The 245,402-nt window shown below is 37.5% G+C and overlaps 45 protein-coding genes, 2 long non-coding RNA genes and 1 pseudogene across 83 annotated transcripts; 27 read left to right on the forward strand and 21 right to left on the reverse strand.

The window, feature by feature from the left end:
* The first annotated feature begins 732 nt into the window (after positions 1–732).
* Positions 733–1,808, forward strand: LOC119989836. The gene has a single exon (XM_038835570.1). The coding sequence runs from the start codon at positions 997–999 to the stop codon at positions 1,594–1,596; it is 600 nt and encodes a 199-aa protein (XP_038691498.1). The 5' UTR covers positions 733–996; the 3' UTR covers positions 1,597–1,808.
* Positions 1,809–6,118: 4,310 nt separating this feature from the next.
* Positions 6,119–10,328, reverse strand: LOC119988256 (CCR4-NOT transcription complex subunit 9-like). The gene is made up of 9 exons (XM_038833229.1): positions 10,064–10,328; positions 9,661–9,732; positions 9,131–9,220; positions 8,337–8,379; positions 7,740–7,846; positions 7,522–7,617; positions 6,768–6,958; positions 6,610–6,679; positions 6,119–6,477 (listed from the first exon to the last, which is right to left on the reverse strand). The coding sequence occupies exons 1-9, from the start codon at positions 10,250–10,252 to the stop codon at positions 6,358–6,360; spliced, it is 978 nt and encodes a 325-aa protein (XP_038689157.1). The 5' UTR covers positions 10,253–10,328; the 3' UTR covers positions 6,119–6,357.
* Positions 10,329–11,847: 1,519 nt separating this feature from the next.
* On the reverse strand, positions 11,848–12,666 carry LOC119987653. Its single transcript, XM_038832568.1, has 2 exons — positions 12,355–12,666; positions 11,848–12,186 (listed from the first exon to the last, which is right to left on the reverse strand). Exons 1-2 carry the CDS (start codon positions 12,641–12,643, stop codon positions 12,047–12,049), a joined length of 429 nt encoding a protein of 142 aa, XP_038688496.1. The 5' UTR covers positions 12,644–12,666; the 3' UTR covers positions 11,848–12,046.
* A 647-nt stretch (positions 12,667–13,313) lies between these two features.
* LOC119989610 (imidazole glycerol phosphate synthase hisHF, chloroplastic-like) lies at positions 13,314–15,239 on the forward strand. 2 transcript variants are annotated; one of them, XM_038835241.1, is made up of 6 exons: positions 13,314–13,634; positions 13,721–13,838; positions 13,958–14,053; positions 14,359–14,420; positions 14,820–14,968; positions 15,091–15,239. In XM_038835241.1, exons 3-6 carry the CDS (start codon positions 13,983–13,985, stop codon positions 15,172–15,174), a joined length of 366 nt encoding a protein of 121 aa, XP_038691169.1. In that variant the 5' UTR covers positions 13,314–13,634; positions 13,721–13,838; positions 13,958–13,982; the 3' UTR covers positions 15,175–15,239. The 2 variants fall into 2 exon arrangements, with proteins under 2 accessions (XP_038691169.1, XP_038691170.1); XM_038835242.1 differs by having other exon boundaries at positions 13,721–13,800.
* Positions 15,240–17,921: 2,682 nt separating this feature from the next.
* On the forward strand, positions 17,922–21,938 carry LOC119988671. Of its 4 annotated transcripts, none has more exons than XR_005465657.1 (6): positions 17,922–18,020; positions 18,105–18,206; positions 18,469–18,582; positions 18,679–18,853; positions 18,974–20,373; positions 20,478–21,030. XR_005465657.1 is itself a non-coding variant. In XM_038833795.1 (6 exons), exons 3-6 carry the CDS (start codon positions 18,568–18,570, stop codon positions 21,153–21,155), a joined length of 555 nt encoding a protein of 184 aa, XP_038689723.1. In that variant the 5' UTR covers positions 17,922–18,020; positions 18,105–18,206; positions 18,469–18,567; the 3' UTR covers positions 21,156–21,938. The 4 variants fall into 4 exon arrangements, 3 of the variants coding, with proteins under 3 accessions (XP_038689723.1, XP_038689724.1, XP_038689725.1); XM_038833795.1 differs by lacking the exon at positions 20,478–21,030 and adding an exon at positions 21,039–21,938 and having other exon boundaries at positions 18,974–19,221; XM_038833796.1 differs by lacking the exon at positions 20,478–21,030 and adding an exon at positions 21,039–21,938 and having other exon boundaries at positions 18,977–19,221.
* A 65-nt stretch (positions 21,939–22,003) lies between these two features.
* Positions 22,004–25,058, reverse strand: LOC119988670 (receptor-like protein 35). The gene has a single exon (XM_038833793.1). The coding sequence runs from the start codon at positions 25,030–25,032 to the stop codon at positions 23,836–23,838; it is 1,197 nt and encodes a 398-aa protein (XP_038689721.1). The 5' UTR covers positions 25,033–25,058; the 3' UTR covers positions 22,004–23,835.
* On the reverse strand, positions 22,084–23,708 carry LOC119989363 (receptor-like protein 34). Its single transcript, XM_038834834.1, has 2 exons — positions 22,438–23,708; positions 22,084–22,237 (listed from the first exon to the last, which is right to left on the reverse strand). The coding sequence occupies exons 1-2, from the start codon at positions 23,706–23,708 to the stop codon at positions 22,084–22,086; spliced, it is 1,425 nt and encodes a 474-aa protein (XP_038690762.1).
* Positions 25,059–26,827: 1,769 nt separating the features above from the next.
* Positions 26,828–29,887, reverse strand: LOC119989841 (receptor-like protein 9DC1). The gene is made up of 3 exons (XM_038835579.1): positions 29,028–29,887; positions 27,194–27,460; positions 26,828–27,080 (listed from the first exon to the last, which is right to left on the reverse strand). The coding sequence occupies exons 1-2, from the start codon at positions 29,752–29,754 to the stop codon at positions 27,216–27,218; spliced, it is 972 nt and encodes a 323-aa protein (XP_038691507.1). The 5' UTR covers positions 29,755–29,887; the 3' UTR covers positions 26,828–27,080; positions 27,194–27,215.
* Positions 29,888–36,845: 6,958 nt separating this feature from the next.
* On the reverse strand, positions 36,846–41,476 carry LOC119989547 (probable tetraacyldisaccharide 4'-kinase, mitochondrial). Of its 4 annotated transcripts, none has more exons than XM_038835148.1 (10): positions 41,380–41,476; positions 40,761–40,882; positions 40,336–40,585; positions 39,742–39,865; positions 39,050–39,283; positions 38,553–38,702; positions 38,163–38,372; positions 37,993–38,052; positions 37,690–37,770; positions 36,846–37,297 (listed from the first exon to the last, which is right to left on the reverse strand). In XM_038835148.1, exons 3-10 carry the CDS (start codon positions 40,515–40,517, stop codon positions 37,136–37,138), a joined length of 1,203 nt encoding a protein of 400 aa, XP_038691076.1. In that variant the 5' UTR covers positions 40,518–40,585; positions 40,761–40,882; positions 41,380–41,476; the 3' UTR covers positions 36,846–37,135. The 4 variants fall into 4 exon arrangements, with proteins under 4 accessions (XP_038691076.1, XP_038691077.1, XP_038691078.1 ...); XM_038835149.1 differs by having other exon boundaries at positions 40,761–40,898; positions 41,380–41,463; XM_038835150.1 differs by having other exon boundaries at positions 40,761–40,849; positions 41,380–41,437.
* Positions 41,477–43,579: 2,103 nt separating this feature from the next.
* LOC119988896 lies at positions 43,580–49,434 on the forward strand. Of its 3 annotated transcripts, none has more exons than XM_038834139.1 (10): positions 43,580–44,208; positions 44,752–44,797; positions 44,914–44,992; positions 45,098–45,143; positions 45,230–45,328; positions 46,293–46,361; positions 46,447–46,780; positions 47,087–47,232; positions 47,311–48,591; positions 48,687–49,434. In XM_038834139.1, the coding sequence occupies exons 1-10, from the start codon at positions 43,762–43,764 to the stop codon at positions 48,717–48,719; spliced, it is 2,580 nt and encodes an 859-aa protein (XP_038690067.1). In that variant the 5' UTR covers positions 43,580–43,761; the 3' UTR covers positions 48,720–49,434. The 3 variants fall into 3 exon arrangements, with proteins under 3 accessions (XP_038690067.1, XP_038690065.1, XP_038690064.1); XM_038834137.1 differs by having other exon boundaries at positions 48,700–49,432; XM_038834136.1 differs by having other exon boundaries at positions 43,581–44,208; positions 47,311–49,432.
* Positions 49,435–49,647: 213 nt separating this feature from the next.
* On the forward strand, positions 49,648–52,347 carry LOC119988897 (transcription factor MYB97-like). The gene is made up of 3 exons (XM_038834140.1): positions 49,648–50,635; positions 50,934–51,807; positions 51,931–52,347. The coding sequence occupies exons 1-3, from the start codon at positions 50,249–50,251 to the stop codon at positions 52,200–52,202; spliced, it is 1,533 nt and encodes a 510-aa protein (XP_038690068.1). The 5' UTR covers positions 49,648–50,248; the 3' UTR covers positions 52,203–52,347.
* Positions 52,348–53,144: 797 nt separating this feature from the next.
* LOC119990138 (probable beta-1,3-galactosyltransferase 4) lies at positions 53,145–58,056 on the reverse strand. Of its 3 annotated transcripts, XM_038835985.1 has the most exons (12): positions 57,741–58,056; positions 57,393–57,653; positions 56,342–56,438; positions 56,127–56,188; positions 55,831–56,042; positions 55,646–55,709; positions 54,968–55,040; positions 54,695–54,818; positions 54,492–54,579; positions 54,247–54,372; positions 54,044–54,153; positions 53,145–53,662 (listed from the first exon to the last, which is right to left on the reverse strand). In XM_038835985.1, exons 2-12 carry the CDS (start codon positions 57,503–57,505, stop codon positions 53,514–53,516), a joined length of 1,218 nt encoding a protein of 405 aa, XP_038691913.1. In that variant the 5' UTR covers positions 57,506–57,653; positions 57,741–58,056; the 3' UTR covers positions 53,145–53,513. The 3 variants fall into 3 exon arrangements, with proteins under 3 accessions (XP_038691913.1, XP_038691912.1, XP_038691914.1); XM_038835984.1 differs by having other exon boundaries at positions 57,393–58,056; XM_038835986.1 differs by having other exon boundaries at positions 54,695–54,815; positions 57,393–58,052.
* A 3,816-nt stretch (positions 58,057–61,872) lies between these two features.
* On the reverse strand, positions 61,873–63,117 carry LOC119989424. Its single transcript, XM_038834932.1, has 2 exons — positions 62,911–63,117; positions 61,873–62,706 (listed from the first exon to the last, which is right to left on the reverse strand). Exons 1-2 carry the CDS (start codon positions 62,940–62,942, stop codon positions 62,136–62,138), a joined length of 603 nt encoding a protein of 200 aa, XP_038690860.1. The 5' UTR covers positions 62,943–63,117; the 3' UTR covers positions 61,873–62,135.
* A 3,268-nt stretch (positions 63,118–66,385) lies between these two features.
* LOC119988979 lies at positions 66,386–74,832 on the forward strand. 2 transcript variants are annotated; one of them, XM_038834252.1, is made up of 10 exons: positions 66,386–66,568; positions 66,947–67,556; positions 68,173–68,289; positions 68,945–69,027; positions 69,777–70,228; positions 71,084–71,262; positions 72,390–72,475; positions 72,724–72,857; positions 73,503–73,805; positions 74,482–74,832. In XM_038834252.1, exons 2-10 carry the CDS (start codon positions 67,026–67,028, stop codon positions 74,667–74,669), a joined length of 2,073 nt encoding a protein of 690 aa, XP_038690180.1. In that variant the 5' UTR covers positions 66,386–66,568; positions 66,947–67,025; the 3' UTR covers positions 74,670–74,832. The 2 variants fall into 2 exon arrangements, with proteins under 2 accessions (XP_038690180.1, XP_038690179.1); XM_038834251.1 differs by having other exon boundaries at positions 66,964–67,556.
* Positions 74,833–75,205: 373 nt separating this feature from the next.
* Positions 75,206–77,128, reverse strand: LOC119988981 (ATP synthase gamma chain, chloroplastic-like). The gene has a single exon (XM_038834253.1). It carries the CDS (start codon positions 76,837–76,839, stop codon positions 75,703–75,705), a length of 1,137 nt encoding a protein of 378 aa, XP_038690181.1. The 5' UTR covers positions 76,840–77,128; the 3' UTR covers positions 75,206–75,702.
* A 144-nt stretch (positions 77,129–77,272) lies between these two features.
* On the forward strand, positions 77,273–80,595 carry LOC119988535. The gene is made up of 9 exons (XM_038833599.1): positions 77,273–77,501; positions 77,601–77,657; positions 77,841–77,893; positions 78,541–78,592; positions 79,298–79,351; positions 79,444–79,500; positions 79,609–79,651; positions 79,940–79,987; positions 80,185–80,595. The coding sequence occupies exons 1-9, from the start codon at positions 77,390–77,392 to the stop codon at positions 80,246–80,248; spliced, it is 540 nt and encodes a 179-aa protein (XP_038689527.1). The 5' UTR covers positions 77,273–77,389; the 3' UTR covers positions 80,249–80,595.
* Positions 80,596–81,690: 1,095 nt separating this feature from the next.
* Positions 81,691–83,445, forward strand: LOC119988890 (protein translation factor SUI1 homolog 1-like). The gene is made up of 2 exons (XM_038834127.1): positions 81,691–81,823; positions 82,863–83,445. The coding sequence occupies exon 2, from the start codon at positions 82,905–82,907 to the stop codon at positions 83,241–83,243; it is 339 nt and encodes a 112-aa protein (XP_038690055.1). The 5' UTR covers positions 81,691–81,823; positions 82,863–82,904; the 3' UTR covers positions 83,244–83,445.
* Positions 83,446–84,604: 1,159 nt separating this feature from the next.
* LOC119988889 (OVARIAN TUMOR DOMAIN-containing deubiquitinating enzyme 2-like) lies at positions 84,605–89,021 on the forward strand. 3 transcript variants are annotated; one of them, XM_038834125.1, is made up of 11 exons: positions 84,608–84,809; positions 84,928–85,007; positions 85,255–85,296; positions 85,686–85,769; positions 85,867–85,912; positions 86,962–87,070; positions 87,316–87,407; positions 87,508–87,570; positions 87,951–88,069; positions 88,551–88,626; positions 88,752–89,021. In XM_038834125.1, the coding sequence occupies exons 4-11, from the start codon at positions 85,705–85,707 to the stop codon at positions 88,806–88,808; spliced, it is 627 nt and encodes a 208-aa protein (XP_038690053.1). In that variant the 5' UTR covers positions 84,608–84,809; positions 84,928–85,007; positions 85,255–85,296; positions 85,686–85,704; the 3' UTR covers positions 88,809–89,021. The 3 variants fall into 3 exon arrangements, with proteins under 3 accessions (XP_038690054.1, XP_038690053.1, XP_038690052.1); XM_038834126.1 differs by lacking the exon at positions 85,255–85,296 and having other exon boundaries at positions 84,605–84,809; positions 85,686–85,764; XM_038834124.1 differs by lacking the exon at positions 85,255–85,296 and having other exon boundaries at positions 84,619–84,809.
* Positions 89,022–89,465: 444 nt separating this feature from the next.
* LOC119989472 lies at positions 89,466–93,343 on the reverse strand. Its single transcript, XM_038835011.1, has 3 exons — positions 92,794–93,343; positions 91,723–91,851; positions 89,466–91,195 (listed from the first exon to the last, which is right to left on the reverse strand). Exons 1-3 carry the CDS (start codon positions 93,178–93,180, stop codon positions 89,624–89,626), a joined length of 2,088 nt encoding a protein of 695 aa, XP_038690939.1. The 5' UTR covers positions 93,181–93,343; the 3' UTR covers positions 89,466–89,623.
* A 1,937-nt stretch (positions 93,344–95,280) lies between these two features.
* LOC119988317 lies at positions 95,281–103,164 on the reverse strand. Its single transcript, XM_038833304.1, has 13 exons — positions 102,824–103,164; positions 102,008–102,129; positions 101,748–101,902; positions 100,484–100,634; positions 100,041–100,075; positions 99,258–99,330; positions 99,090–99,144; positions 98,395–98,666; positions 97,761–98,009; positions 97,073–97,174; positions 96,836–96,886; positions 96,453–96,540; positions 95,281–95,756 (listed from the first exon to the last, which is right to left on the reverse strand). The coding sequence occupies exons 1-13, from the start codon at positions 102,978–102,980 to the stop codon at positions 95,587–95,589; spliced, it is 1,680 nt and encodes a 559-aa protein (XP_038689232.1). The 5' UTR covers positions 102,981–103,164; the 3' UTR covers positions 95,281–95,586.
* A 748-nt stretch (positions 103,165–103,912) lies between these two features.
* On the forward strand, positions 103,913–108,020 carry LOC119987772 (DEAD-box ATP-dependent RNA helicase 32). Its single transcript, XM_038832690.1, has 8 exons — positions 103,913–104,318; positions 104,490–104,771; positions 105,332–105,655; positions 105,873–106,064; positions 106,155–106,310; positions 106,416–106,837; positions 107,092–107,249; positions 107,484–108,020. Exons 1-8 carry the CDS (start codon positions 103,965–103,967, stop codon positions 107,834–107,836), a joined length of 2,241 nt encoding a protein of 746 aa, XP_038688618.1. The 5' UTR covers positions 103,913–103,964; the 3' UTR covers positions 107,837–108,020.
* An 822-nt stretch (positions 108,021–108,842) lies between these two features.
* Positions 108,843–113,858, reverse strand: LOC119988416 (polyadenylate-binding protein RBP45C-like). Of its 2 annotated transcripts, none has more exons than XM_038833447.1 (7): positions 113,452–113,858; positions 112,116–112,590; positions 110,026–110,081; positions 109,821–109,951; positions 109,634–109,730; positions 109,385–109,549; positions 108,843–109,145 (listed from the first exon to the last, which is right to left on the reverse strand). In XM_038833447.1, exons 1-7 carry the CDS (start codon positions 113,764–113,766, stop codon positions 109,143–109,145), a joined length of 1,242 nt encoding a protein of 413 aa, XP_038689375.1. In that variant the 5' UTR covers positions 113,767–113,858; the 3' UTR covers positions 108,843–109,142. The 2 variants fall into 2 exon arrangements, with proteins under 2 accessions (XP_038689375.1, XP_038689374.1); XM_038833446.1 differs by having other exon boundaries at positions 109,385–109,555.
* A 1,361-nt stretch (positions 113,859–115,219) lies between these two features.
* LOC119988415 (purple acid phosphatase 18-like) lies at positions 115,220–119,254 on the forward strand. The gene is made up of 5 exons (XM_038833445.1): positions 115,220–115,558; positions 116,675–117,343; positions 118,090–118,278; positions 118,364–118,452; positions 118,758–119,254. The coding sequence occupies exons 1-5, from the start codon at positions 115,415–115,417 to the stop codon at positions 118,975–118,977; spliced, it is 1,311 nt and encodes a 436-aa protein (XP_038689373.1). The 5' UTR covers positions 115,220–115,414; the 3' UTR covers positions 118,978–119,254.
* Positions 119,255–119,638: 384 nt separating this feature from the next.
* On the reverse strand, positions 119,639–123,255 carry LOC119988494 (vacuolar protein sorting-associated protein 22 homolog 1). The gene is made up of 7 exons (XM_038833549.1): positions 123,084–123,255; positions 122,858–122,968; positions 122,137–122,272; positions 121,135–121,289; positions 120,713–120,820; positions 119,941–120,030; positions 119,639–119,857 (listed from the first exon to the last, which is right to left on the reverse strand). Exons 1-7 carry the CDS (start codon positions 123,132–123,134, stop codon positions 119,756–119,758), a joined length of 753 nt encoding a protein of 250 aa, XP_038689477.1. The 5' UTR covers positions 123,135–123,255; the 3' UTR covers positions 119,639–119,755.
* Positions 123,256–124,380: 1,125 nt separating this feature from the next.
* On the forward strand, positions 124,381–126,715 carry LOC119989375 (FT-interacting protein 3-like). The gene has a single exon (XM_038834852.1). The coding sequence runs from the start codon at positions 124,381–124,383 to the stop codon at positions 126,712–126,714; it is 2,334 nt and encodes a 777-aa protein (XP_038690780.1). The 3' UTR covers position 126,715.
* Positions 126,716–127,528: 813 nt separating this feature from the next.
* Positions 127,529–131,667, forward strand: LOC119989675 (glucose-6-phosphate/phosphate translocator 1, chloroplastic-like). Its single transcript, XM_038835335.1, has 5 exons — positions 127,529–128,481; positions 128,899–129,124; positions 129,663–129,885; positions 130,494–130,707; positions 131,303–131,667. Exons 1-5 carry the CDS (start codon positions 127,972–127,974, stop codon positions 131,312–131,314), a joined length of 1,185 nt encoding a protein of 394 aa, XP_038691263.1. The 5' UTR covers positions 127,529–127,971; the 3' UTR covers positions 131,315–131,667.
* A 1,450-nt stretch (positions 131,668–133,117) lies between these two features.
* Positions 133,118–139,219, forward strand: LOC119990204 (FHA domain-containing protein DDL). Of its 4 annotated transcripts, XM_038836081.1 has the most exons (11): positions 133,118–133,267; positions 133,794–134,304; positions 134,556–134,584; positions 135,645–135,711; positions 135,989–136,046; positions 136,842–136,934; positions 137,483–137,597; positions 137,672–137,719; positions 137,809–137,854; positions 137,941–138,011; positions 138,678–138,935. In XM_038836081.1, the coding sequence occupies exons 2-11, from the start codon at positions 133,801–133,803 to the stop codon at positions 138,715–138,717; spliced, it is 1,071 nt and encodes a 356-aa protein (XP_038692009.1). In that variant the 5' UTR covers positions 133,118–133,267; positions 133,794–133,800; the 3' UTR covers positions 138,718–138,935. The 4 variants fall into 4 exon arrangements, with proteins under 4 accessions (XP_038692009.1, XP_038692005.1, XP_038692006.1 ...); XM_038836077.1 differs by lacking the exon at positions 137,941–138,011 and having other exon boundaries at positions 138,677–139,219; XM_038836078.1 differs by lacking the exon at positions 137,941–138,011 and having other exon boundaries at positions 133,122–133,267; positions 133,757–134,304; positions 138,677–139,219.
* A 1,131-nt stretch (positions 139,220–140,350) lies between these two features.
* LOC119989383 (putative F-box/LRR-repeat protein At1g56400) lies at positions 140,351–142,085 on the forward strand. The gene is made up of 3 exons (XM_038834865.1): positions 140,351–141,265; positions 141,396–141,569; positions 141,663–142,085. Exons 1-3 carry the CDS (start codon positions 140,351–140,353, stop codon positions 141,960–141,962), a joined length of 1,389 nt encoding a protein of 462 aa, XP_038690793.1. The 3' UTR covers positions 141,963–142,085.
* A 1,002-nt stretch (positions 142,086–143,087) lies between these two features.
* Positions 143,088–147,234, forward strand: LOC119988370. 2 transcript variants are annotated; one of them, XM_038833385.1, is made up of 9 exons: positions 143,088–143,347; positions 143,837–143,949; positions 144,681–144,759; positions 145,363–145,391; positions 145,722–145,815; positions 145,990–146,016; positions 146,187–146,276; positions 146,382–146,568; positions 146,684–147,234. In XM_038833385.1, exons 1-9 carry the CDS (start codon positions 143,201–143,203, stop codon positions 147,106–147,108), a joined length of 1,191 nt encoding a protein of 396 aa, XP_038689313.1. In that variant the 5' UTR covers positions 143,088–143,200; the 3' UTR covers positions 147,109–147,234. The 2 variants fall into 2 exon arrangements, with proteins under 2 accessions (XP_038689313.1, XP_038689314.1); XM_038833386.1 differs by lacking the exon at positions 145,990–146,016.
* Positions 147,235–148,493: 1,259 nt separating this feature from the next.
* Positions 148,494–149,765, forward strand: LOC119989384 (stemmadenine O-acetyltransferase-like). Its single transcript, XM_038834867.1, has one exon. It carries the CDS (start codon positions 148,494–148,496, stop codon positions 149,763–149,765), a length of 1,272 nt encoding a protein of 423 aa, XP_038690795.1.
* A 560-nt stretch (positions 149,766–150,325) lies between these two features.
* On the reverse strand, positions 150,326–154,477 carry LOC119989385 (homeobox-leucine zipper protein PROTODERMAL FACTOR 2-like). Its single transcript, XM_038834868.1, has 9 exons — positions 154,374–154,477; positions 154,064–154,121; positions 152,811–153,353; positions 152,607–152,708; positions 152,226–152,423; positions 151,683–151,866; positions 151,330–151,601; positions 150,765–150,863; positions 150,326–150,676 (listed from the first exon to the last, which is right to left on the reverse strand). The coding sequence occupies exons 1-9, from the start codon at positions 154,475–154,477 to the stop codon at positions 150,326–150,328; spliced, it is 1,911 nt and encodes a 636-aa protein (XP_038690796.1).
* Positions 154,478–158,392: 3,915 nt separating this feature from the next.
* Positions 158,393–159,555, forward strand: LOC119990226 (vascular-related unknown protein 4-like). Its single transcript, XM_038836117.1, has 3 exons — positions 158,393–158,911; positions 159,046–159,120; positions 159,240–159,555. The coding sequence occupies exons 1-3, from the start codon at positions 158,537–158,539 to the stop codon at positions 159,342–159,344; spliced, it is 555 nt and encodes a 184-aa protein (XP_038692045.1). The 5' UTR covers positions 158,393–158,536; the 3' UTR covers positions 159,345–159,555.
* Positions 159,556–160,800: 1,245 nt separating this feature from the next.
* LOC119989928 (early nodulin-like protein 3) lies at positions 160,801–162,010 on the reverse strand. The gene is made up of 2 exons (XM_038835700.1): positions 161,758–162,010; positions 160,801–161,434 (listed from the first exon to the last, which is right to left on the reverse strand). The coding sequence occupies exons 1-2, from the start codon at positions 161,948–161,950 to the stop codon at positions 161,001–161,003; spliced, it is 627 nt and encodes a 208-aa protein (XP_038691628.1). The 5' UTR covers positions 161,951–162,010; the 3' UTR covers positions 160,801–161,000.
* A 1,367-nt stretch (positions 162,011–163,377) lies between these two features.
* On the forward strand, positions 163,378–169,709 carry LOC119988860 (TBC1 domain family member 15-like). Of its 3 annotated transcripts, XM_038834071.1 has the most exons (12): positions 163,378–163,846; positions 164,121–164,188; positions 164,582–164,677; positions 165,011–165,114; positions 165,488–165,753; positions 166,345–166,467; positions 166,890–166,978; positions 167,311–167,416; positions 167,967–168,064; positions 168,158–168,418; positions 168,654–168,737; positions 169,441–169,709. In XM_038834071.1, exons 3-12 carry the CDS (start codon positions 164,645–164,647, stop codon positions 169,453–169,455), a joined length of 1,179 nt encoding a protein of 392 aa, XP_038689999.1. In that variant the 5' UTR covers positions 163,378–163,846; positions 164,121–164,188; positions 164,582–164,644; the 3' UTR covers positions 169,456–169,709. The 3 variants fall into 3 exon arrangements, with proteins under 3 accessions (XP_038689999.1, XP_038689997.1, XP_038689998.1); XM_038834069.1 differs by lacking the exon at positions 164,121–164,188; XM_038834070.1 differs by lacking the exons at positions 164,121–164,188; positions 166,345–166,467.
* Positions 169,710–169,848: 139 nt separating this feature from the next.
* LOC119988859 (COBRA-like protein 10) lies at positions 169,849–173,292 on the reverse strand. The gene is made up of 2 exons (XM_038834068.1): positions 172,660–173,292; positions 169,849–172,293 (listed from the first exon to the last, which is right to left on the reverse strand). Exons 1-2 carry the CDS (start codon positions 173,231–173,233, stop codon positions 170,870–170,872), a joined length of 1,998 nt encoding a protein of 665 aa, XP_038689996.1. The 5' UTR covers positions 173,234–173,292; the 3' UTR covers positions 169,849–170,869.
* Positions 173,293–173,658: 366 nt separating this feature from the next.
* LOC119988861 (thiamine thiazole synthase, chloroplastic-like) lies at positions 173,659–175,893 on the reverse strand. Its single transcript, XM_038834072.1, has 3 exons — positions 175,415–175,893; positions 174,277–174,765; positions 173,659–173,985 (listed from the first exon to the last, which is right to left on the reverse strand). Exons 1-3 carry the CDS (start codon positions 175,826–175,828, stop codon positions 173,824–173,826), a joined length of 1,065 nt encoding a protein of 354 aa, XP_038690000.1. The 5' UTR covers positions 175,829–175,893; the 3' UTR covers positions 173,659–173,823.
* A 2,145-nt stretch (positions 175,894–178,038) lies between these two features.
* LOC119989370 (protein translation factor SUI1 homolog) lies at positions 178,039–180,473 on the reverse strand. Its single transcript, XM_038834847.1, has 5 exons — positions 180,325–180,473; positions 179,490–179,566; positions 178,540–178,751; positions 178,393–178,446; positions 178,039–178,287 (listed from the first exon to the last, which is right to left on the reverse strand). The coding sequence occupies exons 2-5, from the start codon at positions 179,524–179,526 to the stop codon at positions 178,243–178,245; spliced, it is 348 nt and encodes a 115-aa protein (XP_038690775.1). The 5' UTR covers positions 179,527–179,566; positions 180,325–180,473; the 3' UTR covers positions 178,039–178,242.
* Positions 180,474–180,571: 98 nt separating this feature from the next.
* LOC119989369 (glutamyl-tRNA(Gln) amidotransferase subunit A, chloroplastic/mitochondrial) lies at positions 180,572–185,075 on the forward strand. Its single transcript, XM_038834846.1, has 10 exons — positions 180,572–181,197; positions 181,280–181,591; positions 181,753–181,932; positions 182,011–182,105; positions 182,398–182,473; positions 183,262–183,339; positions 184,129–184,222; positions 184,354–184,403; positions 184,538–184,651; positions 184,819–185,075. Exons 1-10 carry the CDS (start codon positions 180,631–180,633, stop codon positions 184,909–184,911), a joined length of 1,659 nt encoding a protein of 552 aa, XP_038690774.1. The 5' UTR covers positions 180,572–180,630; the 3' UTR covers positions 184,912–185,075.
* A 1,204-nt stretch (positions 185,076–186,279) lies between these two features.
* Positions 186,280–186,726, forward strand: LOC119989393 (2S albumin-like). The gene has a single exon (XM_038834884.1). It carries the CDS (start codon positions 186,280–186,282, stop codon positions 186,724–186,726), a length of 447 nt encoding a protein of 148 aa, XP_038690812.1.
* Positions 186,727–187,549: 823 nt separating this feature from the next.
* LOC119989395 lies at positions 187,550–187,933 on the forward strand. The gene has a single exon (XM_038834885.1). The coding sequence runs from the start codon at positions 187,550–187,552 to the stop codon at positions 187,931–187,933; it is 384 nt and encodes a 127-aa protein (XP_038690813.1).
* Positions 187,934–189,859: 1,926 nt separating this feature from the next.
* On the forward strand, positions 189,860–194,430 carry LOC119988569 (DNA-directed RNA polymerases II, IV and V subunit 8B-like). 3 transcript variants are annotated; one of them, XM_038833651.1, is made up of 5 exons: positions 189,860–190,015; positions 191,701–191,813; positions 192,778–192,935; positions 193,968–194,062; positions 194,173–194,430. In XM_038833651.1, exons 2-5 carry the CDS (start codon positions 191,738–191,740, stop codon positions 194,282–194,284), a joined length of 441 nt encoding a protein of 146 aa, XP_038689579.1. In that variant the 5' UTR covers positions 189,860–190,015; positions 191,701–191,737; the 3' UTR covers positions 194,285–194,430. The 3 variants fall into 3 exon arrangements, with proteins under 3 accessions (XP_038689579.1, XP_038689581.1, XP_038689580.1); XM_038833653.1 differs by having other exon boundaries at positions 189,863–190,015; positions 191,718–191,813; XM_038833652.1 differs by lacking the exon at positions 189,860–190,015 and adding an exon at positions 190,140–190,185.
* Positions 194,431–194,668: 238 nt separating this feature from the next.
* Positions 194,669–200,278, forward strand: LOC119988510 (annotated as a pseudogene).
* Positions 200,279–200,772: 494 nt separating this feature from the next.
* LOC119989947 (disease resistance protein At4g27190-like) lies at positions 200,773–204,421 on the forward strand. The gene is made up of 2 exons (XM_038835722.1): positions 200,773–204,193; positions 204,285–204,421. The coding sequence occupies exons 1-2, from the start codon at positions 201,225–201,227 to the stop codon at positions 204,355–204,357; spliced, it is 3,042 nt and encodes a 1,013-aa protein (XP_038691650.1). The 5' UTR covers positions 200,773–201,224; the 3' UTR covers positions 204,358–204,421.
* A 224-nt stretch (positions 204,422–204,645) lies between these two features.
* Positions 204,646–210,245, reverse strand: LOC119989948. Its single transcript, XR_005465917.1, has 3 exons — positions 210,099–210,245; positions 205,358–205,446; positions 204,646–205,144 (listed from the first exon to the last, which is right to left on the reverse strand). It is a non-coding gene; the product is annotated as an uncharacterized LOC119989948 (long non-coding RNA).
* Positions 210,246–210,618: 373 nt separating this feature from the next.
* Positions 210,619–213,555, forward strand: LOC119990209 (transcription factor ILR3-like). Its single transcript, XM_038836088.1, has 5 exons — positions 210,619–210,945; positions 211,841–211,903; positions 212,670–212,747; positions 212,822–212,984; positions 213,119–213,555. The coding sequence occupies exons 1-5, from the start codon at positions 210,830–210,832 to the stop codon at positions 213,383–213,385; spliced, it is 687 nt and encodes a 228-aa protein (XP_038692016.1). The 5' UTR covers positions 210,619–210,829; the 3' UTR covers positions 213,386–213,555.
* Positions 213,556–214,199: 644 nt separating this feature from the next.
* On the reverse strand, positions 214,200–221,532 carry LOC119988326 (kinesin-like protein KIN-14N). Of its 5 annotated transcripts, none has more exons than XM_038833320.1 (17): positions 221,349–221,532; positions 220,816–221,062; positions 220,508–220,652; positions 220,322–220,431; positions 220,090–220,209; positions 219,777–219,980; positions 218,339–218,515; positions 218,171–218,245; positions 217,919–218,065; positions 217,708–217,846; positions 217,479–217,588; positions 216,834–216,995; positions 216,508–216,713; positions 215,841–215,922; positions 215,609–215,713; positions 215,417–215,521; positions 214,399–214,578 (listed from the first exon to the last, which is right to left on the reverse strand). In XM_038833320.1, exons 2-17 carry the CDS (start codon positions 221,005–221,007, stop codon positions 214,399–214,401), a joined length of 2,259 nt encoding a protein of 752 aa, XP_038689248.1. In that variant the 5' UTR covers positions 221,008–221,062; positions 221,349–221,532. The 5 variants fall into 5 exon arrangements, with proteins under 5 accessions (XP_038689250.1, XP_038689248.1, XP_038689246.1 ...); XM_038833318.1 differs by having other exon boundaries at positions 220,816–221,070; XM_038833321.1 differs by having other exon boundaries at positions 221,290–221,349.
* A 13,754-nt stretch (positions 221,533–235,286) lies between these two features.
* LOC119989417 (putative F-box protein At1g53550) lies at positions 235,287–238,665 on the forward strand. The gene is made up of 3 exons (XM_038834923.1): positions 235,287–235,664; positions 235,885–235,995; positions 237,901–238,665. Exons 1-3 carry the CDS (start codon positions 235,287–235,289, stop codon positions 238,663–238,665), a joined length of 1,254 nt encoding a protein of 417 aa, XP_038690851.1.
* Positions 238,666–239,572: 907 nt separating this feature from the next.
* LOC119988439 lies at positions 239,573–242,950 on the reverse strand. Of its 10 annotated transcripts, none has more exons than XR_005465612.1 (4): positions 242,704–242,950; positions 242,500–242,528; positions 240,214–241,917; positions 239,573–240,048 (listed from the first exon to the last, which is right to left on the reverse strand). It is a non-coding gene; the product is annotated as an uncharacterized LOC119988439 (long non-coding RNA). The 10 variants fall into 10 exon arrangements; XR_005465611.1 differs by having other exon boundaries at positions 242,428–242,528; XR_005465608.1 differs by having other exon boundaries at positions 242,500–242,563.
* Between the last annotated feature and the right edge of the window lie 2,452 nt (positions 242,951–245,402).

A 245,402-nucleotide genomic window follows, 5' to 3' on the forward strand; every position in this document is an offset into this window, starting at 1 on the left:
ATGGCCCATCATTCCTCCCGAGGTGGAAAAGAGTGCCATGATTTTATCTAATAAGGGGACCACCTACCCACTGATACAAGTGGGACAGTAGGAAGTTTGGGGGTAAATATTCTAAAAAGGACAGGGCCCACAAAAGGGCCTGGTATGGGGCCCATGATGGACGAGTTAATAGAGCCCAAACCGCACGTTTATGCGGGAACAGTAAGCGACCTTGTTCGTCGTCTCTCTTAAAAAAGACTGAAAATGAAAAAATATTGATAAGCTTGAGAAGGTGCTTTCACCGACCTTATCAAACACTGTCCAATTATTTTCTAGTCTTCTTATTCCTTGCATGTTCCTCTTTTCCTTAACCTTCTTGTGCTCATTTTTTACATTTACAATACTTCTCTTGCTTATTATCAGCTCTAATCACTTTGAGAAAACCACATTTTTAATAAAGAACTAATTTTTTTTTAGATTTTTCAAGTTTTGTTTTTGATCTTATGTATGTCAGGTTAATGGGTTGTGTAAACTAATGTTTTTTTTTTTGATAGAAGTGTAAACTAATGTCATAGCAGTACAGGACTCATTGTTATTGAAATTGAAAACACATTTCACTTTGGTTATTTTAGTTGATGAATGGAGTTTAATCGAGAATTAAGTAGTGGGATTCTGTAAGTATTGGATTAAGACTTGTTGTTTGTTGTGGAATTTGAGTTTGTTGTGGAATTTGAATAGCTTGGGACATGAAAATGATGTCTGCCACTTGACTGATAAAAGGTTTATGTGAAACAACAGAACAAGGCGGCTCTCATGGGACTAACTCTTGTCTATTCATATATAGATATATCTTTTTGTAGTTGTTTTTTTGACCGGAACTGTTGCAAAATTGCATTTTTGTTGTAGTGATCTATGATGCTCTCTCTATATATTGTCCGCAAGCCTTTACTTGATCTCTACAACCATAAGCTCCTCCTCCTCCTCATTCCCCAACCTCTAAAGAACAGTTAGAGCACCATGAACCAGAAATTCAAGAAATCCCAAATTCTAATGCTTTCTCTATTAGCTGCATTACTTTCTATCACACCCTTCTTATCATCCTCACTAAGGCCTGCTTATCTCTACTTCATCTTTAATCTTCTCATTATAGCACTTGCTGTCGAAGCCGGCTTCCTCTCGGTTTTGTCCAAGCCATTGGAGGAAAAAAGGCCTGCTGTTTCTGCTGCAACCAAGCCTTTGGTAGCTGGATCAGCACAAGAAGGCTCTGCTGAGGCTAAGGCCAGTGTCCTTGAATTCAGTGAGAAGGCTGGGCCGAAAGTTATGGAGAAATCGTCGTCAGAGAAAGTTGTGAGTTTGAGTATGCTGGATAAAGAAGTGAAGAAGTGTCCTTCCATGCCTAGCCTTTTCTTCATTGGAGGTGGTGAGATTGAAGCTGAAGAAGTGGCTGCAGAGGAGATGGAGTGTGAAGGGGAAGAAGATGAAGAAGTCATGGTTCCTAGTGGACAAGAGTTGTTCACCAAAGCTGAGATTTTCATTGGGAATTTTTACAAACAGTTGAAGATGCAGAGGGAAGAATCATGGAAGAAGATTCATGGGTTTTATCAGAAAGCATTCTAGGAATTGTTTTATGCTTGCACAATCTTGTCTATCATACGATTAATCAGTCTTAGGATCATTGGTCTCATTGGGGTATGTAGATATTTCTGTTTCTACTAGTTTGTAGCAGAAGTGATCATGCTTGTCATTTCTATTTCTCTTCACATACAATTCCTAATTATGTAAATTGTTCATGTTTAAATCTTTCAACAGCAGTTCAGATAAAGTTGTTTCATACCTTGTGCATTCACTAGACAGGTACCAATTTTTTTGGTAAATGAGAAAATCTCAGCTGGCTTGTTCTTTGGACAACCACTAAACCTAAAGTTGGATTGAACTAGGCACACACGCAAGTTTGTCCGACAGGTTAGTATGGGCTAAGACCCCGTGCAAACCACTTAAAATAGTTACGCAGGTTGATAATCGAATTCTAGATATCGGGCGAGATTCTTTACGCCCTAAATTTGGAGAGAACTAGTTGGGCTATCGACAAGTACCTTTGGTCCTGTAACAACTGTTGTAGTGTTGGGAATGGATTTGATCACCTTTACAGTAGGCTCCATTACAATTCAAATCATGTCACAACTTGTGAGAAAACAACAAATGTGTACCTTAACTTTACTTGGTTGAATGAAGACGAAGAAATAAGAAAACAGTTCCAAAGATTGTAGGCAATTTAGTACTTCAGGTAGGCTGTGCAGGGAAAGAATTTCCATCACCATGAACCCTCAACAAATCGTGAGGCACCCTTTTTGAAGGACAAAAATTATTTCAATTTTACTACTATTATGATATTACATATTACATATTACAATAAATAAACGTACTCTAAATTGGGTCTGATCATGCGAGACTTCGGCCCAGAGCGTGGATAATATCTCAAGTGGTTTGAGCTCAAACCTCTCTCACCTCCTTCTACTTCTCACCTATTCCTTCTCATCCCTCTCAAATTCTTCAAATTCTTCAAACAATAACTTTCATACATCATAAACATTATCCAATAATTTTTGTGAGATAATTTTTTTCTTGTCAATTATAGGCTCATTCATCTTTTGAGAAAGTTGATTCTAAACATAGAATCTCCTTTGTTTTTCCTTGTACTTTCTAGCTAGCTTCTTGACAAATTGATATAGGTACATTGTAACCTAACACATCCTACCAAATCAACTTGCAAGGATCATGTATTGGTGACATAACCCAAACACATATACATAAGATTATGGGTGTACTTTTCTCACAAGATAAGAAAATTCCCACAAGAAGCAATCCCACCAGTTCTTGAACGTGTGTTTGTAGGGCTAAGTTACGTACCTTGAATGTTCTTACAATGGAGGTACTCTAAGATTTTTGTCTTTTTGTATGTTTACCCTCCTTTTGTTATTAAAGTTGAATCTCTTTTTCTAGGTCATTGTATGGAGGTGATGGCATTTTCTTTGCTGTCAATGAGCTTAGAAATTCCTCTTGTGCCTTTTGGAATTTGTGGTGCTCCATGGAGAGGTTGTTCACATAGATCCCCTTATCTTGCTTTAATTGGTCCTCCCTAACATTCTGATACCCAAATTTCATATGCTAAACTAACATATATAGTGGTACCCTTTGGATATATGATAGGGACCTAAACTCAGACGGCCTGCAAGCACAAAAATTTCTCACTTGATGACGGGGTAGTTGAACCAAAACTCAGTGCATGACCACAAGAGATATTAAGTGAAGTTACTATAACTATATATTATACACTGACATTTTATGGCTCAACCTTAGAAAATAAATTCATGGTTTGCCTTAACTATTACATTGTGTTTGAATTTTGGTTTTACTACTCACTCCATAAAGCTTTTTTTGGTTCTTTTTATCTTAGTGTGTGTAGATCTTTTTGGAGACAACCAGAGAGAAGGGGAAAAAAAACCCAGATGGCCCAAAGAAGAAAATCTTATCTGTATCTTTAGATTCTTATCTTATTGACCTGGTAAAGTGTTAATACTGTAACATTAGGAGTCTCAAAAGCAGGAGATGATATTCTATGATAGATGAAATAACAAAAATACTTCATGAATACTTACTATAGTTACAATTTTTTTGGGTTTACAAAAACGATACTATACAAGTTTGTTCTTTGAATACCGAGAACGACACCATAGTATTTGTTTGTTGAACTGGATAAGAAAAACAGAGAGGATAAAACTATCATATATGCTTGCATCACAAATAATAGCTGGGGGTCGTGGGCCGAGTAAGTTACCTAATATGGGCTTAAGAAAAAGATTGTCACCTGCTATTGGGCTTGGAGACCCATGTTGTGTGGTTTTCATTTTCACAGTAGAATATTCAGCTTAAGTGGCTAACTGTTAGAAAATCCAACCCCAACAGTACAAATTAATTATTGTTTGTTTTGGATCAAGCGTCAGTACAGTTTTATTCTTCTTGGACTATCGTAATTGATTCTTAAGCCCATAAAATGCGTTGTTTGTGTGAGAGGGATTGAACCTGTGCTTCTAATGTAAGATAAAGTCGTAACACTCTCTCGCACTTGTGGACTGAGTTATATATGCTAGACCCAATTAACAAGTGGATAGGTAAAGATCATATTCATATAGATTGAGTCTTAGCTCCAATACCATGTTAGAAAATCTAACCCAAAACACTACAAATCAATATTGCCCACTTTAGACCAAAGACCTGCACAACTTTTTCTCATTAGGCTGTCGTCATTGGTTTTTATGCCCAGAAAATACGTTTATATGCCATTGGTTGGGTTATGCCGATCTCATCTGGGACAAAGTGTTAACATTAACAACCATTTTCTTGCAAATAAAGTTATAAAAACATGAGTCTCCAACTACTTGTTAAACTAAGAAAAGAAATGTAGTGAAGTTATTACAAGACCAGTCTTTCCATAGATGTTCAATTCACTCAAAAACAGCAGCTAGAGCAACTCACCTGGTATTGAAGTTCTTGTTGCAGATTTTAGGGTTTTTGCTGCAAGTCCTTATTTGTGACAAGAGGCTCCAAAAGACCCCTATGGATCTATAAACAAAAATAAGAACAATGCCTTAGTTCAAGCACTAAACAATTGATGGAAAAAACCAAAAAATACAGAACAAATTTTCATCAAAATACATACCATCCACAGCTTTGCCACAAATGATGGACTCTCAAATTCCATGTCTAAACAAATGGCACCTGCTACTGCCTCTACAATGTCAGTAAGAACTGTCGGGGCCTTGATCGTGTCGTTTCCTTTACTCAGTGCATCAGCAAACTCGTTCACCTGTAACATTATAACAGTAACATCTCAATAAACAATGATCCTCGACGATTATAGAATTGTAATATGTTCTGTTGCCTAATTTGATAGCAGAATAAATGAACAAAATCTACTGTCAAAAGCAAAGTATTCTCATAGTGAAAAAACTCAGCTAAACTCATTAAGCAATCAGAGTCATTGCCTTTTCATTACCGCATCATCAAGAGCAGATGAATCGCACCTCAAAAATTGATACAGCCCGTGCTGAACTGCAACGTGCGTGAGTTTCTTGGTGCCAGTGTTGGCAGCACACAACAGTGAAAGTCGCTCCTGATTAAAATTAGGATAAGCTGAGAACAAATAATACCTGACTGTGAGCTGCAAAGCATCTTTGCCAACCCACTCCAGCCTTTCATAAGAGTCTGCACCGGCAGCCTAGGAGCTATGGGTGAGTGCCTGCTCAAGGAGTTGCTTGTTCTTGAAGCTGTAGTTGATGATCCTCTCGACTGCAGGAACATCCACTTCCATATCAGAAGACGCTGCACGGTGAAAGGTATCTCAAGAATATGGTTCAGAATACACACAAACAGAAGCAGAGGAGATTTGCATCAAGAGATAAGAGTCATGGAGTTTTCAGTGAAACTTTCAGTTTTAAAAGAGAGAATCAATAAGAGATTAACAATGCAGTTGAAATAACGATTTCATGAGGAATAGCATGACAAACTCATGTACGTGTGGGAAAACAAAAATGCAAGTTTAGCATGAACAACTTACTCTTTCAGGCATTTTCTCAGCCACCAAAGAGGTTCAAGAACACAAAGCACATGACACAAAAATCTCAACTTTGTATGCAAAAAGTTCTCACCTTTACCGAAAAATAAAACAAGTAAAACACATAAAAGTTTATTGAAAACAAAGTAACAGCATGGCCACATCACCTACACGTATACCAGTTTAAGGTCAAAAGCAAACAGTAAAAGCAAAATTTTTCTTCTTTCCCACATTTTCTCAGCAACCAAACAGATCACTGAAAATAAAAACTCAGAAGAAAATAAAATTAAAGAAGTACCCATGAGAGAGTGCTCAGCAACTCCAAATGATCATACGCTTTGTTGTAATCTCTTGTTTTCTGCAGAGATCTCTGCCTTTCAAGTGGAAATGTAAATGGGTGTAGGTGAATGAAAGTAGTCCTATTCTGTTTCCCTACACTTTGGCCTCTTAAATAAGGAAGGTGTTCAAGGTGCAAAAATGGAAATGAGTGGTTGATCAACACAGAGCATTCAAAGTATGCCATCAATGGACAATAAAAGATGAAGAGATCTTGAGATTTGAAATTTCAAATGATGCATAAAACAAAGAGTATATATTACAATAAAGGCCATAACATTGGCATTTTCCTTTCAACCCCAATTCTTAAATATAAGTTCACTCACTAGATACTATGAACAAAAAAGGAACAAGCTAAAGATGAATCAGGAATTGTTGCAAAGATGGTCCACTGTGAAGTCTCAGATTCGACACCAACCCAGAGAAAAATTCTAGATCACCAGCATATGGTCAAATCCTCCCCCGGGTTGAAGGGATGCTTGAACGCGATTCACGTTCACACCAACATTCTGAATCAACTGTTGCAACCACCTCCTTGTTGTTGGATCTTCCTGGACGCATAAAAAAGACAACCGTTAAAAAAAGAATGATCGTTTTAACCAATTACAGAAGAAAATTAGTATGTGTGTCTGCAGGAGTTGAATAATGGAATACAATGACCAAAATAACATCATATTACATACACGAAGGCAGCTATTGAAGGTGGCATCTCTTAGCATGTCTGGGAGGCAACTTCTTAATGCATCACAAGCCCTGCATCAAAAGGAACAGAGTGAATGTGTATCCTAAGCATGAAAGTGACAATCCAAAATAAAAGAAAAAAGAAAACTTCTTAACCAACCTTGGATTGTCTGAAAGTCGAAGATAACAGCGTATAATGTGTTTCAACAACCGCGAAGAGGGTTGTTCAGCAAGTGATGCAACCATGTTCCCTAAAACTCGACCTACAGCAAAAAACCGCTCCGCTGTAGTACAAATGTAGTCCAAGCCCACATCATCCAACAAAATCTTTTGAACGATAAATGTGGCAACCTTTCATCATGGAAGGTAACAACACAAGTGAAACACAGAGTATTAGTATCATTCTAAAATGAGACATTCTAGAAAATTTTAATCAATTATAAATTCGGCTCCCTCCCAATAAAGCGGATCAGCACAAGTGAGCACGTGTCACGTGCTTAATTCAGAAAGGTTATAACAAAGCAGAGCCTTTGCCAAACATGGAGAATATATTATTAGGCAGTTCACCAAAGAAATCAAACTAGTATCCGCCATTTTCTTCAGAGAAGCATTCATTTACAAATAAAAAACATATCAAATCTGCCCTGGGTGATGAAAGATCATGCAATACACAGCTAGCGTAGCCGTTGCACGGTTGCACCACAAACGACAAGCCACTGCTCATTAAGGATGCAACCTTAAAAGCTACGAGAATCCCTCCATGTTCATTTTGAATCTCAGCAAAGGATGCAGTGATTAAGGAATATGCACTCAAAATTGTCTATATGAAACACTGAGTTGCCACCTGGAATACAAAAGAAAGATCCAAAGATGCACATGTGTTACAAAATCAAAACATAAGATCAATACTCAACTGTTTTTGACAATTCACTGCCCATCTCCATGGTTCGCAGGCACAAGGGAATTATTTCTGTTGATAGAAGGAAGCTGATAACTTCAGTATCATCAACCTGGTACAAGAACAACACTCTAGACTTTAAACTGAACGGTAATTGTGCTTGCAACAAAATTTCATTTCAAGACAAATTTAAAAGGCATCAGAACATGAACCAAGTTTAAACAACAAAAGTACCTTAACCAGCGCGCCAATGACGCCTAAGCTGGTAAGCCTCAAGTACTCAAATGGCCTTGACTTGCTAGTTGTATTGAGGAAAGGGTACAAATACAAAGGTATATGAGCTGCAATGGAAAATTGATCTATTAGAAGAAACACCGAACAAGGGAATCTACAAAATATCTGCAACTCCATGAACAACAAACTTAACTCAATTGAAGTAAAACTGGTGGAGAATGGAGACCCTAATGAATGACGCCCAATTAAACACAATAAAAAATTCCCAGTATAATGATATATTAAAGACACTGAAAGTAGGGCAAAAAAACCATTTGTGCTAGTGCTCATTTTCAAAGAAGAGCTGCTGTTCATGAGAAAGCAAATAAATGTAACCACAAATTTTGCTGTGTGAAGTTCAAAAGTCTCAAGTTTTACTCTCTAATCAATGTACTATCCTGGTTTTGTCGATAGTAATGCTCTCTTAGTGGTTTGATAATTTATTCTGCTAATGTTGGACAAAAAAGTACACGATGCTGAAATTTCTGCTAGGTGAGGATAGAACTGACTTGGAAAAGAAACAAAGAAAGTATGTTATTGATGCTAAAAAAATATTACCATTGAGGAACAACATCCTTGTGTCTGGATGAGAAGCTACACACTGCATGGGGGAAAATTTTCCATTAAGAATGAGAAATGTCTTCAACCACAAGTATTCACAACGACAAGGGCTACTAAGTATTCACTTAACGTGCGCATTGCTAGATTATAATTTACTTTCGCAAACATGAAAAACCATAAAACTAAGTAAACTCGGTAGACTCAACATTTTCGGGGAAAAAAGATTAAAAAAAAAATGTCAACGTAGGATATTTGACAACCAAAAATGGCAAATCTTGGTGCAGTAGTGATGTTATTCTGTAACCTAGACATCACATGTTCAAACCACGAAACTTGTCGCTCTAAAAGCTAGAATAAGGCAGAATACTACTTCGGCTGTTGAGGCAGGAGGCCTGAAGGCCCTGAACCCAGGGCAACATTTATATCTAAACTATAGCATCACCCGCCTATTTGAGCCCCATAAATTATAATAGGAAGGCGAAGAATAATCGCGCCATGTAGACTGAATAATAATTAGCCTTGGATGGCATATGGAACCATATATTTTAATTATTACTTACATTTGAAAGCCCAAAATGTTAAGCCACCCCACCTATTTGTTTGAACCATAAGTGCTGCACAGACTCACCTTTCTAAAAGTAGTTTAACTCATCACGTCATCTAAATGAAGAATATAGAAATCATTTAACATAACCATTAAAAAGGTATTATTGAAAGCATTAATACAAAGAAATGAAAGTAAAACAGTCAGCCACACCGCCACAGAGACTTGAAATTTAAAAGTATATAACCTGAAGAAGAGCAAGAGCATTGCAAACTCGATTTGATTGAGCTGGAGTCAGGTTTGGTGGTGATAGAACGGGGTATATTGAAACTATCTCCTGCAAATTGAAGAGAAAAAGGAAATCAAATGATGAAAGCATCTCAAGAACAAGAGGGGAAGGACAAAGGTTGTGAGAATCAGCAATCAGTAACAGAGCCTCCAGTTCCTCATAAAACAAGTTCGAGAAACAAATGAAATTACGGAACCTAATATTAATAGCAAGAAAAAAATTATTTGAACCAAATTTATTGGCAGATATATTAAATTTTCTCATCTCCATCCACACCACTGAATCACAAATTCAGTTTCTTTGTCTTTACTTTATAAATGGAAACTGATTCGATGTTTGACAGCAAAGAGAACCTAAATATTCTACAAAATAAATTAAATAATCAGAAGTCAAAAAGATTAATAATTTAATTTAAGCCCCATAAATCAACGGAGATCTAAAGGGAAAACAAGCAAAGAAAGCCAACTGACAACTACAGAAAAGAGTACCTGTAACAGTGCAGCAATAGTGCCAAAGGAGTTCCACAGCAATGGAGCCAAATCGTGAAACAATTCTCTCTTCTACAATAATAAACAAAAAAAAACGCAAGCTTATTAAGTATCCTCTAGAGGTGTACAATAATAACAAAGGAATTCCATAAGAAAGAAGCAAAATTGGGAAACAAGTAACGTACTAAGAGATTAACACCTTAATTCCATTTCAATTTTCTCGAATTTCCCATGTTCAAAACCACACCAAGCTCCAAAAAAAACCAAAAAATTAATATAAATAAAACCCCCAATCCTCCCTCTATATTCTGGGCCCTAAATCCCCTCAGTCAAATTGTTTTAATCGAATTAGAGAAGCCATCGCCACGAGAAATAGTAGAAAAGGGCAATAGAAAATCGTTACCTTGGAAATCTCCACTAGAGCGTTCTCTCGATGTTCAGGATTACTGAGGTCGAGCACCAACTGCTCTGCCGACGCCATTAAGCGTTCCTGCCCCGGCTGAGATCCGGCAACAGCGCCCGCAGTGGTCGCTGTCGGTCCACCACCACCAAAAGGAGGGTTCATGGAGAGAGATTGGGGCAAATTCGCCATCTCAGAAACCAAAAAGCTACAATTTCTCGCACTTCCCTTGCCTTTCTCTGCAATTCTTCTCAAGATCGAGGGGACGAAGAAACCATGGAGAGGGTCTTCTATTTATTATGATGGATTGAAGAGGGCCACACTTGTGGGACCCTTAACGATGACGTGTACAATCCTAGTCAGATTTTTTGGTAAATGGAGCGAATTGTCTTTCTTGTCCTTACTGAATTTCATGTTTAAGCACAAATTAGGTGAAAATATGCTAGAGAAATTATTAAGTGGTTATAGACTTATAGCGCAACACGTTATACGTTGATGTTGTGTATCAAAACCAACGAAACAGTTCATAGGCGGTTTATGTATTTTTTGAAATTTGAATTAACTTTATTTTCAATTACTCGTACAATTATCACCTATTTTTTGTGAATTGAGAGCATCCTATTAGTGTTAAGTTAGTTTTCACGATTTTCATGCAATGACGGTTATTTATTCACTTTGTCTTTTAGCTTTTGTTTGAGGTCTAATTTGTCGTATCTCTGATTTGGTCAATTATTTTTGAACTAACAATAGCATATTTCTTATGGATTAAGTTAATTTTCTCGATTTTCATGTAAGGGTGGTTACTTATTCATTGGATTAAGATTTGTTTTAAAATTTGTTTGAAGCCTAATTTGTCATATTTTTATGATCTGACCAATTAATTTTTCAAGAACAGTTACTTCACGATTTCCATACAAGGATGGATTAGGCTTAACTTTGTCGCATCTAATTTGATTAATTAATAATTTCATGTTCCGGACCCGTGCATCGCACCTTTGGAAATTTCCTTACACGAGTGGTTATTAATTTGGTGAAATTTGATTTGCTTCTTCTTTTGTTATAGACAATTTGTAATATCTTTTATTTGATCACGTCATACGTTGATGTGATGCACCAGAACTAATGGAACAGTGTCAATTCACAAGCGGTTTATACCTTTTTGAAATTTAAATTATAAACTACGCAATCTTCGTTGTCACCAACTGCTCGTAAATTGATACCATCCTATTGGTGGTAAGTCCATTTTCACGATTTTCATGCAATGACGATTATTCATTCATTTGATTAAATTTTATGTTTTAACTTTTGTTTGAGGTCTAATTTGTCGATCATATCTATGATTTGGTCGATTAATATTTTTTGAACTAACATTAATATATTTCATGGCTTATCAAAAAAAAAAAAACATTAACATATTTCATTGGAACTCATGGATTAAATCAAGTTTCTCGATCATCATGCAAGGGTGGTTACTTATCATTGGATTAAGATTTATTTTTACCTTTGTTTGAATTCTAATATGTCACATTTTAGGTGTGGCCAGTTAGTTTTTCAAGAACAATTACTTCACGATTTTCATGTAAGGATGAACTAGGCTAGGCTTAACTTTCTCATATCTAATTTGAAAGTTTTCCTGATTATTCATTTTGGTGGACTTTGATATATTTATAGTTTTGTTCCAGACTTAATTTGTAATATCTTTTATTTGATCAATTTAATTTTGGAATATCCATCACTATATTTTGCAACAAATTATTGTAATTATAAATAATATTGAAGCACAGAAATGGATTTTAAATTGAAATTGAAGTATAGGAGTTTTAGACACGGGATTCTACAATTAGATGGACTTGGGCCTCGGACCTAGTTCAAATGCACTAATATGCTACTGTTTGAGGAGTTGTATTGTATATATACAGTTCATATGTACTATATTATTTGAATTTCAATCTATATATTATATATTATATTTCTTTTATCTTTTGTTTACTTTTCTTCTTCTCCTTCGTTTTTCCTTCCCTCAAAATCCAACATCTGTACCTCTTTCAACACCTTCCTGGATAGGCTGAGCTCTTTGATGTAGTAATGGAGTCTGTCTATCATTAGTGCCATAAATAAACAAAATCCTGCATGAATTCATACGAGAATTTGGTCACAATTCATAACCGATCTTAAATTATGTCATGAACAACTCCAAACCTATGAGTTTAGGTTCATATTGGATGTTCAAAAGATAAATTTGTATGATGTTGTTGTCGGTTACAAAAAAAACCCAAAACCTAATTAGGACTTACCCATAAGAGATGCCTCGAGAAAATGGTCTTCCATAAGAACGGCATCTGTAGGGTTGATCACACCACCAGCTTCGATTGAACGGTTCTTGATCTCGATTGCGCTGCGTAAGATGGAGATGAACACCACCAGAACAGTTGCTGACACACTTTTGGCAACCAAAGGACCTCTCCCTTGCTTCAACTTGTCTAATAACCTTATTAGCACAAGCTCTCTTAGAGGATTTGCAAAAAGTAGGGTCATAATCAAAGCCATTTCTGTAAATATAACTGTATACAATAGTTGAATCATCTTGGGGAAGATTTGTTTATCCAATTTTGTTAGGGAGAAGGGAGGCCTAGGAGGCTAGGATGTATATATGTTGCATGTTTTAATACTTTCACATAGTTCTTAAGAAACTTAGGGTTTCGTTTAAGAATGATGCTTTAATTCTATTCTAACATGAGAGGATAGAATATGTGTCGTCAAGTATAGAGGAAATCAACTGGCACAAGTATTAATAAAAAAGAGCATTTTGAAATGTGAAATGTGAGAAAACGCCATGTCCGACTATTTTGTTACTCTTGTTACATGATTATAAGGGAAATGAAAAATCTAACATTTTTTAATAATCAAAAACGATACTAGACAAGTTTGCTCTTTGGATAGCAAACATGAGTTTGAAGGTTCCGCGCACACATAATTTCACCACCTGACGAGAGGGTAAATTGGGTTAAAACGTAACGCGCAACCACAAGAATATTGCTCCAAACGGGATGAAAAACCTAACATACCAACAATCAAAACACAAAGTAATTATTTGTCTGATATGATTATGAAATACAGAGTTTATGATTCTCTTCGCAATCACAACATTTACAATTCAATTTTTAAGCGGTGGCATATTAAAAAAAGGTAAAAGTTGATGTTTTTTTTTTTTTTTTAATTTTGTCAAAAGTTGAGGGGATTAATGCTTCTTGTCAATAGCTGAGGGGTGTTGATGCTATTTTTCTCAAAAGCAAATCCTGTAAACGATACCGTTCCTTGTCTTCTCTTCTCCTCTGCTTCCACTTCCACACCGTTGAACTCTGAAGTCGAGACTCGAGAGCCTTTTTTGTTAGCTTTCGAGTGCTGCTGCCATGGAGGCGGCGCCGTTTGGTTCCTCAGCTGCAACTGGGCCCTTTCTCCCCTGCTGCTTCATCGTCTCTCTTATTTCTCCGCCGCAACAGATCTCACCAAAATTATCTCCAATTCAAGTCCCCTAGAAGCCTCTCTGTCCGCGCCTCCTCTGCTGGGAATTCCGGTAACCTATGCAGTTTTAGTATGCACATTGTTTGGATGTATGAATTGAAAAGAGTAATTAATTGTTGCTCTTCATTTTTGCGGCAGGGACTTTACTTGATTACAGTGCTGGGAATGTTCTTAGTGTGAGGAATGCGATTCGCCATCTGGGATTTTATATTAAAGATGTGTAATATCAAAATCGATTATTATACAGCTTCATTTGGTATTTTTACCATCAAAGTTGGCTCCTTTGATGATTATATCTATGTGTTTGTGCATATGTAGTGTCTATTATATTTGTCTGTATTATCATTTTTTTTCCTGAGAGTTTTGTAAATGCAGGTGCAAACTCCAGAAGATAACTTGAATGCAGACCGCCTCATTTTTTCCTGGCTTTGGAGCATTTGCTGCAGCAATGGATGCGCTTAATAGTACTGGGTCTGTATCTTGCAACTCTTTTTGTTTTTTTCTAATAATCTTTCATTTTCTAGAATAGAGAATTTTCATCTTATGCGATGTTTGAACGGCTAATATGAGGTTAGAATGAAATAATGAATATAGATATTATACCCTGATTGTGCTACATGTTATGCAGGTAAAATTTTGTTGGCATTTCACTCATTTGTCTAGTCACCTTAGGATTGATGAAATAGATGTTAGGTTGTTTTCTTGGCTTGTAAATAAGGACTGACTATCAGATTATCAGTTTTGGTAATGAAGTGTTCATCTATTCGATTTTGCAGATTTTTAGGCATTTGTCTTGGACTTCAGCTACTTTTTAAGTCTAGCAAGGAGAACGGTCCAGGTTAGTTTCCAATGCCTATGTCTATAGCTTTCCACATTCCATCTCTAAGCTTATGAGTTGGTTTCAACATTGGTGAACATAAAATTTCTTCTCCTTGTTATATATCACACATGACTTTCTCTAGCATATCTGCAAAATCAACAGTTACGATGTATCCTGAACTCTAATATTATCTTGATCGGCATCACACTTTGTTAGGGTTGGAAGGTACTTGAATAAAGAACGTTACCAAGATAAACAGAGACCATCCCCATATATTCATTAGACGAGGGCGCATATCTCTCATAACTTTCCAAGTTTCATATTTTGATTCATGTTTCTTTGTTGTTTCCATTTGGTGCCTGAAGAAGTTGCTGATCAGCTCATGTTTCCTACTCTTTGCACATGTTTGCTATTCAGGTCAAGGGAAAGGATTTGATATTGATTTAATAAAGTTTATATTGGATGCCGTGAACATCACTGTGATTGCGAGTAGAGCAGGAGCTGTAGAACACTTTTCGGAGGTGCTCATGAAAATAAATGCATCTGCTGCCCTTGCAAGCATAATGGTACAGAAACTCTAAATTGACTGTTGTCACCTATAGAAATAGAAGTCTTGGGGGAATAAAATCTACTCTTTCTGGTCATAAATTTGTTCTTCGTTTGCTGACTATTTTACGACTCCCTTTAGTTTGCGGGTTCCAATTCAGTCTGTGAAAGAGCAATTACTGAAGGAAGGCATGGAAGTCAGAACTTAAGTAGTGAATATTGTTGAAACCTTAGAGATGCTACTAATTCAGACACAGATTAGTCGCGTTACTTTTTATCTCCAACAGCTCTAGAATTCAATCGCAGCGCCGTTTATGTCAACATACAGATATTACACCATAGCTACTACATGAAGAAGTGAGATTAAATTGAAGGGCAAGTAGCATTTCATTTCATACAGACAAGAATTTATCTTTTGACAATAGCAAATTTAGAGCAGTTTTGATCTAACCATAAAGACATGCTAATGATCTAACCATACGAGGATCGAGCAACATCTATACCTATATATAAAGCAGAGGCTCTACCAACTGCTCCTATTTTTTTGACATCTGGCCTTCTAAAACTCCCTATTTCTTCCTACGTGGACACTCTACAATTCCTTTATTTGTTTTTCACACGCTCTCAGCTCTCTCCTATTTCTCCAATACACTTTCTCTCCAAACGTCTCTAGCGGCAATAAAAGAAGCAGAAAAAAAACGGACAATCTAAAAGCCGTTTTTCGTTCTACATCTTCTGCTCCCCTTCTCTATTTCCATCTCCCAATTAAACATGTCCGTTTCCATATCCCACAAACCAAATCGGCAGGATCTGTGGAATCTGAACGGATCAGATCCGATTGGATCTGATCGTAGAGGCAGAAAAAAAACGGACAATCTAAAAGCCGTTTTTCGTTCTACATCTTCTGCTCCCCTTCTCTATTTCCATCTCCCAATTAAACATGTCCGTTTCCATATCCCACAAACCAAATCGGCAGGATCTGTGGAATCTGAACGGATCAGATCCGATTGGATCTGATCGTAGAGCTGTTGTTCGTTTGTTGTTTACGTGCTTCATCTCCATTCCCGTCAACTCCACATCTCGATTCCGATTTCGTTTCTCCTCATATCTTGTATGGTTTGGCGATTGACTCTTCTCCTCTGATTGTTGTTAAATTTAATTTAACTTAATGTTTATTTTATTTAACAAACCTGGATAGTCATTATGTATTGATTGAAAAACAGAAGAAGCGACGCTTTCGATTATTGTTCTGATGCATGTATTGGCCGAAGTATATAATAGTCGGAGCCGAATCGAAGGCAACATTCATTCCTTCTCTTATCTAACTTGAATCCGCGTTTCTGGTCATCTGTCAGCAGAGTATCTAAGTTGATGTGGCGTCTTTGTTTTGGACAAAGTAATCTGCTTCAAACGGTGTCAAAATTCAAGTGGATGAGAGTCTCTTATTGAGCCTGAGGTTATAGGTTGCTGGCCAGTGAAGTCTTGAATAAATAACTTTTGGGAGTTCAAGGATAGTTTTTTTCTTATTTTGTTTTGGGAATGGATTTGCGGTTCTTTTTCAAATCTATAGTTTTTGATGCGAATTTCGAATCGCTTATTGGATTTGAACCTCAGGCCAAATAAGTTGCATATACATAACTGAATTTTCTGAATGTCATTTGTTCAAGTCTCTGATGCACCCAATCATGTTAAATGAATAAGTTTATTATTAAACTTCCATGTATTTAAATTGAGTTGATTTTAGTGTTAAAAGATTCATTGTTTGTATTAGGATGTATACATTTATTTGGAAACACTTTAGTTGAAATTTTTGTGCGAAATTCTTCGTGTTTTGGTAGTGAGGACTGAAAAAAAAGAATTTTTAACAGAATGAGATGTTAAATCGAATAAAGTTTGTGGTGATGCTAAATGATTCAAGTAGTCTAAACTTAGAAGTTTTTCAGTTGCTTGGGGGACATACTTCTTTAATATTAACCTTTCTCTAATCCAACATTTTTTTATAAACTACTATGGTACAGCTGTAGCAATACTGCACTATAATTCATTTGACTCAGTATGTAAAAGTTTAAAGCCACAAAAAAATTGGTTCAAGTAGTCTAAACTCAGAAGTTTTTAAGTTGCTTGGGGGACATACTTCTTCAATATTAACCTTTCTTTAATCCAACATTTTTTTATAAACTACTATGGTACAGCTGTAGCAATACTGCACTATAATTCATTTGACTCAGTATGTAAAAGTTTAAAGCCACAAAAAAATTGGTTCAAGTAGTCTAAACTTAAAAGTTTTTAAGTTGCTTGGGGGACATACTTCTTCAATATTAAGCTTTCTTTAATCCAATATTTTTTTATAAACTACTATGGTACAGCTGTAGCAATACTGTACTATAATTCATTTGACTCAGTTTGTAAAAGTTTAAAGCCACAACAAAATTTTATTAACGTAAATAATTAGAGTCCCAGACAACCATTAACCAAAAACATCTTAGCACTATGCCATATTCTAATTGGGCATAATTGTGCATAGTTGCTGTATTGTTAGTTGCCAATTGGTTATTGAAACTTATTCATGGCAGGTTTTGATAAAACATATTGACATGGTTTCAAACACTTTGATATGTTTGCAGGTTTTGAACTTTAATAATATCTTTCTTTACATTATATAGTGTTTTCAAATGGAGTGCACCCAAGAATGAGATACAAGGTAACACTCTAATATTAGAAAACTCTTGATGATGTCTATGTGCTTATTTTGTTATTTTATATATTTGACGTTTCCTAATGTTAGTTGCTAGATATGTGGTTTTTAAAAGTACACGAATGTTATCTTTATACCTTATAAAAATTTAAATGCTTTCAATAAAAAGATTGTATTATTTGTGGTGAGTGATATTTGCATTGTTGTTTTTGAATCGATATTTTTTTTTCATTTCGATATATGTTGTTGATGGGTTAAGTCCTATATTTGTGTATTTCAGATTTTCTGTTGCCGTGTGTTCTGGAGTTCGGCAACATAGGCATGCAAGATTGTTTAGGAGATTTAAGTTACAACTTACAACAACATAGATTAAGAAGGTTTGGATGGATGTCCCTCCACTTTTGTTTTTTGCTGTTGTACTACAAAATTTAGTTATGGTTTTTTTAATATGTTTTTTGCAGGACCATTTTGGGGATCGCCGTTGAGCAGAGGTTTAAATTTGCTAGGTATAAGAGAAGTATTTCTGAGGCAAATAAGGTCTGGTCGTGCCCTTCATTTTGGAGGTATTTTTTTATGTTTTGCGTTGTGAAATGGTCTTTCATGTTCTGTCTTATTTTATGTGTATTTGTTTGTTATTTTCAAATAATAAATTCTAGGAATTGGTTTTTCAAGTTTAAGTTTATAATTTTGCAATTGTTTTTCAAATTAAATTTTATATATATAGTTTATTGTGAGATATTTGATTTTTTTATTTTTTTCCCTGTATTTTTTGTATTTTTTAAATCTCCAAAATTAAATTAATTTCTAAAATGTATATTGTGAAAGAGAGGGAAAGGGACATTCTTGAGATGATATTGGAAATGGCTTTTCATGGATTGAGTGGATGGTCGTGTCTTGGATGTTTGCTGCCTGAATCACCTGCCTATGTATTTCATGGAGGTATTTTTCTTGGTGAAATTCAATGTTCTTTGTTGTACAAACTTTACCCCTATTAAATACTAATGCATTTACCATGCTTTTGTGTACTTTTCGAAGAACATCTTTCTCCTAGCTGTATTGGACTTCAAAATCATATTCCCAATAATTTACATCTACAACATGAGGCAAAAATACCGGGATGCGAGACATAAAAGAATTTCGATATTGCATCAGAAAAGGTTGCGATTATTGGCTTCAGTATCTCATACTACTCTATCTAATAGTTCTGTAGGTAAGTTTTTTTTTTTGTTTGTAGAAATTGTATTTATATATGTTTTTCTTGTAATGCCTGTTAATTATTTATGAGTTAGTGTATTACGAATGATATTGATTAATATATATTTTTTTCCAGAAGAAGGTCAACATGTACAACATGTAAGGTTACAATACAGAAATTCGCGATTTCAAAGACTTTCAATGTTGTGCCAGAAGAGGCCGCAATTATTGGCTTCAAATTCTGTCCTTGGGTATCCTACATCGGGTGCTGGTGTGCCAGTGTCAATTACTCTGATTTTTGGGCTTCATGGTTCTACTTACAGTTTTGTACCAAGTTCTTCGATTCTTATCAGACCTAACACCATATTTGTGCAGTCAATAAAGGTAATTTGCTTTGCCACTTTGTGAAGTTTAATTATACACAGTTTGTTAAACGTGCTTTGGTAACCTCATATTTGCTTTTATTAAGTTGAAGAGTTAAGTGAAATAAGGCCTGGGTTAACATTGTATGGATTGTATATATCTCCACCTCTTGATGCTGTATCTACTTGGTCCAAAACTATAAATGCCTCTGTTCCCGCAGTTTCTCAAAAGGCAAGTTTGATTTATGAGAATAATATCATTGTCTTCCGAGTTTTTCCTTGAGCTTAGATTTGATTTAGTCGATGAATTTGAGTTCATGATTTTCTCTATTCAGGAGTTAATATATTTTCTTAATTAGGAATCTCTAGCAAATATCAAATACTGTGTCAAATCTGATAACTCTATTTACCTCATTATTGCCCAAGGTATGGTGACAAGCTTCTATATCAATATTCACTAGCGAAATATGTCTTTGTCACCTTTAAGAGGTCTTATATATCTGGGTATGCATGAAAGTTCTACGAACTCATGGAATTTCTTTCTCTCCAAGTATCATTGGAGTTGTCAAAATCAAAGCAATTGTAAGAAAGATCACTGTGTCATGGGCCCTAAAGAGGGTGCAGTATAAATCATTTAGTTGTGTACCTGTCAACTATAATGGCCTCTGTACCTAATATAGTTGTGTGAAAAAAAAGATTGATTTGCAGCACTGCCTGTACAGTTTAATCCAATGATTAGAATGCAACTGTTAGGCAAACACAAATGGTATTTGTGAACCAAAACTCATACTCATAGATTGATGTAGGCATTATAGGACACACACACACACACACACACACATGAGAACTTGAGCAGTAAATTGTCCATTGATGATGCCTCCCTCCCTTTCCCCTTATCCTCTCTTGTGATATTGCAAATGCGAGATATTTTTTATATCAGTAGTTAAATGTGCAATTGAATTGTTTTCCTACTCAATATTGCTTAATATCCTATTACGGAGAACAATAACTTTAGTTTTGATCTGTATCTAATATTACGATGAATTTTTTTTTTAGATAAACACAGTTCTTATGGTATGCTAGATTTGATATTAGAATTATAATATTTTGAGCTTTCAGTAATGTTTCAAGAAAGCTGGGATAAAACTTTGCTACTGGACCATCAGTGGTTAAGGTGAATTTTTTAAAAAATCAATGGTTAAACTTAAATGTACAATTGAACTGCTCAATATTGCTTTTCTTCTTCTTATAACTTCTGAATTACATAATTCTTTTTAGGGATCAACTAAAATAAGGAGCAAATTGATGTTGAAGGACACATGGCCTATGATGATGCATAATTTATTCAGTGATTTATTGATATAAGATATTGTATTTGGCATAAAGGCATGGAATTTATATATGTGGATACTTGTGTGCTTTTAGCTGTGGAGGATGTTAGTCGGGCGAATGAAAGTGATTGTAATTTATGTTTGGATTAGCATGCATCATTCAAGAATTCAATGATAATGTTTTGCCAGGTTTCATTCTACTCTCAGTTTTTTGAATTGTTCCCCATGTTGTGCATTTTCAAAAGCTGAGTTTATCAATAGCCGTTAGTATTGGAATTTGGTCTTGGACGTTAACAATAATATCTTTTATATATGAGATCTCCTATATTAGTTTTTTGAGTTGTTCCCGATGTTGTGCATAGTTCATACTAATTTTTTTTTCTTGAGGCTGAGTTTATCAATAGCCATTAGTTTTGGAATTCGGTATGAGACATTAGCAAAAGGATCTTTTACATATGAGATCTCTGATATATGCATGGTTTTCCTTTTGTAACAACTGATTTCTTAGGTCTATAATTATAAAGGATGTCGAAATGAAGGGCACCACTCGGTTTCATTCGGCAGCTATGGCGGTTGGGTTTGCCAAAACCTCATTTACCTTGATCGTAATATTTGTTACTGGTAAATTGGGTAGGACGTCATTGCTTTATATCAGCACTGTTGGAATGAATATCTGCTTATTTGGTCTGATCCTTACTCTTTCTTCCCTGGGGAATGGTAAACTCGGAACTCGGGGCTGGCCTGGCAATTTTAACAGTTTGTGGCAATGATTCTTTCTTCTCCAATTTTAGCAGTTTCAACAGTCATTTTTTTTTAATCGACACACCAATACACGACCCACGAACCCATTGATACCTGGGTTCCTCATTCAGGTTTAGTAGGTTATTCGATGAACCATTGTTTCAAGTATTGGTTGTATATGCATATTGACAAATCAGTAGATCACTTATTGATATCCGTACCCCTTATTGATATCCGTAGACCCTAATGTACCCATAAAAAGTAACAGGGGTGGTGTTTTGTTAGCATTAATGTTTGGGACAACTTGGAATTTCGGTTGAGAATTAAAGAGTTTACTGCCTACAATGAAGTAATCGAGACAGTTTGAGGTTTGACTTCATATGAAATCTACAGCGTCTTGACTTTGTTAGTTAGTTTCATATGTTTTTATTTTCTTATGTTTGTTATAGAGCTTCTCTGTTGTGAAAAATTAGTTAGTTTCATATGTTCTTATTTTCTTACGTTTGTTATAGTCTCTGTTGTGAAAAATATAATTTGTGTTATTTTCTTATTTTCTCAAGTTCTAATGTTCGTTATGGTAACAAAATATTAACAAATTATCGGTAATCTTTATTTCCCAAATAAAATTAATGCCGCGCTTTGCGCGGGTGTACGACTAGTAATTTAATATATAAGAAAGAAGAAATACTCTCTGATCATGACTTTTCCACATTCTAGCTACTGCTGCTGCTCCTTTTTCTTCTTCTTCTTTGTCTTTGATTTGGCCTCTTCACTTGCTTAAGCCAGCTTCCTTCAACGAGTCTCACTAACCATTATGGTTTTCCTGTTATGAACACGATATATCCTAGAGACAATCCCATAACCAGTCCAGAACTATAACCCATCATTATGATATTCCAATCAAACCCACTTTCATAATCATCCTCTTCGCGAAGCAATGGTTGTGATTGTAGTGAAGCACCATTACTGTCACAAGTTTTTGACAATGGAAATCCACACAACCCTAAATTTCTTTCGTAGGAACTATTGTCAAATGTGTCGAGCTGCGTGCTTGAGGTATGGGTCCAACGAGCTTGTTATGGGAGAGGTTTAACTGTGAAAGAAATGTTAGACCTGCCAATTGCTCAGGAATCTTGCCTACGAACTCGTTCCAGGAAAAGTCTAACCACTCAAGCTCTCTCAAATTTCCCATTGACGATGGAATGTGACCACTGAGTAGGTTGTGTGAAAAGTTGAGCCCTTTGAGGAAAGAAAGATTCTCAATTACTTCCGGAACTTCTCCTTCAAATTTGTTATTAGACAAATCGATGACCTTGAAGTTTGTTATTATTTTCAACAACTCATACTCCAATCCTTTGATCATCAGAATCACAGGATCTTCAGTAAAAATATATGGTTCTCCAATGTATTTCACTTCATCAGAATAATTTTCGACGTGCATCATGGCCTTCATATTCTTGATATATTTCATTGGCAAAGGACCCACAAAATTATTGTTGGATATATCAAATACTCTTAAGTTTGGAAACGAATGATGGGCCTTGTAGTCAAGAATCGGACCACGAAAATGATTGGATTTTAAAACAAGAAGTTGTAATTCTGGGAGAATATGCAACCAGTGAGGGAATGTATCATTTATCACGTTGTTCCCAAGATTCAAAACTTCCAAACTTGTGCAATTTGCAATTGATCTTGGTAAAGGCCCTTCCAGTTGATTGCCATTGAAGTTGAGAGTCCTCAAGTCACAGTATTCACTCGACATGCTTGGAATCTTTCCATGAAATGAATTCTTTTGTAGATGTAAAAGTTGAAGACCGTAGGTTAAGTTTCTAATGCACTCGGGAATAATACCGGACAAGGCATTTTTTGAAATAACAAGGAAGTAGATACGTTTCAAATTGTAAAATGAAGTAGGAATCTCTCCAGTCAAATTATTGGCAGAGATTCGGAAGAATGCCAATTCAAATGGTGTAATTGGTAGCTGTCCTTGAAGCAAGTTGGAGTGAAGGTCAAGAAAGTATAGATTCTTCCATGGAATTCTTTCTATGCGGCCAGTCAAATAGTTGTACGAAAGATCTAAGCCAACCAATGTTTCCCTCCCCACATCCCACATCCAGTCAGGAACATGCCCTTGTATGCTATTGTTGGAAAGGTCTAACTCTTGCAAGTATCTTGAGGCTCGTATGAAATTGGGAAATTCAACTTTGCCGCAAGAACGCAAGTGTACCTCTTGCAGTTTGGGCAACAATGTGTTTTTGTGGTTTGCTTTGGTGTTCAAAAGTGAAAGACTATTAGATGAGAGGTCAAGCTTTTCAAGATTTTTTAGCTTCAAGAAGTTGTCAGTCCAAACCACACCAGTCAAGTTATTTGACGACAACAAAAGGGTGGTAAGTTTAACTTGATCAAAGACAAAACTTGGAATAGGTCCTTGTAGCATATTATTTCTCATAATGATTTTCCTCAATGATTTAGATTGAAAGCCCTGGATACCAGTGAAGTGGTTATGATGAACGTATAAATATTGCAATGATAGGAATGAAAAGGAGGAGGATGGTATGGTTCCACTAAGTGAGTTGTAAGATAAGTCCAAGGAAACTAGTTTTGAAAGATTTGGACAAGTCAGGAGCAGGGCCTACCAGTTGATTTCTAGAAAGAGATAAGAAATCAAGTTTTGTGAGGTTTGAAAGTGAAGATGGGATCCTACCATAGAGGTTGTTATCAAACATTCTCAGATGGATGAGGTGTGTTAGACTTCCAATGCAGGTAGGAATTTGTGATTTTGAGATATTATTATACGAGAAATCAAAAAACTCCAAGGACGTCAGATTGCATATTGATTCAGGAAACTCTCTCGGGGAATATATCCAAACAAGTACTAGGTGCCTTAGAGGTGTGCTCCAATTAGACATTCGAAAATCAATACTCAAACCATAATCTCCTACCAAACCTTCGGTTAAATAAAAAGTACTGTCAATATCGTCAATATCGTCAAAATAGAAGCGATAGTCACCTGTTAAATGCAGTAACTGGAGGTTTGGTAGGAGGAGAATGTTTTCTGGAATCTTTCCATGCAAGTTATAGCATGAATCAATATGCAAAGATGTCAAAGATGATGAGAGATTCGTCAACAAACCTGGATTTACTGAAGACATGTCCACTTCGTCAAAAAAAAGCTCTTGCAGAACAGTAGCATTTTGAAGAAATCCTCTCAGTGTAGCTACTTCAATCTCCACAGTAAAGCCAGAGATATGAAGAGAAATCAATTTGGACAAGTAAGAGAATGCAGATGGTACCTGTCCTGAAAAGCCGGAATAAGAGAGGTTAAGATTTGTCAAACTCTCAAACTTACCAAATTTGGAAGAAATCCTTGAGTTAAAATAGTTATGAGCAAGATTGAGTTTCTGGAGGTGTTTAAGTCGGAAGAGACTATTGTTGGAACGTAGAGAGCCATAAAGCCAACTGCAACTGAGGTCGAGGCCAATCACTCGACCAGTTACAGTATCACATGTAACACCATCCCAAGAACAACAATCCCTGCCTTCTTTCCATGAATTTGTCTTTGGATAAGAAGTTGGACAATCTGAGGAAACATTAATGTTTAGTGAAAAGTTGCTTTTGAATTCGATCAAGGCCAGTTTGTCATAATGGGAGCACAACTGCAGTGACGTGTTGGTTGAAAAGGAGGAAAATGAGGATGAAGAACAAAACTCAAGACTCAAAAACAAGAAGAGGAAGTAGAGGATTCGACTGTACTGCCCCATCAATATCACAATTTGGTAAGAGTAAAGTGAAGTTTTAGAGATGAATTAATGGTGCAATTATCAGAACATTATTTATAGTAAAAAAAACTCTTCAATAAGCATTACAGCTTGGTTTCAACTACAACTAGAGCACTTACTAAACATCAATAATTGAGAAACTATTTGAAATGAATTCTTTGCTGAAAGTCTTCCACCCGTGTTAGTGGAACTTCTTGCTTCTTTTTAGTAGTGGTTGATTGACTCAGCCAACTGATGATATATTCTAAAACATATCAATATAGATACTCAGTCATGGAAAAACAATGGAATTAACATAAATCAAATTCATTGAATATTCATTGCTAGGTTACATTAGAGCCCTAGCATTAAGAGTATAACTACTCATCCTACTAGAACGCAATATAATTGAGAGAAAAGAATACGCAAGATAATTGAGATATAAGAATCCATAGAAACAAGGAATCAAAACGCTAGAGAAACTGGAAATCAATAGCAGAAATTTCTCTTTTTGGGTCTTCTTTTTGTATCCTTTTTTTTTTCTTCTTATTCTTCTCATGCTCTTTAATTGAAACCCTACAAGTCAAATTCTTTAGTAGGCTTCAATCATAGTTATAACGGAAACCTCTCTTGTTTGGCTTTAACTTATTAATATTGTCACCAAAGCCCAAACAAATATATCCTCCTATTTTCTCTCTCTTTTTTTTTTTTTTGATAAATCAGATATATTAATAAAGAAAGCTTTATGCAAGCCTAAGCAAGAAAAAGCCAAGGAATCCCCAAGGCAAACAACAGTAGTGAACGCCACTAATACAGACATAGATCTTCCACTACGACTCATACTCTAAATAGGCAACATGCAGACCCGTGCAAACCCCCTTCAAAACTCAGCCCAAAGGAACCATGTTATGCAAACCATGTTGTCATCATTTCGCTTCTGTCGACACCACTCTTGGCCAAAAAGTCCGCAACCCCATTAGCCTCTCTCCACGTGTGAATGAATTCGACATTAGCAAGAGTCTCAACAATATTAATTATGGCATTGAAGTCTTGATCCAGCTTCCATGGAGAGGGAGAACATTTTCGGAGCTAAGAAATGGAGTTGAGAGAGTCCGACTCTATGATGATGCTAGATCTGTTGCTGCAATTATGCTCCATAGTGATCTCCAGTGCCTTTCTTATAGCTTTAACTTCAGCAGATGTAGCGTCAATGTCACCCACAGGACCAGAGAAGATACACAGGAACTCTCCATTGTTATTTCTCAACACTCCTCCTATGCATGCCTTGTTCATACGCAAGGAACCATCAGTGTTCCATTTTAGGCTCCCTGGTGGGGGAGCTATCCAGTTAGATAAGGGCCTATGGTTCTTCTGCACATGAGACCTAAATTTCAGCCCCTCACTATCATTCATAAGCTCGGGACCGCTGAAGGGGATTGAGATGTTGATGGCCTTAAGCCACAAACCATACCTAATAAAAATAAGATATAAAACGTTGCCCCACTGGTTGCGTGTATTGTCAAACACTATCCGATTTCTTTCAGTCCAAAGAGTCCATATAATAGCAGCAAAGACCATTTCTCTTTTAATAAACATATGAGCTTATCTTGAAGCTAGCTCAATGCTCTTAATTTCCATCCAAGCAAGGCATTTCTTTCACCACTTGTTATGTAAAGTATCCTGAAGACCAAAATCAAGAGAGTTTCTGTAACATCCACGATTATTTCAACAAAGAGGGTCAAAATCAAATCAAGTTGAGGCTTGTGTGTTGTGTCTTCTCATGCAAATTTTCATTCATGATAGTTTATAGTTTACGGCAGGTTCAGAGAAATTTACAGTACACTTCATACAAAAAAGATTAAAACTCTTAAAAGAAAGCAATAAAAAGAAGAAAGAAATGCAGGATTCTGGAAGCCATACAACAATGACCAATATCATGTAGAGTAGAACTCCCATGCTGAATGGTCTACTACATTTTATTTTAACTGCAGCTTCTCTTTGAAGAAAGTATAGTGCAGCATCCTTTGCTTCCAGCTAGGCACAATACATTCCCGACAAAAAAAATGAAACAAAAAAAGTGGTAAAATTAGTGAAAGTTGTTTGAGAGAAGTTTATAGACATGCAAATAATATTACCATCGAGAGAAGCAGGAAGAAATAGTAACCATTAGCACAGCTTCCACTCTCTTAGTTTCTTCTTCCTCTTCGTCTTTGGGTTGATCTTTTTGCTTTTCGGGGTCCATATTGTTCCAGCATCCTCACAAACCATTGTGGTCTCCCTGAGAAAACAATATATCCAACAGACAATCCCATTACCAGACCAAAACTGTATCCCATCATTATGATCTTCCAATCAAACCCGCTTCCAGAATCATCCTCTTCACTAGGCATTGATTGTGATTGTGGTGGAGCACCATCATTGCCACAAGTTGTTGACAATGGAAATCCACACCACCCTGAGTTCCCTTCATAGGAACTATTGTCAAATGTGTCGAATTGCCTGCTCTGTGGTATGAATCCAACGAGCTTGTTATGGGAAAGGTTTAACCGTGAAAGAAATGTTAGATTTGCCAATTGCTCAGGAATCTTGCCCACGAGCTTGTTGCAAGAGAAGTCTAACCATTCAAGCTCTGTCAAATTTCCCATTGACGATGGAATGTGGCCGCTAAGGAGGTTGTGTGAAAAGTTGAGGCCTTTGAGGAAAGAAAATTTCCCAAAGACTTCCGGAACTTCTCCTTCAAATTTGTTATTAGAGAAATCAATGACCTTGAAGGTTGTTATTATTTTGAACATCTCTAACTCTGATCCTTTGATCATCACCATCTCAGAATCATAATTTCCATTGCCCATATAGAAGTCTGCAATGTAGTTCACTTCATCAGGATCATTTTCAGCGTGCATCATGGCCTTCATATTCTTGATATATTTCATCGGCAAAGGACCCACAAAATCATTGTTGGAAATATCAAATATTCGCAAGTTTGGGAACGGATCATGGGCCTTGTAGTCAAGAATCGGACCACGAAATTGATTGGATTTTAAAACAACAAGTTGTAATTGTGGGAGAATATGCAACCAGCGAGGGAATGTATCATTTATCATGTTGTTCCCAACATTCAAAACTTCCAAACTTGTGCAATTTGCAAGAGATGCTGGTAAAGGCCCTTCCAATTGATTCCCATTGAAGTTGAGACTCCTCAAACCACAGCCTTCAGTACTTGATATGCTTGGAATCTTTCCATGAAATGAATTCTTTTGTAGATGTAAAAATTGAAGACTATCGGTTAAGTTTGCAATGCACTTGGGAATGATACCTGACAAGACATTTTTTGAAATATCACGGAATTCGATCAAAATCAAATTGCAAATTGAAGTAGGAATCTCTGCAGTCAAATTGTAGGCAGAGATTCAGAAGAATCCCAATTCCAATGGCGGAACTGGTAGCTGTCCTTGAAGCAAGTTGGACTGAAGGTCAAGTAACTCGGAATAAGACCTTGCAGCCTATTATTACTCATGTCAATAAATTCCAATGATTTAGAGAGATCAAAGATTGAGTTTGGAATAGAACCTTGCAGCATATTATTACTCATGTCAATTTCCCTCAATGATTTGGATTGAAAGTCTTGGATACCAGTGAACTGGTTATATCCAACGTCTAAATATTGCAATGATGGGAATGAAAAGGGGGAGGATGGTATGGTTCCACTAAGTGAGTTGGAAGATAAGCCTAAGAAAACTAGTTTTGAAAGATTGGGAGAGTCAGGAGCAGGGCCTACCAGTTGATTATCAGAAAGAGATAAGTATTCAAGTTTTGTGAGGTTTGAAAATGAAGATGGTATCCTACCACCGAGGTTGCTATTTTCCATGCTCAGATGGATGAGGTTTGTTAGACTTCCAATGCAGGTAGGAATTTGTGATTTTGAGATATGAAAACCAGAAAAATACAAAAAATTCAAGGACGTCAGATTGCATATTTGTTTAGGAAACTCTCTCAGATTTGATCTATCAGATCAACAAGTTCTAGGTGCCTCAGAGTTGTGCTCCAATTAGACATTGGAAAATCAACACCCAAGCGTGTTAATTGCAATAACTGGAGGTTTGGTAGAAGGAGAATGTCCCCTGGAAACTTCCCAAGCAAGTCACAAGAATGAAGATGCAAAGATGTCAAAGATGATGAGAGATTCATCAACAAACCTGGATTTACTAAAGACATGTTCACACCGTAAAAAAAAAGTTCTTGCACAACTGTACAATTTTGAAGCAATCCTCTGAGCGTAGGTACTTCAACCTCCACAACATAGAGATGAAGAGAAATCAATTTGGATAGGTACGATAATTCGGATGGTACCTGTCCTGAAAAGCGAGAATAAGAGAGGTTGAGGTGTGTCAAACTCTCAAGCTTACCAAATTCGGAAGAAATCTCAGATGATTGAAAATTATTATGAGCAAGATTGAGTTTCTGGAGGCGTGAAAGTCGGAAGAGGCTGTTGTTGGAATCTAGAGAGCCATAAAGCCAACTGCAACTGAGGTCGAGCCCAATCACTCGACCAATGACAGGATCACAAGTAACACCATCCCAATCACAACAATCCCCGCCTTCTTTCCATGACTTTGTCTTTGGATAAGAAGTTGAACAACGGTAGGAAACGTCACTGTTTAGTGAAAAGCTGTTTTTGAATTGGATCAAGGCAAGCCTGTCATAATGGGAGCACAACTGCAATGACATGTTGGCTGAAAAGGATGGAAATGATGATGAAGAACAAAACTTAAGACTCAGAAACAAGAAGAGGAAGTAGAGGATTCAATTGTACTGCCCCATCAATATCACAATTTGGTAAGAGTAAAATGAAAGTTTTAGAGATGAATTAATGGTGCAATTATCAGAACAAGTGGAGAAGACAATTTATAGTAAAAAGTCTTCAATATGCATTAGAGCTTCGTATCAGAACTAGAGCACTAAACATCAATGATTGAGAAACTATTTGTCAAGAAACAAAGACCAGGAAAAGTCTTAGTCAATGAATCATTCTCCAAGTCCTTGTTCCACCGAAGAAAAGTTCATTCAAGGGAGAGAATAACATTTCTTTGTGCTAGCTAAACTGTAATTGCCTGCTTGTATGCAGAAATACTAAAAGAAAAGAAGGAAACAAAAAGACTTAGAAATTTCTCTCCTGAATAGTTTCATCGCTTGAAATTTCACTATATATATATATATATTTTTTTTTTGTCTAATTCGATTAAATTTGACTGTTGTAAAAATTCTGGAAATTTTCTATAACACTACAAATTTCTCTATTTCAAAAAACCTTGAAATTTCACCGTTTCATAAAGACATTGCATTGAGTTAACTTCTACTTGAAGGCTGGTGTTTCAATGACTGATACTTGAACAATTTAGCAGGACTTACTATTGACTTTGATTTTTATTACGTTATACAAAGACCAAGAAAAATCTTCAATATGCCTTACAACTTGGTTTCAGAACTAGAGCATCAAACATCAATAATTCAGAAACAAGGAAACAAGGACCAGCTAAAGTCTTAGTCAATGAGTCATATTGTTTTGGATCATTAAATAGAACTTGCTATCTTAATATTTTTGAGTCTTTTAAAAGAAAGTTTGATTGATTCAAGGCCAAAAGTACTTTGTTTTGGTGGACTCAGGATCAAGTTTTAAGTCATCTTTACAAGATTAACACTCCTGACTTTGTAAAGGTGTTGCACCATGTGTGATTGTAATCTCATAGGCAACATCATTTTGAAAGAAACTTTAAACCAAGTTGGTTGAAGTCTTAGTCGATGAGTCATTGCTTTGGAGTGTTAATTACGATTTTCTAAGATTCTTAATATCATTCACCAAGCCTTTCTATTAAAAGAGACTTTGATTGTTAACATAAGAAATTAACTAGATAGATGTACAGGACTCTATCATTCCCTATTAACTAGACGTACTAAAAATATTTTTCAGTGTGAAAAAATATTACTCAAATTCTAAACTAAAGAGATTGATTGAGACATTTCAAAACGTGAACATGTGACTCGGTGAAAAACATTTCATAAAACTCGTATTAAAGATGCAGCTATGTATCCAAAGCAAATGAATTCAAAGACGTAAATTAATAAGCCCCAAATTTGAGGTTACATAAAAGTTTTACTCAAATTTGGCTAAATAAAAGTGTTGTTGAAGTAAATTAAGGGTTAAAGAAAAGTCTTGTCAAAGTCTTAAGTTTTTTTTACTGTCTCTTTAGTGATCACTCTTGACTTTGTGTGATTGTAACCTCATAATTGGAGAACTCTTATGTATCATGAAAAGCTGACAGCATCACATCTATGAACTCCAATTCACCATTGATGACCTCCCATGATATATGCACGAATACACCTCTCTTTATGCATTCCACACAAATATATACACGTACGTATATAATTAGCTGAATTTTGTACATGAATGATATGTTCAATTGAAAGCAATTAGTCATAGTTCATAACTTCACATATAATGACGTCCATAATCCTGGTAACTACATTGATATTCAAAAGAACAAACAAACGGAGTTCAGTAGTTGGTCAAATTGCAGGGTTCCTGATTTTAGTCTTCAGTTCACACTTCACATCTACATAACATTTACTAAAAGGGTATACTAATGTAAAATGAAATTGACCAAAGATGTTAGTTTTATGGGATAAGTATGAATTTAGCCTCTGTACTTTGAATTTTGAATCAAAAAAGCCCCTAAACTTTTTTTTGGATCAAACAAGCCCTTACACTTTGGATTTTAGATTCCGTTAGCCCTTATAATCAATTCCCGTTAAATGTTGCTGACATGGCAAAAAAAAATAATATAATTTATATTTTAAAAAAATTAAAATGATGTGTAATATACTAATATGTGAAAGATAATGACATGGCAATAGAAAACCAATGGTCAAAAATCTCAAGTTGCTCAACCTTTTGTTCTCCTACTCATCTCCAAAGGCAGAGCAAAATAAATCTCCGTTGGCTCCTCCATTTTGAAAACCCTTTGTTTTCTACCAATCTGCAAAATCAATCTCCACCCTCCTACACTGCTTGCAATGATTTGGGGATTTGATGGCAGGATTTTATTTGGGTTTCAATTTCTCACCAAACCCTAGATCTACATCATCTTGGAGATCCAGGTTCACATGATTTTTTAAAGCATAAGTTCTTGATTTTTGTGATAAACCACGGTTGTCTACAGCAAAAATTGAAAGAATGTGGGACTCTTCAACAACAATTCAAAGAGGGTTGTCGGAGATGGAGCTTAGCTTGGGGCTATTAGAGGCCTCTAATAGTGTGATGTTCTTACTTACTTGACTTGGGCTTGGCTTCCTGGCTCTAAATCAATTGAAGCAAGAAGATAGAAGGTGGGACTCTTCGCTTCCTGGCCCTAAATCAATTGAATCTGAGGATTGCAGGAGATGGAGCTTTGCCCAGAGAAGACGATGCTCATTTTTTAGATTTTTTTAATTATTCATTATTTGATTATTTTAAATCAGCAATTAAAAATCACATGTGTCCCCATTTCATTGGTCAATGCCACATTTATGCCATGTCAATAATTATTATAAAATAAAAGAAATACATGATATACATATAACGGCCACGTCAACATTTTTTAACAAATCTTTGACAAAGAGCTAACATGTTCTATTCTGGTAAGTGTGAGGGCTTATTTGATCCAAAAAAAGGTTCAAGGGCTTATTTGATTTAAAATACAAAATACAGGGGCTAAATCCATATTTATCCCTAGTCAGCTAACCCCATTATATTAAGATTGGAAAAAAAAAGTTGGAAAGATACACACAAGCAAACCAACAGAACAAGTGATGCAATATCTACAGTCTACTCACGTTTTCTGTCACTACAACAATTATCTCCAAACCAAACTTGAGCTTAAGATCTCTGACTCTCATACTAATCTTCTCAACATCCTACTTGAATCGCCAAATAAAAGAATAACGCTCAGCATAAAGGGTGGTTATTAGTTATTGCGACTTGCTAAGTAAAATAAAAACACCCAAAATGTCAAGTGGAGGCAATGCAAATTACCTTGATTATTAATAAAAGTAAGAGTTGAGGGGGTATTTTTCAGTTTTTTAAAAGTTGAGGGGATAAATGCTTCTGGACAAATAGCTGACGGGTGTTGATGCTATTTTCTCAAAAGCAAATCTTGTAAACGACACCGTTCCTTGTCTTCTCTTCTGCCCTGTTTCCACTTCCACACTGTTGAACTCTGAAGTCAAGACGCGAGAGCCTTCCTTGTTAGCTTTCGAGTGCTGCTGCACTGGAGGCGGCGCCGTTTGGTTCCTCAGCTTCAACTCGGTCTTTCTCCCCAGGGCCGGCCCTGAGCAAGGGCGGGCCTGGGCGACCGCCCAGGGCCCCCAATCTGGGGGCCCAATATAAATATATGTAAATATACATAAATATACATATCTGTCAAAACTCGAAATTAGGTTACACGGATTGTAGCTTCACCCCTTAATCTTTATCTGCTGTTGTCTGTTGTAGAAGACCATCTGCGGGCCTGCGGCTGCTGTATGCCTGTATGTGACTCCATCGACGCATCAACTGCAGTCTGTGACTCCATTGGCTGCTGTCTGCTCCTCCACCTTGATAATTTACGACCCTAGGTGGCGACCCCATTGTGTAAGAGACGAAGACCATTGCAGGTCAGTTTCTACTTCTTTGTCCCACTTTCTCTAACCCACTCCCGCTATCGAATATCGATTTCTTCTATTTCCTTCTTCTGCTTCTTTGTCCCACTTTCTTTGACCCACTCCCACAATCAAATATCGATTTCTTTGTTCTGTTCCACACTCCCACTTTCTTTTTTTTTGTTATGCACTTCTACCCCACTTTCTTTACTTTGTTTATAATTTTTTTAGTCATTTAGTGTTCAATTACAAAGTTAGAATCAGTGTTTATTTAAAATTTTAGAACCAATCAATTGTATTTACTATTTAGTGTTTAATTAGATTTACTGATTTAGAACCACTGAACCAGTGAGTGAAGTTTTTTTTTTTTTTTTGAGAAGAACCAGTGAGTGAAGTTGTACTATACTTTGAAGTGAATTTTGACTTTATTGTCTTTATTTGAAGTATGTAGTCTTTAACTAAGATTTTCTAGTATGTGAATGACTTGTTATTATTTCTATCTCTTTTTTCTATTATATTTATATATTTTTAACGTAAAAATATCTTTTCCTGCAAAACCTATGCCTCAATGCATCAAGGCTTACGCCTCGCCTTGGAGACAAGATAACGCCTCGCCCTGAGTGAGTGAGTGAGTGATGAGGTAGGCAGAGAACTAGAGAGATTATCACTTATTAATTCATTACATATGTTTATTTTCTTTTTTTGTAATGTACTAATGTCAATTTATTGCATATCTAATTATGTTCTGAATATTGCATATGTTTGCTAGGAAACATCAATCGGGTAGTCAAAAAAGAAATAAAAGAAAAAAGGAGAACAATTGATTCAATCACAAAGAGGAGCACTTGATAAGTTTTTCAAAGGTAATTCTTCAATTGAAGAGTCAGTGGATGATGATGTAGTAAGTGAATTAGGGGAAGCAGCGAATGAAGATGTATGTGAATGTGTTTTGGTTGAAAATGAAAGAGAAGTCAACACTATTATGTTAGAGAATGAAAATGCATCAAATGAACAGTTACAGGCCAAGAATGAAGCAAGAAAAAATGTGGATATGTATGATCCAAGAACTTGGGGAGAAATTGATAACAACACAAGAGATCTTTTGGTAGAAAAGGGTCCTACAAGAGAAAACAACTTAGAGTACCCTCTGGATGGGTTGGGAAGACATTTTTCTAATTCTCATTATACTAGAAAATTGGCAAATGGAGAGTATCAAGATAGAAAATGGCTAGTGTACTCGAAGAAGGTGAACAAAGTGTATTGTTTTTGTTGTAAATTGTTTAAATCAGTGCACAACAAAAGTCTGCTAGCAAATGAGGGGTTTTATGACTGGAAACATGTTCACACTGTCGAAAAAAAGTTGTTGCACAGCAGTACAATTTTGAAGCAATCCTTTGAGCGTAGGTACTTCAACCTCCACATCAGAGAGATGAAGAGAAATCAATTTGGACAGGTAAGAGAATTTGGATGGTACCTGTCCTGAAAAGCCGGAATTAGAGAGGTTGAGATGTGTCAAACTCTCCAGCTTACCAAATTTGGAAGAAATCTCAGAAAAATTGAAATAGTTATGAGCAAGATTGAGTTTCTGGAGGTGTGAAAGTCGGAAGAGGCTGTTATTGGAATCTAGAGAGCCATAAAGCCAACTGCAACTGAGGTCGAGCCCAATCACTCGACCAATGACAGTATCACAAGTAACACCATCCCAATCACAACAATCCCCGCCTTCTTTCCATGACTTTGTCTTTGGATAAGAAGTTGAACAACGGTAGGAAACGTCACTGTTTAGTGAAAAGCTGTTTTTGAATTGGATCAAGGCAAGCCTGTCATAATGGGAGCACAGCTACAATGACGTGTTGGTTGAAAATGATGGAAATGATGATGAAGAACAAAACTTAAGACTCAGAAACAAGAAGAGGAAGTAGAGGATTCGATTGTACTGCCCCATCAATATCACAATTTGGTAAGAGTAAAATGAAAGTTTTAGAGATGAATTAATGGTGCAATTATCAGAACAAGTGGAGAAGACTATTTATAGTAAAAACTCTTCAATATGCATTAGAGCTTGGTATCAGAACTAGAGCACTAAACATCAATGAAATGATTGGGAAACTATTTGTCAAGAAACAAAGACCAGGAAAAGTCTTAGTCAATGAATCATTCTCCAAGTCCTTGTTCCATCGATTGATAAGTGTGAATAATTGAGCTGGTCCTACTCTAATCCTCTTCCACACTTGACAAGTTTTTTGCACTCCTCTGTTTTTCTTTTTCTCTCATCTCAGTCAACAAATCATCAATGACAACATATATATGCTAACTTTAAAGTAGCAATGGACAAATTGTTTTCATTCTTTCTACTTTAGATCGAGCCATGCATATCAAGAGAGATGAGGCAATATTGTTTGAAACAAAGGATAACTTGTAATCTAATTATTATTCATAATTGGACATAATTAATTTGATATTTTTGGTTTGGAGCTGATTTTTGGTTTCATCATTATTAGGTTATCAATTGAGCACTCCACTTCTCCTTCGTCGCCTTCATCAACATATAATTAAGTACTCTTCATTTTTCAATCAAAGCATATATAGCCTTAAAGTCAGCAAAATTCAGTTGGCTTCTATTGCAGTAAATCTCTGTCCCAGTATTTGGTTCACAATATGTCAATAATTCAGAAACTAGCAAACAAGGACCCGCTAAAGTCTCAGTCAATGAGTCATATTGTTTTGGATCATTAAATAGAACTTGCTAAAATTCTTAATACCATTGGTTGAGATCTAACATGATCTCCCACATCGGTTGTTTCAAATGTGTGTGTAGTATATAAGTCTGATTAATCAAACATCTTTTTACCCTTAGGGGCAGTGTTTGGTTAGCTATGGTTATTGCTATGTGTGTGTTTGTTCAAAAAGAGTCTATTAAAAGAAAGTTTGATTGATTCAAGGCCAAAAGGTACCTTGTCTTGGTTGACTCATGATCAAGTTTTAAGTCATCTTTACAAGACTCTGTACAGTGGTGAAATGCACCATTTAACACTCCAAACTTTGTAAAAGTGTTACACCATGTGTGATTGTAGCAACATCATTTTGAAAATACCATTCATTGCAAAGAAACTTTAAACCAAGTTGGTTGAAGTCTTAGTCAATGAGAGTCAAGAATCCAAAGGGGCTTCCATGAAACTTCTGTCAGAGTTGTTGGCAAGATTCAGATGAGTTAGTGTATGAATCCCCATATTTTGCATTCTGCGAACCAATCACCATACAAATTTCTGATCCAATAAATTGTAGAATCAGAGTCTAACAAAAAAAAAAGAATGAACTAAGAAAACTAAAAGCTAGCAGATGAAAGGCCTTGAAGAAGTTAACATCCTTCTCTTCCACACAACACTATCTTAACAAAGGACCAGGCCAGAGGGATGCCCCAAGAAGCTACAATCTACCCTGTGTGTGATAATCTTGCCTTCAGTAACTCCTTCAACAAATTTTTGAAGCTATCCTCAGTGTAACCATTTTTAGGAACAATTTGTAACTTGGAACAGAGTACGAACACCTTAACAGGTTCCAACTGCTTCAGAATCACTGGATCTCGATCATAATCCTGGTCACATGGGTTTGGAAATTGAAAGAATGAATAGTACATGAATGATATGTTCAATTGAAAGCTATTAGTCATAGTTCATAACTTCACATATAATGATGTCCATAATCCTGGTAACTACATTGATATTCGAAAGAACAAACAAATGGAGTTCAGTAGTTGGTCAAATTGCAGGGTTCTTGATTTTAGTCTTCAGTTCACACTTCACACTTCACATCTACATAACATTTACTAAAAGGGTATAATGTAAAACGAAATTGACCAAAGATGTTAGTTTTTTTTTCTCCCTAGTCAGCTAACCCCATTATATTAAAGATTGAAAAGAAGGAGTTGGAAAGATACACCCAAGCAAACCAACAGAACAAGTGATGCAAAATCTACAGTCTACTCACCTTTTCTGTCACTACAACAATTGTCTCGATACCAAACTTGAGCTCGAGATCTCTCACTCTCATACTAATCTTCTCAACATCCTGCTTGAATCGCCAAATAAAAGAAAAACGCTCAGCATATTAGATTAGCCGCTGAGATTCAAAATGCAGAATTGGTCTTGATTGAACTAATATAGTGACAATTCCAGAGGCAAAAAAAATCAGATATAATCACACTTTCCAAAACCACTTTGATATGCAAACGCAACAATTATAGCGAGGAAATTAATGCAAATCAGGACAGAAAGAGTAACATGACAATACTTCGGCTTGAAGAGAGTGATGATCACTGAAGTCTAGTTGATCAACAAAAAAAGACCCGACCTGCAGCAAGACAAATGCAAACATAAAGACATAACCCTGATAAAAATGATAGTCCAACTTCACTAGATGTTTCCAACAGATTTGATGATAGAAAGAAAGAGAAAAGGTACCTTCTCCATCCCTCTTACAAAAGAATTTGCAGAACCAATTGCAGAAACGCATAGCACAGCAACATTGTGTACAACACTCAGAGGTATATTGGCATTGATATTTCCTATTTCAAAGAAGTGAGAAGGAGACATTCTAGAGAAGAATATTGGAAGAGATTCATTGATTTCTCGCATCGATAACACGGCATCTTTGACCTTTTGTTCTGAAACCTGCATGATCCCAAAATAGGAATTCTCAGTTCAGTGAATGCCTGATTCAGAGAGACTAATAAACTTTTAAAAAAAAAAAAACAATGTTCAGTAGTTACTTGGTAAAAGACGGCAGCAAATCGTACTTAAAACATTTAAAATAAGTTCAAGATGGATTCTGGACAGATCAACTTTATTTACCAGGTCTGAGTGATGGACTACAGCAACATCAGCACGTCTAAGTGATGTCAAAGGTTCTCTTAAGGGTCCGAGTGGAAGTAATTGATGGTTTCCCCATGGCATTAGCCCATTTACCATTACGATCTCCAATTCACGCTTCAACCTCCAATGCTGTCTTTCATATAGATAAATATGATTTATCAGAATCAGATCTGCCAATATGATTTATCAGAATCAGATCTGTCAAGTTAAGAATTTGTGCTTTGAGAGTTCAAGTGTTAAGTCCCAAACATTAATTAGTATAATCTATTAACATAGGAAACAGGAAAAAGGCGTCAGTTTTTAACTGTAGCTTTGTCCTTTCTCTGGTACATTCTTCAAGAAACAAACTTATGAAAGAAAAAAGCACTTTGCAACCCTTTCCGGCTACAAGAGTTCTAAGACAGCATCCGTCTGATATACTTTGATGAAAGCATGCATCATTACAATGAGGGCAAGTATAGAGGATGTTACTATACCTGCATTCCATCATCTAGAATTACAGCACCAATATTCTCTGAACTAGGGTGATCTCCCAATTTCTGTTTAGGGCCAATTCTCTCAAATAAAATACTATTCAGAGGATCTAAGCAGCCATATTTTTCAAAGAAAGAAGCAGCCACAGCTGCTCTGTCTGGACCAACACCAATCTTTGCAGGTCGGCCAAGTAGATGTCTTTCAAGCATTCTAGCTTCATCACCACCACCATAACCCTGCCAGACAGGTGATGAGTAGCATCAAGGATTTAATAGGAAACCACCTAGGGGACGAAGATGAAACAGTTTTTTCTACAATTAAAATCCTAAAATGTGATTCAATGGGAGGAGATTCCCTCGACTTGGGACCATCCAACATGTAAAAAGTAAAGCCAAACAACTCTCGTGCACAAAGTTCCCACAGTGGGCGGGATTTGAGACAAACAGGATGTACGCAGACCTTACCCCCACATAATATGTGGAGAGGCTGTTTCCGGGAATTGAATCTGTGACCTCTAGGTACTTCTGCAACTCTACCACAGGGCCACATGTTCGCTTGTGCCCTAACCATCCAAGATGTATGAAAAGGTAATGATGTAAATACTTAAGACCACAGTCTAGTCTATTGAGATTCCATAAACATATAGTATCCAAAATCTTAAAGCAAAGACAAAACAATGAAGAAGATGAAATACCCTAGTAAGAATGAGAGGTGAAAGTCCTGAATCAGCTAACCAGAGAGAAATGAACTCCACCATTGGTGTCTTCCCATTGCCTCCCCATGTTAAATTCCCAACGCTTATCACCGGAACTGGCAACCTACACATCCAGGACAGTAAAATGATCAATTAATTCAACAAAAGACCAGAACTGTCTCTGCGATGCATTTACAAAACAATGGACAAAAAATGACAAGAGAATAAGTACAAGAAGCTTGCTTGCCTTCTTTATGTCCTCAAGCAAAGGAGAACACAACTCAAACAGGCCAAAATCAGTTGAATATTCATTTTCGCAGCAACCAAACAGGTATAATTCCCCTTAATTTTCTCTTACATGCTATAACTCTTAAAATGCCAATACTGGCAAATCACAGTTTGTAAACACGTATATAACAGCTCCATTTGGTCGCGCAGAAAACGAAATGCAGTAAAGCATTACTGCATTAGATCGCAATTCAAACACTTGAAAGGAAACCAGGAACATCCATTCAGCTTAAGCAAACTAAAACCTCAAAGCAAACCATTTATAATTTTTTTCTCGGGAACCAAACATTGTAGAAGTGTTTGTACCTGTGCTTGGAGAAGACGCCAAACTGGTAGAGATGGTGCCGAATCAAGAGGGCAACTTTGTAGAGAGAAGAAGCCAGAGAGAGTAGAGGCACGAGAGAGCGGTGCAGAGTTGGAAGCTTACTGTGATCTTGACTATAAGCGATCTCATTCACTGCTCTCCTCAGTTTGTCCATGAAAACCATATTTACAGATTGAGCACACAATGCCAATATACATTCCCACTTTGGCAATGCCCAATGATTTACAGATTCTATTTGCAATCAGAGAAAGGCTAATCAGATATCATAGCAATGCAATGCACCAGTTGAAGCTAATGATTACTCTTAATCCCTCTCACAATATAGCAAGGACATTGGAGTACACCGAGGAAGAAGGGGAAAAAATAAACCTATCTGCTATATGCAACAAGCTGAAGTTTCTCTTACAGGTTAATGTAAATGCTGGTAGTTGATCTGACTCGGTCCCTCCACCAGTACTTTCATGATATCAACAAGAAGATATCCACCGTGAGGGGCTTCAATGAATTTAGCTTTCAGATTGTATTCCCCTTTTAAAAGAATTGCCTCTTATTGCAAAAACGAGATTGAAAACTTAAAAAACGCAAATCAAGTTTAGGAAAAAAGCAAGTTGTTTACAGGTTATGGACTTGCCACAAAATAGAACAAAAGGAACAAGACATTGATATCATGTGGCAAATATCATGCGGGAAATCACAGTGATGACAACAAAGAACACATGTAAGCAATTTCTTTCCTACTGAGGAAGACCATGCTAATTGGGTAGTAATTACTACATAAACCTGAGATATAATTTTTGCTCTGTCAGAGTAATTGTTCAACTCCAGGCAGCAAGCATCAGTATCAACCAATTAAGTAAATCAGAAGAATTTAATTGGCAACAATCATTGTCACGAGAAGAAGACAGCAAACACAGCACAAAACGAAACAGAAATCTTCCACCTCTGATAAAATCCCTAAAACATACCAAACCAACCATTACAAAAATCCTAACCAACAAAAACTTTGATTAAACTCTAGGACTTACCTTGAACACTCTGGGTAAGGACTGGCTCTGATGGATTTGAGGGATGAGTGTTGAGAAACATAGAGTGGAAGGCATACCTGATGGAGCGATCGGCGATGTCGAGAGGCGTACATGCTCTAAAAAGAGGGGGAGTTTGGGTCTTTTCGGCCTTGGTGGGCCTTCACAAAGATTGGGCCCTTAACCTACCTGGGTGGTTAAACTGGGCCCATCCAAAATGCATGGGTCTTTTCTGCTTTGGTGGGCTTCTGATGGTGGAGGCCCAATCTCTGATGAGCCACTAGCCTGCCTGGGTGGTTAAATTGGGCCCATCCAAGATGCATGACATTTCAAGGTTGTAGGTATGGATTTAAATGGTCTTTTTTTTTACAACAATTTAACCGATTGATTAGTCAGTTATTTCGATTATTCGATCTGTTCTCACAGACTTTTTTTTTACAAATAATCGATTGTTCGGTTAATTAATCATTCGCTTGGATTAGACGGGTAATTTTCTTTAAGCCCTAGTTGTTGGATTTGATGCTTATGGTGGCGTGCCAAAATGCAAAATTCTCTGCTTTGGTCCCACCATAATGGAAAATAATTCTACAGAGAGAAATAGAAACCTTATTTGATTGGTGCAGTCTTCTGCTCCTATCTCATCAACGGCTCCCAATCATTCTTCCCATAACTATGTGGGACCCATTGGGCCCCCAGAGGAGCTGAATTTCAAGGAGTCCCCACATTACGCCATACACTCGCCACTTTTGCATTCAAATCTGTGCTGACTTGGTCACTTGGGTCCAAAGTGGGGCTCACTGATTGTAGCATATACAAGTCATCCACCGTCCGATTATCTTCGCCCACACAGTGATTGAAAGTTCGCTTAGCAACCATTCGATTGACTCATGAACTGGTCCAGTTGTTTTTGACGGCTGAGATGAAAATTGCAAAATGGCACCGAAAGACTGTATGAAAGTACGACAGAGTCCTGCACAGCTGAGATGGTGTAAGTAAAAGTTGGATGGCTAGTTTAGTCAAATTATTGTGGTCGTGATGAGCTCACAGTGTCAGCTGTTTTTGCTCCACTCGCTTCTCGGAGCGTCGAACACAATCATCACCCCCTCTGATTTATTTTTTTAAAATGGGAAAGAGGGATTCAAATGCTGATCATCAAAGTGATACATACAATTCTTATCAGTTACCACTACAATTAATAGCTCGGGTGGAGCCCTACTAATTTTAATGAAGATATTTTGTTTTGTTTTGTCTCCTTTAATTCTAAACATGATCTTCGTGGAGTTCTCAAATTTCAAGTGATTAATTCATATTTAATGGTAAATTTAATTCATGCTTTTTAATTCCTAGATTTCTCAATTGGTTTATATCGATATACTATTTTTTGATACTAAACCTCCCCGAATCCATTAAAATAATGCTTATGCAATTAAAGATGGAATGTTTTCAATTATTTTTCATTGAGCTAAGAATGATAAATGTTCTTAGGAGTGTTTAGATTATATCTATCTATGCTATATAAGAAAAGTAATGTTATTCAATCCAACAATCCAAATAAGATTTATGGCAAAATCACAACATTATCATATTTCCAACTAAATAGAGTAGAAATAAACAAAAGTTTAATTAGCCAATGATGGTGTTAGTCTAATGATAGAGTAAATGCTAGTCATGTTTTCTCAAAAGGGTGTAATCATCTCCCGAGTCATGAGCTCACACATGGATTTTTCATGGACTTGCCTAGCATGCATAGTTTGTGATTTAATACGCTGACCCAATGGGTTTACTCAACGCACATCCGAAGACAATGGCAACAAATCCCACAGTAAAAAAAAACTCAAGTTAATTTACAATGTGAATATATGGTAATTTTTTTTTAAATCTAATACTCCAGTTAATTTGAAGCTTTGTTACAAAATCTCCCACTTTTTTTGAGTAATAATAATAGTAGAAAGAGTTCACTTATTTACACTAATCATATAAGTGACATTAATACTTCATTGTTCACGTGGACACACGCGCCGAGGTCGCCGTAAAATGACTTGGTCCATGGAGACAAAAGACAAACGGGCAGAAGGGCAAAGGACAGGCAAACCCAGCCCGGGCAACGGGCAGCATTAGACGCCGTCATTCATTGCCACTGACGCCGTTTATACACACTCGCACACAAAAATATCAATCATCTATTTACCCCAAGTCCGAACCTCAGGGTCGGAATCACGTTCGGCTTCTCGTTCTCTCGAAAGTGCCAAGCCACCACTGAGAGAGAATAATGGAACGACGACAAGAGAGAGAAAAGACCAGACACTGAGTGGTGGAGAGAGAAAAAAAAAAGAAAAAAAAGGTCGCAGCGAGTGTTAGAGAGAGAAAGTGAGTGGTGAGAGGGGGATGGGGCAGATCGTGAAGAGGAAGAAGAAAGGGAGACCATCGAAGGCGGATCTGGCAGCTCGAGCTTTATCGGCATCGCAGAGTGATAAACGGCGGACCCTCCGGCGCCGAAATGTGAGGTATAACGTGATCGACTACGACGATGATTTTATTGAAGATGACGAGGAGGAAGAAGAAGAGGAAGAAGTGGGAAGGCGAGAGAAGAAGGTTAAGCTCGTGGTTAAGCTCCACAGCAACGAAAATGCACGCTCTTCAGTTGCGCGTGGACGGCACGCGCAAGGAAATGGAGAATCGGAGGAGGACGAGGTGGAAGACGAAGAAGAGGAACACGGGAAGAAGCCGTTAAAGAAGAGGAAAATCAGCGGTGTAGATGATGCTGAGTATGATAGTGATAATATTGACGATAACAATGATAACCGCGATGATCAGGGAGCTGATGATGATGAGGTTTGTATTGCATCGTGTGTACTGTACGAATCTCTGTGAAACTTAATTGGACTGTGAGAGGGAAAAGCAGGGTTTTAGGGATTCAGCAGAAAGAGAGAGACAGAGTGAGAAATGAGAGAGTGTGTCCAGCTCAGCTGAAATCAATCAATGGAGAGATGGGTGACTGGTCCGGTTACATGGTGCTCTCTCACACTCCATTTGTGTGATGATGTTTTCTCTCGACTTCTTCAGGGTTGGATTGAGAGAGAGAATGAATGTCGGTCAACTGTCTTAAATTAACTTCCCAAAAGAATCCGATCACGTTTCCCATCTCTCTCCCTGTCCCTCTCTAACCAATATCTCCATATCTCTCTCAATATCTATACCTATATCTTTTACTATGCTGTCTCTCTCAGTCTCTCTGCCTATTGTCTGCTTTAGTTGCCTCTGTCTATGTCTCTACATCAGTTCTTTCACGTACATTTGCTTTGTGGGTACACATTTATTCATGTTTCTTGGTTTGGGTTTTGAAGTAAGAGATGTGGGCTTTTGGATTTTTGACAGGTTAGGGTACGAAAGGGAGACACCACAGGGCAGGACTCTGCTTCAGGTATGTTCCATGCTACTTGATTGTGTGTTTTAATTGATTTGTTTTACTTGATATAATCATATGAATTGGGAAACTGAGGTGGGTTTGTTTCGAAATTGTGTTTTTGATTTTGTTAGGGACGCTCACTGACGCTGCTTCTGGATTGTGTTTGCCGGATAAGAAAGTGTTGGAGTTGATTCTTGATAAGCTTCAAAAGTGGGTTACACGTTCTCTCTCACATTTCTTTTAAAACTTCTATGATGTTTGTCCTAGTATTGCCAAGTTTGGCAATTTGGTAATTCTAGTTGTTGCTTTTGGCAGGAAAGACATATATGGTGTGTATGCAGAGCCCGTTGATCTTGAAGAGGTGAGTGAATGGCTTAAACAGTTGGTGTTAGTTGAGGAGTTGTTTAATATTCAAGGGATTATTTTTGGTTTTTTGGCTCATTGTAGCTTCCAGACTATCTGGATTATGTTGACAATCCAATGGACTTCGCTACTGTGAGGAAGAAGTTGGCTAATGGATCATACTGTACCTTGGAGCTATTCGAGGTAATTATTGATGGTTCAGCTTTGCAGAGCTTATTTACCATTGCGCTTCTGATTTCTGAATGAAATGTTGCTGAAGTTGATCCAGGATAGTTGCTTGTTTGAGGACTTGAATCAGTTAGTTCTGAAGTTGTTTTCTGCAGTTTTATGGTACCTGCTTGATTATTGTCTCTCAATATTTCATAATTGCATAGCAATTCTAAATGATGGTTTGGAGCAGTCCCATAATTTTGGACTTTAATCATGTCAATTCTGTGTCAAGATCTCCCATTCTGCTCATACAACCTGTCAGATTCCATTTTCCCCATCACAATGGTTTGCATTAGGGATATGCATTAAGCCCGTTTTTATTTTTTTATAAGTGATGCATGAACTCACACGAAATATCCAAGGTGAGGTGCCTTGGTATAAGCTGTTTTGCGGATGGAATTGTTCTAGTGGATGAGACAACATTGGCTATAAACTCAAAACTCGAGATATGGGGGCAAGCTTAGTCTAAAAGATTTAAATTAAGTAGGATTGAAACAAAACACATGAAATGTATGTTTAGTAAGAGAATGGAATGAACAAATGATTGAATTAGATGGGAGAGAAGTAACAAAAAGTAAATTTGGTCTATTATTATGTGTCGTTTGTGCTAACATTCATTCTAGGAATGGAATGTATCATTAGGATGGCTCCAATTTATATGCAGAGTTGCAGACCTAGTTGTGGAACTTTGGTTATGCATGGCGAAATGGTGAGAGCATCTTAGAAGTCTAGGTTGAACTCTTATTGACTATAATGATATTTATTGACTGCAGTTATTGTAATTTTTGCCTCTTAAGGGCGATTGGCTTTCTGTTGTTCTTTTTATCTCTGTTTTCATTTCTTAAAAATGATAACCATTGGCCTATTGTTCACTTACGAGGATACTGATGTACGCGCTTTATATAGCGGCTTGTAACACTGGTTTTTTTGAATGCAGAGTGATGTGTTTCTGATATGCTCTAATGCAATGAAGTATAATGCACCAGAGACCATATACTATAAACAGGTATAAATACATGTTCTTTATACAGTTATGGAAACTTTTGCTTCTTGTTTGGTGTTTAATAGTGTTGCCCACATTTCTTTTGAAGGCACGTTCCATTGAAGAGCTGGCAACGAGGAAATTCCAGAGGTTAAGGGCCAACATTGAGCGTGCTGAGAAAGAGATGAATGCGGAACAGAGAACAAAATCGAATTCATTGGGAAAGAGCCAAATAAAGAGACCTTTGGGCCGGATTGTGCAGGAACCTGTTGGCTCTGATTTTTCCTCAGGTGCTACTCTTGCCACACATGGGGATATCCAGAATGGTTCTGCTGCAAACCAAGCAAGCGGCTGTGAAAGGCCTGTTGTTTCTGATGGGCCTCTTGACGGGAACGACTCCTTGGTCGATAATAATCTAGATAAGATGGAAGATATGCCATCAGGTATTCTATCTGAAGCAATTCATTTATTTGATTGTAAAATATTAATAGATGACAAATTTGAAGATCACTTCTTGGACTTTGGGGATTTTTCTACACTATCATCTGGGGGATGGTTTGAATCATTTTAAGACGATTCCTACATCTCTTTGCTATAATTGATCCGGGGAATGAGTTCATACAAATTTTAACTCAGAATCAATGTTCTCTGATATAAATTCTAATGCATTTCTTTCCATATATTGTAGAGCACTTAATATTTGTCCTGTTTAAGTTCATGCTCATAACCATTTTGATGAACTGTTTTAGGAAAGGGTCTACCATCCAAACTTGGGAGGAAGCCATATATAGTTGATGAAAACCGTCGTGCAACATTCGATATATCTGATCAAATGGTGTCCAAATCAGACTCAATATTTACAACCTTTGAGAGTGAAGTCAAGCAGCTAGTTGCTGTATGTTTTTGGGAACCTGATCTTTTCCTCCGAATACTTGGCCTCTGTGCTTATCTTGTTTTTATTTTTCTGAATCAGGTTGGGCTTCACGCAGAATATGCCTATGCCAGGAGCCTGGCTCATTTTGCTGCAACTCTTGGACCTGTTGCTTGGAAAATTGCATCCCAGAGAATTGAACAAGCATTACCTGCAGGGTTTAAGTTTGGTCGTGGATGGGTGGGAGAATATGAGCCACTTCCTACCTCAGTCTTAATGCTTGAACCCCAAACTCAGACAGAATCTCGTCTTTCCTCAAAGTTAAAGAGTACTGCTGATGCACGAAAGGTTGACATGACTTCTAAAACCCCCATCCCTACCGAGGAGCGTCCTTTAAGTGGCCCTGCTAAGGTGCACTCTGTTCCAGTAAAAAATGAGCATTTTCTCGGTAGGCCTCCAAGAGAGCCTTTTGCTCCTGATAAGGAACATCATGTCAGTGAGTCTGTGAGGGAGCATTTTGTTCCTGCTAAAGACCATCCTGTCAGAGGGCTTAATTCAGAAGGAAAGCCACCATTATTTCATCCTAGGAATGGGCCTGTGTTGGGAGAAAAACAGTCATTATTTGCGTCTGCTGGAATGGCAGCTTGCAACCCTGCGGCTGCGACTTATGTGCAACAGAATCTGCCTTTCAGAAATACTGCTGTGCCTGAGAATAAGCTTACAAAGCAAGTTGAATTGAACTTGCCACCTTCGGCTAATCAACATGATGCTGACCTTGTTGTAGATAAGCAGCTTTCAAACAATTCAGAAATGCCAGTTTCCAGGTCAAGAGAGATGGCTCCAAGGAACTTGAATCTTCCACAGCCATTACCGTTTAAGCGGCCAGATTATAATGGAATTGGCTCTAGAGGATTACCCAATGGAAAAGTAACTGGAAATCCCCTGAATGGTGGAATGATTAGTTCATCAACTGATACTGTTTCTAATCAAGTTACCAAAGCAGCAACTTATTTAGCATATGGACAAGAGAAAAGTCTTGGTGACTCAGTTGAGTTGATGAGGAGATTAGCTGAAAATGGCCAAAAGCATCAGAGATCAACGAACCATACACCAGCTGATAGTCCTCCTGTAGTGGCTTCAGGTCCATCTGTAAGAAATGATTCAAACAATGCCTCATCAACTGCTGCCCGTGCATGGATGTCGATAGGAGCCGGTGCTTTTAAACAACCAACAGAAAATTCTAGCACTGATAAAACTCAGATTTCTGCCGAGTCATTATATAACCCTACTCGACAGCTTCATCCTCAAAGTCCACGTGTTCAGGGGCAGTCTCCGCTGCCCGCTAGCATGCAATTTTCTGATAAGAACAGTTTTCAATTTCAGGTATTTCCACCCCAACCTTTTCGGCTAGGAAATGATTCCCAATTGCAAAACAGACCTATGGTCTTCTCTCAGTTGGTAACAACTGACTTTTCTAGGTTCCATGCACAGTCTCCTTGGCGAGGTCTTAGTCCACATTCCCAACCAAGGCCAAAACAAGACACCCTTCCTCCAGACTTGAATATTAGTTTCCAGCCTCCAAATTCTCCTGTGAAACAATCATCCAATGGTATTATGGATTCGCAGCTGCCAGATTTGGCTTTGCAGCTCTGAATACAGGCGAATTCAGGGAGAAGTTATACAGGAAGGAAGGCGCAGTGGTGGTATCTCTCCTATATCAAGTGTGGGACCCATCTCTCAGAGCTTTGGTGCATAAGCGGTGAGAACGTTCTATCTTTCAGAGCAGAAACGGCCTTTATTTGTCTACCATTGATGGGAAAATACCTAAACTCAATCCCCTGATCAATAAGATGGTGCCGGATTCTGTTCGACGATATGGGATACAATCAGAGGATCGGGGATTTTCTCTCCTTTTCAAGGATTATTTACTGAGCAACAGATAATTCATCTTAGGAAGCTAGAATCTTTGGAGTTAAGCATGAGAATGATTGAATTTTAGCAATTATCAATTGATTAGAAGTTGGTAGTCAGATTGATTATTACACAACAGAGCCCATTGATGCCTTGTACACTAGTTACAGGTGGGTGAGGATTAGTTGCATAGATTTTAGTTGCTTTTATGTCATTACATGTTAGTATTTCATTGAGGATTATGCTGGTACTGTTGTTCAGTTGTGTACATGTGGAAGGTATTCTCACAAATGAAAATTTTGTGTCATCTCTTCTTCTGATCTCTTTATCTGACATACCTTCTCTTAAATTGAATTATGAAAATATTTTCTTTCCTTTCTTTCCAGTTGTTCCATTGATGTTTGTTCATTCTAAGTCTTCAAAGATTGATGATATCTTAAGCGAATTGTGGAACCCCGGATTCACAGAGCTGTACAAAGTTCTAAACTTGGGATTGAATTCTTTACAACCCTAGTACCCAATTAGGCAAATGGACCACCCTGTCCCTCCCACAATTTTTCTCTTCCTTGTTGTCCTCACCACTGTAAAAAGGTACACAAAAAGCACCCAATGAGAGAGAAGAGACAGATGGAAATTTATATAAACAGAGTTGAAGAAGCGCTTTATATGCTCCACCATTGATACAAAACAAGTACAAGCCGCATTCCTTGCTCTCTCCCCCAAAACCCCCCACCTAAATTGCTTCCACTGCCAACACCCTCTCTCTCTGTCCTTTGCCAGGGATCCCCAAACCTCCTTTGTGGATCCCAGGCAGAGGCTTCATTCTTCCATCACTTTCTCTCTCTCTATCACTTTCTCTCTCTATATCACAAAAACACGACAATTGTTTTTGTTGTAGTTGCAGTCTCAATCTCCAGATTTTCTGCGTCTCTTCTCTGTGCTGTGTACTAAGTATCTTCTCTTTTAGATGAATTAATACAAAAAAATGTTTTAAAAAAATTGAACAGAAACAAAACCCAGAAATCCTTTTGACCCACCAACATATACTAGCAGACATTGACATTCATACACACAAATTGGGTTGTGTTGGTGATTGTGGTGTTTGCTCTGTTTTAGTTGTTTTCGAGTTATGATGATGATGCCCTTTAATGGAGTGGCATCAAATAGCGAAGAAGGTGGATCCACAGAATCAAGCAGTGGTGTTGGTGGAAGCAGAGTAGGTAGAGGAATCGGTGGTGGTGGTGGTGGTGAAGACGGATCTAATTGGAGAAAGGGGCCGTGGACGACGGCAGAGGACGCAATATTGGTGGAGTATGTGAGGAAGCATGGAGAGGGGAATTGGAATGCGGTGCATAGGAACACTGGGTTGTTCCGGTGCGGCAAGAGCTGCCGTCTACGGTGGGCCAACCACCTCCGACCCAACCTCAAGAAAGGCGCCTTCACCCCTGAAGAGGAACGCCTCGTTGCGGTTCTTCACTCCAAGTATGGCAACAAATGGGCCCGCATAGCCACCCAGGTACGTACACAAAACACATTTGTATGTGTGTTATATGTATATGTATATGTATGTTATTTGTTTCCCAATTGGGTTTTATCTCTCTGTTTGCGTATTTTCTTTCCAATTCTGGACAGGTTTTGTTGATTCTTCTAGTCTGTATCAAAAATTGCTTTCTGGGTTTTCTGGTTCTTCTCTGCTTTGTTTTGTCTTGTTTTTTGGTAACCTATGTTTGATTGTTTGTGCAGAATTGATTGCGTTTAAAGCTTTGAAAACCTGGCATTAATGGCGTGTGTGATTTCCTCTGTTTTAATTGCAGTTACCCGGGAGAACAGACAATGAAGTCAAGAATTACTGGAACACACGAATCAAGCGCCGGCACCGACAAGGTTTGCCTCTGTATCCACCAGACATTGATCCCAGACAACCTTCTCCATCTCCACCACCACCGCAACAACAACTAATGTCATCACCGTCCTCCACCACCAGCCACCACCAATCATTCTCTGCCCCCACAACCCCCACCTCCTCATTCTCCTTCCAAACCCCTCTCTCTACCCCTTCCTCCTTGAACACTTTCTCTCAATTCGACTTCTTCCTCCCGCCTCGCCCCGCCCCTCTCCTCCTCCAGAGTCCCCTCCGTTACAAGCGACTCCGCCCCGACGACCCCACCCCCACCACAAATCACGACAACAACAATATCATTGATAATACTAATTTCTTGCTTCCTTTGTCACCGATGTCCACTCGGGCTCTTTTGTCTCACCAGTTATCAGCCTCTAGTCCATCCTTGTCCCAATTGGGATTGAATTCTGTTGGTTCTGGCGGGAATTCAAGTCCTATTTTGACATCCAATCGAAATGATGGTAATGGTGTTTTTTCTGAGCTCCCTTCAAGCCAATTCTCCTCACCGTTCATATCGAATCCGGAGATGAACTTCTATGATTCCAAATTCAACAATGAGACTAGCAATGGTGATGTTGACAATGGTGGTGGTTATGGAAGTGGGTATTTGGAAGATTTGTTGCAGGAGACAGAAGTACTAGGAGGGGTGAATGGAGAGGATATGAAGATGATGCAGAGTGATTTGGACACCAATGGTGATGGTGGCGGCTGTGGAGGACAGAATCACAATTGCGAGGGATTCCACGGGCAATGGAACGATTCCATCAGCTCGTTTTCGCCACTTTCCGGTCAGTTTTCTGTATGCATGGATGCTCCTGTAGGCTCATTGTGGTTGTTTTCTTGTGAAAAATTGGAAGCATTTTGTTTCTCATATGGAAACGTTTGCTTTGCCTTTGCATTCACCCATGCAGGACTAAAACAGAAGGAAGAACCAGCAAACCAGATAAACTCGATCCACGAGGACTTATCGAAGCTGCTCAATGTAATTCCATCCGGCGTTCAGATCCCGGAATGGTTCAGCGACAGTGGTGAGAACTCCAATGGTCAATCCTCGGTCGTAACAGCCGATAATACAGAGCTTGAGATGCAGCAAATAGCTTCATTGTTTCCTATTACTTCCACAACAGACCATGTTGGGAACACTGGCTCCTGCTCTTGGGACAACTTGCCTGGAATTTGCTAACAAGTGATTGGGAAGAAAACTGGTACTTAATTTTCACTGTGTTTGATGGGTTTATAAGAGTATGACTCGTAACATATTCAATCTGTTTTTGCTGTAAATGCATAACGATGAATGAAATAACAGATAAGTATGTTTCTGTGCCTAACTTACTTGTGCATTTAAGGGCTAAGTTTAGTCAAAAAAAAAAAGTGAGTTATAATTCTGATGGATGTATGGGCCAATATCGCCCTTAGTAAGATAGGCTCATGGCCGCCTCCAAAGCCCAACAAGTCTACGGTCTGGGCAACCATCAACTCAACATAGGCCCACGGGCTACACAACAAGTCTACAAGTTCATGGCCTCATCAAAAATCCGACAAGCCCTTGTCCTGGCAACCGCCAACGCAACATAGGCCCACGACCTACATAGTCAATCTAGAGGCCCATAGCCTTCTCGAAAGTCCAACAGACCCACACCTTAGGCAACCATCAATTCAACATGGGCCCACCGCCCTCGGCCTATACAATTGTTGCAGGTTGTTGGTGGTCTCGATCAATATTACATTGATCGTAGATTCTCGCATCTAAAGTGAATCCGTAGTGTCATTGTTGAGAGATCATAACAATACTCTCTATTTAAGAAACTCAATAGATGGATACATAAATAAACATGATCCATTTTTCCTCAACTTGGGTTCCTTCTTTTTGCTCATCCAATTTATGTTTCTTAGTCTCTCTTAACTCAAAAGGAGAAAGATGCACTAAACTTTTTTTTGAACAATTGTGTTCTCAAGACACCATACATATTCTCAATTATTGGAAATATGTGAATATTCGATAAGTGAGTTGAAAATTGACAACTTTTTCAGTGATTAAAAATTATATTACCTAGAAGATAATAGACCGGCAGATTTTCCTCCCCATTCTAGATTTCCACCCACTTGCAATCATAAATAGAAGATATTTTTTTTCTATATTTTCTTATTTTATTTCCTCTGGCCAAAAGAAGAACAAATACATACACAAAATACATTAATATATGGGGTGAAAGGCAGCAAATTCTACCCACATTTTGAGGCACTTATTCAGGAGCTCCCATAGCCATAACAAACTTACACAATGGCTCTCCTCCAAACTTATAAAGAATGATTAATTATAGTGTATATTCTTTCTCTCTATGGATTTGCCTTGTAGCCTCTTCCTTTGTCTAGAATGTGGCAAATCTCATGCTTCCTACACTTTTTTTTTTTTTTTGCGACGATGAATTTGCTGATATTCCTAGTACATTCTTGCCACATCTTCAAGTCCTCCTGAGTTTGGAAGAACTATTCTTCAGAACGCTGTGTTCCATAAGACATGTTCTCCCTCCCCGCATCGCTGGTGAACCTCCTTTATCCTCTCAACGGACCGGCAGATCCCACTACAGCTCCAATCAAAGGAAGCAACACAGATGTTGCCCGCCTGAGCCTTCCACTCACAATCTGGGGTAAAAAGTTGGAATCATTAGAAATGAAAATTGGGTCATGCTGTCTCATTTGTAAATACCCAACACACCAGACTATCATTTATCCCCACATACCGGGTAAGTCGAGGGGTATGTTGTCATACGATACAAAAAAATTTATTAAGAAATTCTCTCAGAAAGCTTGCGATCCTATCCCAAAACACTTTGATTTCAGTGTATGGAGAGTATTAGCCATTTTGCTTACCCAATGGACACCCGTAAAATCCATTTGACCACGAAGTAGTTTTACATCAGTTTATTCACTTATTTCATTGAAGTAACGGAGAGAAATCTTGTGGATACTCGGTGACTTGGAAAACAGTATCACATGAACAATTACGTAAGTATATGAAACTACCTGGTGGGGTTCCGCAACAGAGTCTCCGGTCATCAATATGCTCCACGTCCAATCCAATAAACCACGATCCCAAGGAAACATCCTCATTAGTATACTTGTGCAGCACATGCCTAGATCATTATAATTAGAACAAGAAATGTCAGGGAAGATGTAACTTGGATGCAAGGATTAACCAGTTGTCCTTCAAGAGACACGTGACTTACTGGTTAATTGAGATATAAGTAGCCAAATCATTGGAAATCGCATATAACTGCCCTGTAGCATGCCGGAAATATTTGTTTCCCACCTCCCCAAATTTCCAATACTCAGGTTCATAATATTTCACTCCCCTTCATAAGAAAAAAAGAGAAAATATTTTAAGTATAATATATGTTTTGAATGATCTTAAGTATACATATATATTCACACACACAAATCTATGTTGCCAAGTTACGCTTGTTATGCATACTTCTGAGCAAGGACTGGACCAGATTTCATGCATCCAATATATACCATACGCTTTGACAAATGCCTGGCTAGAGTTGCTCCAAGAGTTGCTGTGCAAACATGTGATAGTAGTATTCAGTTTGAGAAACAAAAAAGTATAATGGGGAAAGGTTGGTTAAATATAAATGTATGCATAAAAATAGGTAAAAATAGACCTATATTTACCTATATTTACGTGCACATCATCATCGACTTTGATGTAGAAATCTGCATCCCACAAAGCAACCGCAGTTGCAAAGAATGTCTTGGTTTTTGCCGACAATTCCAGGTAACCCTCAACATGCTCCTGCTTCCATAACAACAAAATAATAATATGGCATGATCCACCTGAATCTTCAGTGGCAAAAAATGAAGCTTTTCCTATAGTCTTTGCATGTATTTTCGGTATCAAACTAAGATTAATGGAATCAGTTAAAAGAAAAGGGTAGATCGGAATACCAGCCTCAAAAGATCCCCGTGTTTCTTTTCCTCTGCTTCAATTGCTCTATCAAGGATACCACCTGATGTAGCACTAGAGTCAAAGGGCAAAAAAGGAAGAAATATCAGATCTCGTATGCCAAGTAAGTCAGTAATTTCAAAGGACCAAAGTTCCAGATGGAACTTTTGAGTTGATCCGTATGCATAGCTTTATCATCTCTTCGCCTCAACTTAGAAATTGTCTATATGCAGAGCATGCACATTGCCTTGCTATAACAAATTCAAATCAAGCTGTACTTCCGATTTCGAGCATAACTAATTAATATACAAAAAGCTTAGTAGAAGTATCTTTGATGCCTCGACATGAGAGGAATCTTCGTCAATCCACGTATCATGTTCATTTATTGGCCAACTTTTCAATTGCTGCTTCATGCCATTATTCACACGCTTTCTCGCTCTCTCGATCCCTTTAATTTGACCCATTTGTTAGGGTCAAAACCTTCACTTCCCATGTTCTATTCATACCTACCCTAGCCCCTAGGTTGCTTGATCCCTCAAAGGACAGATACTAACAATTGCTACACCATTAAGTCTATTCTGTTCTTCCATCAAAAAAGGTATAAAATACTTTAACTTCAAAAGAAAACTACATTAAAACTCTTAACAGATTGCAGTCATAAACTTAGGTCAAGTATTCACCTGTGACCTATTACAAAGCGAATAACGATGCCCTTCTCGGCCTCAAGCTTCTTTCTTTTATCTCCTAGTTTTCAAGGTAAGAGATGAATAATAATCAATCAACCAGGTATAAGTATATAATGCAATACTTAAAAAAACAGAATAGTTATAAAGGTGTACGAAATATGGGTTATCCCTTCACAAACCTTGCGGCATCCAAGTAGCACGAACTGAATCTCTTCGTTTTCGACTGCTAAAAGCAGTATTGATGCCTACAACCATTAAATATTTTCTTTTGCGACCCGATTCAGCTATTTTCACAGTCTCTGATACAGGTGAACCATTGAGTAAAGAATCTTGTGCAGCCCTTGCGGCAGCCAACTCCATCTCCAGATTTGAAATTGTTTTATCCAGTGTACTGCATTTGCCATCCGGTTAAACGATTTTAAAATTCATTACTGTCAGCATAACTAAGACACACAAAGCCGTAATAATCGCTTACTGTATAGCATCATGAGTCTTTGAAACTTCCCCCACAATGTCCTTGTATTCGCGCTTTTCATCCTTTAGCATAAACAAAGGTACCAACATGTTAATAAACCAACAATTATAATTCTGGAAATCAATATAGGACTTATGGTAGGATATCAGTATGCAGTGACTTCCCCCAATGGAACAAAGGAAAAGTTAAGGGCATGGCTGGAGATGGCTACTTACAATTTGTGGATTACAGTCCTCTGGCATTAACTTCAGCTTCTCATCTTCCATTCTTGTTGTCCTTGATATATTTTTAACTTCAGGTTCATCCCCAATTCTATTACCCAAAACCCTAGTCAGTATATCATACATATGGAGCTCAAGAAATAAAAAATAAAAAAGGCCTAATTTGAATTTTGATAATTAACATCCCAAAAAGACTTGATAAACAAGTTTTATACAAGAATTATAGGCAGAGCCGATAGTATTTACTGCGGTAGTTTTAAGGAGACAAAGAACGAAAAAAATTAATGTCAAAATATGCTGAACTTCAAACAACCACAATGTAATCCATGTCCCCGAACTCAACAAGGCGATATCAAAGAGATTCAAATCGAGAAACGAAATCTATAATTCTGGAAGCAAATAGATTTCACAAAACAAGGCACGAGGGTAGCGGCAACAAAGAGTGTAACATAGTATCATAACAAAGCATGCCCTCCCTTTAGCAATTTGAGCTTCATTGTTTATATGATCAAATATGTCATATATCTAAGAACTGACACACGGAAAAGGTGATTGAAGAAAAGTGAGAGATGATGCGGTAATAACGCACCGATTGGATCAGCTCATACCTATAACCTGGAAAAGTTCTACAATAAGAGCAAACATTAAACATAAATTGACTCGCTTTTAAATCTCTTGTATTCAAAGGGAAGAAGCATTATAGTGGCCAGAAACCAGGGCAATTTAGGTTTGAAGGTAACAAAATTCACAGTACTGACTTGAACATCTCACCCTATAATTCGCAGCACATACACACTAATTCATTACAAGGAAGATGCCATGAACTATCATGAACCAATTTGAACACTTTCTAGCCTCATCATTATGTCAAAACAGTATAAATGCAATTACAAAGTATAGTAAATCTCAATTAGCAGAAAGGAGAGAAGAAAAAAGAAAAAGCAAGTGGCTTTAGCTACCAGATCACCAAATTTCACACATAATGAAAATAAACAGATAATTAAAATTCAAAGAACGTCAAAAAGCTGAGAGAGAAACAGATAACCTGTCAGAGAAGAGCACTCCAGCACAGAAGCAGCCAATACAAAGCAGAAGAGTCCATTTCTTTGACACCGCATTCTTTGAAGCCGATTCAACTCCTCTGTTCTTCCAAGTCATTGTGCTTCACTTAATTCCCAAACCCAAATCAAAGATGACAAATTGAACCAAAACCCACTTAAATTCCAAGGCAAGTTCTTGAATTGACTTGGACCCAGATCCAAATCTATCACCAAATGGACTTCCACATGGATCTATGGATCATACTCTGATGTATTGACCAACAGAGAAACAATTTAAGCATATACACTATACAGACTCACCTGCATGAACACAGAACACATACACTACATACCAATATAAATCTCTCCCCCCTCTCAGCCTCTCTAGGACTTTGTTGGGTTTTCGAGATTTCTAGGATTGTGTCGGTGAGTGTTAGTTGCAGAGAAATTTGATGGGTAAGGAAAAGAACTCAAGGAGAAGACTCTCAACCTCTATCGAGCGAGGGACCCAAGAAGTAGAGACAACAACTTGAGCTCTAAAATAAACGAGTAAATCTTTAAATATTCACATATATTGCATCACTGGAACAAAGAAACCTCAGAGACATCGCCAAATGCCGGCCTTGCTCATTTTTTTAAAGGAGAAAAAAAGAAAAAGAAAAAGATATCTCTGCTGGTTTGAAACACAGACGCAATAACTACCCTCTTCAATGAGTAATGAGAAAATAAAATGCCTGTTGGATCAATGATATGTTTTGTATCTTGACTCTTGAGTGAAACCAGATATAAAATAAATGTCTATTTATCCAATGATATGAGTTATGGACTTAAAATGACTTTTTTTCATTTTTTTTATAAAATATTACTGTTTTTTAACCCATAATCATCCCATACAAATTTCACCTTCAACATTCGTTACAAGTCCACAAACTCAGGTCGACAGGTTTACGTGCGCATAAGTTATACCAGACGATAAGGTAAATTGTGGCAAAGTTTAATGCATTGTAATATACACAAATTGTAACTTATGATTTAAAAAAAAAATTGAACACAAAATGGAAAGAATTATTACTAACAAAATCAAATAAATTAAATTTAACAGCTTTTGTTGGTGATAATTATGACTAGGGAGCTGTAATAATTGACCAGCATGAGCCGTGATATAATTAGGACAAATATATGTCATAACTTCTCATGAAGTAAATTCAGGATGATTTGTTATTAATGTGGGTCATTAGTATATATATTTATCCTACATTTTGTTAACAATTATAGTAATGTGTGTGTGAATTAAATTTCCTAAATAATTATTGATAATCTCGTTATATATTCTAAAACCCTATATAGAAAATCACTTCAAGTAGGTAATTTGTCATGTTCAATCTGTCAAACATTTTGGCCTTCAGTATGTCATAATGTGGTCACTTTTTAAATTTTTGTTCTTAGAACATACACCAAAATTGGATGGATAGTTATTAACTACTAGGGCTATATTCCAATAATAATAATATTATGTGTACTACACTATATACCAAAGTACCAAACCCTTGTAGAATGGACCATAAAAGGAAACATATATGTGCTTTTTCATAAGCCCAATTGGATTTCACTTAAGTGGCAAAGGCACCAATAATGGGAGATATGGTGGTCATTTTTTTAAATGGAGATAGATACCATATCAGTTTAATTTTTCAATAATCCGATGTAGATATAAAGTCGAATCGTCAAGTTTGTGCGCACATAAGTTTCTTATCTAGCGATAAGGTAAATTATACCAAAGTTCAACACGTGACCCCAAATGATATTGTTTTAAATGAAAATCAAATTCAGAACCTTCCGAATCTATACAATTAGGCTCCAAACAGATTCATCATTAGAGTATTACCCAATTTGTTAGGTTGTTATCATATGCCATATATATAGGTTTTTTACTACATACATATATATATATAATTTTGGGTTGATCTAGTGTCACTCGGTACTTAATAATGGCATATTTAGGCTCTCTCTGTTAAGATTTCCTCATTTTGTCTTTGAAAGAGGATTCACAGATCATTCCAACTGTCCTTCAAATCAAACATTCAAAAACACAAAAGAATTTTATGTACACATGCAGCACGTGAGAAGCATATGGAATGCATCATCACATGTGGTCGGACCCATAATTGAAAAGCTGTGAACTAACACGTGGTATGAACAAAATCAACTTTATATATAACAAATATCAATGCTCTAGCTAGAGTTCTTTTTAAAAAATCAATAGGTAACCATATAAGTTTGTCATTTGCACATTAGATATCGGTCACGGTCCACATGTGCAAAAGTTTTCCACCTGACAAAATGGTAAGTTGGGTTAAATCTCAGCTCGTGACCACAAGATATTGCTACACTAAGGATCAAACTCAGTACGTTCCGAGTTTATGCCATTTAAATTAGAGAAATTCACTACTAAACTATCTATTTTATTGTACTTTATTTAAATAGTTATGTCATTGACTTGCATCCTAATAAGTCTAAACTTTCATTTAAATTGATTTGTTGAGATTGAGATTTCAATATATAGAACATTGCTCTTATACGAACGCCTGTAACTTAATAAGTTATGGACGTCCGCTTTTGTTTATAGCAATGTGACTTGGAAAAAGTGAGCCTCACTACTGTTCACTTTTGAAGAGTTACAATAAAACAAACGTTCGTAACTTTTCGTCCCTGAGAATTTTCATATATATATATGAAAAAGTATTTAATTAATATATATCACTATGAAGCACACGTATTCATGTCTTTTGGTCTATACTCTTGACAACCAAAGCTTGCAAGTGCAAGAGGATATTGCACTTGGGTTGTGTAGTAATGATAACATTAGTTTTGAGTCAAAAAAATGCATTATTATGCCAACATGATTGCATTACTCTTTTCACTACTTATTGGAGAAAGATCTGTAAAGTAATGTTGTCGGGGGTTTAAGCTCAAATAATTATTATTTACTAAAATATTTCCTCGGCCATTTGGGCACAAAGAGAAATTGTAATGTTAATTGACTATACACAAATATAGCGAAAAACCAATCGGATTGGACCTGGAGAAAGCCCAACTACTAACATTGGGCCCTTGAGCCTTTAGGTGCGTCCAAGTCCAACTAATGTTGTCTTCTAAAAGCCCATTTGTTGATCTTAAATTGGGAATGGGCCAGGCTTTTATCGATTTCACTCCTTCCCCCATAAGACGCTGCAAATCTACCGATCACACGTTATTCTCCCCAAATACCTTGATAAGTCGAAGAAGAAGAACGGAGAAGATAATATTATTTATTAGCTTTAGTGATATCACACACACTAAATCACTAATTTTAAAAAAAAAGACAATAAGTAATTAATCTACATCTAAAATAAAAATATTATTGAGAAAACTTTAGGAAAATGCAGTCAACGAAATAAGACAAAAGAAAAATGCAACCAATGGATGATGATAGTGGTCCATGATGGTTGGTATACGTAGGCAAACAATTTGAAGTCCAAGCCTCCCGATTGACATGGATGCTTCGGCAACCACTAACTGATATGGATGCTTACACAGCCACTAAATTTATGAACCATGATAGCCTCGTCGTGAATCTTTTTAAAACTAAACAGTATGGATTTGTGAAAAAAAAAAAACACCGATTTGATTGGATGAGATGTACATACATGTATTTTATTATGATATTGTAAATGTGACTGATTACATGTGAAATTTTAATAAAATAATTAGGAAAACACATGTATGATATCGTTATTGATTGTGAAAAACATAACCATTGATTTGATTGAATGAGATGCAGACGTATTTGATTTCGATACAACTTGTTGCATGTGAAACCTTAATAAAATAAGGGAAATACGTAAATGTATTTTCCATGTTTTTTTTTAAATTTTATTTTAACATTGAAAGTCAACTTAACTCCCTATGTAAGCGGAATATTTAGATTTCCTCCGACTCAATTTTCATGTTTAGTTTAATGGAAGAAGACGAACTAACATAGAAAAAAAGTAGTTTTATGAGTAACAAACACGTTTTAATGGAAAATCAGTATGTTTTGAATGACTACATTGTTAATGATTTATAAGTATAAAGCTCTTATTGGCATTTCTTGTAACGAGACGTCATGCTATTGTGAAGAAATTATTAGAAAGTAATCATTGATTAGAATGTAGAAGGAGTTTATTGTTGATGATTTTTGGGAGAGGATACTATTAAATTATAATCACAAATATAACTTAGGTTTGACAAAATTTTACGTGTCAAAATGCATTGTATGCATAGAGAAAAATAATTATAAGTAACACTCACGCATTGAATTTTGACTCAATTTACACTCAATTATCAGATGAGAACATATCGAATGTGCAAAAGACAAATTTATATCGTGTTCTCAAGTTAAAAAAAAGAAAGAAATGCCATATAAAAAATGTCAACCAAACTTAAAATTAACTAAATCTAAATGTATAGAAAAAATAATATTTTTCAATACATTGTTAATTGTAGAACATAACATATGATTTAACAACCAAATCCCACTTAGAAATGGACATTAATCCACTGAATTCGTTCATATTATATAACAATGTAGATATAAACCCTAATCATGAAAACCCACAAATTAAAGAGACCTTAAACCAATTTCAAATTCTTAAGACAACCAAACCCACAAATCATCTCATACCTAGTTCACTACAATGAAGATCTATTTACACTTTGAATAATTATGATCACAATGATTCAAGAAAACCAGTTTTTGTAAGAATAGCATTCCTCACTTCACAAAGATCCCTCCCTTTGAGTTTCCTCCCAACACCTTCCAAAACAGAAAAGGAAGAAGTGTGTGTCCTGGCAAGCCTTCTTGCTATCAACTCATGAGGTGGCATATTGGGAGTCTCCTCCTCCTCTTCCACATCACCATCACCATCAAAATCTTTATCATCTTCAACATCAAAATCTTTATCATCTTCATCATCACCATTGGTTAGGTTCTTTGGCTTCCTATGGTGTTTGTTTGGCCAATTTGGGATTGTGACTGGTGCAGATTGTTGAAAAGGTTTGGCTTCAAGGATTTGATTGCTATTACTAGCACTAGTACAATTGCTGCTACTGGTGCTAGCGTTGATGGTTGGTTTTGGGATCATTCTTGCTGCACTAAGGAGGTGTTTGGGTACAGAAACAGAGGAATTCATGGATTTGCTAAACCTAGAAATTGAATCTTTTCTTTCTCTCAGAACATCCCAAACGTCTTCCTCCTCAAAGTCCCCATCTGTCAACGATCTCCACAATCCACTCCCTTGTCTGCCAAAAAAAGAACACATCTTTCGTTGAAATTTGGCCCTTAAATCTCAAATCCTCACATGGGTTCAAGTCCAAAATCACACAGAAATCAAAATCCTCAACTGGGTTCTCCCCAAAATTCACAGATTCATAGAAAACAAACACAAACAAAGAAAAGAAAAGAATAAACCAGTAAAGAATAAAAAAGGAGGAATCCTTATATACCTCTCCATTGATTGCCAATTCCCAAAGGGCATCACTAGATATCTCCTTAGATTACTTGCAACAATTGATCAAACAGCTTCAATCCTATTCAATTCAAAATCTTGGTTTTGCTTCAGATGTCTGAGAGAGAGAAAAACAGTGATATGGGTTTTGAAGAAAATAAAGAGCCCAAAACACCCACCAACCCAAAGTCTATATTTTCACAAGAAAAAAGACATTAAGTCAATTTTGTCTCATTTAGAGGTCCTTTTTATACATCAAGGGGGTGTGTGTATGTAAATCAGTAAATTCTGACTTGACAGAGGAGATGATGAGTAGGTAAAACAGTATTAGTAAAATATGTTTGTTTTTAACTTCTTTTACGGGTAGTAACTAGTAGCTGACTTACCTTATAAAGTGGTCAGAGCTGGATTTTGGTAGGTATGTGCCCATTTTTTTTTAGATAAATATAAAACAAATTAACACCCCCCAAAGTGCTAATTAATGTGAGGAGGAAGAGATTAAGTAATTGAGTTTATTGGTGAGGGATGATATAAAGTTGCTTCTTTTTTTTTTTTTTGCTTAGTTGGTCTCTAATGATGCAATTGTTTTTTTTTAATCTACTAGGATAAAATGGAGATTTGGTCATCCCATTATTGTTTATATATATATATATATATATAATTGAAAGAGAGACGTAGAAATTTAATAATAATTACGCATCACCTTCCTACTCACATCACATGAATTGGTTTCTAGGATTCAATAAGCATTTGTATAAGAGAGTAGAAAGTGGAGAGGAAAATATAAAATGACATGGATTGAAGTAGTCATAAATTATATGAATTTGATAAGAATTGATGAAAGTATGATCATATATAAAAATGAATGGCAGAAACGATTACATGTAGTGGATTCTCACTAATTTTCTTAAACTCATGTAGTCGACACCAAACTTTTGAGATAAAGACTTGGATGATGATGACGATGCATGATTGTCAACATGGACCTATTTAAAACACTAATTATCATTGTAAATATGGAATTTTTTCTTTTTATGGACATCACCATAGAATTTTTCCCCCCTTTTACTTGCAACATATCATATGGATAAGTCAAAAGTACAATCAAAATTCACCCATCTTATAAGTTCGAATTTTTTGAAGAATCGGTGTTTCATATGATATCAAAATTTTAGCCTCATGACGAATACATAATTTACCATCACTCGATTAAAAAAAATAGTTAAATATTACACTTGTTGGGTCTTTCAAAAGAGGAAAAGTCATCAAGATTCACTTCAAGCAAAAATAAATATGTGAAAGAAAGTGAAATTAATCTAGAAAGAATAAATTACTGCATGAGACAAAAACATAAGCATGAGGCACGTGCGGCAATTGGAATTAAGCATGAAGCCATGAAGAGCCGTCATTCATCGTATTTGTCCAACTCAATGTCAATAATGGAGACAAGTAAAAAAGTACATACAAATGTTGACATTAATCACCTATATATATAATCAATCAATCAATCAAAAATTGAGATTATTTCATATTTTACTTTTAATATTTGGTAAAAGTAATAAGGGATCTTTGACCTTTTAGAAATTAGAAGGGAGAGTGTTTTTTTTGTCAAAAGTTAAGTGGTAAATAATTTTTTTTTTATATCGAGAACGATATCGTATAAATTTATCTTTAAAACATTCGATATAAGTTTAACTCGAGTTGTCAGACCCATATGCATAATTTTTTTTTCATTTGATGACATGATAGATTAGGCCAAAGTCTAGTGCATGACCATAATAGTATTGCTCGTAATGAGAAGCAAACTCAAAATTTTCTGAATCTATACTATTTGGTCTCAAAGAAATTCGTCTCTAAGTTATCACCTAAATGGTTGAAGAGTGGTAAATACATCTTACCCCTTAATGTTTCACATTGTCATCCCCTATGTCCACGTATACGAAATGGAATCTTTAAAAAAGTTTCTCTCCAAAATAATCTAAAAAATAGAATAACTTTTTTTTTTCCTTCTAAATTATTAAAAAAATCCCAAGAAAAACATATCAAAAAGATGGCTAGATTCATGTTACGGCGGCTTTAGACTCGTTTTGTGATAACATAAAAAAATCATGGTTAGATTTGGTTTTCTGGGATGTCAAGAATCCTTGGACAAAATAAACCTAAAATTGAGTTTGAGTCAGGTTGATCCAATGGACAACTTAATTAGAATTTCAGTCAAGTTGATTGAACAAAGATTAGGTTTTGTCACATTCACATATAATATTATTCCAAAAAATATGAAGCATATACATATATCTAGAAGTTTAAATTTCGCTAAATCATATGAACTCGGAAGATTCCTAATTCGTTTTTCACTGAGAGTAATATCATTGTGGCCACTCGTTGGGTTTTGTCAAAATGAGAAACTTCCGTGCACATGAGCCTAACGGCTCAAGTTTAAGCATATATCGAATGTTCAAATGACAAAATTTGTATGATGTCGTTATTGGTTAAAAAAGAAAAAGCCTCATAAGTCATCATTAAATCAATTATTTAGGTACATCACTTTCATTGTTTGGGTGTCGGCTTGGACCTATCCATCACTTGTTATATGTCTTTTTTTCATGAAAGATATCAATCTCATTTTGTACATGCAAGTTCCACTTAATTTCCCGGAAAATCAACTCCACTTCTTTACCAAATAATTTTTTTTCTTTCAAATGTTTTTTTAAAAATATAATTGTGACAACAAACTTTAAAAACACACAATAAAGAGATTAGTTTACATTTGATGCATAGACAAAAACTCTTAAAAATTTTGACGGTTTAAATATTCGTCTATATCGAATATCCAAATGATAAATTTGTATGATATCGTTGGTAAAATAAAAACTTTTTAAAATTCCCTTTAGAGATGGCTAGATTTGTGTAAAGGTTGTTTGTCCAATTTGATGGATAATCATTATAAAGAAGCTTTTATTTGATAGATAGAAATAATGGGGCCACATATACTGTTCATTTTCGTGCCATTCTACCTTTGAATTCATTCTTTGATATATTTTGACCCTAAAATTGTCTCCACATACTTGTCACATTATATTACTTGTCCATTAGCCTAAGGTGGATATCTATCTATACAAAGGGACGTGGCTTTGCCAGGTGGATATCTATCTAGCATTTTACTGTGATAATATACAAATAATTTTCATAATTTGTATATAGTTTTTTTTATGCATATCAATTATTTGGAAACGGAGAGGAGATTCGAAACTTAATCACCAGAGTGATACACACTATTCTTATCACTTTCAATTAACAGTGGCTCAGGGTGTATGCATATCAATTACTATTAGCTTCTTATAGTAATAAATATGTTGTTGGGCCAATGGGCCGGCCCTTGGCTTTAAGACCTAACTTATATCTGAGCCCACATAACCAGACTAAGCCCAATAGAGAAGCCCAATTTATTTTTGCAAAGGGTCGAAACTCGAAACCCCAAACGCGCAAATCCGAATTGGATCTTTCCCTTTCTTTGTCTTTGGCGGCCACTTATCAAGTCCCGTCTGTACGACTCTGCATCTTCTCCGGTGACCAACCCGACTGAGAATCCGGCGTTAGCTCGTGTTCTGGCAACTAAAACGGAAGAGTTTGAGAGAACGAATGCTCTGGTCTGACAGGTAATTTCAGATTTCTTTTCTGTTAAAAGTTAGCTGTTTTGGGATTTGTTTGTAGAGGAATCATTGACAATCTACTCTTCCTCGTACTGAAACTTAGAAAGTCTTTGTTGTGATGAGCCACAAAAGTTTAGGGTCAGAATAAAACCAGAGAAGGAACCTAAGAGAGCCGGCACTCGTAGAAAAACCAGTAGTTCCCGTGGCTTCCAGGATTGAAGTAGGATTGAACTACTTCAAGTTCTTTCCTTTCCACAGACATCCCGGTCATGACTCTTACAAGAAGAGAAGGAGGAGATGAAAGCTCACTCTGCTTATGATCATATGTTAATTGGTTATTTGGTATGATAAATCACGTCAATGTCTTTTTCCTGATATATTTAGGTTAAACTGAATTTCAGAAGCGAATGTACGTTTGGATTTTAAAGTGTTGCCAGTTGCATGTGGTCCTCTGAACTCAAAGATGTCCGAAGATCACATGGTGGATTTTGTTGGTGGTGTTCGGAAGGTAGAAGATACATGGGAGGAGCTGAGAACAGAAATTGAAACTCATGCTATCAAATGTGAAACAATTTCGAAAGATCACAAAGCAGAATCTGAAGAGGGTCCTAGCGGAAATGATTCTATTTCGAAGGATGACAATATGGAACTTGAAGATGGCGAAGAAAATGCCAAGGATGACAATATGTATCTTGAAGACGGCGAAGAAAATGCCCAGAATCGTAAAAGGAAGTTAGGCATAATGATTGATAATGGTCACTTTGCAATACCAGCCAAGATGTATAAAAGAACCGTCAGATCTTTAACTAAGCCTTCGTATTTACTTGGAGTTGGTTCCACCAATCTGCGGTGGGAGACTCGTGGTAGACTGCACCGTCTTTTGTGCAAGCTTGTGGGTCAGCACAATTGGGAAGAGGCAAGTGGTGTACTGAGCATGTTGTTGAAAGGAACGAGCAAGGAAAAATGTCCTACTATGAATCGGTTTAAGTATACGGTACAATTTCATCCCAAACCTTTTTGCATTGTCGTGTAAGGCATTCTGTAGGTGTTTATCTGGGGCACTGATTATTAATGCTTGATATAGTATTTATTATTGGGCAGATGAACCATCTGTATGTTTATTTTATGTATGTGTGTAAGCTGAGTAGATAAGTGACCATTGCCTTTTGCTTTTTCCCTGGATTTGATTAGCTGTGTTGCTCACATGAAAACAGCTGCATCAGCACCATGTCTATTATTTTACACAGACTAAAATTTCAAGGTTTTGGAAATTGTAAGATTGAATTCCTTTTTATAATTTAAAAAAGGCATAGAACTGTGATAAAACTTTTTGAAATTTTTTTGGCACAATTTAAACAAAACCAATGATTTTTTGATACATGACAATAGTATACTTCGAGAGGATTTTTTTTCCCAATCTTTGTGTGAAAGTTTCTATCTCAGGTCTTGCTACAATATTTCATTAGCTTTACTTAGTTTCGGCACGACTCTACATTTCTTGATTTCATGCTTAATTTGGGCTTTCTGAAGTTGTTTTGAAACTTTTCCATTTATATAATGTGAAGAATATGATTATTGAAACTCATTAAGTACGTTCCCAATATATATAGATGTCATTGGAGCTTCTTAAGCGTATAGAAGGTGACGATATCAACCCAACAAGGATCAAGCACATATATGATATATGGATGAGAAAGATTCGATCTAAAAAGGATCAGCCAATACAGGTATACCACAAGCACTTTCTTTTAGTTTTTTACTTTATTTATGGTCAATTTTTCCTTGTTTGCTTCTAATATAACTGTCAACATTTGGCCTCTTACTGAGGGTTTCTTTCATTGTGTGATGATGTGGGCAATTCCTATAAACAAGGATGGTTGTTAAAGGGAGAAGGCTCTATGCAGGAATAACTGAAAACTGGGATTAGCAAACTTTGGGGGTTCTGTGAAAAGAAAGTAAACTAATAGAAGAGTTGGTAATGTTTAGGATGAGGATTTTACTATGAAAAGAAAATAAGCAAGGAAGAAAACAATCGCACTGCAGTTTTTGGGACTGCAGAAAGAGTAAGATTTTGTGGACGAGATGCTTCTTTTTTATGTAGAAAGACCACATCTATGTTTTATGAGGATTTTATCATGTACTCTATTAGAAATAGAGATGGTATGATATGGTTAGAAGGCCATATACATGGACATATGTGTATTTATTAAGTGCATACTGCAATCTGCACAGATGCAAATGCCTAGTTACAACTGGCTGCAAAGTTGCACAGCCTGAATCTTGGCTTGGAAATAGTGGACTAACCTGACTTTATACTGTTCAATATTTCTATATGCATTATGTATCTCTTTCTTCATTTAATGACTTTTACTTATTGAACAGGATAGATTTCTTGTTCATATGGAGTTCATCCTTTTTTGTCTTGCACAAGGAAATGTTGAGGAAGCACATCATGCTGCTTTAAGGTATTATTCGGCCTTTTCGCTTTGATTAATAATTTTTTCAGCCTTTTCGCTTTAATGTGAGCTTTGAGACTTTTATTTCCGAGGTTTTTGTTGGTTTTTTTTTCTTTGATGGTATTTTGAGGATTTTTAAGAAATTAGGTTTGTTTGTCTAATGTAGAAACTTTTGAACTCCAATCTAAATCTTTAATATCCCTTCACATGGAATTCTCAAAGCAAATCATGTCAGAGGTTTGTGTAGTTTTGTCTTGGCTGTGTGTATTGCTTCAGTGAGTGACGAACTTCTTTCAATAGTAAGTCTTATCAAATCTGCCTTGCTGTATTTAGCCTAGTTAGGTGCTCATCTGGTCTTTTGTGCTGACAACTTTCAGTCATGAAACTATGCATATTGGTGTCTTGCCTTAAAGTCGTGCTACTTGGTTAAGATATAAGTAATCTAAATGTTTTTGTTTTCTTTATCTGCATATCCCTCTATGCTCATTAGTCATTAAGCAGTTTTTGGAACTTAATGGCTCTGTGATTGGTGGCTCTTAGTGATCAGAAGTAAGCTAGGCAATTTTTTGGGCTTGCTTCAACCATGTTTAAATAAGATAAATGAAATATTTACAGTTAGTAGGGAAATAATTATTGCATTTCAAGTTTTCATGATTTTGTTAATGATGTAGTTTTACCTTCCTTGAGGAGGAAAACTATTTTTTTGTCTTCATCTGAACCATAATAATTTTGGTTTTTTTTTTTTTTTTTTTTCTCAGTATGGTGCAAGAGAATGAATTTAGGAGTTACCCAATGTCATACATGATGATAGGCTTGACATCCTGTCAGATGTGGTATTCCAGTATGCCAGAAGAGATGCGGTGCAAAGATTCAGACCAGATTGATGCCTCCTTGCAAAACATCTCAGAAGTGATATTCAGCGACCAAATTGTTGGCACAGAGAATCATGAAGCACTTGGTAGTCATGAAGCTGGTGCGTCCGTTCAATATGATTCGGATACATCTGTCAGGATTCATAAAGAAATACCCGAGAAGGCTGAGAGTTACCAACACGGAGAAGCTTCTGTGGAGGATGATGTTCAGCTGCATAGAGAGAATAGCCCACAAGTCTTCCAAACGCAGGACATCGATGTTAATTCTGATGAGGAAGGGGCCCTTTCTGATAATGATGTTGGTCATGTGCATGATGATTCTGTCTTCTACGCCCTTGGTCAGTCCCTTACATTTCGCTTATATTATCTTGGTGTTGATTTATTATCTGCCTGTAAAATTTGTTCTTTTCTACAATTGTCTTGACTCAGCTTATGAGTGCATATCACCGAATATCTTTTGGAAGTAGGCAGGAGTCCATGTTGCTGCATCATGAACATCATACCTGATGTTTGGGGCTTATTCAAAAAATACCAAGCAATGTGATCCATCATGCATGACCTAATCATAAAGAAACTCAGAACAGATAAATGAAAAACAGGAGAGAGTCGACTAGGCTCTAAAGTTGCACTGCTTAATAAGTCAGAGGAAGCCAATTGCATTTCAAAGCTTTTTATTTATTTATTTTATTTATGGTTGGTATTTTGATGCTGTATTATGTTTTCCATGGTGCGCTTCCTTTTAGATTTCAAGTGCTCATGAGGATGAGCTTTAGTTTTTTCACAGATTATTATTATGAGGGCTAAATCAAAGATGAATGCTTTAGTTTTACTTGGATGATTGAAATTAGTGAGTTTGATTATTAGGATTTTTGACAGTTTAGTGGAACTAACTCGTGCCTCTTCGTAGTTGTTGGTCCCATATATGCTGGCCATTATTTTTCGCATTTTTCGATTTTACCATCAAAGCTTGTTATTTTGTGTAGTTGGTGTAAAACCCAAACATTTCCATCAATGCTATAATGAAGTGCAAACTGAGAGTCATGGGAAGCTGTTGTATTCCTTTGGTAGAAAATTTAATTACAAAATATTGTTGTTTCCTTTTTATTATTTATATTGTGTTCTAGACTTTGCCCTATTGCTGTTTCCTACAAGCATTTATTATGTGCAATCAAATTCTGGCTTTCTTGTGACAGGTCGCTTGGATTCATGGCTGCTGCCCCTGAGATTTCCTCATTCTAATGAGATTACTGAAGACTTTATCTATATGCATTTAAGAAATCTTAATGACCATTATAAGAATGCGGTGAAATATCTGCGGCTTGCTCTTCACTCCACACCTCCTGTATTAGCTGCCTTACTTCCTCTGATACAGGTAAAAGCAACAGACAAGTATGATATGAAATTTTTTAGTTAAGATTGTTGAACAGAATTATCTGTGTCCGTCATCTTTCTAAATTAAATTTTTATCTAAAATCTTTCCTAACAGTTGCCCCATGCACTTGTATGTAGGAAGAATCTAGTTACAGATTTGTATAATTTGCTTGTTGCACGTCTCATTTGTCTCCACCATGCTGAGTTGTGTCTGGTCTTTAGTTTTCCTTCGAACTAAGTCCTCATTTTGCTTTTATCAAGTGAGCCCTTTGTATCTCTTTTTTGGCCTAGAGTTAACATTTCATCTCTACTTGAGAATTTATTTTATCAGGAACAAAGAACTGGAATTCTCGATAAAGGGTTGTAATATCTCATCTCTGCTTTATTAAAAAGATGTCATGCCTTCAGAACTCCTATAATGAATTATATTTAACTAGCTTATCATATGAAAATTTTCTGGGGAAGAAAGCAATAGTAACTTTTTGCCATAGTGCGTTTAGGAAGTCTTTTAGAGTCCAAGGAAAAGGAATATGGAAGGCTCGAAGCTTAATAATGAAATCCTGGTTTTCAAAGTCCGTCTATGTTTTATTAGATTCAAAGTCATGAATATAATCACAATTGTGTCTATCAAAAAGCCTGGTTTTAGTTTATATAAATCGTATGGGTATGATTGTCAGACAAAAGTCTGTTTTTTCACGTAGGATAGATATTCACTGCAGAAGCTCAACTGGGTGAATCTAACATTCAAAATTTCTGAGCGTAATTGTATGTCACTGAGAAAAAAAAACTGTCCCATTTTCTGCACTTGAGTGATTCTGGTCCATGCATTAGGTAATTTTAATGATGTGCAAGATTGTTTGGTCTGCCAATTAACATTGCTGCCAAATTTTTGGTGGTGAAATTTTGGTACTCTAGAAAAATTGTTCTTTTTTTGACAGATTTGTTCTTTTCTGATCATGTTACATAATGTTTCCTGCTTGTGCTTGAGCTTTTGCATGTTTATTATGGTTGAAAATCTTTAAACTTTGTATTTATCAGCCTCCAACTAATACGGGGTTATTATTTGTTTCTTCATCGAAGTTTCTATGAGTATTTCTCAAGTTTTTTTTTTTCTTGGTTTAATGACAGTTATTACTGATTGGAGGTCAAGTTGATAAGGCGCTAAATGAACTTGAGGAGATATGTGGTAACTCAGATATAGCACTTCCTTTTAGGTATATACTTCATTGCTCCGTTCTTTCTTTTCCTGGTTGTCTTGAGGCCTATGGGATTTGAAATCTTTGTTCTTGATAAAATAATGTGAATTAACTTCACTTGGAAAGGAAGTCAAAGTGCTTAATTGGGTTGGAAAATTTAAGGAGAAAGGGAAAAGAGCATTTTAGACTGTCAAGTGATAAGCTTTGTTTACTCATTCCTTCAGGAATTTTGTTGGTGAAAGCATTTTTGTGTTTAATTTGTGCAGATTGAGGGTGAGTATTTTGGAGTGCTTTGATCGTAAGGACTATGTTATGCTTTCAACCTCTTTGGAAAACATCTTGAAACGGGATCCAACTTGTAGCCATACAGTGGCAAAGCTTGTCTTGATGCATCGAAAAGGTATATACCAGCTAAAATATCTTACCGTGTTTGAGGTAGATGAGGAATCCTATAATCCTTCTTTCTGCTTATTTTTCTTTTCCTTTTTGATTTGATGGAAGGGGGCTTTGAAATTGCAGAACTATTTTCGAGTAACAAATCCTACAGTGCTGCTTCTTACTTGTCCAATTAACAGAGGTTTTATGTCTCATAGAATCAGTGTGTCGGATAAAGCTTGATAAGGATAATAACAAACCTAAACCCTAAATTATGGGCTCTGAGACATAAATACTAACCACATTTAAAGAATCTGTATGCCTAAACCCTAAGAATAAATAAGAATAGTCATGGACCCTAGACCCAACTTTAAACCTCATTGATCCTTTTAACTAAAGCCTTTATATATTTTATTAAATATGGATTCTTCACTTATATTGAAATTCTCATAGCAGATCACCTCTTTTTTAAGTTGGGAAAGACGTTGAATCAAATCTCTAGTTGTTCGGATTTATGGTTCTTCTTGTTCTTACTCTTGTCCTTATTCTATTGATAAGGTTCAGGTTTCGGGCTTAGGGTGTTCTATTTCTTATTCTGGTCCCTTTAAAATTTGAAGTTTCAGTTGCTTTAGGATTGCTTATATCTGTATCTCTTGGTTGCGATGTGTAGGGGATTATGGTCTTGAATCCCTGTTGGAAATGATAGCTTTACATTTAGATGCTACCTTTGCCGAATGTAATACATGGAGAGAGTTTGCCATTTGCTTTCTTAAACTCACTCAATATGAAGAGGACAGAATGTCCGGATGCCTTAACGAGGATGGTATGAAGCGGCAAAATTATTCTGCTTGTTACAATCGGTTTCCCAAAGTATTTCTCGAGCATAAAGCTAGGAAGGCTTGGAGATTCCGCTGCAGATGGTGGTTGACCCGTCACTTCAGTAAGAGTATCCTTAAATCAGAGATAGAAGCAGGTGCAGTTGCATCTTATCTTATATATTGGAGTTTGTGACTTCTCTACATTCATGATTATGAAAAACTGCATGATGCTTCATGCATTAATGAGCCGTATGCTAAATTGAGTAATAATATGGTGTACCCGTTAAGATTAGTCACTTTGTCATTTAACCCAATAAGTTAACTTGTTGGGTTGAGGCATTTCATATAATTTATACATATTCTAACATTCTCCCTCACGAATGGGCTGGACAATCCGACAGTCCTTTGCATGTCTTTGTTGTTGCCCCAAATGATGGTATTTTGTGAGTAGCCTCATTGTTGGGCCTCGTTTGTTGTGCACGTGTTGGGTTTTCGGATTGCCCGGCTCAACATGAGGGGGAGTATTATAAAATATATAAATGTGAAATGCAACAACCCAAACTGAACACCCACAATGATTGCACTGATCTGTGGAGTTGGTAATCAGTCATTAGATTGCTTGTGGCTGGATTTCCTCTTACCCAATTTCGAACAAAAATCTTCTGATGAACGTTCATTCTTATCTCTGTGAAATTTACTCCCTAATCATTGTATTATAGTTTTATGACATTTATCTCTTTCAATGGCGCTGTTTCAGCCTGTTTGTTGTTTTTGTTTATTAAAATTCAGCCAGAATTCGTGAAAGTATAATTTTGATTATTATTTGTGCAGGTGATTTGCAGCTTCTGGCATACAAAGCAGCATGTGCTACTCACATGTATGGACAAAAGCATGACTATGTTGTAAAGACTTACAGTCATTTAGAAAACGAAAAGAACATGGACTTGTTCCAGTTCTTGCAAATGCACATGGAGTGTTCTACAGGACTGTATCCAAACCTTCAACGGGGAAGTAAATGACATTTGGCTTCTCTTTTTGTGCAACACAAGCTTTCTTTTCTTTTTCTTCGCCGATTTCTATGAACGAACGTTTCTCATTGTTTGACGTTCTTTCTGTTCTGGTACTCTCCGGCTTTGGTCGATTATTGCCATAGCATGTCTTAATGCCAGTGAAACTTGAGACTGTTGATCCTGTCCAAGTCATTTGGAATAACATATAATAATTCTGCATGTCTGATCATAAACAGAACTACCATGGGAAACTGCCTGGACAATTGAAGTGGATTTTAATTTAAAATCGGCAGTTTGACTCGTTTTGAGAGGACGTGTGTCTTTGAGGAGGGGAGGTAATGATGCTAAAGGTTCTCTAGTGGAAGGTGATTGGTCATTCCTTCATCCCACATCACCCGGGCAGAAAGCTATCCATGAAGTGCTCTTCCAGATTTCATTCCAAATCCTCACTAAACTAGTTTCAGACGCAAGGAAGAAGAAATTTCAATTGAACTCTGATTCTTTTGCTATATAAAAGGTTCGCAGAGGTGAAATGGTAATGCAAGTAATCTCAATACTGATTTAGATTTAAATCATTAAATCAATGGTGTTCTTTCAATGGGTTCAGGTATATCAGTATATTCCCATACCTATTCTATTCAGACTGAAAATTCACCAGACAATGCTACTGCCTTGAGAATTTTCTATATTGACCATCAAAAACCTAACATAGAGCTTCATCAGTGATGATTCTCCTACTCTAAATTCGGTGCCTGTCAAGCTCAAATTCCAACAGCCAATTTCATAACCTAACCTAACAAAGTCACAACAGACGCTCTTTTTTCTTGGAACAAATCAAAACAGGCACCATTTATCACATAACTACTGAAAAAACAATAAGAATCTCGTCTTCTTATTTCATTCTTGTCAAAAAGACTTAATCTTTGCCCATGATTAGCAACTGATGTATTGAGTCTATTCAAGTAGCTATTGTTGTGCAGGAAGACAGTAAACTCATAGATAAGGAACATGTAATGATGAAATAGGATCCAAAATTGTCATACTACAATAGTGCTTCTGCTCCAGCAACAATCTCCAATATCTCCCTGGTGATTTTGGACTGCCGTTCCCTGTTGTAAACAGTTGAGAGCTCCTTCTTCAAGTCAACTGCATTATCTGTTGCATTGCTCATGGCATTCATCCTGGCTGCAAGCTCACTTGCCAGTGACTCCTGCAATGCCCTCAATATCTGACTATTTAAATAGAGTGGCATCAGGGCATCTAGAATCTGAGCTGGGTCTTGCTCAAACTCCAAAAGAGGTGAAATCTCCGGCTGCTTCACCCTCACCTTGTCCCTCTCCACAGCCAACTTCCCTTCGTTGGTTGTTAACCTAAACAACTCATCTTCTGCAGCATCAACACTCTTCCCATTCACATCGCAAACCACTCCCTTTGGTGACAAAGGGAGCAATGTACGAATCACTGGAACGGACTTAACCAATGACACAAACTTAGTATAGATTAACTCAACTTTATCAACCTCCTCACTAACAAATAATGAAAAAACATCATCAGCAATCATTTGAGCCTCTTTTGCTGTTGGAAAACTCCTTCCTTCAATAAACCTATCAACTGGAATATTTGGTCTATTCTTAAAATAAGCATTCCCCTTCTTGCCTACACTAATAACAGTATAATCTATCCCAAGTTCCTTCAATTCCGCCATCCGAGCCTCAGCCTTTTTGATCACCAAATTATTAAACCCACCGCAAAGACCTCTATCACCAGTTACAACAACAAGAGCTACATTCTTGCAAGGCCTAACTTCTGTTAAGGGTACATCAACATCCTCCAATTGGCACTGCTCATTAATATAGTACAGCATTTCAAACAGCTTCTGAGCGAATGGTCTGCCATTGATGACAGCTTCCTGAGCTCGCCGGACCTTCGCAGCTGACACAAGTTTCATTGCTTCAGTGATCTTCAGCGTATTCGTTATAGAATCAATTCGCTCCCGCAGTTTACGGAGACTACTACAGCGAATTGAGGTATACCGTGAAGATAGAGACACATTCTTCCAGGGAGAAGTATTGAGGGTTAAAAAGGGAAATGGGTTTTGAGAAAATTGACCAGAGAATGAAAATGGGGCCGAAATTGAAGGTATTGAGGAGACCCATGTGGGTAAATTCGAACAATACATATTGTTATGTAAAATTTCTTGTCTTTTCCTTTGGTTTCTACAAATACCCAGTCTAACAGAGATCAAAGCAGGTTTCAGAGATTCTTACATTTATATGAGTTTCAGACCGGACTTACGCGGAAGACATAGGAGATGTCTAACATAGATAGTCTGCTTTTGCAATCCAGCGTTCTCGGTCCTTTCAGGGTCGCAGCTGTTTGGTTGCCGAGAAAATTTTGAGGCAAAAGGAGAAACATGCTGATAATTGACGAAGGTTGGAACTTTATAGTGGTAGTCATCGGGGATTGACATCAAGGGTCTGTTTGGCATACATTAAAACCATATTCCATTCTTAGGATAAGATAAACAAAGCGCATAACAAAAAAATAAAATAAAATAAAACAAGACCGAAGTCGCCAAACAAGACCTAGGCTTTTTTCGACATTTTTGATTCACTAGTACGCAGTACGCACTACGCACCAGGTTAGGAATTTTGATTCACCGTTGAGCGGTCGACGTTGATAGTTACAGCATAATGGGCTCCGATTAGTATTGGTCATAGAGAGAGGATATGTCGAAGCTATTGTCGAGAATTGCTGGGCTTTTCAGTAGTCGCAGTATCTCTGGTATAGACAAGACAGGGAACAGATACTTCGCCAGAAAGGAGGAGATTGATGGTATAGGTAAGCTGCTCTCTTTTTAGAATTGGGTTTCGCGACTTTTAATTCTTGCGCAGAATCATTCTCAGTGTTTCTGATGCTGTAAATTGTTCATCGCATTAGTAAAAGAGAAAAGATGGGTGATTTTCAAAGGTGAGGAGGATCCAACCACAATTCCTGGTAAGCACCATGGCGAAAGCCTGTTCCTTTAGGAGATGATGGATAACTGAAAGATTTTGCTAAAATACAAATGTTTTATAGTTTGTTGTCAAACAAAAGAAAAGTTTTGAGACCTGGGTAATTGATAGATTGATTGATAACTGAAAGATTTTGTGCTCAATGGCTGGTTGTGAATTATTGTAGTTGAATGGATATGTTGGCTCAATGGGCAGCGCAAAAGAGCTCCAACTCCTGAGGTAAACTAGTTCAGCTTCTACCAATATCCACTGGTTCATCTCCCATCCATTCCCTTGTCCCCTCTCCTCAACCTCAAAAGAATACTTATATAATTAAAAATCTCTTTTAAAAGGAAATTGAAATATTTTATTTGTTTTGAAATATGGTTTTCTGGAGTAATGGTGAAATCTTAGTTAAGCACGTACCCGTTCTCTTGAGCGATCAAAAGAAGGTATGGTAACGCCTATAATATAATGATTTTCTTACAAAAAGTTTTGATTCACTGAAGTCCTTGGCATCATAAACCCATTGATAGTGTACTACTCAATTTCTTTTTACCATATTGTGCTATGATGCAAGGCCTTTCATAATATAAGATCATTATGCTGATCTGTGTGATTGGGAAAGTGAATGGTAGTTGATTCTCAATTCCAAAGAGAAATGTGGATGATATTTCCTTTCGTTATTATGTTATTTCCCCACTTATGTCATCCCTGGACTATATGAAGGAAACTCAAAAGGGTTTTGATTTTGCATGCCAATTAGCTCCACTCATTCGTCTACTTCTTTCCACAATGGCCAATTTCTAAGTAGTAATCTTCATACAAGACAATTCTACATTGTGGAACAATTCTTTATGTCATTTGCAATTTAACGTTCACTTCGGGAAATGATGGAGCTGGAAGTAAGGCGTGAACGTGTCAGGCTAAATGTTGAACGTATGTGTTACCGACTAGTTTCATGCCTTCAATTGATTTTTGCTGTTACTTTTTTTAACCTTATGTAATTGTTAACGTTATCTAGTGGCGGAAGAGAATTGCTCATGTGGATTCATGTAGCTAATTCAAAATGGTTTGGAACGACGGGTTTGGTGATGATGCCAAGTTTATATATATATTTTTTTATTCCTTAACATGTCATCCTTTTCCTTGACAGAATTGTCCAAATAACTTCAGTCCTACCAATAATTGCTCGCTTTGATTGATTCTCTTAACCATTTGTGGTTATTGCGAATATGTTAATTTTAATATTTTCTTTGGCTGGAAGCATGCTTTCACAAGTTAGATGTAAATGCAAATAACTTAGATGCCATGTTAGATTAATAGTTGCATTAGTTCACTACTTCACTGTTACCATAAGGTTGTTTTAGCCTTTTAGGTTTACTATGTGATGATGCTTTTAAAATTAGATAATATTTAACTTCATCCAGACCCCTTTATAGTAGTTATCTCTCTTATGAGGTGTGAACAATACAAGATGATTTTGCAAGCTTTCTTCTATTTCCCCACTTTTTCAATTGTTGTAAATTATGACGTCCGATCATATTTCTATTCTCTTCTGATTATAGTGACGTTGAAGGATACTATGAGTAATTTCTATGTTCTCAGCTCAGATGGTTCCTTTTTGTTTTTTGAAATACATAGTTCTTAAGAAAGAGGAAGTGGAGAAGAGGGCCAAAGAAGGTCCTGCTCATAAAGGTGAGAGCACTGCCAGTTGGTCACTGAAATAGTTTCTCATTAACCGTATTTCTCCACTCATACAATTGTTGATAATTTTATTTGCTGTGTAGTCAAAGCTGGAGGCCCAGACTTGAAAAGTTTCATTCGGAAATTTCCTTCTTCAGAAGGTACTGTATACCTATTACTAGATTACTGCATGCAAGGATATATCAAATCATTGCTTGTAATTTGTGAGTCTGTGGCTGATATTTTCCGTCATGTTGTTTGTTCTTAAGCCGATAAAGCTGAGGAAGTATCTGGTGCAAGGGATGATGAAAGGTAAGTTGGATTGATCTCACCCAATTATTCTGCATGACTTTTCCGCATCCAAGGTTTGTGTTATTTGAGGTGCATTGTTGTTTTTTGAATAAGGCTGCCCAGCCAAAAGAATAAGAGTCATTTACTTCTCCAACAAAGTATACCTTACCATCCTTTGGCTCTGGCGTTTTGTGATTCAATCAAACTGTTGCAATGTTTTGCTAGATTTCCCTGTCCATTGACGAACTTGATTCATACACAAATATATACGCTTCCATTTAAGTGCTGACAAAATTTGTCATCAAGCAGGAGTAAAGAGACGGAGGCAGGGAAAGCAAAAGAAGAGCCTTCGCCAGAGTAAGTATTTGTTTGTCTGACGTGGAGAGAGAGGGAGAGAAAGGGAGAGAGGGCTTGTTATTAGAATGCCATTTTATCAAAAGCTAGAAGCGAAGAAGAAGTAGATTTCTCTTATTACTCTCTGCATTAAACATATTGCATTTGTTAAATTTCTCACTCCGCATATGTTTGTACATTACTAAAACCATATTCTACAGGTCTTCAGAACCCACAGGATCCGGTGCATCCTTCAAACCTGGAGCATGGCAACCACCAACATAAGCGTGACAAGTTGATGGATCCGAGTAAAATATCATTCAACTGTCGTGATCCTTGCCTTGGCGCGTCTGGTTAGCTGTTCCAAATTCCATAACAAGGTTCAACTAACTTTACTAGTTATGGAACGCACCATTTTTAGCTTTGGCACACAGCGCAGACACAATCACACAAACCTTTGTTGAACATTCATTGTTTGAAAATCTCACACTAGATTTCTAGTAAAGACTGAAAGGCTATTTGTGCATCTGCCAATTAAAATTTATAATAAATGTATTAACCAGTGAGAATTTTGGAGTTATCTACTACTTCAGTTTTTGGTCTCCTGCTTCTATGAAACTGTTTTGTGCTTATATTGCTGCTATAATGGAGATATATTTTTCAGCAGAAAATGTTTTGGTACTGAGTTCATAGAGGGTAAGCACATATGCACACACTGACTGCGTACCATGCCCCTTCAGAGAGAGACCACCTTTGATAAGTGTTGAGAGGGTAACCTTACAAAAAAGGTGTCTTGAGAGTAAGGGTTCGAAGTTTGTATGCTGCTTGAAAATGTCTACTTCATGATCCCTTTGGATTTGGAGGCTCCACAATGATCCATTCAGATTTAGGGCTTCGTAATTCTCCTGTAGTTGTAGAGTGAAATTATCATCGAATGACATATAAAATCCCAATCTTGAGATCCAATGGTCTTGTCGGGAATCTGCAAATAAACTAAAAAGAAAAAAGAGAGTAAACAATGCTAAGCTAGGTAATGTAAATGGATGAACTATCTCATATACAACATATATGCTCTACAGCAAGGGTCTGACACTTGGGTATTGACCTTTGGATGGAATTTTAGAGTCTAAATTTTCAGGGGCATTTGAGATTCCCCGGATCCTATTCATAAAACCGTCTAAATTGTTCTGAATCCTCCCCTAACGCTTGTGAGGGGATCCATGACAACGACTCTTGGATCTCAAGATATAAATTTTAGATGTTATTTGATGATAATTTCAAACTCTACAATTCCAAAAGAATTTACGGAGCTTCTAAATCCTTGTGAGGTGATAAAAGCTTAGGTTAAGCTTGACAAAACAAAAGAATTTAAGCTTAATGTTCAAGTCCTTAATTTGTAAGCCCAAGCCCACTCAAAGTGCAGGCCAGGCCTTGCGGGCTTTGGCCCAATTACCTCTAGCTTTCGTGATCGAATTGGGATCTAAAAGAATTAAAAAAAAAAAGCAAGAATAGATGCCAAGTGGATTACTCTACATATCTCTGGATTGTTCTCAGTGGGACCCACTCAGAACTTTCGTTCTATGGACGCGGTCCAATTGAGGTGCGTACATCATACGCGTGAAATTCCTTCCACTTAAGAATGTCGACGTCAGCAGTATCCTGACCGTTCATTCTCAAATCTTCCATCTCTACCGTTCGTGTCTGATATAGACCGACTTGATGCTAATCCAACGGTGTCCAGCTCACGGCAACCTGGTTATGACTTCGACGCTACGTATGAACCTCTATATATACGTCTTCCAGTTCCTTTCTTTTTCCTCATCCTTGCGTTCGAAGTAGCAATCGAGTTCGAGCTTTCTGGTATGGGTTCTTGAAAACCCAGAATTTTTTGTTATTTTTTTTCTTTCTACTCCATGAATTGAATTTCTGTTTATTTGATGGAGAACCTCTTGCCTCTTGGCCTTTGATCTTTTTGGTTTGATCTGTTTTTGGACGTGGGTCTTCGTTATATCTGGATCGTTGTTACTGTAGGATTTGGTGTTCTTTGATGTTACATCTTGTTGGGGATTTGATTTTTGATTGATAATCTTTACATGGTATACTACTGTGGAATTTGCTGTGGTAATTCGATATGGGTCTTGATGACAAGTTTTCTTCTTGTCTTGGTGGTGATTTATACAGTATAATTGAAGCTTTAGGTTATGGGATCAGGTGTAGTTCCTTACTGTTAAAACTTTGCTTCTAATTTGTATTATAATTTGTAAACTGAGGTTTTTTCTTTTGTGCCTGTTTTGTGGCTTTAGGTGTATGTATTTGTTTAATATTGTCTATTTAGCTGGCTAGTGTTTGATTATGGTACTGAGATGATTTTGGAATGTGGGTTTTAAGGGCTGCCTTTGTTTGTTATATATGTGATCAAAATATGTGGATACTTTGCATTTATTCATGCCTTATATCAATTGGTGTTGTTTGGATGCAAGATTTTCTCATGGTATTATTCGCAGCCCCTGTAAACTATCATTGTTCCCTATAATTCAAGTTAAATGATTCTATTGACACCCTCTGACCATTATCGGTTTTGCTGGTAATCTATTGAGCTAAAAGAGCTATCCTTGCAGGAGTTTTAGGGTGATTGTTGTCTTGTTTTGTTGCTAGTCTTGAAGTGGAAACATATTTGTCCTATGAAGCTTTAGGTTTATGGGATCAAATCGCAAATATTACTATGTTTCTTAGAAATTAGGATCCATTGTATGACAATCATATGTTTTTGGCTTTTGAACTGGATCATCACCACATATCTACTGTCTTGTTTATTAGGATCATGTATCATTTGTATAAGAATCCAACTTGTTTGGCTTTTGAACAGAATAAACTTATGTCATTGTTTGTCTCCTTTCAGTTTAACTTTCCCAAGACTAGAAGCTTTCTGGTTACCGTGTACATGGTTGAACTAGACATCCAGATCCCAACTGCTTTCGACCCATTTGCTGAGGCCGCAGACTCAGGTGCCCCTGGAGCCAAAGAGTATGTTCATATTCGCATACAGCAAAGGAATGGAAAAAAGAGCCTGACTACCATTCAAGGGCTGAAGAAAGAGTACAATTACGACAAGATCCTGAAGGACCTCAAGAAGGATTTCTGCTGTAATGGGAATGTGGTGCAAGACAAGGAGCTAGGAAAAGTGATTCAGCTCCAAGGCGATCAACGCAAGAACGTGGCTGCCTTTCTTGTCCAAGCTGGGCTTGTGAAGAAGGACCAAATCAAGATACATGGTTTCTAAGGGATTGACTGATACATATCAGTAGGTGATATAGTTGATATAGTATCTGAATGTGTGGGGTGACAGACCCATATCATATACTTGGTATCGTGTTGGTTTGAGTTAATTTCCTTTTGCTATTTGGAGTATTGGTAATAAAGCAATTATGGACCGCCTATTATTAGTAATGGAAGTGAATGTTTTTGTGCTTTTGAGAAATTTAGTGCCTCTCTCTTACCCTTTTTGATTCGAGTGTTGGACTTTGACATGGTATGTAGTTTATGTTTTGGTTTGGATTTCCACTGCCTGCAACTCTTCTGGTATGTAGTTTGTGTTTTGGTTTGGATTTCCACTGCCTGCAACTCTTCTGCTCTCTTTGTGCCTGCAAGGGAACTCTGTTCTTCTTGGAAGAGGAGACGCCCCTGTGCCGATGGTTTTGTTTGTTCAGGATTTTATGTGCGAATGTGAGATATGTTGAGTTTACGAAATCACTTGAATATTGTACATCTAAGGATTTCATATGTGCGTATGTGAGATATGTAGAGCTCACGAATTTACTTGAATATTGTCCATCCAATTCAACCGTTGAGATAATTGGTGTGATCTTAATCATTTTCAGTGTTAATTTGCTCTTCCTTACCCTTCAAACCCCCCATCCAATCACAAAAACTAAACAAGATATCTTCTTACCATACAAAGTCTTTTTAATTTTTACATAGAAGGTAGAATCTCTTCAATCTAAAATACCACTCCAACACAGAGGAAACTGCATGGGAAATACAAAAACGTTTGTAAATGGTATTGGCAGAAATTAAACTGAGTTGCTTCTCTTTTCTGTTTACAACTTATATACTACCTACTTAACAGCTGGCAAAGTTAACAGACGTTAACTGACCTTGCCACGGCAGCTAAACTTGACGGAAATAAACGGTAGTAACAGAAATAACAATAACAGGAAAATGACTACAAACTTCTTCAAGAAACTGAGATCCTATCATAGTGGATTGCTGGTGGTTCTTCCACTTATGCCATCAGTCATATGTTGTCGCATTAATCGCAGAAAAATCTATGGTGTCTTTTGGAGGAGTCTCTACATTCTACAGAATGCCGACAGATAAAGATGATTCATTGTCATTGACTTGTACTGCTATAAATATTTTAGCCAAGAAAACAAAACAATGGGTTTCTTTTTCTACCTCGAGCAGTCTTATACATGATATAATCTAAATTAAATGGTCTTCTGGGTTTTCTATGTTTACCCAGAGCTCCCTCGATTTTCTTGCCTGCTCGATGAAAATTTAGCCAAGAAAATAAATCATGGGTTGATCTGTCAATGAAAAAAAGTAACGGCCTTTCTTCCTTCCTTCGATTAATACACAAGTTAAAAATCAAACGGGGGCCCTACTAAAGATGAAGATGCGGTTTTGCGAAGCATAGAATGGGATCCACCTTAACATTGCTTTTTCGGTGCCTTGGAGTTCGAGGAGGCTTGAGAAGAGCATTGGCACCCGCCTTTAAATGGGAACAATAAGCCACCAGATATGGCAGCCAAAAGCCGCACCCTTTCTTCGCCAGAAACTGAAATTTGTATGATTTCTTATTTGATTATGCTTTAACCATGATTCCATATATACATATGGCCTAGATATGGTTGTATGTATACGTGGGTCCTTGTGTTTTTCATTTTTTTTTACCTTTGTTGTAGGGTGCTGCTGCACAGTTGTTCTTGGTGGCCAACCTAGCTAGATCTAGAGATTTCATTGAAGATATCTGAGTTCTCAACTCGTACGTTGGCTTTATGGGTTTCCTTATGTTTAGCTTTCTTGATTGTTTCATAATCTCGTTGGAGCTACTTTTGGGTTGTTCTTGATACTGGGCTGGTTCTTGATTTTTTTTATCCGCTTAATGAAATATGTGGCGTGTAATTCGTGTGTCTTTGAAATTTGTAGGTTGGTGTAGGTTGGAGTTAAGTAGTAGTAACTTATTTTCTTGATTTCTGTCATTTGATTCTGGGTCTTTTTTGTTTTCCAAGTTCTAGGGCTATTTATTGCAAACTCAAATTCTCATAAATTAGGTAAGGTTTTTGCGAATCCTTTCTGCGTTACTGCCTGTTTGTGAAGCTGGTGATTGCTTAATTAGTGTTATCTTTGCTGGGAAGGCTTGAGGAAGTTGTTATGTATGGGTATCAAAAAGGTGTAAGCTTTAACTTAGATCTGATTTCCGGTTAACTGGCCACACTATTTAATTGTTCCCTATTTCTTGCTTGATCGATCTAAATCAAATTTGCAGGATCTTCTTGTGTGTGTCTAGGCTTCCCTTACTTAGCTTTGGATTTGCATCTTAGTTCTTAGGAATTCGTTTATGATGTCAATGAGTTGGTGTTGAGATGAATATGGAACAATTATACACTTTCTGAAGTTGACTTTCAATTCAAAGAGCTGATGAACTTGTGATTGTTTGCAGTTGTATATTTATAAGTAACATGGAAGGAATTATCGTTAGAAGGGTTATTCCGTCAGACAACAGTTGCCTTTTCAATGCAGTTGGGTAATCTCCATATCAAAAACCTTTTGATTTCATTTATTATTCATTTAAATGATGAAGGGATTTATTAATGTTCTTTTTCTGTTTTCCGTGTTTTTAGGTATGTTATGGACCATGACAAACACAAAGCTCGAGAGTTGAGACAGGTTGGAATTTTTCATTGCCACTTATGCTACTGATATGCATGGTTTTTCATTTTTCAATTATTTTCCTGAAAATGGTAGTTATCTTTGCCATCAAAGTGTTTTTTTTTTTGGTAACCGAGAATAACTCGGTAGGTTAGGCCACGAGCGCTGTTGGTGAATTTGCTATCAATGTCTATTGGTGAATATTAGATTTTTTTTCTTGATAAATGATCAGCTAAGAGTTAAATTCATAACTGACTCTGCGATCCTATGCATCTTTCAAGTGTTGATTCATGAAGGCCAAGTTACATGACTCCTGATCAGGGTCAAGTTTATTAGTATGGGGGGCTTTCGAAGATTTTGCTAACATAAGGTTTTGGAGTAGTATTCTCCAAATTTTGTTTCCCTTTTGAATGGGTAATTGAGGTCATATAAAACTCCTTTGCTTACAATATACAGTTACTGGTTTAGTGCCTTAAGAGCCTGTTAAAAAGGATGAAGATGGTTGACAAGATTATATACAACAAGGACTGTAACCATGTAAAGTATGATGCATTTTTGTGATGGAGCCAATTTTTGATAGAAATTCTTTCCATGCTTTTGTCCTTATAGTTTTGGTTCCTTTCTTATCATTTATTCTATTTGATGCATAACATCTGATTCTACCGCTATCCCTTTTCAACGAATCTTATCCAGTTCTAGCCACTGGCCAAGTGACCGGAAATATGATGATGTTGTCATTGCTTGAAAATGAAATATTTTCAAGGGGAATTGTGCATAATTCCGATTTCTTATTTTAATGCTGGTTCCTTTGGATTTTGCAATATGGAGACATTATCTTAATGGGACAAGATGATGGTGAAATTTGTCTTGACGTCCCAATGTAGGATGTAAATATAGCAGTTAGATGCAATGATGCATTTGATATTATATTTCTCTCCTAAGCATAGAACTTTTGATTTGTCCTCTAGCAGTAGAAACTACTATGAGTCTTCTCGAGGACTCCGATAAAACAGAAGTGTTTAGTCTTCATTAGTCAACCTGTATATTGATGATGATGGATTTTGAAGGTCATAGCTGCAACAGTGGCAAGTGATCCCCTACAGTATTCTGAAGCATTTCTTGGAAAACCAAATGAAGACTATTGTACTTGGATTCTTGACCCAGAGAAGTGGGGAGGTGTGCACTCCTTATTCATGGCAATAGAGTCTGCTGTGTGTTTTTCTTTATGTTTAACCTTCCATTATCATGTCTGCTACCGGTATTGAAATATGTCAGATTTGATGCATCCTTTACCGATGTTCTTTGGCTACTGATGGTTGTTTAATAATTAGCATAAATGTTACTTCTGCTTTGGATGTTCGTAAAGTCATTTATGTTTCTTAATTTCTGCTGGCATAGTTACTAGGTATTCTTTTGCGTAGGTGCCATTGAGCTATCAATATTAGCAGATTACTATGGGCGTGAAATTGCAGCGTATGATATTCAAACCACGCGATGTGATGTGTATGGTCAGGTGAGCATTACTACTGTTTTAAATATGCACCAGACATTTGCTGTGTGTGTACTGCTGAATGGTTTGTTTTATTTCTTCTTAATGTGGTACTTTTTGACAGGACAAGGGGTATTCTGAAAGAGCACTGCTGATTTATGATGGGCTCCATTACGATGCTTTAGCTGTACGTTATTCTCGTTATGATTATGAAATTTATTCTTCCTTCTCAGTTTTATTTCCTGTTCATGATATTGAAGGAAAAATAAAGAAGGAATATGGTTGTGTCTTGGATTTATTTGCCACAGAACTCCTTTAATGATCAAGCTGGTTGAGATTTCAGATGTCTGTGTGTGGACATGCTTAGAAAAATGGAATATATGAGCTAGGACGAGCAAAGTAAATTGAACTTTTATGTAGGTCAAGTTTTATATGTCTTTTCACCTGTCAAGACAAGTTTTATAGTTGATTACTGTCAAGAATCATCTATAATATGTGTACACTCCTGTATGAGTACAGCAGATTACAAGTTTTTTTTCCTGTTTTCTTTTCATTGTATTTCTACAGATGACTCCATTTGAGGGAGCACCAGAGGAATTTGACCAAACTATATTTCCTGTACGGAAGGACAGGACCATTGGGCCCGTTGAGGGGCTTGCTGTTAATCTTGTTAAAGAACAACAAAGGTAACTTCAAGGTGTCTTATAACGACTTCATTATACATGACCATTCCTATGATTTGTTGATTCCAGATCTAAATGTGCAACGGGAGTTTGATGAAATAAGAAAAAAAAGATGAAGTTTTCTTCTAGCTGATGGTCCAAAACGTTCTGTGGCTATTCATTTTGTTGTGGACAATGTTGGCTGCTTAACTCACCGGTTTTTCAAGTCCAAATAATGTCTAGAATGATCAGCGGTTCCTATTAGAATCCATCAAATGTTGGTTTTTCTGCAATTGCTGCTTCATATTGTGTGATAATATTTCATAAGTTGGTTAGCTTGGCAATATTTTAGTTGTGACAGTCGTTCATTTAACTAGTCATATATCATCATCATCATCATCATCATCATCATCATCATCATCTATGCCATAACACAGACAACAGGAATATTTGTAGCCCATTATATTTCAGCCAGTGATTTGGCTTCTTTTCTTCTACATTTCAGAAAGAGGAGTTATACAGACACTGCGAACTTCACTTTGCGCTGTGGGGTGTGCCAGATTGGAGTAATTGGCCAGAAGGTTTGTTGTTCTCATCGATACCATATTTGACTTGATCCAATTTTCTGTGTGTTTCTTATGCTGGCTTCGCATACTATGTTAGAGACTGTCAATCTGATTTAGATTTTATCCCAATCTTCATTCAGGAGGCTGCGGAGCATGCACAAGCAACAGGTCATGTAAACTTTCAAGAATATCGATGACTGAAACTGCAAAGTACACATTAGCAGATATTTCAGGCCTCTCATGAACTAGCCAAATGAATTGTTATGTGGGTCAATTAAATAAGTTGGTCATTGGATAAGGACCAATAAATGTTTTAATATTTTTACTTGAGAAACTGTTGTATAATTGTGTTGTGTTGCTGAGTTATCTATGATTATAATATATGTATTTATTATCCCACTAATTCAAAATCCAGTGTCTTTTTTTTTTTTTTCCCTGAGGAATCACTCAGCCTAACATTGTCTTAAACAGTTAAGTTGGCGTAAATCTTGGACCGTCAGAACAATCTATGCTACGTTGACAACAGGTAAGATGGGGTCAAAGTCTATGCGGGAGAAATGATGTTCCTAACTCCTCTTTAGGGATAGACAGGCCTATGGACCGTGAAAATCCCAAAAAAATACTCATGGCCGATTCATACACTTCCAACTCTAACGTCATCTGCCTTAAATCCATAGATATAACCACTCGAACTATTGCTCCTTGGTTTTAACCAAGCAGTCTCCATTTGTGGGTGAACTGAGTCCTTTCATACCTCGTGGGAGTATGCAACTAAGGACGAATTAAGTTATAAAAAATATAAAATCTACTTCCGCGAAGAAAGTTAAAAAGGGCTACTCAATGCAACAGAGATAAATGCAGAAGATGAGAATGCCACTCATTCCAGTTTCTGCCAAGAACAAGCTTAACCTTTATCATTTTAAATTCCAGAATAAGCAATGATTACATAACAGTTTCTCATTTGATCAATTGCCTTTTTTTTTTTTTTTAATTATCTAGCATTATAAGTTATCTAGATCTTCTGCTCAAGTACATGACGCAATTGGACTTTCTGGCTCTCGATTCTTGCCTCCATAAGCTTTGCCTTCAAACTGTGCTGCTGCCCACTGCGAGGCCATTGGATTCGCCCTTTCATTCCTCTTGCTATGTGGGGATTTCCAGAGTCGGGAGAACTACAGTGGCCCACCAAATCAGGGGGACTAATGCCACCTTTACCTGACCCTTGGTCAGGAGAAATAATACCTGCGCTAGATTTCCTTCCATTTGAATGCCTACCATTTACTCCCTCTACAGCGATTATTTTGTAGTTCTCAAGATTATTTGTGCCTGATCTCCAAAGCCTGGCTATGGACGACACCTTCTTTAGTTGCTTAGTCGGCATTGAACAGACTTCACTGATTTCTGTAATTGGTGTTTCTCCACATCCATTTTCTTCCCATTCGATTCCACTCCCAGATACGTTACTGTCTCGGTGATTCTTATTGACAGACATGGCACTCCCCTCTGGCGAATAGCTTGATCCCTGATCATCAAGATGGCTTACAGTTTCCCACCCACTTTCATCTTCTTCTATTTCCTCATTATGATCATTGTATGCATTTGAATATCTCTGAATGCTGTCCTTATGAATCACATTGACCTCGGGGCTCACTGTACGTATTTTCGTAGCATGGCTGACAGGACTATATGCTGCACGGCCTTCAATTTCCTTTTCATTTTGTTCATAAAAATTGGCATCTTCGAAAACAGAGAAGATATCATCTGGATTAGGGGGCTCATATGTAAACTCCTGGATGTCCTGAACATTAATTGATGCAGCAGCCAGTCGAAGCAGCTCTGCTTCTCGCATTTCCTTCACATCTAGAGGTGCATTTCTTGACCTCAGAAAAGTTTCTAAATCTGCTACAAGCTTGTTCATTTGAGAATACTTCTGCTCAAGTGCCACCTTAGCATCAACTAACTTCATTCGCACACGTTCTTCGCGCCAAACCTCAGCCATCTGCAACATTTTCCTTTCGTCATCTACTTCCTCCCGAAGTTTCATAGATTCCCTTTTGAATGCTTCAACTTCAGCCTTGTCCTCTCCAATCTCCTTAGCAAGCTCATCACAGACTTCCTCTATCAATTCTCTGGCTTTTCTTTCCTTCTCAAAATCCTGCATATATCGCTTAGCTGATATCTTAGCGTCAGCTAGCTCATTAACCAATTTGGAGTTAACAATTTCAAACCTTTGACGACTTTTCCTTTCTCTACTAAAATCAGATTTCATATCATCAATAAATGCACTGATTTTCTCATGCTCCCTACTACGCCATGCAGCCTTCTCCTCGCTGACTTTCCTCAGGAATTGCTCAAGTTTCTTTTTAGAGGACCGGCGTTCGGCCTCCAGCTCCTGAATGCGAGCTCGAGCCTGCTCCACTTCATCTTCAAGTGCAGAAACCACCGATACAGCACTCACTTGCTGGTCGAAGCGCTTCATCTGCCCATATATCTGACGCACCTCATCTGTTGTTTCCAAAGAAACAGGGTCCCACTTTGTCGTGCACTCCATTAGAGGGTTGGAAAACTGAAATGCTGGTTCAAGCTACAACAGAGGAAGCCAGGTCCAAGATCAGAGAATTGGGGGTGAAATTTTCCAAAGACATCATGTACCTAGTTAGAGTCAATCCATATTGATTCATAGATTGTAATTAACTAGGAATCAATTGTTTCCTTATCTTCTTAGATGTATGATTTTTATAAGAATTTCCACATAACAATATAAGCAAATTATGTGTCAATTTTCATACCATAAAGGACTTGGAACATTGGTATATTCTAAACCATACAACTAAACTATGGTTACTAGAAAGTTTCCTCCATAGGAAATTCAAATATTCCTGCAAATTACAATCTTGATCTCTGAAAACAAGGGATGTGGAAGAAAAGCCAACAATTGAAAGGCCCTACAAAACAGTGGGCCTGTAAAAGAGCGGTGCGGAAATGTTATCGAAGCAAAACGACAATGTAAAGGTCGTATTTTAAGTTCCTAAAAGATTTTTACTTGTTGTCTAGATCGAACAGGTTGTTAATGTTTCAAAACTCAGTCGAGAATTTAAGGAACCAACATACCTTATGTAAGAATCCTTTCTTTGTGTTAGATACAGAACAGGGGCTCCCTACTGGATCATTTGGCTCTTCCTCATATGCTTTGCCTCTTCGACGAGATATGAATGAGACACCAACATGACTAGCAGCAGGCTAAAGAGAGAACAATGAAAATGACTAAGGATCTCTTTTAGGACAACAATAAAACAAAATTTCCCCCGGACCACCAATCAAATTCCAAATTATTTTAATGAAATTCACCAACCACAAAACATTACAAATAAAAAAAACTATAAAAGTACACATAGATAGATTCAGCATTTCAAAGTAACTTAGAAGCGGCAAAGCGTGACAAAGGAATCAAAATGTACACTGGTTTAATGATGCTGACCAATCAAGAACAATGAGAACAACGCAAAAGAACCTTGGCAAATCCCGGTAATCATTTAAACAAACATTACAGACTACAGATGTCAATATGTCATAAGAAACAAGCATCTGAATCAAACTACAAACTAATTCAAAATTTCAGATTGAACACACAGAGATACCCTGCAAATATCAGCAATTGTTCACACAATGATACAGATGTCCTAAGGTAGAACCAAGTTCATCGAAATAAAAATAAATAAGCAAACCCAGCGTCACTAATGACAAAGCTCACGAAAGTATGAAACCGGAATCTGAATAGACTTATGCACGTATAAGTGCTACAGAATGAATCGGGCGTAAAAAATCATTATAAACTGTGATACTCAATCCCACAGTGAACAATGAAGCAAGAGGAACTTTTTCAGCACAACTACATTCAGCTGCAAGGTAGGCAGCAGAAAACTTCAATAACAATGTTCAGTTAATTTTCATTATGTTTTCCTTTTCCTTTTTAACTGTCATTTTATCATAAAATTATACAGTTAAATATGGGCTGAGAATGAAAGTAAGACTTCAGAACTAAGCTACATGATACACAAAAATAGTCACAAAAAAGCCAATCTTTAATCACCAATGCCGTCAAGAACTCAAGATCACAAAATTAAACAAACCCTAGAAAAACAGAGCATAAATACAAGTACAAATCGTCGAATAAAATCTGACCTGAATCGCTAACCGATCCCTGCTCCTATCCCCAGCACCATTGGCGTCCGTCTCCGGCAGCTGCATCCTCCAAAGGCCAGCGGCAAGTTTCCTCGCCGATACCACCTTCGAACTTCTCCCGCGACCTCTCCGGTCACGCTCCAGCTCCTCATCCTCAACAGCGGCAGTTTTCTCCTTATCTTCCGTCTTCCATTTCAGCAACGGCGTCTCGGGCCGGCTCCGTCTCCCTACTGGAGCACCAGTTTTCTTCAACCGGGACAGGCTCGGGTTCCGGGTCCTGCGAAGTGTGGATTTCCGCGAGAAGTTGAGATCCGATCCCGGTAGCGTATTCAAAGCTTTGGTAGCCGAAAATGTCGCCGGAGGCTCCTGTTTAACGGCAATCTTCATACTCCCCGGAGACGGTAAGACATTTGGGAGGAGTCAGATGGCACTACCTACAGAGAGTTCTTGTGATGTGTGTGTGTGTGACGAAGTGAAAGTAAACACAGAGCTTAGAGAGAGACTTGAGTTTCGATGATGTTGTCGAAGAAAACGCCGGAGAGAGAGATACATACAGAGTGTGTATATGTATACACGTATATGTATTGGAGGGTCAACGTATGTAATTTCGGGAAAATCGGGGCCTGGATTGAATTGACAATACGGCGTCGCTTTAAAAGGGAGTAGATCTCGCCATGCACGAGTGGCTCGTTTCTTCATTAAGGGCATGTATTTTAAGGATTGTAGAGATCAAACGGTGTCGTATTGGAATTTGTTTCTATATTTTTTCTTTTTTCTTTTTATTTTTTTGTTTCTCAAAAAGATTCTCTCATATGTGCGTCGGTAACTTTACGAATTTTAAATATCAAATAATTGGATTTGATTAAAGATTGAGATTAAAGTTGATAAAATATAAAACATAAACTCTCCATCGTCCGACTTATATTCCAAAAAATCACCTTCCGACCATCATTTTCAAATGCCCGACCTACCGAAACGAAGCTCCCTATATCTATATAATCATGTATTGACATTAGATATGAAAGATATAATTGAAACATCCTATAATATTGCTTTGACATCTAGATAATCACATTTTCCAAACTAAGAAAAATTACATATTTTATGACTCACTTTGGATCTTTTGACAGCTTGAGGATAATACAATATGATTATATGCAATATACTAAATTGTATTATACCAATTTAAAAAGGGTGGAATTTTTCTTAATAGTATTCTATATACAATCCGTATATGGCTGAATTTATTTATTTTTAAAATAAAAGCACAAATTTGATTATAGACTTGCAATAATATAAATGTTATTTAGTCCATTTTGACAAAAGTATCCAAGGAAAATACCACGTGGGCATGCACCCAAGCACAATCTACGACCAAGTAAAGGAATCCATGCATTGTTTTTAACAACGAAGACGAAATGTACTCACATGGTTTTGGCATTGTATATATGTATATATATATAATGTCTAACTAGACTAACTTGGTCTTTGATCATAATATTATTTATACCCCACATAGATTTAGATCTTGTATTTGTTTGATATATATTTTTATATATTCTCTTATATTTGCTTGATATATATATATTGAAACGAAAGAAGGCGATTCAAATTCTGATAACCAAAGTAATACACATAATTCTTACCATGCCAATTAGTGGTTCAGGTATTTATGGTTATCATATATAAACCAAAGTATAATCAAACCGATCGACTTGTTGGGTACCATTAATCTTTGCCATTTATAGCATAATATATCTAATATTAAGTATGTAACAATTAATTATGGTTTATTGGTGACCGAAAAAATATGATAGCAACAATACGATAGATAGACATGTCTTTGTTATCATGTTACTAAATACAAGGTATGACTAAATCTCGATAATTTGTCATATTTATCTCTTATGAGCATCAACCTAACACATGTTTCATTACTTAAGCTAAGAGATGAATAGTACATAAAATTTTTTAAAAAAAGAAAGAAATCAACTTCTAGCTTAGATTAGGAATGAGCCTTCCCCCTCTCTAAAGGTTGTTGGTTAATCCCTTGGGTGATAACTTAGTAATAAATCTTTCTGAGTTCGATTTCTACGAAGAGCAATACTTTTGTAGCCACGAGTCAAATTTTGACCCAACTTATCATGTCGTCACATAAAAAATTTCTATGTGAATAGGTTTTGACGACCCAAGTTTACTAGTTTAGGTCTATATAGAATGTCTCAAAAAACAAATATGTATGGTATCGTTCTTGATTTAAAAAAATTGTGCAATAAATTATCGGTTGCCCGCTCAAAGATATTAATTAGGTCACATGTTCTCACATTTTAGAAAAGTCTATTTAAGCAATTCTACCAAAGTAATTAATTAGGTCACATGTTCTTACCAAATTTTGGGAACGAAAAGAAGAGAAACATCACATGTTGTTTGATCTCCAAATCTGTGATTTCTTTGATTTTCCTTATAGATTTTCAAAGGGAAAGAAAATTGTATAAACAACAATAAATAAAATTTAATATTATTTTCCATGAAAATCAATAAAAAAATACCCAAAATCAATACCCTCTCATTATAAGGAAGACAACAAATAAAGAGAAACAAAGAAAGGAATGGGATAGTTTCATTACAAGGATCTACAATCATTGACCCTCAAGGGAAAAAATTGCCCTATCAATTGATTATGACAAGTGCCTCTAACCCAGAATCCCAAAGCTAAAAAAAAAGGCCAAAACTTAATTATCTTCACCGAGGAGCTGGGAAAATCGTGGCGAGATAGCAAAATCGTTCTTTTTTTCACGTAAATTTGGTGTTGAAGAGAGCATTTGATCCCGGGAGTGGCATGGGACTATTACCTGGGATGGGATGCTGCAAAAGGGGAATGTGGCTGGGAACTGCAAATGGTTGCTGTCCGCTTGCCACAAAAGGCGGGGGCATGCATAGCTGCAACGCTTGTCCTCCAATTCCTGCATCAAGAGACTGCGTTAGTTTCATATGAATGGTTGAGTTTACACTAACAGTCTATTCAAAATGAGTTATCTTTAATTAGAAGTGTTTCACATTCTCAACATGCATTTGAGTAAAATAACAAGAGTAAACCCAACATAACATCTACACTCTTTTTATACCACTCAGGCAAAATACTATGTTTCCGTGGCAAGGGCTCACAACAACAATGTTGCAAAGGAGCAATCTCATTCTCACCACAATGTTAGGGCTTGCCGCCTTTGCCAAAGTAGTAGCATCGCTACTTGGCTCTAATAAAAGAATTGGGAGTACACAGAATTAGTTTTAGGAACCAGCAACGAATCGGGTACACATTCTTTTCTAGGATCTGGTTATTTCCATGGAGTTAATTATCTGATTTGCAATATATTTTTGACATGCCAGCTACCTTAGCCAATAGACACAAAAGGACTTCAATGGATTGACTCCCATACCGGCACACATGCCATGAACGTGAAGTTAACACTTAGTCCATAACGATGATTAAACCTTATCTGATTTTGCAAACACATTAGTGAGTAAAACCTTGTAAATGCTAAATAATGAAAACCCAAAATGTATACACAAAGATACATGGACTTTGTTAATTGTAACTTCAACAATAATAGTAATTCTCATAGTGGTAGCATTAGTAGTCGTAGTAAGTTCACTTTTACCTTGATGCTTTGGCATTTGAACCTGATGCGGAGCCAATAAAGGACGTGCAGACATTGTTGAAATAGCAGCTGCGCCATGAACCAAATCCTTCAAGGAAAAAGATATTGAATGAGCAACCACGAGATGGGGATATATACAGTTATTATATATACATATTGAAGGAACTGGAAAGAGACAAGAAGTATCCAATGCAAGAAGAACAGAAGAAAAATAAACATCAATTCATAAACAATATTAAAAGAAAAAACAAGAAATATACAGATTGCACCCAACAACAGTGCTCCAAGATCTAAAATCATAACTACTTTAAGGGAACTCTTTAACATAACAGGGTCATATAATCATATTAAAATGGTGATTTCAGATGTATACTGTATTTTACCTGAGGAACTGGCTGCACATAAACAAGCTGCCCGAATCGTCCAATCATAACCTGAGAGAGAGAAAGAGAGAGAGCGAGAGCGAGAGCTGCAACTCAGAATGATTGATGATGATGAAATACGCAATTCATAAATGACCAGCTCATCAGCAAATAATGTTAATATATCCTGACTGAATTCTAAAAGCTACAGACAAAAAGATATAACTGAAAGAGTTAATAAACTTCTTTATTACTTACAGCTTGAGAATTTGAAGACACATATCCTGGCCCAGCCTGAACCGGATGATACTGATTAACGTATCTAGGAGGTTGTGTCGTCCCTCCCACATGTCCAGCAACCTAACATAAAAAAATTCAGAAATTCCAATGGGAAATATGACCTTTAATAAAATCTGAAGAAGTATATATTAGACTCCCTAGGGACCGGACACGATTCTCATAGTATGACTATTACAATGTTACAAAATCATTCCAGTGATGTAAACAAAATATGAATTCTTTTCAACAACTAATGGAAGAATATGGGCAGAGCATGGGAGCCACATATACAACCAGCGTACATCCAGCAGTATTGGATGAGAAAGCTTGAAAAGGGCACATGATTGAGAAAAGGACAGTGTAAGGTGATGAGACAAAGACACTGGGGAACAAACATCCAATTGTAAGCATGCAAATTAATCGGATTCTAGAGAAGTCAGCCAAATTTTTTGTCTAGAGGATAAAATAAAGGATAGGTTCTATCTTGGCACACACATGATATAAAAAGTAAATGTGTTCGCTTTTAGCGGCACTTTTTTATTCTTCCTATCTCTTTTTGCTGAGGGAGTGCTGTAAGACTTTAGAAGGAGAATTCACATTGATATAGGAACCCATAACTACTAACATGCAAAAAATAAGCAGCAAAAGCAAAGATAATAGTACTTACAGGTTGGGAAAACTGAGAAACACTGCCACTATTTGCCGCTGTCAAATTATTGTGTGTGGAAATCTTTGGAGGCACAGATGACCGAGGTGCAAAAGCAGTGATTCCAACTTCTGGCTGCGCAGCGGTGACAGGTAGAATAGGAGGCATGTAAGCCACACTTGCTGCTGACGTTGTTACAGGAGGAGCAGCTGATAGAGGATTTGCAAAAGAGGGAGAGAAGATTTTGGCTCCTGGATTGAGCTTAAATTCCTAGGAGTACGCCACAATAAAAGGAGAAGAAAATCAATGTCTTGATAGCGAAAAGTTGATCCTGCTAATGCAGCAATGTAGTGCTAACACAACAATCTCTGCAGAGATTAGTGGTTAAAATAACCAACTACTTTAAGACTTTCTACCAAGTTAACAAAAGTACAACACAGTGTATTGCTTATTAAGAATTAAGCTTCCGGAGCTAAGATGTTCTAGCTTGGAAAATGCCAGTACAATTACAATATCGTGACAATACAGTGGTAGGGTAACCATAACTCTGGTACCTATTATCCATTTTGAGAGCCAAAACTAGTTGAACATATGACCAACCAAATCACAAATAAAATCCGGAGCAGCTATTATTTTGTTCCATTCTTATTGTTACCTTAGAGCTTCTATTGGCTTCTGACTTCTGAGGAGGATTCACATCAGCTGAAGCTGTTAATGAACTAAAACACTCTACGACAACATTTGTGCTGGAAGTGGTTGAAAGAGTTGAACAAGCAGTATCTGGAGAAGTGCCAGCAGAAGCAGGCCTCTCATAGATTTTATTTTCTGGCTCATTGGGAATACCGGTAGTATCACGAGAGACTCCATTTGGCAATAGCTTGGATGTCATCTTTGCATGTTCTCGGCTAACAGGATGGCAAGAATCAACTGTAAGGCATGCAAAATGCAATGGGTAATCATGCCAGGAAAACGTACAACTAAAGCAACACATGATGAAATTGGCAATGGTAATATCCTACAAAAGAGATGGTACATTTCTGCCTCCATCAGGACAAGCATGATATAGAGTACAGACACATCTTGTGTTTGGAAATGCTCTATACGAAAACAGTTTCTTCAAATATGTCCCAACAAATTGATGAGAGGAATAGCAGAAGCCCAGGGAATGTGCCAACATGGAAAAAGAATGGAGCAACCACTGTTGACGATTGCAGGCAGAAGATGAGACACTATACATCTTATGCAAGTATCAAATACAAGACCTAGGCTGTAATGATCAGCAAAAAACCCTATTGAATTGAAGCATGCATTTCTAAAAAAAGATGAAGCTTTAAATCTAGCCAAGAGTACCTTTGCCTTCCCCATTAATTTCTTTGCTTGACCTTAGCCCTTGTACTTTGTCAGCCTACATAAAACAATTCAGCAGTAAATATCTACTTCACTCTGCAGACATATAATTACTACTTGATACTGTTCCTGGATCCTAGGGAAAATATTGATAATGCTTTGTTGACATACACTTTTTTCCTTATGAGTCTCAGATATTTTGTAATCATCCTGCTTCCTTTGTAACCAGTCATCTCCAACCTGTCTGTCAGGAAAACAACCAACAGAATCCGAGGATGAAAAAGGGGCACTAGAAAGGTAAATAAGTAATTATTCTGCAATAATGGTGGTTAACACAGCTACAAGATATCTGACAAAATGCCTGCAATCTGCCATTGCCTTTATCCGACACAAGTAAAAATTCTCTATAAGGCATGCTAAGATAGAACCACAAATAAGCTTATCTGGTCCTGGCTCAGGCTCACTCAGCTCAGCCCAACTTAAATTTCATGTGAAATAGCTAATCCTAAGGTCGCCACATTGGCTCCATAGAGAAGCTCATGAACCCTGCTGAATTACTTGGCAAGCCATTACCTATGATAATTTTATAAGTGTGCTAGGTTAACTTAGCCAAGCTTTGAGCATGGGAATGAAAACTTTTAAGATGACCCTGAGCTTTTAGGGTAAAGCTTGACTTGAGTGTGAGCTGAGCTCAAGCTCCAAGCTTAGTAAGGTGGCCCAAGGCCAAGCTATATTAATTTTCTTGGCTTGACACAGCTCAGCTTAGCTTTTGAGCTTGAACTTCACGCTTGTAAACTGACGAAAGAGCAAAATAGTATTATTTTAGGACTAGCTCGGCCCAATCCAGCTCATCTCATTTATACTCCTAGCATAGACCAAAGTCTATTTGCGGCCCACGAAAACGAAGCAGTGCTGAATAAAAGAACCCAAGAAATAAGATTTGACAAGTCATACCTTCTAGTGACCAAGGAATCACAAACTTCTTGACCCTGCATAAAACAGGAAACAAAAACAGGAAACGAAAACGATGCTATAAGCATTATATAAAGGTACATATCTTCGACGCATAAACCTGCTACAGATGAAAAAACTTGATGCAGTTTCTTTTGTAACTACCCCAAAAAGCACTGGGCTATATATCAGGCATATCAGTCTAAATCATCCAAGTCATCTGATTAATTCTACTTAGGAAGAAATGAAATGAGCAACAGAATATGTAACAAAAAAATTACACATCTCATCATGAGAAGACAAAGAAAAAGCCTCAACTCACGAGTTCCACAAAGTTTCTCATTGTCTAAATTTTATAAAACAGAAAAACGGGGTGGTAGCATCTATTGACCATTTGCTTCATACTTCTATCAATATAAAGTTGCTTACATTTGAAAAAAAATTACCTTCTCTATATTTATTTCATCCCTTTTCCCATGCTTAACTTCCATGTCATGCCCTCTAGGAGTTGGTTGCAGTTTCATCCTTTCATTCTCCTTCCCAGTTTTTGTTGGCAAGAAAGCGTAAGCAGATCCATTCTCATTTTGGATTGGAATCCTGGTTTAGTAGGTGCTCGTGAGTAACATATCTATCCATTCAGCCAAACAGAAGTTGAATATCTTAAAGGACTGGCAAAGTTCTGATGCAAAACTTTTGAAGACATAATGACCCTATAGACCTATATTAATCTATATTTCCATGCATAATCTAGTACCAAAGTTAATGCCCGAAAAGAAGTGATACTAAGACAATAGTTTGCCCAATGTAATTAAAGGTCTTGACAAAGCCTCTCTACTTTCGCGGAAGAAAACCCAGAGTCAGGCAGTAGCGTCTACAAATGATTTTTTTTTTCCAAACAGAATTTTTTTATTGAGGAACCAAGTAGTGCAAACAGAGATTACACAGTAGCTATACTTGTACGAAGTTTAATGCCCTAAAGAAGCATTAATCCTCAAGCATATACAGGAACAACAAGCATTGTTGGCATCCTCAAGTTCAACCAAGGTAAGAGCTCCATTATTTGCTATCCTATAGCCCATGAAACCAGACAACAATTTTATCCCAGACCAAAATAATGGAGATGAATAGAAGGTTATAATCATATTTCTAGGTCGCCTTGTGAATGAGCAAACCATTAAACAGACTTCGGCAGTAATTAGCTAAGCAAGGATTAAGACATACTCATTGGACTCTCCATTCTCTAACAGCATCATTACAGAGAAGCAATCATCTAAGGCTCCCCAATAAGCTACAAATACCATTCATAAAGGCGTAGTTCCTTCTCCGTCTATAAAATTCATATTTGCTTATCTGAAAGCCATATGTGTAAAACCTTCCCAACGTTTATGAGTTTTGCTGTCATTATGGCATAGTCACATCTCAAGCTTCAAGCAGTTAGCCATTTGACATAGATGCTTTTATCACCAACAAATTAGAGCCAATAATTTCTTCAAACTTTGGAGACAAATTTATAGCAAAGTAAATTATACTTGGACCTCTTTATTGTTTTTTCACAAGTTATCTTCACACATACAAAAGAATTCTCAACACTTACACTTGCTCAAATGTCAAGTGAGGGGTTCACTATCATTTCGTTTAAAAAATCAAATACACAATGTTCAATTGTTCATTCAAGATATTTATTGATACTAATCCAGTATGAGATAATACCTGATTTGATTAACTGTCTTCTTATCCATAGTGGACTTCACGAAATTCTTTGTCTCACTCAATGGGATATTGGGAGAAGGAACACTATTGACAGCAGCTTCTGCACCGCCACCGGCCACATCTCCAGCAACAACGTCACTAGGGAAGACAAATCCCTGTATCCAAACCAAAGATATATATCACACAGATTGTTCGGCACAAACTTCTAGGAATGAGTCTTATAATTTGAAAAAATAAAACTGGAAAGGAAACTAACATACCTTAACAACAATTTGAACAAGATCACCCGAGGAGATTACAAGCGTTTCAACCTCAGCCACTTCCATGAAAACTCCACTACTTTTACCCCTTCTCGTCATCCTAGCTTTTTTTAATACAATACCTAAGAAACCATAGGCTAAGCTTATATACTACTCAAAATGCTAAAAATGAAAAAAAAATTAAACATTGACTACAGTTCTTCAGCTAGGCTCTCTGCTATGATGTGAAACATGAAAGGGAAACCTAATGAGATGTATAATTATTTGTTTCTAATCCATAAAGTTGAAAAAACAACTCAACAAAACGAGTCACCTCAGCGGGTTCAACTCCTGAAAACAGTCTACGTACATCTTGCATGTCCCAATGCTGCCCACTGCGGGCGCTGGAGTTGTTTATGTTGTTTGTATTTTTAGAAATACACAGCTCAAGCGACAGCCTAACATAATTATTTAATATCACGAACGATGATCAAAAGGGGGTTCTTTCCATTTTGTGGTAATAGATCTTGCATAAGTTCCCATAAAAAAGAAAATTGTTGTTGTCCATTTTCATGATTTACTTCGTTTATGTTACTAAGTTTTCGTTGCAAACTAACAAGCCAGCTAAGGAAAAGAAGAAAGTACGACACGCCAACCCATGTCAAAAAATCCAATCTGATCCTATCAATTCCAACACAATAAAATCAAATCTTCACAAAAATCAAAACCCAGATACAATTATACTCAGAAATAGAACCCATGAATAATATTGGATCAACAATAAAAACCCAGATTCCAAAACCAATTGAAACCCGCAGAATGTCAGAAAGAACGCACCAAATTCCTTGTCAACAGAAGTTGTGTGGAAGATTCCAGAGAATACAGAGCCATCCTTCACTTGCACATCCACTGGAAATCCAATCATGCACAGAGTAACATAAAGCAAAGCCTCGTTCAGTGAAGCCTCCTCCTCTCCTCTGTTCAACCTCCCCATCTCTTTTTCCAAATTGATATACGCCTCTCTGTAATGAACTCTTTATAAAAGTTACTACGTTGAAGGTGTGAGGAGAGATCTGAAAGCACTTATAATAATAACGATTCGAGGGAATTGGAACGTAAAGGAAGATGCTTTTTCGCGGCTTTGTCTCCGGAGTTTAACGGAGCCTTTGCTTAGCACATGAAACAGGGTTTTGGCATGCCTTTTATTCAATTTTTTCCAAAAATAATAATTTAAAAGATGAATTTAACTTGTAAATATCAATATATTATTAGTACAGTTTAATCACTTTAATCATCTTTTAATTACTGGAATTTATTACTATTTTTTATTTTGTAGCCCAATATTCGTGTGAAACACACTTGATAATGCCATGTAAAAAAATGTATTTAGTAGAAATGTAAATACATGTGGTCAGATGATAAAAAAAATGAACGATATTACTAGATATAAGTTAGAAGTAACACCAATTGAATATGAGTAACGGAAAAATTATTTCAATATGGTATAAGTATGAATAATGTAAAAATAGCATTGAGAAGAATCGAGGTAGTAAAAAAAAGATATAGATTTAGTATGAGTTGACGAAAGTATGACATTTTAAAATGAAACAACAAAAATAAGAACACATAGTAGATTACCATTGATTTTCTCACAGTCATTGAATCGATTCCAAACTTTTGAGATAAAGACGTGGATGACAATGCCAAACGATTGTTCACTGCTGTCATGTACTCATGTTATTGTTGTTCTTGTTGGGCCGCAATCAATGTCCATAGGCCAGTACATATTTGCGCTGCCAAATCTCAGAATGGAAGCCCACTGGGCCACAGGCCCATATGTCTGACATTCGGCCCATTCTGTATTTCCAATAAAATAAATATATATAGTAATATTAAGTCCAATAAAACCTTAAACCCTGTAAATCTTCCTTCTCTGTTCCGCTTTAAGAAGCAAAGCACGGCAGTCCTGAAGTCGACGATGAAGAAACCGAAATCTAGTCGCTCGCGCAAGCAAACGCGCTTGTCAGAGGCAGAAGAAATCGAGTTCCTGAACAACTGGATCGAATCCCAAAAACCCGACTCGGGATCCAATCCCATGGCTCTGCTTCCACCGCCGCGAAACGGTGAGGGAACTTCCTTCCCGCGGTACGCGGGGTCAATTTGGTTTCATAGGCTTCCGCTCTCGAAGAAAACCAAGGATGGATTGAGGCGCGGCGGATTCGTTTCGATGGAAGACGTGCAGAGAGCCTCACTCCCTCACGCGCTCTGTGGCAGGGACATTCTCGGTGCTGCCCAAACTGGGTCTGGCAAGACCCTCGCTTTCATTATACCGGTGAGATTGTAGGTTTTGGGTTTCATTTGTGTCTGTGGGTTTGCTTTGCTTTCACCCCCTCCGTTATAGTAATGTCGGAAAACATGTTTTTATGTATTTAAAGCTCTTCAAAAATAACCGAGTAGAGCAATTTTTGTGTTATTATTTATGGAAAACATGCGTTGATATTAGGTTTTGGAGAAGTTGTACCGAGAGAGATGGGGTCCGGAGGATGGGGTGGGGTGCATTATACTGTCCCCCTTGAGGGAGTTAGCTGCTCAGCTTTTTGATGTACTGAAAGCTGTTGGGAGGTTCCACAATTTTAGTGCTGGGCTCCTAATTGGTGGTCGTGGTGAGAAGTTTATTGACGCAGAGAAGGAGCATGTGAATGAACTGAACATATTGGTTTGCACTCCCGGACGGCTTTTGCAGCATATGGATGAAACGGAAAATTTTGATTGCTCCAACCTTCAGGTCAACATTTTTTTTCCTCCAAAATTTTGTTGGTTTTGATCTTTGGATTTCTTTTATTTCCTCAAAATAGGCGTGGAGGAAACAAATAGGGTATACTATTGTTCCTTTTTGGTTTATCATAAGTCTGATTGGTGGTCCTGTAGGAGTATGAGATGTCAGGCATATTTTGTTATACCATGTGAACTTGCTGGCATCCACCTGGTGTTTGGTTGTGGCTTTTTGATCAATTATAGAGTTTTATACATATCATGTGGTATAAGGTCTGCGTAATTCTTTCTGTCCCTGACTTCGCGCACTTCGTGAGCCTTGTGCAGTTGTGCATAGAGTTGTTTAGATATAGAGCTTTACCCGTCTTTGTTTACTTAACAACATTTCTTTATAAGCAACATACTGAAGGCCTTTATTCCATGTTTTTCCAGTACATTTGTTTGGTTGGTAGATAGGTAGTCAGATGCATATACTTGCATGTAATTTCTATTTGGTTCGACGTCAACATCACATAATCGTTTTCTTTTTTCTTGGCTGTTAATTGTGGTGGAATTTTACTGGCTAGGAAACAGGTGTTAGTCCTTGATGAGGCAGACCGTATTCTTGATAAAGGCTTCGAGAAAACGGTAAATGCAATTATTTCACAGCTTCCAAAGAAAAGACAGACCTTGCTTTTCTCTGCAACTCAAACAAAATCGGTTAAAGATCTTGCGAGGCTTAGCTTGAAGGACCCAGAATATCTCAGCGTTCATGAGGAATCTGCGACCGCCACTCCCTCTCAGTTGAAGCAGACTGCAATGATCGTTCCCCTTGACAAAAAATTAGACATGCTATGGAGCTTTATAAAGGCCCATGCTCAATCGAAGATTCTTGTATTTCTTTCAAGCTGCAAACAGGTAACTTGGGACCACTTTCTTTTGTATTTGACTTTGTGGCCTTGATATTCTTCTTCCCATTATAGCCTTTGATCGGTGGAGCTTCGTGATCTTGTCAATGTAGTGTCAGCCGGTTGCATGGTTTATGGTTTATTGTTTTATGTGGAGACAGTTGTCGCAAATTGCAATCCAGGCTTATTTTGGTCCCTTTTTTTAATATTGAGTTGTTATATCTTAGGTTAAGTTTGTCTTTGAAGCATTCAAAAAACTACGGCCTGGGGTACCATTGAAGTGTCTTCATGGAAGGATGAGTCAGGAGAGAAGGATGGGAATATATTCTCAGTTTTGTGAGCAGCATTCTGTTCTCTTCTCAACTGACGTGGTCTCTAGAGGTCTTGATTTTAACAAGGCCATTGATTGGGTTGTCCAGGTAATTTAAAGGGTGTTGATAGAACTTAGAACTTAGAAGCATAAAACATTTCTCAATGACCTGGATTTTATCTTTATCTTGTTTTTGTAGATGGACTGCCCAGAAGATGTTGAAGCATACATACATAGAGTTGGTCGTACTGCTCGCCGTAATGCTGAGGGGAAGTCAGTTTTGTTTTTGATGCCTTCAGAAAAGAAAATGCTTGAAAAATTAGAAGCAGCAAAAATACCCATTCGTCTAACTAAGGTAAAAAATTTGCATACAAAGTGGATTCTTTCTGGGTTTTTCTTCTGATTTTATGATCAAGAATCTATATAAGCATGTAACCCACTCATATGCTAAATGTTTCAGGCCAATACAAAGCGACTGCAACCAGTTTCTGGTTTGTTGGCAGCTTTACTAGTCAAGCATAAAGATATGCAGCCTTTGGCTCAAAGGGCTTTCATCACATATTTGCGGTCTATACACATTCAGAAAGATAAAGAGATATTTGATCTAACACAGCTTCCTATTGATGAGTTCTCTGCTTCATTGGGTCTCCCTATGACCCCCAAAGTTCGGTTTTTGGACCGGAAAATGAAAAGCAAGGAATTATCGGGAAAATCATCTCTTCTTGAATTAGAGAATTCTCACAAGGAGCACATTTCACAGATTCCTCGAGAGGAGTTGCCTATTGATGACTTCACAGAAGAAAAGTTGGACATGGATTTCCTTCTCTCGAAAGACACCCAGAATGAGGTCGAAGGAAAAGCAAATGAAACAGGAAATTACATGTAAGTGACTTTTTTACCACTTTTCATCCACTTGTATATTCTCCTGAGTCAATGCTGTGGGTGACATGGCTTCTGATTCCAGAATGTCTCATTTCCCTCTATTAACTCAATTCAATTCAATTCTTTCAAGGTCCTCAAAATCATTTGCGAATTTGACCAACATGACTTCATGTCAATCTTAAAAGCTTCTATTGCTTCTGCCTTTCGCAATATATTATGTTGTAAAATTTGACAAAATTGATTTAATTATGCAGGCCAGCAACTCGGGTTTTGAAGAAGAAGAAGTTGAAGATCAATGTTCATAGACCAGTGGGGACTAGGGTAATCTTTGATGAGGAAGGCAATACACTTCCTCCGCTTGCTAGGGTTGCTGATACAAAAGCTGTCAATGATTCATCTATGCTGGACCTAGGTATATAAGCTTTCATCCTCGAATTGAAATTGTAAAATTGCTGAGCATAGGCTTCATCTGTAGTTGCTGCCAATTCTCTTCCTTGAGGCCTTTTTTTCTCATGGAAATTAGACTGGTGACAATTGTTTTTTTTGGTTTTTGGCAATCTCGCCGTGCATCTCTTCTTTTTCTGCATATTTCCCTATGCTGGTTAATTCTGAATACTCATCCCCAACTGTTGTCCCTGTCTTGTAGATAAGAAACAAGAGTATTATGAGAAGATGAAGGAAGAATTGAAGCAGGTGGACAAAGAAGACAAGCTTGTGTACCGTAAACGACAAAGAGATAAAAAAATTAAGGAGAAGATGAAGTTGAGGAAAGGGATTGCAGAGGAAGAGGAAGATGGAGAGAATGACAATGACCTCTCTGGGTCAGAAGAAGGAGGAACTGTCGGCAGAAGACAGAAGAAACCAAAGAAATATTTTGATAGTGACAGTGAAGATGGCCATGAAGAAAACAAGAAGCAAATGGGTATCGATGCCCCTTCCATCTCCTTGAAACAGCAAGAAGAATTGGCTCTCAAGTTATTAAGTTCCATGCACTCATAAATCCTGCCATGTAAAATATGACTGGCTCTTTGTTTTGAGCTTGTTTTGTAACCTACAATATCATGTTGCTGTAGCCTAATTGTTGAAGCTAAATCAATCAGTTTGAGTGGCATATTGATTGTTGACTGGATATTGTCATCTCATTTCAGTTATCTTTGACTGGTATATTAACCCATTGACGAAATTCAGAGTTTTTAACCCTAGCCAATGCAGTGTCATTCCCCAGACGTTTTTTGCTAGCAGGCTATATTTAAACTGATTTCGCTCCTGGAAGCTCTAATTGTAGTTGATTGGTCTCATAGCAGCCACTAGCCAGCTTTAAGGGAAGTTGAGCAATTGTGATACAGTTCCCTAAGCTGTCCTCATTCAGTTGTTTAGCAGTCCGAAGGACACAATGGGGGTTTGCGATCCTAAATGATCCTCATTTTACTGAATTTTATGCATCCGGACAGGATTTGATCAGTAGGTTTTTTTTTTAGTAAGCCACAGGATATAACACCACACCCTTTAGTATCAAATCCACACACATACAGGCTTCAGCCGGATCCCAATATATGCGATATCTCAGCAATCTCAGCACACTGAGAAATGATGGGATAAACGCACACTATTTCATATGGATGTCGATTCTTAGGATTTCTGTACACACCCTTTAAGGCAAAACGTAACCACAAAAACTTGCGTGCACACGCACACAACCCACTCCACACCAGAAGGCATCACAGGGAGCCCCCAGCTCCTTGCACAACCACCATGCCATTCAGAACAGACACCACTTCAGTCACAGCCATCTTCCTCTATTGAAACTGCCTGATATAGGCCACCATGACAGCCAGAATATACACGTCATGGTCCCATACAATCTCCATCTATATAAACCACCTGATGAAGTATGACCGTCCTTGGTCCTTCCTTTGCCTATGCATCTGTCATCAAGCTCGTGTTTTTGCTTTCCTTTTAGCCTAACCCTATCTTATGCCAATGGCATGCAACATTTGACAGGAAGTCGAAGATAATTTAGATAACAAGGATTCATAGAGTAGCAATAACTGTAATATCCATACAGCTGTTAATAGTAATTAATTATAGCCTTCAAGAACCAATCTCTCTCACAAAGAGGAAACTACAGGGTTCGATATATCACATCCAAAGCCCTCAAAATTGAAAAGAACATGACAATCAAGAAAAAAAGATCAAACACAAACTCTAAGCAAGCCCTCGTCAGATACAGAAACAGAAAGTGGCCTAAATTGAATTGGACAAGCTAGCCAAAGCCCTGGGACTTCGTTCAATCAACAGAACCATATCACTGCATGTAGCATAAACACAATCAACATCAGAAGAAAGCAATAAACAAAAAATATTGTATTTCAGTCATGTCAGAAGGTATGAGGGACAGAGGGAGCCAACCAACATAATTCAACAACTCTTACCAGATGCATTAGAGAGAAATTACGTAGCACAAGTCAGTCCCTTAAACTTGATTATAAGTTATCCCATAGAGGATGTCGACAGTGCAAAAATTTTGGGGTTTGGATCACTAATTACCTGCTGCGACTGTTGGTAAGCCCCAGGTTGCTGGTAATTACCATATCCTGGATAGCCGCTGTAATACATGCTAGGGTCTTGAGGAGGTGGTGCATATCCATAGGCATCATATCCTTGTGCATATCCATAGTATCCACCACCACCACCATACTGAGACTGATCCGGCTGAGACTTAAAATCCAATAGGTAAATCAAATAGTTGGATTGGCAAACTAGAAAAGAAGTTGGTGAAAAGAGATGACTACAAACCTGTTTGTTCAAAGGACTGCGTCCCCATGAAAGTCGAATATTTTGCCCTCCCAATGTGACTCCGTTGAGCATTGATAATGCTTGCTCCGCACAAGCTCTGACATAAATCATATAAGGAAAAACAATATGATGGAAGAACTTGGATAGGAAAAGAAGAAAACCAAAATTATGCCACAAGTAGGTTTACCTGTTCGCAAATTGAACAAAACCACAACGCTTTCCTGGGGGTATTTTCACATGAACTAGCTCACCATATTGTGAAAATACTGATTTCAAATGGTCATCTGTAACACTAGAATCCAAACCCCCAACAAATATCTGCAATCAACACAATAGGATTAATTAGGTGCAGGAAGAAACAGATCAGGTTGGCAGTAAAACAAACTACCCACAGTTGTATTATTGGGATCATTTTCACCCTGACTTCCTTGAGTACTCTGGTATGTGGCTGCAAAGGAAAAACACATGTGAATCAATACAATAAATAAGCTAAAGTTAAAAATAACTAGGCAGAAGATAGAGTAAATAAAATATTTCCAAGTTGCCATCTTGTAGCCTACCATACAGTTCGTACTTCCCCAATATAACGAGATCAATTTAAACAACACTATCAAATTGCCCACAACTGAAGCAAGCAAGAAATCAAATTCAACAAAACAAAAACCACAAGTTACAGCAATCTTTCTACAATCATGAACCCTCACTGATCCTCAGATGATACAAGAGCTTCAAAGACTGACAATAAAAATTATCAACAAACAACCTCTATAACTACTAAAGACAATCTCCTCCAAAGATACCGCTTTGGGAACCAGCAACAGGTAGATAAAATATAACCAGCAAGAATAAATATTAGGAATCTGAACGATTTTCTTGAAGTGATGAAGATATATAACTATCAGAGATTATAGTATATGAGCATAAATAGCTTTTCAATACATCTAGTGAGCTTGCGAGCTTAAAATGACGAACAACATAAATGCATCGGGGAGACAAAAGAACAAATGCAGCAAGGCACCTAAAAAAGGATAATTATAACACATCATGCACAAATTCATGTGCAGTACCAAAATCCTCAAAAATATTCAAGACCACATATTGCGACGGTGTGGTCTTGAATAAAATATAGCACCCGTTTATCTAAGGAGAAATCATTCTTACTCTCAATGTCCTTAGACAGGTTACACAAATTCATAATGCATGGGGCAAAGACCCCTAATAAAACATTAAACATATAAATAAAAAAAGATTCCGAATGCAAAAAGAGAATTTCATTAAAGGAACCAAGAAGGTGCAAACAGTACACAAAACATAGAACTCTGCAAGAGTATACACTCAGAGAATTAAAAGATCAAATTACTGTACAATCTGTACCTAACTCACACTCGACCACTACAATGGATAACATGTTCTTTTCTCTTTTCTTTTTCATTTTTTTGTAAAATTTTCCCTCTATAACAAGGGAATCTAACAACCTCCTTAAGCATGTTTATGGTAACTCAACATTAAGTTTGGCAGGGCTATAAATACAAACTCCTTTCACCAACATATTCGTATATCTAGTGCATTGAAACATACACAGACCATGACTCTTATATCTAACAAGAGAAATCCCTAACAGAAAACAAACTATGGAAGATATGAATATTAACTTATTAAGACGACAGAAATGAAAGAACACCTTTATACTGATATGAAAGGAAGTCTGATAAAAGAAGGGCCAAAAGAAAAGCAACCGATAACATGACTGCAACCAACAGTTTTTACTCCTTCAAGCAGCCACCAGCAATCTTGTATACAATTCTTTCTGGTAAATTGAAAGGAAACTTTGACACAGAAAAAAATTTGGAGAACTTGCGACAACGCGAATTTAGTATAAGGGAGCTGAAGTATGAAGAAGTAGAAAAGCGATCTTGACGACTAAAATAAATAAACAAGGAAAGGAAATGTATTAACGTAGTAAAGGGAACAAATTTAGATGGACTTAAAACTCGTCATATGTAAGAACTGGGAAATTAAGCTCGGGTGGCAAAAGAAAGCCACAAACTTAAAAATGCTCGCGACAAAAACAAAATAACTGACCTAAAATGAGGCCACGCATTAAAGTGGAATCAGTTCCAGGCCCCCCATAATGAGAGCCTCTCGGTGTCCTGCTTTAAGACAACATGAGTTTTGTATAAGCCTTTGCATGTTTCAATAGAATCAAATGTGCCCAAGTTTAGAAATGTAATTACGGGAAGGAAATGAAGGTAACAACTGGAAGGACTGTAAAATCCGGCCTATCTTCAAGTGTACAACTGAGTACGTCAATCTTAGAACCTCTTTTGATAACTTATACTCCAAACCAATTTATGTGAAACCAACATTACTGCTTCCACTCTAAACGTACAAAACAACATGTAAACAAAACATAAGCATCAAGCACATACATCTATGAAAATGCTAAGCATCAGCCATTACACTGACCAACATCAAAGCACACCTTTCTGAAGCTGCTGGGTCCCCACTGGATTCTTAGTAGCAGCTGGCCCAATCCGCATTGCCCTGCTAGAGCAAAACATCCCATTCATCTCAGTCATAGCACGCTGTTGTTCACTTTCATCACCAAATCTGACAAACCCATAGCCCTTGGATCGACCAGTAGTCCTATCTGTGACAACTTTTGCACCCTTCACTGATGCGTAGACAGCTCTAAATGTCTCTTGCAGCAAGTAATCAGTAACATCTGCAGCCAAATCTCCAACAAAAATTGTATAGTCGTTACCATCATCCTGACGCCTCTCACCAGCACCAAGAGTGGCCCAGTTAAGGCGGAAATTCTGCTGAGTGCTTGGCATTGGAGTGCCGTTGTATGTCTGCAGAATTCGCTCTGCTACAGCACGAGATGCAAACTCAATGAAACCATAACCCTCTGGGAAACTTGTTAGCTTATTACGAATAACCTTTGCCGACAGCACCTGTCAATGGTCACTCATGGGTGAGGAACAACAGCAAATATAGGCTTCGTTTAAAATAACAAAACAAAATAGATGCAATGCAGAGAGGAAAATGAACATAGTAGTACAACACAACCGACTAGATAGCGTATCCAACCAGTGTACAGATATTATTTACGCAACAATCCAGACATTTTCAAAAAGAGATGATCTTTCTGTATGCCACGCTAATGTTTCACACTTCAAAAAGCTTCCACTAACAAAACTACTTAAACATAAAAGCACGCAGAAAAATAAAATGTAGAAAACATAACTAGAACTGCAGATATCAATAAAAACCTCTATCAAGTCCCTAATTAACTAATATAAAGCGAACTACTCGGTCACTGCTCTTGCCAATAAGCCTGTGCATGGGCAGGCTTATTTTCCAAAAACAAAAATCTATCTTCGTTTCAAAAAAACCATAAGATGTCGTACGAGGTAAATTGATTTTTGCCATTCAGTATGCAATACCCAATCAAAGAATATCACAAAAATTATCCCTAGATAACCTGTATACTTCTCCTTACATTCTCTAACCACCAGCTAAGGTAAACGTGGGTCCTTGCAAACAAGTGACACCTAGCATAAAAATCTTCACATTTCCTTGTGAATCCAATTAAGATTGCTCCAAACCCACATACTGATACTGCAAGAAGATCTCCAATTACGCAAGTCACGCATACCTACCATCTATAAAATCAAATTCTACAAATTTTCGAATTTCCCTATGAACCCAATTAAGATTGTTCCAAATCCACATATTGATACTGCACGAAGATCGCAAATTACGCAAGTCTCGCCCATCTAACATCTACAAAACCAAATTCTAGTATATATTACCTCGCCAGGAGTGAAGCAATTCATGAGATAGCTCTCGTCCATCCACTGCTGCAAATCACCGATCCACAACGACTTGACCTCGCCACCACCGACAGCACTTTGTGGAGCGCCATACTGCTGCACTTGCGATTGTGAAATAGGGGGCGGCACGGACTGCGGGGTCCACCCTGCGGGTGGTGGCACCGGTTGCTGAGGCGCCGGTGGCATCATCATCCACTGCTGCTGCTGTGCGTACTGCTGCGCTTGCTGATCCGCCCCCATCTGAGGCTGCGGCGCCATCGGTGGACGGCCAACCCCGGTCGGTTGTTGCATCATCTTCGGGACCTCAAAGGGATTAGTTAATCCGGAAAGTGAATACGAAGTGGAAGATCTGAGAACCCTAATCAGATAGGCCTCTGGGTTGTGGTGGAAAGACCGAAAGAGAAGACGAAGACAGCATTATATTAAAGTAGGTAGATAATGGGCCGGGCCTAAAATATTGGGCTGTGGTATTGATTATGCAAAGGTAAACTTTAGTCACACCCCTAAATTTACTAAAGACACCCCTTGTTAAACGAACCCCTCAAAATCTTACATTTTTACAAATACACCCAAAGTATACTAAATCTGAAACATTTTCAAAGTACACCCCAAACATAAAAAAGGGGACAAACCGGCTCTCAATCTACCTAGTTGTTTTGCTTTGCTTTGCTTTGCTTTTATGTTAGCTGGAGCTTCTCATCAAATGTCTTTGCTTTGTTGACTGCATCTTTCCCTAAGATAAAACCATTAGCAAAGGCAGCAGGTGGCAGCTTGTATAAATCGTCATAGAATTAGAAGCGAAATGCGGAAATGGTGACTAGTTACAGTGGGTGCTAAGGCAGCAGGTGGCACCTTGTATTCTTCAGCCAGAGTTATGCTGGTCGTCAAATGGAGAGAAAATAAGGGTTCTTTTCGGCACTTAAAGGGGAAGTGGTTTCGACGCACCAAACCTCTTGCCGTCACGTGCAGCGGTCAGAGCAGTTAATTGAGAGATCCATAAACCTGAGGGCTGCAGAGGCTCGCCGCTGGAGGAGGGTCCGGACGGTAATGACGGCAGAGATTCAATGATAGAGGGTAGGTGGGGCCTTTGGATGAAGGAAAAGCTTTCGAAGACACCATCAGATGCTGGCTCAGCCTTCAAGCGGTCCGATTTGAGGTTGTTGCTTGGTGTCCTCAGTGCGCCGCTTGCACCTCTTCACATTTGCACCAGCGACCTTCTGCCTCATCTCAGCATCAAAGCACAGGTACAGAACTTGTAGAAGAACTCTGTTTTTCGAAGCATATGGGTATGGGCCATGGGGTGTTATGAACCGAATGTTAAAAGAATATACAGTCAACGCGAAGTCAACTTAAGTCGGGGTGTCTTCAGTAAACTTAGGGGTGTGACTAAAATTTACCTTATGCAAATCGGTTTCATAATTGGCCGGGCCCAAAAGCAGTAACAATTGAGAATTGACCGTCCGAATTAATCGCTGGGTCCAACTGATTGATTGGTGATCGTCAAATATATATTAATGAAGATTGATCAAAAACCCAAAAAAAATAGATCAAACCAACCGATTAATGAGTTAATTTTATGTCAAAAACAAAAAAAAAAAATCAATGGTGGGCACCTTATAATCCAAATGATTGAAGAGAGCATAATCACTTAACACTTGTCAATCAAATCCACTTTGTCTTTATTGACTATTATTGTGAAAGAAATCAATAATGATTTTGTGGGACGTTTTGTCTGGTAGAGATTGGTCTATGACATCAGGAGGAGCAGATTGACAATATGGGACATCCTTCACATCCATAGATCATGGAAATGAGAAGGACAATTCTGCCATTCATGTAGAACTTGACATTCAGACGATCCAGTGCGTTCAAACCCTTTACAGGTACCATTTGTTCTCATTTGCAGCAAAGCAGCAACAAAATCAGCTAACGACCAGAAAAGATGCTGTGGAAATTGGTGGTATCAGCTATTATTCTTTTGTTAATTTCTGCAATTGCCACGCCTGCAGAGGAGTACGTTAGGCCTCCACCTCGCAAAGCTCTGCACTTCCCATGGAGTCCAAGATCCTCCTCTGAGCCCCGGCAGGTGACTGTTACAGTTTCTCTACAATAACATCCTCTGGGTTCCATTTTTTTAGTGCTAAATCTCATGAAACGAAAACAATGTGATCTGATCTGGGTTTTGATTGCTTTTTCATTTGGGTTTCGTTTGTTTTGATGGAAGATAGTGTCCCAGAAATTTCTGTGGATTTTTCCATTTTAATTATAAATGCTAAGATATATACGTCTCAAATGGATCATTAGCTTTAGTTCTGAGGTGAATTTATTCAGATGCATGTGCTCGAATGGACTGTGGTTGCTGATTTTGTTTGTCTTATAGCAATTAATTATTGCTCGTCTGTATATTTATGTTTGCGTGCATGCTTTTGGAAACTAAAGAAGAATAAGTTCAAAGTTGATTACTTTAATGGTGAATCTATTGATCTTGAGGCTTTATACTAAGAGTTTTGAAACTATTTTCTTCTTTCTTCGGAAAATCTTTTGGGAAATATCTGCGTAGGTGATTATCTTGGGATTGTTAAAAAAATTAACTTGAATATATCTGTGTTTCCCAGTTGTTTTTTTCTCTGTTTTTCTAACGAGTGTATATATGTGTTGATTATTCTCATTGTGACCTTAGTGTTAAGAAAGGAATTTTACAGTGGCTCTAAAACATGATTAGGAAAAGATAACAGCATTTTTCCAGGAAGGATGGTCCTCGTGGCATTCCATGGAGAAATGTTAGACCATCTTCTGCCTGACTATTACTCCAGGCTGATTCCTGATGTTGGGCTTCTATAGTTCTAAAGCTATTATGAGAGTTCTAGAAATCCTTATGTGGAGTTGCTGGTCGTTATGTATTTTCTCATAATATGGATTGTCTTTGAGTGACTCTGTGTCTATCGGTGTATGTTTTCCTTTATGTCTTTTAGGAGTTTCCCTGATTGGAGGAGGTTTTGTCAATTGTCATATTCAATATGGATGAATCACGTTCCAACTTTTCTCTTTCATTCAAGGAGATTAAGACATTTTGATCTTTAATAATATGTCATTGTTTTCCCTCTGTACGTGTCTTGTTACAAAATTTTATTTCTACTTCCTTATGTTGATTTATAGATGGTCATTGATTTGAAGTATGTTGCTGTATAAATTCCTGATGTAGGTTCACATCTCTTTGGCTGGAGAGAAGCACATGAGAGTAACGTGGATAACCGATGATGAATCTGCTCCATCAACTGTCGAATATGGAACTTCACCAGGGAGATACAATTTTGTAGCTGGAGGAGAAAGCACTTCCTATAGTTATTTTTTCTATGAATCAGGAAAGATACACCACACTGTCCTTGGGCCTCTGGAGCCAAACACAGTTTACTTTTATCGTTGTGGAGGGAAAGGTCCTGAATTCCAGCTCAAAACCCCTCCAGCTCAGTTCCCAATCACTTTTGCTGTGGCGGGGGATTTGGGTCAAAGTGGTTGGACCAAATCGACGCTGGACCACATAAACCAATGTAAATATGATTTGCATTTACTTCCTGGGGACCTTTCATATGCTGATTACATGCAGCAAAAATGGGACACATTTGGTGAGCTGGTGCAGCCACTTGCAAGTGCAAGGCCATGGATGGTAACAGAAGGAAACCATGAAGAGGAGAGTATACCATTACTAAAGGATGGATTTGCGTCGTATAATGCTAGATGGAAGATGCCATTTAAGGAGAGTGGATCAAATTCAAATCTTTATTATTCTTTTGAGGTTGCAGGGGCTCATATTATCATGCTTGGTTCATATGCAGACTATGATGAGTACTCAGAACAATATAGCTGGCTCAAGGTTAGTTATGCTCTTTTCTCTTTTCATAAGGATATCATCTTATATTTACTATTTCAACTTGCAAAGAATTCATATGTTTGAACTGGCTTAATTGATTATCTGATACGAATTATTTAAGAGAATTAATGTGCGAATAAAACTAGGGCAGAATAACTCTTTTACGTTTGTATAATTTCTTTCATCATCTACACTTAAGTACCAAGAAATTATGATTGTTATGTCTCTTAAAGAATGTTGCACTAACTACGGACATTAAAGTAATATGTAAGCATATGTACCGTATTTTGGTATATGCATATCCTACTGTCACTCAGGTCTATCAGTCACACGGGTGTTTTTGGGAAAGGAGAATTCGTTCAACGAGTTCTTGCTAATTTCTCATTGGATTCGTAGCTGACCCAACATCGTTTGGGATAAAAGACTTCGATGATGAGGATTAAGGATGTGGATGAGATATGTCCAGGTAGTGTTGTATAATTTGTATTACAGTAGTTTGGTGGACCTGTAACCAGTGAATTCCTTTCTTTGATACATGTCTAGCTTCCCTCTACACACAGGGATTAGATGCTTAAATATTACTCAAGGCATGAGTTTAATAGCTCTTGAACACGTTATGATTTATATTTTGGACAGATGAAGGTTCAAATGTCCTGTCTTTTCTTTGTTTCCTTTTTCTTCTTTGACTCAGAAGTTTGATGTGCTATGGATTCATATAATGGGAATTTCCTGTCATTCTTGATCAACAGGCTGATCTTGCAAAGGTGGACAGGAAGAAGACTCCTTGGCTAGTAGTTCTATTTCATGTTCCATGGTACAACAGTAACAAGGCTCATCAAGGTGAAGGGGACAGAATGATGGCAGCCATGGAGCCATTGCTACATGCGTCTAGTGTTGATATAATGCTCGCTGGCCATGTGCATGCTTATGAACGCTCGGTATGGTCTGGTGCTTTCTCCTTTTCCTATTTGATCTTTATTGTTATTGCAATTGGCTTATATCAATGTGATGTTATGCTGACAGAAACGTGTCAATAATGGAAGACCCGATCCTTGCGGTGCTGTCCACATAACCATAGGTGATGGAGGAAACAGAGAAGGTCTAGCGCACAAGTATGTTTTGAATTTTGCGTACATTTGGAATTTTCAACTATTAAGAATATAAATATTGGCCAAGCTCTCAAAATAATGTTTATATATCTTGCAAGTTTACTAATCTATTTAAACTATTTTTGCTCCCGTTGTAATTATAACTGCTATCTGCCTACAGGCATATCAAGTGAATGGTTTTTTGGGGTTATCTCTTTTCGCGCTGTTTGATGGGACCTCTCACTCTTCGAATCGTGATCGCTTGTTTTTTATATGTTTTACTTAACGGCTGAAAGCATGGATTGTAATCTCTTGGGATTGATTGACAGGTATGCTAACCCACAACCAGAGTGGTCAGAATTCCGCGAAGCAAGTTTTGGTCATGGCGAGCTTAAGATAGTGAATGCAAGTCATGCGTTCTGGAGCTGGCACAGGAATGATGATGATGAACCCGTAAAATCTGATGCCATCTGGATAACCTCTTTGGTCAGTTCAGGATGTGTTGCTGAAAAGAGTCCTGAATTGAGGAAGATACTGATGGGACCTTAGACCTGAAACATCTTCAGACGGTGCTTTACCGAATTGAGATAATGTTATATGTGAGACAATGTTATATGTGAGATAATAGTATGTAAATATGATTGAGCAACTTTAGTAATGTTGATGCCATGAATTTGTGAATCACTTCGGCCCCTTTTGTGTTTGTCAATGCCAAATAGAAGAATCTAGCTGTTCGATGATTGATGGCAAAGGCTAGATGTACCATATGCATAGTTGCTACTATGGTTTTCTTTTTATTATGAATCCAACTTAATTGTGTCTGAGGTAACCAAAGCACTAGAGATTTAGTAGTTTCTGCTTTCCCTCAGCTTCTAGATTGTTCAGAGACAGAAGTTAAATAACCAATCCTCTCCTGCCAAAGTTGTCATCTAACTCAAATATCCAAGGATCTCAAATGTCGTTCGAGGGTTCTGTTAACAATGGATCGTTGGTTGAGATGGTGAATTTGACCACGGTAACTCATAGAGTTCACTCATGGGCTCATGGTACTCTAAGAGCAAGGGGTGTCCCTTGGTAACAACAATTACTGCATGGTGAATGGAGTTTGGAATGAACTTTTGGATGAGAAGAAGGTGCTCGAGGTGTTGGAGATGGTATTGATTTCAAGCTTGGTGTGAGACTCAGATCTCATTCATCATATCCACAACAATTCAGATGCACAATAACATGAAGTTTTTTTATCATAAGAAGATAAGTCACAAAAGAATGTCTCTTTGCCCCTCATGATCAGTACAATATGAAAACTGAATGAACATGAGAAAAAATGTCAACTATCTATAACAATTGAAGATGAAATAGATGATACACAAGGGAACCAGTACCGGCGTTTTCCATCTCTGTGGCCATCATCGATCATAGCAAGACCTTCCTGCATTTGGCAAGGGAAAGTATGGGCAGATGGATCCATCTTTATGTGAATAATCGAAAGAGCAAGCGGTGTCAAAAGATTACCTCTAATAAAGTATCAAGGGCATCAATAGCCCGACCAGATGTCCAATTAAGCCGTCTCTCTACCTCATCCATGGTCACAAATCCTTGAGCCTGAGAGAGAATAGTTAGTGCAATGTCGGTGTAAGATTAGATGCAGATGGAAAATTCTCAAATATGAACTTCAATGGTAGGCAGCTGCATAAAAGAAGTGCTTATCATGATTGAAACTTCATATGCTACTAGGATTTTAAGATCATTAGCATCACAGTAATCCCAGGCATCCAAGCACCCAAAGAAAAAGGAAAGAGGAATAGTGCAAAACCATTGATATCTCTCCCCATTTTAGAAATTCAAGCACTGATCCATGAAGAGAATCGAGGCACTGTCAACACAGGTCATTAATACCGCCTAGAAACTGAGAAGATGAAGGACAGAACAGCTGCCTCCCTAGCGCTTTCAATTTGGCCAAAAAAGAGTTTTGAGGAGTGAAAAAAGAGGAAAACTAAAGATTGAGGCAATCACAGTTTATTCATATGTTAAAGCTTAAGCGGGTAAAAATAAGCAGCAACAAACCAACCCTAAGACGTATTGCTAAAGTTGAACCCAAATGCTAGCCCAATCCCACCCCTTGACCATACTATTGCTGCAATCTGAAAAGAGGAAGTGTTCATAAAGCAGCGCAACTTGAGAACAAGTTTGAGTTAAAAAGAAAGCCAAATTTTTTTTTTACTTAAAACGATGGTCCCAGATAAGTCTAACAAAATATCAAAACAAAGAGGAAAGTGAGTATAACCTGAGCCAGCTCCAATATCGCATTATGGTCTTTGTTCAACTCTGTTGGAACAGAACGAACAAGCTTTTTCTTTCCAACAGAAATCACCTCGTAACCACTACCCAGTACCTGCAATTATTCATACAGTCAACTAGCACTCGAAATGCCAAAGTACACTGTACATACATCAGGCGCCCAAATTCCAAAGACTAACAACGAATGTTACATGCACTTCTCTAGAAAGGGTGCTGGGACCGTATGATCCTCAATGAATTGAACTCTATTGGGTTGGCACAGCATTCCACCTTAAACTTAACTTGCGAATTTAGGATTTTGTAGCTCCATTCAAAGAGGAAAGAAATTTCTGTAGAGTGAAGCACCTCATTTCTACATCAACTTGTGAACAATCTAGCACCAACATTGGAAAAGCGTAAATAAAATACCTTCAGCTTGCTTAGAGCTCGTAGGCAATCATCCTCCGACACAGCTTCTCGGTCACTTTTTCGTCTCTGGCGAAGCAGAGAGCAGAGTTCCTGCAGGTTGATCAAACCTCCGTTGTGAGCTCTGGTCGCCAAGCATATATCAACAATTTGTAACCCTGTGCAGAAAAGTAGCTATATCTTAACAAAAGTAACAACTTAGACATTGATGATAGCATGGGCAAACAAAAGATATACATGTGGTCAAACTAGTAGTTCAGGCATAAAACTTAACTGTTCCAAAAACAAATATACAACTGACGGACAATTGAGAAATGAATTCTAGAAAGGATTAAAAATAAAACCTATTCTGCACCCAAAGGATTGTTTATGTACAGACAAGTGAGACAACAGAACATTTTGACTACCAATATATGCCTCAGTAAACCCAGGACATACACTAAGATTTTACATTGCATGGACATACATTAAGATTTTCCTAGTTATGTAATGCAGCTAGAGGCATTCAGATCAGTAGCAATTCTAGCAATAAATGTTCTATTACTTGAACATAAGATTTTAAGACAGAAAAACAACATAATAATAGCTCGCATTCAGCCAAAAACTTCAATACCATGATTCAAATGCACAGGACCAAATAGCGAAAGGGAACTTTTCAGTTGTTAAGTCAAAATTTACTAAATCTGTTTGATATTCAACAAAGCTTCAAGAATTGTGAACTTTAGCAAAGAAAGTCCGTCCAAGAGTTATATAGATCAGAAATATGATTCAAACAATTGGATAATACAAACAAAGAAATAGACAATTCTCATCTCCCAGTGAAGCATAACACAATCAAACATGCAATTCTCTCTTTTTGAAGATGAGCGCTAAATATGAATTCAAGACATTCTAATAACAATGGATCTTATTGGAGAAAAATTTTACATTACAATGATGACGGTAAGAGTAAACAACAAGCTGTAAGTGGATATATGTTCTGCAATTCAGGAAGACAATACCTACCCAGTTCATAATAGAAGTCACCGATTCCTAAGAGCTCCGCCCAAAATCCCTTGTTAGAGGCCAAGGGATCCACTCCTATTTTAGCACACATCTCGTGAAACTGCGCCCTGAAAGCAGGGTTCTTCCGGATGTCATTCTGCACCAACCCATTATAATTTTCAATACCACTTCATTCGCCCCCAAAAAAAACCAATACAACTAAACATTCTAACCATCAAATCCTCCCTAAGAAGCGAAAATAATCAAAGTAACAGCATGCTGTCATTGCCCCATTTCAAATACACATAATGCATTTGTCAATTGGGTCCACTATCTATTCTAGTTTCAAGTACTCTCAGCATAATCAGTAGCCAATTCTTGTAATGAGAAAGATCCTTACTTTTAGTTACTCAAAATATTAAACATTCGATAAAAGATTTTCCTTTGAGTTTAACCACCTCAAATTTTATCCAGCTCTTACTTGCTTGGACCAAAAAGCACTAAATTTTCATACTGATTAGTTTCAACTAACACTAAAAATTCAAAAGTCCCAAAGCCTTCACATTAATTGACATCTTATGCTCAAAATCCCAGCTGAATCATCTATTTTTTTTCAATTAGTACATCCAATTCATGTAAACCCACATCAAAAAGTAAGAGCTATCAATGAAGAAATCAATTATTCACAATAAAAATCAAAATTTTAAAAAGAGAAAAAGAAAAACAAGAGAGACAGAGAGACCTTGTGCTTGCGTGCAAATTCTTCAAGCTGAGACCGAAAAGTCGCAAGTTGTTCCTTCATGAGATCGGTTCTCAACTTCGCTACATTTTCCCCAAGCAATCGATACTGATCCTGCAATACTCAAATCAAACCCATTAAACCTCTGCAAAAGACAACAAATTATATTCAATAACACAAAAATACACACAGGGAGGGATGAAAAAAGAAACAAAAGAAAGAAAGACACCCTAGCAGCCGCCGCAGTTTGTAGTCCACCGATTCCAGGTCTCCGTCTCATCCTCTGATTATCCTTATATTCTAACAAAAACAAAATTTAATTTTCTTCGGGTGTTTGTGTCTCGAACAGCTCTGATAACGTTGTAGGCTGTCCGTTCTGTTCTGTTCTGTTCTGGATTTGGAGTGGCTCTTTTCTTAAAAGAAAAACAAGCATCATTTTATTTTATTTTTTTTTTCAGTTTCAGTTAAGAAAAATATTTTGAAAAATTCAAGAAAAATTGTAAATGAATAATTCGCAATATTTTAAATCAATTAGATCTACTCTTTTTATTTGATCAAAAATAGAATTTATCAATAAAAACACAACAAACCTGAATAGTTTTATACTATTCTACACAAAAATACATAACAAACTAGTATGTGTTCGATTTTGTCTTAATTTATCATGTCTTTGAGTGAGAAATTTTATTATCGCAGACCATGACAGCTTATAAGTGTTGAGTATTTAGGTCATATTAGATGTGTAAAAGATAAATTTGTATAATGTAATTCTCAACTTTTCGGTTGTTAAATTTTTTTTCCTTCGAGCGCAAATCCATATTCTTTAATGATTTTATGGTTAATTAGATTGTGCTATAATGCATAGAAACACATATAAACCCATATATTTTTACTCGGACATCATTGTTATTCATGCTATAAATAAACACTCAGTCAATTGCATCTACAAATTCTCTAAGATTTACCTCCTTTTTCTTCCCTTCCAAAAGTTTCCTTCTTACATTGTGTGCTTGATTTCCTACCATAAATTCACGTTCTCTAACACTATTATTCCTCAAAACCCTAAAACCTTCCTTCCTTTATAATTATAACATACAAATATTTGTATATGTCTACTAATATCACCCTAAACCCTACTAACATAATCTTCATCTTTGGTTCTTTTTCTGTACTTTGTGCCCTTCTGCACTTCCTATCGTACGAGACCAGAAGATAAGCAGAGGACTCTGCAGTACTCTTCTGGGATTCGTCGGAAGGTAATGCTGGTCTCCCTATGTATTAGTGTAATAAGTGATTTGACACGGGATGTATATATATATATACACACACACACTTTCAAGCACACAGCTATGTTTTTGTAATATCATGTTTGTCTTCATGAGAAATTCTTATGTTGGGTTGTTAATAGATGACTAATTAGCATAGTGAATCAATCCTATGTTTTGTCACTAGAACTGTAAGAGTGAGATCACTATGTCTTTGATCACTCTGTTACTGAATTTTGATTGATTCTTGTGGTTTCAGCAATGGAGGCAAAACCAAAAGCAACACCAGTGGATGACTCTCTCAAGGAGACCTCCCCAAATATAGGTGGGGGAAGAGTCACCGGCGGCGAAAAGCTCACCACATCTTATGATCTTGTAGAACAAATGCACTTCCTGTACGTGCGCATAGCAAAAGCACAAAATCTGATGCTGACAAACACTATGACATGCAACCCTTTTGTCGAGGTAAAGATTGGAAACTACAAGGCAAGAACGGGGCAATGCAAAAATGCATACTCCCCGGAATGGAATCAGGTGTTTGCCTTTGAAAAAGGCCGGATACAGGCAACATCAGTGGAGATTGTGGTGAGAGATAAGGAGTATGTGTCTGATGATTTTATTGGAAAAATATCAATTTCTGTAAGTGACATACCGACCCGAGTTCCCCCAGATTCTGCATTCTCACCAGAGTGGCGTAAATTGGAGGGCAAAAATCAATTTAAGGATGGAGAATTGTTGATGGTTTTATGGTATGGAACTCAAGCCGACGAGGAATACACTGAGGCTTGGCATCCAAATACAGGAGTTGTTAGTGGCGAGAGTATGTTGAATACCTTTCCGAGAGTGTATCTATCTCCTAAACTTTGGTATCTTAGAGTAATTGTTGCTGCAGCACAGGATTTGGTGCTTCGAGATAGGGGTCGAAAGCCAGAAGTTTTCTTTAAGGCTATTCTTGGGGATGTGGTTTTGAGGAGTAAGATATCGGATGATAAGAGTGTGAATCCGAAATGGAAGGAAAATATGATCTTTGTTGCAGCAGAGCCATTCAAAAATTCTTCTCTGATATTGAGTGTGGAAGATAAGGTGGGACCTAATAAAGAAGAATGTCTAGGGAGGCTCATCCTTCCTATGGATACATTGGACACGAGGAAGGCACCGGGAGCTATGTCGCAAAAGTGGTATAATCTCAAGAGGGATTTTTCAGGTCCTGCAAAGAAGCAAGATAATGTTGTGAAGTTTGCAAGTAAACTTCAGATGACTGTATATTTGGATGGTACATATCATGTATTTGATGAACCTGCTTACTATAGTAGTGATTTGAGGCCAACATCCAAGACGTTGTGGCCGCGCACGATTGGAGTGCTGGAGTTGGGGATTTTGAGTGCTGAAGGATTAGTGCCTATGAAGAATAGGGGCGGATTTGGAGCTACTGATGCTTATTGTGTGGCCAAATATGGACCAAAGTGGGTACGAACGAGGACGGTCTTCGAAAGCTTTGCACCAAAATGGAATGAGCAGTATACTTTTGAAGTTTATGATCTTTGTACATTCATTACAATTGCAGTCTTTGATAACTGTCATCTCCAAGCAGGCGATGAGGCTAGACGACTGAGGGATAGAAGGATTGGGAAGGTAAGAATCCGGTTATCTACGCTAGAAACAGATCGAATATACACACATTCTTATCCTCTTCTGGTGTTGCTACCTAATGGGATGAAGAAAATGGGAGCAATTCAATTGGCTGTGAGATTGACTTGTCCATCAATGAATGAATTGTTGGCTAGCTATACAAGGCCTCTTCTACCCAAAATGCATTACATTCAACCACTATCAGTGCATCAGCTCGATATTTTAAGGCACCAGGCAGCTTATGTTCTCTGTCAAGGGCTACGCCGCAATGAATCCCCGTTAAGGAAAGAAGTAGTGGAGTATATGCTGGATACTAATTCACATGTGTGGAGTTTGAGGAAAGCAAAAGCTAATGCTAAAAGGTTGAATGTGTTCTTAGATAGTTTTGCTGGGGTAAAGAAGTGGTTTGATAAGATATGCCAATGGAAGAATCCAGTGACGAGTTTTCTGGTTTGCTGTCTTTTCGCGGTCATTGTATGCCACCCGCAACTAGTGTTACCGACATTGTCACTCTACCTCGTTGTGGTTGGGATTAAGAACTACCGGAAGAGGCCGAGACATCCTCCTCACATGGATGCCAAATTGTCTCATGCTGATGTTGTCTCTCTTGATGAGTTGGATGAAGAGTTTGATCCATTTCCAACTGCACAACAAGGTGAACTACTAAGGATGAGGTACGATCGATTGAGAAGCATTGCGCAGGCGACGCAGGCAATGATTGGTGACTTGGCAACACAAGGGGAGAGAATGCAATCTTTGTTGAGCTGGAGGGATCCAAGAGCTACCTTTTTGTTTGTGAACTTCTGTTTGATTGCTGGTATTGTGTTTTATGTCATTCCTCTTCGCCTGCTGATCATTGGTTCGGGATGGTTTGTGATGAGGCCCCCGAGGGTTACAATTCATATTCCTCCCATACCTATGAACTTCTTCCACAGGATGCCTACAAAACTAGATAGCATGATGTGAGACTATGATAACACAGCTTATTACTTGCATATATGATCAGTTCAGAAACCACATTTTTTTGTCTATTAGTTTTGACAAATCTGCTTGCTAATGATTGCTTGTTAGTGTCTTTTCATGAGCAAACTGTTAAAGGTAGCATGTCATGGGCAAAATTGAAGGCATTAGGCACTTGCCTGACCTTGAATATGTAATTACTCTGTGGTGCTTGGTGTCTCAATGGCCATAGAGAATCTGATTGTTGGTTAAGGAGTTGGGAGTATTGCTAAAGCTCACAGGCATTAGAATGTTGGACGGATACATTCGCCCAATGGGCTGCTGCTTGGAGGCTTTCTGGCAGCATTCCTAGTCATTATCTTGGTCCGTCAGCTTTGTGGCTTGTAGTCTTTTTCTCTTTTTTGCCATACAACAAAAAAAGAAAAATACTTCGTGGTGCTTGGTGTGGCTTCTCTACTCTAGCTTTCTGCTATATGATGAAAAAGGCTGAAGCCTGGGGCGTCTGGGTCAGCAAGAGATGGGACCTCGGTCATGCCTTGCTGAGAGCTTTTGTTGGGTGCTATACTTCTTATTCTACCAAGCAGTTTGGGGTGGCCACTGGTGACTTGCATGGAGACTTATTGCATATCAAAGATACAAATATAATTTTGAAAAGAAATTGTATCCAAAATTAAACTACAATTGATACGTTCTAGTCTGGCCACGGTTTATTTTTCAATACAATGCTCACCTACCAATTTCTTTTTTGTTTTGTTTTGGGTAGGTAGGTAGGTTAAAAAAGAAGAAAAGTCCGTGAAAAATACTGTAATGCAAAGGGTAACAAAGGGTGCAACCTCTCACATGTCTCATGTTTGTTCGGACTGAGATTTCAGAGAGAAGGGAAAGTCTATTTAAACCTCACCTTCTCACTGTGGTAGCCGATTCCAAAGCATCCACCAAACCCAGAAAAGAAATATTTCAAAAATTAAATCGAAAAACCAATAATACAGTTTTTTTTCCGGATTATTTACGCTTTGTGCCTGTATACAATTCAACCTGTTGGTCCTCTTCTGCTTTGAAAGTTGACAGAGTCTGCGTCTTGATTACTTTTTATTGGGATCTTCTCGTTTTGAGTTGATCCTTTTTTAAAACCTCTGTGGGTTTTCTGGGTTTATTGATTTTTCATATATACAGCTTCACTGTGGCACAAAGTTTTGTTCTTGTGATCAAACAAGGTCTGTGTCAAGGTTTTATTGGGGGTTTTCTGGGATTTTTGTTGTAAACATGATTTGCACTATTAAGCAATCGGTGACTGCGATCAATGGGTCATCAGAATCTCTATTTCGTAGAAGATCTCCGTTACAAGTGCCGCGATCCTCGTTTTCGCCGCCTCTACCTGCTCTAAAGGACTCGAAGACTACCAGTCTCGGTGTCTCAAGACCTTTACATATAGCTTCGATCGAGTCTTTTGGGATGTTGAGGCAGACCCAGAAAAAGGAAACGAAGCCCTTGATCAGATGCGATGCTTACGAGGCAGACCGATCGGAGCCGATTGAAGAAACCAAAATTGAGGCGGCAAAGAGGGTGAAGATAGGAATCTACTTTGCAACTTGGTGGGCTTTGAATGTTGTGTTCAATATCTATAACAAGAAGGTGTTGAATGCTTTTCCATATCCTTGGTTAACCTCTACGCTCTCTCTGGCTGCTGGATCACTCATTATGCTGATTTCTTGGGCCGCCAGAGTCGCTGAGGCGCCCAAGACTGACTTCGAGTTCTGGAAGACTTTGTTTCCGGTGAGTGGATTTTTGGCTTCAGTTTGGTCGGTTAGGAGATTGAATGAATTGCTGGGAAGTGAAGCTTCCACATCTTTTTGTGGCATGGTGGTTTGTTTTAGGTTCTTACTTACTTTTGGGCACTTACGATTATGTTAAATTTCTGAAAACTACACTTTTGTTTGGTTGCTGAGAAAAGTGTGGAAATTGATAGAAAGTGAAGTTTATGTTTAGAAGTGAAATATATTGATAATATGACACCAAGTTAGCCCAGTAATTGCCAGGTCAAAATAATTCTTTCTGGGAGCCAGATAATTTTCTTAGCCTTTACTTCGCATGGACAGAGAATTAGGAAATTTATATTGGTTCGAGGTTTAACTTTCATTCACTTTAAACTTTGATTTGGTTATTGATCATTGTATACTTTGATTTGCAAAGGTTGCTGTGGCACATACAATTGGGCATGTGGCAGCTACTGTGAGCATGTCAAAGGTTGCAGTTTCCTTCACCCACATCATCAAGAGTGGAGAGCCAGCTTTTAGTGTCTTGGTTTCAAGGTTTCTGTTGGGTGAGACCTTCCCAGTCCCGGTTTACCTATCCCTTATTCCCATCATCGGTGGTTGCGCACTTGCTGCTGTGACTGAGCTTAACTTCAACATGACTGGTGAGGAAACTGATCTTCCTTTCTTGAGGATTGGAATTGTGAATTTCTTAATTCGTCATAGCATTGTCTCATTGATTTGCAATTTTATGTCGTTAATTTTCCTTGTCATTTGTGGATTCCCAGAAAGGTTAGGAATATCATAAATTTCATGACAATTATTTCGTTTCTTCGTTATTGTTGATTGAAAATTTTACACTTTAGCGGATAGGCTTTTTTTGTCAGTTTCTCTTTGGTTTGGACACTCACAAAGCTCCATTATTGTCTACTGTTCCCCCCCTTCTTGCTGTTGCATCTACCAGAATAGTTTATAGCTGTGAATTTCATGCATTTATATGTCTAAGTTAAGGTGCCTTACTCATGTTTTTGATCTTCTCAAGGCAGTAACGAATTTGAGCCAGTTAGGTGACTTGGGATTTTGGTATTATTGGACATATCTGTCATTTGAGGAGGATATAGGGAATGGGATGTATTTCAGTCATTTTACTTTTAGTGGGTTGTTTTCAGAGTCATGAACTTGGTGGTTTTATGTCTATTTCAGGTTTTATGGGGGCCATGATATCCAACTTGGCGTTTGTATTCCGGAATATATTCTCAAAGAAGGGCATGAAGGGCAAATCTGTTAGCGGAATGAACTACTATGCTTGTCTTTCTATGTTGTCTCTTTTAATTCTTACACCTTTTGCAATTGCTGTGGAGGGGCCGCAGATGTGGGCAGCTGGTTGGCAAAATGCCATCAATCAGATTGGACCGCATTTTGTATGGTAATTACCTGATAACTACAAATTCCTCAATTATATATTTATACTTAATTCTGTGTGAATTTAAATGTTTTTGTTCTGTTGTGGGATAAATGTCTGAGGGTAGTTAGGTGAATTGAATGTTCAACGGAATTTGTTTGATCATTCTGTTCAAAGGATTTCACGTCATTGTCGGCCTTGTGGCGCCTTTATGCGACTGTGAGTAAGTGGTGCTCCTGTTCATGGTTTTTGTTTAGAAGAACATTTAATTTTTCGTAGGAAGTCATGTTAATCTGTTATTTTATATTGCAAAAAAACATTATAACCAGAATACCCAATGCTAGTATTTGACATGGAACTTTCTTTCAAGTAGTTGAGTCCTTTTGTCCGTTGCTTTTACCTATGCGGATAACATTGCAGGAATTAGTATCAGATATTGGATTCTGATGTTGGCTTACAATTTACATTCTACTAATAGAAATGTTTTATAAGCGACTCCTCTGAGACCTTATGTTTCATGCTTTATTTTTCTTTTGGTTTTCGATTTACTTTTTTCCCCCCTTTTGTGACGGTATTGATATATTCTTCTTTTGACTAAAGGAGTTTTTGTGCCTCTGATTTGTACACTGTAGGTGGGTGGCAGCCCAAAGCGTGTTCTATCATCTCTACAACCAGGTGTCCTACATGTCACTGGATGAGATCTCTCCCTTGACATTTAGCGTTGGTAATACAATGAAACGAATTTCAGTCATAGTCTCATCCATTATCATTTTCCACACGCCTGTCCAACCCGTCAATGCCCTTGGAGCTGCCATCGCAATCCTTGGAACTTTCTTGTATTCGCAGGTAAGCTCGATTTTCCTGATTCCTATACATGTCATTAAAATACTAGTATGCCCTTCAAGTTTAAAACAGTGCCAACTGAATACTTGTTTTGTTTCATACTTCAAAGATGCCAACACCATAAGGCTTTTATTACACTTCTTGGATGGTAATTCCCAATGTTATCTAGATGAATCACCTACTTGTCATGTAGAAGTAGCATCAGTACCTAACCAAGTTCCATGTATGCATTTCGCTTTAGATAATCATCCACATCTTTGAATTGGTTAAGCAGTTGCCTAAGGAACTTGGGTAAAGAACCGATACGCGATGATGTTTAGTTTGGCTATCTAGCCACAAACCGGGACTGATGATATCTATATATGATGTTGTTAGGTGATATCAACAATTGGTTTTTCGCTGTGGTGTTAGGTGATCTTATGAGTTGAGACCATTTTGACTGCTGCCTACCCAACTTTGGAATCTTGCAAATTGTTCCACGTTTTTTATTCTTGCTTTTGAAGTAAACAAACAGCAGCGCAATACGGAAAATACTTGGTTTATCCTATCCAAACAAGTTTATATTTACTTAATTCGATTTGTTTATCTATTTGTGCAGTCAAAGCAGTGATAAAGCTGGATGCGGAGAATATAGGGATTTTCATCATAAATCAGAGAGAAAGCTGTGAAGAGGGAGGGACGATACCTGCTTTGTTTCTTTGTTGTAGATAATCATAATAATGATAATAAACAATGTTAGGCAGTAATATTTGTTTTTTTTACTCTAATGGGGATTAGAGGAGTGAAATCTCCAATAGAACAAGATTATGTTCCGGCTCTCGTCCTTTTCGAGAATCATCGATGAGTTTAATATTTGTATTTCTTGCTTGATTGTTATCAGAATCTATTCCATGCAACTGGAGAATGTTTTGGTGAGTTTTTGTCTATGAATAGCACTGAAAATGTATAACCATGTGAGCCTGTGACTTGTGAGTACAATGTCTCTTTCTGGTGTTGGAAGGACATGGCAGATTTTATTTTATTTTTTCTGCCCCAACTTTCTCTCACTTTAGTTTGTCATGGATTTTGATTCTCAAAATGGGCTGAGGCCCAAACTAAAAAAGATCAGTACAGGCCTAGAAAGTTGAAACACCCTATATATGAAGAAGAGAGGACATCATTCTGCCAAGCTTTATTCTATACCACCACTCTGACATATTATTTCTGAACCATTAGATGTGAATTTCAGACCGTAATTTCAGACCATGTTGAATTGCAGGGTTCCTCCATCCATAGTGAACCAGGGCTACCAATCCCTCATAAGTAAAAGCTCAAAGTGGACCTTGTTTTCTGCATTGATGGCACATTGGGATGCTACAAGGCATGGAGGATCTCAATAGGAGGAAATGCTTTCATAACAACTCGAGAACAAAAAGAAATAGAGCATCTAAATCCAATCCTTATAACTCACTATGTCTAATACAAAAACAGATGAAAAGCACAAGGACCACCATTAGACCTGCCAACGCTTGATGGCTGTGTTGGACATCCTTGTCCCCTCTGCCACTGCAGGTAAGCACAACCTTGGTAATTAGTTCCATCTGGGAGAGTTGGGCACAGCTTCTTCAAATAATCCAGTGCATGAGATGTCTCCAGACAAAGAATCTCCTAACAGTGCAAGACTGCAAGGTGCAAACATCCTAAGTATCGCTATCTCAACTCTCAAGCATCAAACAAGTAATCGAGCCCAACTTCACCTTTCACGAAGGATAAGAGTTAGGGAGCAATCGAGCCCACAATATTAGAGAAGGATAGAGTTGATTCCTAGGAGTATGGGTGGCAAAATTCTATCCGATTTGATTTTATTTGTCCAATCTGGGTCCAAATTTCGATCCAAACACAAAACTCTTCTCCGGTTTAAACTCATACCCGAATTTCAAATATATAACTGATATATCTTCCCATGATTCAAACCATATAGAGATTCATTGATGACATATAGTGATTTTACATGGTAAACTCATTTGGAAGTTGAGATTATTTGATATTATTAACTTACGATAATTTTATTTTTCTTCTCAACTTGAACGTTTCTCATTATTTAAACAAATTCGAGTTTAATAAATTAGGTATGTTTGAAATCCAATTCAGGTTAGAGTCAGAATATGTAAATATTTCGTAAATCCTTAATTTATCAAACTCAAACCCCTTTTTCATCACCCCTACTTGTTAACATGTACAACTTTCTAGCAGTTTCCATATTATTTTTTGTACGGATTTCGGCTTGGTCTGAGTTATTATCAACGTTGAACTTGCTGAGTTGACGGCTCAACCGGCCGGTAGATATTTTAGGCAGGAACTATCGTTACCAAAAAAATACAACTTTCTAACTCCATCCCTTATTTTACACTTGGATTTTGCAAATAAATTGGATCTTCACCGTTGATATCATTAGGGTCCCACCGTCTCCGACCGACCCAGATAAATACTCAACCCTTAAAATCAATCCAAAGCAGCACTGTCACTAGCCTTCATTCATTCAAGCACGCTCTCTCGCTCCTCCTCTCAAGAATTCTTCTCTCGGGTAATTAAAACCTATTATTTGCTTTGTTTTAGGGTTTAAACTTTAGGGTTTCGGAGGGTTTTGCATGAATGTTGTGTGGGTTTGCATTTACTTTGTTCGATCTCGGTACGCTGGTCACTCAAGAATCCGCGAATCAATTTCCTTCCCAATTTTTGTAGGATAGGGAAAAAGATTCAATTTTTTTTCCTCGCTTATAGTTTACATAAACCTTGTCGTCCAAATATGGCGGAATGTGAAGTATGTGCGTACCTTGAACGCTTATAATTCATTGATTTTAATGTTGCGGGTTGAATTCTAAGGGTTTTTTTTTTTCCTTCTGTTTGCCCTTAATAGCTTATCATGGTGGGGTGACTTCTGTGTTCTTTTTCTCAATTGAACTTTGAACTTCAAGTTTGTTAATTTTGCCTCTTTTCAGAAGCCTGGTTATTATCTTCCTGGTACCTGACAAAGTGAATTTTTTTTATCAATCTTATTGCTACGCTATTATAGTTTTGCTAATTTAGGCCAACTCATCTGTGCATTGAAGATTTTCGATGGGGCGTAATGTGTCCGATCGGTCAGAATCACCAGTCAGGGGACGGGGGTCTCCTCGCAGGAAGAGCCCCTCTAGGAGAGAACGATCTCCTATGCGACATAGGAGCTCCCGCAAGGATGGATCTCCAGCAAAAGAGAAGCTTTCTAGTCGAGCTAGGTCTCCAAAGCATGAAAAGTTAAGCTCTCCAGTTGCACGCTCCCCTTCTCCCCGTACAAAACGTTTGAGGAGGGCCCAAGTGGAAAGAGAGGCTGAGAGAGCTACTGACAGAGGACGTGAAAAGAACCATGGCAAGGAATATGATCGGGGTTCGCATAGAGAAAAAGGCGCAGACAGGGAAAATGGGAGTGGGGGAAAGGAGAAAAGGTCAGGAAGGGAGGAAATTGATTATAAGTCATCTAGGTCAAGACATGGTCATTCTCCTTCTCCTTCAGATCGGCACCACAGGAGCAGGCATAAATCTCGCTCACCTCAACGAGCTGCTGAGACCAGAGAACGTGATGAGGTGCCTGGTGATATCAACTCCTTCTGACTTGTGATTAAATTATTAATTTTTAATGCTGTCTAACCACTGTGTTATCTCTGGTCTACACCTGCACCTGCACCTCCATGGGGCCTCAATAAAATTGTTCTATTCAAAATTCTCTCTCTCATTCTATTAAAATAAAAAATAAAAAATTCTCTAATTGTGCTAGTTAATGGCCTCCTTGATATTATTTATGGATGATTTGCCTAACTAAAACCTAATCATTTCAGGATAGAAACTCAAGGGGAGCTGAATACCGGTAAGCTGCTACTCAAAACTTACTTTTATCTTATGTTCTCTATAAAGTTGTTAATACATGTCTATTTATAGAATGCAAATTTTATCCTGGTGACAAAATTAGTTTTGCAAGGCTTACTTTAATCCTCATTGGGATGAGAGTACCCAAAGGCAGCGGTTTCTTTTTTCGAATCTAAATTTATAGACTAAAAACGGAAACAGTTCCCTTGGAATTTCTACTATAAGCCTTACAATCTTAACTGCAATTCATGAACGCGTTTGCTTTTGTGTGGATTCATACCTATACATCTATATATTAATCTATATACACGTATGTACTTATACACGTGTCGTGTGTGTGAGAACTTAATTTTTAGCTAGAGTAATCAGTACAGAATTTAGAAAGGGGAATTTGTAAAGATTCAGTGGCACAAGACTTTTGGTTTTGTTTATTGCTGATAAAGCAACATATACTCATTACAAATATAAAAACAGTACATTACGAAGAATTCCTTCTGTGGCGTAACACTTCTGTTAGTTTTGTGTTTATAGAGCAGGAATCGGATATGCTCTCTACAACTACCTTAATGAAGAAAAACTTTATGTCTTGAAATTTCTTGCAGTGCAACCTAAGGAAATTTGCGTTAACTTTGATAAATGATCCTTTCTCCCATTTTAATAGTATTGAAGAACTTTTTTTTTAATGGAATAAAATTGAAGAACATGCTATTTTTAAAATTGATCCCCTTTTGATAATCAACCAGTTATCTCTTTTGATGTTTTTTCTTTTTGTCCATCCCACTTTGATCAATTTTTTTAATAGATACGCCTATATTGCTCATTGACAAGCTATAGTGAAATCTCTATTGACTATCTTCTTAACGCATATTTTAGTTTCTTAGTAGTTCTTCTCGACTCTTCCTCGGATATTACCCTGTACACGAGCCGTTTGGACTTTAGAATACTTTCTGCTTATTACCTTTTCCTGATTTTCATTTCTTCGGTGAAGAAGCTGCTCTACCTTTATGTTTTAAAGTTGTGATGTAGCTACTGGTGACATTTTTGTTGTTCACTTACTTTAGGGATGATGACGATGATTCGCTGGCTAAAATGAAGGCTGCTGAGGAGGCCTTGGCGGCAAAGCAAAAGGTAGTTATCGCTTGATTCATTGTGCTTTCTGATATGCTGTTCATGTTTTTTTTTAAAGAATTTCATTGCAAGGCAATGATGCGATGCTACCCAAAAGGGATTCTGATGTACCATTGATTAAAGTTGTGCTACTAATTTTCTTATGTAAAAAAACCTAGTGTGACAAGTATAGATTATCCTCAATTAAAAATGTTGAGCACTAAGCTTTTTTTGGCTTCTTCATTACGCAGCATGTATATTGTTTCTGTGATTATAATGTTGTCATTGTAACATACAGCAACAACCTTCATTTGAGCTCTCTGGAAAGCTTGCTGCGGAAACCAATAGAGTTCGAGGTAATATGTTAAACTGAGTTTACTGTGCAGAAACTCTTGCTTTCAATTGTGTGCACTAAAAGACTCTTTTATAACTGTTACATGTTTTCGTGTTTAGTGGATTCATGTGGGAGATGCATTCTTGGTTCACTAACACAGTTGCTTTCCTGATGTTTTATTTTTGTCAAATCAGTTGGGCCCCTGAACAGTTATTGTTTGGGGGCGAAAGTATCTTTGTTCACTATCACAGTTGCTTTCTTGATGTTTTATTTTCGTCAAATCAGTTGGGTCCGTGAACAGTTGTTTGGGAGCGAAAGTACTTGTTAAAAGTTCATGGTACTAAATCTTTGGGTAGAGAGTGAAACACTTTCACTGATGAAAATAGTTCTACTATGGACAATTAGGCTGGTGTGGAAACACATCTAAGTACCTTTGTTAGGTACTTCTCACAAAGGTGTTGAATTCATGCATTATAGAAAACTGTGCTTAGACAATTGTTACAGACCCTTGAAATTTCTGGGACTTGCAAAATCATTCTTGAGGCCCTTTTGACTATCTTGGTGCTCTAATAAATCTTTTCTGTCTCTGTTTGTTTTCGGATTGTGTCAATGCTAAAGAAAGTTAGATCAATTTAGCTATTATTATTGTCATATTACTGCCCCATGCTCTCTTGTAAAATTATGGATGCAAATTTCTGTAAAAAAGGATACTAGTGACCAAAAAGTTGATAATCCAAATTAGGAGGCGTGCTTGCATATTTCTAAGTACAAAGACACTATTATCATCTTTCTGCTAATTGACTGCTGCTTTTGGTAGGTATAACATTGCTGTTCACTGAACCCCCTGAAGCTCGAAAGCCAGATACTAGATGGCGACTTTATGTTTTCAAGGGAGGTGAAGTGCTGAATGGTGAGTGCTGGAAGCCCTTTTTCTTCCTTTCAAGTATAGTATCATATTGCTCCATTGAAAAATTTATGATATTGTTAGTTTTATATTCGTTTGATTTCATATCATGCAGCCTTGATTATCTTCCTTAACATTTTGATGCTTATGCTCATTGAAGAAAACATGTAAATGTAAGGTGCTAGGTGTGAAGACCTAGGCATCAACCTTTTGGCTTAGGTTTCATCACTTTCTGATCAATACATCCATTGGAAGTGGGAGGAAAAGATGTTTATGACTTGTATTAAAATTTTTTGGGATGAATGAATGCGTAACATTAAAACTTATCCAGCCGCTATATAGTAATTACTAAAACGATGAAAAAATAGGTAACCCAACCACTCATCCTTTTTCGTTTTTGGCTTTTGTGCAACTCTGATTGTGAGAGAAGTTGAGCTGTTTTCTCTTTAACCTTACATTGACTATCAATATCTCATTTTGATTTTCATTTGCAGTTCATTTTCCTTGGCTTTCTGGTTATGTTTCTACTTTCTAACGATTTATATAATAAACAGAGCCCCTTTACATACATCGTCAAAGCTGTTACCTTTTTGGGAGGGAAAGAAGGGTAGCAGACATTCCGACAGACCACCCATCCTGCAGCAAGCAACACGCTGTCATTCAATTCCGGTAGATATCTCTCTGTTTTATTTCGTCATTATCATGCTGAGATAATATTTGATTTCTGGTTTCTGCATTATCAGGCAAGTGGAAAAGGAGCAGCCTGATGGTACATTAACCAAGCAAGCAAGGTACAACCGAGTTTATTTTGCTGTTATTTCAATAATTAGAGGCAATATTCTGATTTGTTATCTAACTTCCTTTTTTATTTGCCATTTAGGCCTTACATAATGGATCTTGGAAGCACAAATAAAACTTTCATTAACGTAAGAGAAATACAACAATATCTTACTTTCTCATTTGTTAGTATACTACTTAAAGTTTTATCTAAAATTTTCTCTTGTGTTTGCAGGGTAGTCCTGTTGAACCTCAACGTTATTATGAGCTTTTTGAAAAAGATACTATTAAATTTGGTAACAGTAGGTAAAGAGCTAATCAATTTTAAGCGTGTACTTTCCGACTGTGGACCATGATATGGTTTTTTCTGTTTTTTTTTCCCGCTGATTCCTTCCTTTATTGCAATTGCATTTTGAAATTATGGCATAATATCTTCTGGATGTGTTATTTAGGATATGTATTATGTATGCGTAATAAGTATGTTTTATGTTCTTTCTTTTGGGTAGGTGTTTAACAGGTTCCTTCCGTTCAAACCCCTTGTTATCTATGTAATCCCTAGTAGCGTACGTGTTTGACTACTTTCTGTTGATTAGGCATATGGTGCTGCGTTTCCCCTATTAGATTTATCCTTGTTGCTCTGGAAAAAAATGCTATGGCTTCTTCTTTTCTATTGCTTGTATCTCTATGCTTTAAATTGTGAGATTTATAATGTCAATGGAGAAAATTGCTCTTTACATTACAAGTGATTAGGGTCTCAATAGCGCAAAATCAATGTTGTTTTCTGATTAATTATAATATTTTTTTGCCCCTTTGATTTTGTGTTGATTAATCAAAGAATGACATGTTAACGGTACTAGAAGAACTAAAACTTATTGAGCTGTTTCTGCTTGTCCGTTTCTTTTGTACACATGCTCTAGAGTTCTGTGGTATTGACACATTAAATTCATTTGCTTTGTCTAAATCTTTTGGCAGCCGTGAGTATGTACTGCTGCATGAGAACTCAGCTACGTGAAGAGCGTTTATTCACTCCACCAGTATGTTTCCCCGTCGTCCTTCTGTGGGAAATATGGGAACTTTTCTTTCTCTGTATTTCCTTTGTTAGTGGGCATAACAGATTTCATCATCGGGTTCATTTTACCTCATTTTGGATTGGGAAGGTTTGTAGAACGGAAGGCCTGAATTTAGAATTGGTATTTTCTGGACTAACATGTGCATTTATTATTTTCCCTATATCAGTTTTTCCCCACTCATACCTTGTTGGTTCCAGTAAATGTGCGAATGCTGGTACACTCAGTTTACATCATTTAATTTTCGGCTTTACCATCTGGTTTTACAATGGAATGAATTCAAGCAGTGTTCTTCATAATCTTTGTTTTATATAGGTTTGCCCTATCCTTTTTCTTGAACAACTGGGGAATTGATTCCTCTTAGCCACCTGATAAGGGCTGTGATGTTCATTTAGTTACTTTTGGAATGATTGAAGTGCTGAGGTAGCGGATCTGAGCTCCTTTGACCTTGTTTGCACGTCAGTGTTTCAACTTATAAAAATAAGAATGATACAGGGCGCATGGCTTTAAAACATGTCTTATTAAGTTAAGGAAACCCATGAGTTTATAACATGTTAAATTGTTGGTTTGGTTCAAACATTTTAATTGTTGCATATTTGCGCGTCCTCATTGATTCATACTTTGGCAATGTTATAATGTGTTATAAATCATGTATTTGTGTAAATCTAACCAAACAATTCGAAGATGTATTATCTGTTCTAGACTTAAGATCCGTGTGGTGTTACTTATAAGCCACATCGATGGTTTATACTTAACTGATGTGGTATACGAGTCTTTTAACACTAAGAATTATGGAAACTCCCTATCCTTGTTGCTGGCAGCGACCGTACTTGCCATGGTGCACCATTATTAACAGTAGCATCATCAGGTCCATCATTAGCAGCTGAACGAATCACCACAATACCCTGTTTCGTAGCATGGAAAGAACCGATTGCCATGCTGTCCCTTAAAAGCCCCATGTACTCCCTCCCAGCGACGCAGATAGCACATCTACCTACCCTAATGCATTTCTGCATCAAATGCTGCTAAAATATTATCTGCATCAGCGCATGAAAATTATTCTTCTGGAGGAAAGCTGACCCTATAAGCTGCAACTCGAGCTTTTGGAGACCCTTCCGTTGCTGTTCCTCTCCCGTAGCCAAAGAACGACCCTGCCCAACATGCCCTTATGCATTGTTAACGGATTAGTTAATTATAGCACAGAAGCTTAGATATACAACAATAAAAGCACGATTAGACGATTAAATTATCACGTTCTTTTTCTCTTTTCGTACTGTAAATTAATGGCGATGACGATGAATGAGTCGCCAACGAGTTGTATCCATCTTTTACACTGAATTATGGTAAGATATTGATTGATCATAAACCAAATCAGGCAATAAGGTTGGTGCATATAGATGAGGCAGGCAGTGAGATCGCGACGAGGCACGAATTTTACAGATTTTGATTAGGTGTTAGTTATTTGTTGCAGTTACAAAAATTGAGCAGTTTAAAAGAACCATTGCAGAAGTTGGTTTCTTCACATTACAAATACAAAGCAACTGCTGCTAATTTTTGAAGATCAAACTTTCATTTGCAATGGCTGATCACGATCATGGCACCATTGATTTCTTTTCAAGGCTGACAAACCTCATGCTAGTTTATATAATCTCCTTCTTGCCATTCAAGGACGCAGCAAGAACAAGCGTGCTGTCGAAGAGATGGTACCAAGTGTGGCATTCCACGAGGAACGTTGAGTTCAATGAGAACTTCTTTGTCAAACCTGGTGATGAGGAGTCAGAGGAAATAACAGAGAAGCAGAGGAGAGCTTTCGTTGATTTTACGCGACGATGGATGTTAACTTACAACGGAGAAGTGATTGATACACTTTCACTCACATTTTCAAGACCCAGAAAATTTTCTTCTGAGATGAATGAGTGTATCAACTTTGCCATTACGCGCAATGTTCAAAGGTTAGTCCTCGATTTCTCTGATCCAACCACCGTTCATCGAGGGGTGTTTGAGTTGCCTCCATTTGTATATGGACATGAAGGCCTTAAGTCACTGAAGTTGTTCTCATGCAATTTTGATGTGTCAAGATTGAACAACTTCAATGCACTTAAGGAACTCTCTTTGGGATGGATTAAAGTAAGCATGTCTACAATCAAGGACTTGCTTAGGAAGTGTCCTTCACTAGAGAGTTTAAGCCTGAAGAATTGTTCGAGCGTGGACCATATCGAGATTTCTGCGCCAGATTTGCGCCTAAGAAGTCTAGTTTTTGACAAATGTGAGTTAGATCAACCATACTTGATGATTAAGGCACCAAATCTCCGCGTCCTGAAGTATTCGGGGGACTTACCTACTTTTGAATTCTGGAGGCCAGAGAGCTTAGTAGAGGCTGATCTTGATTTCGCGTCAGAGACTGAATTCGAAGAAGTTGGCGACCTTGTTCAAGAAATACTAAGAGAAATTGCATGTGTCCAAGTTCTGACTGTTTGCAGTTACCTTCTGCAGGTACAATTCCTACCTTTTGGTGTCATTTTCTTTATAAACATGTCTCGTAGACAAATATGTCGCGTTCAAACCACGAAAACAGTCTTTCTGTAGCGTAGGCCTAATCGTTCAACGGCTAGAAATGTTGCAGGTTATACCTAGTGGGACAGAACCATTAGGAATGGAAGTTGCCTTAAACGTTCGACATCTGATTCTGAAGACTGAACTTCACAGCAATGTGTTTTTCGGGATCAAATTCATGCTCAAGAGTTGTCCGGTGCTCGAAACTCTTACTATCCAACTAGGCCCTGCAAGAATGTTCTCTGTATGTAAATTCTCTATTACTTCTTCAACACTCAAAAGAAACACACACTTAGTGTCTGAAACTTGCTGGTTGTCTTAATTTCTTGTTTTGCAGGACTATGAGCCTCCATTTGTTCTCAGGCCTCGGGTTTTTTGGAAGGGAAGTCAAGTTGTTTTCGATTGCTTGGCGAATACTCTGAAGGTTGTGGAGGTTCAAAACTTTAAAGGAAGTGAGAATGAGATCAACTTGCTCAACTATCTCATCAAATTAGGGAAAGTATTGGAAGGATTGAAGCTCTGTGTGTCGAAAGAAGATAATGGTGCTGGTGAAAACCCGGAATTGTACCGGGAACGAGCCCTAGAAGTGCTGCAGATACGGAGGGCCTCCCCGACTTTGCGAATTGATATTGTGTGATAATGTTTGTGTTTGTGCTATGTTTTATGTTGTGTGCTGCTTTCAATGAACTAGTACTATTTTCTTTCTCTTTATGGGCTATGTACATGATTTTTTGGCCAGAAGAAATTGGCAGCTTCAGAAGTCGACGATGGGTTCTCCGGTGGTCGAATTTCTCTCAACTGTCCATGGCAAGTTAAGCAGCTTAGCCATTATGAACTGGAAGATCTTGTTCACATTTATGTTATGCGTAGAACTTGAGAAGAAAAGTTTAGCTTTCATTGCTCTTGCCTGTCCTCACATGTCACAACACACGGCGCCATATATCAGCATCATCTATGTTCTTTTGAAAAGAAAAGACAAAGTTTCTTGTGTAATTAGTCATGGTTTCAAGTGGGGAGGCGAGACATTCTTCTAAAATAAATAAATACTGTGCGGGGCGGGATGAGCCCAAGGGATACCTAGACATAATGTAACATAATCTTCAATACTTGGGGATAGCCTAACTAACATCACTGAGTCTCTAGCAAATGTTTCAACCTAAAAAAATAAATTTGTCTATCAGATGAAGCTATACAATTTATTAGGGGTGGCAAAACTTTGTCTGGTGTGGATTACCGAATTTGTCCAACTTGGATCAAACCAAGTTTAGACATAAGTTATATGTCCAAAATCTGGGTTCAAACAAAAAAAATTTATTATCAGGTTTACTTGTCTCGACCTTAACCCGGATTAGTTTATTATCTAGTTTACTTGTTCAAATTTTAATCAATATTAGTTGGGTCAATTAGGTACGTCCGAAATCCAATCTGGATTAGGAGCTTAAAATGTAAATATTTCGTAAGCATGTGATGTTATCCGACTTGAAACCAACCGAAATCGGTTTTTTTTTCCACCCCTACTATTTATGTTGCCGCAAATTACTACTATCTTCATTCTTCACTATATGTTTATCCAAAAAAAAATCTTCATTCTTCGCTATATTATTATTAACCACATAACCAATCACTTGTGAATTCCCAATCATTGGGCCTTTGGGCGCCCACCATCTTTTGGGCTCGAGTTAGTTGGTCCATTATCCAGGCCCATTGAGGTAATACCAACCAGAATGACATCTAATCTGAACTATCCATTCTGTGTGCTCCTTGAACCCTAGCAAAACCCGACCCAATCGCAACTAACACAAATCCTTTTCTTTTTTAGGACTTGAACCAATTTAGATTATTGAAAACGAGACTCTAAGGAGTTTATGTTAATCCATGGATATATCCGAAGCAGAAAATCTGGAGGAGAAATTGAGGTCCTTGTCGGTGCAGCTTCAAACAGAGTGTGCCATTTTTGAAAGAATTGTTTACAAAAACAAGAACCAGCACAGAAGGAGCTCTTACTTCCAGTATCTCCTAAAGGTTCCTTTTTTTTTCTTTGTTCTTTTATGGGTTCTGTTATTTTTTTGGATTTTTTGATCCTCTATTTGGTATCCTAGTAAATTGAGGAGAATAAGGGGACGAAATTTTGGAAGTCAATCTGAATGTCGTTGCTTCTGTTGCGGACACAGAAGTGCCCACTTCGATTGTCCATCTGGGTGTTGTTATTTCCATTAAATTTTGAAGCTTTCATATTTGAAGGAATTAGTAGCTGAGAAGTTTTGAGGAGAATAATAGAAGAGCAAAAATTTTCTTTTTTGCAATAGTATTAGAGCTCAATTCAGCTGATCATCTGATTGTTTGTATTAGGCTCTAGTTTTTGAATTTGGTGATAGTTTTATAAGTACTAATGGTCACTATTTCAGTCTTTGTAAATTTTATTTGAATTTATCTTAATGCAGCTTGTCAGCTAAAGCCAGATAATTGGTTTCTGTTATTAATGCATGCTGGGATCCATGTTTGTGGTTTTAGGTTAGGAGGGATCTTAGACTGCTTCAATCGCTTAAATTGGAGGAGATTTTACGTTCCTGCTTTCACGTTATCACTGGAAAGAAACCTAAACAAAAGGTGCATCTCTTAGAAAGGTAGTCCTTCATGTCATTTATATGTGACTTTTGTTATATTAATTGATTCCTTGGAATTTCTAAAGTGGCCAAATCTGAAGCACATGGTATTGATAGATTTGTGGTTTGAATATTCTCCACATTGAGCAGTTGTGTATGGATTTGTTTTTAATTTCAAAGATGTACAAAGTGATAAATATGATTATAGGTTGGCGCATTAAGAAACTAATCACACTTATTATACTTCTCCTTAAATTTTAGTTGTTGGATATACATGGGATACAATTTTGCTGTAGTAAAATGTTCCAACTTCCAAGCCTATTTTTTCCTATGGTTACAGTTATAGCAAGAGAGTATCTTAAGCTTTCTGCAAACTGCTCAAAGTTTTTGTTTATTAGACTACGGTAATCTGGGCAAGCTTTTTAACAATTTTCTTTATTTTTTTTTTCAATATGGCTGTCAAAGATGTGATTGAGTATGCATACTTGGGCATAGATATGCATTCATTTGTATGAAATCATTATCTTTATCGACAGGCACATACATTTTCTCCCTTTCAATGTTCTGGGAATTTTTTGTTTGAAATCAAGCTCACATTTGTCTCTCTTCAATTTAGATAAAATACCTTTCTGGTATGAAGAAGCTCAATTCACTAAAGAGTTAATCTGTTGTTGCTTTATGTATAAACAAATAGGTATCTTTTTTGCATAGACATGCACATTTTGAAATGTAGTGACTAATTTATTCTGCAGTTTGAAGTGGCGAAAATGTGATGGTGGAAAACATAATTTTATGGAGCGACTTCTAGGAGCTGAACGCCTGCTGTCAGAGGTATAGATGTGAATTGTACAACCGTTTTTTACCTTCCTACGCATGGTGACTCCTCAAGTTTTGTTTCTTCTCATTCTTATTAATCATGAAAGAGGGCAAGGCTTTGAAAAGTTGCTCCATGGCAACACAGATTTCATGGATTCTAAACCATAGAAGTAGTCTTTTCAGGAATATGGGGATAAGGCTGCATTTATCTTGCCATTCCCAGACCTCAAAGTGGTGGGACTCTTATGCAATCGATTTGAATTTTTTTAATTTGTGAAAGCCTCTTTATCTTATTGGTGTTGAATGGACTAGTTTGAACTCTTTATCCTCAATGTATTGAGATGTTGATGCCTATGGGGAATAACATGGCATTGATCATAACATTTGTGGTCTTCATCTGATTCTGAAGTTGAACTGCTTAGTTACATCCACCGCGGGTTTTCATTCTTTACTTGTATACTAAGATAATTTAGCTTACGTAATATAATATGTTTGTGTAATTTTGTAGTTAATTTTATTGCCTTAACTAGAAACTACCATGGTATTCTACTCTGACATAATTTGATTTTTTCTTTTTTTGTAGTCCAGTATGATAATTTCTCTCTATTTCTGTTGCAGATGGTTGAGCCAATGTTGAGGGCAGCTACGTATCCTTTTTCCTCTAGTTTTGATGGCTGACACATGACTATGTTTGTTGTCTTCACGATGGATTCTTATCCTTTTTCCAATATTGCAAGAATTTTATTCGAAAAGATGAAGTACATAAAGTTCCTTCCCTATCCTTAGTCACCCAAGGTAGCTCGTCTGTTGGAAGTATTAAAAACTTCCTATCAGATACATGCCTTTTGATCTCACATGGGACTGTTACTAAAGCAATTGACAAGGCTGCATGATAGTTACACTCTCTTAGATGAGTCACATGGTTATCAAATGTGGATACTTTGTTCTGTGTTTCTTCACCCTTGACTGTTACACAGTGAGATATCTATATTGCTCGCCCGTTCTTTCTTTATGGGGTTTTCTCTGATGGTTTTGGCACTGCTTGCACGCCTTCGAGTTTTGGTGCAGCAAGTAAGTACCAACTCTTTCTGTAGAACCACTCAAGAATTAAAAAGGTTGAAGAGTTACCATTTAGTTTGCTGCATAAGATCATAGGCCATAGCATTTATGTTTTATGGAAATGATGATGACATGGATGTGTAATGGTTGACATGGATATGGGAAAATTAATGATGACACTTTCAGGAAAATGAAGGCCTTAAAATCAAGAAGGTATGGTCTTTTGGTGGTTTCAAATGCATTTACTGAAGCATTGCGCCATTTTTCTAGAATATTACCTAATTTCCAGGAAGATGGAAGTGTTTATGCTATTTGCTCAAAACAGGCATCTATTTAGGCCTCTGCGTCTTTTTTTACCTCACATTTATTGTTTTCTGGTACAGATGTTACATGATGTTGTTTTGGTATTCAACACTGTCTCTTCTCTCTCCCAGAAGAAACAATCTGTAAAAATTGCCGAGGAAGGAGTTGAGGTTGTTCTCGTGCATCTATGCTTTCCAAAAATTAATTCTCTCTGGTCGAGCAAATATTTTGTCCATACCCTTGTGGTGATAACTAGGATCCTTTGATTGATGCAGGTGTTTAGAGAATACTACCCTACTAATGTGGAATTTCCCACTCTAGATTGTGTATGGAAGACAGATAAGTTTGTGTTGGTTGAAAGAATGAGTAAGAGCGACCATGAAAGGCAAGATGCAGCTCTTGGAGATGATTTGAGCAGAACATCAACTGTAAAATATTCGAGTATCGAGTCGTTTCTAGGAGGTAAACTATTTACAACATTCCCCTACTAATAGTTTACACATACGGGACTATACTTCCCCTGCTAATAGTTTACACATACTGAACTATACTTATTCCAACGGAAACTTTATTTCAGATGAAGATCCTGGTTTTGAGGTGGTGGCAGCAGACGATGCCAGTGAAGGTCCTGAGTCTCCTTGCGCTGTTAAGGAAGATAGAATCAATCTGTTGGCAAGCCCGTCCAACGAGAATGTTAAAACTCCACAGGTTGAAGATGGTGAGGAAATGCGAGAGGGTTCAGATTCTGCCAGAATTCCCAACAGCAAAGCTCCCGCGGAAGGTGGCTTGCTTGCACCCTCTAGCTCTTCTCAAAGCTCATTCTCCTTGAAACGGAAGTCTGACTCAAACAAAGTGGCCTTCATCTCTGTCAAAAGACCTGCATCCTCATCATCAAATGTAACAGATATCAATCTCAAGGGAGCTGAAGAAGATACTAATGACAAAAAAGATTCATTTTTTGATTTGCTCACTGGTGGAAGCCTCAAAGATAGTCTGTTCTGATATGTATATTTTTTTAGCAGAGGTTTTGATGGTCAAGTACTGGGTTGCACTTGAAAAAAAGAAGAAGAATAGAACACTTATTTTTTGTAAAGATTTTTTTAATTAGGTATTTGTTATTCAACTTCCCTTTTGCCTGAACCACTCCCTTTGGTACTGACCCATGAAAGTCGTCTTACATTTAGTCACAGACCACAAGTCCCACATGTAGGAGTTGTCCTTCGAGCTCCGCTATCTCCGCGTGTTCCAGTTTATCCTCATCGATGCCCTAATGATACGAGCCACACTGTTCCCATGTGTCCGCTCATACGTTATTTTCTTATGGTGCGTTTGGTAGAGGGGTAATGGGGTGTAATGGTTACAAGAGTAATTAAATTTTAAGTTTACTTGTATTTGTTATGTTAGTATAATCTTTACTCCTGTAATAAATTTTAGTAATTGAGCTTATTTTTTATACATAAAGTTTACTGGTATGGGGACTTGTGTAATAAAAAGTAATAGGCAGTTTTACTCTAACCTATTACCCACTTAATTAAATCCCCAAAAAACTCCTCACACATGGTAATTGAAATTAAGCTCCAACGAGAAGAATTTCACACTAGAAACTTATATATATATATATATATATATATAATATGTGTCTGTGTGTATGTATATATATATAAATGCATATGTATCTATATTTTTTAAATTTTGATACATGATAGTCGTAATAATAATAAAAAATAAAATGATCTTACTTTTTTCTAGTTTGATTCATTACAATAATAACAAACAAGGGTAATGGTATTACACCAATAACGTATAGTCGTAACAAACAAGAGTAATGAATGTTTGGGTAAATTTTACACTTCTTTACCAAACAATGGTAACAATATTCTCCATAATTATTATTACCTCTGTAACATTTACATGGGTAATAAATTATATCCCCAAATTCTTACCCCCATACCAAACGCTAGAGTTAAATGAACCTCATGCGTATATGCTCACTTGTATTGATATAACACGATTCTCTGAGACATGCATGGGTTATTGCCTTTACCATGTCACCTAGCCGCACCTTTTTCAACAAGAAGAGTTGTATATATACAAAGGCCATGTGCCACAACTAAAGGCAAAAACAAATTAAAACAGTATGGAGTTCTGGCAATAATTTGTCCTGTCATATGTAGTTGTAACAACCAAGTCAACTATTGTGTGCTCGAACATATCTTACTTAATAAAACTTGTTTTAAAACATGGAAGTTATGACAACCAAGTCAAGTACTGTGTGCTCTGCAAAAAAAAAAAAAGTGTGCTCTTAAGTACCTTATATCAATATATACCTTATCTATGAATATTTCTGCCCAAAACAACCCAAACCCAAGCAAAAAAAAGAAGAAGAAATGGCTACTACTGCAACACTAAAAGTTGATGTTATTGCAAGAGAAACCATCAAACCTTCTTCTCCCACTCCCACCAATCTCAAAACCTTCAAGTTTTCGCTTCTCGATCAAATCACGCCGACCTTGTATTTGCCATTGCTTCTCTTCTACCCTACAAAAGGAGAAGAAGAAGAGAAGCAGTTGCATAGAATCCAGCTTCTTAAGTCATCTTTGTCAAAAATTCTACGCAAGTACTACCCTTTCGCTGGAAGAATCAAAGACCATAACTCGATTGATTGTAACGACGAGGGAGTTATGTTTGTCGAGGCTCGGACAAATTATAATTTGTCCAATCTGCTGCAACAACCTGATCTGAACCAGCTGAAGCAGTTACTTCCTATTGAGTCCATATATGAATCCTCATCAGGTAATTTACTTCTTGTTCAAGTTACCTTCTTGAAATGCGGTGGCATGGCGATCGCGGTGTGCCTTTCGCACAAGCTTGCCGATGCAACCACATTAAGTACATTCACCAAGAATTGGGCTTCTGCTGGTGAGGTAGTTGATCCGGAACTATTTGTTGGAAGCACTCTCTTTCCGCCTGTCGACCACGCGCCGCCTTCTGTTGAAATATTTCCAAGTGAGTGCTTGTACAGAAGATTAATTTTCGACGCCTCGAAAATCACAACACTTAAGGCTGAAGCTGCTAGCACTGTTGTGCAACAACCTACGCGGGTAGAAGCCATAACGGCCCTACTTCTGAAGTGTGCGATGAGCGCAACGAGATCAACCAAAGGGTCTTCGAGGCCATCGTTGTGTATCCATGCCGCGAATATCAGGAAAAGATATTCACCACCAGTGTCAGAATATGCGATTGGAAATCTCATAAGACCAATCATCACCCAAATAGGTAACTCGGAGATTGAATTACAGAGCTTGGTATGTCTACTAAGAGAAAAAATAAAAGAATTTAGCGTAACAGGGGAGGCGGAAAAAGTACTGGGGAGCGTCAACGAGGCAAAGCCGAGTTTCGGAGAAACGAACATGGTGGACACTTATGGTTTCAGTAGTTGGTGTCGGATGCCATTGTACGCAGCAGATTTCGGGTGGGGAAAGCCGATATGGGTTGCACTTACTAACTCGTCTATCCCTAATGTTTTCATACTGGTGGATACCAGAGATGGTGATGGAATTGAGGCTTGGGTTTACCTTAATGAAGAAGAGATGGCTGCATTTGAAAGTGACCAAGAGCTGCTAAGGTTTGCTTCAGTGAACCCTAGTGTCATCTTTTAGATGAAAATGATAGATTCTGAAAAATTGGACATCTGATCATGGCTACTGGAAGATAGTTTTTTGGACGGAATTAGTATAGCATAACCTAGCGGTGTTAAATCAATAAATCACATGAACTCGAAATCTTAATCGGCTCATGTGGTTTGCGGGTATTACATGTGGCCCATTGGTTTACTGTTAGGGTGGAGTCCTATGAGCTGTGCTTTCTGTGGGTTCTCGTCGGCAAAAAAAAATGAACTCGATCGGAAGGTTTTCTCACTGGAGCAATACCCGTATAGCCAAACGTTAGATTTTGGTCCAACTTACCATTTCATCATGTGGGAAACTTTTGTACACGGACTTATCAGCCCAAGTTTAGTCTCATATCGGATGTCCAAAGGACAAACTTAAATGATATCGTTATCGGTTAAAAAAAAGGTCTAGCATACTGTCAATGCATATCCTTCATACTTACTTCAGCATTTGCTTCTTTGCCATGGAACAGAGCATTGTGGAAAATTGCTACTCAATTAGTAACCATTTTGATTTCAAGGTTCAAGGAGTCTAAACCACAACCACATTCATTTCTTCTCTGCTACAGCTTCCCTAATCCAATTAGCAGTAGTTTTGATAATCCTTTTCATGGTTTGCGTCGAACTTCGCGGAACACAATTCTCTGCGCATGAATCGTCAACTATGTGATAAGCAATTGTGAGAAGACTCCCACATTCTTCTTCTTTTCCGTTTGCTGTAATTGCCCTGTCAGGAAGAACAGCAAACCCAGATGGTAAAACAAACACAGAGTCTGCATTTCCTCCATTAAGAATCATTGACATGGCTCTAATGTCCATCGGGGCGTATACGATGTAGGATCCAGTAGGGTCTGTGAAACTCTCTTGCAAGTACAGAGTAGCTACTCTGTTTCGACAAGCCTAGAAATCGGAAAAAAGTTTCTGTTAATACAAATTCTAGTTTCAGATCATATGGACAAGATGAACAAAATGAAGAAATGGTACTTACATCCACTTGAATGATCGACACACGGTTTTCTGGATTTTTACTGGTGGTAATGATGTGTGCAACTTCTTCGATGGTATTATCGCGTGAAAGTAGATCCCACTGCATCAAACAACAAAATATGTAACCACAAACAAGACCATCTACATCGGCTTTTCTTAACAGATTCTCTATATTTACAAATAAAAGTTCACTTTCTACATATTTATATGGAGTATCAAATAGTGAATTTTTAGAGTAACTGACGTGGGCCATATTTTACCCAAAACTTAACCTAGAACTCTAAATTTAGAGTGCAGTACGGGTTTACAGCATCTGCTGTGGATGCTCACACCGGCTTTTCTTAACAGATTCTCTATATTTACAAATAAAAGTTCACTTTCTACAGATTTATATGGAGTATCAAATAGTGAATTTTTAGAGTAACTTACGTGGGCCATATTTTACCCAAAACTTAACCTAGAACTCTAAATTTAGAGTGCAGTACGGGTTTACAGCATCTGCTGTGGATGCTCACACCATATGAAATACGACATTTTCTTCCATGAAACAACAAATTTCTTCATACCTTGCTTCTAGACTTCTCGTCGCGAAGAAAATCGAATACTCTCTTAGGAGGGGATGGAAGTTGTAGTGAAGTAGTGAAGATTATTGTTGTAATAGGAGGCTTTCCAGGTATATTTATTGAGTTCTTGATCATAACCTTGATGTCTTGAGCACCTTTTACACACAATGGCTTCCAAATATTCTCAGTAGAAGCATTCACTTCGACGCAGAACGTTCTCGTCAGTCTCTCAGCTAGCTTCAATAGACTCTCTCTACCTTCTTTAGGTACTAAAACTGCGGAAACAACGACTATTAACATTTAAGTATCAAACTAATAACACTAATTAATTGTACTAAATCTTAGGCAATGATAACAAGATTTTCCACCATCATTACTCAAAGGATTCGTAGCGGTTGTTAGGGCTGAAATCCTCTCACAATGTCGAACTAAGGTCGCTACCCAGCGCTGGGCGCTGAACGCGAAACCAGATGAGATAATTGGCTCGAAGATACTGTGAATTGATCTGTTATTTGCTTGTACATGCTCAACCCATGTAACCTAAGAAGAAAAGAAATAGATAACACATATGGAAGAAGTTTGTGCAGACTATTTTCCTTCAACTGTGCGCTAAGTGCCCTCCACCCGGCCTACCCCCACCCCGCACAACATTTATTTATTTCAGGATAATATCCTATCTCCCCGACTCGAACCTATGACCAAATACTCCCCCACTCACTCCCATCACCAAGAGGTCATGGGTTCGAGTAGGGAAGACGGAATATTATACTGAAATAAATAAATAATGTGCGAGGCAGATCCAGAGGTATTGAGTACCCATTTCCTTATAGTGTGACGGAAAATAGTCCGCGCAAAGTTGAATAATAAAATTGTGGTTTTATGCATCTATATATATGTACCTTAGAGCCTCCATTTAGGGTTTCTTGGATTAAACATCCAGATGGTTTTCTTTTATATCTCAAGAGTGGAAAAGTAAAGTCCTCCAGGGATACATCAACGACTCCCCAGGTTGCACAATCCAGTTGCTTACAATACCTTGCAAAATGGCACTCCCTACTACTAACAAGTGCTGTAGGAATATGAAATTCTGCAGACATCTGTAACAACAGAGAAAAATGTTGTATGATTAACTATATAGAACACGGATTCGGGGAGCTTTGCAATTCGAGCGGTAGAGTCTGAAATTTTAATCCGAAGGTGTGGGAAAAAAGTGTTACTTTTCACACCGTTAAATGCTAATTTCAGACTCTGTCGAATTGTAGAGTTCGGAGTATCATTACCACTATGATGTTTCCATGTTCGGTCCCCGCTTCTCCGGTCGATAGGACTCCTAACAAGGTTGCTCTTGAGATAATATTGGCAAATGTGGATGACCATTGTTTCTGAATCAGTATCAAATCAAAAACAAAACCACAATATGTCATGTTGCTTAATTTGAACTTCATCTATATATATATATATATATATAGCTAGTGAAAACGTACCACATCCATGAGCAATTCGACAAGATTCACCGGACTCATTCGAACAAATCCGGTTTCTCTTGAAGCTTCTGTTTTCAAATCATCTTGTTCTAATGGTGGTAATTGGGACTGTTGGCCTCCATTTGGTAATTCATCATTTCTGCCATCTAAGCTCGTCATAGATGGAACCTCTACCATTTTCATTATCTCTTCCATCGTAGCATCAGTAGAGCAAAAATTTTGTAAATACTCAACCCTATTCAAACTCTCCATTCCACTATTTTCAGGACAATTTATCCACAATGGTGCTCCAAGAAGAGCCATTTCCCTCAACTCTTCCATGGCCTCCAACACGGTTTCAGCGACCTTTTTCCTGTGCGTGTCAGCGTTCATCGAGACTGCCATAAGTAGGTCTCTTGCGTGGTATTTACTCAGAGTAATGCTGGTGGATGGATCCGAATCAACTGGAAAAGTGTTGGCATTATAAGGTGATTGTTCTTGATGAGGAGGGCGAGGAGGGCTAATTATATGTTGAGGTGAGTGAACGTATTCCTCGTCGTCGATCTGTGGCAAAAGGAAAAAGAGAAACCAAGAACGAACATTAAACATATGATAAAGAAAATTAATTACATATGTGAAGAATGAATTAACTCTAAGATCTTCAAAACAAACATGACAATCTTCCTATGATTTGATGACAAAATGGGGATCAAAGAAAATTAGATCAACAAGTCTTACTTCTAACAAGGAATATATTAGTTAGTTAGACGTTAGTGAAAGCATGACTTAATGTTTGGCGGACATTTCACTTGGGAAAAGTCATGATTTTTTGTTGTTTGTTAGAAAGAAAATGTTAGTGTTGGAAAGGAAAGTTCTGAGATAAAAAAGGAATACTTTAGTCCATTTTAAGGGGAACAAAGTTGGTCTCAAGCAAACATAAGAAAACTATCTATCTTTCTTTTTTTAACCGAGAAACACACCATACAAACTTGTCTTTTAAATATTCTATAAGGGCTTAAACTAAACTCGGGCAATCAGGCCCTTATGCACAGATATTTCCCACCTAATGATAGGATAAATTAGGTCAAAACTCAATACGTGATCACAAGTTATAGCAAGTTAGCTAGGGTTTTTTTTATTTGGTTTTTCATTACTACAATCATTCATTCACTAGACATATTATTAGCCATTAATTGCACAGAAAATGAAAAAGAATCTCTTTATTGCCCTAAGATCTTGTGCGAATAATTTTATGTTGTGTGACATTTTTGTACCTGTTGAGGCTGTAATCCTAATCGCACAGCTGAGGAAGTTAGTGCTCGAGTACTATAGCTGAAAATTCAACAACCCAACATCAATAATTAGGATCAAAACAATATTTTTCAGAAGTTTCACGGATCTCAACGTTTTTTCTCCCGATTATCTCAAATACTGAGATGGACACACACGATTTCAAATAGATCTTGTGGCGCCTACGATTTTACATGGATGTGTGCGACGTCCATTTATGCATATGGGATAAAAAAAATATAGAGGATCCTTAACATTTTCGATATTTTTTGTACCAAAAATAGAGATACTTACCCCTCCACAGCCCTAACTTCACTTTCATTGTCTCCAAATTCACCAGTGCCAAAGCTGCGCTCTTGGATCAGAACACCATCCATGGTTTTTGTCTGTTGCACCATTTGTGTTAGTTTTTATACATGATGAGTGAAATTCTCAACTAATTTGTCAACAAAGACCTATATATATGTTAGGTTGCACCATTTGCGTTGTGCTGGCATTTGCTTACTAAAGTTATCACCTACCCAAGCCCAATGGGCCGTACCCAGTTCATTACTATAGATCGGCCCACTGAAATTTGTGAACTGGGTAAGGCCCATTTGGGCATTGGATGCATACTATGAGAGAATGGCCTTACCTAGTTCATTAATTTCAGTGGGCCGAGCCAGAGTATGCGGCCCATCATGAACGTTGTTCTTACTAAAGTTAATAAGAAGACAAGAATATTCATGATCAGCTTACATAAAAGTTTGTAACTTTGAGGAGGTGTTGAGGGCCTTTAGGCCTTGAGGCCATGTCAGGAACGAAACTGCTAAATTAAATCTGTCACTTGATTAAAGAAAGCACTGGCTTTCGGTTCCCAATTGACCGCATGGTAAATAAATGAACACCCACCACTAGACCATCACCCAAATAGTTTAATGATTCGTAGTTAAAGCATTTAGTGACAATAAGTAATTGTAATTAAAGAAAACTTAATATGCTATTGTTAGCGATTCCTCAAAGCATTTTTGTGAAAATAAGTAATTTAATTAAAGAAAACATAATCATTCATAATTACAAGACATAAAATTATTTCTTTAGCTCCGTAATTAAGTTCATTAGAACAATTTCCAATTTCAATTATCTATATATTCCTTCTCAAGAATTGGTCAAAACCTATGAACAAACATGGACAATATTTGAAAATATGATGATGTGATAGTGATTGATTACTGGCATAGCATTTTTTGTTGCCTTGTTATCCACTAAAATTGATGATTCACTGGAACAGAATGGGATGACCAATTCTACTGCATTTCAAAACCCTAGAGACTCATCAATTCTACGTTACATTGATCCCTACTTAACGCTCCATATTTTGGGAAGAAGTTGCAGTCACAAATCGCTTTCAACAAGTCCATATATTGTATGTATGTATATAGATGTTTATGCACAAGTGCTGTGGTACCAAACACTGGAAAAATACCTACAAATTGTGTATTTGCTGTACTTGGTCTAACTTATTAGTCAAATTTTTGGTGTCTTGGACTCTCCTTACGTGTGATAACTTGTCTGTTTTTGTATAGTTATAATTTCTTGTAGAAGCCAAAGAAATTGACCAAAGTCATACCTGCATTTAAAGCTTTGTTTGTTTTCATGCAAGTTGAGGGGGTTTTTTTTTCCTATCTAGGAAAATATGTCACCAATAGAGTTTTTGTGATATGAAAGTTACAAAAAAAATTTCCATTGCTATATATGCACGAGTCAATGAGATTTTTTCACCTGAAGGTTCGGAAGAAGAAGAAATCTCCTACCTCAATGATTGCTTAGGAGAGAGTTTGTTCTTTTTAGAACTTGTGGGTTAATTCCTATGTGAGTTTGCAAAATCAATTTACACTCTATTAGATTGCCCGTGAGTTTATCCATTGCACAAAGGATAGCTGCGAGTTCTCACGATTAAAAAAAAAAAAAATCAATTAGGTCTAATTTAGGTATTGTTTAATATATTTATAATGACTAATTAATTTGTCTTTATTTGCAATTGAGTGTCTGGATACATGTTGAAAAGTAAGTCATAGGCCGCACGTGGGGCATGAATGGACATGCGTATCAACTTTCAAGGTCTTGATGAAGATGGTTGACTAATTGAAAGAGGCATTTCTCTAACCATGACAAAAAAAAATCTCATGAGAATTCAATCTTTCAACAACAAAAATACAATAATACTTTGACCTAAATTTAGTAATTAACAAGTTTTCTTGAGAAATCATGTTCTAATGGACCCCATTAACGAGACTAAGCCCAATATTATCACTCTAATTTTTCTTTGATTAGCCGGATTGAATCTTTTAGTTGAGAAACTTAAATTCAATTTACTAATAGTGCTAATGTTGTCACGGATGATGACTTTGATTAAAACCAAAAAGTATAAAATATACAAGAGATGAGAGTAAGTCTAAGCCCCCTATTTTAGTACATTGAATAAGTGTTTTAAATCAGAACAAAATCTCAAACTAAGAATGTCAAAGATAAGATGCAAAGTCCATAGATAGATTATTATGTGGAACTACGTACTAAGGTTAGGTAAGTTTAGGGTTTTAAGAACCTTGTAATTAGGCTAATTAAGGGATGTGTAAGGTCATGCTAGAATTAATGGACATTATATGATTCTTGTGAGCATGACCCCTCATCAAATTGTCCTTGTTTTTGCAATTAGATGTTGAATATATGGAAAGGTTAGTTCAACAAGGTTAAATAATGATCGCAAACCATAGACCATTCAATTTCTATTTTGGTAGATGTGATTATAGCTAGCTTCTTCAATGGATTAATTTGCTTTTAGGGTCTTTTTGTTTAGCTTAAATGGGATACAATATTGTCAGAAAAATAGATGGCTTAGTAGGCTGTGAGAGGAGACATTATTATATCTAAAATTATTTTCTTTTGAAAAGGAAATTAAAGAAAACCATCGACAAAATATCTGTTATTACAGCTTCCTTGAGCCAAAAAGGCTCATAGGGTAATCTCCATACTCCAAGAACTGAACATGTTAAAGCAAATCTAACAATATCATGAGCTACCTTATTGGTACTCCTGGGGCTAAATATGACATGATTAAGTGTCGGCACCTTCTCCCCGAGCTTAATTTTGTTAAAATTATATGTTCCATTAATGTTCATTAATTTTTAATTCAATCATTCTTGGAAAATATTCCTTAATATGTCACCTAGTACATTCCATGTAGATGAGCCAAAACATAAAAGAGACTTATCTCTCATCAATATAAATAATTATCTTTCAATATTTTTGCTTTTTTTTTCCTGTTTTAAATTAGGTGAGAGCAGTAGTTAATTAGGCTTATCTCCAATTAGGTTTATAATAATAATGTGGTCAATTGCCTAACCCTTTTGAAAATGATATTAACAGTCTAATTAATTATTCAAGGTCAGCCAATGACAACAGAAGCATGAAGTCATATAACTTGTTCTTGCTTAATTTCTTAAACTTTTGTACTATTTTCAACAAATAGTTTATGCTTAATTATTTGTGGCTGAGGTCAATAATCATCACACCTAGGTCATTCTATCTAATGATTAGAACCCTGGTATCAATTTTTTTTTTCCAAAGGATGACCTAGAAAATTAAATATTCAATCAACGTGGCAGCAAGAAGTATTCCTCTCTGTTCCTTATGTCATTGCAGGCCAAAGAATGTTATGGACAAATATGAGAGCATCTAATTGAGATGTATAATTAGGATAGATCAAGTTAACTGGAATGATTAGTTACAAAAAATTCAAATGTAAGTGATGTTTTATACGTATAAATTCGAATATTGGAGAACACGTGGTCGAGTTAATTAGGGATAAATCTTTTCCGATAGGATGATTGACACTCATTTAATTGACGAAACACATTTGATTAAGAAAATGTAGTGAAGTATGACCTGATGGCTCAAGTTTAAACTCATATAAAATGTTCAAAGAATAAAATTCTATGGTGTCGTTCTCAAATACCAAAAAAATAAGATTTACATGAAACTTAAAATACACGGTTATTTTGTTACAAAGGAATTAATTGGTCCAACTTGGTTTGATTGCTAATGACTAACTAAAAGCATAGAGTAGAATCAAAAGTGAACCTACCTACTTAATTTATTTCAAGTATGTCGGCAAACTAATTAAACAGTAGTCTATGTTGCAAAATCTCCTAATCTACTATGTAATTAAACAAAGGTCGTCCAAACCGACATTAACTTCTCCGACTCACTATATATTTGTGCCCCACAAACAAAGATTCCAAGCAACATAGCACATTATTATCCTATTTCTTATTATTCTTTGATTTGTTTTCTCCCCTATATATATATACACACACACACACAACATAAATATTTCCTAATAGAGCTTCTTCTCTAACACCCAACACATCATTTTCTTCCAATCAATCTATCTATCTTGTTGTTTATCTTTAGATCATATGGAAAACACAATGAATTCTTCAAGAAAAACAATCTCTTATAGTGAAAGAACAAGTGATCATGAGTCTCAAGAGGAGAGTGGGTGGACTATGTACTTTGACGATTTCTTTAACAACAGCAACAACAATGAAGAGAGTTCTTTCTCTTTTGAAGATCATGATTATGGTACTAAAAGCTCTTCTCTAGTATCCAATGCGGCTTCTTCGGTCGCCAAGAGATTTTCTTGTAATGAGCAGGAAGATGTTGTTGGGATACAAATAATGGAGAAAAGATCATATAATCGATCATTGAGCTTCAAGAAGAGAAAAACTAAAGGTGGTTTGGTTGATGATGCTTTGGAAGATACTGCTAGCTCTCCTGTTAATAGTCCCAAGGTCAGACTATTTTTTTTTTTCAATAATCTTTGTGGGTTTTTACATATAAAGTCAACTGTTTAATGGGTTTTCTTTTTTGCTTGTTTTAATTTTGAAATTGTATTATATATTAATATATATATATATATACACAGGTTTATAGTATGATGATGAACAAGCCGGAGAACCAGAAAGAGAAAGATGATAGCTTGCAGAGTTATAATGATCAGGTCAAAGAACTAATCAATGAAGTCTTTTGTGTGTGTGTTTAGGGTTAGGTCGTTGTTCCATTCTGTCTCTTTTTCTTAACAAATAATGCATAAATGGGGGGTTTTTGTTGCTTTTGTAGGAGAAAGGAAGCAATTCAAGGAATAGTGATGTTTCATGCACAGAATTGAAGAAAAGGGGTCTTTGTTTAGTTCCTTTGTCTATGGTACTCAATCATCTTGGTTGATCAAATTTTATCTTTCATTTTTTTCTGTTGTCTCCCTAGCTATATATATATATATATATACCTCTCTGTGTGAACCAAAACTGGTAGCCTTTCATGAACAAAATGATGATATTAATTGTTGCTCTATTCATGTATGTATGTATGCATACATAATGAGATTAAGGCCCTTCAGCATGATCTATATCAATCAATGGATCATATTTCATGGATACACCATATATGGAAGGAAAGAGGACGTGAATTGTTATTGATTAAAGGTTAGACAAAAAAAAACAATACAAGATGGAGTGCCCAATTGCTTTTAGGTAGAAAATGAATTATGTAAATGGAAATTAAAGAAGAAATTGTAAATTTTGTATTGAGGGAACCCATTGAGGAGTCAATCTACCTTGAGACCCACCCCTACATAGTAAATCTCAAAAGCAAAATCTAGCCTTACATTCTCGATGCCATGTAAATCATGGTTCTCTAGAATCGAACTCATGACCTCCTGCACCTACTCACCCCGCTTGACTCTAGAATATGTTCGCTCGAGAAACTCGTACATGAATATTTATGTAAGTCTAAAATTCCACATCAGTTTGGCATGACCAAATTCCATGTCATTTATCAACAAAGTTTGGCTTCCCTCACATTCTAGATGCATATAAATAAAATCTTGAGAGTAAATTGACATATCCACAGGTAATTGGATCGAGCTCAAAGAAGACAATATCTCATTTGAGCTTAGCGCCTCACTAGGAATTTCAACAATTTACATTATCTATACATACATAGCATGTGATGTGGTACTATCTCTTTCAAAGTGTATCATGATATATCACTATCATTGTTAATTTGTTATTGCACCACGCACGAGTGCATGATTGAATGATTTAACTAATGCAACTCTTAGGAATTCCTTCTTTTGACTGCTCTTCTTCTTGATAGCAACTACTTGTATATACATTTCAACATTTCGTACATTAAACAGAGAAGTGTTGGCGGTGACATTGGAAATGAATGCATTTGTTGTACGAGAGAGGAATATTGTTGCCTCACGCTTTAACATTCTTTGGATGAAACGATTCCTAGTGTGACAAAGACTAATACTTTTAGCGAAAATAATAAAGAACGCAGTAAAAATGATAAAGATCGCAGCAGCTAGGATCCCAGTTATCCTATCCATTGAGTTGGATGCACATTATTCAAGTGAATTAGTGGGTTCCATATGTCCCAAAGGATGCGCGCATATGAAATCCTGTGCGTACAACTCAACAGCTGGGATAACTAGAATACCAACTGTTGTGATGTCTATCATAACTGTATTTTTAGACTTGTATGGTAGTCATAGGAGGTCTTGGTTCGATTCCTCAATTCTACATCAAATATAGAGGTAAGAAAAGAAGTATGGAAGATAGGATTTTGCATGCGCTGCCTAGAGTTCAAGTAAGATGTGGGTTATGCTAATCCGACGTGAGACAAAGTCTTAACATAAATTTAATTATTCCTTCTATGCATTCTTTTTTACATGGTGAAAAGTATACAAATCCATTAGTGCATAAAAATTCATTCTTGACTGCAAGTAATACCACCCCAGCACCCAGTTGCGTGCAGAAAGGGAAATTGGAAAAACAATAAAGAATAAGGAAAATCGAAAATAAGGACGATAATAGTTTAAATTCCACTGCTAATAACAATAAGAGATGAAGCAACAAGTGCTCCAAAGAACCCAATGGAACCAACGTGGACAGAAGAGGCAGTGTTTTTGGGTGGTGAACTGACTGGAGCTGGAGTTGGGTTGGTCTCCGCTGTCCCTGAAGGCACCAGAGCGGGAGCCGAAGCCATCGGAGAAGGAGGAGATGCTGTTGTTGTCTGGTTAGTGCTGGAAGACATGTTGCTTCTGTCAGCCAAAACAACTACCACCAGCTTTTGATTTTTCTGACAGTTATCTTTGTTTCCACTAATGAAATAGTGAGGACCAGAATGACTGAAAGTGAAGACAGTGTGGCCAGTAGAGTATTTGTGGAGAGGTGATGTTGTAGTGCAATTGGAGTAATCCTCCCTGGTCACTTGAAGCACTGAGTCTTGCCCAGGTGGGTAGTTAAACACTGCACAATTTGAATATGCCTAATTAGTTTATTCATGAGATTAAGTTACAAGAAATAGAAGGAAATCATGAACCACTTAGGTGAAAGCCTAATTGGTTAGAATCTTGCCCGAGATAGAGGGTTCAATTCTAAGTTGGCGCCAGGCCGCCAATACCACCAAACGATTTGCACGTGGGCATCTGCCCAACTAACTAGTCGGGTGGGTTTGCTTGTGCCTAACTCAACCCGAATTTGAATTTAGTAGATTGTCCAACGCACGCTTGTTGAGTTGTTCTCGATTACCCAAAAAAATAAAGATTGAAGGAAATGAATTGACTACTTACCGATGGAGTCTCCGATTTGGAATCTGTTATGCTCTGCCCATTGATTATAGTTTATTGCACTGCTATTGCCAGTCAGAGTCCAGCTTGAGCCACCAACAATGAACTCCCTTGCACTACTTGTTCTCACCAACAACATGAGACTTGACAGCCAAAGCAAGACATGAAAGCTTCTTGTTATGGTAGTGTGAGCCATTTTGGACCAAATATGTAGAGAGAGAGATTGAGCCAAAATGTATGAAGTTTAGGGTGTGAGAAGAATGCATTGAAGGTGGGTGGGTTTTGTAGGCAAAGTTTGGATTCAACTTTACAAAACAGTGACAATGAAGCTTTTGGGTACTTTGGATTTCTTGGGTTCCAGTGGAAAGTATATATTTTATGCACTTTTTGTAAAGCTGAGAGGTTGTGCATGTATTTTATAACTTGGGTTTATGAATTTATACTTTGCTTGACCATTACTAGGAATATTCACATGTAATCTCGTGCCTTACTTGAACTACAATGCTATCAATAGTTGTAGGGCCAAATAAATTAGCATATGAGGAGTAAAGCTGGAGGTCATGACCCTAAAAAATGTAGAGAGAGATTGAGCCACAATCTGTAAATTGTGCTTTGGAACCATTACAAGGCTATTAGCAAATATACAAATTTTCTATTAGTGACATAACTATTGGGGCCAAATTTGATACAAGGCCCAAATCCAGTTCAAAAGCTCTCCATAAGCAAAGTATAAACATGTTCGTAGGCCTCAAGAGACTCCATTAGACCCAGAACCAAAACCCACCACCTTAAACCGTCACCTCACAGGCCCAAAGGATCTGACATAACTTATATCACATGGCGGGTTCCACAAAACGTCTATAAATTTAGGGATTTACACCTTGATAGACCACAAGGTTAACAAACTCTCACTCTCTCTCTACAATCCACTTTCTCGCTCTAAGTACACCAATGGACCACCGCAAAACATCAGGAAAAGACTGCATAACACCTCCCTCAATAATATTCACTCTACACGACGCTCTTAGCACTCCATAAGCCATGCTCATTCTTTGTGATGCTCCTAGCATTCCATCGGCAATGTTCACTCTATGCAAGGCCCTTAGCATTCCCTTGACCAACGCTCTCTATGGAGGCGCTCTATGCTTGACCTAAATTTGAGATAAAGCAATTTTCTCACCCTGGCCCATGGGCCTATAAAATTGCCCAAACTTGCGCTTTCATTGGACCGGGCCGTCCACAAAGTCGATGATAAGTAGAGAAGTTTTTTTGTAAGCCCAATATAGAGAAATTCAACATATAGAACCAGATAGGACCCTTTCAATTTCGGCCCATTGGGCTCGCGAGTCTCGACTTCTCACTCTTACGAACAGTCTGCACATCATTCCACGCGTCACCATAAGAGCGTAAGGGAGTTAATCCGTTTAAAGTAGCATTATTTGCCGCAGAACACGAGCGAAAACCAAGTCCCACGATCACGCGCTCTTCTCTCTTTGTCACCCATCACTGAACAAAACTAATAAATATCAGAAAAAATAAATACAATTATCAATAATAAAATTAAAAATTGCTTGAGAAAGTGTTAAAAAAGGATAAATTAACGCATTAAACGGCTAGAGCTTAGTGGCTCGCCAGATGGCTTCTCCCATCTCACAACTTTGACAGAGAAGTTAAAAAAACTCACCACCACCACCAACCACCATCTCCATCGCCACCGCCAGCTCAGCCACCGTCAATAAACATAAGAAGACTAAGCAACAACACGAGACCAGAACATTGTTGTAATAAATACAAAAAAAAAAAGAACAAGACTTTCTTCTGCTTTGTTCTGTCACATCTCTGTCTTGCCGGCACCATTGACTGGGTCTCCCCCTTTGGAGTCTTTCTCGCGCAAAGAACTTATCTTTCTTGGAATTTTTGAGGTGGGAGTCCCAGTTTCTGGGTGCTGGTGTAGTGATTAGATTTTCGTGTATTGTGGAAGTCACTGATTTATTTCTTAAATATGTGGGGGAGCGCGGCAGAGCCTGCGGATTCTTATTATGAGGTCCGCCCGGAGTGTACCGATGTGCCCAAGACCCAATTTAAAATCAAGGTTTGTTGCTCTCCTCTGTTGTGATTTGAATACCCATTACCCTTGTTTTGATTACTGTAATATGTGTGATTGTTTTTAGTGTGAGTTTCAATGATTTTTTGTATTCTTGAGCTAGAGTGTGTTATTGTGTTTGGCGAATTTTAAGTTAGATCGTATGCATCAATGTAATTTGGATTCTTAATTGTGTGAAATTTGGCTTATTGTGCATATTTGAGTGTTGATTTGAGAGATTCAAGATCAAGAATTTTGATTGTCCATTCAACTATGTTTGTAGATAGAGCACATTTGAAGACATTTAGTCAGAACTCAGAATCATATCTGTAAAGCGATTTTGAGCTGCGGGTTTGTTTCAATTCTGATACACAATTAATAAGCTGAATGCTCTTAAGGAGTTAGTAATTACAACTTGAGAAAGCTTTAATTGTTCTTGTTGGTTTCAGTAGTTCTTTGTATAGAAAATATTCAATAATAGGAACACCGGTTTTAAACAAACATCTATAGTGAAGAAGTTTTACCAGTTTTATGAAGTGGGTGCTATTTATTTTATCTCATTGAACAACGTGGATGTCTCATTATTTAGCCAAGTGATTTGTATTATTGCTGTGAGTGTGCATTATATTGTAAACAGACGTCCAAAACTCAGCTAGTTCTATTAGTTTTGATTTTCTTTCTGTACTTAAAAATATTTTATTTGACTTGGCAACCCCAAAACTTCCTTTTGATCTGCTTTTGCAGCCTGGTAAAACCCTTAGTGCAAGGAGATGGCAGGCTGCATTTTCCACAGAAGGGTATCTGGATATGGGTAAAGTTCTAAATCGAATTCAACGCGGGGTAAGAGCATAACCACTTTATCATGATTGCTGATTCTTGATTGTCTTGGAAAACCATTAAGTCAAACTCTCTCTCCGCATAATATTGTGTCCAATTTTTGTTAATATTAGCCTTTATGAATATCAGAATTTATCTCATCCATCCACACTGAGGTGTTGTACATATTTGTATCTAGTCAATCTGAAGTGTGTAGCTTAGGCGAAAACATCAACTCAGACATGGATTAGTCCTCTCATTCTACTTTTGTTAACTGAGTCTCTATCATGTTTAACTCTCTCAAACTGTGGCATTGATTCTCAGTAATATACTAATATGTATGTTTGGCCCACTCAGGGTATCCATCCATCAATTAGAGGAGAAGTTTGGGAATTTCTGCTTGGTTGTTATCATGCTAAGAGCACATTTGATGAGCGAGAGCACATTCAGCAGCGTCGAAGGTATTCCTGCTCTCTTGCTTTTTTTGAGACATTATCAAAATGAATACCAAAATGTAAGTTTTTTTGTCGGTGACGCGGCCGAACATTGAAAAGGAAAGGAAAATTGAACTACTTTAGGGTCTTCGAATTCTGGATAAGTAGCTGAAAACGTCTTCTTGTTTACCGTGCTTCTATTTGAAATGACTACTATGTATAAAAATAATAATAACCTTCACTTCTCCCATGGAAATTGGAATACATTTATTCTTGTATTGTTTTTTTCCTTTCTATCTACTACCCCCTTTTTTTACCTTTAAGACTTTTCATTTGTGCTTTAATTTGTTGTCATTTATGGGACACTTATTAACGTGATAATTGTTAATACACGATTTAGGGAGCAATATGCTACGTGGAAGGAGGAGTGCCGAGAACTTTTTCCCATTGTTGGAAGCGGCAAATTTATTACGGCACCTATAATCAGTGAACATGGTCAGCCCATTCAAGATCCTTTAGTACTTCAACAAACAAATCTCGGAAGGGGTCCTTTAACCCCTCAGGAGACTGCAAATGCTTCCAGTGTGGACATGATTAAGGAGCTTACAAGTCATGGTACGCTGGACAAGAAAGTGATCCAGTGGATGCTTACACTTCATCAAATAGGTATGTTTGTCATTTGACTTTGAGTGCATGCTCTCTTTTTGTTCGTTGGAAATTGATTCTTAAAATTCTTTTTTCTGGCGTTCTGCTCATCAATGGTAATCTAATTTGAGTACTCATAAGCATCAGACTTTGATTTCAAACATCTAATCGGATCAATCTGGCTTGCACAATGATTTTCTGGAATACTATGGCACCATTATGGGTTCCCATAGACGCATTTAATTTTTTTCTCGTTCATATTATAGCATGCAGATTGATTAGTAGATTTAGTTTTGCTGTTTCTTAAAGACTGAACTTAATCACTATCTTTATATGGATTTGTCCCTGATTTCTAATGTGAGTTGTGGCAAAACACGTCACTTAACGCATGAAACCAGTTTAAAAGTCCGTATGGTAGAGTTGAATTCCTTATTTTGATTGCTTTGGTTTTGATCTCATTTGAGGATTGGACTAAATGAAAGGCATCCATGCAGTTAAGTTAAACCTCTTGCAATTTTTTAAAATTATTATAGTATTATAGTGATCCAAGATTTTTTTTTCAAGAACTCTGAAAGCGGTGACACTTCCTTCTTGAATTAATTTTTCTTCTAGGTCTCGATGTGGTTCGCACTGACAGGACATTGGTGTTTTACGAGAAACAAGAAAATTTGTCAAAACTTTGGGATATCCTTGCTGTGTATGCATGGATAGACAAAGATGTTGGCTATTGTCAAGGTGGGTAATCAGATAACTTACTGTTTAGTGGAGGCGTCCTTTAATTGCTAGAAATATCTTTTCGAATAAAGGTTCGTGTCAATCTATTTTTGAACCTTAGTTTGCCTTGTGGGTTTTCTCCTCATTCTAACCTTTGTCGGGCAGAAATTCTTGATGAAGTTACTTTACATTTTGGTCAGCGGCCAAACTTCTTTAGTACTTCATATAAGAGGATCAATATGTTGCAATTGTACAGTTACTAAGAGTAGCATAGTTAATATATTTTCTAGAAAGGAATGTTTAATAACTCTTTAGTTAGCTTAGGGCACAGATTGTTCTACTTTGTTAAATCTCATTATTTTGACTTAAGTGATTAATTACTTTATCATTAGTATACTGTGATTTCTCTTTTTAAATTTGAAATTTATGATAATGCTGAGCAGGAATGAGTGACCTTTGCTCCCCAATGATAATGCTCCTTCAAGATGAAGCTGATTCATTTTGGTGCTTTGAACGATTGATGCGCAGATTGGTACTTTTTTCTTATTTTCTCGAACTATGTTGCTTCTTACAGATGAAAGTTCATGTTTCAGCACTTGTGCTTTATTAAACTTTAGTTTGCATGGTGCATTCTGCTCAATATAATATGTTTTGTTAGTATTACTTTAATATAGTTGGGAGAAATCAGTTTCCTTCTGGCTACTTTTAGCTCTCATATATGCTGACCACATATTCAATGATTTTATTGGATGATCGGGGACCATCACTGTAGTTAGAACTTGAATTCATGTGCGCTCTTGCTGTAACTTGACACTGCTTAGTTGCGGTTTCTTACGATCTGTGTTTTTATGTTAAATTTTAAAGCGAGGAAATTTCAGATGCACCGAGACCTCAGTAGGGGTGGAGACACAGCTTAGTAATTTGGCAGCAATTACTCAAGTTGTTGACCCAAAACTTCATCAGCACTTGGGTATTGATTTTTAACTCTTTTTTTTTGTCTTTTAATCTTTTATACTTTTAGGTTAGAGGATATATTATAGATCAGTCAATATGAGTATATAACCTATGATTGTGTTAGTCGTGTGACTTGCACAATTGTATTTAATGCACAGTTCTTGCTTGTTTTTGGAAAGAAACTAAACAATAAAGTAATTCTATAGTGGAAAATTCTCTTTCTTTCTTTTCCTCCTTTTTCTTTTAGTGTAAGAGAATTATTAATCATGAGGCACCAAGGGTGTGCCCATTTGCATCGAGAGGATGGTTGGTTTATGGAATCAAATTACCAGTATGGAATATAATAAGTAGGAAACCAAATATAATGAGCAAAAAGTATGAAAACCACTCTTTACTGGGCCACTTGCATTGAAGAAAACGGAAATAGGGGGGAAAATGTGATTCAATGGCAAATATTATTCCTCTTTTAAGTATGTATTATGAAATTTTCGCCATTTTTTCTCCTATTTTTTTAATGGTCAAATACAAAGTAACAAGAATTTCGTTCTTCTGATTTTGGACTACAGACACGCTAGGTGGAGGCGACTATCTATTTGCCTTCCGGATGCTTATGGTTTTGTTTCGTCGAGAGTTTTCCTTTTGTGATTCTCTATACCTCTGGGAGGTATGATTCAACTTCTCTTCTGTTGGGCAAAGTTTATTTCACTTCGGGCTCCACAAGCATAACATCAGCTTCTGTTGTCTGATTCTTTAACAGATGATGTGGGCCTTGGAATATGACCCCGATTTGTTCTCTAAGTACAAAGATCCTGATGTCACAGCTGATAAGGCTGAGGGATCTAAAGGAAAGCCGAAGTCAATACGACAGTTTGGGAAGTTTGAGAGGGAAAATGTGAGAAATGGAGCGAGTAATTCAGATGCTCCACTCCCCATTTCTGTTTTCCTTGTTGCCAGCGTTTTGAAAGAGAAGAGCTCAAAGTTAATGACTGAAGCCCGTGGCCTGGATGATGTTGTCAAGGTTAGCTTAATAAGTGAATATGCTTATAGCCACATGAGAACAATTGATACGAGCAGCTGCAAACTTCCCACAAAACATGCATACTTTCAGTTGCAATGTTTATGTTTCGTTTCAAAAATTAATTTATCGTTCCTCAAAGCCGTGAGCAGAAACCTCTTATAATTTTGCTTCGCTATACAATTTTCTATTGATATACTTATTCCTTTATTTTTTGTCCCGTTCATTCTCTTTTCAGATATTAAATGACATAACGGGAAAGTTAGATGCCAAGAAAGCTTGCACTGGGGCAATGAAACTTCACAAGAAATATTTGAAAAAGGTATGTTCTTTCTTTCATTGAAGGGGGTCTTACATCTTGGTGATGCATTTGAATGACTGTGTGCTTGGAAAAATGAAAGAAAAGTAGGGAAAATGAAGTGGGAAATGTGGAGAAGAGAAAGTGATAAAATCCTAGAAGACATAGCATCAGTTACTTACGAGTTCACTCTGGTCTACATTACAGTGCCTTAAAGCATAAAACAAGATGATTTTACAACAAAATTATTTCAGTTTTTGAAAGTTAGTAGTTCCTTACGTTTGTTAGTTTAATATATTGCATACACTGTTAAATTTAATAACATTAGTACGTCACACCTCGATGGAGAGATTTTATGACCGTTCATGTAATGACCTGTTGAGAGTAAGAATTGCAGATATCGGGGTTTGTGTCTAGTTACTTCATTGACCCGTTTTTGGAAAGTCTGAGAATATCCATAAACGATGTGAAATGTGGCAACCGGAAAAGTTAACTTATTGTATTAAATGACAAAGTAACAAATCTTAACATGGTATCAGAGCGGGAAGCCACAAGGAGTAATGATTCATCATAGTTCCACGAGAGTTATATCCGTGGTGCATGTAGAGTACATTTTTCTATCATGACCGCGTGTGCGTTTTTTATTTCATCGTTGCTTCCCTATCACTTATTTATAAATATAGCAATTCGAGCTATTCTTCTCACTGCGCATTCGTTGTTCTTGCAGGCCAAGAAAACATAGTTTTAATGTGTAAGCATGCGATTCTTTTTTCTTTTCTTTTCCGCGGATTCAGAAGAACAAGGGATGCTTATGCAGTTCTCTTTCATCTTGCTGATTGATAAGGTCGGAAAGTCTCTACTCAGGGACTACGCAATGGTACAATTAGTCTGTCTCATTCTTTGTATACGGAACGTTCTTTGCAAGGTCTAGTGTACGAGTTGATATTGTATTACACAATGGTATTCGCTTAATTCAATGAAATACAAAGAAAATAATCCGCTTAGACTAAAATTTACCACATGTATCAATGAAGTACTACTTTCTTCCGTTAATTTCTTCATGTCGGAAAACATACCGATATAGGTAGATAACTTTCATGCACAAGGCTCTCACAATGGGTGGGATCGCGGATAGCTAGGATGTACACAGACTTTATTCAATATAAAATGTGCCGATATAGATTCTTGTAAATGATATGTCCATTTGCTTTCTGTTCTCCTAACTGCATCTTGTGTTTTTTCATGACTAGGAATCGCAATGTAAGGGTTAAGTTGTTTCACTACAATGTAGAAATTATTGGATCACCACTTGGATGATAGCACTAATTGGTGAATGGGCAAAGGCATATGGATTCGAGAGGTCTAAGTTCGATTCTTAGTTATCGATAACTTCTGTGTGCGCAGCATGACAGCCATAGTTAGGTCCATATCGAATTTCCTAATTGGGGTTCATAATTGCTGCCATAACCACTTCAGTGAACTCTTTAATCTTGAAATTGCAGTTTTATAGAAAAAAATCCATGGAGAAGCCGAGAAGACACTCTACTAGTAATTGAAACTTCATAAAAATCATGATAATGAATTTGTTAGTTGTTACAATCTCTGCATCTTCCTTTTGAGTGTTCAACTTAGAGTAGTACTAAAACACAGGCATTTGTTTCTTCGTTTCTTCATTTCTCCATTTTCTACACCCACCCAAGTCATAAAGCTCTTCCCCTGCTGAGACATAACAATCTGATATTAGCAATAAAGTTAAACAATAGGTCAGTTGGTTATTTCTCAGGGTTTAAGGTGGATGACGCTAAGGTCAAGAGTTCAAACCAACTGAGAGTATTTCCCTAGGTTTTTTCTGGTTACGTTGGCCTGCCCATTTCTGGAGAGGGGCCAAGAGTCCAATTTCTTCCGCATGGGTTTTGGTCCAATATTTCTCATCATCAGTGTGGTATGGGCTGTTCTAGCGACCCAAGGTTTACGCCCACTCAGTTGTCAGCTGACTGGGGTGGTTCCTCGATCGCCAAAAAAATTAAACAAAGGAGTGTGCAGATATTGTACAAGTATGTATGCAGCCATGCCAAATTAGCTTATCACAAGGGCAATGATTTAATTGTTAGCAAAGCTAATCCCCTAAAATATACTGACTAGAACCACGATGATCATCAATGAAAACGGTCTGCCATAAGCACGAAGGTAACGATAGCAATGATCAGAACAGGCAAGAATTGGACACCAGACTGATGAGCTGCTGCACTTTTCCTGGGAAATTCCTTAGGGACTGCACACTCTTCACCATTGAAATAGACCTTTGTAGGGAAGCCATGGCCGTGAGCGATGTTGATTCCGAGAGTCTTTTTCTTGGTGAAAGACATCACTGATTGCTGCTTTCCAGGCACTCTTGGATCCTTATCAGGATTAGTCCCATTGATCTCTCCCATCAAGAAATTCAACCCTTTCAGGCCTTGAACAAAAATGGTATTGTTGCCTGGCAATTTTGTACCATTGAAGGAGTACACATTTTCGTATCCCGGCACGGCCTTCTTTAGCTGAAATGCTGCAAACCAATCCTCAAAAGGCTGTTCTGCCCAATTGAATAGTGTAATTCTTGCTGTCCATCCACTCTTGTAATCAGAATTTATGTGCCAGTTTACGCTGACTCCACAATTATCTGGACATGGTAATTGTTTTGGTATAGGCCTGTGCTTGAGCCTAGCCCAAGCTTTGGCTTTCTCCGTCCGGTTGACAAACGGGACGAGCAAGGCATCCGGTGGGAGAAACATTGCAGCTGCATTGGGGTTACATTTGGTGTCCTCATTGCAACCACAAGCACAAGTAGGGCAAGGAATGGCAGATTCATTGTAGTAAGCAGAGAAGGATACACAGCACCTTGATGCTCTATCCTTTGGTCTTGTAATGTTGCATACAACTTGCCAACTAGCTGCAGCTGTGCTTATAGCCTGAAGCCCGCTCGGGTCCGGAAATTCTGTAGGATCTACTCTTACTGGAGGTCCACATTTGTACTGAGGATTCAGTACTCCATCAATTTTCCAATGATGGGGTGGCTCCAGAGCTGTTCTGTTCAGATTGGGAGGCATTTTATAGACCCTTAATTGAAATATCGACCTCGCTTGAGTTTCATCCATCAAAGTAGGCAAGATTGTGCCATTTCTACAACAATAAGGCAATTTTCCTACTTTGCTGTCATTGGCTCTATCAGCAGGCAAATCAGACATCACCGGTCTTTTTTCGCAGTTCATGACATTAGAGAAGTCGAAATCCTTGTAGTTTTTTCCCGCTGGACCGTAGAGGCACTCAGAGTAGTCTCTCTTGTGGGTGTACGCGCCCTTCATGTCGTAAATGAACTCTCCATGCATCCATTCCCATGTTAAGTTCCAGTGATCAAGGCGGCCTAATGGGTGGTTGTTGTCAATGGTGACTTGAGCTTGGTAGCTTCCTTCATAGGATTGCAGGACATCATATATCATTGATAGATCACCATTTAGACGAGGATGGAACCGGGTTTTCTTCACCAGTTTCAGCTTGAATTTCGGATTCCTTTTGCAGCATACGTGCATACCAGTTTTCCCTGTATATATGTTGTGAATTAGTCCAGATATTGATAACCATTAGTCCCAGATATGTTCTATCCCAAAATTTTAAAGTTGAAACTCATATTAGAAATCTGAGTTTTGGATTAAGAGGCAAATGCTGGTTGATTCTGACACTATGTGAAACACCATTTATCCCAAAAATGTTTTTGTTTGTTTTCTATTTTTGTTTTTCGTTTTCAAGTGATTTTAAGTTTTTAACTACTTTCTTAATTGCAGTGTTTCCTAAATGGACAACCAAACGTGTTTTCGGGGTTATTTACCGTTTTTCCAAAAAATGAAAACAGAAAATGTATGGAAAACAAACATACCAAACATACCGGGTTACTTGTTTTCGGGGTTACCTTCTTTGGTTGGTGCAGGACACATATATCCATCGTTGACAAGCTTGATTGTCTTAGGCATAGGAACACCAGGAGGCTTGATACCAAACTGTGTACCAGTAATTTCAATGTTCACTGCAATCTGGTTCATATCTCCAGCTGTATCAATAGATGTTTTCAAGTCAGGCATTGCATCTCCTGCAAATGTAGTACCATTCCCAACCGCGGCAGGGAAGTCACCGCCATCAACAATCACTGCCCCGGTGGCGGAAACCAGGATCTCTTTGCGCTGGAACCCCACAAACATCTTCCACGCCTTCAACTCATCTTGTCCTGCATTGAGAATTGATGCTGTAGCCTTAAACGCCCACGCTTGCGCGGTCGCGTTTTTAACATGTGGAAACTCTTTCTCCCTAGAAATGAATGTATAGGAAAGAAAGATCCCATTGCAGTTGTCTAATGCCGGTGGCGGGGCAGCCGGGGTGGTGGTTTCGTCGTCGTAGTCTTGGGCATGACAAAATGATGCCAATACAATGAGCAATGTTATAAGTAGTACATTATTACTATTGTTAGTACTATTCCATAATATCTTCATGCCTTCTTCTGTTGCCCGCAATGGTTAGCAGAGCAAGAGAACAGGCGGAGGCGGCAGTAGCAAGGGTGAAGCTGCGGCAGAGAGAGACGGGAGGACAGGCCGCGTGCGAAGAACGCAACGCGGCGGAGAAGAAAGTCTTTGGGGGAAACCCAGGTGAGAGTGATATGGAAGAGTTTATAAAAGGGGAGACAAATGTTTGGAGACCTAGTCAAGGTTGCATTCCCTTCCTCTAGTTTTAACGGCTTGTAAGGAGAGGGAAGAGAGGGAGGTGTTGTCTGGTGAATTTTTATGGTGTTTTTAGCTGTCCAAACATAACTGTTTTGGAATATAAAAACTGGCATACCCAACTGACCACCACAAAATTTAGTGTATTTCAGCTGCAATGGTGAATTATTTTCAGTGCAAGCAACCTGTGAACCTTAGCAGGAAATAACAACAAAAGTTTAATTCCTATTAGAAACCAAGTTCTTAGAAAGGGGGTTTTTTTGGAACATCACATCCGCACCATTATTAACAAAAACCAACATCACATTCAGCATTAACCCAGCTCAAAAGACCTAGCAACTACCATTTTTCTGGGCTAAACAGATTTAGGCATCAGCAGTCTCTGCTGAATCAGCCGCGGCTAATACAAACTCCGGCTGAAGAGCACCCTCGTTGTTCTTGTCGACTGCGTTGGGCAAACCGAGAGCCTTCAAAGCCAGATGAGCAGCCTTCTGTCCCGATATCATCATGGCTCCAAATGTTGGTCCCTGCATCACCAGAATGCCCATTTATGCATATTAGCAATCCAAAAAAATAAAAAACATAAACATACTGGACGTTCAAGATCAAAAAGATCTAGCCTATTTACCATTTATCAACCAAAACCCACCCAGGACACACCAAATGTGAGATACAATGTTACAATCTTGAAACAAGCACCACAAACTTGAGCATTGTACTGTGTGTGTTTTGACCTAACAATTATAGTTTGTTTGTGCAATTTTAAAAGAAAATATTCCCTAATAAAATAACGGTGTATGGATGTAAACAAAATTTACCATTCTAGGGGAGCCATCAATCTCAGCAACTTCCATGCCAGTGACGATCATGCCAGGAACAATCTCCCTGGTCAGTCTCACAATACTATCCTCAGCAGTGTTCATGTCCAAAGCCTTCATCCCAGGCACACTGTCTATCATTCCTATGCTCTTCAGCCTCTTAACACCAGTGGCTCCAAAAGGCCCATCATGTCCGCAAGAGCTCACCACGACCTTAGCCTCCATCACATTAGGGTCCATGCAGGACTGTGTGTCATGGTTCATAGACACCAAAGCCCAGTTGGTCACAACTCCACCAACTCTGCCGTTTTTCACAATCAAGTCCTCAGCAGCCACGGCATTGAAGAGCTTGACATTCGGGCGAGCCAAGAGCTTGCTCATGATCGTGGAGGTGAAGAGGGCAGCATGTTTGATCACCACATAGTTTTCTTGCTCATCATAATCCACACCAAGCTCATTCAAGAAGAGATGGGCTGGTTTACGCACAACCTTCCAGAGATGCAAATTAAACATATGATTAGCTTATAAGCATTAGAATTCACAAATCATCTAGATAAACAAACAAAATTTAGAACTTAAGCCCAACAATAGACCTCAAAGTTGTCTAATAAAGAGATAAACACCATAAATGAACAATACTCTGAAAACACCGGCATGAAAGTGTATTTAAATGTTATAACAAAAGTACTTTAAAAAAAAAAACTCGTTCAGATCAAAGACTCCAACACAAGGAAAAAAGCAGAAACTTTTCTAGTCAACCAAACAGGCAGCCTCCAAATTAGTAAGGCATCCTCCCAATTGAATTTAGCAAACTTGGCCACACAGCCCTCATAGGAGCCCATTATAGGTCCCAATACCAATCATCAATCAACAAAAGAGACTAACTTGTAAAACAAAGTTTTCAACTGTTGTTTACAAACCCAACAACTTCCAAAATCCAAATACACTAAAAATAAAGCCGTAACAAGATTGACTCTAGATGCCTAATTTTCACTTCAACCTAAAAGACATATATTGGGTAAAGTTGTCAAGTTTATGGTCTTAAGGCATGCACAGACGACAGAGTAGTATTTTCCATGAATAGAAAAAAAATCTAAAAGAAAATCAAGCCCAAACAGAGAGAATAAATGGAATTTACCATAGCAGAGAAGAGCTGACCCCCGAGCCAGGCACCACCACCAGGGCTAACAGACTGCTCAATGATGGCCACCTGCACATCAGGATTCTTGCTGATCTCGTACGCGCAGGAGAGTCCAGCAGAGCCAGCACCGACGATAACCACATCAGTATCAGCATAAGTGATCATGTCCGTCATGTATCTGCGAGTCATCTCACGCGATACGATCGATTCCTTGATGGGTTCGAACCCGAAAGCGTTCAGATCATACTGAGGGGCCTGTGCAGACATGGTTACTGACAAATTTCCTGAACCAGCCTTGGCTGATTGACGCAGCAACGTGGATGAAATCTGGGTTCCATTGAAGGACGAACCAAAGGCAGAGGTCTTCTGGATCTTGCCAGAGAGAGAGGAGGTCAGAGTTGTTGTAGCCATTTTTTTTTTTGCAGAAAGTGTCTGTGGAAATGCCCCTGAAAATTTTTCTCTTCTCTACTTCACTGAACAGGAGGTCAGAGTTGCTCTGTATTTAAGGCGATAGATGAAGATGGAAAATATCTTGAGACACGTGTGAAGGGGATAGGATTTGAAGGGTCTAGAATGGCCTTGGTGGTTTGTGCTTCATGGATTTTGTGCAAAGTGGCATGCATGAACGACTCCACCCGTGGTATTTGTGTGTGTGGGTGGCCATTCTAGTGACCAATCGTGCATTTGCCTTTTTTGGGATATTTTTTGAAAGATACATATCATTTTCTTTGGAAAGATTGTAAATTAGTATTTGGTAAAAAACAAAAATGTCATAACTGATAATTATATTTTTCTTTTTATGAAATGATGAGATATAAGGATATGATTTTATACGAATCATGGACAGGTCGTGCATACGATTTGCTTACAATTTTATATGAATCATGCACGACCTTATACGAATCATGCACAGGTCGTGCGTACAATTTTATATGAATCATGCACAGGTCGTGCGTATGATTTTATATGAATCATGTGGAGCATGTGAAGCTCAGAAGTTCACATAGATTATGTGTGTTGATCATAATATTTGGGATAACAAAGAAAAAAAAAACACTAAAAATCATTAGTATTAAGAATTTTTGTAATCTTGGCTCTGTTTGGTGGGACGTTGGTTGGGGCGGGCTAGGCCACCAAACAACCCATATAAGTTGGGTTGTACCGCCCAGCAAAAACAAGCTCCCAATGGGAGTTTGTTGTAGAGCGAACAGTTTTTTTTATTCTTTTTTGGGCATGGATCCCACAGTTTAGTCAATTTTTCAATTTTTTATTTAAAAATCATGGGACCCACCTGCTTTACATTTAAATAAAATTTTTATATGAAATAAATTAAATTCTTAATAAACTACCAAACATACCATTAAAGTGAATTAATAACAATTATAAATTAATATTTATACTTATAAATTAATAATTCTTATAATAAATTAATAATTGCTATAATAAATTAGTAATTCTTATAATGAATAATTATCCATCGTGAATAAATATTAAATTAAATTAATAACTATTATAAATAATAAATTAATAATTCTTATAATAAATTAATATTTATTCATTTATAGTTGTAATAACTTATATATATGAAATAAATTATTTTTATTCATTAATAATAAGTAATACAATCAAAAAAAATCCACACAGTTTAACTGCTAACAACAGTAAAAGTTTCACCAAACACCTCACAACTTATTTCACAGCTTTAAGCTAAGCTTTTTTTCCACAGTTTAACCGCTAGCGTTGAAAATCAACACAACCACTTTACCAAACGGACACCTTATCTTTGAAATGCTCGATCTGTCACTTTCTTCCCCAATTTATGACCTATATTTTTATGTCCAATTCACATTTTAACTCCGCATAATTGCACAAAACTCAATCTAGCTCTACCATGTCCTTTCCCCGCCTTTGTGTCCTTGCCTCATCGTGTTTTTTGTTCTTGTCATGTATTTATTTGATGTCTTAAGCCATCCATATTGATGCTCGTGTTTTAGTTCTTATCATGTATTTGTTTGATCTCTTAAGCCATCCATATTGATGCCATGATGTTTGCTGTATATTTGCTCCTTGATTTTATATATATCTATGATGTTTATAAAAAAAAATAATCACATTTTACCTTGAATTCATGTAGAATGTTATTACGGAGACCCTACATGTGTTTTCCAATCAATGAGTACCCCACATCTCACATGAATTAGGTCTAGCAATGCTCATGTACATTACTCTCAGACCATTCTACGACTACTATCTTCTTAAGCGTTCATCAAACGACCATGAAACGTTGTAAGATGTTTCATGAGGCAATGGAACGTTGTAAGATGTTTCATGAGGCAAGGATGCTTGATCAGGTACAATATCTCATACAAAGACATCTATTTTTGTGACCAGTACTGGACGGTTTATTAACAGTCAACATGCCATATGGACACATTGACGGCTTAAAATTGGATAAATCTACCCAATTGTGTAATTTGACACAATTTGAATATTTCGTATATCGAATTGACACAAAAAATCTTTGAGTGTGCAAATTAAAACATTGAAAATCTTTCGGTGATCAAACGTGCTATTAACCCCTAAATCTTACAAGTGACAAAAGCTACTATAGAGAAAGAGTATAGTAGAAAGAGGAGAGAAAGTAACTGCTGATTTATTCAAGGTTCGATAGTAACAACCAAGACAGCAAGTTGTCATCGAGTTCAACAAGTTCATCATCACGCACAAAACAGACCGACAAACACGAGATCTAAACAAACATATAGATGGCATAGACGCGTGAATGCGTGGCGCAAGAACAGTACGGGATTTAGAGTTGTCGAGGCTCAGAAACCGTGGATTTTGATGTGGTCCTTCTTCACGATGCCAGCCTAAACAATATCATGAAGTATGCGTTATGCAACGTTCAACTAGATGCAAATCATGTTTTTGCCAAGCAATTACAAAACTCTCATCTAGATCCAACACGAAATTACCTGAACAAGGAAGGTGGACACGTTCTTACGCTGGTCACCTTGAAGTTGAATAACCTACAAGTGGACAAAGAAAAGGCGACTTAAAAACCTACGAAAACAAGAGAAAAAAATCGAAAGTACATTGTTTTTGAGGGGTTAACAACAAACCTGCCCCATTTCCGGATCCTGGACAACAGTGCCATTGCAGCAAAACTCTTTCTTAAGGTCCTTCAGTATCTTGTTATAGCTGTATTCTTTCTTCAACCCCTGCACAGTTGTCAAGCTTTTCCTGCCATTCCGCTGCTGTGTACGAATGTGAACATACTCCTTTGACCCAGCAGCACCAGAAGAATCCTCAGATTTTGCATCAGCAAAGGGATCTAATGCAAGAAGCAACAAGATAGCTTGTTATTAGAATTTCCAATCAAGAGTGGCCAAGAAGTACACCACATAAAAATGCCTCTCGAATGGGTTTTATTGACATCAAATCTTGGCCATAAAGTAAAACTCAAAAGAATCCTGCACGTCAAGCTAATTAAGACCTAAGCTAGGGACATAATGCAGAAAAAGGGCTTCACAGGAACAATCACTGCAAAAAAATTCTGAAACCAGTTTTCCAGTCACTTGAAATCAAATCACAGTGTTCTCAAGAAGGATACCTTCAGTCCACCCTCATATTTTGCATTACACGATGTTGAGGATTGCTGTTTGCAGGCTTGCAGCAAAGTTGTATGAAGTTAAAATGGAACATACAGAAAACAAGACTGACTACTACAAAGATATGAAATATCATTGAGAAAACAGAACAGACTCACGAAATTAAAGGCTACTGCCATTTGAACCAATGTCATGGGGTTGAAATTAGAGAAGTGCAAAGAAGACAAAACATCATATAAAACCCAATACTCCAAGATCTTATCACTTATAAACTTATGCCACAGAAAATATTTCAAATTCGGATTTGGCATCTTCATGAAGCTGAAGCCTAAAACACCAGTTTTATAGATCTGGACTTCAATATGCATTTTCACAGGATTCAAGTCATAACAGATAGAGCAGACATACCACATCCAGCCAAACAAAAATCACTCTGATGGAACAATCAATAACAAGCTTACCAAAAGAAGCAGGTATCTGGATGTCGAGATCAGACATGAAACTGATGGAAAGTGCCAAACAACGAGAACACGCAGACCTAAAGTAAAAAATGAATTATATGTCAGAAAAACTTCATTTAATAGCCTAATGTGATTCAAGAGATACAAAATCTCATTTAATAGCCTAATGTGAACATGTAAAAAAATAAAAATATGATAATGCAACAGACATGCAGTTCTTCATAGAGAAAGTATTGCATTAGCATATCATTAACAGTCTCACAACTATTCATTGAGTAGTAATAAGAAATTCAACAAAAACCTGTTAAGGAAAAGTAATCTCTGAAAACTTGCAAATCATGGACTCAAAAGTAGGCACCATAATAAATCCAGCACCCCAATTCTTTCCGAACGCATACCAAACATTACAAGTGCACATCTAAGCATATCTCAACAATTTCCTTTCCCCTAACAATTTCTTCTCATAACCCTATAATACTTCATCATTCTAAAAACCCCATTAAGTACCACAAAGCATGGTTTTCAAAATCAATTGAATTGAAATCTCAAAGTTAAAGCAATTTTTAAAATAAACTCCACTGTTCCAATGAACAGTGATGATGTAGCTGATTCGTTTTCCTCGTGAACTTCATGCACAAACCCTATATTTAAGCAGCAAAATACAGCACAAACAAACAAAACCGAATCATTTGTAGTAAAAAAACGAAAAATTCAATCTTTCATGCCCAACCTGCAATTAACATGCGAACCGACAAACAGATGCAACAAACAACAGATCTTCATTAGCCACGAATAGATCAGAAAAATTTAGAGATCGGAAGCAGAATAAGAGTACCTGATCCGAGGATTAGGGTTTCTATATGTAGAAATTGAAGAACAAACACCAAATTATCGGATATAGTCGGGCTCGCTCTTAAGAAGAATAGTTCGGCGACCGAGCAAAGGAGAGAACGAGGTATCTATACAGACTATAGAGATGTCAACGGGCCGGGCCAGACACCCCGCAAATGAAGCGGGCCGGCTGGCCCGTTCAACTAGCATTCTCCGGCCCAGCACTACATGCGCCCGTTTCACTAGTATACTGCCGACTGCCGACTGCCGAGCCGCCGAGGCACGAAAGAGCGAGGGAAGTGGCGAAATAATGCTATCTACAATCCAGCCATCTCGTGCTGTTCCTCGCATCCCTCTCCGTTTCCCTTGTAAAACCATAACAACTCAGTCCCATAGAAAATTCTCATTCAAGCCTCTGTCTTCATCTTCTTCGTCCTCACAATCTCAATCTCAAATAGACCAATCCCCACCTCCACAATCCCAAATCCTGAACATCCGCAATGGTCTTCTTTCCCGGCAGTTCACCGCCACCCAACTGGCCGAGTCCTACCTCAACCGCCTCCGCCTTACTGAACCCCTTCTCCACTCTTTCCTTCATGTCTCCTCCTCAGTCTTGAGACAGGCCCAGGAGGTTGATTTGAAGATTCAGAGGAATGAGCATCTGGGTCCCCTCGCTGGCGTCCTCATTGGTGTCAAGGACAACATCTGTACCTCTGACATGCTTTCCACCGCTGGTTCCGGCATCTTGCGAAATTATCAGCCCCCATTCGATGCTACTGCTGTGAAAAGAATCAGGGACTTGGGTGGGATTGTGGTTGGAAAGACTAATATGGACGAATTTGGAATGGGCAGCACCACTGAAGCTTCTGCCTTTCAGGTTGAAATTGTCTTTCCAATAAATATCAGTGGTTGTGTTTGTTGTATATGGTAATGAAAGTTCATTTCTTTGCTGTTGAAAGGTGACTGCAAATCCGTGGGATATTACTCGGGTGCCTGGAGGATCTTCCGGAGGCTCTGCAGCTGCCGTTTCTGCTAGACAGTGTGTTGTTTCACTGGGTAGTGATACTGGTGGAAGTGTAAGACAACCTGCATCCTTTTGTGGCGTTGTTGGTCTCAAACCCACATACGGACGTGTCTCTAGATTTGGTCTTATGGCATACGCCTCCTCCCTCGATGTCATTGGATGCTTTGGTTCCTCAGTGGCTGATGTTGGGAGTCTTCTCCACACAATTTCTGGCCATGATAGACTTGATTCCACTAGTAGTAGGCGAGTAAGATTCTTTCAGAACTCCAATTTTCTTCTTCTACTTAATGTTCTTGATGACCTTAAGGAATCCCTCGCCTCATGGAGTATGGAAAAGGTTGTGATTTTTATCTTATAACCTCCAGGTGTTTGAATATTTACAAATTTTGTGAACATTTAACTTCTCAGGAGCTACCTGATTTCACATCTCAGTTCATTGCTGCAAATAATATGAACTCCCAACCATTGAAGGGACTGAAGGTTGGATTGATCAGTGAAACTATTGGTGATGGTGTTGACACTCAGGTTATATCGGCGATCCAAGGTGCTGCTTTACATCTTGAAGAATTAGGCTGCACAGTGACACAGGTCTAACATCTGCACTATTCAAATATTTGCTTAGCAATTTACATGCTTCTGGGAGTTTCTTTTGATATCGACGTGCAGGTGTCTTTACCATCTTTCTCCCTTGGTTTACCTGCCTACTATATCCTTGCTACTTCTGAATCATCTTCCAACTTATCACGCTATGATGGTGTCAGGTGATTTACTGCCAGAGTGTTTTGCGGTCTTATATGCCAAGATGTTAAAATATTTACTTGCTGATTTCAAAATTTCATTGGAAAATGTCTTAGTTCTTCATTTAATAGTTCATATTGCACATTTTGGACATAGAGCATCTAGAAAATGATAAAGAATGAGGCATGCAAAACGTTGCAATAATTAAGATTTAGAAGGGAAGAGAAGAAACATGAAAAAAAATGTTTCCAAATTCTCTTCAATTGTAGGATTATATATTGCCTAGAAGTTGTAAGTATGGACACGATTATGCAGATATGGGAAGCAAGCTTCTGCTGATGTGTTAAACGGGCTTTATGGAGATTCGAGGGCGGAAGGATTTGGTCCTGAGGTATGTGTCATCTAAAATCAAAATTAAGAAACCCTTTTTCTGTGCTTTTTCTTGAACTTCGATGAAGAGTTAGAGAAAATTTCTTTAAGATTTTGTAAGAGAAAATTATCAGGTTGCCTTTTATTGTGGAGTTACTTCTGGTAATAGCCTTTGCCTACTTATATTAGAGGTTGTAATCATGTATAAAGAAATGCAATCAGGTTAAATTTACAGAAACAAAGCGAGTGCAGTAAGAATGTGAACAAATACTTATAGGGTACTCAAAGCTTTTGGGTTGGAACTTGGAATCGTCATGGCTCATCTTAGATTGAATTGGTACTGGTGGTTTGTGGGTGTCGTGATTGCCAGTCTCTGAAGTTTGCTCTGTGGGGTAAGATACTAAGATATAATCTAGTCATACCTTGGAGAGGTTCCACACATCAAAAGAAAAGGAGAGAGATTTATTGACAAGGTACAATAATTTGATTTTCATACTTACACTGGAAGTAGCCATCTGACTCACTATTGGTAAAAGAATAAATTACGTTGTACGCTCTGTTGCAATGTTGTTGGGTTGTATAATATTTGTACTAGTCAAGCCCTTGCCAAATACATTGAAGTGTGCTCTAGACCCGACCTATTGGTCAACATCACAAAATAAGATTGGTATCGAATTCCAGTTGGTCTGTCCAAACTCCCTGTCTTGATTATGAGTCACTGCTCCAACATAAGACGAACTATTTGTCAACATAGTGGAAAGGCCAAACTCCTATTTTCCGGTGAAGTAACATATGTTTACATATTTGCAGGTTAAAATGAGAATTTTGATGGGGACATATGCACTTTCAGCTGGTTATTATGATGCATACTACAAACGTGCTCAGCAGGTACCTCAACTCATGAATTAAATTTCTTCAATTCTGGGGGTATATTTACTGAAGTGCGAACCTCTGGGTAGTGGTATTCTGGTAGAGTTGCTTCATTGCAGCCGTTAAGACATGGAACAGGCTTTACATTTGGAGGATTACTAATTGTGTACATCTGCACTTCTCAATCCTATGTTCTTTGGGAGGTCTTGTGCGTTGTAGTTGCTTATGCTTATCTATTGTGTATACTAAGCATCTTTGCCTATGAAGATGGCTATGGTCACTGAATCAACCCCCATATTTTGTTTCAATCATTTGAAGGCAATAAGTTTCTGACGCTAGAACAAAAAAAGAGTGAGAGAAAAAGAGAGTGTGAGGTGGTGCCTGACAAAAAAGTGGGTTCTAGGTTGCTCCCAACCCTCTTGTCAAAAGAAAAGAGCTCTTAAACCAAGACAAGGATGAACAGGAAATCTTTTATCTAACGAAAATCAAATGCCAATAGGAAACGAAAATCAAACCAAAGGAAGAAAAATAACTCAAAAAGAAATATGGACTCTTTGCCCCTGGAACCGGTGGGCTCGAGAGTTACTTGAGATTGTTATTAGATTTTTTTTTTTTTTTTAATATATTGTTACTCTGTCATAGAATGTTGTTTTTCATGCTGCCATGTGTAAAATCTGACCATGGAACTTGGAAATCACTTCTGTTAGTTTAATCGTGATTTTATCTTTTTCTTACTTTTGACTCATATTCATATCTATAGCTTTTATGATGTTAAAGAAAGCTATTATAATTGACTTAGTGGTTTAGGTAAGGACCTTAATTCAGAAAAGCTTTAAGGCAGCACTGGATGAAAATGACATCTTGATTTCGCCTGCTGCTCCATCAGCTGCTTATAAGATTGGTATGCTGCCTCGCCCTTTGCTTTTCTTCCTTCCCTCCCTTGTTAGGCATGCTATCATATTCTCTGTGCCTTCCCCTTGATTCTACCTGTTTCTAGACCGTAAACTTCCCCATTGCTTATGATGTTCACAGGTGAAAAAAGAAATGATCCATTGGCAATGTATGCAGGCGATATTATGACGGCAAGTATCAATCAAGCATCTTGTTGTATTGTATTTAAGTCTTTAAGGATGAGAAAAATAACTTTTTAAAAAGAGATTAGGAAAAAAAAAGGTCATCTGATGATATATATGTATACATATATATTTTGATGCAGGTCAATGTAAACTTGGCAGGGCTTCCAGCATTGGTTGTGCCCTGTGCATTTGTTGAAGGAGGACCTGCTGGTCTTCCAGTTGGTCTTCAAATGATCGGTTCATCTTTTGACGAGGTATGAAAATTCAAAACTAGTCGTTCTGGCGAACGACTGATTTTTGTCGTAGAATAACTTCGAGTCACAGAATATTAGCGAGGACTGATGTATTAGTAGGATGCCCTCATTAAAAACAATGCATGTTAGGATATACTGATACATGGTTTCGTTTACAATTTCTGCAGGAAAAACTGCTCAGAGTGGGTCATATCTTTGAGCAGACTCTTCAAGGTTGCCGCTTTGTTCCGCCATTAGTAGAAGATAGTGTTGATTGCTAGCATCACTAGTTCCTTCAAATTCAAAACCAGATATGTGATTGTTTGTAGGACGTCCAAAAATAGGACCAATTAATGTCAAGACTTCATATTATTAGATGCTGACCAGTTAATAGGACGTCCAAAAATAAAACTTGTTTAGATGAGTGGTACAATGATCACAAATATGTCAAAACTGTTACACCAACCATGGTACTAATATGTTTATTAATCTAATAATAACAATTTTTGGTGATCGAGGATGACATCATACAAACGTGTCCTTTGGACATTCGATAGAGGCCTAAATGCAAATCCTTAAGTCTAGGCGCATAGAAGTTTCTCATCTGATAATATGATGAGTTGGGATAAAGCTTAATACATGGTCATAAGGATATATCTCTCTATAAAAATTGAACCATGATCTTTTGAGTCCATATGTTTTGAAGACTTTATAAGATATTTATCAATCTAACAATAACAGTTTGTGCACATGAATCATGTGTGGAATTATTGCAGCCACAATAATGAGACCAAAGATTTTATTTATATATTGAAATGCAAGCTGGTGAGAAATCTAATGTAGTAGTCTCTTTCATTATCTATATAAATCCTTACGAATGGAAAATGATGAGATTTTATAGTACAAGAAAATCTCATCATTTTCCATTTGTAAGGATTTTTATAGATAATGAAAGAGACTACCACATTAGATTTCTTACAAGAAAATCTCATATTAATGTATATTAAAAGAAACAATCATACCAACGTTAATGCATCAGAACCTTAGATGTCAATCAATTAATACGACGTCAACAAATAAAACTTGTTTAGATTAGTGGTACAATGATCGCAAATATGTCAAAAAGTGAAAACTACGACGCTAACCTTAGTACTAACATATTTATTAATCTAACAATAACAAAAAAAAATTGATAACCGATAACGACATCTTACAATCTTGTCTTTTGGATATCTAATATGGATTTAAACTCAAGCCGTCAAGCCCATGTGCGCGGAAGTTTGACAATAGGGTAAGTTGTCCCAAAACTCAGCACGTGGTCGACCACAAGGGTATAGCTCCGGTGAGAATCAAACTCACGACCTTGCGAGTCCATATGTGTAAAGACTTCGTAAGATATTTATCAATCTAACAATGACAGGGTATGCACATGAATTATGTGTGAAAACTTTATTAGATAATTATCAATCTGTCAATAAAAGTGTGCGCACATGAAAATCATGGGCGGAAATATTTGCAACCACAATGTGTAAATTATCTCAAGTCTCAATCTCATCCTGACAGTCCTATAAGTACTATTCATCTCTACCACAATTCCACACGCACCCTTCAAGTAGTTCTGCAATAACAAAGCTTTTGTGCCACAAAAAATGGCAAGGCAAACAACCTTTGCTACTACTCTCTTCACTATCTTTCTCCTCCTCGCCGCGAACGCTGTGCTTGCCTATAGAACCACTATCCCCACCATTGAAGTCGACATCAACTTCAAAGGGGATCGATATGGACGGTCCGATTCGTGTGAGGAGGAGATTGAAGAGAAAGATTTAAGCGTGTGCAAGGCTTTCATAAAAGGAGGAACCCTATCTACGATCCTTGCAATGCCCGGGGATCGTCAGAGCTACAATAAACTAAGCGATCGTCTAGGTTGTTGTCGCGAACTTGGGAAGTTCGATGAGATTTGTGTGTGTGATGCATTGAATTATGTTATCAAGGAAGCAGATGGAGGAGATGATGCGGTTTCGAGGGCACAGAACCTGCTCATATACTGCCGAATGCCGTTGGGTTGCAACTTCGGGAAAAAGAGACTGCTTGCGTAGTAGCAAGCTAGATCATGGGAGGCTCTAAGTTGTGTATTATTATTATTATTATGTATGCCTTTTAATTCCAATAAAACGAGCCTCTGAGAATATGCAATATGATGTTATGTATTATGTATGCTTTTTTATTCCAATAAAAAGAGCCTCTGATCTTGTATATAAAAAAAAAAAAAATTATATGTGCCTAGTAGTTTTTTTTTTTCTCCTTGCATTTTGCACGTTAACGGGAATGTGATCGGTCCACTGAAATATTATGGATTAGACTGTTACCTGAGCTATGAATCCAAAGTATCAAAAATGGTCTTTCATTCTTGAAAGATGAAAACAAATTGCCGCCTTATAAGTCTCTTTCATTGTCTATAATGTTCAAAACGACAAAGCAAATAAAGCCAACGCAAAATGAATATCCTGATAGTATTGTTCTTTTTAATAAAAAGCATATCCTAATAGTAATTAATTCTTCAATTGTCACACAAATGGGAAAAAATGAGATTTGATAGTACAAGAAATTCCCAAATTTATGTGTCCATCCTTGGCAACCCCTTGATATTATACCCTGGCTTTGTTCCTGCTTGCAAATGCAAGAGATCGCAAGTTCAACTCCCACACACAATAATTTCGACGTAATTTCCTTGCATGGGTCAAATGCCCATTGGAGGCTTTGTAAAGTTGACAATAACAGTGTATGGACTATGGACACGCATGAATCAGACAGTAATTGCATGCAACCACAATAATTATGTCTTATTCATGGTCTCACAATGGCACTGGCTATGGCTGTCCTATAACTAGTATTCATCTCGATCTACTGTAATTTCCAAAAATGGCAAGACAAACAACCTTTGCTGCCACTACTCTCTTTACTATCATTCTCCTACTCCCCACCATATATGGACAGCAGGATTATTCGTGTGACAAGGAGGTTGAAGAGATAGATATAAGCCAGCAGTGCAAGGATTTCATAATCCCATCGACGATCCTTGCAATGCCATTGCCCCGCAGAGATCATCAACTACGCAATCTTGGAGAGTGTTGCCCTAAACTTAGGGAGTTTGATGAGCCGATTTGTGCGTGTGATGCATTGGATAAAGTTATCAAGGAAGCTGGTGGAGGAGAAGATGCGGTGGTTAACGCACATAACCTGCTCATATACTGCCGCTTGCCGCTGGGTTGCGACTTAATTAGCGACCGTGTAGTAGCAAGCTAGCTAGATGTTGTGAGGCTCTAAATAATTATGTATGTGTTGTTTTTTTTAAACCGATGAACTACCTAGCTCAACATGTATTTTGGATAGCTTAGTGAGCATAAATCTCAGGCGTTGTACTCCCTAAGTCTGGAGAAATAACGAATTAGGTTAGCCCAATGAAACTGTATTAATTCAAGTAGTATTGTCGTTGCTGAATCCTAATCTCATATTCATATAGACATAGTTGAGGAGTTCCATGATACCATGTCCAAATCTCAATCAAAACCAGCAAGGTACATTCACGACGCATAGGTAAGGAATGGATGGACAACGATTACTTAGCATGTTTGGTATGTCATTTGACCAAGAAATGAGAATGGATGTTTAGTAAGATAATTGGCCGTTGTAGTAATAGCAATTGTCATTACAAAGAGAGTTGTAATGACCATGAATGTCCGTTCTCTTGTATGGGAGAATGTTCAATATTTAGGAAATTTTCTTTTTTACCCTCAAACTATCTCATGCACTTTCTCACTCCACAACGGTATTAAGATCAATAAAATATTTCATTCCAATTCCATTCTCATAAATATTATACATACCAAATATTATAATCCATCATTATTGATGCAACTAAACATATTCATTTTAATGGTGATTCTCATTACCATTACCATTACCTATGGCAACCCAACATAACCTTAATGATTGGTCTTTTTAGTTTTATTTTCAAGTAACAATTGTTTCCTTATTAAAAAAATTAACATTTGTTTAACCCCTAAACCTGCCTATAGTGTACATCGGTGGACAGTGGACACTTCAGGCCTGTTTGGACTGGTGTTTTAAAGAGTTAATTGAGGAGGATTAAGGAGAAAGAAGTAATTTCACCTTACTTTGATTGCATGAGAGATGAAGTTAAGCAGGGTGAAAGAGAGAAAATTTATCTCAATTAACGCTCAAACTCGACATTTCCTAAACACCAATTTGAGATTTATGAGATGAGAGAAAAATTTATTTATTCCATAAAATCTTTCACTCATCTCAAATTTAATACGAGTATTTTTCAAGTTTAATATGAATATTTTTGTAACTCAAAACTCTCAACTCTTCGTATCCAAAAAAGGGTAGGCAAAATTAATTGACTTCCATAATGCCCCATACTTAACTCCACATCTCGCAACTCTACTTTTCATTTTTCAATTCAATCCAAGCAAGCATTGGTGGGCAGTGGACACTCCGGGCCTGTTTGGATTGGTGTTTTAAAGAGTTAATTGAGGAGGATTAAGGAGAAAGAAGTAACTTCATCTTACTTTGATTGTATGAGAGATGGAGTTAAGTAGGGTGAAAGAGAGAAAATTTATCTCAATTAACACTCAAACTCAACATTTCCCAATTTGAGATTTATGAGATGAGATAAAAATTTATTTATTCCATAAAATTTTTCACTCATCTCAAATTTAATACGAGTATTTTTCAAGTTTAATATGAATATTTTTGTTACTCAAAACTCTCAACTCTTCGTATCCAAAAAAGGGTAGGCAAAATTAATCAACTTCCATAATGCCCCTTACTTAACTCCACATCTCGCAACTCTACTTTTCATTTTTCAATTCAATCCAAGCAAGTTTTGGTGGACAGTTGACACTCCGGGCATGTTTGGACTGGTGTTTTAAAGAGTTAATCGAGGAGGATTAAGGAGAAAGAAGTAATTTCATCTTACTTTAATTGCATGAGAGAGAGAGTTAAGTAGGGTGAAAGAGAGAAAATTTATCTCAATTAATGCTCAAACTCAACATTTCCTAAACACCAATTTGAAATTTATGAAATGAGAGAAAAATTTATTTATTCCGTAAAATCTTTCACTCATCTCAAAATTAATACGAATATTTTTCAAGTTTAATATGAATTTGTAACTCAAAACTCTCAACTCTTCGTATCCAAATAAGGGTGGGCAAAATTAATCGACTTCTATAATGCCCCTCACTTAACTCCACATCTCGCAACTCTACTTTTCATTTTTCAATTCAAGCCAACCAAGCAAAAGGGTCAATCTTCCGTTCGAAGGGGCGAAAGATCAGCCACCACGTCTCTCAGTTTCTCTCGGTACTCCTACATTTCGAGCTATCATACAACTCGAAAGTGACTTGTTCTCTTTTACTTTGTTATCTGCTAATCGTAAAGTCAGAGTCTTTGTTGCATTCTTTTCAAAATTTCTGGAATTATTAGCTTAACGTTTAGTGGAGTGGAAAGCTTGGAAACTAGACAAGGAGTAGGTGGGTGTTGTGGATGTTTGATTTGGTTGAAATCTCAAAGAATAATTTTTTCAAAATTATATAATGAGAATGTTACTGGGTGAAATATGAATTTGTCTTAATTTTATTCCTGTGCTGGGATTTGATGTTGAATTCACTTTTCTGTTGGTTTCCTTCTCAAAGTTGGTAATGTACAGATTATCATTGTGCTGCATATTGACAGGATTTGCATGTATAAAATGGAAAAATGCTGTGAAATAAGATATAAATCAAGAAAAACATATTTCGAAAGATTCTGAAAACGAGCTTCAGATTTAATTTTGACCACAAATTGAAGGCTGATCTTGAACTCAAGCTCTATCAGAGTCTAAGCTCAAGGCTGTGCATGCTACAGTGTAAAAGAGTCTAGTGAGCCAACCTCAACCCTCGATTTTCAAAGCTCTAATGAGCTCCATCCTGTTGACACCCATATCTGAAAGTGACATAGAGAGCTTATGGAAAACTCTAATACCAGGTTTTAAGCGTGGGCATGCTTCTCATTTGTTGATTTTCGGCTTCTTCTATCAACAATTGTTTTGAAGTGTATTGGCATTTTGTTTTCTTTTTTTTTCCCCTTGAACAATAGAAACAGATGCCATACATATTTGGATACACGTGTAAAACTCAAGGTACTAAGGGAGTAAGGGGTGTTCTTAGAAGAACGGTTGCAAAAATGATCCTAGTGCCTTGTTGGGCAGAAAGGATCCAAGGGTAAATGAGGGGTAGGTAAGTGGGGGGAAGCTTTTTCTTATAGTTTGCAAGTTTTATAATTTGGAGAGGAAAGGAGGCGAAGGGCTCCCCATATTATTAATTTGACTTGGTAACATAGAACATGTTATTAGGTTTGTTATCATTTAACTTCCAAGATTTTACACTCTTACTTCCATTTGGTGAAACTCACAAACAATGAGAGGTTAAGTACGACCATTATTTTCAAGCCATCCCCTCCATTTTAGTTTCCTTTTCTGGTTCAAAACAAATACTATTGATGCTGATTGACCTTTGCCTTGGATGGAATGGTGCATGACTTAATTTTTTATGAGTACAATTAAATTTTAAGTTCATTATTTGTCATTTGATTGCTTTTTTGTGTAATTCTCCCCGAGAAATGTTTATTTGTTACTTACAATTTCGAGATTCCAATTCTTATTTGAACTTTTGAAGCAATGCTCATAGGATTTGGAAACTATATTATGATTCATTATCTTCTTATGGTGAGTTATTTTCATCATCAATGCATGTCATGTTTTTCAAAGATTTTGGATTTGTTATGTATCCCTACTGTTCTGTTTGCATTGCACGTTATCTTTGGCAACTGCAAATGCATGCTATACATGGATAATTGCCTGATGTGATTATAACAGATATATTTATATGCTATGAAGATGAGTTGTTTGCTACCTGTCAATCGTTATTTATCTTTGTGTTGGTAGGTGTATTAAATCTTCCTTTCTAAGACCTTTACATTTATTTCAGTTTCTTCTCACATGTCTTTAGGTGTGCATTTTCTGTAGAGGGCTAATTCGCAGTGACAATGTCCAACATAATTCTTTTTGAGGATATTTTTGTTGCGGACAAGTTAGATCCAGATGGTAAAAAGTTTGCTAAAGGTGTGTTTAATGACCCATTCTTTTATCTTTAACTTTTCATGTCTATGTCAGTACCTGTTCAGTGCCTAGATTGTGAGGAATGTCTGCCCATATTGTGGTGCATATTTCAGTGAAAAGCAAGTTTAAAAGACTTTTCCCTGTCTATTAATTTTCTTTTTCCAGTCTCTTACTCTATCTTGCACTCTCCCACATGCATATCCACACTTTCACCCACAACCACGTACTCATACATGTGCAACCCCTTGCATGGCTGGCCCTCCCTTGGTTTGCAGTAGTAAGTGAGGATCCAGACAAGGACAACACAGAGAGAATGAATTTATGATATTGACCTTACAGTAGTCTTTCTGAATTGATTTCTCAAAGTCAGGTTAGTTTTCTAAAAGGTGAAACGCCTTACTACAGTGAACTGTCGGTCAATGTGGGTTTTGAGTAGGAAAGTTTGCAAAAGGACGGTTCAGCAATTTTAGAGGAGAATCTACATTTCTATCGTATGTTGGGGAAGGTTAGCAAGATGAATCCTGCCAAAAACTGTTGGCTCTTTCCAGACTCCTTTTGACGTTAGTAGCACTCACATAATAAGCGATTGATAAATTTAGTTATCCGTATGTAACGGCTTGTGCTTTTGTGTTGGTCCGTGAGCTTGTGATCTCTAACCAAAATTTTGGGCGTTGCGGGGATGTGCATTATAGCTAAAAAGTCCGAATTCATGTCCACTTTTTAACTTTTCGTTTACCCTTAGACAGGTGTACACCCATGAGCCCTTTAGAAGGGTTCCAATAGTGTTATTTTTATGGATATAAGTTTTGGTTTTGGGTGATTTTTTTATCACTAATGTGATGATTTGAAAACAGACATGATCACCATTATTCTTTGTGTAACAATTTTTCAGAATCTTTTGTGATCTTCTTAACTGATGGTGTGATGTGTGATTGCTTACTTCAGTCTCACATGTTTCTTTGTGTAGTTACTCGAATTGAAGCCCGTAGCGAGAACTGTGACATGTTCATGCTCCTAGATGTAATTGCGGAGATATATCCAATGAGGAAAGGAGAAAGGTTTACAATGGCATTAGCTGACACATTGAATTTGGACGGAACGCCTGAAACTGGCTATTATGCTCAGGTACTATTTCTACTTCAGATCATATGCATACAAATCTTTTATCTTTTTCCCAGAAAATCCATGTTGTATGATTTTATTTTATTTTATTTTTGAAAATAAACTAGACTTGATTTTATATTTTCATTATTCTGAATAAATTAGATATTTTTTTGGGTATCAACTCGCCTGATGTATGCCAATTCATGTGTCTTGTAATGTTGCTGGTTCCTAAGATTAGAATAATAAAAATTAATGTAATACGAGGAAAGTGTGTACTTACCAACATTAGAATATGATGACAGAGATGCACAATCGTAAGTGTGAAACCAATTTTCTTCAGTTACCCTCTTGTTTCTTTCCAACCATATACTCCAGCTGGTGGACATGGGTAGCATAAAAATAGCCTTTTCTTGCCTATCAATATGAAGAGCTGACCATGCATTTAACTATGGAATTAGACATAGCTCACTGATGCTAATGAACTTGAAAGTCATCTTATATCTTGTGCCAGTTTCAATGCTTGTTGTATGCATTGTTTTTGTAAAAGAACGATCTTTACTTGACATAGAATATACCCACATTTTTTATTATTTCACTTTTATTGGGATGGAAAATGACAATTGAACTGACAGACAATGTATCTTATTCCAAATTCCAATTGCTTAGGGTTTAGCGATCTCCTCAAGATCGAAAAAATTGTTAAGACGGCCAAATTGACTGTCTGTTTTTTTTAGTATCTATGTAATCATCTATTATCAACCGAGAGGCCTGCTCATAACTGCCTATATTTAACAAAGGTAGCAGGCTGTCTGTTATTCATTGTGCTGAATAAAATGAAACAAGTAGGTAGCACCATATTTTCTGTTCACGAAGAAACTGAAATTTGCATGGTTTTTGAAGAATTGCTTGGATAATAATAGCCAACAATGCTTCAGTTCTAATTGTATATCATCTGTTCGTAAGTTTCATGTATTTCTTGGCTTGTGGGATAGTCCGGGTAACGACAGCCAAAATAAACATAAACTTTTGATTGGATGTTTGACCCTGTGGCAGGGAGGAAAGAAAACAGTTGCAGACAAGTACGAATACATCATGCATGGAAAACTATACAAGATCACTGAGAAAAATTCTGGCAAAGTGATTAGGAAGTATGTATCATACTCTCTCATTTGTTTTCTGTTGCCTGTTTAATCAGTGAAAGTCTGAGTTGAGTCCATTTATAGCTTTGACTTGATATACATTTGTTTTTGGGTCTCAGGGAGCTATATGTTTCATATGGTGGACTTCTAATGAGGCTTAAGGGGGATCCTTCTCATTTCGCTCGGTTCAAGCTTGATCAGAGCCTTTTTCTCCTCATAAGGAAGTTGTAAAACTGCTTTTGCAACACTTAAACTTAGATCTCTAAGCCTTGGATCTAGCTTTGTTTTTCGGATAATCTGATCTTATTGGGAAGATATTTTGTTGTGATGTTGGCATGCAGCCTATATATATGCAATATATCTAATTTAGTTTTGTATATTTTTTTTACAAAATCAAGGACCTTCAAGCCTCTCACTCAGAGTCTCTTCTTTCACAGCAGCTTTCACCATAGCCAAGTCCATCTCCATCAACTTCAAAACCCTAAACAACTCGGTCACCGTCTCACAATTTAAAAACGATTCGTTTGACGGGTGCAAACATACTAAAAATGCACCCTCGCAATGTCTACAAACTAAAAAGAGTTCGTTTGACAGGTGCAAAGACACATGCACCCATGTTATACATCTCACAATTATCAAAAGACGTCGATGCCACCTCAGCAATAACACATGGCATCAATTATCCACTTAGATTGCCATGTCATTATCCCAAACTCCCAACCCAAATTCGGTGGCCTTGTACTGCCAACAGCTTGGCCGGTTGGGAGTGGAAGGCGGTGTCGTGGTGAGAGGAGACTATGGCGAAGGTAGGGATGGGGTGCGAGCCGGTTGTGGGTCCTTTGACTCCATTGAAGAAGAGAGACTACAGTACAGAGTCACTAACCGGCTTCAGGAGGGCAAGCGCCCCTTATACGCTGTCGTTTTTAACTTTATCGACTCTCGATACTTCAACTTCTTCGCCACCGTCGGCGGCAATCGGGTCAGTCTCCCAACCTTTATTCACATCGCACTTTCTGGAATAACCGTTGGGAAAGTCCTCGTCTTTTCTAGGTTACCTTTTTTTTTCCCCTTTTTCTAGGCTACCAATTACACTATTCATGTAATTGTTCCCTTTTTTTCTGAAACCTTATGAATGCTGAACTGGGGTTTGTGATTGGGGATAAAGTTTGGAGCTTTGAAACAGGACGGTGAAATTTTGTGTATTTCTGATGAGTATATTGAAGCTTCTTCAGAACTTAATTGGAGAAAACTTGAATCCAGTTCATTATTTTTTAGTTGCTGATGAGATAATTGTTTTCCCATATCACATTGTGTAGTTGATGAAGTTCAGTTTAACTTTATAACATTTAGATGGAGATTTTGTTCATATCAATCTGCTATGTAATGTAAAGATGTGAGATTTTCTTAGGACTGGTTTGGGTTAAGGGTTTAGGAATTTGAAGATAGAAAATTGATAGCACTGTTTGTGAGGATATTCGAGGAACACATTCAAGTTTTTCTAGTGCCTATCTTGGGCTTAATTGGAGTTTGAACTGTGTGCAATTGGAGTTAACTTCTGCCCATAAACTGGCCCTTCAGAATTGATTCTGTTTGTTGAAGATTACACTGAAGCTGTTTTTGCTTAATTTTTAAAGTATTGACGCTTTTAAGTTCTAATTTTTCTATAAATCACTTAAATTTAGGTCAGTGGACATTTAAATGCTCTACCATTATCACATGTTTTGTTAGGGTGACATGCTGGTAAAAGTATTCTTATTCATTCATTTGCACATTAAAATGTGTGTTTCCATCCTTTACTTTATATTATTTAGATTTCTGATGGGATTTAGGTTAATAGGTGACTGTTTATCAATGCCTCGAAGGCGGTGTTATAGCCGTGCTGCAATCTTATGTTGATGAATGTAAGAAACACACTCGTCTTTGATCTTCTTTTCTATTGTTGGGTACATTTTAGCATGTGTTTTGTATCTGCTTATGAGATGTGTTTGCTCTTGCACTAAAAAAAAGTTCATTTTACGAGATGCGATTTGAAATATTTCTATGCTATGTAGATCAGAAGGATGAGTCTTTTTACACTGTGACTTGGGCTTGCAACATTGATGGGAGCCCATTTGTAGTGGCTGGGTGATTTACTGGTATTATCCGTGTCATTGATGCCGGTAATGAGAACGTCCACAAGGTAAGAAAATTCTTGGTTCTAAGGCTTTTGCCTTCATCTGCAGTAGTGGCGTAGTGCCTGATTCTAGTGAGGAAATACTGGTAGTTGTTGCTCTTATCTATTAAATGACATGGGTATTAGGGATGCAGCATGCTGACACCAATTGGTCACCAGTAGTAGGCCAGGGAAAAGAGAAAGGACCAGGCTTTTTGCAGTACTGGTTCTAATTGAAGTTTTTCTCCAATTCCCTCACTATAAGTGTCTTCCCATGTCACATTATGCCTAAAAAATCTATGATAGCGGTGCCCGTAATCATATGTGGTGTTTAGTTTAACTTGTGCTCTGGGATTAAAGGAAACTAGTACTGGACGTAGATAGTTCTAAAGACGAAACCTGGTGCTTCTTTCAGCTTTGTTAGCTTGTTTATGTTACTTTATTACAACTTGAGTTTTAGCTGAGAATTCCTTAGAGTTATCATTCCTGTAATAACTACTAAATTTTGTTCTTTTTCATTCTTTTATGTGCACAGAGTTTTGTTGGCCACGGGGACTCGGTAAATGAAATTAGGACTCAGCCACTAAGACCGTTACTTATTGTGTCTGCCTGCAAAGTAAGTAGTATATATGTTCGTGTCAAATCTCTATTTCTATTAACAATAACTAAATTGTAAGACTGGACCAGGATGAATCTGTTCGACTGTGGAATGTTCATACTGGAATATGCATCTTGATTTTTGCTGGCACTGGGGGTCACCGCAATGAAGTCTTAAGTGTTGTTAGTTTGAACAACTTATAGGGTGGTTGCCCTCTTTACTCCCTGGAAAAAAAGAATATTAGTTATGTATTTGATTTTGTTTGTCATAGATTAAATTATTACAGTTAGTGTCAAAGTTGCGATTACTATTGTAGGACTTCCATCCTTCAGACATTTATCGCATCGCTAGCTGTGGTATGGACAATACTGTCAAGATCTGGTCAATGAAAGGTACAAGTTTTTGCTTTGTTCATTATTGTCGTGATTTTTTTTTCCTGTTCTAAGTTCTAACTGAATGTGGTGGATAGAATTGGGTAAAGGAGCTAAACCATATTCACTAGCACTTCGCTTTGAATAGATTTCAACATGCTAGCTCTTGTAAGCAAGAAATATTATAAAATTTTCCTTACAGAATCAATTGCAATATTGGAATCACTGAAAGAGGTCAAAATTTCCATATGCAAAACTTGTTTTGCTTGTGTATGTGCACACCTTGAATATGTAATGTGATTGTCACCCTATTTGATTCTACAGGGACTTTGGTATGACCAGATATCTGACTTATCATCATGATCAATTCATTATCTTCTATGCCTTAGTCCCAACTATTTGGTGCTGGCTATGTGTATCTACTATGGAAGTTGTTTGGAGTCCACTAAGTAGATCCCTTTTCATCATTTAACCTGATATGAAGTTACACTTTCAAAGTCTTGTACTCTTGTTTCATCCATATTTTTCTTTTTTTACTCCCATCCATGTCCTTTTTTAAGTGAATATGATTTCCATTTTGGCCTTTCTTGCTTCTTTTGTCATGTTATTTGGCCATCCTGCAGAGTTTTGGACGTATGTTGAGAAATCTTTCACATGGACCGATCTTCCTTCTAAATTCCCCACAAAATATGTACAGTTTCCTGTGAGTAGCATTCTCTCTCTCTCTCTCTCTCCCCTCCCTCCCTCTCCCCTTCTTTTTTTTTTTTAATTCAATTTGTGAAATATGTGAAAGATTAATTTTTAAGAGCCAGTGTGTGAATCACTTTTTTGTTGTTTTTAGGTGTTCATTGCATCAGTTCATTCAAATTATGTCGACTGCAATCGTTGGCTCGGTGATTTTGTTCTATCAAAGGTAAGTTGTGTCTTGAGCCACCATCATCTTGATTTGTAAATTTGACTAATGGCCTCTTGATTTGTTACTGACCTAAGTAGTACAACGTTTATCGCTCATTGAAATGCTGCTCATCATGTAGCAATGTATTTGAAATGAGTTTCAAGGAAATTTAGCTCCTGATACCTAATTGAATAAATTATTATTATCCATTTAATTTTCTTAAATCCTGTTACATTTCTGCCTTTTCTTATTGTGTTTTGGACGTGTGTTAGAGCTTGTGTGTGTGCCCTCACATATATTAGGACGGGGGAGAGTAGGTGAGGATGCTCATATTTGGTTACGAGGGTAAATACTATTGCATGATCTTTCAAACAATGTCTCCCTTTGAGAGTGGCAGTTAATTGAATAAGTACTATCATTAATTTCTGAGTAGCAGCAGGAAATAAGACATTCATGAATTGCATTTTCCCTAAGAATATTGAACTGAGAAATCACAGAAGAATAAGACATTCATGAATAAGAAATCACATTCTAGTTTTGGATGATCTTTCATGCATTTTAAATTATGTACCATCTCTCAAAAGCTGTAATTCATTTATGTGGATTCTTTAACCTGTGGATTTGCAGAGCGTTGATAATGAAATAATGTTATGGGAACCAAAAATGAAGGAACAGTCTCCTGGGGAGGTAGAATTTACCCATTTTCTGCATTATTTGTCTAATATATATTTTGAAAATATATTGCATTCCATCGCATGCTCCTGTAGTTGCCACTTGTTAGCTATCTCAATTATCATTTTGATGCTTGAAGTAATTCCAATGCATTTTCCTGTTTAGGGTACGGTTGACATCCTTCAGAAATACCGTGTTCCAGAGTGTGATATTTCGTTCATCAAATTTTCTTGTGACTTCCATTATAATGCAGCTGCTATAGGTATTGCGAGGGCTAATGGTCTCCTGTCTCTCTCTCTCTCTCTCTCTCTCTCTCTCCCCCTCTCTCTCTCCTGTCTGCATCCTCATGCATGCATGCATATGTGATTCAGCTATTGATGGTATAACCGCGTAATGGATCACATCCAATCTGATTTTCAGTAGTTTATTGATAATTGGCATTGCATCCGTTGAAGCTTTATATATTTGATATGAAGAGTAAGCCTGTGTTGTGTCTGTCAGGGAATAGGGAGGGAAAATTTTTTGTCTGGGAACTGCAAAGTAGCCCCCCAGTACTGATTGCCAGGTTTGCTGTTCTTTCTTTTGTTCCAAAAGAAACTTATAGTATTTACATTTTTGAGAGGGCATTCACCTTATCATTTATCAGGCTGTCTCATGCTCTATCGAAATCTCCAATTAGACAGACTGCAATGTCTTTTGATGGAAGGTAAATCGTGCAGATTATGGATAATCTTTTCTGTGTGTTATGTGGTCTTTTCAGTAAAGTTCAAGTAGCTCATTGAAGGATTGCCAGATTTCAAATCGCCCACTCAATTTTGGCGACTTGTAGATTGTCCACTCAAGGTTCAAGAAGCATACATTGTATGTGGTGGGTGTCCACTCACGCTTGATTTCCTTGGTCGGATCGGCAAAGGTCGACCTGATTATATATTTAAATAAAAGTACAATTTTTTTCCAAGTTAGATATGTCATGTCATCTCTTAACGGTCACAGTCATTGATTTGTTAGTGACTGACGATCAAAAGTGCCCAATGAGTTTTTTTTGTATGGTTTTTGAACCTTGAGTTGGCAATCTTCATGTGACCAAAATTGAGTGGGCGATTTGAAATCTGACAATCCTTCGATGAGCTATTTGAACTTTACCCTGGTCTTTTTAAAATAAGTTTGTTTTTTCATTGTTCCAGCACCATTTTGAGCTGTTGTGAGGATGGGATGATATGGCATTGGGACGTAGTTTCTAGCTCTTGAGGTTAACTTGAGAGTCCCGATGGGAGGTCTGCTGACAGATGCGCCCAAGACAGGACGCATATTTGCTCTCGCTTGCTTGTCAAAGTTCAGAGCTGCTGCACAGTTAAATGCACGCCGGGACAGTAATCTCAAGGAGTGCTTAGACATTCCTTTCGTGTGATTTGATCCCTACATCACTGATCCCTGTAATCTTTATTAGTCTACTGCTCTGAATTCTCGAAAATTTGATAACTATTCTAGGCAAGAAAAGTTTATACATCCCGTAAATGACACGTCATATTCAAGTAGAGTTCTTTATCTTGAATTTGGTAGTATGAGAATCTGTGGACTTCCATCCAGAACGTATCATTTCGGTATGTTTACCAGTGTAGGGGTTACGCAATTTTTTGACTTTGGTAAACAAACTGGATGTCTGTGATGGCGTATATACAAAATTTGGATCAGATGACATAGGCTCTCCTCGCTAACTTTCACACTCAACTTGCATCTATGTGTGTGATGTACAGAAAAGAATGGAAACTATTAAGATTGGGATCCTTTGCCCCAATATTGTACCTGATAGTCTGATAGTAAAGAGGTAAAAAATCAAAACTGGGGAGTAAATTATCATTTTGGTCAAAGATAATTTTTCTATTTTGATCACCCTATTTATTTTTTCCCCAAACTCTGTGATTGGTAAAGTTGTCGTGGATTGCGGAGTAAACAAACTATCATTTTGGTCATCGAAACATATATATTACATTTTGGTCACCTTAAGGGCTAAGATATTTTTTTCCCAAACTCAGTCACTCAGAACACGATCTTAGTGTTGTCAGTCGACAAAACCAAACTTTATTTGTTTTTTGTACGAGTGAGGGCGGCATGTCCAATATTCATGGAAAGACAAAATTAAGATTAAACGGTGACAAATGAGTAATGACTAAACTTTCCTTGTCCAAACAATTGAGAAAAATGACTAAACTTTTCTTGTCCAAACAACTGATTCTTGTTTTCTTTGGATTGTCCGGTAGAAACATTGGCCAATGGAGTAGTATTTATCTAGACTTTTTATTGCTGATAGAAGCTAAGCAGAGACGTGTTTAGGAGACAATCAGGATTATCAACGGAAGTTTCCATATTTGTACTTTATTGTCAATGGTGACAAAACCATATTCATCCCTTGTTCTTGTATTTACCTTCCTCTTTCAGTCCTCTTGGCATTTGTCTCGTTTACAGGCATATTTAAATGCTGCTCAATGACATTTTCTTCCGCTCTCTCTGCCATGGAAACCGCGGCAGTGATCATAGTTGAAGCCTTTAAATCTGGAATCATCTTCTTCACTTCAAAGATCACCACCTGTGTAAAGTTGAATGGCAACATCAACGATCTCCACAATGAATTACAGAAACTCGCTGAGAAAAAGAATGAAATAGAAGATGATGTTAGATTAGGGAGTGCAGAAGGGAAGTACCCAACAGCACAAGTTAATGGTTGGCTCAAAAAGGTTCAGGAGATCGAGCGTGAAGTGCAGCCGCTGCTGGAAGAAGGTAGTTTCGTTGCTGTCAGTCGGTGCAGTGCAGATCCAACGATGTGTCGTCGTTACCAACTAAGCAAAAAAGTGGCTGAGAAGTGTGAAGAAGTGAAACAACTATTGGTAGAGTCATGTAGCTTTCAAACTGTGGTGGTTGAAAGGAAGTCTCCGATAAAAGCCATTGAGAAACTTCCAGCACAGTCTCTTGCAGGTCAAGAAGAAGCACAGCAGAAGATAGTGCAGCTTATGGAGCTCTTGAAAGATGATAGTGTCAAAAGGATTGCTGTTTGGGGAATGGGAGGGATTGGGAAGACAACTTTAGTAAAAAACTTGAACAATTTCATGGAGTCCTCTTCTTTGATGGAGTCATTTGATTTAGTCATCTGGGTTACAGTTTCAAAGGAGTCTGATACGAGGAGGCTTCAGTCTCAAATCGCTGAGAGGTTGCATTTGGAATTCGATTCAGGAGAAAGCATACAAGTGAGGGCGAAGAGGCTTCACCGACGATTGATGATGAAAAAGAAGCTACTCATCATTTTTGATGATGTTTGGGAGAAGATTGACTTGGATTCTATCGGAATTCCACAAGGCGATGAACAAGCAGTCTGTAAGATCATAGTGACTACCCGGAATCTTGACGTGTGCAGGCAAATGATGACCAATGCAGACATCAAGCTGGACCTACTAAACGATGAAGCAGCGTGGAACTTGTTTGCGGAAAATGCAGGGGATGTGGTTCAGTCGGAAGGAATAAATCCACTGGCGAAAGCGATCGCTAGTGAATGCTGCGGTCTGCCATTGGCGATCACAACAATGGGAAAGTCCATGAGAAACAAAACCATGATCGAGTTGTGGAGGAATGCACTTTGGCAGTTGCAGAATTCAACACCTCATGTTGGGAGCTTTGAGAAGGATGTCTATCTGCCTTTGAAGTTGAGTTATAATTCTCTACCAAGTAAGCTTCATCAGTTATGCTTCTTATATTGTTCCTTATACCCCGAAAGCTTCTCTATCGAAACTAGTGAACTAATACAATGCTGGATAGCTGATGGACTCATCGATGAACATCAAACTTTAGAGGAATCATTCAATCATGGAATTGCTTTAATCGAAAACTTGAAAGACTCTTGCATGCTTGAGGAAGGTGAAGGTGATGGAACCGTAAAGATGCATGATATTCTGAGAGATTTAGCAAGATGGATGTCAAAAGAAAGCGGGTTCTTCTGTCAATCTGGTATTTCCTTGCTTGAAATCCCACAGACGCTGCAGAAATCTTTTACCAGAATTTCATTCATGAACAACAAGATAGGGAGGTTACCAGGCCAATTATTGGGATATTCTGAGCTCACCACTTTGCTTCTTCAAGGTAATCCTCTGAAGAAAATCCCAGAAAACTTCTTTCGAGAAGTTATGCAACTTAAAATCCTCAATTTAAGTTGCACTCTCATAACTTCCTTGCCCCCTTCTTTACTTTATTTAGTGGAGCTTCGAGCTCTTCTGCTGCGGAACTGTTGTTCTCTAGAAACATTGCCACCGCTTGGAGCACTTGAAAAGCTTGAAATGCTTGATCTCTATGGCACTCCACTTCAGGAATTACCGGAAGACATGTGCAGGCTTAGTAATCTGAGAGAACTAAACTTATCCTGCACATACCAGTTGAAAAACATTGAAGCAGGAACCATATTGGGACTAACTAGTCTTGAGACCTTGAAGATGTCTTTCAGTGCTTATAAGTGGGATGGAAGAAGTAATGTAGCAGAAAAAAGAGCAACATTCGATGAGTTGTTGTCGTTAGAGCGACTTTCGGCCCTCCATATAACACTCGATACAGTTGATCATCTTACTTTAGATTCTGCGTGGCTGCAACGACTCAAGAAGTTCAACATACAAATCAGGCCAAGCAGCAGTAATTCAAACAATCTATCGACTCAACAAGACGAGAAAAGGCTTGTTCTCAAAGGGGTTGACTTGATGGGAAGAGGGTTTGGAGGATTATTGTCCAATGCAACTGCCATAGACCTTGTAATATGTGGGGGAATTAAGGAGTTATCTGAACTAGACGCCATGAACAAGTTGTGTGGCCTACCAGAGCTAAAGTCGCTTGCGATATCAAGTTGTTTGTGCTTCAGAAGTTTAGTAAGTGGTGATAAGATCCTGGAAAACATGTTACCAAATCTCGAGTTCTTGACACTCAGTCGCTTGAGAAACCTCGAAAACATTGTGGAAGGCGTGGTCTCTAAAGGAGGATGCCTTTCCAGGTTAAAGATTATAGAAGTAGTGAACTGTCCAAGACTGAGGAATGTAATCTCATTTGCTATGCTCCAGCAGCTGCAAAACCTTGAAGAAATTAAGGTCGGTGACTGTCGGAGAATGAAAAGCCTTATTGCAGGTAAGGCGTCGGATGCAGTCCTCCAGAGGTTAAGAGTCATAGAGATGAGGAATATGGTCAATTTGAGGACTATTTGTTCAAGAAGCAGAACAGCTTGGCAGAATTTGGAGAGGATTGAAGTGAGTAACTGTCCTAAGTTGATGACACTGCCTCTATCAGCAAGCAATGCAGAAACCATTGGAGAAATAAAGGGAGATATGCAATGGTGGAATAATCTTGAGTGGGAAGATGATAAGAGTAGAAACATTCTTCAGCGTCGATTCATAGCATCCGGTGTCTCGAATGCACTGAAAAGACAAGAGAGGTGAGCGAGATAATCTGTTCATAAACTATATCACAAAGAACAGACACATGCATTTTCTGACATTGTTTTCTGTTATATTCTGCTTTTACAGGCCTGAAGAAATTGGGAAGAGTAGTTGGCAAGCATTTTTCAGGGATAGATTCCAATCACCGATTCGCTGGTAGATTTTCAGATGTATTACTAGTGTAATCTATTGATAATGAAAATGAATTGACTTGGGAATATCTCTCTGTGCTATGCTAGCAGTGAACAAATACTGATGCCATTGATAAGAAACTGGTTTTCCATTGTGAAAGATAGCTTGATCTACTGATACAGAAAAAGCTCAATGAAGCAATGTGGGATGGAAAATGTTTGGAAGGCTGAAATATAGTTTGAACTAGATGCAACTAGAGTCCATTACTTCCACCATTGTGCAATGTAGAATCTCTGAAAGTGGCTAGTAGAGCAAGTGAAACCTGAATGAAATTTTGTTGTGGGGTGCACTTCTACTTTTTGGTAAAATCTTGTTCTACGCAACCAAATATCCACAACAGTGATCCCAATTGCTCGGACATTTATCTTCTTCGTTAGAAAACAACAGTAAAAACAGCAGCAGTGCTAGATGTCCCACAACACAGTGATCCCAATTGCTCGGACTTGGACGTTTATCTTCTTAGTCAGAAAACAAACAGTGCTAGATGTCCCAGCCGTTTGATAAACCATGGTAAAGGAGAACTATTACAATTAGTTTCCATGAATCATAATTTCACTTGGAAATCCAAATAACCCTAAAAGTTGGGAGAGAACCGTTATAATGTAATATTTAAGTTTCACAATGTCTGAAGCGAGGCACAATGATTTCCAGTCCTGCAGTCGTCATAATCCAATGGCAACTTACTCCAGTAGCAGCGTCTCCATCGCCCCGAAGAGACCAAGCAACCTCTACTTCACCCATGGCGTCCCTAGTCACTGCAAAGCGAGGAAAAAATTCAAGATCAGGGTCGTTCAAGCTTCTTTGTACCCAACTGGAGTTATGAATATATAGATGTGTCTTGTTTGAGTTTTTCCATATTGTTCTAATCAACTTGTCATGAAGTCCAGGTAAATTTTTCTACCAAAATAATTCATTCAACCAACTCAAATCACTCTGATGATTTGCCATGAAAGTTGTTTTCACTTAACTGTATATCTTGAGGATATGAGTGTAGAACCTCAAAATACAGCATCGATCGAACCCAGAAATTCTCGAATCATTAACCGGTTTTAGGTACCTGTAGGATCAGAATAAAGGTTGAGATTCACACCACCACCATGGTGCTAGAAATTACTACTCAATGAGACCCTCTTCCCTCATCATAATAAAAAATAGAATAAGCTGCCATAGATTCTCAAAAACCCCACTGCATAGGGTACGATTTAATCTGAGAACAAGATGTCTAGAAATAACACAAAAAAGGGTGACAGACTGAATCTTTTATGAAACCCAATAAATCAACTGCTAAATATAGCACGGAGTAATCTGACAGTAAAATCCGAACGAAAATGGGGTAAGCGGACAATACTCAGAATACATTCTAATGTCCTCACAAGACTATCCACCTCAATCCAGTAGAGATCATAATACGATAAACAACAATTTCGCTGATTCTAAGGCATCAAGAAGCAAACAATTGATCTATAAGGAGGTTCCAACTGAAAGAACCTACAAAAGAATGGAATGAAAATAGAGTAACTAAAGTCCCTGGAGTCAAATTGTCTATAACTTGGCATGCTGGACATAGCCTCCCCATTCATGAGACCACACATGATACAATACATCCCAAAACGGTGTGGCAAACTACAATAAAACACTATGATACCATCTTGCATGATCAGCAAACAAATCACCTACAACATCAAAGATATAGAACCACTACACAGAATGAGCTAAAGCCAATGCCCAATTCAAAAACCATTTTACTTATAATGTACTAGATCCAAAATATAATAAATAAACCGACAAGCTTCAAACTAGGTATCACAATCATGAACCACAAGAATCACTTTCAAAGTAACCTTACACTTAGATATGTGAGAATTTTGGGCATTCGAAGAAAATACTACAACCGAATCTCAATTTAGGTCATAAGAGAATAAAAATAGATGACAGAAAGCTTCCAGGTGAAGAGGATTTAAACTTTCATGTCAGAACAATGAGCCAAGCCTTGATACCCTTTATTGCCCAAAGGTAATAGAGGAAACACACAAGCACAATAGCTCTGCTACGGAATCAAAACAAAGAAGATAAGTAGAGGCTCTTTCTCAGATCATGTGATCACATGCCAGTTCCAATCAAACTAATCAGCTCGCATCAACCTCGATAGACTTTCAGGAACAACACCCAAAAAAAGATCACACACAGATGATAAAAAAAAAAAAAAAGAAACCAATCACTAGACAGCAATCTTCTTGAACTATCAGAAAAACACCATCATGTAGTTTATAATAAGCGGCCAAGCTCAAGAGTCTCTATAAATTTCTCAAAAGCCTCACTAAAAAGAACAACATTGTGGAACATAGTAAGAACACTGAAAAGGAGGATCAGAACAAAGAAGAAATCAAACACTCCCTCTAAGGCAATACACCATAATACATATCAACATAAGACATAAATAACAAATCAGTTTTCAAACTCCAACCAATTAAACTTCAATGTGAAAAAAAACCATGAGATCAGTCATGTCAACACAGGTTGCAAGAATTTCAGAGTGCAACACCCTTAAAGAGACTGGTCACACAAAACCTTATTCTGCAACATTAATACGCTGCCATAATTAATATGGTTGTAAGGGAATTAATAAGCACAACACAATGCGGGAAACATCCAAGAAAAGAATACAACTTATCCATCTCAAGTAAGATTAAAACATAATAAGAATAAAGGAAGTAATGACTGCAATCCTCCCAGAGAATTTATCATGGAGACTGATGGAGCCAAAGATTGCCCAAGAATCGTAATACATTATTGCCAAAGGATGTTCAGAACAAAGAAGAAATCAAACACTCCCTCTAAGGCAATACACCATAATACATTCAACAAAACCATGGAACCAATTGTCTTCCAGGAATCCTAAGACACAAATAACAAATCAGTTTTCAAACTCCAACAAATTAAACTTTAATGAGAAAAAACCACGAGATCAGTCATCAGTCATGCCACCACAATGTTGCTAGAATTTCAGAGTGCAACACCCTTAAAGAGACTGGTCATACAAACCCCTATTCTGCAACATTTATACACTGCCATGATTAATATGGTTGTAATGGAATTAATAAGCACCACACACAATGTTGGAAACGTCCAAGAAAAGAATACAACAGCACAACTTATGCATCTCAAGTAAGATTAAAACAACATGCGAATAAAGGTAATGAATGACTGCAATCTTCCAAGATAATTTATCATGGAGACTAATGACCATAGATTGCTCAAGAAACCTGACTGCCAAATACATAGACAGGGGAACATATTAAGCAGTCTGGCAATAGGATCAGAACAAAGAAGGGAAAGAAGACTCCCACTCAGATACCCTTTATTGCCAAAGGAAATAGAGGAAACGCAAGCACACTATAAAAGTAGAGGAGGCTCCTTCTCAGATCATGTGATCAGTGATCACATGCTAGTTGCGATTCATAAAACTAATCAGCTCACATCAACCTTGCTGGACTTTCAGGAACACCACCCAAAAAAAAAAATCAAACAAGCCCCTTTAAAAAAAATACTTCAAACTAAAGACCATCCTGTAGTATATAATAAGAGGCCAAGCTCAGAGTCTCAAAAGGAGATAATTGCACTACACAGTATTTCAAGCAAAGTTTCAAAGAGCATAAAACGAAGGACTCCATGTGTGCACTCACCATATGTTTACAGATAAGCAAAAGTCGAATTAAATGAGAGGAAAAAGAACAAAATCATGTAAATGCATCCATGAGAAGTTGAGGACGAGGCGCACTAACAATATGTCACAAGAACAAACTAACCGAGTGGCTCATACTCAAGTAGAGTGCAGTAGACTTGCAAGCTTTGCAAGTGTAAATGACGGAATCTGTAAGAGGAACTGAGAAGTCAAATATTTTAAGACACCCATAGGAGCACATTAACTCATCAAGGGCACCTATGCTGGGACGAATAAAAGCAAACGTATAGCACAAACAGAGCAAAAAATGCAGCAACTCAAGGCAATCCAAGAGATGCTGTTCAGCCTCCCTGCTGCAATGGATCATGTAAAAACAACAACATAATCACAGCCCCATTGGAATTCAATAAATCAGGAAGGGAAAACTTTTCAAAACTATGCCTGGATCAGATAAAAAGCAAAAGTTTAGCGCGCAAGCAGAACGTATGGCGATCCAAGTAATGCATGTTTAGGCTCACTGCTGCCCTGGCAGTACCCTTTGTTGCCTATAGAAGTTTTCCGGGTCTGAAATGAGCTTGATTAAGTCCTTTGCTTTGCGCTTAAAAACTTTAATACTTTAGATCTTTTCTCTACCACGAGATTTCTTTCGTGTCAAGAGTGTGTTGGGTAGGGTAGGGAAGATGGATTGGATCGAGAACGAGGATACCAGAAGATCAATTATGTGAAATATGACAAGGATCGTAAACGAGGAATTTTAATTAACACTCAATCTTCCGAACGAACCAACCATCTATAGAACATGAAAAAAAATCCTAGTATGTTCCGAACGGACCAGCGACAATCCTCTGATTGCATTGTCTTTATCAAACTAAAACCGAAGAAAAAAACCGATTTCATAAATTGGGGAATTCAATAAATCGGGGAGGGAAACCATGCCCGGATTAGATAAAAAGTGAAAGTTTAGCGCGCAAGCATAACATAAAGGGCAGCAACATATGGCGATCCAAGGAATGCATGTTTAGGCTCACTGCTGCCCTGACAGTACCCGTTATTGCCTATAGAAGTTTTCTGGGTCTGAAATGAGCTTGATTAAGTTCTTTGCTTTGCGCGCTAAGAACTTTCTTACTTTAGATCTTCTCTATCACGAGATTTCTTTCCTGTTAAGAGTGTGTTGGGTAGGGTAGGGAAGATGGATTGGATCGAGAACGAGGATACCAAAAGATCAACTATGTGAAATATGACAAGGAATTTTAATTAACCCTTCCGAACGAACCAACCATCTATAGAACATGAAAAAAAAATTCAAGATCTTCCGAACGGACCAGCGAAAATCCTCCAATTGAATAGTCTTTATCAAACTAAAACCAAGGAAACAACCGATTTCATAAATTGAGGAATTCAATAAATCGGGGAGGGAAACGATGCCCTGATCAGATAAAAAGCGAAAGTTTAGCGCGCAAGCAGAGTAAAGGGCAGCAACATATGGCGATCCAAGTAATGGATGTTTAGGTTCACTGCTGCACTGGCAGTACCCGCTGTTGCCTATAGAAGTTTTCCGGGTCTGAAATAGGCTTGATTAAGTCCTTTGCATTGCGCGCTAAGAACTTTCTTACTTTAGATCTTTTCTCTACCACAAGAGAATTTCTTTCGTGTCAAGAGTGTGTTCATGTGTTGGGTAGGGTAGGGAAGATGGATTGGATCGAGAACGAGGATACCAGAAGATCAACTATGTCAAATATGACAAGGATCGTAAACAAGGAATTTTAATTAACAACCGATCTTCTTAACGAACGAACCATCTATAGAACATGAAGAAAAAAAATTTAAGATCTTCCGAACGGACCAGCAACAATCCTCCGATTGAATTGTCTTTATCAAACTAAAGGAATTCCAAAGAAGAAACTCAATTCCAAAGGAGCCAGTAAGAAACAACAAGAAAATCGACCGAGTTTCAATCGCGAATTCAAAAAAGTAAAATCCGTAAAAACCACCACCCACAAAACAAAACGGGAACGATTAACCCTTACCGTCTCAGTCACGAAGAATAAAGGAAGAATAAACCACAAGAGCTATCTTCGGATTCTCTAGCCAGGCGCCAGAAAGTTCAGAAGATCGACCATCTGAATATCAGAATATGGCAAGGATGGTGAACGAGAAAGTTCATTTATAGATCTATATAATCAATATAGAAGGCTGAGATTAAGCGGTTAAGAGGCGACGGTCAAGATTTAACAATAATATGTAACGGTCAGTTATAGAGAAGCGGTGGCGGGTTTAAAATTTAACTTAGCTTAAGTTTTACGCCATTATATATTATAGTTTTTTATTTTTTTAAATATGCAATGTTTCCGTTATCAAACGGTTAAGCAACAGGTCAACCCACACTTTCGGCCCAACTGTCTCTGGGCTGGGTTCTTTCCTTCGCAAAACTTTGTACATTATTGTTTACCAAACGAATCCAACTTTACCGAAATGGGTGGGCCTGAAGCCCAAGCCCACAGAGAGCGTTTACTGACTCGTGGAGTGCTCGCTGACGCCATCTCGCGACTCCGAACACCAAGGGACCAAAAGCATTCCCAAATCTCGTTGAGATAGTCAGATTCTCTTTCCCGGGAAAAAGTAATCTCATTTTCTTTGTGCCCAAACACCATTGACGCTGAATTCTGCGCACACACACAGTATTCTTCCTGGGAGAACCCACTGCCGGAAAATCGTTCTAGTTTTCCGGCAATAGTTCAATCACCCATCAATCGGGAAAATGGTCTCCCATGAGAATACAAATTGGCTCTCGGATTTCGGGTTTATTGACGATATCCCTGTTCCGGGCTTCAATTGGCCCGTACAGGCCCTCAATGGCTCCTCTAACAATGGCGGGTAACTAAGATCTCTTTTTTCCAATTAGGGTTTCTGAATTTAGGTTGATTGATGTTTTGGTCTTGTAAATTAGAGTTTGCCAATTCCCTAATAATTTTATCTGTGCTGTCTTTTCTTTGATTTTGTGGCTAAGGGTCTTTGTCATGACAAGATAGAATTTTTTCCATTGTATATTGGTCGTATGAATGTCATATGGTTGGGTTTTAATTTTAATTTTATTTTACCTGATACATTCCAACACTTGGAGCTAGTGCTTACATACCTAAAACTATCTCGTATTGCTTATCAAAAAAAATCTAAGCTTGAATGGAGTCTTTCGTTGTGCTTTCCATTAGTGGGTTTCAGTTTAAATCGTCTATGGAGTAAACATGCACTTATGTGCTAAATGCTTACCTATAAGCCAATATCCATTACATGGTTGTGAATTTTTTTTCTCGGTGGTAACTGGAGATTGGACACTTCATCTCTAGGGCCGCATTTGCATGTTTCGTTAAATAAGATTTATTGGTTTGGTCTTGAGAGGTGGAAAAAGATTTTGCTAGTATTTTGAGCTTCATTTACTGGTGGATTCTAGATATAAATTTAATGTCTGAGTATGAATTTTTTTTGTCCTTAAAATTTATGAGGAATGAAACTATCCCCTCCGATCGATGGGAACCCCCATCGGGGAGTAAAATAGAACATCAAATGTCCTTAAAATTTATGATTTGATTTCGTCTTTTTTTTCTTCTTTCTTTCTACCTGTGTTCCTGGTTCTTACATGGATTCTAGTTTCTAAGGCTCTTTATTTAATGTATTTCATGATTACTATAGTTCCATTTTGTTATTTCTCTATTTGCTGGGATGTATTCTCTCATATTTTCCTTTTAATCCATCTATTGTGATTGATTCTTAGCGTGGAAATCGATTGCACTTTTGGGGATGCGGATGCAAATAAGGAACCCAACTCAAAGAAGAGGTACTCAACTTCTGTCATCCCATTTTCTGTATTTAGTTTCAAGGAAAAAATAACAAAGAGACATGCACTATATAGAAACTACTGTCACTCTTCTTGGTGAGATTTTATAACATTGGTTGTCATCTTTTTGTTGCCTTGACTAAGTTCCAGCAATTTTGCTCACTTACCCTTTATCTTTTCGTTGGTGGTGGGGGTTGTGGGAGACTATTAACATATGATTGCCAATTACTTACCAACACGCTTTCTGGCAATGAATTTATTGTCAATTTGGGTGATATTAAGCCATCATGGATATGTCGGAATAATGTTACCTTATCCCTTCTAATGTGCTTCTTGCATTTTTGTACCAGTTTGGCGGCATTCGCCTTGGAACAGACCTCTGTCTTTATTTTTCTATTAAAAATGTGTTACATATGTTGGAGTATTTGCATTGATTGAATCTCTCTTTGAACTGGCCTGGAATATGTCAGAAGATTACCTGCAATGTAGTATACTGCCTGCTTTGGATTGGCAATATGAAGGACCTTGTTATGTAGATGAGATCAATCATCCTGTAAAATAAGTCCATGATGATATTGATAGAAATATCTTGAAACGTCCTTGCATTATGAATGGCAAACTGATTTGACAGAAGTATGAGAGGAGCTTATGGTTGAGGTCCTGCTACTTTAGATATCGATTTATGTATGCACAGGCTTTGATTTATCAAGTATTATATAAGAAATGTTGTCCCGCCACTTCCTCTCTCTTATGTTTCTTGATGCAGGGATAGATCTGAATCATGTGGTGCGTCTAGCTCCAAAGCATGCCGGGAGAAGCTCCGGAGGGATAGACTAAATGACAAGTACTCTCTCGCTCTCTCTCTCGCATGTACATGCATATAAGGACATGCAAATTTATAATTTGCGTTCTTGATAGGTTTATGGAATTGGGCTCTATTCTGGAGTCTGGTAGGCCTCCCAAAACTGACAAGGCTGCTATTTTGATTGATGCTGTCCGAATGGTAACTCAACTACGGCGTGAAGCCCAGAATTTGAAGGACTCAAATTCGAATCTCCAGGAGAAGATTAAAGAATTGAAGGTTAGTCATAGTATTTTGATTTGCGGGAAATGGTTGGCTTTATAAACTAATGTATGTCCAGATAAAAATTGACAGCAAAGCATGTGGTACTAGTTACTTTGTCTTCAGGTCCACTGAACTTCTTTCTTGCGTAGGCTGAGAAGAATGAGCTTCGTGATGAGAAACAGAGACTAAAGGCAGAGAAAGAGAAGCTAGAGCAGCAGCTGAAGACTATGAATACACAACCTAGTTTCATGCCACCCCCTCCAGCAATCCCTGCTGCATTTGCTGTTCAAGGCCAAGCTCCTGGCAACAAATTGATGCCTTTTATAGGCTATCCAGGAGTTGCAATGTGGCAATTCATGCCACCTGCTGCGGTGGATACCTCGCAAGATCATGTATTGCGCCCGCCAGTCGCGTAAGCTGGCAGCCTGCATTGATTTTGGTTTGCATTTTGCCACCACCATGTGTATTTGTTTCTCAACCGTTCTCAACTTAAGTAGTTCTCTCAAGTCTTGTAATTGGATTCTGTGGGTCACCGACTATTCCGTTTCTGGATCTTCTATAAAGTGTTAGCTGGTTTTAAGATGTATATTGTAATAATTTCATCCGGCAACCAAATGTTTCTTACAATCTTTCCCACCTCCCAAACACCAACTGCATCATCTAAACATGGAACATGGCTATAATGTCTCTCTCTTTCTTCACCTCTCCCCCAAAACCCAGAATCTGCTCTCGATCTATTCCCTCCATCCTATCTTGTCCTACCCCACCAAGTTCCAAAGATGAAGCAATTTTCCTAACCAAAGCTTTGCCTCAACAATCCCAAAATTGCTGGAAAATTCAAAAAACTAAAGCAACCCAGATACCAAGTAGAAATTTCAGTCATGGCTGGCTCTCCAAGTTCTCTAAGATAGAGGTTTTTCAAGACAAAACCATCAAGAGAAAAGGTTCCATTGTCAAGATTCGAAAACAATATCAGTGGATTGGTTCAATTGAATGAAGAAAAATGATGATATGGTTCCCCTGTCAAGATTCTAAAACACTATCTGTGGATTAGCTTTAAGCACGTCTCTCAGCTATTTGATCTGCTTCTGACACATTAACAGCTCGAAGACTCTGCGAAGATAAAGAGCCTGCCTTGGACAGAATCGTGCTATCGAGACACGAAAGCCATTCTTGAAGAGGTCGTGGAGAGAATGCATAGATAGGAAGTATTAGTACAGAGAAACCAGCTCAGCAGAACTAATAAATTTTATATTCGTTAAATGGTCGAATCTGTCAATGATACAAGCACAAGGATTTCTTTGCTATACAAGTTATGACCAACAGATGTTAAAACCACTCTCTTCGATTTACGAGTACTTGGAGACATACAGATAAGCTATACTAATCTAAGGGAGACAGAGAATCACTGCTTTAGCTGTGGCATATATCACCCTAAGCTCAACCGAGAATATGAAGTACGCACATTCATTTGTCGTCTGGGAACTCCAATCTCGCAAGCGTTCACCCTTGCTGCAAACCTCAGTGAGCACAGTGACTCACCCATTGAGGAGGGTTCCGGAGAAATGTTAACGAACATTAGCGTCTTTGAGTCTCCCCCAAGACATGGCTGGTTTAGTATGTGTCCAAAGAAAAATAGAAGATGACTAAGAAATTGGACCAGTTTAATGAAAATAAAGCATAAGAAAACTATCCTTCTCATTCATACCAAGAGTTCATATAGTTGTCCATACAATAGATCAAAAAAAAGTAGCTCAGTAAAGGGATGCATGAAAATCTTATGGGGGTTATCACAACCACTCTCTAGCATTTCACTCAAAGCATTTTCTGATAAAAAAAATGACAGAACACCAACTTCAACTGATGCTATTTATGGGATTCTTTCTGGTGCCACAAACTTACACAACGGTAGCTCAAAGATATGGACATGTCATCCAAAAACTACTTATGCTAGAGCCAAATGAAGCTGCTCTAAAAATAGTCAAAGGATAGGCGAAGTTTGTCTGAAAGTCCATCAAGTTGTACTTTACCGTTTTCCATATTACCTTCATTTGTTCCAAGATATATTGAATCACGTACTTATCTCTCTTCAAATAAAAATGTCCTATCCTAACATCATTGAATCATATGTTTGAGAAGATGGATTTTTTGATACGATTCAACTGAATCATATTTTTCGGCATAGGGGTGATTTAGAGGAGATTCAATAGTGAAGAGATTTGATTTCGTATATCTAAGAGAGATACATGAGACTTACAATTCAACTGAATCATATATTTCTGCGTAGAGGTGATTTATAGGAGATTCAATAGCGAAGAGATTTGATTTCGTATATAACATGAGACTTCGCCGTCATCTCTTGTACAAGAAGAGAGACAAAAGCAAAGGATAACATGATAAATGAATTGCTGAAATAAACCATATTGAAAAGTCATTTGATTAATTACCTGAAGCAGATAAGTGAGCTTTGAGTTTCTGAAGGGTACAAAGTCCTCCTTCTTTGCCAGAGCAAAAATAACGTCACTCAAAGATGATAAACTTTTGTTGATTGCCTGATAATATAGGGAAAAAATCATTGCCACAAAAAGTAATATGAGAATCAAACTGAAAATGTTAGAAATCATAGTTTTGTCAAATACTTGGGTTTCCTTCAATCGGTCCCCTGTTGAACCGCTCTTGGAAAGACGTTCACTTCCAGCTAGATCAATGAGATTCAAGATACCTTCTACTTGTTGTTCAGTGCTCTAAAGATAGTAAATTTGAAACAATCAAAGTCATGACAACAAAAAAAATAAAGAAGAAAATGTAACAACACCATGTGCAGTACATTAATCTAGATTATCTAGTATCACTGGAAACAAGTTTTATCACCTCATTGACACCAGATATCCGCAATGTGAAAACAAAATGGCTTCTTGATGATTGCTCATTCATCTGGGTCTTGCCAACTGACCTGAGAGTAACATAAACACAATTTGTGATTCCAAATCCTCTCAAATCAAATCAACAAGTCAAAGAAAAGTAAGAAGTAATTTTTCTTATATTACTCACAGCGTATGTATTGCCCCAAGTTTCTAATACCAAACTTCTTTTCAACCAAAATGTTTTCTCTAACTGGCTCAAAAATATAAAACATTTAATTCCCAAAGGTATTTTTTTAATAAGTAAAAAGGGTGGGCAGGGGTGAACATCGTTAGCTACCTCCTCTAGGCGCGGCCATAAGGGGTATGCACCCACTGTGGAACCAAAGGTTATAAAGTTCATAAAATATATTTTTTCATAAGGGTAAAATCATTGAAATTGAACCAAAAACTTCATATTTCTCTCGACTCAAGAGCATGGTTTTTAGCATTTTCTTTGACTATATTCATATTGGTTCCATGTTTTCACATAAGGAAGAAAAAAAGTGATCTCCTAACCTAATTATGAATGTATCGGTGTTTGACAACGTAGCCCAGTGATAGTGTTGCAACTTGCAAGGGTGTAACCTATTTGATTAACAACATAACTAGAGGAGTGGTTATCCTAAGTTACTTACCTACTATGAGCAGCACGATCCAAAAGAGATGTAACCTCTCTCTTAGTGCAGACATCCACAACAGTGAGATCAGAGACCTGAGCATTCCCATCTACATCATGTTTAATGGCATATTGCTTGCCAGCTGTACCATTTTCTATTCGTGATGAATCTCGATTTGTTAACAAATCACGAATTGTTTCATTGTATATTTCCAGCATTGACACCTACAAAAGTTCCAAGAGAATAAACATAATCAAGAATTATGCATAGAAATGATGCATTTATGCAAAGATGCATTTCATATATTTTCAGCCTGATTGACACCTACAATCCAGAATTATTACCTGCATGTCATATTTCCAGCCTTGACTTAGAAGGGCCTGTTTGGTTTGGAATATTTGTTCTAACGTGCGGGGTATCAACCCTTTCTGGTCAGAATGTCCTGGCTTACCCATCATGGTATAGGTTTTTCCTGAACCTGTCTGGCCATAGGCAAAGATGCAAACCTGAGGAAAGGAAAGTAAAATTATTTTTTGAAGTACATATAATACTAGCAAATAGCAATATCCTTATCATACTTCTCTTCTCTTTATAATTACAATTATGGAAGAAAAGAAGGGAGAAGCTCTAGTCAATTGGAAATATACAAGAGAGAGCAGCAGCACGAGGAAGATTATGACAGGAACAAAAGCTCTCACTTAAAATCTCAAAATGCCATATTAAAGTGGTGCACTATGTAAACGCATATTTTAGCAAACACTATATTGTATCACTGTCTATGCCAGTTAAGTAACACAAATATCAGCCGGGAAAAAAACAAGTATCTCCACTTTATGACATTTGGATGATCCTCATCAATATATGCAACAGCATGGACAAGAGCCAATAACAAAAAACTCTTCAAGATATTCCACATAGAACTAGAAAATCAACTTTGAAAGTTGAATCAAAAAATTCAAGATATGTCAGATGGAACTTCAATATATTACCTTGTACCCATCTAAAGCACTTTGAACAAGCTGTGAAATTTCCACAAAAACATCCTCTTGTGTTGCCATTGGCATGAAGACTTTGTCAAAAGTGAATGAATGTTTTTGTCCTGATGGCAATATGAACTTGATATTAGTACCTTAGTTTGAACAAAATGAACTGAATGAAGAATAGGATGACATTCCACTAATAACATTTCTATCTTAGCATAGAACTATTATAATTTACCATTTTGCAGCAACTCAATCCCTCGTCCCCGAGCTTCTGTTGACAAGGGATAAGATATAATCTTCCCTTCAGCCCCAGAAAAATCATCAGGCAGCAGAGGTCGCACTCTACAAAATACTCGAATATTCCCTTTGAGTTCCTGTAGCGCAACAGAATTCAGTAAGATAAATAGACATCAAATATTTATTTGAGTAAGGTGTAGGATCATTACCAATACGGTGTTATGTAACTTTTTACGCAGCTTCTCTCCTTCAATTAGTTTGAATTCTGCATCTTCTAAGCGACTTTGCAACTCACTTAAGAGCTGCTTTTGCCCTTCAAATTCAGCTCTCATCTCCAACGCAGACATATCAGACATCTAAAAATCCATCAAATAACTATCATAACATATTCAGCCAATTCCACAAGTTAATGGCACCATAAATTAACTACATTCATAATTTCCTAAGAGAGCATGTAATACCTGCAGTTTCTTCTCTGCAGCTTCTAGTTGGTCCTGCACCGTCCTTAGCTGGTTACTTTGTGATAAACATCTTGCCTGCAGAAGAAATGATAGATCTCAGATAGCTTACGAGAAGAAAATTTATTTAATGCTTTCAGGTAGAACTAAATAATAACCATAAAAATGTACCTCTAATTCATTTGATTTTGTTGCCAGCTCTTTGCAATTAGCCAACTCTGTTGTTAAAGCTTGTGCTTTCGATTGCTGGCAATCACGATCATCTCTAACTTGTTGTAACTCTGCCCTAAGACTAACAACTTCATTTAATAAAGCATCCTTCTGTCTCGTAGTTTCATGTAGGAAATCCTAATAAAATACAAAGCCAATATAATTAAATCAGATATCAAACAATAGATTTATTTAGAAACAACACCAGAAATTAATGGAGGATAAATATTTAACTTGGAATGGATTGAAGATGGAAAATTTTTGGTCTTTAAGTCATTGCTTAGAAATCATTTCTAAAGCCTAAAAAATATACAATCATAAGGATATACTCAATCCAGAAACCAAAGTTGCATAATTTCATACACTTAGATAAATATTTAAACGTAGAAGTGAATTTTTTAAGACTAATGACCTTCTTAATTATCCTAGACTTAGAGGTATATATAATTTGCAGTTCTAGGTAGGAACTGACATTCGAACAAGGGCATAATGTCAGGAATGTAAACCATCTAATTTATTGCATGGAAGTCACTTACTTCAGTTCTTCAGAACTTCTTCTCATTAACAATGGTCATTCATTCTCCTCCCCCCTCCCTCCCTACCATAACCCCAACCTCCATACACACAAAAAAAGAAAAGAAAAGAAATAACAAACCAGCAAGTGAACCTCTTCCTCATCAAAATTTACAAGAAAGGAAAAGGGTTCTGGACTTCCAAAAGGGTAAACATATTCCTCTTCATCCGTTTACTTGCAATTTCAGAATTCTAGTGTATTAAAGCTACATCAAAACTTATTGAATCAGTGCCTGAGAAATTAGCCTTTTCCATTCACCTTCTACCTCTAAAGAGGATATTAAAACTTTACCACTTTTCAGCTTATCGGTTCTCCAGCAACAAGTCTGAAAGCAAGAGCCAATAAAAAATAAAAATAAAAAGAGTTTTAATTAACTGTTGGTGTTTTTCTTGACAAAACACCTTTGAAATCGCCATAAACAACTTGCTCAGTCCATTATTAGTTGGTTTATTATATTATTTATGCTCAGATACAAAACTAACAGTAGTTTGACCCATTTCGCTTTTGTGCACAACGTTCCAAAGCATATTACATTGTAACTTCACACTTTCTTTCATTCTGAAAATCTATAGATTTTATGGAAATTGCGTGTAGAAATCAAAATTAAAGTACAAATCACAAGTATCACAAGATTTGAACAATAATCAGGCTACTAATCTAATAAAGTCTGCGTTTTGACTTTTGACAAGAAGGTTGATGATTAATATCCAGGGGATAAATTTCTACTCCATTATTTTAGAGGACTCAAGTTCCTACATCACCATAGCACAATTGATTGCCAGACGCAAAAAAAAATAGAGAGAAAGGAACATAAAATAGGCTTACTTTTGATGAAATAAACTGGTCTTGCAAAGAGTGGTATTGACCCCTTAAGTTGCTAAGGTTCTCTACTATTGCAGCTTTCTCTTTCTCTCCACGCCTAATAGTTTCATGTGCTGCATCAAGATCGGTCTGAAGTTTACTATTGTAAACCTGTAAGCTTGAATTGTATTCCTGGAGTAACTTGTACATATCATTAATGGATGCTATCTGCAGAAACCATGAGCACAAACTACATCACATCATTTAGAAATTGAAATGGGAAAGAGAACTGGAAAAAATAATTCCAGTGAATTCAGATCAAATTGCAATGTATTACCCTCTGATTAGCACTTTGTAGCTCTCCTTGAGCTTTGCCAAGCTCCTCTGTGAGATTCGCTTGCAACTTCTCCATACTAATTCTAACCTCTTTCTCATTTGCAAGAGCATCCATTGCAACCTGATTTTTATATCACATATCAAAACAACAAAAAATGCATGAGAAACCCAAATAAGCAAAAGCAAGAGGAACTTCGACGATTGACTATATTTTTTTAACTCGCATTTCTTACCAATTTATCTGATTCTTCTTTGCTAAGTTTCTCCTGTAAAGAAGCAAGACTGTTTCTCAATTCCGCAATAATCATATTCAATTCTTCGTCTTTGTTTTTTAACTGCACCTCTACAATCAAATACAAAAATTTGTAAAAAAAACAATCCAATCAAAATTTTAATGATACTAGAGCAATCAACTATACCCATTTCAGCTAATCTTCGTTCAGTCAATTCTAGCTCATTCCTCAACTTCTCAACATCAAACAAATAATATCCCTCAAGCTCCTGAAACCATCTAATACAGAGTCTAAGCCTCCTTATGTAGTCCATCATATTATCACATCTCTCCTGCAAAAAGAAAAAGAAAAAAGTCACTAATAATCTTATAAGCATTACCACATACTTCCAAGTTCCAACAACTAGATCAAACCTGCAATGTCCATTTAATATTGAATGCTAAATCAGAAAAAAAAAAATACACAAAGTCACAGCACAATCAACAAAAGCTAACCTTGTAATTATACTTGTTTTTGTACTTCATTCTCTCACTCAACAGTGCATCAACATCCTCTCTTGTGAACTCAATACCACCGTATTCCGATCCCCCATTACTGGGTGGATTACTATTTGGGAGAAGATCTTGGCCGCCATTTACAACCGAAAACGCTCGCCGGACTACCCCGTTATGTGTGGGCCCAACCATTTCAACTTTTTGGCACCTACTAATTAATACTCACCTCATCACCGATATATTTCTTCTGCAAATCTTACAAAAAAAGAAAAAAGAAAAAAAGAGATCGTTTAGCAATGCAGTCTTGAAAAGAAACACACAAGAAATTCACCAGCAAGAGGAACAATTAGCAACACAGTCGAGGAAAAGACACAAAGGGGAAATTTTGAAGCAACCCACTTTGCGACTCCAACACTCAAAGACATTTTACTGAACAGAAATTACAAAAAAAAAAAAAAGGAAATTGAAAGAGACCCATCAATAGACAGAAGACGAAGACTAAACCCAAATCTTGAAATGGTAATAGAACTCACGTTTGGGGAACTTGTAATGTTGTCATGGGTTCATGGAGGCCATTATGAAGAAAGACAAAACAGTAGGAAGAATGTGGGGCCATGGATTGCATTCAAAGCCACCGATTTCAATCACAGCCGTTGCTGTTGCGAGCAGGGAGAAGAGAGAGAGGGGAGCTAAGCGACTGAGTATGGACTGTGGACTATGAACTAGGATCCGTCTGTTATTCCGTATAGGATAGTATAATACTGTTATCTAATATATAATTTAATTCATAATTTAATCTAATTCTGTGTTTAGAAAAAATTTAATATTAGGTTTGTATAGTATAAGATTTATGGTAATATATCTAGATTATACCCAATTAAAATGAGAATGAAAGGTTTTTTATCATTTGACATGTTATTTCTTATATTAAGTGTTTTATATAAAATAAAAATGAGTTGGAAGTGTTTTAATATTATAAGACCGGTATCGTATAAGAACCATTTTTATATAAAATTATAATATCTCGAGTATTTTTAAAAAAATCCAAACACCCGATAACTTCATTAAAAAATAATTTTATATTATACAGAATCTTATTCTCCCATCCAAACGGAGCCTAATAAATTAATTCTTTATTCAAAATCTGTAGAAGAATTAACAAAATAAAGAAAAATTATTCTCCGTCACATGGTAGATTTCCCAGCTTTGGTTTTGGAGGGACATGAAAAAGGAAACATGTATAGATTTTATTACTACTGCTGAGGTTTCGAATTGTTTATGAAATTGCACAAGGCGAGTGAGTAAATGTTAGTTTTGACCATTGACAGATTGTCCCTGTTATAATTCGTTTTCTCACGTTTTAAATATTTCAGTTTGGTCACTCATTTTACAACTTTGTTTCAAGGTCAGGTTTTTTGTTGGTTCGATCAGTCAAAGTGCTGACATGGCATATTGACCAAAAGCTTTTTGTCTAAAAAATGACATGGCAAATAATTTGCTGATGTGTCACCATTAGTTGTAGATGTTGGGTGCCATGTGTATTATGACACAAATTGATTTGTGGGGCTTTCACCTCTATCTGAACCCTAGAATTGATTCCCTTCTCTCTCGACCAAAACCCATATGTCGTCGTCATCCTTGCAGGCCACGGCGACCACTTATGCGTCAGAATCGAACTCAAGTCCCTTACCTCAATCTCTAAAGAGATCCAATCCGAAGATCGTGAGTGTACAGGGGAAAACTCCGACGGCATATATGTTTGCAACAAAATGGTTTTTTTGACTTTTTGATGCCATGTCAGCACTTTGACTGACTGAACAAGCAAACAACATGCCCGTGGAACAAAGTTGTAAAGTGAGTGGCCAATGTGAAACATTTGGAATGTGATGGAGCGAGTTGTAATAGGAGGATCTGTTAGTGGCCAAAAGTAACATTTACTCTGCAAAAGGCCGTGTTTGTTTGTAGAGAGAGATCAGTTTAGATATTTTGTAATGACTAGATTGCCCTTGGATTTTACATTAAAAAAATTTTCTTCTAATCTTGTCTTTTTCCAAAGGTGCAAACCAAGTGCATTGCTTTTAGTTTTAGGAGGTGTTTCTTTATTAGAAATACATATATTGGTAATGCACGTGCATACCAAGTGCATTATTGTTTTACAAGTTGTGAAATAAATCGACCTAGTTGAGACGTATTATTTAGTGTTTAGTTCCGTGAAAATATGAAAGTGACTTATATAGATCTTAAATTTGATAAATTATAAAGAATAAAATATGCAAAAAAGAAGAAGTAAATTTGTTAGGGCTATATAAAAAGTCCATCATGGTTATTAAATATGAATTGCATATTCGACTTTGCGATAAGATCTATTCATTAAAAATAATCGATTCAATGCATTTCTTACTTACCCATAGTTGTTATATGGGATTTGTTAGGGCTATCTAAAGGTCCATCTTGGTTATTTTCACAAATGCCTAACTAAACAAATCCCTAGCTAGCTAGTCACCCATAAACTACCCAACATTGTAGGTATTAAAACAACCTAACAACTCTTGCTTCAAATGGATTTTGATGACCTTCTTTTCTTCTCTTTTTTTTCACTTTCCTTGCAAAATCTTTTATTTTACTAATCCTCATTTAATCATTTAAACAAGATTAAGATAAAAGTGGGGCACCCATCTCACATGGGGAACTAAACAAGTTGTTGGGACATCTTTTTGTCTCTTTTGGTGCTTAGATCTACCAATGTACAACTCCTTTTGGAGGCTTCTTCTACATCCATGGTTAGATTTTATGCTAAACTTGTTACATGAAGCTACTTCTTTATATCACTTTCCACCTTCCAAAATCTTCTATTATACCTTTCTCAAAACTCTTGATGTTCATGGCTTGCCTTTTTTGGGTAGATTATGTGATAATTAGCCAGGGATAATGATATTGGGTGCAAAATCAATCGAAGATTAATATATCCATCCACATTTTGGTAAATACTTTAAATTAGGTGTCATACAGTATTGTTAAGATTTTATCTCACTTCGGATTGTTATAATCCAACCGAGTAACATATAAGCAAAGGTTTATGTCCTCTCACACAACCAACACGTTTTCTGAGCCTAATAACAAATTGCGATGACCCTAGGAAAATAAATCCGTGCAGACCTTTGAACCAAAACGGACAGTATTGATTTGTAAATTTTGTGCTAATAGACAAATGGCATTGAAAGTCTAATCTTTGCATGGCCGAATTGGACTGCTAATGTTGACCCTTTTGCACAAGAACAATTTTTTTCTATTATTTTTACTTTAATCAAAATCCCACACATGTTGGAGAGATATATATATGTTGCTCTTGAGCCCCTTTTGTGGATAGCCTGCAAGAAATAATTTTTAAATTTGTGCGGGTTGGGCCTTGCTGACTGACCTGTTTCTTGTGTCAAACGGGCCTTGGGCTGGACTTTGCATTGCCCAATCGCATAAAGAGTATTCAGCCTATTATGAATGTGGCCCGATCTGCATTAGGGTCGGCTTTGGTTTGAGACTTTAAAGCTTGAGGCCAACCCGGGCAGACCCAAACATTTGATTACCTCTAGCCCAACCCAGCCCATTGCATCTCATAATGAAGAAAACTCTTAGTAAACATAATTAACATCTAATAGACTTGTATGAACTTTAGGGCACTAGAGGATGTCATGGATAAATTATAGGTTACTTAGGTATCAATAACTATTGTTTAATCTTATAATATTATTGAACGATTATTTGGGAACAAACTCCCATGTCTATCCTAAACAATTAAGTAATATATATAATTTTCAAAATTGTTAATTGATTAGATTTTCAAGAAAATAATTGTGAAATAATATCAAAACAAGATTAGGATTACGATGCTCTCATACAATACACGTTTGTTTTGTTAAGAAAATATCGATCTTATCCAATGGGTGCCTAGGTATTATTCAAAATACATCGATCTCATACAATCTAATAACTGCCGCAGTTTTCGTTTACAATACATCGGTTACATCACTATTATCCAATGGGCGCTTGTAGTTTTTCTTTTTATTTTTTCAACGTTGAGGGTTCAAAACACGTCTATATAAACACACAGGTGACAAAACCATCTCCATCTCCATCTACAAACAAACAATTAGTGAACTATGGTAGTAAAGAGTTTAGAAATATATGATACTAAAGAAGACAATGATGATGAAGACGAGAGGTTCAAGCCACAGAATTCAACCACATATTGGATCAGTAATTCACCAAAAAAAGCTTCCGATCAACCCTCCTGGTAAGACAAAGTTTTGATTTATATTACATAAGTTCTTTTTCTTATTGCATTCTAGTTTTTCTTAAAAAATCTTTTTTGTTATGTAGGAATACCTAGGAGGGAGAAGAAAGGCCAAAGCAAATTGTCATAACGAAGGTAGAGAACATGCCAATGACGACAATGATGCAGCCAGTGAAAAGACAGGTTGAGGAAGAGAGTGAAGAAGAACAAAAGAAGGAGATGGAAAAAAATACATGAAGGTTGTAAAATACTAGTGTAATTCTTAGGTGTAGAATATATATATATATATATATATATATTTATTTATTTATTTATATATATGACTACAAAATAATATTGCACCTCTCATTGTAAAAACAAATTCAAGAATTAATAAAAATCATTTGAACTTAATTTCTCTATTCTTCTCTTTTATTGCGTCCATGCCATTGAAGGTTTCTGTTGAACTCAGAGATGTTTTAAGGCTTTTGTTGGGGTCCATCAGTCTGGGCCCTACAGGGCCCATCTGGGTTGTCCACGTCCGGGACTTCACAATGGAACTACAGTATATAACTACCAACAGAAATCTGAAATTTCAGAAACCAAACATTCCTCCAATACTTCATCCACCTAGAACCCTTCTCTTATCGTTCTCTTGTCCTCCATCTATTGCACTCTCTGTGTTTGAAAGAATGTCTGACAGAGAAGAAGAAACTAAGAGTGGTGATTCTCCACCACCACCACTATCACCTTTTCAAGAAGGCCGCACCACTTTCACCATGAATCTTTTTCTACAAGAAGCTGTTTATGCTCTAATGGCAGAGGCCAATCTACCAAAACACCACAATTATGAACCAGGAGAATCGTCAAGAAGCTCTCTGCCACCAGTCCAAGACTCTGCTCTGAAAGGGCCATTTGATGATACTGTCGGTGTTGGTGATTCTGCGGAAGATGAGCAACCAAGAAATGAAGAGGAACAGACACCAAGAACTGAACCAATTGAAGATATTCAAGAAAAAGCATACCCATTTGATAGCACTGGTGGAGTTGATGATTCTGCGGTAAATGAGGAAAAGAAGAAAGGAGATCAGGGACCAAGAAGTGAATCAAATCAAGATTCTTGGGAAAATGAGGTAAAGAAAGAAGTTGGCGAGCCAAGAAATGAAAAGGAAAACCCAGACCCATTGGCTTTGCTGTTTGTTTCTGACATAGATGGTGATTCTCATGAAAATACCGAAGAGGAAATAGAAGATCATAGACCAAGAAGTGTGCCTGAACAAGGGAGATTTGGGAGTGAAGTTTTTGAGCCAAGAACTGAACCAGAAGAAGCAGACGCATTTGCTTTGATGTTGCTCTCTGGTGTGGCAAGAGAGATTGGGTTCTGGAAGGACCTGCACTGTCCTGGTTCATCAGTGAATAAACCCCCATTTAACCCTAATGATGAGTCTCAAGAAAATGTGGAAAGCGATGAAGAAGATCAGAAACTAAGAAGCAAGATAGCAAACTGGTACGCTGAGAACATGTATAGCGAATCCAATAAAGAGATTAGCTCCTTGACTGATGTGATGAAAGCATTTGAGTTGCACAAGATGCAGAAACAGGACGGTGGCAGGCGGGTTGAGGGGACATTGGGAATCGATGATATTGATTCTCATGTCGTAGAGGAGAAGACAGAGAAGAGTCCAATGAATGACTCGAACGAGCCTTGGACATATTTGGACACTGAGATTGCAATCTTGGAGAGCATTATTGATTACAAGGCCAAGAAAGGCAGGTACCCATTTACTGATAACACTGACTTGGCTGATTTCATGAAGAATTGGCTTCGAATCGATGTTCACATTGGAGAATTCAGTGATCTGATTCAGTTTTTGAGGCACAAATATGCAAAGAGAGCTGGAAAGAGGCCTGTGAATGTGGATACTCCTAAGACCAAGGAAGAAAAGGTGCTTGAATTAGCACTTAGGATATGGGGATAGGGGTGGTCAAGCTCTCCAGATTGAGTTGTTAGACTAAAGACATGAAAATTACAGGATTGTTTAGAATTCAGTTTTGATTAAACAGAACATCTTCTGCTAATTGTCTCTGTAGTAAATTGCAGATGGGCATACTTACAAGAGGAATACATTGATTTGTAGATTGTAAAAACATTGGTGTTATGATGAATCAGTGATATTCATTCCTCAGAGTTGTGATTATTTGATAAAACTTTCAACAACAATGCTTTTTTTTTTATTCTTCTCTGTGATTCAACATTACTCATCAGACCATGGAGATGATGAATAGGTGAAGTTCCTATTAACAGAAGCAGTTTATGGTTTTTTTTCCCAAATCCTGCAAAATCTGTGACATTTATATACACACACACATATATAATAAACAGAGGGTTTAAAAAATAAAATGGGGTCCACCATAGAGTCCACGTCACTATCCAGTATGTACCATGTGTGCGTGTGTATATATATATATACAGCAGTTTGATGCGAACTTGTTTTTAGTTTTAACTACCAACAGAATCTCAAGTTTCAAGAATTCTAATACTTCTCTACGTGTTCGACAAAATGTCTGGCCAAGAAGAAGAAGAAGAAAGTCCCGAAATTCCAAGCATGAATCTGTTTCTACAAAAAGCTGTTTATGCTCTAATGGCTGATTTCGGTATACAGATAAACCCCAATCCCAATCCTCCTCTGGAATCCCAACAAGAGTCTTCAAGAGGTACTGCTCGTTCTATACGTATTATTGAACCTGCATTGCCATTGAATAAAAGGTCATTTGAAAGCACTGGTGGGGTTGATGATTCTGAAGAAAATGAGAAGAAGAAGAAGAACAAGAAGGAAGATGAGAAACCCAGAAGAGAATCGTCACAATATTCTGAGGAAAATGAGAGAAAGAAGCAAGAAGAGGATCAGGAACCAAGAACTGAACCAGATGAAAATTCTCTGGAAAGTCAGGAAAAGATGGAGGAAGATGATCAGGAGCCAAGAACTGAACCAGCACAAGGGGAAAATCTAGCTGAAGATTCAGATGAAAATGAGAATAAAAAGCAAGAAGAAGATCAGGGACTAAGAATTGAACCAGCTGTTCAAGACTCACAAGAAGATGAGAAAATGAAGAAAGAAGATGATACAGCAGAAGGTTCAAAGAAAAATGAAATTGGTGAAGAAGTTCAGGATCCAAGAGATGAATACGAGGACTCTCCTGTGTTTCCACTTTATGATTCCGACTACTCTCCTTCCTCGCCACCCTATGATTTCCGGGACGCTCTTGCCATGCCAGTGAGGAGACGTCTATTCAACGTGAATGATGAACATGATGATTATCTGAAAAGTTCGACAGGGGTGAAGATATGGGAAGACAGTGATTCTCAGATTGCACAGAATGTGACTGAGAAGAGTCCGGTGAAGGACTTGAACGAGACTAATTGGACGCATTTGGATACTGAGCTTGCAATCTTTGATGGAGTTATTGGGTACAAGGTAAACAATGGCAGGAACCCTTTCCCTGATAACAGTGACTTAGCTGATTTTATCAAGAATTGGCTTCGAATTGACGTTTCGGTTAAAGAATTCAATGAGTTGATTACGTATTTGAGGAAGAAATATTATGTGAAGAGAGATGGAAAGAGGCCTTTGAATGAGAGTTCTTCTGAGGCTAAAGATGAAAAAGTCCTTGACTTTGCACATAAGATATGGGAATAGTACAGGCCTCCAAATTGACTGGTTGTAAAACTAAGGAATTGAATCTAGGGGATCCATTGATGTAATGTTTAGTTAGGTTGTAAAGACTATAGAATTCATGAATGTTCATCATTGATTCTTGTTTGCACATTTTTTTAATGCTGTCTCATTGTTTTGAATGATATTCTGCATATAAACTGGTCTGCCTATCCTAATTTGTGTGGTTTGCTTCAAAGCTTAATATGTCCAAAGCAGCTGAAGATCTCAAACAATAATGGATTTAGCAGACTAAGAGAAACATAGGTAGTTAGTAAGAGTACTGGTTAGAGCTTTCATTGCATTGCTGCTTGTAAGATTGATATATGGTACGTTTACCAGTCATAGTCCTTATATTCTGATATATATACATATATCTCTCTTTCTACCTTTTGAGGCTGAGATCATCCTTTTCATTCCTTTGCCCCGTGCTGTTGTGGCGGACTCTATGATATGGCATTGGGAGTCCAATGGAAAATACTCAGTAAAGAGTGCGTACCATCAAGCCATGAACTGGAAGTGTCAAGCTAACTCTGCTTCCTCCTCTTCTTCTGAAGGGGCGGTCTTCACCTGGGGTAAACTCTGGCAGATTAATGTGCCAATAAAACTCAAGACATTTGTTACGGGCTGCAGTGAAGAACACCATTCCTACACACTCCAATCTCCTAAGAGGTCACATTGGTAACCATTCCCTCTGTGTAGGGTGTGGAGCTCTTTTTGAAGATGTAGATAATGTTTTTAGAAAATGCAGTATTGCTAGGAGATTGTGGAAGGAACTCTCACCTTGTGAAGCTTTTGAGTTGGGTAATGGTGTTAATTTTGTTGATTGGGTGGCTGCTGTGATGCATTCGCGGAAGTCGGATTTAAAGAATTCTATGGTTTGTATGAAATCTTGTGTAATTGTATTGACTGTATGAATCAATCATATATACATGCACGTGTGATGAGTTTCCTTAACAAACATGGAAACTGAATCACGGTAATAATGGCTAATTACAAATGAATATTACATAGAATAAATCAAGATATAACTGCATCATGTTGTGATTGCTGCACCGGAATTAGCTCCTCTGTCAGTACCAGAATTATCTCCTCTGTCAGTACCCATTTACAACCAACAATAGTTTGTGTGTGTAGATGGAACGAGAGACCAGGTCTTATTTCGGATAAGAGCTTCAAATTCATCAGACATGGCATGGCGCCAACATTGGGATTAGACAGCGTGGTTGAAAGTGGAAGGTTCGGACTCAATAACTCTAGTGGGGGTAGTGGGGGTAGTGAGTGAAGTTTGGAGAGAGAAAGGCTTTTTTGGTTTGTAAATATTGTTCTGGGCTCGAGTGACTATGCGGGGCGGAGAAGGATGGTGGGTAGGGGAGATGGGTTCAGGATGGGTTGAGGAGATGGGTTCAAGATGCTTTGGTATGTGTGTGGGTGACGTGTTAAAGGTTGGAGAAGGACTTACCTGTGGAGGTGCCAAGCGGGGAGCATCTTGACGCTGGTGATGAGTAGTAGGATCTGTAGAAAGTGATGAATCACTAGACATAGAAGTTAGTGGGGGATTGGACAATGGCTGACCACAATTAGAGGAGGAGATGATGTTGGGAGTGACTAGAACGGGAGAGGTATCATGGGACACATTAGTGGTGGGTGTGATGGGATTGTGAAAAAAATTTATGGAGATGGGGAGAAGACTTGGTGAGTACGGTAGATGAATTGTGTTGAAAATGAAAGATGCTTTCTACAAAGACAACATGCCGAGAAACAAAGACTTGACTCTTGGATGGGTCATAACAGTAGTAAGCATGATTGGGGATAGAGTACCCAAGAAATATACACGGCCGTGAACGAGGTTCAAGTTTGTGTTTGGTGTAGGGTCGTAGCCAAGGATAGCATAAGCAACCAAAGATTTTTAAATTGCCATAGTTCGGATGATGATGGAAAAGTTTGTGATAAGGTGTATCAAAATGAAGAACAAAGCTGGGCATCCTATTTATGAGATAGGTGGCGGTTTGAAAGGCATAAGACCAGAAATGCAAGGGCAAGGATGCTTGGTGGAGAAGAGTAAGGCCCGTTTCAACAATATGACGATGTTTCCTTTCAGCAGAACCCACATGCTCAGGTGTATGCGGGGGTGATGTGAGGTGTTGAATCCCATATTTACTGAGAATGTGAGTGAGGCCTTGGTGTTCTCCACCACCATCTATATAAACGGTCTTAATTGAAGTTGAGAAAAAATTTTCAATTAAAATTTTGAATTTTTCAAAAATATTGGAGACATCAGATTTTACCTTCAGAGGGTAAAATCAAGTATATTTGGTGAAACAGTCGACAAAGATAACATAATATCGAAAACCACCAAAGGAATTAATTGGTGCAGGGCCCCAAACATCTGAATAAATAAATTGAAAAGGAGCATGACATTTAATAGAAGATGTCTTGAATGAAAGCTTGTGACTTTTATTACAAAGACAAGAATTGCAGCTAGATGAAGAAAAATCAGAAATAGGAATCAATTGACTGGAAGACAATTTTTTTTGAATTACAATTGATGGGTGACCTAGACGTTGATGCCATAGTTGCGATGTTGTAGCAAGATGAACAGATGGAGTAAGAGGTGTGGAACTGGAGTTCGACCATTCATACAAATTGTTCCTACTCCGGCCGCACGCCAAGGATGCCCCCGTACTCAGGTCCTTCACAAGAAAATGGTCAGGAAAAAATTCAATAGAAGTGTTATTTTGACTGCAAAATTGGGAAACGGAGACAAGATTTTTTTTAATGGAAGGTGCACACAAAATATTGTTCAGCATAAATTTAGTTATGGGTGAACAAAGTGTCGAAGAGCCAATATGAGAGATAGGGATACTATTACCATTGCCAACCATGACGTTTTCTTCACCTGTATAGTCAGACGACATGGTTAAATTTTGAAGATCAGACGTTATATGATAGGTAACCCCAGAATCAAGAACCCAGTTGTTTGATGATGAACTCTGGTCACGGTCTAGATAGTGGGCTAGAGGTTGCCCGTTGAAGTGAGTAGAAGGCTTTGGCTTGGACCGACAGGTTTTGGCTGAATGTCCCGGTTTGTCACACAGTTGACAGAAAACTCAGGATGGACTAGAAAAGTTGTTCGGGAGCCAGGAAGAAGAAAAATTCTGATTAGTAGATGAACCCGAGTAAAGTTGACTACCTTAGGCATTGTTGCCTTTGTAGGAATTGTGTCCAGACCGTGAGAAATTTTGGTGACCCGAGGAATATTGTTGGTTACCATGAAATCCACCTTGATTAGTCCTACCGCCACGAGATTTAAAGTTGCCTCTTTTGGATGTGAAATTGGCTGTAATTTGAAAGTCATCACTTGCCTTGTCATTTGGTTTGTGTACCAGTTCTTCATCGAGCATCTTGTCAAATAAATCTTCAAACGTGATTGGAGTGTCACGAAATCCACGTGATTGGAGGAATATTGTTGGTTACCATGAAATCCACCTCGATTAGTCCTACCGCCACGAGATTTAAAGCTGCCTCTTTTGGATGTGAAATTGGCTGTAATTTGAAAGTCATCACTTGCCTTGTCATTTGGTTTGTGTACCAGTTCTTCATCGAGCATCTTGTCAAATAAATCTTCAAACATGATTGGAGTGTCACGAATGCGAACTACAACTGTTAATTCTTTGAACTCACCATTCAGACCATTGAGAGTGTGAGCCATTATTTCAACATCGCTTAATGAGTGACCGATTTGAGCTAAGTCTTCAACCAAGACTTTGATGCGGTTCATATATTCAACAACTGTCTTGCCTTCTTTCTTCGTGTTCATCAGTGTTGAGAGGAGGGTGATATGAGTGTTGGATCGATTTGCATAGCTTGACTCCAATTTGCTCCAAGCTTCAGCAGATCGCTTGTAATTATTGATTGTTGGTCCGATAGAGCTGTGAACCGTGGCCTGCATGCCTAGTAGTACCAGTCGATCTTGACAGAGCCATAGTTGGTGATCCGGTTCAGATTCGGGACACACCAGGGATCCGTCGACATATCCGAGGAGACCGTATCCAAATAGGAGATTGGTCATCTGCGACTTCCAAGAGGAATAATTTCCACCATCTTTGTTAAGTTTGAACTGTATTTGAGATGAAGCGTTGAGGGAGATTAAGTTGTCGGTAAGAGGAGTAGAGGGGCCGCACGTTAAAGAGTTGGAGATTGTAATAGGATTCATGGTGTTGCCATGAGAGGTTTCTGAGTCAGACTTGGGAGAGGAAGGGCTGGACATCTTGAAGGTGAGAAAGAAAAGAGTTGCAGGAGATGGAGAGAGGAAAAAAAATAGGGTCGGCTGTTCTAGACAGCAAACTCCGATACCATAAAGAATTCTATGGTTTGTATGAAATCTTGTGTAATTGTATTGACTGTATGAATCAATCATATATACATGCACGTGTGATGAGTTTCCTTAACAAACATGGAAACTGAATCACGAAAATAATGGCTAATTACAAATGAATATTACATAAAATAAATCAAGATATAATTGTACCATGTTGTGATTGCTGCACCGAAATTAGCTCCTTTGTCAGTACCAGAATTATCTCCTCTGTTAGTACCAGAATTATCTCTATCAGGATTGTAAGATTTTGTTTGTAACCGTGATTTGGGTTTTGTGGACCACGAGAAATGCTATTGTTCATCAAGGACATTGAGACTTTGGTATCCTTAAATCCAAGGTTTTCTCTTTTGTGGCTGAATTTTTGGCCTACTGTACTGGCCTACTGGGGGTCCCTCTCTCAACTCTCTGCCCCAGACTGGAGTTTCTCCAGGTCGGGTGCCAGGATGGCAGGTGCCCGAGGTGGGCAAATTTAAGCTCAATGTGGATGGTACGATTTTTGTGGAGCTGAATTCTATTGGGGCGGGCGCCACATTGAGAGATCATCATGGGTCCCCGCTGTTATGTTTGTCTGAGAGGATGCCTGGGAGGGTGGATCCAATGTTTGCAGAGCTTTTGGCTGTTACTTGCTCCTTGAGATGTTTGTTGGCTGCAGGCTTTCACGAGTTCATTCTGGAGATTGATTCAACCAACGTTATTCATGCACTTACTTAGGATGATTTCCTAGAGTCCAAGTTGGGTCACTTTGTAATGGAGGCTAAATCATTAATGTCCGCCTTTGGGGTTGTGCAATGTTAACATATTCCTCGTGATGGTAACTCTATAGTCCATTGTCTTGCTGGTATGGCAAGTTTTGAGGGTGGGAGTCAGGTTTGGAGGGCTGTATGCCCTGTGCAGGTTGAGACCTTTGTTGCAAGGGATCGTCAACTTTGTCTGTCGCTGTTTCTTTTTCTCAAAAAAAAAATATTCCGATATATATGGGCTTGTTATTTAGTTCTGAAGCCCATCATAAAACGGGCCCATTAACATGTCCTATATTATATATTGAGAAAATTTTATATACACATCACAAAACTATTATCTTTACAATTACACCATTTTTATAACATTATAAGTTTGCATAAAAAATTAATAAGTTTACACACAAAATATCAATGAAAATACCAATATACCATTATCTTGTATAATATTAAGAATAATATTGTTAAGTTTACACGCAAACCCACCTTATCGATTTTACCGATCTCGGACAACAGCTCCTACCATTTGTGAGGTTTGACATGCAAATCATTTTCTGTTGTTTTCAGTACTTCCATAACTCATAAAAATGAAAAATCCCGTAGGTTCAGCTCTTCATCCCTAATTCAAAATTCACGAGGAAATATGAAGATTTTCTACTTACATGGCTTGCCAGCATGTAAAGTATCAGGTAATATGCAGCTCCAGTCCATGCCGTTTCTGTCACAACTCCTCTGTGGCATTGATTATTTGCGATGAGAGTGGAAATATAAGAAATAGTCTTGGGAGGTATTGGAAAATGATGAAGAACCTCATAAACTTTTTTTGTATTTGTCATTGTTGAACCCTTAAGTAGGGGTCAAAATTAGGTTGTTTTCTTATCTGAATCATATTAGGTAGCTCAAGATGATGGTTGTTCGAGCTGAAATTTTACGTGTGTATGTGTGTGTGTGTGTGTATATATATATATATTGATGGTTGTTCTATCATAAATTTTGATAAATTGAATATGTTTATATGAGATGTTCAAGCATGACAATCCGTTTTGAGATGATCATGCAAGCCGAATTCAAGAGATTAAGGCTGTCATTTTTGCTCGGCGTTTGAATTCATAATGACGGGAAGGACTTACCATATTTGAAGGTATACAATATATTGTGAGAAATAAAATCAAGACTTAATCAATCTACTTATATTTATGCAAGTCCAGGCCAACTATAAAAGGAAATAAATCAAAAGGTTTCCTAATCTAAATCGACGTGAATTAGGGATAAATATGACTCATAATTAAATAAATACAACCAACTATGAACTCCCTTCCCTCCTTGTATGTATCTACTCTTTGGTTGCATTGCGTTACCTCTGAACGGAAAAGATGTGTGGCTGCTACAACTCCAAGTCAAGGAATAGTACTGATTTCTTCTCTACGCTTCTGTATGATATAGTTTTGGATGTCCTGGCAAGGCTCTCCACCAAAATCCTCTCTCAATGCAAGTTTGTCTACAGATCATGGCTTGAGATCATCCAATCCCTTGAATTCGCCCGCTTTCACCTTCAAAAGTCCACCCTTCGCAACACCACCATCATCCTTGGCAAGAGTGATCTTCTAGGTTACTTCAACTTAATTGAATTTAATGATTTGCCTGATTATTCTAACAGTAAATCTGCTTTATACAATCAAAGTAGAGTCAATGTCAATCTTTGTTCTGTTTCTTTTTTTTACGAGTTTCTATTGGACAAAGTCCCACATCGGGTAATAACCCAGCAAAAATCCTGTATATAATAGCAAGCCCTCCTTCCCTCTAATAGGCCTTTTAGGGGGAAGACAATGGAGGCCCAGAATTTCTACATGGTATCGGAGCAGATGTGCACTTGTCCTCGATAAGAAGTCCACTCGTTGGGCCTTGGGCAAAGATACCCAGTCCACGAGTGCGAGGGGGTGTTGGACAAAGTCCCACATCTACTGGGTTCAGCAACAATATTCAGTTTATAAGGGGCAAGCCTTCCTCCCCTTAATAAGCCTTTTAGAGGGAGGGCCAAGGGCCCAACTTTTTGAGATGGTATCGGAGCCAGGGCTCAGACCGGTGTGCACTCGTCCTCGATAAGAAGTCCACTCGTTAGGCCTTGGGCAAAGATACTCAGTCCATGAGTGCGAGGGGGTGTTGGACAAAGTCCCCAAGCCTTCCTCCCCTTAGTAGGCCGTTTAGGGGGAGGGTCAAGGGCCCAACTTTATGAGATGGTATCGGAGCAGGTGTGCACTCATCCTCGATAAGAAGTCTACTCGTTGGGCCTCGGGCAAAGATACCCAGTCCACGAGTGCGAGGGGGTGTTGGACAAAGTCCCACATCGGTTGGGTACAACAACAATATTCAGTTTATAAGGGGCAAACCTTCCTCTCCTTAATAGGCCTTTTAGGGGGAGGGCCAAGGGCCCAACTTTTTGAGATGGTATCGGAGCCAGGGCCCATACCGGTGTGCACTCGTCCTCGATAAGAAGTCCACTCGTTGGGCCTTGGGCAAATATACCCAGTCCATGAGTGCGAGGGGGTGTTGGACAAAGTCCCACATCGGCTGGGTACAACAACAATATTTAGTTTATAAGGGGCAAGTCTTCCTCCCCTTAATAGGCCTTTTAGGGTGAGGGTCAAGGGCCCAACTTTATGAGAGTTTCCTGTGGGTTATGAGATTGTGGGTTCTTGCAATGGATTGCTTTGCTTCATGGGAAAATGCATGAATAAACGTTCTTTCGTTGTGTATAACCTAGGGGTAGTCACGGTCCGGTTAACCGGACCATTAAGGTAAAACCACTAACCAAACCGGAAGTAATGGTTTCACCTATTATGAAACCATAACCAATCCATAACCACTAAAATCGATGATTACGGTTAACTGGTATTACCGGTTCGGTTTTGGTCACGTTACGGTTTGATGGGCCTTCAAGGTTGACCTAAAAATAAAAGCCCAAAAAATTGTTGACACTCTTTGCTATCTGATGTTCATTAAACACCTAGGATTTTTTTTGCCAAATCCAGTTAGAACTAAATAAAAAAGAAAGAAAGAAAACAAAACAATTTAACATAAGCCAAGCCAATATACAAGTATACTGGCTCAATTCTTAAATAAGGCTTAGAAGCCACTCCATTCCACCATCATCTCCTAGACTATATATTCTCATGACTCAATTCTAAATAAGGCTTAGAAGCCAAGCCAATATACAACCGAGACCTTATTTTTTGAAAGTCACAATATTACAAAATCCTTCCATCATAAATAAATTACAATTTTGGGAATGCATATGCTTATTATACGTAACAATTGAACATAAAGAAGATTGCTAAACTAGGAAGCATACCACATCGTCCAAATCATCGTCATCAGTCGATCTAGGTGACTCTACGATTGGAAGTCTGGAACTCGAGGAGAATCGGAGAAGGCGATACTGGCGAACCGGAGAAGACAAGAAGAGGGAAAGAGGCAGTAGCTAACTGGAGAAGGCAAGAAGAGGGCAAGAGGCAGTGGCGTCGTGGCGAATGACGACCCAATGTGCGACTCTACTCAGCGGCGACTTTTACGAACTGGGTAAAGTTAGGTTAGGTTTTCTGAGTTCTAAAAACGAAAGTCTGAAGTGAACTCTGAACTTCCAATTTCAATTTTCAATATTCAATTAATCAATTCTCTATTATGTATTTTGTATTATAACTTGTATTCTTGTAGGAGTGTAAGTGTCTTTGATTCTTGATCCAATGGTGATCAATCATGAATCATCACTATTTATTATTATATTTTATATCTACGGTTAGTATTTAAGTGAAGTATATATAAATATATGAAATTATATATATATTAACGGTCTGGTCCGGTTAACCATTGGTTATAAAAATGTTAAACCATGGACCGGACCGATAGTATACGGTTATCCAATCCAAACCGGACCGACCGGTCCGGTTTCCGATTTCGGTCCGGGTTCTGGTTTCATTTGAAGAGCCCTAGTGTAACCCTGTTACTGGTGAGCATGTAAGGTTGCCTCTAGCTGTCGACTTGTCGGGCTTCAAATACCTTAGAGCTGGGTTTGGCTATGATTCAGTAAATGATGAATACGAAGTTATCAGAATTTGGTGTTACATGGAAGAGATTAAGTTAATGAGTGAAATTTATACTCTTGGATCTGGAGATGTTACATGGAGGAGCATTGCACAAGTGCCTTACCGGTTTTATTATCATAAGAAAATGGTTCTTGTTGAAGGAGTTCTTCATGCGCCCTACTGGCATTATCAAGTTCTTCCCGCTGAGTTTGACCGTATTCTGTGTTTTGATGTGAAAAGTGAACAATTTCGGCTTCTGCCGGGGCCTGCCAGCCCGCGGTATCACAAAGGTAGCACTCCAAAATATGTGTTTAACCTAGTGGAATTAGGTGGGTGCCTTCGTTGCGTAGATGCTTTTCCGGATGATTTGGTGATATGGATGATGACAGAGTATGGGGTGAAAGAGTCTTGGACTAAGAAATATGTTATTCCCAATCAACAACAATATGTACACATGGACGGAGGGGTTACCTATGGATGGTGGCCTTTGACTTTAATGAAGCGTGGAGAGCTATTGGTTAAAGTTGATGAGATGTCCTTGAGATTCTATAATCCTGATAGAAATATTGAGACTGATACTCAAGTGAGAGTGCGACTTAATCCTCCTCGCTGTTTCTCTCCGCATGTTGCAAGTCTTCTATCCCCTCCGAATGATACAGCCTGCAGCCACTAGACAAAGGGTAATATATAATGCACCTGCTCTTTTAACTTATTACATTTGCATGCATGCATGCAATATCTAGTCGTTTGATGGGTGACCTGCTTCTATTGGTTTTGGATTGGCCAAATGTTGTATTCTCTATTATTGCTGATTTTTATCAAAAGAGGTGACACAAACCATGGATTACAGACCTTGCTCCTAATTGCAAAAAAAATACCTGAAGCTTGTCTTATTAATCGAAGAAATTCATAAATTTAAGTGCATGGAGAGAGACATCAGATGCTAAACTGAAAATTTTTAAATAAAGTTTCACTTGTAAGGTTTAATTAGTAGAGAGTAGAGACTGAGACTGCACACTTGTAAGGTTTAATCACTAGGAAAAAAATGCATGTTTGTACACAACCTTCCTTTCCTTGATCTGCTTAACTTTAAGTCTTACATAGGCAAGGGGTAGATATTCTTGGATCTGTTAGTGATTTTTGCTCCTTTTTTGGGTATCCACAGGTTTTTTGAGTTGCCATGCCACTTCCGGTTTCTGTGAGGAACCATGAACTGATGGCCAAGCTTCTTAGATACCTGACCATTACGTGCAAAAGTGGTGGATACCTAACAGCGACAACCTCCAGCCAGGAAGAACGTGGTGTTTTAAGTATTCATTGGCAGATTTGAATTATTATGAGTACTCTGGTTTGATGATAAATCAGTGATATTGATTCCTCATAAAAGTTGTTAATTTGCAGGATGATTTGATGTTAGTAACTTTCAGTTTAGTTTAGAATTCAACACCAATGCTCTTATCTGTTTTGATTATTAATCTCTGTAATATTGCTCCTGAGACCATGGAGATGATGGTTGATCATATCATATTTACACTTACTTTTTTCTTTCTTCCTCTTATTTATTGGAATAAAATTGGATATTAGATGAATAATAATTGTGGATTTTAATTTTAAGATTAAAAAAATCGTGGACTTCTTAAATGAATTGAACAAAATAACAAAAGAAAGGAGGAAAAAAAGACCTCTACGCCTTGAAGCTATCAGGGTTTGACTTCTTAACAGCGACAACCATACCAACACAAGCCCTTGAAGATGCATAGGTCTTCTTGTCAACCAACCCCTGGAGACCTCCCAAATCCACCTTCGTCAAGCACCGTGTCTGGTCTAAAATTCTTGGTTGCACTATTTAGCTCTGGTAATGTGAAGATTTTATGGTTCCGCGGCGTAAGAAGAATCTCACTTGATGGAAGTATTTGCTTCACTTTCCAAAAACTTCATCCTAGACATCTCCTTGGCTTTCACTATTGTTTCTGACCATAACACCGGGCACACCCCCCCCCCCCCCCCCCCCCCACTCCCCTTTGTTTGATATTGTCCCTCTCTGTTAGTGCTTCTTCTGCAGCAATGAAGCAACAAAAGCTATAAGATACATAATAGTTTAAATTTGTGTTACATCAACTGCACACTTGTTTTAGACAATAAAATAGTAAACCAAAAAAGTGGGATAAAAATGAACAGTAAGAGAATATTTAAGAAAGCTCAACTTGGTCTCAATACTCACAATCTTCGATATCCTCTCCATCTAAACCCACGAACACAGCAAATCCTAATCCCTGCTCATCAAATTTACGTGGAACTAAACAAAATAAAAGAAGATGTAAATTAAATTAAGAAAACAACAAATTCTAATCCCTGCTCTAACACTGAACTGCTCAGCATAAGTGCCAAGCATATGCACTGGTCAAGTGTTTGTAAGATTTTGGAATTATATAATAACACCATTTGAATTAAACACAGGTTATGAAATAAACTAACAGGTATAGAACTATCATTGATTCATTGTATATGTTACATACTATTGAAAGAAAAAATCAATATATTTTGAGTCTCATACCCAGTACCCCACACCATATCGAAATCAATCCACTTTGAGAAAATAAAACAAAGACACCCAACGCGATGATAGTTCATTATATCTCAATAAATAAACATGAATTACCACGAAAATAAACAACTTATATTTACATTTTCCTATTCCAGAATTCAGTATATGATTCTTGGACCAAAATGCATAAAAAATTGTTTCAAGTGTACTTGTGCTTGAAATTTGTATGCAGTAAATTAAGGAACCTGAATATGATGCTGACTCATTTAATTTATGGCAAACCTTTTGGAAGAACTGTCCATGTTGCAATTTTTCCCTCTATACCAGCAACAATAGCATCTTACAAAAAGAAATGAAAATTTTAAACAGTGCAATGCAATGGTAGTAATTTCTGAATATGAAACAGAATAACATAACTTCACACTGGTCTGACATCACCGAGTCAAGTCCAATTACCCTCAATTACTAATAGTTTTACATGTTTCAGTACAATAATAGTTTTCAGTTCAAGAAAAACCATAAATCTATTTTGATATCCAATAGTAGTCACTTCATTAATAAATGCATATCAGTATTCAGTAGTGCAAAAGAATCAAGAGCAACAAAGAAGCAACCATTCTTCTACCCTTTTCTGTCTCCTACAGTCCTACTCTATATGAAGGGTCAACCTAGTGTCTTCCAACAATTAGCATTGAGACATGCCCAATCCCTTCACCTTCTTCAATATCAATGATCAAAGGCATTCAAAGCTTAAAATGAAAATTTGCAATTTTTGATAATGAAGCATAAAAGGAAAGAAATCTAGACCAAGTATACTTAGAAGCAATTCTCCAGACTAAATAAAAGTAAATTCAGTTAGTTCAACTCATAATTTACCTGCGACGGATCTATCAACATAATTAACTTCTCGCGTATGCTAATCGAACACCACATTCTCCAACACTGCCAACCACAGTCAATCTATATCATACTCATATATATAATATATGTATATTGACATGCCAAAACAAAATTTACCGTACAGTACAATATCAAACTAAACACTATAGCCTCTCCATCCAAACTTTATGGCATTCCAGATTACTCTTTTTCCCTCGAGAGATCAATGCATCCCCCTTCAATATTTGAGACACCATTATCACTCCAGCAGTGTTTGTCATTTCCAATTAGATATCTATTGTGATCAGTAGACAGGGTTGAACAATATCATAAGAAATATCGTAATCAGATTTCGATCAGCAAGGTTGAATAACCTTTGCTATTTAATTATTTTAACAATAACCTCTTAACCTAAGTTATAACTCTCAGATTGTCCTTTAGTTGTTGAAGCTTAGTATCACTGTCATCGACCTTCACTGTGGAGATAAATTTCCAATATTCCTGCAGATAAAAGAAAAAGAAATCAGAAATCAGGAAATCCATCAAAGAACAACAAAGACATCAAATTTGACATCCAGTTCTTCTGATATCACAAAATGTAAATCCTCACTTACTCAATAGTCGATACGAAATATACAATTTAACATGAATAAAAGGATTGATGAGCGTGAGGTCCATGGCTAATGGCTCATTTCAAAGAAGTGCAAAGAAATAGATTTGACTGCCAGTTCTTGTGATATAAGAAATTGTAAATTCACACGAACTCAATACGAAATATACGGTTTTACAGAATTAAAAGGATTGATAACCGTGAGGCCCATGCCAAATGGCTCATCCACCTAGTTGGTCAAGCAAATCAATTCATTACCCTCAATTGCAAAAATTAATGTAAAAAAAAATTGAAGGGAACATAGATAGATATATTTGCAGTCTAGATCTTCGAAAGAGAAACAAAGAGAAGAATTTCAGAGTAAATAGATCACTCATCAAATCGAATCGGGTAATACTCACACGCACAATTCCAGGAAGATGTGAGATAAGAGTTTGAAAGGAGCCCTAGATCCCAAGATTAGTCAAACCTACCCTGATTGATGAAGGAAGCCGAGTCTGGACTGAAGTATGAACCGTCGTGAGAAGTATGGAAGCTCTAAAATCGCAAGCGAAACAAAACTTCGATTGATAGCAAAGAGAGAATGAGAAGGCCAAAACAGACCTTCGGTCGAAAGCAAAGAAAGAACCCGTGTCGGCATCACGTTAACAATACTTGAAGAACAAGAATCAACTAACCTGACTGATCGCAGGATCAATCACGCCGAACCCTTGTCGAAGTACGGACGTGTAATACTTCCACACCAATAGCCATTTTGTCGAACACGGAATTACAATAGCCAGGCGCGACAATTAGGAAACAATTGGGGAGAGGGAAGAACGGAATAGGAGGCGTAGGAGAGAGAATGTGCATGAATGGCCGAAGAGAGGCTTCTTGTTCTTGTTGGGACCGTCTTACGTTCACCCGACTGTCAGTCCACCCTCAATCCACCCTTGTTAAAAAACGTTCGATTTAAAATATAAGTTTTGGAAAAGACCATCATAACCTTCACATATAATTTTAACACTCTTATTCTAATGGGGTAGACCATCCACTGAGGTGGACCTTAGTAAAATCCGTTCTTGTTCTTTTTGTTGTTGTTGGGGCTATAAATAGGTTAGCAGGGAGAAGGTTTATGTGTTTTTGTAGCGGCTAGGATAAAATCCAGTAAAAGCAATTGAACGGCTGGATAGTGTTTTTTTTTCTTCTTTGATAATAACGGCTGGATAGTCATTTAATACAGGCAGGTTTGTGTACAAATGAACGAATTCCTGAAAATTCAGATTCAGTTGGTAGTTATTTATAACTGTTCTCTAGCTAGTTGGATCTGGACCATCCAAAATATGTAGGAAATAAAATAAAAAAAAAAAAAAAACTGATTATAGCTTGATTATGGACTTTATGAAATTAAAAATCAGAAAAATTGTAGGGAAATTACAGGACACTAGTGTCTTGTCCGTACGTTGTTGCAGGGTGTTTTTCCGTATAACGGTATACATAAAGGGGATTCCAAAGATCAAAATAAACCACAAAAATTAAACATAACATAGAAGCCCATTGGCAAATCCAAGTAAAATTCAATCCAATCGGGAGAAGGAGAAAACTACAAAAGACCTCATGAATCCATAATCGTCTAGACCACAAAGCGATTGCTCCAATCACAGCTCCAAAATCAAGTACGTGGCACCATTAGCAAAACCATCGGTCAATGAAAATGGAAAACAAAATCAATTGAATACGCTAAATACTCGACACGCATATGGACAAATGAAAATCAGATTCTTTGTCAATAAAAATGAGTCTTCATGTGTGTTTGTGTGTGTGAGAAGCAGAGAGATTCTTACTTATGCATCCCACTTCTACATCATGCTAAACAACATTGATTGGATCTCAACACATGACATAGAAAGGGGAAAAAAATACATCAATATCAGCACATATGTGTCTGAGTAATTACCTGAATTCATATGGGTTTGATTCAAAGAAGCCCCAACATTAATAGTACTGCTCTCTCTCTCGACCGGAGAAGACTTCACTACCTTTAGGGGAGTGTTGTGGTTCTATAGTTAGAAGATACACAAAGATGAAAGAGCAATGCACGTTTCCTCTCTTTGGGTTTGAATCTCAACTGCCATCAGTCGATCCTTGGTTCGACAAATTTCAGCAAAAATAATCAACAATCAAATATGCAATTTCTTCTTACTCTCTTTTTTTCTTGGTAACAATCATCACAGCAAGAGACAGAGACGATGAAATGAAGCTGTACAAAAATCAACCACACCAACATCAACAAAATCATCAAAGCATACACAGCTCACACACATAGATAAACATTCTCCCAATCATTGTACTATTGAGTACATATATATGTGCGTGACCTCTAAAAAAATACCCAAAATAAAGCATAATTCGAGGGAAATGTACTTCATAGAATACAAAGTTCTCACCAGCCATCACTATGTTCCCCATATGCACATTCTCAGGACCAAGCAGATCATTTGAGACCTACCAAATGGAAGGGAAATGGAGTCAATAATAGTTTCAATTTGTTAAACAATACAATTATAGAGTCTATATGTATGTTCTTCTAATCAATATCACACAAATTTATGCTAGAAGAAGTTCTGACAGCATAAAATGAGGTGATGCCAGGAAAATGGAATTTGAGACAAAAAGGAAGTATAGCAGATAACAAACATACCATATTGTTGAATGCTGTCAAATAGCTTCACCATGACATCTTTAGTATTACTGATCTGCCCAAAATATCCAAAGAATAGTGAGCCTAATTTCAGGGCAATTATTTGCTGTCAAAAGAGTTTCGAATCATTGCCTCTATTATAATCTAATAAATGTTTCAACGGCTCAGGAGCTTCTCTTAGGTGTGAAAGCTTTATCCGCCCTTACCTACAACAAAGAAAGTATATCAGAGCTCGGGAGCTACCAGTCTTCACACATTCTTCAAACCAAAAAATAGTGCCGCAATAAGAACATGTATAGTCTGGACTGCCAAAGTTAAAAGGATGACTCATCATTGTCAATCGCGTCAAATTCATCAGGATGCATCTCTGAATGATACACTCCATGACCAATTGCACGACGTATACTTCTGGATTACAAAATGGAAGATGAAGAAGCTTTTGCATAACCATGTCCATCGCATGGGTCTCTTCGATTCCTGAGAAGTTGGCTACGCAAAAGTCTCTTTTGCGTGCTTGACTCCCCTCTCTTCATCCTAGACATAGACAATCAATAAAAGTAACTCCTTCAAAAAACCTGAAATCAACTAACTAAACATGGCGTTGCATCCATCAAAGCAGAGCATAGCTCTCTGCTGCTGTGTTTTTTAGGCCTCTCTTTTCTTGTTCACCTTACAAAATACAGGAACTGATAGAAA

The sequence above is a fragment of the Tripterygium wilfordii genome, chromosome 21 (genome assembly GCF_013401445.1).
Source record: "Tripterygium wilfordii isolate XIE 37 chromosome 21, ASM1340144v1, whole genome shotgun sequence".
NCBI lineage: Eukaryota > Viridiplantae > Streptophyta > Magnoliopsida > Celastrales > Celastraceae > Tripterygium > Tripterygium wilfordii.

Excerpts from the sequence above, each read along its gene's own strand:
- LOC119989395 (XM_038834885.1), top strand. The coding sequence starts at position 187,550 with ATGGCAAGACAAACAACCTTTGCTGCCACTACTCTCTTTACTATCATT.
- LOC119989836 (XM_038835570.1), top strand. The coding sequence starts at position 997 with ATGAACCAGAAATTCAAGAAATCCCAAATTCTAATGCTTTCTCTATTA.
- LOC119988317 (XM_038833304.1), bottom strand. The coding sequence starts at position 102,980 with ATGGGGAGGTTGAACAGAGGAGAGGAGGAGGCTTCACTGAACGAGGCT. Across the intron at positions 102,130-102,823 it reads TTCTGTTGACAAGGAATTTG|GTATTGTATTAAAAAAAGCT; the intron begins GTGCGTTCTTTC and ends ATGGTTTCTTAG. Across the intron at positions 96,541-96,835 it reads ATGTGCAGCCAGTTCCTCAG|GATTTGGTTCATGGCGCAGC; the intron begins GTAAAATACAGT and ends TTTTCCTTGAAG.
- LOC119988671 (XM_038833795.1), top strand. Across the intron at positions 18,854-18,973 it reads TCTATCTAATAGTTCTGTAG|AAGAAGGTCAACATGTACAA; the intron begins GTAAGTTTTTTT and ends ATTTTTTTCCAG. Across the intron at positions 19,222-21,038 it reads TATTTGTGCAGTCAATAAAG|GTCTATAATTATAAAGGATG; the intron begins GTAATTTGCTTT and ends CTGATTTCTTAG.
- LOC119988370 (XM_038833385.1), top strand. The coding sequence starts at position 143,201 with ATGGATATATCCGAAGCAGAAAATCTGGAGGAGAAATTGAGGTCCTTG. Across the intron at positions 145,392-145,721 it reads CCAATGTTGAGGGCAGCTAC|TGAGATATCTATATTGCTCG; the intron begins GTATCCTTTTTC and ends ACTGTTACACAG. Across the intron at positions 146,017-146,186 it reads AAGGCCTTAAAATCAAGAAG|ATGTTACATGATGTTGTTTT; the intron begins GTATGGTCTTTT and ends TTTCTGGTACAG.
- LOC119989928 (XM_038835700.1), bottom strand. The coding sequence starts at position 161,950 with ATGGCTCACACTACCATAACAAGAAGCTTTCATGTCTTGCTTTGGCTG. Across the intron at positions 161,435-161,757 it reads CCAAATCGGAGACTCCATCG|TGTTTAACTACCCACCTGGG; the intron begins GTAAGTAGTCAA and ends CAAATTGTGCAG.
- LOC119989375 (XM_038834852.1), top strand. The coding sequence starts at position 124,381 with ATGGAGGCAAAACCAAAAGCAACACCAGTGGATGACTCTCTCAAGGAG.
- LOC119989841 (XM_038835579.1), bottom strand. The coding sequence starts at position 29,754 with ATGTCATTGCAGTTGTGCTCCCATTATGACAGGCTTGCCTTGATCCAA. Across the intron at positions 27,461-29,027 it reads ACTTGTTGATCTGATAGATC|CAACTTGTGGCAATGATGGT; the intron begins AAATCTGAGAGA and ends TTCCATTGTCAA.
- LOC119990209 (XM_038836088.1), top strand. The coding sequence starts at position 210,830 with ATGGTCTCCCATGAGAATACAAATTGGCTCTCGGATTTCGGGTTTATT. Across the intron at positions 210,946-211,840 it reads GGCTCCTCTAACAATGGCGG|CGTGGAAATCGATTGCACTT; the intron begins GTAACTAAGATC and ends ATTGATTCTTAG. Across the intron at positions 212,985-213,118 it reads AGAAGATTAAAGAATTGAAG|GCTGAGAAGAATGAGCTTCG; the intron begins GTTAGTCATAGT and ends TTTCTTGCGTAG.
- LOC119988981 (XM_038834253.1), bottom strand. The coding sequence starts at position 76,839 with ATGTATTGTTCGAATTTACCCACATGGGTCTCCTCAATACCTTCAATT.
- LOC119989383 (XM_038834865.1), top strand. The coding sequence starts at position 140,351 with ATGGCTGATCACGATCATGGCACCATTGATTTCTTTTCAAGGCTGACA. Across the intron at positions 141,266-141,395 it reads TTTGCAGTTACCTTCTGCAG|GTTATACCTAGTGGGACAGA; the intron begins GTACAATTCCTA and ends GAAATGTTGCAG. Across the intron at positions 141,570-141,662 it reads GCCCTGCAAGAATGTTCTCT|GACTATGAGCCTCCATTTGT; the intron begins GTATGTAAATTC and ends CTTGTTTTGCAG.
- LOC119988569 (XM_038833651.1), top strand. The coding sequence starts at position 191,738 with ATGTCCAACATAATTCTTTTTGAGGATATTTTTGTTGCGGACAAGTTA. Across the intron at positions 192,936-193,967 it reads AAACTGGCTATTATGCTCAG|GGAGGAAAGAAAACAGTTGC; the intron begins GTACTATTTCTA and ends ACCCTGTGGCAG. Across the intron at positions 194,063-194,172 it reads TCTGGCAAAGTGATTAGGAA|GGAGCTATATGTTTCATATG; the intron begins GTATGTATCATA and ends TTTGGGTCTCAG.
- LOC119988415 (XM_038833445.1), top strand. The coding sequence starts at position 115,415 with ATGCTGTGGAAATTGGTGGTATCAGCTATTATTCTTTTGTTAATTTCT. Across the intron at positions 117,344-118,089 it reads AACAATATAGCTGGCTCAAG|GCTGATCTTGCAAAGGTGGA; the intron begins GTTAGTTATGCT and ends CTTGATCAACAG. Across the intron at positions 118,279-118,363 it reads TGCATGCTTATGAACGCTCG|AAACGTGTCAATAATGGAAG; the intron begins GTATGGTCTGGT and ends TTATGCTGACAG.
- LOC119988889 (XM_038834125.1), top strand. The coding sequence starts at position 85,705 with ATGGAAGGAATTATCGTTAGAAGGGTTATTCCGTCAGACAACAGTTGC. Across the intron at positions 85,770-85,866 it reads TGCCTTTTCAATGCAGTTGG|GTATGTTATGGACCATGACA; the intron begins GTAATCTCCATA and ends CCGTGTTTTTAG. Across the intron at positions 85,913-86,961 it reads AAGCTCGAGAGTTGAGACAG|GTCATAGCTGCAACAGTGGC; the intron begins GTTGGAATTTTT and ends TGGATTTTGAAG.
- LOC119988670 (XM_038833793.1), bottom strand. The coding sequence starts at position 25,032 with ATGGGGCAGTACAGTCGAATCCTCTACTTCCTCTTCTTGTTTTTGAGT.
- LOC119988416 (XM_038833446.1), bottom strand. The coding sequence starts at position 113,766 with ATGATGCAACAACCGACCGGGGTTGGCCGTCCACCGATGGCGCCGCAG. Across the intron at positions 109,731-109,820 it reads TTTGTTCAATTTGCGAACAG|AGCTTGTGCGGAGCAAGCAT; the intron begins GTAAACCTACTT and ends GATTTATGTCAG. Across the intron at positions 109,556-109,633 it reads GCAGTCCTTTGAACAAACAG|TCTCAGCCGGATCAGTCTCA; the intron begins GTTTGTAGTCAT and ends TTGGATTTTAAG.
- LOC119988890 (XM_038834127.1), top strand. The coding sequence starts at position 82,905 with ATGGTTGAACTAGACATCCAGATCCCAACTGCTTTCGACCCATTTGCT.
- LOC119989370 (XM_038834847.1), bottom strand. The coding sequence starts at position 179,526 with ATGTCTGATCTCGACATCCAGATACCTGCTTCTTTTG. Across the intron at positions 178,752-179,489 it reads CCAGATACCTGCTTCTTTTG|ATCCCTTTGCTGATGCAAAA; the intron begins GTAAGCTTGTTA and ends TTCTTGCATTAG. Across the intron at positions 178,447-178,539 it reads AGGATCCGGAAATGGGGCAG|GTTATTCAACTTCAAGGTGA; the intron begins GTTTGTTGTTAA and ends GTCCACTTGTAG.
- LOC119989363 (XM_038834834.1), bottom strand. The coding sequence starts at position 23,708 with ATGCTACAAGGACCTATTCCAAGTTTTGTCTTTGATCAAGTTAAACTT. Across the intron at positions 22,238-22,437 it reads AATTTGAGAGAGCTTGAGTG|TAATGGTGCTTCACTACAAT; the intron begins GTTAGACTTTTC and ends AACTTGTGACAG.
- LOC119989385 (XM_038834868.1), bottom strand. The coding sequence starts at position 154,477 with ATGGTGCAACAGACAAAAACCATGGATGGTGTTCTGATCCAAGAGCGC. Across the intron at positions 154,122-154,373 it reads GAAGTTAGGGCTGTGGAGGG|CTATAGTACTCGAGCACTAA; the intron begins GTAAGTATCTCT and ends TTGAATTTTCAG. Across the intron at positions 151,867-152,225 it reads CCCTAAATGGAGGCTCTAAG|GTTACATGGGTTGAGCATGT; the intron begins GTACATATATAT and ends TTTTCTTCTTAG.
- LOC119989417 (XM_038834923.1), top strand. The coding sequence starts at position 235,287 with ATGTGTGGCTGCTACAACTCCAAGTCAAGGAATAGTACTGATTTCTTC. Across the intron at positions 235,665-235,884 it reads TGGACAAAGTCCCACATCGG|CAACAATATTCAGTTTATAA; the intron begins GTAATAACCCAG and ends TACTGGGTTCAG. Across the intron at positions 235,996-237,900 it reads CGGAGCCAGGGCTCAGACCG|TGTAACCCTGTTACTGGTGA; the intron begins GTGTGCACTCGT and ends GAAGAGCCCTAG.
- LOC119989424 (XM_038834932.1), bottom strand. The coding sequence starts at position 62,942 with ATGCCCTTTGGGAATTGGCAATCAATGGAGAG. Across the intron at positions 62,707-62,910 it reads AATTGGCAATCAATGGAGAG|ACAAGGGAGTGGATTGTGGA; the intron begins GTATATAAGGAT and ends TTTTTTTGGCAG.
- LOC119989610 (XM_038835241.1), top strand. The coding sequence starts at position 13,983 with ATGCAGACCGCCTCATTTTTTCCTGGCTTTGGAGCATTTGCTGCAGCA. Across the intron at positions 14,054-14,358 it reads GATGCGCTTAATAGTACTGG|ATTTTTAGGCATTTGTCTTG; the intron begins GTCTGTATCTTG and ends TCGATTTTGCAG. Across the intron at positions 14,421-14,819 it reads TAGCAAGGAGAACGGTCCAG|GTCAAGGGAAAGGATTTGAT; the intron begins GTTAGTTTCCAA and ends TTTGCTATTCAG.
- LOC119990226 (XM_038836117.1), top strand. The coding sequence starts at position 158,537 with ATGGAAAACACAATGAATTCTTCAAGAAAAACAATCTCTTATAGTGAA. Across the intron at positions 158,912-159,045 it reads CTCCTGTTAATAGTCCCAAG|GTTTATAGTATGATGATGAA; the intron begins GTCAGACTATTT and ends ATATATACACAG. Across the intron at positions 159,121-159,239 it reads TGCAGAGTTATAATGATCAG|GAGAAAGGAAGCAATTCAAG; the intron begins GTCAAAGAACTA and ends TTGCTTTTGTAG.
- LOC119990204 (XM_038836077.1), top strand. The coding sequence starts at position 133,801 with ATGGGGCGTAATGTGTCCGATCGGTCAGAATCACCAGTCAGGGGACGG. Across the intron at positions 136,935-137,482 it reads GGGAGGTGAAGTGCTGAATG|AGCCCCTTTACATACATCGT; the intron begins GTGAGTGCTGGA and ends TATAATAAACAG. Across the intron at positions 137,855-138,676 it reads CAAATAAAACTTTCATTAAC|GCCGTGAGTATGTACTGCTG; the intron begins GTAAGAGAAATA and ends AATCTTTTGGCA.
- LOC119989384 (XM_038834867.1), top strand. The coding sequence starts at position 148,494 with ATGGCTACTACTGCAACACTAAAAGTTGATGTTATTGCAAGAGAAACC.
- LOC119988861 (XM_038834072.1), bottom strand. The coding sequence starts at position 175,828 with ATGGCTACAACAACTCTGACCTCCTCTCTCTCTGGCAAGATCCAGAAG. Across the intron at positions 174,766-175,414 it reads GTCAGCTCTTCTCTGCTATG|GTTGTGCGTAAACCAGCCCA; the intron begins GTAAATTCCATT and ends CATCTCTGGAAG. Across the intron at positions 173,986-174,276 it reads TTGATGGCTCCCCTAGAATG|GGACCAACATTTGGAGCCAT; the intron begins GTAAATTTTGTT and ends CTGGTGATGCAG.
- LOC119989393 (XM_038834884.1), top strand. The coding sequence starts at position 186,280 with ATGGCAAGGCAAACAACCTTTGCTACTACTCTCTTCACTATCTTTCTC.
- LOC119990138 (XM_038835985.1), bottom strand. The coding sequence starts at position 57,505 with ATGACTTGGAAGAACAGAGGAGTTGAATCGGCTTCAAAGAATGCGGTG. Across the intron at positions 56,439-57,392 it reads GGAGTGCTCTTCTCTGACAG|AATTGGGGATGAACCTGAAG; the intron begins GTTATCTGTTTC and ends TTTGGGTAATAG. Across the intron at positions 56,189-56,341 it reads AGGACTGTAATCCACAAATT|GATGAAAAGCGCGAATACAA; the intron begins GTAAGTAGCCAT and ends TTTATGCTAAAG.
- LOC119987653 (XM_038832568.1), bottom strand. The coding sequence starts at position 12,643 with ATGATTCAACTATTGTATACAGTTATATTTACAGAAATGGCTTTGATT. Across the intron at positions 12,187-12,354 it reads TCTCGAGGCATCTCTTATGG|GATTTTGTTTATTTATGGCA; the intron begins GTAAGTCCTAAT and ends GAATTCATGCAG.
- LOC119989947 (XM_038835722.1), top strand. The coding sequence starts at position 201,225 with ATGACATTTTCTTCCGCTCTCTCTGCCATGGAAACCGCGGCAGTGATC. Across the intron at positions 204,194-204,284 it reads GCACTGAAAAGACAAGAGAG|GCCTGAAGAAATTGGGAAGA; the intron begins GTGAGCGAGATA and ends CTGCTTTTACAG.
- LOC119988979 (XM_038834252.1), top strand. The coding sequence starts at position 67,026 with ATGTCCGAAGATCACATGGTGGATTTTGTTGGTGGTGTTCGGAAGGTA. Across the intron at positions 72,476-72,723 it reads GATATAGCACTTCCTTTTAG|ATTGAGGGTGAGTATTTTGG; the intron begins GTATATACTTCA and ends TAATTTGTGCAG. Across the intron at positions 72,858-73,502 it reads TGTCTTGATGCATCGAAAAG|GGGATTATGGTCTTGAATCC; the intron begins GTATATACCAGC and ends TGCGATGTGTAG.
- LOC119989369 (XM_038834846.1), top strand. The coding sequence starts at position 180,631 with ATGCTATCTACAATCCAGCCATCTCGTGCTGTTCCTCGCATCCCTCTC. Across the intron at positions 183,340-184,128 it reads ACTACAAACGTGCTCAGCAG|GTAAGGACCTTAATTCAGAA; the intron begins GTACCTCAACTC and ends TTAGTGGTTTAG. Across the intron at positions 184,652-184,818 it reads TCGGTTCATCTTTTGACGAG|GAAAAACTGCTCAGAGTGGG; the intron begins GTATGAAAATTC and ends CAATTTCTGCAG.
- LOC119988897 (XM_038834140.1), top strand. The coding sequence starts at position 50,249 with ATGATGATGATGCCCTTTAATGGAGTGGCATCAAATAGCGAAGAAGGT. Across the intron at positions 50,636-50,933 it reads GGGCCCGCATAGCCACCCAG|TTACCCGGGAGAACAGACAA; the intron begins GTACGTACACAA and ends TTTTAATTGCAG. Across the intron at positions 51,808-51,930 it reads CTCGTTTTCGCCACTTTCCG|GACTAAAACAGAAGGAAGAA; the intron begins GTCAGTTTTCTG and ends TCACCCATGCAG.
- LOC119988494 (XM_038833549.1), bottom strand. The coding sequence starts at position 123,134 with ATGAGACGGAGACCTGGAATCGGTGGACTACAAACTGCGGCGGCTGCT. Across the intron at positions 122,969-123,083 it reads AAACTGCGGCGGCTGCTAGG|GATCAGTATCGATTGCTTGG; the intron begins GTGTCTTTCTTT and ends TGAGTATTGCAG. Across the intron at positions 121,290-122,136 it reads TGACTTCTATTATGAACTGG|GGTTACAAATTGTTGATATA; the intron begins GTAGGTATTGTC and ends TTTTCTGCACAG.
- LOC119989547 (XM_038835147.1), bottom strand. The coding sequence starts at position 41,440 with ATGTTTCTCAACACTCATCCCTCAAATCCATCAGAGCCAGTCCTTACC. Across the intron at positions 38,373-38,552 it reads TAGTCCATCACTCAGACCTG|GTTTCAGAACAAAAGGTCAA; the intron begins GTAAATAAAGTT and ends GGGATCATGCAG. Across the intron at positions 37,298-37,689 it reads TTGTTGTAGTGACAGAAAAG|GATTATGATCGAGATCCAGT; the intron begins GTGAGTAGACTG and ends CCATGTGACCAG.
- LOC119989675 (XM_038835335.1), top strand. The coding sequence starts at position 127,972 with ATGATTTGCACTATTAAGCAATCGGTGACTGCGATCAATGGGTCATCA. Across the intron at positions 128,482-128,898 it reads TCTGGAAGACTTTGTTTCCG|GTTGCTGTGGCACATACAAT; the intron begins GTGAGTGGATTT and ends TGATTTGCAAAG. Across the intron at positions 129,886-130,493 it reads ATTGGACCGCATTTTGTATG|GTGGGTGGCAGCCCAAAGCG; the intron begins GTAATTACCTGA and ends TGTACACTGTAG.
- LOC119989472 (XM_038835011.1), bottom strand. The coding sequence starts at position 93,180 with ATGAAGATTGCCGTTAAACAGGAGCCTCCGGCGACATTTTCGGCTACC. Across the intron at positions 91,852-92,793 it reads GGGATCGGTTAGCGATTCAG|CCTGCTGCTAGTCATGTTGG; the intron begins GTCAGATTTTAT and ends TTCTCTCTTTAG. Across the intron at positions 91,196-91,722 it reads AGAAAGGATTCTTACATAAG|CTTGAACCAGCATTTCAGTT; the intron begins GTATGTTGGTTC and ends CCTCTGTTGTAG.
- LOC119988859 (XM_038834068.1), bottom strand. The coding sequence starts at position 173,233 with ATGAAGATATTATGGAATAGTACTAACAATAGTAATAATGTACTACTT. Across the intron at positions 172,294-172,659 it reads TCCTGCACCAACCAAAGAAG|GGAAAACTGGTATGCACGTA; the intron begins GTAACCCCGAAA and ends ACATATATACAG.
- LOC119988256 (XM_038833229.1), bottom strand. The coding sequence starts at position 10,252 with ATGGCGAATTTGCCCCAATCTCTCTCCATGAACCCTCCTTTTGGTGGT. Across the intron at positions 9,221-9,660 it reads CTATTGCTGCACTGTTACAG|GAGATAGTTTCAATATACCC; the intron begins GTACTCTTTTCT and ends TTCAATTTGCAG. Across the intron at positions 7,847-8,336 it reads AAGGATGTTGTTCCTCAATG|CTCATATACCTTTGTATTTG; the intron begins GTAATATTTTTT and ends TTTCCATTGCAG.
- LOC119988860 (XM_038834069.1), top strand. The coding sequence starts at position 163,757 with ATGTGGGGGAGCGCGGCAGAGCCTGCGGATTCTTATTATGAGGTCCGC. Across the intron at positions 164,678-165,010 it reads TAAATCGAATTCAACGCGGG|GGTATCCATCCATCAATTAG; the intron begins GTAAGAGCATAA and ends TGGCCCACTCAG. Across the intron at positions 165,754-166,344 it reads GCTTACACTTCATCAAATAG|GTCTCGATGTGGTTCGCACT; the intron begins GTATGTTTGTCA and ends TTTTTCTTCTAG.
- LOC119988326 (XM_038833322.1), bottom strand. The coding sequence starts at position 221,007 with ATGGTTGGGCCCACACATAACGGGGTAGTCCGGCGAGCGTTTTCGGTT. Across the intron at positions 220,653-220,815 it reads AAAACAAGTATAATTACAAG|GAGAGATGTGATAATATGAT; the intron begins GTTAGCTTTTGT and ends TTCTTTTTGCAG. Across the intron at positions 216,996-217,478 it reads GTGCTTTAGATGGGTACAAG|GTTTGCATCTTTGCCTATGG; the intron begins GTAATATATTGA and ends TCCTTTCCTCAG.
- LOC119988535 (XM_038833599.1), top strand. The coding sequence starts at position 77,390 with ATGTCGAAGCTATTGTCGAGAATTGCTGGGCTTTTCAGTAGTCGCAGT. Across the intron at positions 78,593-79,297 it reads TGTCAGGCTAAATGTTGAAC|TTCTTAAGAAAGAGGAAGTG; the intron begins GTATGTGTTACC and ends TGAAATACATAG. Across the intron at positions 79,652-79,939 it reads GGTGCAAGGGATGATGAAAG|GAGTAAAGAGACGGAGGCAG; the intron begins GTAAGTTGGATT and ends GTCATCAAGCAG.
- LOC119987772 (XM_038832690.1), top strand. The coding sequence starts at position 103,965 with ATGAAGAAACCGAAATCTAGTCGCTCGCGCAAGCAAACGCGCTTGTCA. Across the intron at positions 104,772-105,331 it reads TTGATTGCTCCAACCTTCAG|GTGTTAGTCCTTGATGAGGC; the intron begins GTCAACATTTTT and ends GCTAGGAAACAG. Across the intron at positions 106,838-107,091 it reads AATGAAACAGGAAATTACAT|GCCAGCAACTCGGGTTTTGA; the intron begins GTAAGTGACTTT and ends TTAATTATGCAG.
- LOC119988896 (XM_038834136.1), top strand. The coding sequence starts at position 43,762 with ATGGGGCAGATCGTGAAGAGGAAGAAGAAAGGGAGACCATCGAAGGCG. Across the intron at positions 44,209-44,751 it reads AGGGAGCTGATGATGATGAG|GTTAGGGTACGAAAGGGAGA; the intron begins GTTTGTATTGCA and ends GATTTTTGACAG. Across the intron at positions 46,362-46,446 it reads AGACCATATACTATAAACAG|GCACGTTCCATTGAAGAGCT; the intron begins GTATAAATACAT and ends TTTCTTTTGAAG.